This window comes from Pinus tabuliformis, chromosome 7 (assembly GCF_031772625.1).
Source record: "Pinus tabuliformis cultivar Carrire ecotype Pingquan chromosome 7, CPIR1, whole genome shotgun sequence".
Lineage (NCBI taxonomy): Eukaryota > Viridiplantae > Streptophyta > Pinopsida > Pinales > Pinaceae > Pinus > Pinus tabuliformis.
Genome location: NC_142293.1, coordinates 1,733,923,965 through 1,734,211,057, shown reverse-complemented (window position 1 = coordinate 1,734,211,057; position 287,093 = coordinate 1,733,923,965). Strand labels below are relative to the sequence as shown.

The 287,093-nt window shown below is 38.8% G+C and overlaps 1 protein-coding gene across 4 annotated transcripts; it reads left to right on the top strand.

The window, feature by feature from the left end:
* The first annotated feature begins 47,238 nt into the window (after nt 1–47,238).
* On the top strand, nt 47,239–223,761 carry LOC149255274 (small ribosomal subunit protein uS15-like). Of its 4 annotated transcripts, none has more exons than XM_089457195.1 (5): nt 47,239–47,255; nt 47,413–47,485; nt 49,844–49,982; nt 50,069–50,255; nt 222,955–223,273. In XM_089457195.1, exons 1-5 carry the CDS (start codon nt 47,242–47,244, stop codon nt 222,986–222,988), a joined length of 447 nt encoding a protein of 148 aa, XP_089313321.1. In that variant the 5' UTR covers nt 47,239–47,241; the 3' UTR covers nt 222,989–223,273. The 4 variants fall into 4 exon arrangements, with proteins under 4 accessions (XP_089313321.1, XP_089313322.1, XP_089313320.1 ...); XM_089457194.1 differs by lacking the exon at nt 222,955–223,273 and adding an exon at nt 223,463–223,761 and having other exon boundaries at nt 47,240–47,255; XM_089457193.1 differs by having other exon boundaries at nt 47,240–47,255; nt 50,093–50,255.
* The last annotated feature ends 63,332 nt before the right edge of the window (nt 223,762–287,093 follow it).

The following is a 287,093-nucleotide window of genomic DNA, read 5'->3' as shown; positions in this document are numbered from 1 at the left end:
GCGAAGTTATCTTTGAGTTTATGAGCCCTTACAATATATTCAATTCCATCCTTAGTGAGTTGATACTTATTTTCAGCTCGATAGAAGATAACTTTTCTATCGTACAAGTATGGACTTCCTAATACAATTCCACATATGTCCAATGGGACTATGTCTAACTCAACCTCATCTACAAATGTTGACCCAATAGCAAACCGAAGTTTACATTCTTTCATAATTTGTAGCTTTGTTTTATCACACACCCAAACTAATGGATATGGCTTTTTATGAGGTTTTGTTTCTAGACCCAACTTCTTTACAATTGTTTCAAAAATCAAATTAACTTGTGACCCACTATCAAATAAAGCATAAATTTTAATGTGCTTGGAAATGACTCTAATATGAAATAGCTCATTTCTTTTCCTCTCATAACTTTCATTATCAACAGAATGCGAAGAATTACTTGTAGATGCTTCAGAATATTTACCTCTTATACTTGTGACTGTAACTGTTGTTTTGTCACCTGAGTCTGATCCCAAATCCTTTTGAATAGCATCAGCATTTTTTCACTCTTTACCCCCGAACTTCTTAGGCTTCAATTCTGGATGCAAAGACCAGCATTGTGCCTCATCATGTCCTTCCTTCTTACAATGAGTGCATGAAGGTTTATCATTTTTCACAATGTTTACTTTCCTCTCCTTCCATTTCAGTTTCTTCTTTCCCTTATTCTTGTTCTCAATAGGTTTGGATGATTTCCCAACATCTGGGTTTACATTTTTACCTCTAGCCTCTAGATGAGTTGCTTGAACTGATACATCATCTAAGCTAGTGGGATTAAACATAAGTATAGTATGCTTCAAATAACTATGAAGACCACCTATATATTTTAACAACGTCTCTGGTGAGTCCAATGATATGCCTAATGTTAACGCTCTCTTACGAAATTCCTGAGTATAACTCTAAACACTTTGACCTTTCAATTGACGCAGTGTTTTCCAACTCATCATTGCTTGTTGCATATAAGCCAAAGGATAAAATTGCTTTTTAATGGCAGAAACAAATTCATTCCAAGTTGAAATGATTTTACCGTGTTTTTGAAGATCTTCTTGTGTCTTGCCTTCCCACCACACAAGTGCGGTTCCTCCAAGTCGAAGGCTAGCCAACTGAATCTTCTTCCTTTCTGAATCAATTTTCTGCACCCTGCAATATACATCAATTTGCCTTATCCAATTATCAAGCTTTTCTGCATCAATTTCTCCATCATAAATTGGCAAATCAAATTTTACATCTAATTTAATCAAAGAGGTTTTCTTTTTCTTCTTCTTAGAAGAGCTAGTTTTATGAGAAGAAGACGATGATGACGACGATGATGGTGATGATGGAGGAGATGGTGGAGGAGGTATTCCTCCTTTTCATTTATCTTCCTTATCTTCTTTGTCTGGAGGGAGAAAAAGAAAGGGTTCCTCTGCTCCTTTGTCTGGTCTGGGTGATGAAGTCCCTTCACCTCTACCTTTTTTAAAGTCATGATACATCTCTTCCACCATGGCATGTATCGTCATGAAACTATCCAAGAACTGGGATTTTGACCCAAGTGGAGCTTCATCTGCCATCCTTCTTCATGAAAAGACCCTTCCAATCTCTGGATTCATCTCAACAAGTTCTCCTTCACCTCGTCCGAGCCTCAACCTAGTAAGCATTCAAATCTCCACACAAATTTGTCAAGCCTTAAAAAACTTATGCTCTCATACCACTTGATCTGAAATTGAAAAAAAAAAGGTATTACAAACTATGTGTGAAGTTGCCTATGTTACTTAGTGCAATGGATCGAAAAGATTGCGAATAACACAGACACTTAAACAATTATAAAACACAATCAAAACACATCAACACAACCAAAATTGATAAAGGAGTTCACCAGACTTCCTAGATACGTCTCCTAGTCCTAGCTTCCAGTGCTGACCCCTTTATTATGTCTTCAAAATGGTTGTTACAGGTGTGAGCTCAAAAACAGAGTCTCAACATGAATATGGATCTCACCGTTGTGTTCCGCTCGAATCTTCGAGTCGAAACGAGTATACACTCAACCGTACTGGTCACTCTGACCTCCAGACCCCCTGGAACAGTTCATAATACACTCCTCTAAACACTCCCTTTTTCAACTTTTCTATGTTATGGTATTTATACACCACGTATAGTTACAAATTACAATAAATGCGAAATAATACATTTATAATAGAAACAGACTAGAAACGAAGGACTGGCAGGCACAAGGTGGACCCCGACCGTCCGACCTTTTCCCAGCGCTAATATCGAGAACAAACAATCTGATAGCTATCGCGTCTCGCTCATCAACTGATCTGGACATTCCACACTGTTGATTTGTCCTGTTAAATCCGACGGCTGTTGCGCAGTCTCGCACCCCAACTAGCACATCTGCTAATTCTCCGAAGGCACGTGAGAAAGTGGTTTTCGGGATGCTACGTGTCACCCGCTGAGTGGAATCACGTGCTCTTGGTTGAAAACCGCTTCCTACCTTGAAGGCATGCGATAAACCATTTACCACTCTTCAGTCGAAACTCAAAGAGTTTAGCTTCTTTTTCATAACTTTATCGCGTCTGTTTTCCAGGATAACCTGCCTGCATGTTTCGACATGATATGCGTCGATCTCCTTTGATCAGATGATCTCCGCTCTTGATCGCTGATCCCCATTACCTATGGTATGAACCAATCGCTGACTGCCACATCATCTTCTGTGCTGACATCATCTAGAACCTGTGACTCTTTCTCAAGTTGCCACTTGTCCTGCTGACGTAGGCATTGACTTTTGGGCCTAAATCTTTAATTGGCTCTATTTTCCTTATCTGAACTCGGATTTACATGTTGTTTGCACCGTTGGCTTCACATTAACGAGCACTTCAACATTATTCCAATTTCACCAGTCTTTGAAGACTTTTGATCTGGAGGCTATGCTGAATCCATTTTGGATCACAAACATATAAACAAAATGACACTCAAATATAAGTTTCATATTCCAGACATCGATGAATTATTATATGAATTACATGGAGCAATTTTCTTTACTAAGTTGGATATTCATTATAGATATCATCAAATCAAAATGAGGCAAGAAGACATTCCCAAAAAAAAAAAAATAGAACACATGAAGGTCATTATGAGCTTTTGGTTATGCCATTTCATCTTGGAAATGCACTTTCAACATTTCAAAGCTTGTTGAATTCTATTTTCAAACCCTTAGAAATTTGTGATAGTATTTTTGATGACATACTAATCTACAAAAAATCTTGGGGAGTGCATGCATAACGTGTTGATAGGGTCTTGACATTATCTGAAGAGAAACAACTAAATGCAAAGTCTTTGAAGTGAGCCTTTGGGGTTCAAGAAGTAGAATATTAGGGTAATATTATATCGCATGATGGTGTTAAGATGGATCCTAACAAAATAAAAGCTGAGGGAATGAAAAATCCCCAATACCTTGAAGAAACTCAAATGATTCTTATGATTGATGAGATATTGCCTCAAGTTCATTAAGAATTATGGTCAAATAGAAACACCTCTGACAAAATTATCGAAGAAGGAAGCATTTTCTTGGACTGAAGAAGAAACCAAATCTTTTGAATAACTTAAAGATGCTATGTGTTCAACTCCCATCTTGGCAACACCTAACTTCACAAAAATATTCATTATGGAGTGTGATTCTCCAGGCCATGGCATTGGTGCAGTTTTGATGCATGATTTTAGGAGATTTCGGGACAACCTCCATCTATCAAGGGATTAATTGGAAGGATTAGACATAAATATTTGTTTAACTATAAGAGAAATCATAGGTGATAGATTAGTCTAGTCTCCTCTTGAGATTGCCATTCATCTATTTTTGCTACTCTCAATTTGTAAACTCAAATCTGGAAGTAATATGTATTTTTTATTTAATTTTCTTGTTGTAAATAATATTTTTATCTTGAGGGATTCACCTTATTGCTTGCTTACTTTATGGTTTGGGCTTGCTCTGACACTGTGATATAGGTTGAATCCCATGTACATATATAATAGACGGATACTATTTTATTTTCTTTCAATATCTATATTTATATTCTTTAATTTATGTACTTTCATTTCTAACATGCCTTTGTTTTCATATATATATATATATATATATATATACTATTTTTACTTATGTTAGAATTATGATTATATTGAGAGGGAGGTGAATTAGAATAATGGTATATTTAATGATTAAAAAAACATGCAATAATTTAAACCATTCAAAAAATAATCAGATAAACAAGACATAGGAACACCACATGTATGTGGAAACTCGTGAAGGGAGAAAACCACAAAACTTATGTCAAAATATTGTTATAGGCTCCAACCTAGTGTTACATCAAATTTACTAACACCAACTAGAAGGAGACATCCATCCCTTGATTTGCAAGCAGCCAATTGTAAGAGGCATCAACCCCCTTTCTTTATAAGTACTGACTTGCACGATGCACCAACTCCCTAAATTTTATAGGAACCAACCTGAAGGTGACTCTTATCCCCTAATGTGTAGGCACCAACCTTCTCAACCTAGTAGATCCCTCTTTTATACATTTTCAAACTCAGTCCCACAAGATTTCTTTATTTTTTAATCTTTAGAATTTGATTCCCCCATTGGTTCTAACTTAGCTAGATATTCAACAACATCTCAGACATGCTCAGGCTATCAATATTTCACTCAATTACATCTGCAAACTCTACCTCTATTCTGCATCTATTTCCTCAACCTTAGATCTAATCATAACTTTTCAGATCTATTATGGCATCTATTTTCTCTCTTTTGCCACAACAACCATGATATCTCACATTCAGACTCTACCTGTATTCCACATTCAAACCATCTTTGGGACTTCCTTTCTATGTTAACATATCTCAGACATGAGCTCATCTCATGTTCATCTTCTGCAATATCCCACGCTTTCATCACAGAAGATCTTTCTCATACACACAAGTGAAGCACTTATTTTATTGTTGTCATCTTCTTTAATGGCACGAGAGTTCGTAAGCTTTTTTTTTAGCACTTTCCTCATATAACCATATGCTAAGATTGAGGGAAATCATGTCGTTATTAACCAAATCTAGTATTTGTGACTTTTTGTGGAAACAATATCTTGAACACAATCAGATATCGAATTCCCAAATCTATTTTTCAACCTTCCTTCAATGTTGAGTGCTTAACATTTAGCTCCCCATGACCTAGGGTTGATACCACAGACTTAAAAACCCTTGTTAACTTATCTAGGGTTCGAATGAAGCATGTAACATCTACTTTGTTCACTACTCAGATGAGAGGATAGATCAAATGGATTTTACAGTGTGGAACCATGTCCCATATGGAACTGCAACCCTTCATCCTTCAACAAAATATGGATTTAGGTCACTTGTAAACATATGCATTCTAGTTGCACACCATGATGGATGAATACTCGAATGCCTCTTTCTCCACACATAACTTTTCTTCCAAAACCTTGACATGGTTACCTTTTTACTTAAACTAAATCCCAACCTGAGACCTTTGATAGCCCACAAATTTTTTGTGCCTCTGGATCATAGAATGGATGGATCTCTTTGCACTCTCGGGTGACTTCAATAACTTGATAAGGCCCCACTACTACTTTGGAGAAAACCTTAAATCTGGGGATATTTTTTCCAAAGTAAGATACACAGGAAAATTCCACCAAACCACTACCCTGATGTGAATTCTAAAGCATACCACGTAACCTGCCATGTCACTACCACATTGTCTCTATGCCACTTGTCATGCCATGTCACTTTCACATTAATACCATGTGTCACTTGAAAAGGGTCCACTTGGCCACCCAAAATGCCAAATCCACCTACCATGTGTCATGACCTCAAAGTGCCACATCATTGTCACTCAGTCATCCACATGGATCCACGTCACACTAGATACCAAATTAGGTGAGTTCCATATGTAGAAAGTCTAATGTAGATCTAAGCCATTAGATCAAGTCATTATTAACCATTAGATCCATTGTGCACTATATCGTCCCTAAAATTTGTACATGTAGAGAGCCCAATGTAATTTGAGTCATTAGATCAAGTCATTATCAACCATTGGATCCATCATGTGCACAAAATCTTTATAACTTCCACAGATTTTGTGCACCCAATGTGAATATGAAATGTTGGATTGGAACTTTTTCTATTGTTGGATCTATCGTATGTTAGACTGCACATTAACCTCCATGCATTTCTATATCTGATGTTGATCTAGGCCATTTGATCAATTCATTCTTCTATGTTATATCTATCATGTGAATACCCACATGGTTGTGCACCTGATGTACATTAAGCCCATTAATCTTGCCTATGGAATGGAATTTGGTCATTAATTTTGTAGTTAGTACTTGCACCATTTACTTGGCCACATGTTATGTGAGTGCACTATGCTCAACCTTTAGCTTCCTATAATTATTTTGTGAGGTCATATGATGCTCTTCTAGTCCTTCATAGGTTACCTTTCTTGACCCTATGATGATTGGATGATTGGATATCCATGGACCCCCATCGAAAGTTGGACCTAGTATTTTTTTAATCCATTGCTTCAAACTCAACTTTTCTCTTCATTCCTAGGGAGTTAGACTAAGTGCCACAAACCATTAGAAATATTTTTGAGAGGGTTATCTAACTAAACTCTTTTCATGGACTTTTGAAAAGGTGCTTGTAGGTAAAATGCCTTCAAAAATATGCTACTAGGATACATGAAGGCTTTAACCTTGTACAAAAATTACCCACAAACAAATTCTTAAAATAGAAAAATATACAATGATGAGAACATAAAACAAATATACACAGAGATTTCCCCTGGATCCCAAAAACCGAGAATACCAAATTGGTTTTTCATTATAATACTTTCAATGTTAAAATACATATATATACATGCCAAAGAATTCATAAACCCCTAATCCATTAACCATGGATTAGAACATAATTGTGGTTCCTTATCCAAATCTACAAAATACCATGGGCAGAAAACCATCATGCCCAAAACCATGTGCAAACCTCATGCACAAAGTTATAGGTAGGTATGCCTACCATATTTGGGTCTGCCCCTCATCCTTGAGTCCACATATCTAACAATACACATCCAACCCTCAACAAACAAACTAGACTACCAACACTCAGTAAGAAACCAAGACATCAATGACATCATAAGCTTAACACATTGTTAATAGAATCAATAGGCTCCCCCTAAAATTGACATAAGTTGACATCAATGACAACAACTAATTGCCAACAATCTCCCATTATGTCATTGATGGAAACACCACTAGACATTATTGGTCATTTGTTGGCTTTGAGAGCGTTGACACCCCCTGTCAGGTTGCAGAAACTCCCACTAACTTTGATAAATTTTAAGTTCCATTATCTACAACAACACTAGACATTGTTGGTTATTAATGGATTTGGGAGCCTTAACTCCCTGTCAAGTTGTTGAAATTCCCACTAACTCTGATAACTTTGAAGTTCTATTATATGCTCATTCTTCCTCTTGCCTTGAATTGTCAATGTCTATTGATTCTCCCCCTTTGACATCAATGGAAAAGTGTTGTAGCTTCTTCCTCACCCAATGAGGTTGACACTAAGCACAAACAAGTTGCCAATGCATTATGGTCCAAATGCCACTTAACTTTTGTTGTTGTTCACTTGTACCAACATATACCAATAGTTACTCCAAATTCTCCCCCTACTTCAATATATTAGGCTACTAACTATATTGGTTCCTAAAATTAATAATAATTCAAGCCTTTCATTTCTTCATCTATTGAGAGTAAATCTCTCCTCTTGAACACATCCTACTTTTGTTGAGCTTGCAACTCCCCTTGAGTTGATTCTATATCCTTCTCTCTAACCTTTTGGAATACAAATACCCTCTTTACTTGTGAAGGAAACTAGTGATCATCTCTCATATTCTTTGTGAACTTTAATGATAATCTATATACACTAGAGTTTTCCTAGACATATTCTTCCTTGATATACCTTTTTAAGCAAATGAGGCAAATTTTGAAATCTTGGATGTTGTTACATCTCACAATCCCCGACTTGATGTTTCCTTTGATTAGTAACACTCCCTATGATTCTCATTGTACCACAATTGATTTCCTGTAACTCCTTTGATTTCATCTAGGTTCAATCTGTGCTCTATCTTTGTTGCACCTTAAGCCTTTTGATGTAGCCTTGGGATGTGTTGGATAAGTTCCTTTTGCTTCTTCCTTTGTATATTATCTTTTGCAATATGTGTTATGAATCAACTAATCAATGAGTTGCTATGATTATTCTTGATTCCCTAGACTTGTTGATTCCTCCAAATCATAAGCATATTAACTTCCCTTGTTTGAATACTAAATAGCTAATGCAACTCTCATCATTTGTACATTCGATTCTCTTATGTATTTTCTTGTAGCTTCCATCTCCCTAATGACTCCTCATTTCTTGTTTCATCTAAAGTTATACCTACATCTGCTACTTCATTTCCTCTATTAGGCATGCATACTAATGTGGACAAACTTTAGTCTTCTACAGTACACCTTGTGAATAAGGCATGGTGTGATGGATTTCAATTGGGTATTTCTCTTTTATTGATAATTGGAAGGAGAGTTTGCCTTCAATCTCTTATTATTTTCTTTTCTTCCTTCAGTGCATATGCTAGCACCAATATGCCCCACTCTTGAAGGATTTCTCAAGTCTCAAAGTCCAAAATATCCTGAAGGCCCAATTTCTGCCAAAGGCTAATAAGAATACAATACATGGGCGTGCTTGGGAAATGGGAAAAAACCTTGCCCGATGGGTGCCGACGGGAAAGCACCAGCATGACACACAATTGTGGGTGGCAGTGTTGGTTAGACGAACATGAAAAGAAGATGTAGGTGTCGATATCCAATAATGAGCTCATCGGGTGATCCGATGACCCACGATGCCCCACACCGTGAACCTACACGGGAATTAATCGAACAGAGGGGTACAAAAAGGGACACGTGGAAGCCCCTCGTGTTGTAACCACCTCCTCCCACATTTACCTGCTTCCACTAGCTTACCTCGGGTAAACATGAGTTTAGGGTCACTATGATAAGACTTAACCTCCTATATGACCTTAAGGAAATGGAGTTGACAACTTAAGACCTTACAGACTTCCCTTATGTGCTATAGGACGTCCAGGAGCAACCCAAACCCTCCAAGTGTCCAACCTCTGAGATAAATCTTTTTTTCACTGGCCTAGAGCCTCAACTGCTCCCTTTCCAAGGCATGCAAGCGATTGTAGCCCTCTAGTTGCACTAATAATCTTGCCTCCATCTAATTGCGGACTTTTCCAATTAGATCTATGCCTAAAACTTCGAATTCTGAGCCACTTTTTCAGGGCCAAGACCTAGGCCTCTTCCAAGAACTTAGTGAAACTCGTAGAATTGGAAAGTGACATAGAAACAAATATTATAAACCAAAACTTGAATAAGGACTTGACCTAACCCCTCCCAACCGGGACTGACATTTTATCAAAGACATGCAACCTACAGGTCATGAATGCATATATGAACATAAGGATCTAAAAACTTATTTGAGGTTTAACAAGAAGGGATTATTCCTTCTCAAAATAACTATCATATCACCAATTAGGTCATGCATTCATTAACCAAACATTCATTAATGGAAATGTTATAAGAGCCATACTTAGATTTGCCAATTAACCATGCTTATAACTAACATATAACCAGATAAATAAAAATGATAGAACAACCATTAAATTCACATAATAAGAAGTATATTTACTCATCAAAAGCAAGAGAAACTTAGCTCTTATTAACCATATGAAAAAACCAATCAATTTAGGGACTTCCATGTACCACCCAACCATAGATTGGGCTGAACCAAATCTTTCTTTTAGCCAATCACCCTCGTGCCATATTCCAAGCATGAATGTGGGAACTCATGGGATAAACCAATCCATAAAAATCCAAGGGAATCCAAAGTTTAAACCACCTCCACCCTCACCATACCATGATCTCACCTAAACTGGTCCTGAGATTATAAAAAAAAAAAACCGAGCTTGGATGCCTTCATTGTCCCTTTAGGAATTTTCCTGTCTCCACAAACGTGTTGAGGGATTCCCGAGAAAACGATCTCCACCCCCAACCCTTTGGATTTTCCCGCGACCACCTCACTAGAATCCAGAACCTTCCAAAAATCCAAATCTCAACTGAGAAAGAATCTCATCACACAATGGCTATCTAGAAATGGCAAGGAAAGGCTAAAAACACTGTCAAAACTCGAAAAAATCCATGCCACCAACATCAAAGAAACCAAAGTACACACATGCATGCCAAAACCAGCTAATAAATCATACATGAAATATGTTACCTGCAAGTATTCCTGTTGAAGCTTCCTGATCCAACCCGTCCTTGCTTGATAGTTGCTTCCTTTGCCTTCCTTGTCTTTCCTTTTCTCGTTTTCTTTCCTTCTCCTCTTGGTGCTCTTCTCCACTCTGAGACTAACTCCAAAATTGAACTAACAAAAGGCTACCAATTAATGCTCTGATGTCTTTTTATTATTAATGCCTATAATTTCTTCATTTTTCCTCTAATTTACTCCTCACATGCAACCTATGACCTTTAACCTCCCTTTTCTCCTAATTTCCTTTATTTTCATAAAAAAATATTCCAATTAATGTCTCTTTTCATTTTCAAAGCCTTTCCAATTTCCTTTTCTAATTTCCCTTAACCATAAACACAACAAGTGATGTCCACTAGGATATTTTTCCCAACATTAAGCTTGGAATAAGTGTCCCATGACCTTGGTCTTATTTTGCCTTTATTAACTTTATTACATGAAATTTTAACCCGGTGTTGTTACAAACTCCTCCCCCTTAGGGGAACCATGTCCTCGGTGTTCTATGACACCTACAACTAGAAAAACTGTTGAAAACCAAAACATACTTCCCATGGAGCTTTATAACCCAACTCAATGCAATATTTACAATGAACAACCTGCTCAAATGCAAAACCATCATGAAAATCATGACAACATGACAACCATACTGCTTATTGGAGCTTTATAACATAGAACATTATGGTATTTACAATAACAACCATACAAAAATATGTACAAATACCAAAAACTCATTTGCCTCCACCGACAAACAATGAAGGATACATAGCCCGCATTTGGTCAACCATCTCTCAGGTAGCTTCATTAGGCCCAAAGTACTTCCTATGCACTTTAAATTGCTCAATTGCTTTGTTCCGAAGCATGAGTTGTTTCTGCTGCAATATGCACTGAGGTTCCGACTGAAATTCTCCTTCTGGCTCCACCTGTAATACAAACCAATCAATAACGTGATCAACATCCTTTACATATCTTTTAAGCAATGCAACATGGAAAACATCATGGACTTTCACTGTCGAGGTAGTGCAAGTCTGTAGGCCACTAGTTCAATCCTCTTAAGGATCTCTAATGGCTTGCAATATCGTGGTGCCAACTTGGCACATGATCCAATCCTCAAGGAACTCTTCTTGGTCTTGATGCGCAAATACACACTCCCCAACCTGAAACTCATTAAATTATTTGTGTTGGTTTTCATAACTCTTCTTCCTATCTTGTTTTTCGTTTAGATTCTTCTTTATAACCTGCATTTCTTGTTCCATGTCTACCAACATATCCAGTCCAATAAGTACCTTGTTCACTGGATCACTCCAGCTGATGGGAGTATTACAACTCTGCCCATACAATGCCTCAAACGGACTCATCCTCGGTGACTCTTGATAACCATTGTTGTAATAAAACTCAACCAATGGAAGTTACTCCTCCCATATCCTTTGTTGATGCATCACATACATCCTCAACATATCCTCTAGAATCTTGTTGACCCTCTCTATCTGTCCATCTGTTTGTGGATGATAAGTTGTACTAAAGGCCAACTATGTCCCCAAACCTGTAAACAAATCCTTCCAAAACTTGGAAGTGAACTTAGCACCCCTGTCTGACACAATCTTATTTGTAACACCATGCAATCTCACGATCTCCCTGATGAAGACGTGTGCCACCTCACTAGTTGAATAAGTAGTTTTCATTGGAATGAAGTCAGCTACCTTGCTAAACCTGTTGACAACAACCATAATAGAATCGTGTTTCCTCGATGTCCTTAGAAGACCTGTAATGAAGTCCATGGAAATGATCTCCCATTTCCATTCTAGAATTAGAATTGGTTGAAGCAATCCACCTTGATGCTTACACTCTTCTTTCACCTGCTGACAGTCCAAACATCAAGCTACAAACTCTACCACTTCCTTCTTTAGATTTTGCCAATAATAGAACTTCTTCACTGTTGTCAATGTCTTTTGGTATCCTAGGTGTCTTGAATATGGTTTGACATGAAACTCCCTCAAGATAAGCTTCTTGAGCCCACTGTCATCTGACACATAGATCCTATCCCTGAATCTCAACGAGCCATTTGTCATGAGATTATAGTCCACATCCTGATCACCTGTACCCTGCTATTGTAAATTGTGCCTAAGATCCTGGTGCCTTTCATCCCACTATCCTACCTGTAAGATCAGATCTTGTAAATCTGTCCCATACGAGCTCATTGCTGCAATATGGTTCATCTACACTCTCTTGTCGAGAGCATCTACAACATTGTTTTCCTTACCCTTTATGTATTTGTTCTCAAAGTCGAACTCACTAATCGTGGCCAACCATCTAGCTTTCCTGACATTCAGATTCGGTTGGCCAAATAGGTACCTCAATCCACTGTGATCATTCATCAATACAAACCTCCTTCCAAGAAGATAATGTCTCCACATCTTCAATGCATGGATAATAAATGCCAACTCAAGATCATGAGTCACATAGTTCTGCTCGTGCTCATTCAGTTTCCTGGACTCATAGCATACCACTTGTCCCTCCTGCATCAAGACTCCACCAAGTCCTCTCTTACAGGCATTTGTACACACAACGAACTCTTTATCTGGATATGTAATCTTAAGAATTGGAGCATTTGTCAACAATTGCTTCAGCTACTCAAAACTTGTTGCACATTCCTATGTCCATTCAAATTTCTTCCCTTTCCTCTGCAAATATGTAATGGGATATGCAATGCGTGATAAGTTTCGGATGAACCTCCTGTAGTAACCTGCTAACCCCATGAATGATATAACTTCATCCACATTCTTAGGATCTTCCCACTCTTTTATAGCCCTTTCTTTTCTGGATCTACTCCTATGCCTTCCTTGGAAGCAACATGTCTCAAGTAATGCACCTATGTCTAAAAGAAACTACACTTGCTAATCTTGGCATAAAATCGATGTTCTCTCAACAATCTCAACGCTACTTCTAAATGATCGGCATGCCCTTCCTCATTCTTAGAATATATCAAGATGTCATCAATGAATACAATAACAAACTTTTCTAGATAAGATGAAACACACTATTCATCAAGCACATAAAAGTAGCTAGAGCATTAGCCAAACCAAATGGAACTACAACAAAATCATAATGCCCATACCTCGTCCTGAAAGCATTCTTGTAGATGTCCTCTTCTTTTATGCATACCTGATGGTATCCTGATCTCAGATCAATCTTCATGAACAATGTTGCTCCCTTCAATTAATCAAACAAATCATCATTCCTCGTCAACGGGGACCTATTCTTGATCGTCACCTTGTTCAATTGTCTGTAATCAATGCACAACATGAGAGTACCATCCTTCTTCTTCATGAATAATACTGGTGCACCCCAAGGTGATACACTTGGCCTAATATATCCCTTATCAAGCATTTCCTTCAAATGCAGCTTCAACTCTACCAACTCTGTTGTGCTCATCTTGTAAGGTGCCTTTGATGCTGGTGCTGCCCTTAGTACCAACTCAATAGAAAAGTCCACTTCCATATGGGGAGGAAACTCTGGAATCGCACATAAGCAGGAAAGGAATAATTTCAATCGCACATAACACAATATTTATCTGGGGAAAGAAACTGATAAAAACCCCAACTATCGATATTGCATTAACTAGAAGATCTGAGAACAAAATACAATGCTTGTTCAAATCAAATAATTCCTGCACTAGTAGAATCTATCTCTCTGCCTCACAAGCCAACTCAAGCCAACACTTAGCCAATATTGTTACCTGCCTTGCGCAATTCCTAAGAGAATTAGCCCAAATTTAATTGGGAAATCCACTCTCCATAACTACGCAATCCATCCATAGGCCCTCAACTGATTGCATGCACCATTTGTACAACTTGGAAAATTATACAACTGATAGTACATTGTCCCTGAACTCTAACCTCAACTAGGCCTTCCTCCGAACTGACATGCATGAGTTATTTATGAGTAAATCTTCAGTTAACTAGTGTGGCACTAAGGATGCACTAGTGCCCGTCCCCACTACTAGACCTCTTATTAATTCCTCCAACAATTAGAACTAGTTTAACTGACTATAACTCAGCTAGACTGAGTAATCTAATTACAACTCAAAAGAACTCAACCTGGGTCCTTAAAATTTAGGGATCACTCTACATGGATCTAGATAGACTTCCAACTCGAATTTCGTAAGTCAATTAAGTCAATTTAACTTAATTAACTATTACAAGTTGCTATGAGAAGAGAATTTCAATTTAATTCAATTTAATTCAAAGACAAATTAAATTGGAATTTCTTGTTGCTATTTTTAACACTCCCTCTCAACAAGAAATGGATTATCTGCTACCCCAATCCTGCCTCTGTGAAACTCGAATTTGCATCTTGATAAATCCTTTGTCACAATATATACATCTTGCTCCTCTATGGGAATGTACTCCAACAACATAATTCTCCTCTACACACAATATCGAAGATGATGATATCGATATCAATATGCTTGGACTGATCATGAAAAACTAGATTCTCAGACAGTTTGATACAACTCTGATTGTCACAGTAAATACAGTTGGATCCATCTGTTGACCAAACAAACCAACAAGAATCTTTCTCATCCATATAGCCTCACAAGTTGCTTGATTAGTAGCCATGTACTCTGCTTCTGCTGAAATGAGTACAACTGATCTGTGTTTCTTGTTGTACCAAGAAACAGTTGCTGACGCAGTACTGAAGATCCCACCTGATGTGCTCTTCATGTTAGATGGACTCCTTTCCCAATCTACATCGGTGAAGCCTCGAAGCTTCACTCCCTCTATCCGTCTGTACCATAATCCATACTGAGTAGTCCCTCTAAGGTATCTCAACACATGTTTGGTTGCCTTCCAATACAGGTTGTTCGGCTTAACCACCACTTGACTAAGTTGGTTAACTACATAACACATGTATGGTCATGTGTTCACCAAATACATGAGTGAACCACAAGCTACCTGTAAATAGTAGTCTCCACTACTTCACCAGAATTAGCATCCTCCTTCCTCTAGTTACCTGCTAGAGGAGTCTACATGGGTTTACTGCTCTCCATGTGGAACCTTTTGAGTATCTCATTGGCATACTTGCCCTGAGAGACAAAAAATTGCTCATCACCTTGCCATACTTCCATACCCATAAAGTAGTGCATGAGACCCAAGTCCTTCATTTTGAACTCTTTTTGTTTGCAACCAGCTCACAAAGCTCTGATACCAAATGTTATGTAACCAGATCCTCTTTGCAAGACTTGATCAACTTATCATCACCTATCAGAATCAAATTGTCGACGTATAAAAAAATAATCAACAATTTACCTTCAACCACAATATGGTAAAGGTTTGCATCTGCTTCACTTTTGGTGAAGCCAAACCTAGTGAAGTAGTTATCGATCATGGTGTACCAAGCACAGGGTGCTTATTTCAGCCCATACAATGCTTTCTTGAGTTGGCACACATGCGAATCTCTGTTAAAGGTCCCAAATCCTTCAGGCTACTCAATATACACCTCTTCCTCAATCATGTCGTTGAGGAATGTTTTCTTTACATCCATCTGATGTATCTTCCATGCCATCTATGCTGACATTGCTAGAATGGATTTGATTGATGAGTACCTTACAACGAGAGAAAAATTCTTGTCGTAATCAATCCCCTCCACCCAAGAAAAACCTCTGGGCACAAACCTGGCCTTGTGTTTCTCAACACTACCATATGTTGCTTTCTTTACCTTGTAAAGCCATATGGAACTCACAACTGACTTGTCTTCCAGTCTTGGGACCACATCCCAAACATTGTTCCTAACAATGGATTCATACTCCTCAACCATGGCATCAACCCAAACTAGTTGCTGCACTACTTCCTCAAAAGAGGATGGCTCAGTGTCTACACATCCGCTCATTAGGGCCATGTAGCTAGTGTACCTCTCTGGTGACCTCCTCTACCTGTGCTCCCACATTCTCTCTATCATCATGCACTAACCTGTCAGCCTCTCTGGTGCGCTTTCTCCCATCTCTGGAAGACTCTGAATGAGTGGGTATCTCCACTCCCTGATCCTCTACATGTGATTTCTCCACATCATCTCGAGGTTCCTCCTTTGGAGCTAGAAGCTCCTCAACCGCATGTAGCTAAAGCTCCCTCTCAAGGGAATATATCATGGACTTCTCTTCATCGAATTTTACATCTATGCGAACCATTGTCATCCTGTTGGTTGGTAGGTACACTCGATAGTTGTGAGGTGTATCAGTGTACCCCACAAATATCCCCAACTCAATTGTTGGCTCAAGATTTTTTCGTGCATCTTTGGTTACATGGCAGTAGACTGATGAACCAAAAATCTTGAAGTGTCCCACATCTGGTTTCTTCCCTGAAAAAGCCTCTTTCGGTGTACTCATCCCAAGAATTCGATGAGGGCTTTTGTTCTGCAAATAAAAAACTGTGTTGCATGCTTCAACCCACAAGTGTAATGGTAGGCCCTGATCATGCAACATCGTTTGTGCCGCTCCTATAATGCTTCTATTTTTCCTTTCTGTCACCTCATTTTGTTTTGGGTTATGAGGTGATAACAACTCTCGTCGAATGCCTTCTGATGCACATAAGTTTTTCAACTCATTCGACGCATACTCTCCACCATTATCACTCCTTAGAGCTTTAACTTTCCTTTCAGTATCTTTCTTGACCAGTGCTTTAAGTTCACTAAACTTTACAAAAGTCTGATCATTCTTCTGCATGAAGAAGATCTAACACTTACGACCAAAATCGTCAACAAATATAACATAATACATGTTCTTGGCCATGGATGCTGTCGAGAATGGTCCACACACATCTGAGTGAACTCGATCGAGGATCGCCTGTGCTCGACTGCCTTTTTCATGAAAGGAAGCTTTGGTGTATTTTCCCAAGGTACACCCTTTGCATGTGTCTACCTGCTTTAGTGTACCCTTGGGAAGACCGGTAGAAATTTGTTGCATGATCTTCAAAGTGCCATGGTGCAAGTGACCCAACCTCCTATGCCACAACTCACCGATGTCTTGGATATGCACCTTATCTTCTTTCATGCTCAAGGCAACACAATCTTCTTCCTCCAACTTGTATATATTCTTCACTCGAACCCCTATCCTCTTGACCTGTCCTGTGGCTATGTGATGAATGAATGCCTTTCCCTTACTAAATATCACATCATAACCTCTATCCTCCAACATGGCAACAAATACTGAGTTCTTCTTCAAACCAGGAACATACATAACATCTCACAATGTAGGGGAGAACCTAACTCCCTCTGAAAGGTAACTGTAACGAGACCGGTAACGTTATACCTCCCATCATCACCCATCTCGATATGCATATGGAGATCCTTCTCCTCCAAGTTACTGAAGAGCTCTTTGTTACCGATCATATGCAAAGAAGCTCCACTGTCCAGGTACCACATACTACCCATCATTGATGACACCATACAAGCGATGAGGGTAAATTCCATTTCAAATTGTGAGGAAGAGCCTCACCTGTCACTCCTCCTGAGGTCTTCTTACCAACCTTCTTGAGCGGACACTATGTGGAAAAATGTCCCAGCTTATGACAGTGAAAGCACTTGAATTTTGACATTTCCTTCTTCTTGCTACCCTGACAAGAATTTGGAATGGGATGAATTCCCCTTCCATTTCTTTTCCTTACCCGCTAAGGCACAATTCTCCTCATCATCGTGCTTTGATGAGGATCTGTCTCTGGTGTTCCGCCGAATATCTCCCTGTACCAAATCGGACCACAGCCACTCCCAATTTGGTAGCCTCTCCCTCCCATTAACTGAGTCCTGGTAACTGTTCCAGCTCTTGGGAAGTCCTAGAAGTGCTAGGCTCACCATATTGTCTTTGGTAACAATAATTTCGACACTTCCAAACTCATCCCAAAAATGGGTGAACTTGGTCAAGTACTTCAAAATTGAGTCACCCTTCTCCATCTCGATCTTTCTGAGTTTTTCCTTCATGCCAACTTCCTATGGTCACTTCTATTTTGAAACAGGTATGTCAATGCCTTCCACATTGCATATGGAGTGTCCTTATCGTGGAGACTCAAGACAATGTGATCTCAAACTCCTTCTAGGATAATCCTTCTCGCTTTTGCCACACACTTTCTCCATTCATACAGAACTTTAGCATTAGATGATGGAGGCTTAGGAATGTCATGATCTATGATTTTCTTATGGCCATTGTCTTCTAGCACTGCCTCCATCCTTTCCTTCCAAGTTATGTAATTCGACATGCCCTCCAAGGCATACTCAAGTCTTAAACCGTAGAATGACATATTGTTGACTATGAAGTATGAATTTGAAAATTTGATTTCACCTACACAACAAACTTGAATTCTCCTCTTCTATACTGTCTTCAACTCTGATGTCATGTAGATTTTTACTGTAGATTCAACAACTTATCTGATATGCTAAAACACAAGACAAAAATCTCTACTCTTCAGCGAAAACTAAAAATTGTTCGATGAAAACAATAAGAAGAAAAGGAAGAATTTCAATCGCACATAACACAATATTTATCTGGGGAAAGCAACTGCTAAGAACCTTGACTATATATATATTGCATTAACTAGAAGATCTGAGAAGAAAATACAATGATTGTTCAACCCGAGCAATTCATGAACTAGTACATTCCATCTCTCTGCCTCAAAAGCCAGCTCAAGCCAACACTTAGCCAATTTTGCTGCCTTCCAAGCCCCTACATCCTTGTGCAATTCCTGAGAGAATTAGCCCGTATTTAATTGGGAAATCCACTCTCCATAATGGCACAATCCATCCATAGGCCCCCAGCTGATTGCATGCACCATTTGTACAACTTGGAAAATTATACAACTGATAGTACACTGTCCCTGAACTCTAATATCAACTGGATCTTCCTTTGAACTAACATGCATGAGTTATTTATGAGTGAATATTCAGTTAACTAGTGTGGCATTGAGGATGCACTGGTGCCCTTACCCACTACTAGACCTCCTATTAGTTCCTCCAATAGTTAGAACTAGTTTAACTGACTATAACTCAGTCATACTGAGTTATCTAATTATAACTCAAAAGAACTCAACCTGGGCCCCTAAAATTTAGTGATCACTCTACATGACTCTAGATATACTTCCAACTCGAATTTCCTAAGTCAATTTATCTTAATTAACTATTACAAGTTGCTATGAGAAGAGAATTTCTATTTAATTCACAATTTAATTCAAGGACAAATTAAATTGGAATTTCTTGTTGTTATTTTTAACATACTGATCATCTGTCATGGAACCCATCCGTAGCTCATAAAATTCCTTAGCTCTATCATCATAGTACTTAGACAAGTACTTCTTCTTGAAGAGTCTCCCAAACTCATCCCAAAACAACTCTACTTCCTAGATTCCCTTGACATTCTTCACATCTTCCCACCAAATATGTTCTTTCCATTTGAGACTGAAGGTGGCTATCTTGGTTTTCATGTTCTTTGAATAGCTATGCAATCTGAATAATTTCTTCATCCCAAGCAACCATCCCTTTGCATCTTCTGACTTCTTCATCTCTCCATCGAATGTAGGCATCTTGAATTTCTTGAACTCCTCAGGTAAGTGCTCACCCCTCCTATAAGGATGATGACGGTGATGATTGTGATGATGTCTCTTGGATGAGGAACTAGAGTGATGCCCATACATATTATTCCTCCTACCAGGTGTATCTAGTGATCTACCACCTCTGATTGTATCCCCTTTATCCAACCTGTATCCGGACCGAGAACTGCTACCATAGGATCCATTGGTTTTCTCTTCCTACTCTTGACTGATCCTCAACTGTGCTTATCTCTACAATTCTAAAAAGCTCTGAAGAATCATTGCATTGACATCGACCTCCTTCTTCTAAGCCCTTGCAAGTATTTCTTAAGCCTCAACCAATATGTCAATGTTCGCTTTGCAACTTCTGATCTCTTCCCTCAAAATCCTAAATATATCTGCTATACTAGGAGAATGCTTTCCTCGTTGCTTCCCAACTGATCTGTAAGGAAAGTCACAAGAAGTAGTCTATTATTCTTCTCATCATCTCTGATTCATTTCTTCCTGCAAGTAGGCCATGTCAGATAAACCAAATAGATATGAAAATCAAAACCATACCTCATTGATGTTCAGGGGAGGCTTATCTCATCTACAAGATCAGTCCACATTAGCATGATACATATATAATCATAATCATATCAATATAACAACATCATGCATGACCATATCAACTAGATACCATGACAACATCATACTTTACCCAAATAGAGCGTAACCCACTCTGATACCACCCTGTCACTACCTCCTCCCACATTTACCTACTTCCACCAGCTTACCTAGGGTAAACATGAGTAGAGGGTCATTATGATAAGACTCAAACTCCTATACGACCTTAAGGAAATGGAGTCGACAACTTAAGACCTTATTGACTTCCCTCAAGTGCTACAGGACCTCCAAGAGCAACCAACCCCTCCAGATGTCTAGCCCTTGACATAACTCTCTTTTTCACTGACCTAGAACCTCAACCGCTACCTTGCTAAGGCATGAAAATGATTTTAGCCCTATAGTCTCACTGATAAGCCTTCCTCCATGCGACTGTGGACTTTTCCAGTCAGGTCTATGCCAATGACCCCAAATTCTAAGCCACTTTTTTGGTGTCAGGACTTAGGTCTCTGCCTAGAACTCAGTGAAACACCTAGAAATGGAAAATGACATAGAAACAAAGCTTATAAACCAAAAACTGAATCGATACTTGACCTAATCGATAATTAGGTCATGAATTCATTAACCATACATTCATTAATGGAATTGTGATAAGAGCCATACTTAGATCTATTTATTAACCATGCTTATAACCAACATATAACTAGATAAATAACAATGATAGAACAACCATTAAAGACACATAATAACAAGTACATTTACTCATCAAAAGCAAGAGGAACTTAGCTCTTATTAACCATATGCAAAAGCAAACTCAAAGGGGACTTCCACATACCACCCAACCATAGATTGGGATGAAAAAAATCTTTCTTTCAGCCAATCAACCTCATTCCATATTCCAAGCATGAATGTGGGAAATCATGGGATAAACAAATCCATAAACAACCAAGGGAATCCAGAGGTTAAACCACCTCCACCCCCACCATATCGCGATCTCACCTAAACCAGTCGCGAGATCTCAAAAACAAATCAAGCTTGGATGCCTTTGAATTCCTTCACCATCCCTTGAAGAATTTTCCTGTCTCCACCCACTTGTTGAGGGCTTCCCAGAGAAAACCATCTCCATCCCCAACCCTTGGGATTTTCCCTATACCACCTCACCCGGATCCAAAAACTCCCGATAATCCAAAGCTCAACCAAGAAAGAATCCCATCACACCATGGCTATCCGAAAATGGGAAGGAAAGGCTAAAACCACTGTCAAAACCCAACAAAATCCATGCCACAAAAAACAAAGAAACCAAATTACACATGCATATGCCATGCATACCAAAACCACTTAATAAATCATACATGCAATCTGTTACCTGCAAGTACTCCTATTGAAGCTGCTTGATCCGACCTTTCCTTGCTCGATCCTTGCTTCATTTTCCTTCCTTGTCCTTCCTTTGATTGTTTTCTTTCCTTCTCCTCTTGGTGCTCTTCTCCTCTCTGAGACTAACTCTAAAATTGAACTGACAAAAGGCTACCAACTGATGCTATGATGTATTTATATTATTGATGCCTCTAATTTATTCATTTTTCCTCTATTTTCCTATCCTCCTCACATGCAACCTGTGACCTTTCACCTCCCTTTTCTCCCAATTTCCTTTGTTTTCATAAAAAATATGCCAATTAATGCCTCTTTGTCCTTTCAAATCCTTTGACATTGCCTTTGCCAATTTCCCTTAGCCATAAACACAACAAGTGATGTTCACTAGGATATTTTGCCCAACATTGAGCTTGGAATAAGTGTCCCATGACCTTGATCTTATTTTGCCTTTATTAACTTTATTACATGAACTTTTAACTCAGGGATGTTACATGTGCCCTCGGCACCCATCCATAACTTTCAAAAGAAAATTTGGGGGAAATGAAAAAGGTGTCATGTGGCCTTCCACACAAGCATCCCACACATGCCAAATTGCCATTCAACCAGTCACGTCATCTGATTCGCCACATGGACCATTCCACGTCGACCTCCTACCACACTAGACCATGCACCATATCACTCTGCCCAAACAATTTTCCCACCAATCCTTTCCTACCACATGGCGAAACGTGGCAGGACCCACCTATCATGATGACATCATCATGACATCAACGCAAAATTTTGCGCCCAATAGTTTCCTACCTCATGTAAGTCAATTTTTTTTTATAAAAAGGGCTTGGGGCACATTTTGTCGCTATTATGTCTTATTTGGTGTCCGAATCAAACTATGTGCACCAGTGAGTTTACTCATTTCTGCATTCTCCAAGCCTGAATTCATACATTGAGACTGATAATTCACCATTCTTTCATGAATTCCACCTATTAAAACCCTCGTTCAAGATGAATTTGGAAAAATTAAAAGTTTTACAAGAACCCTAGTTTCATGCACGTAAGGAGTGCTCTTTTTCTTAAGGAAATCCAAATTCTCCGCAAATTAAATTGTTATTCTACAAAATTATCCCATCTCTAGCCTCAATTTACCCTAGAGTTTGCTGAATCTAAGCTCAATTTGCTCAAAATTCCTTAATTTGACCTTTCATAGGCCAATCTCATAACTCAAAAATTTAAACAATTTTCCCTCCAAATCACTAGCCAATCTCCTTTAGCCATGTGGCACTCCCTCATTGGCTTGTTAATCCATTTCCAAATCTCACTTTTGTCCTTTTCTCCCTCCTCATTCAACCAATCTTATTTTTAGAAAATCTTAATTTTTAATGGCCACCTCATATGCTCCAAGCTCCTCTCAAGTCCAAATGGTTGGTAAATCCAAAGATCTCGACTTTTATGATGGTGATGCAAATGTTTGAGACCCATTGATAAGTACTTATGATATGAGGAAGGCCATTCATCCGGGACAAAGCACATGTGATATATTAGGGGACCATAATAATTTATCTGCATCAAACTTGGTCCTAGCAGTGGTTCCCTAAGCGTATCACTTCCCAAAGGTGGTATCCTGGGGTGTCAACATGTACTTTCATGATCAAAGTGTTATTGTATCTTCACAAGAAAATAAGGAATTAATCAAAGTAACACCAAAAGAAATTGTAGAGTTGCTCTCATTCCTAGACATAAAAAGTATGCAAAGGCTAGATAAAGATATACTTGAAGAGAAATGGAAGGTTCTTTCTCTAAAGATAAAGCAACAAATGGTGAGTGGATATGTCAAAGACGGAGTGGTTTCTCCTTCTGGGCTTCCTCCCTACCCCATCATGGTCTTTGATAATATGCCAAAGATTTATTTCTCCATGGTTTCCCAATTCCTCGGTCTCAATATCAATGTTTATGTAACCGAAATGATCTTAAGTTTCTTAGTCTCCTTGTGTCACCTGACCACCTAGGCTTGTACAAAGTTTGATTTTCCACAATTTGTTTCTAATGATATTCATTCCAAATTGATAGAGTTTGAAGAAGGGGGGTCTTTCCAATACCAAGCTTACCTAGTCCACTTATTTATCCACTAGCAATATTCCCACCTTGAAACTTAAAGCCCAAGATGGTGGATGAACATAATGCCTTATTACCTGTTTATGAGTGGTTACCCATGGTTAGAAAACCAGAAAATAACCAAGGCTTGTTCATATATTTCTTGTCCTTCATGTCAGTTGTATATACAATTTTGCAGGGTCAACCTTTACCTAGTGATCCCCAGTTCCTCAGGGAGAAGTTGCAGTTCACTCCTGATTCCAGGATTGTTGGAAATAATACTGAGAGGGTGGGGGGGGGGGGGGGTGAATCAGTATTTACAAATCAATAACCTTTTCTTTTCATACTCAAATTTATATACACTACTTCAATGAAGGTAACTCGCGTGTACATGCAATTGTATTTAAAGCAACCAGTGTACATACAACAAACTTATGATTCAGTTAATTCATCATATGCTGATCTTTAATCAGTGTATCAGTCCTTCATTAACCATATAAATAGTAAGCATGTGCAGTAATAATAGAATAAACCATCACTCATAATCAACACACATGAACACCAAAATTTAAGGTGGAAACCCAATGCGAGACAAAAACCACCAACTGTTGTCTTCTTTTAATATAAGAAAAACCTGTTTACAATCTTGTATTGGTGCAAACTCATACCAGTATGCAGGCACCCACCTGCAGAAGGCTACAACCTTCTCTCATTTTCTAGCTGCTACTAGAAGGGAGCTCCAACCCCCTAGCTCTTGTACTAGCCGGTCCGTTTACTAGTAGGTAGGTGCCGGCCTACAGAAGGCTCCAACCTTCACTCGTTTTCCAGCTACTACTGGAAGGGAGCTCCAACCCCCTGGCTCTTGTACCAGTCGATCCATTTACTAGTACATAGGCGCCGGGCTACAAAAGGCTCCAACCTTCACTTGTTTTCCAACTACTACTAGAAGGGAGCTCCAACCCCTTGATCAAATCACCAGCCACCACTAGTAGGAAGCTTCAACTTCCTCACTGCAGCCTCCAACCCTCAACATCCTCCAGGGACCACGCTTCATAAATTTTCAGACTGGATACTCCTGGAACACAACACCACAATCTAAAGGCCTCGTTTCATCAAATTTTCATACTGGACCCATCAGTAACATTGAAGCTCAAAATCAATCACCACTGCAATACAACCATCAAATACATCTGCATCAACCAATCACTGAAACTCAATCATCAATCTCTGAATGAACCACAATTGAATCAATCAATCACTAAAAACCCATCATCACTGAAGCAAATCACAATCAATCAATCTGAACATTCAGAACACAATCACTAGATAACAAAGCAGAACCCATGACTCTGCATCAACAACCAGAACCAACTGCAACTTCAAACATCATATTTCATAATGTATACACTACTTCAATGTGCCGAACCAGCATGTATACACGCTTTTATCAAAGTGAACCAGCGTACAGATCTGCAAATACTAACTTAAAACTTCACGGCTATTCCAAACTTCAGTCATACCGAGATCAAAACATTTACAGTGTAAATCATGCATTAGTATTTAGATCTAGACTATCCATGATCAGACCACATAATGATAATTCATTACTTCCACACCTATCCCTTTGATCTTCTCCTCCTTATATAGTTTTAGGCCTTTCTCAATACCTCGGACCAAAACCACTTAGGACCAATACCTTGGACCAAATACCTCAGACCAATACCTCGGACCAAATACCTCGGATCAATACCTCATACCAAAACCTTGATTTTCCATCCCATATGCTCTGTGTAAGTGCATGTATACGTATATGCTCTTTTTGTTATGTAGACCTACATGTACATGCTACTTAGAAAAAATGAACCAGTGTATACTTCTCTTTCTTCAATCTCTAGAGTCTGATCTGTAATCCTTTGTTGTTACCCTCTTGCACTGTGAACTGTCATCTATGTGAGTTACCATCAAGGACAACACCTGTATCATAATGCCAACAAGGATAGGTGATTAGTACCTTTTACAAGAGTACATAGTCATTAGAGTGTATGGATTCAAAGGTAAACCTTACCAGTTACCAACATTCTTGAATCCCTGCATATTTGCATTAGATTACATTAGACAAAGGTTCAATAGGGATAATGTGCATTTCACTTCCAAGAAGGCAGTTGCAACTTTCCATCTCCCTCACAAGGTAGGCCCATTTGTGGTCAATTCAAGGAATTCCTTAATTATTGTAGAGGAGTTCTTCTAAAGTTTTGATTTCTCGCAAGTGGGAGCATGGAAGTTTGATCCTCATGCAATCATTTATGAGATGAGAAAAGACAAGGATTGAGAGCATGACTCAATTCCCATAGTAGAATATTGTGCCAATAAATCTACTTGGGAAGAGGTTAAAGAAATCTTACATCTAGTTGAGACAAGCACTTCCTGCCTCTGAGGGAAGAAAAGGGGCACTTCAGAACCCGTGGATGTTGATCAAGGGGAGGAGCCTCGCTCTAATAAATCCAAGGTAGAAGAAGCGGAAGATGATGAAGAGGAGGATGATGATGATGAAACAAATTCATAGGCACTAGTGGTGTATAACGACCAACTGGTAGCCTAGTCAAAGCAAGTTTTTGCTATTGAACATATTCCCTCTGCTATGCCAACATCCAAGGCTACAAAGTTAGGCAAGGTCTCCAAGATTGGACAAGTGTCAATAGTAGAGAAATTTCAAGAGACTGGTAAGTAAGCAGCCAAAGAAAGGAAGAGAGACATAAGAATACCAGAAAACCAAACACTTCCCTGAATGCATCTTAAGAGTATGTTGGATCACGAGAGGGGAATCTTTTGGTGGTGTTACACTCTAAGGTAGAGACAGTAAGATCCATGGAAGATTACGAAGTTCATCAAATGTCCTTGCTAGCAGATCTTATTCCATACGCAAATATCATGGAACTGAATATGCAGGTGACTAACATGGTGCATAGACAAATGCACAAAACAATGCTACAACTAGGAAGTTGCATAATTTGTACAACAAGGCGAGAAACTAGTTGAAGTATGAAAAGATGGTATTTAGATCTAGGAAACTGAAGATAAAAAACTTGGAGGATAAAATCACTCACATGGATACACATCCTTGTGATTTTAAGCAATATAAGATCTTATTGGAGGATAAGGATGGGGAGATAGCCTCCATGAAAAAGCAACTCAAAATCCCATATGCACACCCCATGTAAACAAATGAGTTGGCAGAGGTGGAAAAGGAGAACTAGGAGCTAAAGCAGAAGCTCCGTGATGTGCTGATAAAAAGTAAGGAATTCAAAGACCAAGTTGTGCTGATGGAGGCACAAGTCCAAAGGACGAGGGAAATGATAGGTGAGGCTTCTCAGTCCTGCCAAACCCCTGATGTTTTAGCCAATAAAGTGAAATCAATGAAAATATAAGAGGACGTCGAGAAGTTGCAAGTCCTACTCTCAAGTTGAGAGAAAGAACTGAAGAAAAAGGAAGAAGAGTTAGAAAGTACCAAGATGGAACTATATCAAACTCAAGAGTATGGTCAACAAATTGAAGCAGAGTTACAGGTTATGAAGAGAAAACACCCTAGTAAATCCTCTTTTAAGGCTACTATATAAATCAATGGGAGAGGATAATGAATACAACAGGTAAGCACTAGGATCATATGAAGTTGATCCAAGAGAAAATCGACACTATCAAGAGAGCCAATAGGGAGATGAATGTTATTAAAAACACTATTGGTGACTCCCCCACCAAGTCTGGAGTGATAATATATTTCCTTACTCATATGCCTAAGGAGGATGTCATGAGGGAAAAAATTAATAGATCTAGGTATGTAGCAAGTGCCAATCTAATGGAAAGAAAAAAAAAATTGGTGATATTGATTGAGAAGAAAGCAAAGGCACTGGAAAAGAAAGTACAAGGCTTCAAGGAGAAATGTGAGATGTTGCATAAGAGGAAGTTCCCAACATTATTTTATGGTAATGGAGACCTATATTCCAAGGAGTCCCCCATGAAGAACCTAATTGAAATTAAAGAAGATCAAAAGGGATTTAGGGAGGAGGACCATGCCCTACAAGGAAAAGACATTGTAAAATTGTATGGGGATCATTTTGAAATCTTGTTCATGCTAAAGAACCTCTTCAAAGAGAAAGGCAAGGTGGATTATCACGCGGTCACAAATATAGAGGGGTCCATTTTGGATGCACAATCATGTGATATTCCATTTGGAAAGGAGTTGAAGGGTTTGATGGAACTATACAAATTATCCACTCAAAGGGGACTTGTCTAGTCATATGTTTGAGGAACAATGCACAAATATCTCTGGTAGAAGAAGGCTCTAGTTCTAGACCACCACAACAACTGTAAGTACATCCACATTCACAAGTGCCAACACAGTAGAGGTGACCCCACCAACAACCTATCCAAGGTAATGCGCATCCTCGAAACCAATGTCTAAGTAAGAGATAGAGAACACCCAACACATGAGCAAGAAAGAGAGAGACAAGTCCACTATAGCCAAATCACATCAGACCCACCCTACAATTGGCACATATCTGTAAACTTCCAGAAGAAGTTAGTTACAAAAAAAATATCATTTTTGTAAGAGATTCCTAGTGGTTACTAAATACCAATAGTGGTTTAAGGTTAGGGGTGGAGTTTTGAGAGCCTCTATACAGGCCTCATTTTGATGTAATTAGGGAGAAAAATTCTGGTCTAGGGGAAACTATATCAAATTTTTTCTAGAAATTCTTGGGATTTTTGAAGCTATTGTACAGAGGAATTTTGAAGTATGTCTTGGGCTGGTAGTGCTTCTTGTCATGGAATTATGAAAACCCATCTTGTAATTTTAATTTTGCTCACTATTAATAGAATTTCAAATATTTTTCATGGAAGATCATGTTGTAAACCTAATTTTTTTATGGAATCTGAATGTGATTGTGAATTAAAGAAGTTTTTAAATCTGTAAGATTGTTTTCTTTAATTTTGTGAAATTTATCAAGATTGTGAAGAGTATCTTTGTTATTTTGGTAAAATTTTACATGGGTTGAAATGAAAATGCATAAATTCTAATTACTATGTTTCTCATAGCTAAATTCTTAATTGCTTAGTTGTTCATTGGATATCAGTAGGCTAAGAATGAATTCTTAATTGCTCATCTTGGTTTGTTGAAATTTGTTCTCCATATTTTCTCTTTCTTACTCAAACCCTCATTGTTCTTATGTCAAACCCAAGGCACATGGATGCTCCAGCTTGAAAACATGTGGAAATCATATGCAACAAAACATTTATGAACTGCGTACACTTTCCAATCTGAATTCTCAGAAGAAACTAAATCATTAAACATAAATTGGAAATTTGATTCAATTAGCTACAATTTACTCAATTTTTATTTTCTTGTCAAACCTTGTGTTGAAACTAAATGCATGAATGTCATACTTGATAGTACATAGGGAATATACCAAAAAAATTAAGAGTAAATTTTATACCTTCAAGCAGATTTTCCAGCAAAAACAAAGGAAAAAAGAAAAAAAACAATACCGAACTTAATTTGTTGAAATATGTTCTTGTCGACAGGCCAAAATGTACCGCCAACGACTAAGGGGTATCCCCGATGTGAAGTCCCAATTAGACCTCCCACCATTTGGGATAGGAGCCCCATCCAGTGTGTGGGCTCGACTGCCACCATGAATGTTTTCTGTTCTTAGTTATCAAATGAGAAGATGCCAGAGTGGGGCAAGAATGAAGTGCTCGAGCAATGAAACAAAATCAACCGAAGATTGACAAATTGCAGAAAGAGGTGCCAACAAGTCACAACAATGATAAGAAGAGATAAACGATGAGAGGGATTAGTGAGCTAAAATCCCATCGAACATAATAAACAGGAACATGGCGGAGGTCAATTGCAAAGTAGTTCACCATAGGTTACCGACATGGCAAGGGACAAGTAAACACAAATTCAGAAGCGAAACATAAATGCAACCACTATGTATTAGTACATAACATCTCGCATATATGCAAGCACACATACAAATATGGTGAAGGTACTAGACAACTAATACAACCACCATGAGTAAGCATGGGAATCAATGCAAAATGTAGAAGAAAACAATCTTATTAATATTTTTGTAACTTCAAATACATATCATGCAATTGGTCAATACCTAATAGTGGAACATGGGTTGTTCATACCGTCACCTGATGTCACAACCCTAAACCCACTGCAGATCCACTCTACTAGCTACCAAGAGCTGAGTGACCCTAACTCTCAAGCATACATCAGCTATCTATCTCTGCCTCAACTCAAGTGCTAAAAGTCCTTGTATATGATGTATGAGGGTACATTTATAGGGGTCAGGTGACTGTTCACCTATTGTGACTCTCGACGTTCCCTCGTGCCCTTTCGGCTACCCTCCTGACTCTTGAGCTTCCCCACTTCTTTCCCAATCCAAGAAATCTTGTTACATGCTCACATAAGTCCCAACATACTCGTTGATATGATAGTGGGTGAAATTTTACATTATCATGAAAGAGATAGAGAGAAAAAGGTGGACAGCTATCCGAAACCCTAGTGTGTTTGTTGCCCATATGTCACAATGATGTGAATGATTGGTCCTGGAGCCAACCTGCTTTCTTGCCACTATGCGTCGCTCACATTCGTCGATCTTCTGGTGATGCACCTTCAAGTTTATGGAAAGGTTCTTAGAAACTGGAAGGGGGCATCTAGGTTGTTGAAAGAAAACCCTAATGTGGGTCTCATTGATGACATTGTTAAGAAACCATGAAAACATGAATCGTTGAAGTGCCTGTCATTGTGCCCTGCCCACACCTCACCACCTCTTGCTATTGTCTTCTTTGTTGAAGCCCTATTTGTGTGGGTTCCGTAGAGATCCTAGCTTCCTTTTCTAGGTCAACATTCTTGCTTTTACTTGCGATTTGCCATTGATATTGGCACAATGTGTAATATTTCTTGACTTCTTCACATAGACCAACATTCTCATCCCTCTCCATGCCTGCAAGAAAATAACATTGGTCAAGCACATTTATAACAAAGATGATACTAGAAATACAATTAATTTATTAAAAGGATGGCATTTATAAATAATTAATTGAAACCCCTGTGTGGTCAATCGTATCTTATCAATGCATGTGGCCTTGAGGAGGTGGTTTTTTTTTTATAGGGTCTCCCCGCGCCTCTGCCGAGGAACTGTTGAAGAAATGCAATTTTCTGATATTCTTTCCAATGTGATGGCACATATTATTTCGGTCAAACCTCAGCGAGTTCGCACAGTCCCAATGGGAACTCCATATTAATCTTGACATTAACTAAAATAACTTCTCATCCTTCGAAGTCGCAAGGTAGGTATGCGAGCTAGGGACTGACAACAAAAGGATGTGACTAGCAAGAAGGTCACATACTCTCAGTCATCCTGTAGGTTGCATATCTTGGTCAAGGGACTGGCAGCAGAGGATGCGACTAGCAGGTAGGTTGAAATATCACAGGCATCCTATAGGTCACATATCTTAGTCATTTGTCGAGGCTCTACGATGTGACTCTGCGACCTAGAGAGGGATGGCACAGAAATGAAGTGACTTTGGTGAAGGTCGCATCATCACAGCGCTCTGTGGGTCGCATTCCTAAGTTGGAGTCTAAACTACGATCATGCGACCTGAGAAGGAACTGCGACTTGATGGTAGGTACATTTGAGAGCTGTGTCATATTTGTTGGAAAGACTTCAGTGACTGCAGAACACTTTGCAGATTTAAAAAGCCGAGATTATACATTGGCCTTGAGGATAGGATTGACTAATTCAGTGTTCCACAAATTTTAGTAATCGCGACTATGTAGGTTGCATCCCATGTCACGATGCTAGTCGCATTTTCTGATCATTCATTGCAGCTCTGAGATGTGACCTCGCGACTCATAAGGAGGTCCCGTGGTCACACTCCATTCAGGTCGCACTTAGAGCTACACCCCTCCGCTTCTGTCCTGCGACTTCCCGACTCATATGCCTATTGCCAATTCATGGGCATGGCCAGCTTGATGACGGTGAAGTCGACTGTTGCATGTCTCTTGAAATAAACTAGTGTCACAAAACCGTTGGCTCAACGACTTTAAACCTTTGTTTACAAATATAACGTGTAATCTCTGAATGCTCCTCTGCCAGCGTGAATGGGGAGATTTCATCATTGCATTGAATGCATGGACCATCGCTTAATACCTCAAGAGAATTCTATGCATTGTCGATCACTAGTATGATTATGCGTACAAGGCTCATCTTTTGGCGTAGCCGCTCTAGCTGAGAGCAATGGGCAGTACATCCCATATTGAAACACACAACTTAAAAAACACGTCAATAACCAGAGGCATCGGTGATATTTGGAATCATGCTTTCCTCATATGGGGAACATGTCCTCCTTCTCTTTGCGGATTTTCGACCACTTATGGGATAAGCCCTTGCCTTTGAAATGTGAGCCTTTATACCATCTCAATGCAACGCATTCAAACCCAATTCCTAGTGCCTACAGACAACGTCGATATGATCCCTTCCTTGCTTGGACTATGATCTCATCACTGCCTTCTGTGTGCGTTATTGGCACCTGGGAACTATGTGGAGAAATTTTGCGCATATGGGTGTATGGGCCTCTACTATGGTGCCTTGTTGCATGTTTTGGCGATAGCTCCCCTTCCAAAGACCTTTAATGTATTAAATGTGCTTTCTAGCAGTGCATTTCGTTCCTTTTATTATGGCTTGGAACCTGTCTTCGTGGATGATTGAAGGCAACACTAGGTCAAGCAGATGAGCAGGTCACAACCAGGACGCTTTGGCTAGCGAAGCAGTTGTTGGGACAAAGAATCAAAACTGAAATTTTCGTTGAGACTTGTCTCATGAAAAATGTGATTATCAAGGATTCGTTGGCACTTTAGGCGTAATGATAATGGCATGCGTTCCGTGGACACTGTCATCGCATGGGCTTTCCATAATTTTATGCCATATATGCCAACCTCATGGGCTTTAGTCTTTGCCTCCTTGGAAACCTTCTGTTCTGAAGCATGTGCATTGTTGTATATGTATAGGGTCATGTATGGTATCATTGCTCCAAAAAACCTGAATGACTTGGAATTTCCATACAAGCATTCTGATCCTCAATAGTCTAAGGCATCCACTCCGTTCATGTACTTGTCTCCTAAGTGTATTCATGTACCTGTCTCCTAAGTGTCACCAAACTTTTGGTATGCATTGGGGATTGAGGTAGGACACTGTTTGATGGAGGCAATCCAATGAGTCCACTTATCCCAACCATGAAACCTAAGACTAAGATATCATAATGGTAAGCTGAGGGGTTCCGTAAATTGAAATCTTTCTGCTGAGCCAACTGCGATGCCACGCTATGATCAAACTAATACAGGCACGTCATCATGATAGAAGGGATTAATGCTGCAAAAATATATGAGACTGGAACCTTTCCCATATCCTGCACAGAAACAATACTCACATGTGATCGTAATAGAAGGGATTAATGCTGCAAAATTATATGAAACTGGAACCTTTGCCATATCTGGCACATAAACAATAATTAAAGATTCTAGTGATTCTGGCTAAATGGAATTATTCACATGGATTCATTATAACCACTGGTGATTGGGATTTAAAAAAAAAATATGTACAATTTATTTATCCTTCTTTGTAGTTAATTTACATTGTTTTCTAAGGTTTTAATTGAGTAGGATTCTGGGTGCTATGGAATTACTATGGTAACCCTGAATGATTCAGATTTTGTAAAAGAAAACTTCAAAGGATTTTTATCATGTGCTTAGTGAAAAGCATCTTCGAGGATGCAGCATTACAAGATCATTTAGGGTTTACCAAGTGTGTGGGAAAATCACACCTACCTAAACCTTAACCTTAATGTAATTTATAGGAAACCCTGCTCATCAATCCCATGATATCTCTCCCTATGCAATGTCAGTAAGGCAATATGGGGCTTGGGGGGCACGTGAGGACTCTAACGCCTTATCAAATAATCTGCCCACAAAAACAAATTAATCAATGCGGTACGCATTACGTAAGTGGGGGCGTCAAAAAGGGTTTCATAGGAAGGGTTGTGGGGAGAGTAACCGGTTGAAGGTCTTACTGAAAACCCTAGAAACCTAGTGTGAGTGGTGGGGTACCCAAAATTTTTAATATGCCCAAAAATTTGGGTGGTGTTGTAGCGGCTACAATAGTTCTCTATGTCTTACTTTTCCCTGTTGAAACTCTATACTAAACCAAGGTGTATGAACACTTAAACTTAGGAACATGTAGAGATATACTCGACATAATTAAAACAAGCCTTGGTGATATACACAGATTTTTCATCATAAAATAAATATAAAAAACAACAAAATAAAATCAGATCTAGATGTTTTCAGGTTCTGCATTATAGCACACATAGTGTGGCTCTGGGCCCCAACAACATATACATTAGATATCGTTTTTGGGATTCAACTGCGTTAAGTAAGTCATTAATGTATGACTTACTTAACGGGGTAGCAAGCTAAGTGGGCTTGATTGTGGGGAAAACTCCACAGTTAAGCGCGCTTGAGCCAGAGGAGATCTGGGATGGGTGACCTCCCAGGAAGTCCTGGTTACCGGGTGCAAGCCCCGGAAGTGACGATTGATGCTATGTGATTCATTTCACTAGTTTCAATCCCACTTCTTCACCCCTGTGAGCATCACCCGATGCAATGAGTGCTAAGTGAACAATTCAAAAATCATGAGAAATTAGTCAGTTACGACTACCTCTCATGGAAATGGTCATACGTTAATGACTTACTTAACGCAGTTGAATCCAAAAAACGATATCTAATATAATGCACTGCGTAAACCCCTAATACTTAAATTCAAAAAGAGCGAAGGGATCTCTACTTGAATGGTTCATGAGGCACAATACTTGCTAAGGTTTTGCGAATGGGGTAGCAAGCTAAGTGGGCTTGATTGTGGGGAAAACTCCACAGTTAAGCGCGCTTGAGCCAGAGGAGATCTGGGATGGGTGACCTCCCGGGAAGTCCTGGTTACTGGGTGCAAGCCCCAGAAGTGACGATTGATGCTATGTGATTCATTTCACTAGTTTCAATCCCACTTCTTCACCCCTGTGAGCATCACCTGATGCAATGAGTGCTAAGTGAACAATTCAAAAATCATGAGAAATTAATCAGTTACGACTACCTCTCATGGAAATGGTCATACGTTAATGACTTACTTAATGCAGTTGAATCCCAAAAACGATATCTAATATAATGCACTGCGTAAACCCCTAATACTTACTTAAATTCAAAAAGAGTGAAGGGATCTCTACTTGAATGGTTCATGAGGCACAATACTTGCTAAGGTTTTGCAAATGGGGTAGCAAGCTAAGTGGGCTTGATTGTGGGGAAAACTCCACAGTTAAGCGCGCTTGAGCCAGAGGAGATCTGGGATGGGTGACCTCCCGGGAAGTCCTAGTTACCGGGTGCAAGCCCCGGAAGTGACGATTGATGCTATGTGATTCATTTCACTAGTTTCAATCCCACTTCTTCACCCCTGTGAGCATCACCCGATGCAATGAGTGCTAAGTGAACAATTCAAAAATCATGAGAAATTAGTCAGTTACGACTACCTCTCATGGAAATGGTCATACGTTAATGACTTACTTAACGCAGTTGAATCCCAAAAACAATATCTAATATAATGCACTGCGTAAACCCCTAATACTTAAATTCAAAAAGAGTGAAGGGATCTCTACTTGAATGGTTCATGAAGCACAATACTTGCTAAGGTTTTGCAAATGGGGTAGCAAGCTAAGTGGGTTTGATTGTGGGAAAACTCCACAGTTAAGCGCGCTTGAGCAAGAGGAGATCTGGGATGGGTGACCTCCTGGGAAGTCCTAGTTACCGGGTGCAAGCCCCGGAAGTGACGATTGATGCTATGTGATTCATTTCACTAGTTTCAATCCCACTTCTTCACCCCTGTGAGCATCACCCGATGCAATGAGTGCTAAGTGAACAATTCAAAAATCATGAGAAATTAGTCAGTTACGACTACCTCTCATGGAAATGGTCATACGTTAATGACTTACTTAACGCAATTGAATCCCAAAAACGATATCTAATATAATGCACTGCGTAAACCCCTAATACTTAAACATATACATTATCTGAAGTCCTAATTCCTTTTGCCACTAATTTTCCAGAGTCTTCCTTCCTAATTCTACATCCTCTAGAGTTGAATGTGACTTCATGTCCTCTATTAACCATTTGACTTACACTTAGGATGTTGTGTTTTAAATCTTTGAGAAGTAGAACATTGTGAGCATTATTTCTTTTATTATCAATGCTAACCTTTCCTTTTCCCATTACTTTAATTGATGTATCACTTCCAAGAATAACATTGCCGCCCTTGACCTCTTTTAGAGAGATAAATCTACTTTTATGTCCTATCATGTTATGAGAGCATCCATTCCCTATATACCGTTGATCATCTATATCTTGAGCATATAAGGCTAATTCACATTTCTCTTATTGTTCTTGCTTTCTTTAACATACTTTTGCATTCCCATTTCTGTTAATAGCAATTTCTTTTGATTTTTTTCTTTCTTAATCTGTGAGAATTTTTTTGTTTGGTTTGCTTCAAAGGCTTTAACAACTTATACAATCTTTTTCCTTATGATCAAAATTGTTACATATGTAGCACTTAACAAGATCTAAGAAGGGGACAAAATAATTGTTATTTTTGATGGCATTCTTATCATAACTTCTAGAGTTTCTACTCACAAATTCATTCCTTGAGATCTTATATGCTTTCTTGCTGCTATTGTTCAACATATTCTAATTCATTACATAATATCTACAATGTATTGGCTTATGTCCAAAAATATTGCAAGCGAAACAATAGCCATACAAAATACTTTGCCTTTGAGAAGGGAAGATTTTGATTCTTTGATGGCTTTGTCTTTTAGAGAGATGAGATCTTTGCTGATTTATTACTCAATCTTTGTGCTTGTTCGAGTTGTTGTTATAACCTTTCCTTTATGGTTGTTGATTTGTATTGCTATCCTTCTCTCTTCTTTGTTGCTACTGATTTTTTACTTGATTTTTATGGTTGTAGTTATACTCGTTTACTACTACTGAATTTTATTGTTGTCATTTTTCCTTCTTTGTTGTTGTTGATTTTTATCATTTCTTTTAGCTGCATTGTTGTTAGGTCCTTTGAATGCTTCAACATAGCTAATTGGTTCTTTGTCTTCAGTTTTCTTGGTACTTGATTCTCCTTCATTTCCTAGACCATTATTGATGAGAGGAAATCTTTGATTGCTGAGAATACCTTCAAGAATTTCGTTACTCTTATAAAACTTCAGAGATTGTTTTATTTGATCATTGGCCTTATCTAGATTATTTCTCGATGAAACAATCTCAGCTTCTAGTTTTTCACAATGACCATCTCATTCATTCAACTGGTTAGTCACTAGTTCATTCATTCTTTTAACTTCTTCTTACTGAGTCTACAGGATAACAATTGTTTTCCTTAATTCATCAAAGTCTTGATCCTAGTCCTTGTAACCTTACAATATTTCCTTCTATCTCTTATTTGTTATCGTGAGTCTCTTAATCTTCTCTAGAGTAGAGATGAGTTTTCTTCTAAAATACATCTACACATCAAGGTCTTATTCTTCTTTCTTTAAAGCCAATGTCTCCTCCATAGTCATAAGTAGGATCCCTTCATCACTACTACAAGTACATCTATTATCTCCTTCAGATGGACAATCATAAATACTTTTCTTATTTTCCCCATTAGGTGTTCTCTCAACTTCAGGTTCTTCATTATTACTACAATTTTTTGAACTTGCATATGAACAATTAAAAGAAAGATGACACATTCTTATACAATTACAACAAAATAGTTACTTGCATGTGAATTATGTTGCATCTTCTTTAACTTCAACTTCATCCTTTGAATATAAATTGTTATTTTTATGATCAATAGCTTGGGAACCCATGAAAAGAGAGTTTCCGTTATCGTCTTATCCATCATTTGTGTAGTCACGGTCTTCAATCTTTGTTGATTCCTTTTGATTTCCTTCTTCATATATACATTGTAGCTTATCTAGAATTTCTTTTGCAATCTCACAATGTCTCACGTTATCATAGTTTGGAATTGAAGGTCCATTTAAGATAGCCTTCTTAGATTTTGTATTATATTCATGTTTCTTTCCATCCACTATAGACAACCATACATCCAAACCAAGGTCCATAAAATAAATATTCATTCTTACCTTCCATATTACAAAACCTAATTCATTCAATAATGGTGCTCCATCTGGGTAAAGTCAATCCTGATTAGCCATGGTTCCTTATGATCTACCTTCAAGTTGCTAAACTATTCTTGAAGGAAATTGCACTAATACCAATTGTTAGAATTATGATTATACTGAGGATGGGGGATGAATCAATAATAATGACAAATTTTAATGATTACTAACAACATGAAAAAATTTAAACCATTCAACAAATAATCAAATAAAAAACACATAGGACTGCCAAATGTTTATGGAAACCCATGAAGGGAGAAAACCACAAAATTTATGTGAGAATATTGTTGTAGGCTCCAACCTATTATTATATCAAATTTCCTAGCACCAACTAGAAGGAGACACCCATCCCCTAATTTTCAAGCACCCACTTGCAGGAGGCACCAACCCCCTTTATTTATAAACATCGACTTGAAGGAAGCACCAACTCTTTGAATTTTATAGGCATCAACTTGAAGGAGACTCCTATCCCTTGATATGCAGGCACCAACCTCCTCAGCCTAAAAAATCCCTCTTTCATCAATTTTCAAACTCAAACCCACAGGTTTTATTTCGTTTTTAATCTTCATAATTATTTGATTTCTGCTTCAGCTCTAACTTAGCTAGATATTCAACTGCATCTCAAACATGTATCAAGCATGCTCAGAATGTCAATTTCACTCAATCACATTTGTAGACTTTATCTCCATTCTGCATCTCATTCCTCGGGCCCAAATCTAATTACAACTTTTCATATATTTTCTGGCATATATTTTCTCTCTTTTGCCATAACAACCACGATATCTCACATTCAGACTCTACTTTTATTCTGCGTTTGAGCCATCTCTAGGATTGCCTTTATATGTTAACAAATATTAGACAAGATCTCAACTTGTTTTCATCTTCTACAATACCTCACGTTGTCATTCACACAACACCTTTCTCATACACACAGGTCAAGCACTTATTACATTGTTGTCATCTTCCTTTATGGTTTTGGCCCTTTATTTACCATGGGAATTAATCCATGGTATTTACCCACGTAATTTATCATTAGATTGAATCAACATGTTGTGCTCTGTCAACCTCTATATTCATCAATGGCACGTGAGTGCTTAAGATAATTTTCCTTTTAGCACTTTCCTCATATAACAATATGCTAAGATCGAGGGCTAATCATGTCATTGCTAACCAAATTTAGTATATGGGCCTTTTGGTGGCAATAATACCTCGAACTTAATTGGATCTCGAATGCTTGTGTCTCCCCTTAAACCTTCCTTCAACGTTAAGCACTTACACTCAACTCCCCGTAACCTAGGACTGAGATTGTAGACTTAAAAACCCTTGCTAACTTATTCAGGGTTTAGACGAAGCATGTAACACTTACGTTGTTCACCACTGGATGGGCTAATAGGTCAAATGCCTTTTACAACATGGAACCATGTGCCATATGGAACTGTAACCCTTTAGCCTTTAAATGAATCTGCACTTGGGTCACTTGTAAACCTATGCACTCTTTCTCCACACTCAGATGGGAAAATACCTGAATGTCTCTTTCTTCATGCAAAACTTCACTATCAAAACCTTGATGTGACTACCTCTTTACTTGAACTAAATCTGGATCTTGGACTTTTGATAGGCCAAAAATTTGTTGTACCTTTAGATCACTAGATGGTTGGATCTCTTCACACACCCATAAGACTTTGATAGCTTGATAAGGCCTCACTATTATTATGGAGAAAAACTTTTTCTTTGAGTTATTTTGGCTAGACTAAGATACATAGGAAAACTTTACCAAGCCACTGCCCTGACACGAATGTCGAAGCCTGCCACATAAGCTACCATGTCACTACCACATCATCTACCACATTATCTCTCTAGAACCACTTGTCATTCCATGTCACGGCCACATCACTACCATGTTTCATTCCAAAAGGGTCCACTTGGCCACCCAAAAGGCCAAATCCACCTTCCACATGTCATGACCTCAGAGTGCCACATCATCCATATTTATAGGTCATCTTTAGTATGAAATTCGTGGTCGATATCCTTACCTATCCAAAGATTCACAATACTTTGACAAGTCTAGTAAGATACAACAAAAAGCTTTGTATATTTGAGAAATGTTTTGATTTTGACCAAAATCCCTTAATTCCAAGTCAATTTATGTTACCAATTCAAACTTAATGTTTCTTAGCTTCAAAAACTTGATTGACCATGCACCAAGAAATCATGCAACTAGTGACCTTGCCATAATATTGTTGCTTTTATAAAATCAATAGAGCAACATAAACTTCCAACAACTATAATATAAAAACAACATTCAAATTTTGTTTTTAATATATTTTTTTACAATATTATTTTTATACCTTACAATTATTTTTATATTTTCGTATATACTTTCTTTTTCAAACTACATTCATTAAAAAAAAGAAGTTACAGAATTTTGCAAAGCCAAAAGAATGAATGAAAATTTTAACGTCCACGAGACTAGCTATAGTCTATGGGACCACTAGCTTCCCTGTTTTTTGCCTTTTGCAATTCAATCCTCTTATTATTCAAATTAACGATGAGCTAACCCAACCTTCTAATGTTCCCCTCACTGAAAAGATAATGCCAAGGAATCGATGTTAACATACTGTTGTAACTGTCTCTTCTGAAAGCATCACATTCCAAAATGAAATATTTTTCCGATTCCACTGCCCCAAAAGTGCAAAAAGTACACACCCCCTCTTCCCAAGCTTATTTAGGGCTTTTCCACCAACCTATTTCGCACCGTAATTGCTGTGAGTTAGTTCTTAATTGAGCAATAAGAATCTTTTCCCTCCATGGAATGCTAGCTCCAATGTACTCTTTTTGTTGGAGTTCACATGTGGGGTTGAATTCTTGAACATAATACTTCTTCTTTCTACCCAACTCTTTCCCCATATATGCTTACGAAACTTCTCCATAACATAACTCTTCAAATCCTTGCTATTTGTGGAGCATGCACTGATGTAAATATTCCATTTTTTCACCCATTTTTTGTTTTGTCTCATCCATGATTTCTTTCTTTCACTCATTCCTTCATTGAAGATAAATTTAGGCCATCTACCTTCTCCCATTTGCTCAATTCTCTGAAGATACCTTATGAGATGCACCATAGCAATTGCTTCGACGGAAGTTGATCTCTTTTCACTCAACATTATCTCATAAGAAACCAAACTTTTTATTTTAAACTTGCTCATGATCAAACATTTTTGGATTTTCTCAATTTGCTTCCATTTTCTGCTAGCCCACAATTCACACCCATATAATATCACTAGACAAACTAGGAGCCCAAAAATCACTTTAATTGTTCTCTGTTATGAAACAAGCTCACAAAATAGAAGAAAAGAGAGATCAACGCCTTCAAAATAAGCCTCTTTGAGGGGACCTCCTTTACATTACACAAATGAACAATTCTTTGATGATACAAATGACAGGACCTCCTTTCTATATATAGGAGTCTAAGGGGTCATAATATAATCAGAACCGACATAACAATAATAATGTAAGGGCACAACAATAACAAGAGTGGACTTCTATGGGGCACAATAATAACAATATGGGTACTACATGGGCACAACAATATAATAAGGGGTTTTCACTAATGACAATAAGGGGTTATACTAGTAGTATAGGGACCTAACATGCCCCTCTCCTTCAAAAAGTGTTGTCTTCAACACTTGAGTAATTTTGGATGCTTCTATATAAAATTATCATCGTTCCATGTGGAATCTTCAGCTGGTAAGTTCTTCCACTTGATGAGATACTCTGAAATTGATCGATTTCGTAGCTGTCGATTTCTCGGTCCTGTCACTGCTTCAGGTTCCAATATGATTTTTCCTTCCTTGTCAAGTTCTGGCAATATTATTTGAACTGGGATATTCTGAAACTTTTGAATGAGTTCACACCCTGCTTTGTCACTCTTCCATTCATTCTTTGCTTCGTTTATCGAATTTGGTTGGATAATTATACCAACCTCTAGCATTTCTGCAACCATACATTCAATTTCACTCCTTTGGGCATATGGATATCTATAAGGCCTGATGTTTGGAGGAACACTTCTTGGAATCAAATGAATAGTATGATCATGATCACAAATAGGTGCGAGGCCTTTGGGAGTCTAAAATACCTTGGAATGATTGTCCAATACTTTTTGGAGATCTCGAGAAATAGATGATTTCGACGTGGGAAATTTTAGCGAACATAATTGTGCAATTACGCCACGTTGTTCTTCCTTTAAAAGATTTGGCATGTCGTTAGAGATAATTATCTTTCTTGGTTTCCCTGCGATACCCCTTAATTCAACTTCCTTTCCTTCTAAAAATGTTTTCAAGAAGAGTTCTTGAAAATTAAAAGTTATCTTACCCAAAGATTGTAGCCATTGGACTCCTAGTACAACATCATCACCACCCATTGGAATGGAAAGCATTGGACTATTCAAAACATATTCGCCCATGGATGGCTTGATATTATGGCATTTTCCAGAGAAATTTATGGTTCTTCCATTTGCAACCATCACTTGACACTCTCATGCTGGATATAGGAAGCAATTCAATTCATTCGCTATCTTACAATGAATAAAATTATGGGTACTACCTGAATCAATCAACGCTATTACCCTTTTTTTCTTGATATGTCCTATCTTGATAGTTTGAGGAGTGGTAATTCTTGCGAATGTATTACAATATATGGTCGGATTCATTTCTTGATGCTCGATGTGATCTTTCACTTCTTGAACATTTTTCTTCTTGATATGTCTTTCTATTTGAGAGTTTGAGGAGTGGTAATTCTTGCCAATGCTTTACAAGATATGATTGGATTCATTTCTTCTTTCTCTGGGGTTGGTTCCTGGTGTATATCCTCTTCTTTTGATGTTTCTTGATCATTTTCTTCCTTCTCTTCACAATCTATTGTAAAATAATTTCTTTTCAGCACACTTATGACCTTTAATGTATTTGCTATCACAACTGTAACAAAGCCCTTTTGCTCTTTTCTCTTCCAATTGTTGTGGTGTCAACCTTGTAGGTTCTGGAAGACTAGAAGAAACAACACTTCCATCTTTATAGCTGTGAGGGGTAGACTTCCTTGTTGCCATAATTTTTCTTTCCACTTTTCTTGCCAACCTGTATGCCTTCTCCAATGAATCGGGTTCCCAAAGGTGAACCTCACGTTGGATGTTATCTTTTAAAGCCCCTATGAATACATCAATCCTCTGCTTCTCTGGAATATCATTTACCCTTATATTCAATTTTTGAAGGTCCTCAATGTGCTCTTCCATTGAACCCTTTTGTTTGACATTTATGAATTGGCTAAAGAAGGTGTTTCTCTTTGTATCCTCATAATGTGCTATCACTTTCTCCATGAAAACTGACCACGTGACAAGTGGTTTACGAGAACAAAGCCCTTTATACCATAAAAATTGATTCGGTTCTAAATATAAAGATGTCATACATACCTTTTGTAACAACTGCACCTCATGTAGATCAAAATATTGCTCCATCTATAGTATCCAATTTACCGGATCTTTGCCATCAAACTTCCTCATATCGTTTTTTCTTGATTTTATGAGCTCGATCTTAAAATGTCTGTAACTCTGTAATTTCATATCTTTAAGTTTTGAAATATCGGCTTGTGATAGCCCTTTGAGTCCTCTTTCTAACCCCACAATTCTGATCGCAATTAGATTCCCAAAGAAAGAGTTATGCCCAATCTCCTGTGATGACCTAATTATAGATTGGTTCAGTAAAGCGAACTTGTACGACGTGCCACGTGTCACTGTTTCTACCTTAGGTTTTGAAACTGATGCCCAACAAACTACTGTTTGTCTTCTTTCTTTCACTTTTTACTAAATTTGAATCAGACGCTTCGAGAGAGAGTTATGACAATTTTCCCAAGGTCACCTGTTTGGGATGTAATTCAGGGGTCTGCAAAAACCCTAAATGTCTTGGACGTATCTCCGAAAATGTAGCGAAGAAAAATCTTAAATTTGGGGCCGAACTTCAATAAGATTGCGGCTCAAATGGATTTTAATTTCAGAGTCTGAACCTTCGTAGAAAAAAACGTATAGCGCAAATTCCACGATGACCTGTTTGAGATGGAATTCTGGAGCTTGCAAAAACCCTAACTTCCTCAGATCATATCTTCGAACATATAGCGAGCCAAGATCTAAAATTCAGACCCAAAGTCCAGAACGAATTCGGCTCAAATGGGTTTTTGGTTTAGCTTCTGAAACATCGCAGAAAACAAGTTATAGCGAAAATGCCACGATGTCCTATTTGGAGCATCGAAACCCTATAATCCAAAGCTTTGATGCCAAATGTTATGAAGTCAGCGCACAAAATAGAAGAAAAGAGAAATCAACGCCTTCAAAATAAGCCTCTTCGAGGGGGCAACCTCCTTTACATTACACAAATGAACAATTCTTCGATGATACAAATGACAAGACCTCCTTTCTATATATAGGAGTCTAAGGGGTCATAATATAATCAAAACCGACATAACAATAATAATGTAAGGGCAAAACAATAACATTAGTGGGCTTCTATGGGGCACAATAATAACCATATGGGTATTACATGAGCACAACAATACTTTGAAAGAATCTGAAGGGTATTTATCCAAGAAATCGGGGATGGGAGATCAATTTTTTATAGAGTAATAAAGGGGTTTCACTAATAACAATAAGGGGTTACATTTGTAGTATAAGGACCTAACATTTTCCAATCCCATAACTCTGCCTCTCTACATCTGTTTTGAAGAGCATATAATGCTTTCCACCCTCCTAAAATTCTCTTCTTTCTGCAGTGCTCCCAATTAAGCTTCTTGTTGAAATCAATCCCGAGGTACTTATATTCATTTACTTCTTCAAGAATGTTGCCTTCAAAGAAGAAGGTACGCTGTCTTTGCTTCTTTTTATTTGAGGAAATCATTATTTTGGTCTTACTGGTATTGACTTGCATCCCCACTGCTTTACAAAAATACTCAAGGGCATATATGTGCATATGCAATCCCTTGGCCTATTTAGCAATCAATACAAGGTCATCAGCATATAAAAAAAGCTTTATCACAAAACTCTCCCAACCGAACACCATCCCCACCTTGCAGATTTAGCCACTCTTCCCATTTATCAATATATAAGCAAAAAAAACAGAACAGCCCAAAAAGTGAATTTCCATACATGAGTCCCAAAAAAAAGTCTTGAAAACTAGAAGCCATCACAAAGACGCATTGCGAAGACATTACAAACAGTGTGCAGAGCAAAATGGACCAAAAATCAGCCCACACTAAGAGACAAAGGATCCGGGGTCACAAATGACTCCGTCGATCAGGAGTTCAAAAAATATCAGACTAGTCTGAGAAGAAACCCCACGCTTGAAGAGAGCATCTGCCTCCAAGTATATTTTGATATATACTTATTTCTATTCTTATTAACTGTATTTAAAACACTTGGATACTAAAAATTTAATATAAGTTTAAATATAAGCTAGTGTTGTCCCACTAACACCCGACAAGTTATTCGAACCCGACACAGAGTAAAACACAAATGAACTATGTCACAACGAAACCACGACGAGAGAGTAACCGGTCCCGGAAATCTAGCCAATTCCATTACAGATTAAATCAACGTGACAAATCTCAGCGGTTAATATGAGACCGTTGATGGGCAGTTGCCAAAGCGTCGCTTAAACCCTGAACCCTGACACCTATTTTAAGTAGTAACATTTTCCAGTAGCAAACGTTCAGTATGCTGTGCAACCGTTGATAGGACATTTGGAACAGGAAATGCTGCACTAAAGCTTGAGGAGTGGTTAAATTCGCAAGGAGGTGATGGTATCTATTTGTGCAAGTTTGTTATAAGGCTTCTTTTGTATGCAGATGACCTTATTCTGATTGCTAAATCGGCGCTTGGTTTGCAAGAGCACTACTATCCCTTGAGCATTTTTGTAGAAGTGTGGGGATGCAAGTCAATATCAGCAAAACGAAAGTAGTGGTCTTCTCTAAGAAAAGAAAACATAATCAACATAAGTTCTACTTTGAAAACATTCTGGAAGAAGTTGCGGAATACAAATACCTCGGAGTTGACTTCAACAAAAATAAGCTAATGGTTGTAGAAAGAAAAGAACTAAAGCATTTTATGCTTTTCACAGAGTTATGGGACTGGAAGACCACTCAAACTCTTTTTGGGCTTCTAGTGATTCCAATGATTCTATATGGTTGTGAACTGTGGGCTAGTAGTACTTCCGACATGCAGTGGAGACAAATTGAGAAAATTCAGAAGCGTTTGATTACAAACAAATTTAAGATCACTGCCTTATGATATCTTGTTAAGTGAAACGATTGAAGCAATTGCTATGGTGCGAGTCATAAGTTAGAGCAAATGGAAGATGGTAATGGCCTAAGGTTGTCTTTAATGATAGATTGTGCAAGAGCAATTGGATGCAACAAAATACAAATGGTTTAGTAAATGGGATATTTGCTTGAACGCGTGCCCCATAAACAACAAAGAGATAAAAGCTTTTGTTATGGAAAAGTTCCACAAACGTACTTGGGAGAAGGAGCTAGGTTACTATATTGAAGTGTTTAATCCCACTCATGCATACATAGAGGCCAATATCTCTTGCCAAAGCTTATTGCTCAGTTAAGGACTAATTCTCATCAACTCCGTTGTGAAACAGGGCGCTGGAAAAGGCCAAAGGAAGTATATTTAAAAGTGGAGAAAAACATTTTATTTTAGAATGTGAGGCCTTCAAAGACAACAGTTACAGTATGCTGTGCAACTCGTAATGATAGGACAGCATTTGTGAACAGGAATATGCTGCAATCTATAGGCTACAGCCACGTGGGGCGTATGCACAGTCGCGGGTAAGCCCATCTCATATTTTATTTTGTAGTCAAAGTTTTTTCCAAATTAAATTTGTCATTTGGGTATCGATGGGGATTGTCGAACATTATTGTCTGAAGTCTTCTAAATTCAATTTCAACGTGTACGAATTTCATTTGTTTTATTTTTTTATTATAGTAAGGGTATATCCTCTGCAGCCTTGCCATATAAGAGGACTCCGGCACGTTGGATCAAGCTAACTGCTCAGGAGGTAAGTTTGTGAAGTTCAATTTGACATTTTTCTGGTTAGCATGTAGGTTTTGACAGTTGGAACATCATGGTGAGAGTAAGTGAGTTTTCTGTCCTTGAGGATGGGTAGGTGAAGTGTTTACATGAAACTAGGGACACCTTAAACAGATCACACAATGTTTCAGAAGTTCTCACTTTCGTTTTTTTTCTCAAATTAAATATATGGGCTGAATTCTTTATGGCGTGATGATAGTTGTTGTTTTTTGCCTAATTAAATATTTGTGGTTGAATTCTTTATTTCTTGGGATGATGACAGTTGTAGTGGATGTATTGGAATAGTGATTTGGGATGATGACAGTTGTAGTGGATGTATTGGATTAGTGAATTGTTGTGCTTCATTGTTTTCTTTATAGTCTCATGGGCCATTTCTGGTTACCTTCGGACATTAATATATAAAATCGATTCTGGTGTAAGTTTAAAATAAAATGGGAAACTGAAATTTGAAATTAGACATAATATAATTCCGGGTAGAAGATTTAGTTTTAATCTTTCAGAGATGGACGATTCAATGACAGTGGACGTAATATTGGGCCTGAACTGTATTGAGTTTCTCTTGCTATAAGTAACGGAACAAGAAAGAAGAAAAACGTTTAAACGGTCCCGGCCTCATATGTTATGCATTCCTAGAGACCTTACCACTCTCATTCTGTTGTGATTCCCATCTTGACAATAAATAAATAATTAAATATATAATTCTCATTTTGTTGTCATTCAAGATTATATATATAATTCTCATTCCAATCTTGAGTGTATATATATATATATTATCCTTCAAAGTCTCTTAACCTCGTGAGTCGTTCCTCATTTCTCGTTTCCTGTTCTATATAGTGTTTCCATTTCTGGTGACATAGGCCTGCATCTCAACAATTATATATATAATCCTTCAAACTCAACCTCGTTCCTCATTTCTCGTTTACTGTTCTATATACTGTTTCTCATTTCTGGTGACATAGGCCTGCATTTCCCATACCTTTCTTGGATTCACTTTCCTGAATCCTTACACGGGTCAAATGTGCTGAAGCTCTCGCTAATGGCAACAATTTCAGATAGGGATTTTCTTCTATTCCATCCAAAAAAACAAGTAATATTTATGTAAGGCAAGTATTAAGTACAATGCAGTAAGCTAGTAAGCTAATCATTAGCTCATCCTTTTTCGTCTTGCTAATCATTAGCTCATCCTTTTTCATCAGTTAGACGAGAATAAAAAGATATTCAATAGAAAAGTAGTAATTGGCTAAAAAGATATTCAATAGAGAGGCAGTAAGCCAATTACTGCATGATATAGAATTTTTTAAATAGAGTAACGAGAGTCTTGCAAAAGCTGAGAACCATACAAGCCTCGTGAACAAAGGAAGTAGATTTGCAAAAGCCACTGATGTCAGAATGCACTGATCCATTTGTAGGCTTTCAACGAAATATTAGATATGCCCCTAGAAGAGGCTCAGGTGCTCCGGACTTGCCATAATTAACCTTTCTGTTTGGCAGTCACTTGTTATAAACTGAATCGCACTCAAGTGTGGTCGAAATCTTTGCATCCCATGTTTTCATGGGTTGTAATGCCTCTACCTGATCCTCTCCAACTGCCTTTATTATCCTTGGAGATGGTAAAAGCTTTTTAGAAGTCTCGCATGCCCTAGGATCAAAAACACTAAAATAATTCTTGCTAGGGAAGCATTCTGAACATGGGGGCTGCAACAACGGAGGCAACATGCACATCGGCAAGATATCAGGAACAAAGTGAAAACCTCATGCCGGACAGTCTGCTTTGTATTAGTTGTGTTCACAAACCCTATCCATTCAGGGTGAAACCCTATTTGAAATTTGAATACACACTGTTAAGAGAATCAATAATATTGCCGAGAGCAATCCTTGTCTCCAATTATAATCGTCTTTGAATTCTACACAGAGGGTTCTACAGAAATTAGTGTTCAAGAAGCATGCTCCATTTGTAACCGTAAAGGATAACTATGAAAATCTATCTACGCAAAATCCACACCTCTTGAAATCATTCTGGAAAATATGTCAGCACAAAAGTTAACATCTGCATAATGAGTTTCTGAAGGCAACCTTGGTTTTGGCAAATATCTGGACGCGCATATTGTTTGAATCACGTGGCTAGCTGATGTAATTTTAGCTCATTGGCATGGATACATTTCAGTAAAATTACACAATTATTTCATGGAATCGATGCATTTCATTGAATATTACAGTATTGAATTCATAGGCACTGGCATGTTTTGTTGATGTAACTGCACGGCAACTCTAGTGATGCATTTGTAGACAAATTTAAAAATAATGGTCATTATTGGATTGTTTCCAGGTAGAGGACATTATTTGTAAAAGCGCAAAGAAAGGTTTGACACCATCACAGATCGGTGTCCTTCTCCGTGACGATCAAGGTGTTCCCCAAGTCAGTACTGTCACTGGAAGCAAAATTTTGCGAATTTTGAAGGGTCATGGTATGTATGTTTTGTCTGTCAAGTTTAAGGCACAGTACTTTAGAATGTTGTTTACTGTACTACCGGGAGATGACTGTTATTGGCAGGGCTTGCACCTCAAATTCCTGAAGATTTATATCATCTTATCAAGAAGGCAGTTGCTGTTAGGAAGCATCTTGAGAAGAACCGTAAGGACAAGGATTCAAAATTCAGGCTGATATTGGTAGAAAGTAGAGTCCACCGCCTGGCAAGATACTACAAGCGAACCAAGAAACTTCCTCCCAATTGGAAATAGTGAGTAAAAAATTCACCATGTTCTATTGTGTATAACTGGAATATAATTCAGAGTGTTTTAGGTGCTTTATTCAGGTAGTGACAGCTTTTTGTCAAACGGATGCAACCAAGATATCGACAGAAAATATGGTCAGAGAACTGTAGGAGAAAACTAGACAGGACCTGTTTCTTTCTTCCCTTCATTATTGGAATCTAATATAGTAACTTATAATAATCACCAGAGAAGTGAAAAACTAGAAGCTGTCTGAAGTTTTGTATGTGGATTAACTAATTTTTAGAATTGATACTATCCATTTTAAGGAAATGTAACGAAAATATGTTATGGAAAATGATAAGACGAGGAAAATCGAAAAGAGATCATAATATCTAGGAGGAAGACATGGGAACGAACTCAAGAAAAACATAAGACTGTGTTTTATTATGGAAACTGACAAGGTAAGGAAAATCAAACAGAGATCATAATATGTAGGAGAAGACACGGGGAACTCACTCATGAAAAGCACAAGACAGTGTCTTATTAACTCAGCTTGTAGGTATATTTGAAGAGAATATACACCCGTTTGTGAGGATGGATTTCCTTCTATAAGCAAAAACATCTATAAGACAAATGTTAACTCAGCTTATGCAAAGGAGAACTGAATCTCTCAGAGTAAAGGGACACTTGGATGAAAATTACATTCAACAGATAAAGATTACCTACTTAAAAAAAACTTGCTACAAAGCAGCATTACTAAGAACAAAACTCAGAGTTGTAACATAAGATGAGCACTTTAAAGTTTAACCCCATGATGCTCAAGCTTGTGAAGGGAAGCTTCCTTTCCTGTTGATTATAAGTATGTCATGAGTTATCTTTTTGGAGGGGTGGTAGAAACTCTAGAATAGTATGCTGGAAGTACAACCTATATATCCTTTTTTAAATGTGGTGGCTTATATAATTTATGATGACTGAGTTAAATGTTGAGATGAGCTGCAAGGTGTAGAGTCCACCAAGACCAAGGCATTTGGTCCAATGTCACCCAAGATGGTAGAAGGACCATATTTGATATTGCAATGCTGCTAGTTCTTCAACCTGTCAATAAATTGTCAAATGTCTTCCACCTGAAAGTGCTGTTCAAATTCATATTTGTCTGGAAGATATTTATATCTGACCTTAGGGTTAAGGATATGGAAGGTTAGCTAAGTGGTTTATGAAAAATAGTGGCTTCATCCTGCTGATTTTGCTCATCTAACGTGCAAGGAGTTGAGAGTGCTTATATAACATTGAAGGAGTAGACAGGACCAACTAAAGCTGATGGTACAAGGTTTTAAAACACGTGACAAACCTTGAAAGGTGAATGACCAATGGGGACAAGTGCTAATCAGTTACGACTTCAATCTCACTATTGGTCAGAGGATGAAAGAAAATCAGTAGGGAATCACAAACTTACAACCAAGTATTTTTCATAGTGATAGTTCAAGTGCTGTTGAGAGTGCTTATATAACATGGAAGGAGTAGACAGGGCCACAATAAGCTGATGGTGCAAGGTTTTGAAGCCTGTGAGCCTTGAAAGATGAATGACCGGTGGAGACGTGCGGTGTTCTATTATAACTGTGTTGGGGCTTGTGGATGTAGGTATTTGTCCCATTGCTTGTTGGATTAATGCAGAAAGCAAGCACAGTTATGACTTCAATGTCACTGTTGGTTTGAGGATGAAAGAAGATCAGTAGAGAATCACATACTTACAACCAAAAAAGTATTAGGGGCCACAAAATGCATAATTTGCATTTAAAAGTTATTATAAGAGTGCATTGCAGATGCAGCAATCTGTGTTGTTAATCCTGCAAGACATTATAATTGCATGGCTTCATATCTATTTTTTGTAGTTTAAGATGCATGAATGAATAGTGGCTTTGCACTTAATGCAGATGGAAGCATAAGCCTAGTAAGGTTCCAATAGTGATGTAGAGTGATTTAATGAGATGCATTGAAGGTTTCATACCTAATTTTGTAGTTTAAGATGTATGAACAATAGTTGCTTTGTAAACGCATATCAAAGCACAAAAAATGATAAGGTTATGATAGTGATGTAGGGTGATTTAATGAGTGAGATGTCTTTACTTTTAGTGTATGAAAGCTGATTGAATAGTATATTTTTCCAAGTGTGCTTGCCTAAACTTTAAAGTTCCCTACCAAATTTTTCCTTGGATTATAATGTGAGATTTTCCAGTCTTGTGGCACTTGAAACTCTTAGTATAAATACAAATGTAAAATAAATTTCATATGCTCAATCCTCGCTTTTAACATATGAGCGTAAAGCGAGGCTGCCACTAAGTGAGGTGAATTTGAAAATTTGACATGGATTAACATCTTCAAAGTAGTCTCCACACTCTTCTCTGTCATCTTCTTGAGCTGTCTATTTCTTCAATCCCCTCATTTGACATGCAGCCTAACCCTCAAGCTAATTTGCTGTAGTTTGGTCTATTAGTGGAAGTGCTTACCCTCATCTGTTGGTAGAGTTTCCTCATGCAGATCAAAGCACCATAGTTGCTTTGTAAATGTAGATCAAAGCACAAAAAATGTTAAGGTTATGATAGTGATGTAGGGTGATTTAATGAGTGAGATGTCTTTGTTTTTAGTGTATGAAAGCTGATTGAATAGTATATTTTTCAATCATTTAACCCTCATATGAACAATAGTTGCTTTGTAAATGCAGATCAAAGCACAAGAAATGATAAGGTTATGATAGTGATGTAGGGTGATTTAATGAGTGAGATGTCTTTGATTTTAGTTTATGAAAGCTGATTGAATAGTATTTTTTTCCAAATGTGCTTGCCTAGACTTTAAAGTTTCCTACCAAATCTTTGGTAGAGTGTGCTGACCCTCATCTGTTGGTAGAGTTCTCATTTTCTCATTTGTGGGATTTTCTTTCACTATGCCTGTGAGATTAAAAAAAAAAATCATATAATGTACGTAGTTGTACTCAGTGATCGTTGCATGTCATTGGAAACTGTTAAGTGTGCAATTGAACCTTCGGAGCTCAGATAGTTAGCTCAAGTGGTTATGAACCAAATATGAGATCTCTCCCCAGAAGTTGAGAAGGTCAAGGGTTTGACTCTCTTGATCCCCTTGGAATGAGGTGCTTGGAAGATACCAGTGGTTTACCTTGGTTGCCATCCATTGAGGGTAGGGAAATCTCTAAAGCTTTCTGGTCAATTTCTTGTCAAGGGAGATCATAACCAGAAGCACAATTTTTTTTAATGATGAAAGAGAATAGATCACTAAGTAATGCAATAAACATTGTTCCTTGAAGCATATTTATGAACTTTGTGTTTTATAAAATATAATAAAGCTATGCAATTATTAGTTGTATAACAATTCCACTATATTTTTCTCTTAAATCTATGCAATTATTAGTCGTATAACAAATTCCACTATATTCTGCCCTTGACCCACTTTTCCTTCCACTATATTCAGCTCTTAAAACTATGCAATTATTAGTTGTATAACAATTCCACTATATTCAGCTCTTAATCCACTTTTCCCTAGGTTTATCCTATATCTTTTTATCAATATGATTTCCTTAATTGAGTTGAGGTGGTTTAATTAGATGGTTTAGACGTAACTCTTGCACTCTCTCTGCAACTCAAACTCTCACCAAAGAGGATAAGTCCTAACTTTAGTGGGAGAGGTAAGAGGCAACTCTTAGGCAAGCCACCCACTGTTACCTTGTTGGCCTTGCCTCTCACTATAAGGCTAAGAAAAAAAGGTTCCTAAACTGAGGGTGTTCCTAGGGGTCGAAGCTGTATGACTTGGTTTGACTAAGGCAACTTGATACTACCCACTGGCAGGTGTAAATAGGAGATGAAATTGCCAATTATGCACAAGCGTTAAGATATTCAATTTAGACAACAATGTTTATTCAAATAATGTTCTTGAAATATTAAAAACAAATCTTGTTCAAACTCTCATACATTTCGAAATCAATGTGAAGCATGATATAATGATCATTGGAAACAAAACACCACATTCAAATGTTGACCATATCATCAGTTTGAAAAGTTATCATCAATGAACTGCTAAGAGTTCAATTTGATCTCACTAATTTTCCCAAGAAACACAACGTATACTGTGGTAAACAAACAAAAGAGTTTCACAGTTTTATTTCATTCCGTAGTGAATATTAAGTAAACAGTGATCAGATCATTACTTTGAGAGAAAATATGTGAAGACACCAGCAATGCACCCCTGTAGGTTTAAAGCAGATTGTAACCCAGAAACACTGATCTAACATGAGAAAATATGGAACAATTTCAAAAGCATTTTCCACAGTGCATTAGGATAAATTGTTTCCAATATTCAAACAATTTTATTGCTATTATCAGATGTAGAGATTAACCTCAGTAGAGAAAATAGTGATCAGTCTTATAACAAGTGAGATCATATCATGCAATGTTACCCTACGAAGGATAGCAGATCAATACATCAACTCAGGCCGAAACATCTCATTTAACTTAGATTTTCTGTTGTCAAAACAGTGCTTAGTTCAGATACTCAAAATGCCATTGGAAGTATAGATCATTTGGCAACTTCCTCAAACAACAATACCAAGCATTAGGTATCAAATAGTATGAGAAATTTCAACTCTCAACTTGTTATCAGACCTGGCCAATTCAACGATTTAAGATGAAACTTATGTGACAATAGTGCTCAGAAACCACAGAATCATAAGCATGCAGAATTATGTTCAAAGAGCTGGTTATAAGTTCTCATCATGTAGCCATAATAGTGGAAAGTATGTCAACAGAAAATTAATCATAGGTATGTTTAGTTCACCAAACAAGGAGAGAATGGTCTCATATATCCATCATCACTAAACTACAGATCTGCTGGGAGAGAAAACTCAGGCTTATGCCAGTCAAAGATATAGCAACAAGTGCCCAGCCAATGCATAGATATTGTTCAGAAATGAAAGAGAGAATACCAGAATTCCAACCACAATTGTGAAGTGTGCCAAGCAACCTTCGATGTTGATTATTATAGTCTTTAAATAGTTCAAAGTATGTTAATTCCAAGGCATTTAACTGTGTGACCAATGGATAGCAAGAGCATAAACATTGCCCGGAATTTGTTGTGCAATATGCATCAATGTTTCACCATTTATTGCCCTCAATCTGAAATCATTAATGATGCCAAAAAACTTTGCAGTGAAACTGAAACCTCAAACAATGTGACTTTTGGTATTAAAGTATCCCATCATCCTCAGCATCGATTTAGTTAAGGGCATACTTAAGATGTGTTATGGGCATAAATGATATGAAGAAGAGGTGTAACATGGCATATTTCAAACCCTACTGCAGAAAAATTATATCTTTGTTATTAGCATAAGAAACATGACATGGAACCAAGACTGAAACCTCAAATAGTGTGACTTTGGTATTACAAGCCCAAGTATCCCATCATCCTTGTTGGAAAAGTAACTAGGTTTGGTTTTCATATTTATCTTTGTACTTGTAAGAAAAGTAAAAAAGAAAAAGGAAAAGATTTATATTATTACTACTTTCTTTTTTTAAGTATGTTCTTCATGCTTCTAGGTTTTGTTGAAGTCAAACAATTAAATTTAAGTGAAAGTCCATTTGGATTTTTTTAGAATTTTTAAAAGGAATAAAAAAGGCCTCCATAAGACCAAGTCAGTCCTCCAGATGGTCAGGTTGGTCTGCTGAACAGATGTGACCCTTCACAGTGATGAACAACTATATATTGGGGTAAATCCTCCACCAAAAAGACAAGAAGTTTGTTGAGTGTTTTCTATGGAAAGAAGTGTGAATTTCAGTGGCAAGTTCATGGAAGTTCTGAAGTAAGATATGTGAATCTCTTTGAAGCTAAACATGCAAATTTTATGTGATCTGGAATCTGGATTAGATGCAAATTCTTCTGTGATACATGACCTGAAGAGATGCAAGTTTCTGAAGGCTTGAATTCTGTAAAACTATGTGAGCTACTGTGACTATCTTTGTGATCTGAAGTAAGATATGCGAATCTCTGTGAAGCTAAACATGCAAATTTTCTGTGATCTGGAATCTGGATTAGATGCGAATTCTTCTGTGATACATGACCTGAAGAGATGCAAGTTTCTGAAGGCTTGAATTCTGTAAAACTATGCGAGCTACTGTGACTATCTTTGTGATCATTTGAGAGCTAATGAAGGACTATAATGAGTATGACATGCCAGCTAATGAAGATGACTGTGATATGCAGAGGAGAACTGTGAAGTCTGTAAAATTCAAGCTTGCGACAGATCAGTTTGAAGATAAAAATTTGACAGAGAATGGAGGCCTGACTTGGGGATTTTATTGACGTCTTTGTCTTGGTATTGGGTCTTGATATCTCACTTTGATCTGATTCTGTAAGAAGAGGATTGACTGGGTTTTCCCCTTGGAGGGGTTTTGCCTTGGCTTGGAGCCTATATCTTGTGTTTTTTGTGTTCTTGTGATCTTCATGCATTTTATGTTTTGGTAATTGCTTGATGAAGAATAAATAATAAATGCCAACAAATCTCACAAGTAATTATCAAGTAATGGGAATCAACCTCAATCTACAAATACATTGATTCTCCAACAATCCTCAACATCGATTTAGTTAAGGGCATAGTTAAGATGTGTTATTGGCCAAAATGATATGAAGAAGAGGTTTAACTTGGCATATTTCATACCCTAGTGCAGAATAATTATACCTTTGTTATTAGCTTAAGAAAGATGACATCAAGGGAGGAGATCCCACATTCTTGAAGTATTAAAATGAGTAACCAACAAGTTGTTTATGCCATAGGTCATGCAGTATTCACCCAACAACAAACTTAGATCAAAAGCATGAATTTAACCCTAGATATCAAGCATCCAAGAGATAATAAATTTCAAACGAATTCAACTTGCTCTTCGATTTAGGGTAAGATTTAAAGACATACAAGTTGAGAATATGATCAATAACCCAATGCATAAGCAAACATGATCAATAACCCAATGCATATGCAAACATTAAATGAAAAATCTTGAAGAGTTATGTAGCATGAGATGATCTGAAGAAGAAATGATATAGCAATGAAATGCCTTAGATCCAACAACCTAGATCATGAGATCAAGTAAGTAAAATCCTATTGCTGACAAAAAAATGAAAGGGAAAGAAGTGAAAGTTTTTGGGTTTTTTGGTTGAAGAAAATGTAAAAGGGAAAAAGGGAAAAAAGTGAAGTTTTTTGGTTAAGAAATGATAGATTGGTGCCTCAAGAGGGCTATGGGGCTATGACAGAAGATTTAGGTGGGGTTTAGGTTTTAAGGTGAGACATTGTTGAGGGTACCAAGAATGTTTGCCTCTCAAGTGTTGACGAGGGCTACTAGGTTTTCTCAAGAATGGATGAGGGGATTAGTTCTCTAGGAATCCTCTTTGAGTACTAACAAGCTGATCTCAAAGGTTGGCCAAGGCAAGATGGAAGAGCCCTAAGACGTCCTAGCCCAACGCAATGGAACAACCCTTCAATGGTCAAAGGGTAAATATAGGAAGACTATACCTTGATTTACCCTTCCAAGTGGAGCAAGATGTCCTCCTTTGGCCTTGTAGTAGTTTTTTCCTCCAATAAACCTAAAAAATGATCATAGTCTAACCCTTGAAAAATATCTAAACAATTACTTAAAAAAGATAATGCAAGAACTCTTTTCGGTTAAGTTTTTTCATTAGTCTTCAACAAATGAAAATGAGTGAGGCATCCTCCTTATATAGATAAGAGGCCTTCTCAATACAAGATGTGTATACAATGTGCTAGTTGTAAACCCTGAGAAAAAACCATTAGCTCATTTCTAAACTATGGGCAAAATACGACAAGTGGGCACAAAACATCCTCAAAATGGTCAAATTTCCACAAAAGGGTTTCACATATGTGCACTAAAGGGGGGCCAGAAGAAGTGCCCTCTCTGCCCTCAAATGTGCCAATGCCCTCAAATAGTTGAAGAAAAGGTTGACAAGGGCCCAAAGACTAGGGTGTCTTAAAACCAACTCTCAAAAGCTAGGAAGTGGACAAAACAAGGGGTAGTAACCTCAATGTGCGGGTCTTCAAGTAGCGCACCTAGATAAAAGAAGGGGGTCAACTACCATGTCATTTGTAATTGTTGTAACAACCTATGACTTTGTGTAACCATTTCTTAGGAGTCCTCGTGTGCCTAAGCGAACTCCCATGCGTGTTCAAAGGAGGGAATAATCATGCATGTGTGAGAATAAGGTGTCCAATTAGGCAAATGGCCATCTTTGAGTGGTCCACTATGATGATGTGGCATCCTTGTTATTGCCTAATGTAATATTCCTAATGGAAAATTTTACAGTGATAACGAAAAAATGTAATACAATTCAACACAATTTTTCAGTAAACACCCAACAAACTAGAAATGCTCCAAACACGCCAAAATGGGCAATTTTTATTGAATATATCTGCTAGAGTACAATATGAAATATGAAGAGTGCACCTGGGCTTGCACAAGGCAAGCTACAAGCCTCAGGTGGATGCTTTATCGTTGCCCAATTGTTGCTGGAATTTGCCCTCTCAAAATTTGTGCTGACCTTGTATTTTCTACACTGCTGGCTGTGTTGAGACCTTGGTGTTACTCCTCCAAATTGTGCACAAAATTTTGATAAATTATTTTTGGAATCCTTGTCGAAAACCCAAAAAAACCCATAAAGGGTTTTCCTTGGTTTTGACGCTCCAAAATGGACCCCAAAATACTTGGCTCTCCTTCATTGGTAGAAATTCAAAACTGTGACAGATGCATAAATGTTTGATCCCCAATGATTGGAAAATTCTCCAAAATTGAACTCCAAATCAACCCCAACAAACCCAACTCTCAAAACCCCTTCACAAGCCTCCCCAAAAGGGCATCTCTGCAATGACTACGTAGTTTGTGGAGAGGATGACGTAATCGCTCCTCTAGGAAATCATCTTGCTGCTATGTGGTGAATTTTTCCCCTGCAAATCTTCCTCTTCTGCCCAGAATTTGATTAGAGAATGCTCCAGCTCCAAACTCCAACTCTTTCCTCCTAAAATCGCTGTGTGGCTCCCTGAACTGCATCCTAGCTAGCTCATAAATTGTACCACCTGTGTGGCCCTCTCTCCAGCTCCAATGTTAATGCGATATCCTTCCTAGGGTGGCACTCGAAGTCCATTGAAGAAAAGTTGAGCTTCCTCCTTGGGAAACTCTTGTGCTGAACAACAATATGTGATTTCGCTAAACATCGAAAGCAACAATTCAATTGTCAAGTTATCAAAAGGCCCCAAATGATGCTGCCTCCCTTTTATTTATAATTTGCGCTCCTTTCCTTGTATGGATCCCCCCTCACTTAGGCAATTCAAACTATTTCCTTGGCCATACGAATTTCCCTCCAACAAGAAGTGCGTATTACTAGGAGAGGTGGCCCCCACATTCCAGTAAGTGTTGAATTTCGACCCCATGTCCTAAGTATTTTTCCTCCAAAATTGCCTTATGCTCAAAACTGACAAAAATGACAAAATTGAGATATTATTAGCGAAACTATTTAGGAAGGGACATTACACCTCATGTTGTTACAAATTCTAGTGCGTTGACTTATATCTCAATGAAGTACATGAAACCTAAGAAAAATGGTACGGATCCCAATGTTGATAGATATATGGCCAAATATAGGTATATGGATCCCAATGAAACAACACAAATCCCAATGTAGTGTCATGGATTTTGAGGCATGGTACATGGATCCTATTACCACAAAATCTAGCAGACCCTAAGAAGGGAAACCCTATAGGACAAAAGGCTAGACCAAATGATAACATTGGGACAATGATCCACTATCACCACAGTCAATGTCCCTTGTTCTTTATGAAATTTCACTGATGGGAGGAGTTTGGGTGGAAGGAAATCACTTAAGATAGATAGATCAATGATTAGGTATGATGTGATTTCAGAAAGCCCATTTAAGGAGAGACACAACAATGGCTCAATGCTTAAAAGAAGCTAAAATCCCGCATTGGGTTTTTCCAGGGACAATTGTCCAAAAATAACTATGTCAAAATTCTTGTTTGTGTGCTAGAATTTCTCAGTATTTTATTTTCAGCAGTATTTTTATGGTGAAAATTGCAGTTGTGATTTTATTCGTTGTTTGCCATAGCAAATAAATTGCATAATTAAATTTACAGTTAGAAGAATAATTTCCAGTTACTGCAATAGATAAAAATTTCACACATAGTAGACTTGTTCCATACATAAGTGTTTGCATTCCATTCTTCCCATGGGATGGATTCGCAGGAGATCATGAGTTTGTATCCTATTGACAGAGTGTCATTCTTAGTCAGGAGAGTAGTACAACAGGGACCCTTTGACATGAGGGATACCACATGCTCTAGTTGGAAGTGGAATATAGGCCAACAACTCTTCAACATTCCATCCTAGCATCAACAGAGTGGGAGTGACGTTGGTCTCTGCCACGGGTTGGATTGGAGAGAAGTGATGAGTTGGTATTCGATTGATGGAGCAACATCTATAGCTGGAGGCAGAGCACAGTTAGAGCCTTGGGATAAGGGCGTTGATGATTGGCCACGATGGCATTGGGATCCAGGAGGATCTGTTGATGGTAGGGAGAGTTAGAGTTTAGTATGGGATCTGAGCATTAAGGGGTTCGTTCATGGTTGAGTGGCACAAAGGCATGGTATCACCCAGTTGTTCGTATGGGATCTAGGTATTAATTCTCAGTTGCATTGGAAGGCCAAATTGGTTGACAGATATGGATTGCTTGAGGGAAATTAATCTTGGGGCGGGAGGGTTTGTGATGTTCTTGGTTTCCCTTATGGCATGGTCAGGATGGACTTCTAGGGTTGGAGGCAGTTAGGTCACATGAATAGGTTTACTCCATTAGTGGGTCCATGGGCTTTAGGAAGGACTTTATGGGGTTTTTTAGGATTTTTTATGGGATCCGTGGAAGCCCAGGTCCACAATGATGAACCTAATGAAGTTGGGCCTCTCATTCAAGAAGGGATGTTGAATAATGTGCTTTATGAAGGTCTAGAGAATGTGGACATTATTACTTCCCTTGAGTTTGACATTTGTGGCTTCTTCCACATAAACAAGGGAATATGGGATATCAACAACCATCAATTCGACAGTGATATTGACGAGGGTATTCATGATATTGACAAGGAGGATGAGTTAAGGTTAGTTTTTCCTTTCTCTACCTATCGATAACTTTGAAAGGGAGTATAATCATATTCCCTTGTGGGAAGGATGGTGGGAGGTGATTGGCTGTTGTTTTGACAAAGGTCCAATCTATGATCGATGACGGCATCAATAGGGGCCTTGTTTATCCCTGCCTTTCTTATGATCCTAGGAATATATTCGAGTCATCCACGAACCATTCCCTCATCCCTTTTCATATGATCACTAATGATAATGAGTCTTTTGCCCCTCCTAAGTATGATCATTGGGAAAAACAACTCATTGACCATGATTGTTTGTGCTAGCTGTCTCCTTTTTCTTCCCATCATGACCTTAAGGCAACCATGAAGCATGACATTATTACGAAGGACCATGGTAGGGATGACATGCCTAAGGTAGCTTTGCATCAAAAGTTCACGAGCTTGATTGTTGATATTTTTATCTTTTGGCTAGAGGAGAGGATCCAATGGTGCAAGTTACATCCCTCTTTTCCTTCCTCATCCATGATCTTTCATACATGGTCACTTTATTTTCTTACTTACACCCTTGTGACCTAGAACATGAGTATGTAATGTCCCCAATCTTGATTTTCTGCATTAGAGATGATTTTGGAAAGAGGAGATATTTCCGGCATTGGGACATAGAAGGAGAAAGGAAATTTACAACCTTAGTGAAATGTGGGGCCACAAGGAGAGAGGATTCCACCCAAAAGAGAGAATTTGCACTAGTGAGAAGGGGAGGAGAGAGAAGAGGTGCAAATTTGGAGAGAGAGGGGCCACCAAGAGAAAAGGGGTGCGAATTAGGGGGGAGAGAGAGAGAGTGGGGACCACAAAGGAGAGAAGAGGCCAACAAATTATAAATAGAGCTTGAGGGCCTCACTTTTGGCATCTTTGGTTATTTTAACTCCTTAACACAAGTTCTCTTGAGCTGCTTAGCCAAGACTACCAGTGCTGTTTAGCACAAGGAATTTCCAAGCGGGAATTCCACCTCTACCTTCGGTGAACTTCGAGTGTCACCCTAGGAGAGCAAGGAGTCCATCCTAGGGCTTCTCTAGGAGCTACATTGCAGACTATTTCTAGTTGGTGCGTGCTTTTCCAAGGGCGCAGAAGGAGAATTCGTGGGGCTGAATAGAGCCAGCAAGAAGTGGTGGTTGGGATTGAGATTTTACAGGAAATCAACCCATAAGAAGAGCAAGTTTTCCTTGTCAATTTGTAGGACTAGAGGTGTAGCATTTTGGAAGGTTGAATTGTCCCAATTTGGGGCCTACGCAGGGGTTACTTGGCATCTTTAGCGCAGTCATAGAGAGCAGGAGAGATAAGGAGATTTGGGGAGGAGATGTTTGTAGATACAAGAGGAGAATTTCCAGCCAAGAATTTTGGGGATACTATAGATTTCCTTCTTATAGCTCACATTGGCGACTAGTAGGGCCATACAGAGTTCTTAGGGTCACTAGGTGAAGTTGGAATTTGTTAGAAAATTGGAAAGGCAAAAATATTTTCTCTTGTTGATAATTACTTGTGATTTATTTGAGTTCTTATTATCTATATTATGTTATTTTATCTTAGTTTCATCAGGTAATTACCAAAAGCAAAACACGAAGATCAAGGACATGAGATGTGGGCACTCATCCAAAGGCTAAAACCCCTTTATGGGGGAAAAATCCAATCAAAGAACTCTTCCTTCAGTAATTCAAAATGAGATAGACCAAGACCTTAGACCTACATACCTTCCTCCTCCACCAAGTCAATATTCCAATAAGATATAACAACCTTCAATAGTCTCTTTTTGTCCTACAGGTACAACCCAAAATCAACCCAGAAATTTCGGCCCCAGATTCACCAGAATTTTGTCCCAACTTTAGATTTTCAGCCTCCTAGCTACTGCAAAATTTCGACCCTTCAACAACACTCCAGAACTTTGCACGTGTGGGATAGGAGAGAAATTTTAGTTTCTTTTGCAAGGTGATGTCCTCCTTCTTTGCTAGATTCTTCCTTCTTGTCCCTTGAATTTCGCCCATTTTCCTTTCCTAGAAGTTGCAGTTCGAACTTGATGAGATGATGCTCCAAATGAAGTTGAGCTATTGCCTTTATATATGTGATTATGCCCCTCAGTTAGGCTGACTTGTCGTTCTTTGAGGTCGACTTGGTGGAGGAGGCCTAATTGACCTAGTTTATATTAAAATAATTTTCTTTCTTGACAAATAAATCCCAAGAAGATTTCTTTACGTTATGACATGGAAAAGGACACTTCACATAAAACCTAGAAGCCTACAATGGAGGCTTTGACCTATAAACAATTGGCCCAAGCATGCAACCCATGTTTTAATAAGTCAATTTTTTTAATAATAAAATTATTTTTTCTTTCTTTTTGACAAATATATTACATCATGATTCAAATATAATTATGAAGACCAACACTAGTTACATTCTTCAACACTCCCTCTTAACTAGGGAGGTATTCATAATTACATATATATCATGGAAGATCTCAAAATGAACTACGAAGAGTTCTAGCGCACTCAGTGTCATGGACTAGATATTTGACCAGGGTATTCTATTCGGGTAGGACTAAGGGGACTCAAGATTTAACAAACTCCAGGTACCATCAAGATTTTAAGCTGTCCCATCAACCCAGGGATCTAGGTGTATCTAAGGTCGAAGCTCCATGACCAATGCCCCCTCCCTCTTTGGGATCTAGACATCAACACATAGCCCAGCTAGATGTCCTCCCAAGCATTTTGCCATTAGATGCTTCATCTCTCCCTAATAAACTAGATATATCCATTTGTCCAAGCATGCTTCCCAAGTGTTCATCCTTCTTTATGGAGAGATTTACCTATTCAAACACAAACCCCAATCAACAATAAACTTTCAAATATACATACAAGTAAACAAAAACCTCTGGAGTCCTCATTCATTCAGATGTTGCTTATATCATCCTCAAGTTAACCATATATAATTTGTCGGAAGCTTTCTTCTTCTTTTATTTCTTTAGCAGCACCAAATATATCTTCAAATCTTCTCAAGTCTTCTGTCTATAGTACTTTTGGTTACTTCAAGGTATTCACTGTCATAATATGCCCTCCCTCTTAATTGGGGAGATATACCCTTTCTTCTATCCAGGCTCCCTCTCAACTTGGAGAGATCAACAACTTCATAACATCGGAAGAACTTCATTCTTTTAAGGCTTCATCTTTCTTATTGTTAGAAATAAAAAAGGCAGGAATATTTTCTTTATGTTGATAATTACTTGTGAGATTTATATGTTCTTATTAACTTTCTTGTGTTCTTTTATCTTAGTTCATCAAGAAATTACCAAAACAATAACACATAGATCACAGACACTAGATGTATTCGGATAGCCAGGGCAAAACCCCAATCTAGGGGAAAACCCAATTAATAACTTTTCCTTCAATAGATTCATGAGATAATCCAAGACTCTTGACCTAGACTACAAACTTCCTCCACACCAAGTCAACCCTTTCTTCCTTTTGTAGATGATAACCCTTTCAGCAACAACTTCAACTTAGCAGCAACAACAAAACTTTGATCTAGCAGAAAATTTTTGACCCAATAATTACTCCAGTAGAAACTTCGATCCAACAAAAACTTTGATCCAGCAGAATCCTTGACCCAGTAAAAACTTTTATCTTCCAGAAGTAACCTAGTGATTTCACATGTGAGAGAGAGATGTTCCAGAAATTTGATCTTCCAACAATTCTTTTCCTTCTCTTGGAATTTCACACTTTTTCTGCCTCCTTATCTTGGATATCGAACTTGTGAGAGAGATGTCTCCAAATGAATTCAAACTGCTTGTATATATACCCTTTGGTGAGGTCGAATATAATTTTTCTGCCTCCTTATCTTGGATATCGAACCTGTGAGAGAGATGTCTCCAAATGAATTCAAACTGCTTGTATATATACCCTTTTGATGAGGTCGAATTACCTTGTTTGAGGCTAACTTGATCTCCTTGAGGCTGACTTGGTGTGGAGGTGAAAAATAACCTATTTGACTCAATATTAAATCTTTTTACATGATTCAAAAGCCCAAGAAGGGTCTCTTTTAATGGAAAATGACTCTAATGACTCAAGATAAAATCTAGAAGTCCTAAGTGGGGACTTCCACCTAAAACATGATGACCCAAGCATGAAATAACTTATTTGACTCAATATTAAATCTTTTTACATGATTAAAAAGCCCAAGAAGGGTCTCTTTTAATGGAAAATGACTCAAGATAAAATCTAGAAGTCCTAAGTGGGGACTTCCACCTAAAACATGATGACCCAAGCATGAAACCCACGCTTTAATAAGTCATAACAATAATAATAAAAAAATATTTTTCTTTCTTTTGATAAATATTTCATTATGACTCAAATACAATTATGAAGGCTGAACCTATTTACATTCTTCAACACTCCCTCTTAACTAGGGAGGTATTCATACATACATATACAAGTACATGGAAGATCTCAAAACACATGAACCATGAAGAGTTTAGGCACTTACGGTGCCATAGACAACTTTAGAATTCATAAAGCATCTAACAACTTTAGAATTTATATGTTAGACTTATACTAGGATTTAATGCAAACCTTAGATTCCATCTTTGATATAATAAGCCTTAGATGTCAACAATCAAAACCAATCACAACACAATCTAAGGTTTCAACGATATGACCAACTTCTACTAGAGTTTGTTATAAACCCTAGATTTTATCATCACATTTGAAACAATATCATGACATCATATCCTAGAATAACAAACTTCTACTTGGGCTTAGTTACAAACCTTAGAAATTATGAACATCACCAATTAGGTTAGCATATATACATATCTAGGATTTCATAATCATGCACAAGCATATCAACATTCATTAGGTAAGCCCAAGACACAAACATCAATACATTTAAAGCCAGAAAAATAACAATCTTGATTAGGCTAGGGTTTTGATCAGATAGACAAACATACACCCAAGGTTTCAATCCTAGGAGCTTACTCTCTATACGTAAGTGTTTTACTCATAAACCCTAATTTACCAAAACCTCAAGATCTAGGAACACATTACCATCCAACCCTAAAGGAATAGGGTTTCCATAATAATGACATTTCCATCAAAAACCCAAACATCAAAATAATAGTATTTCTAGATTTCATCAATAACCCTAAGTAGACTAGAGTTTTTCACATTAGCATTGACATACCCCTTAGGTTAGGGTTTTACAGAGAACCTTTTAGGGTCCCACAAACATAATGATTTTAATGTGGGTAGATTCAATCTAATGTTCAATCACCCAAACGAGAATCCTTATGATTCAAAGGTCCTAGACATAACACTTTTTCGTAATGTAAAGCAAATTTATTAGAATGAATAAATGTACCTTTGTCTTGAAGAGAAAACAACTTAGGGTCTAAGAAATAACTTTGAGTCGCTTTCTAGACAAACCTTATCGGACATCAATTCCAATAGAACTTATCATGCTTTGTCTTGTGAGTTCTTCTCCATAGCCCTTGAGCATTTCAGCGAGATTTTCCTAAACAAGGAAAATATAAAAGAAATGTTATTAGCATCTAGTGTAAATACATCTAGATAGGAAAAAGGAAAACCAAATATAAAGATAATAGTAAGATACTTATCTTTGGAAAATTGGTGAGGGATCCCTCTTAATCCAATCTCGAGGGATACCTAAAACTTTTAACAAAACAATTCAACAATATCTTTCCAAAGAATGTTAAACCTACAAGTGCTAGAAATCAAAATACAAAATAATTCAAAAACCTAGAGTAGAAGGGCTTAGTAGTATAAGTACTTTATTTCCGATTCTTTGGTCTTGTGCTTCTTTGGAGATCCTTCTTCGACAATATTTGCATGACCCCTATTCTCTTTATATTTCTCGGATTCTCAGGACAATCGCTTTTATAGTGACCCATCTTGTGACAATTGTCGATTCGATTTTGGATAGGTCTATTTTCCTTCTAGGCCTTTTAGACTTCTTGAATGATCCTTTGTTCTTGTGATGAGCGAAATAGGCATTTGAAACATTCTCCTCTTCATTCTCTTTGTTGCTTACTAGAGAAATTTTGACTTCTTCCTGACTGCATGCATTCCATAGTTGTTTGAATGTAGGAGTTTCCTTCCAACTATTGAGCCCTGATGAGAAGGCACTCCAAGATGTTGATAATCCTAGAAGTGCAGTGATTACAAGCTCCTTTTCAGGTACTATCTCATCAATTCCCTGGAGTTCATCTTTTAATCTAGCTATTCTTATAAAGAAGGATGTCACAATGTCTTCCTTTGTCATCTTTATAGATTTCAGTTCACTTTTAAGACTTTCTAGTTGACCAAGATTTTTGATTGTGAATAATTTGGATAATGCCTCATACATTTCTTGAGCAAAATCTATGTTGTATATGTTGATTTGGCATAGCATAGGATGTGCTCTAGACACGAAAATTGGTGGAGAGGCTAAGGCACATGAGATCTCCAATACTCGGAAAGGGTTTGGGCAGATTCTAAATAGTTTGGGAGATATTAAAATAATTAATATTTTTAATGGAGTCTCTAAGTCTAAACTTAAAGAAAATAAAATATTAATGTGAATGTGCTCTAGCCACGAAAATTGGTGGAAAGGTTAAGGCACATGAGATCTCCAATACCCAGAAAGGGTTTGGGCAGATTCTAAATAGTTTGGAGATATTAAAATAATTAATATTTTTAATGGAGTCCCTAAGTCCAAACTTAAGGAAAATAAAATATTAATGTGAATTAATATAAAACTGTGTTAGAATGGTCCAAAAGTCATGGATCAAGCCAGATCTAATCTTAGTCGTTGATAAGGGGCTTAATCTCGGCCATTGATTTGTCAACGAGAAAAGTATAAGAGGAGGCTTGAGAGTCACTTGGAGAAAACACCAAGAGATCAAGATTTCGACTTTCTAGGTCTGGGTTTGCTGAGAAAGTTAAGAGAGTGATCAGAGTTGCAGCTGAGGGACAGTGAATACAGAAGAAAAGAGGCAGAGAGACAGTACCGAGAGGATCAGTGCAAAAGCCAGGAGAGAGGGATGCAGAGCCAGCTAGAGGCCATGCAGAGCCAACTAGGGCCCATGCAGAGGTAGCCAGGAGTTGCGCAGTGCCTCAGAGAGCTGATGTGGGTGACGTAGAGGGCCAAAGGGCTGACGCAAGGGTTATTGGGCTGATGCGGGGGTGACACAGGGCCAGAGAGAGACTGACGTAGTCCCTAGAGGTTGACACTGGGTTTTCATGGGGCAAATTGGAGCTGTGGAGCTGCCGGAGTGTTTATCTGGGGTTTCAGTTAGAATATCTGCTTTCGAGTAGAGAGGTACTACTGCCGAGATTTTTCTCTGTTGGGTGAGCCAGATTTGGCACCCAGATTATATTATGAAATTGCTTAATAAATCAAACCCTCAGATAGCTGCACCGGTTTTGCCGCATTGGGTTATTCCGGGGACATTAGTCCAAAAACAACGGTGTCACTTGTGTGCTTGTTTCTATTTCCTTCAGTTGATGATTTGTAGTATGTTGAGCATGCATTTGTATTTATTTCCCGTATTTACATGGTAAATAACTTGTTAATTAACAGAACAAGTAGGTAGGAATAAATCAGTAAAGTGCATGAAGGGTTTCTAATGTGTCAGACTTAGAAATTCCAACAGGATATATATGGGATGAGGTTATCCTTTATTCCATCCACTATTAGTGTCATGGTCAATATTTTTGTTTCCCTGAACTTTACCTTTAGTAGGCTTTTTTTTACTTTTCCTTTGACTAAATCCAATACTTTATTCTTCTTGAGGATGAGGTCTATCCTCTTCTTCCATGCCCTGTAGTTGGATGCTCCTAATTTGTTTTCTTCTTTCATTGAGTTAGACATTGTCCTTGAAGATGGTAGACTTGACTTCTTATATGATCCTTATTCAGACTCCTTATTCTCCTCTTAATAGATCTTCAAGTTGCATTTTCCTATCTTCTTCACCTTAGCTCTAAAACCATGTTAGAAAATCAGAAAGACATATTTTCTTTATGTTGATAATTACTTGTGAGATTCTTATGTTCTTATTAACTTTCTTATATTCTTCTTTTATCTTATTTATCAAGCAATTACCAAAACAATAACACAAAGATCACAAAACCCCAATCTAGGGGAAAACCTAGTTAACAACTCTTCCTTCAATAGTTTCACAAGGTAATCTAGGACTCTTGACTTAGACACAAAATTCCTCCACACCAAGTCAACCCTTTTTTCCTTCTGTAGATGATAACCCTTTCAGCAACAACTTCGACCTAGCAACGGTAGCAGCAATAGAACTTTGATCTAGCAGAACTTCGACCCAGCAGTAGCCTAGCAAACTCTTTGACCCAACAGAAACTTTGATCGAATAAAAAGTTTGATCCGGTAGAATCCTTGGCCTAGTAAAAACTTTGATCTTCCAGAAGTAACCTAGCAAATTCACATGTGAGAGAGAGATGTCCTAGAAATTCGACCGTCCTACAATTCTTCTCCTCTTGGAATTTCGCACCTGTTTGCTTCCTTCCCTTAGATATCGAACTTGTGAGAGAGATGTCTCCAAATAATTTCAAACTAATTGTATATATACCCTTTTGGTGAGGTTGAATTACCCAGTTTGAGGCCGACTTGATCTCCTTGAGGTTGACTTGGTGTGGAGGTGACAAATAACTTATTTGACTCAATAATAAATCTTTTTACACGATTCAAAAGCCCAAGAAGTGTCTCTTTTAATGGACAATGACTCAAAAGACTCCAAAACCTAGAAGTCCTCAATGGGGACTGTTACCCCTCAAACTAGCAGGGGACCTAAAGGGAATCCCTAGCGGGTAAATGCTAGGCCAAGGGCAACAAATGGAGACTTAGCCCACTGTCACCTCAGCTAAGGCTCTCTTTTATTTATGGATTTTCACCGATGGGAGGAGACTCGGTATGTTATGGATTCATTGATGAAGGATAAGTCAATGAATGATGTGGAGTGACCCAAACAATCCCTTTCCTTGAAGAGATAGAAAGATAAGGCTTGCTTGCCTTCCAAGCAAAGTGTAATGTCTTCTAGGGAAAACAAGGGAGGATTTAAGGGTTTGTTTGATGGGATATGACTTGTGAAGGAACTTCCCAATCCTTAAAATCCTTATTGTAATTGGTATCTCGGATTGTTCTTGAAGAATGATCTTTTTAAAGGAACAGGACCACACGGGGCCAAGTGGACCCAGTCTAGGGTATGAGGAAATAATGTAGCAACCAATGATATTCTTAACTTAGACAAGGTGTGGAAAAGGATCAAATAAAGAATTTTCACTTGAAGGTGTTGGTTTGACCCTAGGAGGTACTAGCCTTGGGGATATTAGGGCAAAATTTGATCTCGGAGCTAGGGATTGGCTTTTCTCTCAACTCCATCGTCAGAATGGCTTCAAAATTGGAGGAGATCTTAAGGAAACCATAACGCTGGAGACCCTAGGAGATCGAACTTTTTGGAGGGCTAGCTTGTTGGGAAATTGATGCCTTAGGTACCCCAACTTGGCTAGACCTGGAAGGAGGTGAAAGAATGTGATTTTTAGTGACCAACCTTGGTAGATCAGTGCCTTAATTTTTGGGAGAATGGAGTCTATGATGAATATGAATAGGATTTCTTCATTCCTAGTCAAGGAGGTCTCAAGATCACTTCGCTAACCTTTTAGGTTAAGGAGAAGCAAACTTGCAACTTTTATACTTCGATGTGCAAAGGAAATGGCTTATCAAGGTCGACTTCTTTGATAAAATTAACCCTGGGAGATTTCGTTCATATTACATGGCCCATACATTGAGATGCTATAACAGAGACAAATCTCACAATTTTAAGCAGTAAATGCATGCAGCAATTATCCCTAGAACAACGAAAATCCCAATCGGACGTATATGTAAAAAGTAAATAAGAATAACATCAAAAATCATGTACTTACATGTAACAGAGTATATCCAACCATTCACAATTAACAAGAGAGAAGCTCCAAGAGAAGATAGACCAATATCCACACATCAAAATTCATCCATAAAGCTCCAATTCATCCTCTAGAAAAGGTATGAAAACCTGAAAGAGAAATGATCCCAACCAAAGTGATGACGAGTAAATGAGATCATCTCATTTGTATTTATACACAACTTAGGAGTTTGAATTAGCTTCCTTGGCTTACATAAGCGCCAAAAATAAAATAATGTTATAATAATTCAACTTTTGGCGACAAGCCCACCAAACTAGCTCATAAATGAAAAAGTAAGCCTCTCAAGAGGTCAAATAATAATCTATGCATGTCCTTGGGCCCTTTAAGAGGCCAAATAAGGTCCATGGGTGCCACAATGAAGAATAGGACCCTCAAAAGCAGTGGACAAGGGGTTGGCCACTTGTAATAACCTGTGATGCTCCAAATGACATGTGGGGGCACACAAGTGTCCCTTCATGGGTCTCCAAACAAATTGAAGATGCCTGTAGATCGCCTACAAGGGCTAGGATGATGTTGTAGATGGTACCACATCATCATGCAAGTCGTGGATCATTTGCCAAGTGTATGGTGTAAGTTTGGGGCCAGTTGGGCATGATGCATCAAGTGCATCCTCCTCGTCCAATAAGTGAATCACAAGTAATCTCTGAATGGCCGTGGGGATCCATGGAGTGCAATATGCTTTTGTGGACACCCATGGATCTCAATGCTCACCCTACATGTACCAATGTAGCCCTCTGGAGGATTAGGACCTTGTATAGGGAGACCAAACCCAAGATGAAAACCATCTGCCATCGTGCATAAAATCCAATGCGCCCCCCAGCCTTCCAGTACAACAAGTCATTAGAGAAATGGAATAAATGAGCTTACCTAATCATGGACCATAGGTGGGGACTTCATAATGGCCTGCCCTTCCATAATGGGCTTCGAGATTTGCCAATGTCTCCTAATTCCAAATGGGGTTAACCAATAATCCTATTAGGTGGTTTCTACTTCTAAAGGGGATAATATAGTCAAGGTACATCCACCAAAAGGTGGTGGCATGTGGAAGATAGGTGAATGAAGTAGGGAATGATAAGGGCAGCCTTGGGTCTAATGTTGGGGTACAAGGGTAGGTAATAAGAGGGAATCCCACACTTGGATGTATAATGTGTAGGAGGGAGCAATCGTGGTACATGAGGTTCCCCGACCTTGATTTTTCCACTATTTTTTATATGCATTTTGCCTTTTTATAATTTTCTTTGATTAACTGCTCGGGGCTCAAGGGGTGAGAGCATGATGTATAAGATATAGTAGTGAATACCCCCTTTTAAGGTGGGGCGGTTCATTGCCCACTAGGGGTTGGGACAATCATGGGTTCCTATATGATGAAGGAGGTTCATAGAACTTGCAGGAACCAGGGTGATGGCCATGATGACGGGGTAGAGCTCATGTATTGGCTTTTTCCCATGTGCTAAATGTGTTTGTCCCAGTCATCTTATGCATTTTGTGGTATATTTTCCTGTTGAATATGGCCCTATATGCTTTTATCTTTCTTTTCAGCTACATCAACCTTTTGGCTTCATTCTAGGCCATGACCCAGAATGTGGGCATAGGGAAGGGGCAAGCTAACACTATGTGGACACAATGGAGGAATGTGGACTCAGGTTGGAGAAATGATGAATGGGGTAATAATGAATGGAAAGAGGGTAATATAAGCGGATAAGGGAGCGAGGCCATGCAATCAAAATCGGGGTTTCTCATGAAATACCATCTCTGGAACCAAATGGTCAGTAAAAGAGATCCCATGGGACTAGAATCCAAGGTTAATCTCTAGAAGGGGTCTAGGGGACAAAAACACACACCTAGCCCATTCCTTTTGCCGAATCCCCCTATTAATCCATGCCCAAAAGTGTCCATGATAAGCAAACTACTATTCTTAATCTCCAAATGTCAAGGCATACCTTTAGATTTTGGAGGCCCACCTTCAAACATACGATCATGGTAGATGGGCGAGGGACCACATGGTTGGCTTAGGTGGCAGAGAAATGGCACAATGAGTTAGCTGGTGGCTGCAAGGGGCTGCTGGTTGCCAGCTAATGACTAGCTTGGAGAAAATTTTTCTCTTAGGGATATTGTTAAGTTATGGTATGTTCTATGCTTATAACAGTTTACTTCTTTTTCTTATTATATTCTACCAATTAGCAATCACATGTACATAAAGTAAAGTGCAGATAGAACATTAAACGATTGACAGAAAACAAGCCAAGACAAGAGACACAAGATGTGGCGGCTAGCCAGGGACAAACCACACAATGTGTGGGGAAACCCTTTGATCAAATCTTCTTTTATCTTCAATAATTCAGCAGAGAGAAATAGTACAATAAATCTGATTCATATCAGCAGTAGCAAACCCTAGATCAGTAGCATCAGCATTAGCGGCTTCATTATCAAACTAGGGCAGACCATATCTCACAAACCGACAGTCGGATTGACTTCATTCCACCACCAAAAGTTTCGGCTTCCAGAGGAGGTTCAGATGAACCTACAGTGCAGTTCAGATGAGGAGATCTTCTAGGCCACGCAAGTCAATCTTTACTTCTGCAGTTGCAGCTTCAGTTTTCAGCAGTTTCCGGCTTCAAACTAGGGCAGTCGATATCTTGCAAACCGTTCGTCGGATTGACTTCATTCCACCACCAAAAGTTGCGGCTTTCAAAGGAGGTTCAGATGAACCTGCAACGCAGTTCCAAAGAGGAGATCTTCTAGGCCACGCAAGTCAATCTTTACTTCTGCAGTTGCAGCTTCAAATTCAACAGCTTCCGGCTTCACATGTGTGAAAGAGAGAGACCCATTTCAGCGCAGTAGAGAAGAGACTCATATCTGCGCAGTAGAGAGAGAGAGAGATGTGATGAGATGAGTGAGTCCAAATGAGGAAAAGTCCTCTTATATTTATACACAACGTTGGTGGGTGAATAGATGCGACTGTTGGGCTTCTGAGCCTACATGAGTTGTAGGTCGGCTTGATAATAATTCCATAATCAAAATAAATTCATATCTCCATGAATACTTATCGGAATTGGATGATCTTTATATTAATCCTACACCTCTCGACGAGAGGAATCTAATAAAAATATTATTAGCCATGAATAAGATGACCCACATGAATTTTTGCCCTGGTTGCCAATTTTAACAGATATTACCCACAAAATGGTGGGTAACATCTGGCTCCAATTGGGACGTGATCTCTTGAAGAAGTGGGCAAAGCTACTTAAATGAGAGGTCACAAGAACTCCAACAATATCTTGGTTACCGTAGACCTGTCACTAGCACATATAACAGATGGAACAACACAGGGAAGCATGCTTTCGTGTTGTCTCTTGGTCGCACATGCTAATACGTTAAGCCATAAAATCAACATAAAATAAATTATGCAAATATGCATCTATCTACCATGAGAAAAGTCATATGATGTTATTTTTAATGCAGAAATCACCATGCGATGCACTCTACTCTACCATGCATATGATACAATGTCAAGTCTCAAGGAAGGAGGTGATACGACTTAATTTGACTGGCTCAGGCCAAAGTTCGTCGTTAGGTTTAGTAATGTAGTAATAGTCATCCCCAACCCTTCCATGAATCTTGATAGGTACGCGATATTTATCTACCAAGACTAAATCCCCAACCTTATATTCTTTCTTAGGCTTCCACTTTTTGCTTGTTTGAGAGACTGACTGCTTGAGGATTCAGATTTTGTAGGTAGGGAAGATATGGGAAGGTTTCTCAACCTTGCATGTCTCATAGTATGGTCCAGGCGTGATCACATGCGGTAAATAAGTAGGTTCCCTATAAAGGATAAAAGGGGTGCCATCGGATTGTGGGGTGGTTGCATATGATAGGTCCATTTGAATGTGCCCCCCAACGATAGCTCCCCATTTTCGGGATAACAACATCCCCCACATGTCAGGAATATCAATAAAAATAACATCCGTGAGGAGGGATATATCAGGATTCTTAGCTAAAGAAGCCTTAAGGTCTTTGATGATACATTCCACTTCCACAAGTTTGGAATTAAAACCACACACCCTTTTTATGGCCGAGTGATGCAAGACCCAATTGCTTCATAACAGTCAAAGGCATGCTAAGTTGCATGAAACGCCGAAATGTTTTGGAGTTTCCGAAATAGGTACGTTTAGAAACGTCACCTCACAAAAATGGAAATGTTGGCCGAAATGTCAGCCGAAACGTTATATATGTATATGTAAAAATATATACATAAATAAATAAATGAATAACACATTATCTTGCAAGAAAAAAGGGAATAAGACCCATAGATGACAATTTAAAGGGAAAAACAAGTCTATATTAACTCTAATAGATGATTACATGATGGTCAATTTTCGGCCGAGTTTCAGGCAAGTTTCGGAGTTTCTGATACGGGTACAGCTCGAAACGTCGGGTTCTTTGAAGTTTCGTGCAACATAGAAGGCATGATATTAGCAGAAGCACCTAACTCTAACATACAATTGTGTAAGAAGAGGTCATTGATAGCCAAAGTAAGCAAGAAAGTTTCGTGGCCAGGGTTTCGGTCAGGAATATGAATGTTTTGCAATTCTTCAAGTACTTCTTCTTGAATCCCCAGGGTTTTCTTAAGCTGTTGTTGTTGCTCGGGACCTTTAAGGGAACAACTATGGTCAGCTTTGTTAGTTTTTGTAGCATCAGATGTATTCTAGCCACAAGATTTGGTGGAGAGGCTAGAATATATGTATTCTCCAATACCCAAAAATCCACCTAGAGATGACTTAATTAGATTTATTAATCAGTTTTTAATATTTCCTAAGTTTAAACTTAGGAAATATGATTAATTAATCATAATTAATTAAGTCATGGTGTGAATGTTCTAGAAGCTCACACAGATTTTGGGCCATCGATTATGTTTTAATCTTGGCCGTTGGTGCTCCAACAGAAGATTATAAGAAGTCGATGGGTAGATGGAGAACATACGAGTGCAGTTACTCAATTGCCAAGGTAGATTGATTTTCTCATAAGTTCAACAGAGGAGATAGAGCTAGAGGGAGAGTTGCAGGAGAGAGACAAAGGGTATCAGTGGTTTGGGAAGTGCATATCGAATTCAGGAAGAGACAGCGTGAGGAGAGACGCAGTTCAGTAGAGCATTGCGCAGAGGGTGACGTAGAGACACCAGCGTATGGGCAGAGGGCCCATCTCCAGGTCAGGGAGTCGTTGTGGAGAGTAAGAAATTTGTTACTAAATTTCTCTCAGTATTTTTCCTTTGTTTTGCTATCCAAATTCTTGTACTTGAATTACTGTTGAAAAATTAATAAAGAAACCCTCATCTGTTGCATGGGTTTTCTGGCATTGGGTTTTCTTTCGGGGACAATTGTCCAAAAATAACTGTGTCAATATCTTTATGTGTGCTAGAATTTCTCTAATTTACAACATTTTTTTTTTCCGCAGTATTTGTTTTGTGAAGGTTGTAGTTTATATGTTTCAATATTTGTTGTAGGAAACTGTAAATAGTTTGTTAAATTAATTTAACAAATAGAAGAAATATTATCAGTTGTTGCAGTAGGATTACGGGTTTTGGAATTTTCACATGGTATCAAAGCGCAGATAGAAGCCAAAGAGCTTAGTTGCAAAGAGGAGAAGGAGCTTTGTAGCATTGCATAAGCAACTGCTCGAAACCCCAAAGGTTGGCAGTGCCCTTGGCTAGGAGAGTAAGTTTTTGAGGAAAAGTCTGTTTCTCTGAGAGTGTCGACATACAAATTAGATTTTCCAAATTGAGGATTTCTAGAGGCAGAGGGAGCAACAATATTTATTTTTGCAGAGTAGATTTCTAGCTAGGACGCAATATTTTGCAGCACCAAAATCAGCATTAGGAAGGGAGACATAGCACAAAAAATCATGGATAGAATCAACAGCCAGGAAGCCTCAGAATTATCTTCCAAGTTGGAGGATGAGTTTGCGTGCTTGTGAAGTTCGACATCATCTGGTGTCTGGTATATTGATAGTGGAGCTTCAACCCATATGACAGGAGTTGGAGAATATTTCTCTAGCTATCAAGAGGAGAAGATGGACTTCCAGATCACTATGGGCAACAAAACTAAGTGTACTCCGTTAGGGACAGGCACCATATAATTTCAGACAGAAACAGAAACCAACACCAACACTACTAATGCACTGCATGTGCCAGGATTGGGTATGAACCTAATTTCAGTGTCCCAGTTACAGGACAAGGGGTACGATGTACACTTCGTGGGGAAGAAAGTGTATGTCAAACACTCTAGCTGGAAGAAGGTGAGACAGATTGGAGCTCAGAGCAATAGGTTATACAGTTTTCAACTCGATTCTCCAATGGCACTGATAGGCAATGATAATAGCAGTGGGAAGGAGTTGAACGAACTATGGCACAGGAGGATGGGACATTTACACCATGGAGCACTTAGGATGCTCAGAGAAACTGTAATGGGAGTTCCAGTTCTCAGCACAGAGCACGATGATGTGTGTAGAGGATGCGTACTTGGGAAGTACGCAAAGGCAACATTTCCTAGAAGTGACAGCAGAGCAAATGGCGTGTTGGGATTGATACACTCAGATATTTGCAGTCTTATGTCCACTAGAGATCTTAGCGACGACGAATATTTCGTCACCTTTATTGATGATCATTCCAGGAAGACCTGGATTTATTTCTTAAAGACCAAAGATGAGGTCTTTGATCGGTTCATAGATTTCAAGGCTCTCATAGAGAACGCGACAGGGAAAAATATCAAGGTGCTACGTTCAGATAATGGTGTAGAATACACAGATAAAGACTTCACAGACTTTTGCATGAAGGAAGGCATCAAAAGAGAATGGATATCTCCATATAATTCTCAACAAAATGGAGTAGCAGAGCAAAAGAACAAAACAATAATTGGGGTTGCAAAGGCTATGCTGTATGACCAAGATTTGCCTAGATTTTTATGGGCAGAGGCATGCAACATAGCGGTGTACATTCAAAACATAACACCTCATAGAGCATTGGGGAAGCAAATGCCAGAGGGGGTCTTCACAGGAAAGAAGTTTGAAGTAAGTCATTTGAGGAAATTTGGGAGTGTGGCTCACTGCCACATACTAGATGAAAAGCACAGTAAATTGGATTAGACTGCAGAGAAGGGGTTCCTCGTAGGGTATAGCGAGACCTCAAAGGCGTACATGATCTACATTCATAGCAGTAGGAAGATTGTAGTGAGGCGAGATGTAAAGTTCATGGAAGACAAAGCTTTCAGAAGATCTTGAGAAATGCCTGCAGGTGAATAGTCAGCAGAAGTTTCGTTAGTCCAGCAGCAAGGACAACAAGTGGGATAGGCAGCAGGACAGTCACAGGGATTGAGTACGATGACCAGTATTAGTATCTCCTCATGGGTAGGATATCCAGGGAGTTCTCAACAGACGGAGCAACAGGAATAGGAGGAGCTAATTGAACCTCCCACCACTAGTGGTAGAGCCAGTAGGGAAGTGCGTCAGACCTTGAGGGATGGAGAGGAGTTTATCGAAGCTCCTAGGATAGACAAGAGACAACACAGGAAGCCTGACATATATCAAGCTTTGGTAGCTGGGGTTATAGAACCCTCTAGCTTTCAGGAAGTCGCACGACATTAGGTGTGGGTGGATGCCATGGTAGAAGAATACAATTTTATAATGACAAATGATGTTTGGGAGGTGGTTCCTAGACCAAAAGACAGATCAGTTGTAGGTTCCAGATGGATCTGCAAGATCAAGTACACTGCAGATGACAGTGTAGAGAAGTACAAGGTTAGATTCTTGGCGAAGGGGTATGCACAGAAGGAAGGGATAGAATATGAGGAGATCTTCACCCTAGTTGCCAGATACCTCTACCAGATCCGTTATATCCCTAGCAGCGCAGTTGGGATGGGAGATTCACCAGATGGATGTCAAGACAACATTCTTGAACGGGGTGATAGAAGAAGAGGTTTATATAGAGCTTCCTAAAGGCTTTGAAACTCATGAGAAACACACTCATGTATGCAGGTTGAAGAAAGCCCTATAAGGGCTCAGATTGGCAGTTATTTGCAACAGTTCGGATTCATCAAGAGTGATGCAAATCCCAATCTCTACTATTTGATGCTGGAGAATGAGCCTCTCATTTTGGTTTTGTATGTAGATGACCTATTTTTGACAGGATCATGTGCTCATAAAAGACTGCAAAAGGAACCTTGAAGCAGAGTTCGACATGAAGGATATGGGGTTGATGCACTATTTTCTAGGATTAGAAGTATGGCATAAGAATGGGGAGATCTTCCTTGGGCAAGGAAGATATGCTACATTATTTTGAAGAGATTCAGAATGCAGGATTGCCGACCCATGATGACGCCCATGATCACTAATTGGAAGAAGATAGATGTATTAGGGGCCAAGGAAGTCGACCCCACCTTGTACAGACAGCTCATTGGGTCGCTCATGTATGTGGTTAATGCTAGCCCTGACATTTGTTTCGCTGTCAATACCCTTAGTCAGTTCATGGTAGAACTGAAATGGGTACATTGGGCAGCAGCCAAGCACATTCTTAGATATGTGCATGGAACAGTTAGATATGGGTGTCGCTCATGTATCTGGTTAACACTAGCCCAAACATTTGTTTCGCTGCCAATACCCTTAGTCAGTTCATGGTAGAACCGAAAAGGGTACATTGGTCAGTAGCCAAGCACATTCTTAGATATGTGGGTGGAACAATCAGATATGTGTTGAAATATACTCGAGGAGATGACGTCAGATTATGCGGATTCACAGATGTAGATTGGGTAGGTAGTTCAGTGGACAGGAAAAGTACCTTTGGGTACTGCTTCAGTGTTGGATCAGGGATGGTCTCTTGGTGCAGCAGGAAGCAAAAGTCAGTAGCATTGAGCTCAACAAAAGTTGAATATATGGCAGCCAGCACAACTATGTGCAAAGCTATATGGCTTAGGAAGCTGCTCGTGAGTTTGTTCAGGAAGAAGATGGGAGCGACCAGTGTTTACTGTGATAATTAGAGTTGCATAAAACTCTCTGAGAATCCAGTATTTCATGATAGGTCGAAGCACATTGATATTATATGTCATTTCATCAGAGACTGCATTCAGCGTGGGGAAGTCCAACTGCAGTATGTTCCCACAAGAGATCAGGTAGCAGACATATTCATGAAATCTCTAGGGAGAGCTAAGTTCATCCAGTTCAGGGAACAAATGGGTATGGTAGAGAACCCGTTTCAATAGTAGAAACGGATGGATTCTTAGTTACAACAACAACAAATGAGAGGGAGTTGTAGTGTAGAAGCAGTAGTTAGAAACAGTACAACAGGGTCAACAACACAAATACAACACATATCAGAGTTGCTCAGTGGTGGGCAGCAATAGCCAAACATTAGCAGCGTGATAGGAGTTGGTGCAGAGACAGTGTGTTGTGGCAGTAGTTGCAGCACTGGAACACTTTCCTTGCTGAGAGGGAGTGTTATTTTTTGTAGCATCGGATGTGTTCTAGCCACTAGATTTGATGGAGTGGCTAGAATATATGTATTCTCCAATACCCAGAATCGTTTCTAGAAATTCCACCTAGAGACATTTAATTAAATTTATTAATCAATTTTTAGTATTTCCTAAGTTTAAACTTAGGAAATATGATTAATTAATCAAACTTAAGTAAGTCATGGTGTAAATGTTCTAAAACTCAGATAGATCGACAGGGAAATATTTGGGCCATCGATTATGTTTTAATCTTGGCCGTTGGTGCTCCAATAGAAGATTTAAGAAGTCGATGGGTAGATGGAGAACATACGAATGCAGTTACTCAGTTGCCTAGGGAGACCAATTTTCTCGGTGGCTGAAGTTCAGCAGAGGAGATAGAGCCAGGGGTGAGTTGCAGGAGAGAGAGAGAGGGTATCAACACTGGTCCGAGAAGTGCAGAACGAATTCAGGAAGAGACAGCGTGAGGAGAGACATAATCCACTAGAGCATTGCCCAGTCACTATGCAAAGGGTGATGCAGAGACACCAATGTATGGGAAGAGGGTCCATCTCGTGGTCAGGGAGTCGTTGTGGAGAGTGAGAAGTTTGTTACTAAATCTCTTTCAGTGTTTTTCCTCTGTTTTGCTATCCAAATTCTTGTACCTGAATTACTGTTGAAATATTAATAAAGAAACCCTCATTTACTGCACCGGTTTTCCCGCATTGGGTTTTTTCAGTGACAATTGTTCAAAAATAACTGTGCCAATATCTTTATGTGTGTGCTAGAATTTCTCTAATTTTCCAGCAATTTTTTTATCCGTAGTATTTGTTTTGTGAAGGCTGCAGTGTATATGTTTCAATATTTGCCGTAGGAAACTGCAAATAGTTTATTTAATTAATTTAACAAATAGAAGAAATATTATCAGTTGTTGCAGTAGGATTACGGGTTTCAAAATTTTCACATTCTTTCCTACAAAAGCCCCTATGTCGATGTCAAGTTTAATTTCCTTCCTCTTTTCCTTCTTCTTGACATATTCTTTCTCAAGAGGATCCTTTTTTGGATTGACTTTTGTTGGGGGATCCTTCTTGGGAGAAACTTTGGGGATGGATTCTTTAGGAGGGGCTTGCTTAGGTGATGGATCTTCCTTGGGTCATTCCCTAGGAGGTGAGGGGTCTTTTTCCTTTTCCTTTTGGGAATATTGGACCCCTTTGTATCTTCCCTGGCTATCAAAATTAAGAATGGATTCTTCCTTTTCTTCCTCAAGGGTGACCTCACTAATGGATGGATGCGTGTATGATCCCCCTAGCAAAATGTTGAAGATGTTAGATTCCACAAAATTGGCTTGCTCATCAGTTTGTTCACCTTCACTCTCATGACCTTCACTTTCCTCATCCTCAGATGAAGAATGCGGCGCAACAACATTAGTTGGAGCCAAATTGCCAATGTGTTTGGGATTTGAGAAGAGTTCGACCTATCTTCTTTACTTGCTTTTTAGGAAAAGGCTTTCCTTTAGGGATGTAACTCGATTTTTGGGCCTTTTCTAGGGCGGTGATTTTGTTCATGATAACCCTGTCACGTGCATTGGCTTTTTCGGTGAACCTTTCCATCCTTTTGAGAATGGCAATGAGAGTTTCTTCGTGTAGATCTTTGGACTTCTCCTTCTTGGTTTCAATTTTGGCTCTAGGGTGATCCTTGATATCAACCTTTGAAATTCACAGGTTTTCTTCAACTTCCATTGCCATTTCTTTAGCCTTGGCCAAAGTGGATGGTTTTTTATCCCTCAACACATAGGTGAGGTAGCCAACCACAACCTTTATGAACTTGTCAAGGATGTAGGCTTCAAATGGATTCAAATGATCAGGTATATCTTTGACTACCCTATCAAAATTTTGAATGAACTCTCGCACATCTTCCCTTCCCTTGGTTATTTGGTAGAAATTTTCATTGTTGAAGGTCCCTTGGGCATTGCATGACCAACTTTTCATGAATAGGTCCTCAAATTCACTGGAGTCCTTCATGCATCCAGGGGTAAGGCTAAGATACCAATCTCTTGCTTGTCCTTCAAGTGATAAAGCAAAAAGCATCATGATCCTATCTTCATCAAATATCATTCTAGGGAACATTTGCCAGTAGAATTCTTCAATAAAACCATGGGTAGTCCAAGTAGCATTCCCTTTGAATTTGGGAAACCATCAGTTAAATTTTTTAGGTAATGGCTTGGGATCATTACTCAATTTCAAAGGGGCAAAGACACTAACCAAGTGTCTTTCACTCTTGGTCATCTTGGGTTGATCCTTTTTGGAGTCGGTGCTTGAACTAGATGGCATCTTTGGCGACGTATCATTAACCTTTTTAGTTTCAGGGAAAAGGGCAGTTCCAGATGGAGTTTGCTCTTCCCTTCTTGCAGCAGCCCTAGTTAAAGGAGGAATATTGTCACCTTCAAGTAAACTAGGGGATTGGACAATGAGTGGAGTCGCCAGAGGAATGCTTTATAAATGTCGTCAATGAATCAATTCCTCCATGGTTCACTAGGGAGGTAGTCTTGCTTCCTCCCCGGAAACGACGCCAAAATGTTACCGCTCAAACTAGTAGGGGACCTAAAGGGGATCCCTAAAGAGTAAATGCTAGGCCAAGGACAACAAATGGAGACTTAGCCCACTGTCACCTCAGCTAAGGCTCCCTTCTATTTACGGACATTCATCGATGGGAGGAGACCCAGTATATTATGGAGTCACCAATGAAGGATTAGTCAATGAATGATGTGGAGTGACCCAAACAATCCCTTTCCTATAAGAGTTAGAAAGATGAGGCTTGCTTGCTTTCCAAGCAAAGTGCAATGTCTTCTAGGGAAAGGAAGGGAGGATCTAAGGGTTGGTTTGATGGGATATGACTTGTGAAGGAACTTCCCAATACCTAAAATCCTTACTGTAATTGGTATCCCGGATGGTTCTTGAAGAATGATCTTTTCAAAGGAACAAGACCACACGGGGCAAGTGGACCCAGTCTAGGGTATGAGGAAATAATGTAGCAACTAATGATATTCTTACTCTAGACAAGGTGGGGAAAGGATAAAAGAGAATTTTCACTTGAAGGTGTTGGTTTGACCCTATGAGGTACTAGCCTTGGGGATGCTAGGGCAAAATTTGATCCCGAAGCTAGGGCTTGGATTTTCTCCCAACTCCACCGTTAGAATGACTTCAAAATTGGAGGAGAGCTTGAGGAAACACTAGCGTAGGAGACCCTAGGAGATCAAACTTTTTGGAGGGCTAGCTTGTTAGGAAATTGATGCCCTAGGTACCCAAACTTGCTAAACCTGGAAGGAGGTGAAAGAATGTGATTTTTAGTGACCACCTTTGGTAGATGAGTGCCTTAATCTTTGGGAGAATGGATTCTATGATGAATATGAGTAGGATTTCTTGATTCCCAGTGAGGAGACCTCAAGATCACTTTGCTAGCCTTCTAGGTCAAGGAGAAGCAACCTTGCAACTTTTATACTTCGATGTGCAAAGTAAATGGCTTATCAAGGTAAAATTCTTTGATAGAATTACCCTTAGGATATTTCGCTCATATGACATGGCCCATACATTAAGAGATGCTATAATAGAGACAAATTCCACAATTTTAAGCAGTAAATGCATGCAACAATTAGCCCTAGAACAACGAAAATCCCAATCCAACGTATAAGACAAAAGAAAACAAGAATAACATTAAAAAGCATGTACTTACATGTAACAGAGTATATCCAACCATTCACAATTGACAAGAGAGAAGCTCCAAGAGAAGATAGACCAATATCCACACATCAAAACTCATCCATAAAACTCCAATTCATCCTCTAGAAAAAGCGTGAAAATCTCAAGAGAGAGAAATGATCCCAACCAAAGTGATGATGAGCAAATGATCTCATCTCAATTGTATTTATGCACAACTTAGGAGTTTGAATTAGCCTCCTTAGTCTACTTAAGCCCCCAAAATAAAATAATGTTCTAATAATTCAACTTTTGGTGACAAGCCCACCAAACTAACTCATAAATGAAAAAGTAAGCCTCTCAAGAGGTCAAATAATAATCTATGCATGTCTTAGGGCCCTCTAAGAGGCCTAATGAGGTCCATGGATGCCACAATGAAGAATAGGACCCTCAAAAGCAGTGGACAAGAGGTTGGCCGTTTGTAATAATGTGTGGTGCTCCAAATGACATGTGGGGGCACGCAAGTGTTCTCATGGGTCTCCAAACAAATCGAAGATGTCTGTAGATCACTTGCAAGGGCTAGGATGATGGTGTAGGTGGTACGACATCATCATGCAAGTCTTGGATCATATGCCAAGTGTATGGTGTAAGTCTGGGGCCAGCTGGGCATGATGGCTGAGGTGCATCCTCCTCATCCAATAAGTGAACCATGAGCAATCTCTGAATGTCTGTGGGGATCCATGGAGTAAAATATGATGTTGTGGAGGCCCATGGCTCTCAATGCTCACCCTACATGTGCCAATGTAGCCCTTTGGAGGATTAGGACCCCGTATAGGGAGGCCAAACCCAAGATGAAAACCATCTTCCGTCCTAGATAAGATCCAATGTGTTCCCTAGCCTTCCAGTACAACAAGTCATTAGAGAAATCGAGTAAATGAGCTTACCTAGTCATGGACCACAGTTGGGGACTTCATAATGGCCTGTCCTTCCATAATGGGCTTCGGGATGTGCCAGTGTCTCCTAAACTCCAAATGGGGTTAACCAATAATCCTATTAGGTGGTTTCTACTTTTGAAGGGGATAATATGGTCAAGGTACATCCGCCAAAAGGTGGTGGCTTGTGGCAGATAGGTGAATGAAGTAGGGAGTGAGAAGGGGCAACCCTGGGTCACATGCTGGGGTACAAGGTTAGCTAATAAGAGGGAATCCCACATTTGGGTTTATAATGTGTAGGAGGGAGCAATCGTGGTACGTGAGGTGCCTTGGCCTTGATTTTTCCACCCCTCTTTTTATGCCTTTTTCCTTTTTATGATTTTTTTTGATTAACTACTTGAGGCCCAAGGGATGAGAGCATGATGTATAAGATATAATAGTGAATACCCCCTTTTAAGGTGGGGTGGTTCATTGTCCACAAAGGGTTGGGACAATCATAGGTTCCTATATGATGAAGGAGGTTCATAGAACTTGCAGGAACCAGTGTGATGGCCATGATGATGGTGTAGAGCTCATGTATTGGCTTTTTCCCACATGCTGAATGTGTTTGTCCTAACCATCTTTTGCATTTTGTGGTACATTTTCCTGTTGAATGTGGCCATATATGCTTTTATCTTTCTTTTCAGTTGCATCAACCTCTGGGGTTCATTCCAGTCCATGACCCAAGATATGGGCAAGGGGAAGGGGCAAGCTAACCCTATGTGGACCCAGGTGGGAGAAAAGATGAATTGTTAGTAATGAACGGAAAGAGGGTAATATAAGTGGATAAGAGAGCGGGACCACGCAACCAAAATCAGGGTTTCCCGTGAAATACTATCCCTGGAAGCAAGTTGTCAGTAAAAGAGATCCCATGGGACTAGAATCCATGGTTAATTCCTAAAAGGGGTCTAGGGGACAAAATCACAGACCTAGCCCATTCTTTCCTCCGAATCCCCCCATTAACCATGCCCAGAAGTGTCCATGATAAGAAAACTACAATACTCAATTTCCAATTGACAATGCATACCTTTAGATTCAGGAGGCCTACCTTCAAACATACAATCATGGACGATGGGTGAGGGACCACATGGCTGGCTCAGGTGGTGGAGAAATGGCACAATGAGCTAGCTAGTGGCTGCAAGGGGCTGTTGGCAGTCGACTGAGGACCATCTTGGAGGAAAAAATTCTCCTATGAATATTACCCACAAAATGGTGGGTAACAGGGACTTTGACCTAAAACATGATGAGCCAAGCATGAAACCCATGCTCTAATAAGTCATAACAATAATAATAAAATTTTCTTTTTCTTTCTTCTGATAAATACATTTCATTATGACTCAAATACAATTATGAAGACCGAACCCAGTTGCATTCTTCAACACTTATGGCATCAAGGTCATCTTGATAATCATCATTCTTATAACTTCCGTTCATCATGTTCATTATTATAAACATCTTTAATCACAAACATCTTCAACATCTTGATGATCATGTACCTGCAAAACTTTAATAGCAAGTACAACAAAGTACAAATATATAGAAGCATGAAGTTAACTAAATCATATTACTACAATGGAAGCATTCAAACATTCAAACTTTAGACACCAAATACCTAAGCCTAGTTAGGTTGATAATCGATAAGAGACATAATAAACTTCAATTTCTAGCTAGGGTTTTGTCACAAACCGCTAGAATTTATTATTGAGACACAAAGCCTTAGATATCAACAATTTGATGAAATTACAATCCAATCATAGTACTATACATCTAGGGCTTTAATATTACTTTCAAAATTGTATGACAAACTCTACTAGGGTTTGTTGCAAACACTGGATTTTACAAATCAAAACGTGAGTATCAACAATTGAGTTATCATACTCGAATATATCTAGGATTTCATAACCATGCACTAGCATCTCACAACAATATCTACTAAGTAAATCCAATACACAAACATTAATACATCAAAGTTAGATATACAACAATTTTGACCAGACTAGTGTTTTGATAAGAGAAATGACTATGCATCTAGGCTTTCATTCCTAGGATCTTACTATGACTATTGCAATGGTTTTGGTTATAAACCCTAAATTATTAAACCCTAAAGATCTAGGGTTTCATTATATAACCAACATTAACTACAAACCTAAAAGAATTGGGGTTTGTAACATAACAATTTCAAAACCCTAAACATCAAAAGAATATGATTTCTAGATTGTATCAAGAACCCTAAGAGGAATAGGGTTTCAAGAGGCTAGGGTTTATAATGAACCCTAAAGGTTAGGGTTTCACTGGCATGATCAAAATGATAGTGTGAACACCCTAACAAGAATCTTTAAGATTCAAAACCCTATATATAACGATGTCAATAATGTAAAGCAAATTTTAAAAGAGAATGATTGTACCTTTTACATTAAGAAAACATTAAAGTTTATAGTCCAAGACATACCTTGAATTGTTTTTTAACAAACCTTGTAGTACATCAAATCTTGAAGGGTTTTCCTTTGCAACAAAACTTCTTTCATGATTCAATTTTATCCTTTGAAGTCTTCTCAATATCCTTTGAGCATTAAGTAAGTTTTCCTAACCAAGGAAAATATAAAGAAAAGATTATTAGCATACAATACAAACATATTTTGATATGGGAAGGAAACCAAACATAAAAGAGGGGACAAGGAGTAAGATACTTATCTTTGGTAAAAAGGTGAGGGATCCCTCTTAATTCAATCTTGAGGGATACTTAGTAGTATAAGTCCTTGACTTTCGATTCTTCAGCCTTGTTTTTCTTGGGTGGAGCTTCATCGGTAACACTTGCTTGATCCCTATCTCTCTTCCTATTCTTTGAATTTTCAGGACAATGACTTTTATAGTGACCCGTTTTGTGACAATTGTAACATTCAATCTTGGATGAGTCAACTTTCTTCTTTGGTCCTTTGTACTTCTTGAAGGTTCCCTTCTTTTTGTGATGAGTAGAATAAGCATTAGAGCTATTTTCATCTTCATCCTCCTCCTTGTTGTTTACTAACGATACTCGAGCTTCTTCTTGATTGCATGCATTCCACATTTGTTCAAATGTTGGAGTATCCTTCCAATTGTTAACTCCTGATGCAAAAGCACTCCAATATTTTGGTTGTCCTAGAAGAGCAATAATTACGAGCTCCTTTTCTGGGACAACTTCATCTATTGCTTGATGTTCATCTTTGATTCTAGATATTCTTATAAAGTAGGATGATACAATATCATTTTTTGTCATCTTAATTGTCTTTAATTCATTCTTGAGACCCGCTATTTGACCAATGTTCTTGATGTTGAACAAGTTGGAGAGAGGCTCATACTTTTCTTGAGCGGAATTTATGTTGGATATGTATGGAATTAGGTTGTCCTTAACCCCATCCACTATTAGGTTCATAGCCAAGATTCCGATTTCTCGAAACTTTGCTTTTTCTGCTTCACTTGATTCATTTAAATGATTCTTGATTTTCCTTGAACAAGATCCAAAACTTTGTTTTTTTCGAGAATGAGATCTATCCTCTTTTTCTGGGCCCTACAGTTGGAGGCACCTTCTAGTTTGTTTTCTCCCTTCATTGAGTTTGACATAATTCCTGTAGATACTAGATAGTAGGCTTATCTCCTTATATGATCCATTTTCCTTAATAACATTCCTTTGATTTCCTTTTCCTCAATAGATCTTCAACTTGCCTTTTTTTTTCTTCTTCGCCTTAGCTTAGAAAATTGGAAATGAAAAAATATTTTCTCTTGTTGATAATTGCTTGTGATTTCTTTGAGTTCTTATTATCTTTCCTATGTTCTTCTTTTATCTTAGTTTCATCAAGCAATTACAAAAAGCAAAACACGAAGATCAAGGACACTAGATGTAGGCACTCAGCCAGGGCTAAAACCATTTTATAGGGGAAAAACCCAGTCAAAATTCTTCCTTCAGTAATTCAAAATGAGATAGACCAAGACCTTAGACCTACAACCTTCCTCCTCCACCAAGTCAGTCTTCCAATAAGATACAACAACCTTCAATAGTCTCTTCTTGTCCAACAACTACAACCCAACAACAACCCAGAAATTTCGGCCCAAGCTTCACCAAAATTTTGGCCTAGCTTCAGATTTTCAGCCTCTCAGCTATTGTAGAATTTCGGCCCTCTAGAACTTTGCACGTGTGGGATAGGAGAGAAATTTCAGTTTCTTTTGCAAGATGATGACCTCCTTCTTCGCTAGATTCTTCTTTCTTGTCCCTTGAATTTTGCACCTTTTCCTTGCCCAGAAGTTGCAATTCGAACTTGATGAGATGTTGCTCCAAATGAAGTCAAGTTGTTGCCTTTATGTAGGTGGTATTGTCTCTCAGTTAGGTCGACTTGCCTTCTTTGAGGCCGACTTGGTGGAGGAGGCCTAATTGACCTAGTTTACATTAAAGTAATTTTCTTTCTTGACAAATAAATCCCAATATGGGTTCTTTACATTATGACATGCAAGGACACTTAGCATAAACCCTAGAAGCCTACAATGGAGTTTTTGACCTATAAACAATTGACCCAAACATGAAACACGTGCTTTAATAAGTCAATTTCTTTAATAATAAAACTCTTTTTTCTTTCTTTTTGAAAAATATATTACATCATGATTCAAATATAATTATGAAGACCGAAGACCAAATTTTTTTTTCGTACAGAAACAATGAGATACTCAACAGGAACTATGAGAAGTTGGCTTAGTTGAGGAAGATGATAAACTAGATCTATCTTCATCCTTACGACAAAGACACTAGAGGTGCGCAAGGCATGGGGGTGAATCCATTTACACCATGCAGGGGTAGTCGACAGAATCAGGGATAGTTAGAGGGTGAGGCCAGGAGGTGCTTCTGCTGGTGGAGACTTGGATTTAGATATCAGGAACCTGGAGGGGTTGAGGATGAGGCTGACGGCACATAGGAGGAGCATGCAGATATACCTAGAGTGATGCAGGAGTCACCCTTATTGGAGATTCCTTTGATAGCTCTGGTTGACACCTTGGGGGAGAGAGTAGAGCATACACCCATAGGGCCATTCGTTGACAAGGTGCCAAGAGACACAGAGGTGTCCATCATTGATGAGGTGCCAGGAGACACAAAGGTGTCCATTGTTGATGAGGTGCCAGGAGGCATATCCATTGACGAGGTGCCAACAGGCACAAAGGTATCTAGAGCCATGTCAGAGTTTTCAGACGGTAGCCACCTATAACAAAATGGTGAGGATGTTATGCATAATGAGCTATTTGTGGAGGGGTAGTTAGTGGCTCATGTCGAGCCCATGGTGGAGGAGGATAAGCAACCATCCTTGGAGTCAGCCATCGATGAGGAGTAGACATGTGCATCGACAGCCAACAAAGCTGTCGTACTTTCAAACGAAAAACCTCTTCCGACATACATCAATGGGGCCTCGCATTATTGGGTTGCCTCTGCATGTTGGTGAGGGAGAAGCTGCGTTACCTAGGCAGATTATATGTGTTGACCAGATTAGCAAGATGAGGTGACATGAGCTGCACAGGGTGCAACATTTGCAGGATGGAGGGCTTGTTTTGTGTACAAGTGTTTGTCCATTCGGTCCCTGTCTTGGGGTTGGATGGCAAGAGATATTGAGTTGGTATCTGGTGGAGCCAAGACCATAATCTAGCAGGGGTTGTGGGTGACCAAAGGAGCCCAAGGGCTATACTGTTGTTGGGATCCAGGTGCGATTCCTTGCCATAGTATGGGATTGGTTTGTGGTGGTATTAGTAGTGTGTTAAATACAGTGGCTGTGTGCCCACACTTTTAGATCTCCATCAACACTAGTGACAGGTTGGATTGACAGGGGAGTAGGTAGACTCCACGGGTTGTCTGGTCATGATGGGCGTACATGGGACTATAGGATGATCAATGTACTATGACAGGAGTTTGTTAGAGGAGGTGGCATCGATGGGCCACCAGACAGTGCCTTGTTTGGGGTCAAGGACTCTTTGTAGTTAGTTGGGATGCAACAATCACTGAGGAGCGACACAGTAATGGCATCGCCACTAGTACATAGAGAGATTCACCTCTCGAGTCTCTTAGGGGGAATTTAGAGGGGGGATCCATGCATTAGAGGGTATGGTAATGCGATAATGGAGGTGGTGATATCGACAGGGTGTGGATTGACGCCTACTGCCTTAGCCTTAAACCAAGGCATCTAGTAGTGTGTAGGAGCAGGCAATAGTGAGCAATGACCTACAAAGGAGCACAAAGGTGTATCATGGAGTGTTGTGTTGTGCAAGCTTGCATTGTGGAGTAGGAGCGATTCACACCACCTCGAGTTTTCGCATGGAGTGATAGCTACTTCATCACAAGGGGAATGAAGGGGAATGATAACTGATTTAGGATGATATGAAAATTGGTAGTGGTGTCCAACAGTGCATAGGTGTGCAATTGGGACCAGTTGTGTGCTAAGGGGCATGGAGGTACATGCTTGTATGCGGAGGAGCGTAGGGATACTTGGCCATATGTACTGGTGTGTGATGCTGGCTTGTGGGATTTTGGAGCGTTACCTCCTTAGAGACCGCCTGACAGAGATGACAAACATGCGATTGGAAGTAGCTTACCCAGGATCGATGGGGATGCAAATGAGCATCATTTGATGATATCCATAGGGATTTCCATGCTTGTCTCCTCCACATTACTTGTAGGCATAGAGGAGTTAGGTGTTGCCCCTTGATACCTTTGTTGCAAGTAGAAGGATGCAAGAGGCTCACTCGAGACAGTTGAATGGGACTCGGAGTATCCAAAGAGGGACTTCTCAGCGGGGGCATTTGGTCAAGGCACGAGATGACAGGTATAGCCTTGGGGCGTGCGTGGTTTGCTACAGTGTGCACTTTTGGTACGATAGCCTGAGGCCTTATGTGAGCATGAGGTACAGGGGATGGTAGTCCTTGTTGGCAGTAGGATGCCTAGGCTTCGGCAGTATCCGGGTACATCATTAGGAGTTGGGATCACAAATTTCGTTATGTGGTTTGGTAGGAGTAGAGTAGTTTGTCATGCACGGTACAGGTGCTTGATGCTTGGTGCCCATCTATTGTATACATACAAGGGTTAGAGATGAGGCACAAAAGGGTCCCAACAACGAGCAACATGTCACAACATCAGGCAGCAAGGATTTGGGGTTGTGGACCTCCAGTATGGCTATGGCATCCAGGGATCTAGTTGATTGATGGGATCAATGTTGCACGAAGTGGGGATGTTTTTTGGAAGCGGAGACATGGAAGCGTCATTTTTGAAAAATCTAGGAAGCGAAGCATCTATTATATATATATATATATATATATATTTATATTTTTTTGCATTTATATTAAAAAACATCCAAAATACCAAATTATTTGTTGAAGATATGGAAGCATGCATATTTGTACATAAATCAAGATAGATATGGCATCCATTGTACATTAATGATTAATTATTTGAGCATCAACCATTTAGATGCATCACCGATCTAGAATCTAGATTCTTCTCCTCTTGTCTAGCCTTTGCCTCTACCTCGATTGTCCAGGGATATTAGTTAACATTGCCCAATTTTGATCAAACTACCTAATCCAAGCCTTAAAATATGGTAGAAAAAGATTAACATGCTTGATTGATGATTTTGACTTGATTGAAAGGTAATTTTTTGCTAAGCGCATGACAAAGGAGTTTAACAATTAACACCACCAACACTAGGGTCCATATAGGGCTTGGTGCTCTTGATTAAATGTTAATCACATACCCTCATACATGATATAATCTAATGAAATTCCATAATCCCATTGATCCTGAATTCCTGAAAACTGTTAAGTTTGTTGAATTTTGAATAGGATATGAAATTCTATTTTCTCCATAAGAAGTCCGATGAGGCGAGAACCACTGTCAAACATCCTTAGTCATTTCATGGTAATGTTAAAAATTTAAGTAGAAGGATGAAAATGAAAAATAAAGGAGAATGTCACTTTTACTTTAAGAATTTAGCATTACCATGAGGGAGCATCTAAGGAGCCTGTCTCCCTTCGGATCTGCTTGGGATCTGTATGGATCCGTGCTTGATCCGTCGCGGATCTGGGGAGGATTCGTCATCGGATCTCCGGTTCGGAAATCTGGAACTGTGGATCATGCCGACACGGTTTTGAATTTCCAGGATCCTTGGGGGGGCGGGTTTAGTGCAACATTGGATTGGATACTCCAATTCTAAGTGAGTACAGTCAGGATAGTAGGTGATCTAGTTCATTCTCAGGTTGACACATGGGGGATCACCGAGGTCTTCCTCATAATGCGAGGTAGGTTGTTGCTCATGATTGGGGCCAGCCATGGAGTGAGAGGCTTTGGCATTGTTGACTTGCCTTGGCAGGTTGGGCATATCGTCTATCATCACATATATTATGGCCGAGAGTTACAGGAGAGGAGACTCTGGTATGAGCATGTTGGGAGGGAGTTATGAGTCATGACTAGATTATCGCAAGGTGAGAAGGATAGTTTCCTTCTATGATGGGCATGGAACCCTGACATCACAGTATTGACAGTTCAACTACCCTTAGGGATGAGCTAGTTTCGACGGGGGGATATCATTCTGATCTTCCATTGGATTTTAGTGATTTGTTGTTGGCATGGGTGACTTCACCAGCATGGAGGCATGACTAACAAGAGGAGATCAGGGGAAGCTCATGTGGGCAAGGATTCATCTCCACAGGTTTCAGACTGTATCTTTAGGAGTCCACCCTTGCAGTGCATGAGATGGGTGACTTAGTAGAGTAGCGGCATTAGTCATCCAGGACTTTATATTGTTATGTTTCTCTACTTACTGATAGTATGCAGAGGGCTTTGGGTGGCTATATTGGGTTGTGAAAATTCTATCTATTGCAGCAACTGGAAATTATTCATCTATTTGTAAAAGTAATTATGCAGTTTATTTGCTACGACAAACAACGAATAAAATCGCAACTGCAATTTTCACCATAAAAATACTACGGAAAATAAAATACGGAAAACTAAGAAATTCTAGCATGCACACAAGAATTTTGACACAATTTCCAAATTTTGGAATGGTTTGGGCCCATGGCATATAAATTAGCACTACCAGGCCACATTCGAGTACACAATGTCTTTCATGTGTCCTTGTTAAAAAAGTATATTTACGACCCTCGACATATTATTAACTGGGAAAGTATTCAGGTAATGATAAATAGAAAGCAATATGATTAAAAGATTGTTGTTTTGGAATGTTCTAACAACATATTATGAATGTGCAAGTAGAACCAGAGGGAGAATTTCTGGCAGAGCCTCTTCATATCCTCGATCAGAGAGAAACCACCTTGCAGAGGCGAGCCATCATCCAGGTTAAAGTGTAGTGGAAGCACTTTGGCCGAATGAGGCTACCTAGGAAGAAGAAGAGGCCATGCGAAAAGCTTATCCTGCACTATTTACGTAGAGAAAGAACACCAGGGACGATGTTCCTCTCGAGGGGAGGGAGCTATAACATACAATGAGACATCATGAGTTGTTTTTACCAAGTTTAATTTCATTTATGTTATTTAACTATTTAAACTATTGGGCTTAAATAGCCAGAACAAATACTGTTAATTATTAATTAAAAGACTTTGGACCAGATTGTTAAAATAATCAAAGAAATAGTTGAACAAACTTCTGAGGATAGTTACAACTGTTCCTTCACTCTTTTTCCTTAAGAGGAAAAGAGGGAAGAATCCTGGGAGGGGTTGGAAGGGAAAAACAGGACTGTGTTGCATTCTTCCTTGAGTTGGCGAACATAACCAGTGGGAAAGAAAGTTGAGGTAACAAGTTGTGAGGTACGGGACTTGAGGCTGGATAGAGTCTTGACGCCCAAGGTACCCAACTGTTCCTGATTAGCAGAAGTGGAAGGGCTTGGAGGGGGAATCTGGATGTAATTGCTAGTTCTGAGGCTGGGTGGAGAGATCTTCCAATTATTTAATGTGTGCATAACGAAAGACAGATAAGTGATACTAACATGGTAATCATTATCAGTAGAGTAATTTGAATGTTTACTGTAAATAGAGATAAAATAGCAATAGTGAATGACCTGTCTACTGTAAGTAGGAAGTATGGAAATGATTTAGTATTAATGATAATCCTTCACTAATTTCTGAGTGGAACAGTAAAACAAATAGATGATGCATGCTTCCTAATGGATACTGATAAACATACAAAGAACTATACACTGTCAATTAGCAATAAATGTTGAGCTAATAAACAAAATAGCATTACAGACAATTGTCAATTTAACCTGATAACATATAGGTGTATAAACAATAGAGCAATGCCTATCAGTTTCCTGCAAGAATATAAATAAATAAAAGATACGAACTGTAAACATGTTTATGTAGCAATATATATGTCTAAATATCAGACCTCCATCATACACAAAAATCTTCCTTCAAACTGTAGAGAGAAGTCAACACAGAACCATTTCTCTATGATTTCAATTAAGTTTGAGTTTACATTTCGTTATACACCTAGGGTTTGTAGCCTCGGACGAGTTTGGAAAGAACCCATCTAGAGCTGTGTACCCTGGTTCCTTAAACCAAAACCCATGAATTCTGATCATATATATATATAAAGTATCTAAAATGAATGACATAACCTACAATCAGATGTGAAAGTCATCAAATCAAATAACCTTCTATAATCAACCAAATTTCAAAGTTCAACAATTGATTATGCTGCAACTGGAATTCACATAAATAAAGACCCAAAATTCATTAACAAGTTTGATATAACTGTATTCCGTCGAAATCAGTCCAGTTCAACAAAACATTACACAAAATTCATAAATAAGTTCTGTCATGTGCTCGAAGAGAATGTGCAGGAAGAGAACTGAGCTACAACAACTCTGGGGTGGCTCATATAAGCAAAAAAATAAACCCAAGATCTGAATTATTACTTCAATTCAAAATCAACAACACATCCTGGCCATAGCCGCAACATCAAATATTACAACTCTTAAACCCTCTGTCACAGAAAGTGGTTCTCTGAACCAAGACACATAAACAAGGTTTCCAACACACCTGGAAAGCGTAGGAAGGAGCGGAGATTAGCAAAGGAGTCGCCTTCAGCCATGCACAAAACAAACAAGGGTTTCGAACCAGACCCAGAAGCCATACCTGCACAACAAGCAACTATGAGAGAGAGACCACCTCTGTAATAACTCGACAGTAATGACCAACTGTGGAATATAGTATGGCTTACCTGTGCGTGAGCTGGGTAACCTTTGAAGCCGTGACCAGACCTGTATGGAACCAGACCACCTCAGTGAGGAAGGAATGGAAAATAAATGCAGAAGACTCAAACGACATTATCAACAACAGAACAGTGGTTACCTTGGAATGTCGGAGCAATGTTTCTTTCCTCAAGACCGCCAAAGACCAGTTCGGGTTCTCCATTGCTATTCCAAAATGCCAATAACCCGTCAAACAACCTCCAGAACTGTCATAACCCACCCTCGGCGGGAGAAAAGACATTAACAACATAATGTGAGCGGAAAGGGAATGAGGATGGCACCTGGAGCCTCAGAGGTGGAATGGCTACAGATTTTCACAGGATTGCCATAACAGAGCAGAGCACCGAGACAGAGAATAACCAAATGAACTATTCCTTCCGCCAATACAGTTGATAAACCCTCTAGCCAGGCTCGAGCAATCAAGGTCGTTGATCGTCGCCGATCGAATGACAGACAGGCAGCTAAAGTAGTCTTGAGATTCTTCCACGGTAAGGTAGGTGAGAGCATTAACACCATCGCAGGTGGCGAGGACAAGCATGTATAATCCAGGCAGGAGGACACCTCAGAACCCTTCAACATTAATGGAGGGCAGCCTACCCGAGACCGATGCAGGAGCACGGGAACAATATAGGCAATTGTGGAATGTGCCACATAGGTTGCCAACGTGGTGAACCTGTATCGACCCCACAGTTCAAGTTCTAACCCAAATCAGAAACGCAAACCAAATTTATTAACGCAGCAATCATATGGGTCCACGATGTGATGGACCAAGGGAAAGACATGATATTAGTATTATAATGATAACGCATAATAGATAAACGAATTAATTTCTTTTTCTATATATATATTCGTAGGTAGGATGTTACAAATGGTATGAAAGTCTGAGATCTTCGTATCCCTTGGAAGGACAATGATGATGCTGATGCAGAAAAGCAGGATGAATCTTTGTCTAATGAACCAATGCCTGATGTTGAAGGTCTGATGGATCCCATTGATCCACCTCCTAGTGATCCCTCTACTACAAGAAAGAGGCCTTTGTAGCTCAAAGATATTTTTGAAGATGCTGAGAAACACATTGCACCAAGAGGGACATTCCGTGAAAGTAAGAAGCCGAATAAGTTCCAAGGGTACTTAGCTGCAACCTGCCATGAGTACCATTGTACAATTTGAGTCTTGTACATTCGAAAAAGCCGTGAAGCAACAGGTTTGGAAGGATGCGATGAGCGAAGAATACAAGTTGATCATGAAGAATGATGTCTAGGATGTGGTTCCTAGACCCAAGGATAAGTCTGTGGTCACTTTGAAATGGTTGTACAAGATCAAACATGGAGCTGATGAGAGTGTTGAGAAATTCAAGGCTAGATTTGTAGCTTGAGGCTTCTCTCAAAAGGAAGTAGTAGACTATGATGATATATTTGCACTAGTTGCCAGATATACCACCATCCGTTCGATCATAGCCCTTGTTTCTTCGCAAGGATGGAACCTTCATCAGATGGATGTCAAAATTGCCTTCTTGCATGGTTCGCTTAAGGAGGAAGTATACGTGGACAACCTGAGGGGTTCGAGGTTCAAGATCGTATGACACGTATGTAGGTTGAAGCAAGCCCCTAGCTCTTGGTATGAGAGAATCGATAACTATCTTATGAAGCTGGGATTTAGGAGAAGTGATGTTGAAAGACAGACCTCTCATTTTGGTCCTTTATGTGGATCTCTTTTCGATAGGTGATGACCCTCTCACTCATCAATGCAAGAGGGAGTTGGCTTCCGAGATTGAGATGAACGACCTAGGACTGATGCATTATTTCCTTGGGTTAGAGGTCTGGCAAAAGCAAGGTGAGATTTTTCTTTCTCAGGGAAAATATATTGTGAAGCTACTTGAGAGATGTGGGATGGTGGACTGCAAGTCTATGACTACTCCGATGGAACTCAACTTCAAGAAGCTATGTGGAAGTGTTGCTGGGCTCGAAATGGCGAACCCTAATGAGTATCGTCAACTTGTGGGGGCACTAATGCTCTTTGTCAACTTTTGTCCTGACATATGATTCGCTGTAAACACGTTGAGTCAATATATGTTCGAGCCTAATCACATTCATTGGATTGCTGCCAAGAATCTCTTGAGATATCTCTGAGGCACAATCCACTATGGACTGAGATACACTGCCGGGGATTTGGGGCTACATGGATATACAGATGCTGATTGGGCTAGTAGTGTGGTGGATCATAAGAGCATGTCTGGGTGCTTCTTCTCTTTTGGTCCTACTTCTATATATCTTGGATGAGCAGAAAGCAGAAATTGGTTGCACTAAGCACCGCCGAGGCCGAATACATTGCTGTGTGTATGGCCTGTTGTTAAGCAGTTTGGTTGAGGAAGCTCTTCAGTGAGCTATTTGAGCATGTGCTGGATACGATCATGATCTTCTGCGACAACCATAGTGGGATTTGTTTACCAAAGAATCCCGTGTTCCACGACCGCTCCAAGCACATTGATATCAGGTACCACTTTATTTGGGATATGGTATAACGGGGAGTAGTTAGGCTCCAACACATTAGGACAGATGAGCAGGTTGCAAATTTTCTCACGAAGTCTCTCGGAAAGGTAAAATTCTTAACCTTCTAAGAGAGACTGAGTCGTGGAACGACCCTCTTATGAGGGTCCAGTATGAGTTGAACACAAAGCTCTTGGAGCCCCTGGGGGTGTAGGATACTTCTTGGAGCTAGCTATGAGCGACCATAGGGTGAATGGTTCACCTTCCCCTAGTGGTGCGTTGGATACAGGGTGAGTGGTTCACCTTCCCCTGTGATACCCCATTATGGCTGACATGTGTGTAAGGTGAGTGCTTCACCTTCCCCTAGTGGTGCGTTGGATACAGGGTGAGTGGTTCACCTTCCCTTGTGATACCCCATTATGGCTGACATGTGTGTAAGGTGAGTGCTTCACCTTCCCCTACCTGGGCACATGTATGTAGGGTGAGTGGTTCACTTTCCCCTACGATTGACATATGCATAGGATGAGTTGTTCACCTTCTCCTATGGCATATGAGCAGGATGAGTGGTTCACCTTCTCCTGTTGCCCTGACACACATCCTACCCATAGAGTCTAGGATTCATGGGAAGCACCTCTCATTTGGGCAATGAGTTGAGAAAAGTGGTTAGGGATCATGGCACTACCGATGGACGCATTGTATACTGTCGTACTCCCTACGACTAGGATGCATGGTGTTCAACAACTTGATTTGGGATCAAGTTTTGACTTTAGTCAGTGGAGAGTGGTATGATACACTCTTGATCACTTCTTCTTCATTATTACTTCATGGTTCAACAGAGCAGAGTAGAGTAGTGCAGGTAGGGATGGCTCAGGATGACATGTTGGCATAATGATGGATTGGCATGTGGAATTCTCCCTACTGGAGAGGGAGTGTTAAAATTGGCAACTAGTGCCAACTTCCACCTTAAGATAACTCATATGATGGAGATGATTATTGCATTGGATTCCTCTTTCGGAGAGGTACAATTTTGATATAAAGATCATCTCATTTTGACAAGCAGAAATGGAATAATGAATTTATTTCTCTTATGGACAAATACTCAAGGTCGGCCACAATCAAATGTAGGCTCATGAAGCCCAATAGATGTGTCTCTTCACTCTCAACGAAGTGTATAAATAGGAGAGACCTTTTCCTCATTTGGACATCATCTCATCACATCTTCTTCTCTCTCTTATTTGGTTCGAACAGTTTGGAGGTCTTTCTCTTTTCTTCACACATGTGGTAGGCAACTCTCTCTCTCTACTTTGCATGTGTGGCAGGTGGTCGAGTTTTTCTAGGTGAAACAGGTCGCAGATTTCAGGGCATTGACCAACATTGACTTTGTGTGATTTGAGCAATGTTGACCTCAATTTTTGTGCCAAAAGTTCGATTGTAGGAGGCCATATTTATTGGCTCAGAAATCGAGGTGTTTGGGGACAGTTTGACTAGTGTTGACTTCAGGTTGACTTTTGTTTTGACCTCAGAAAATTACAATAGACTTTCTCTCTCCTTTGACTGGTTTTGATCGAAGAATTTGGGTTGACTTTGACTCTCCTAGAAGGCCGAATTGAACTGTTGTTTGGACTTTGGAGGGTGTTTTGGGGAAGCTTTGACCATCGTTGACTTTTTGGTTAGGGCTGATTTGACTATTGATTTAATAGATCTACTTTGGGCTCACATTTATGATATTTGTACTCTCTCTCTCTGCGGAACTATTGAAGAATAATAAGAAAATTTGATCAAAGGGTTTCCCCACATTGGGGTTTGTCCCTGGCATCCGCCACATCTTGTGTCTTCTTGTCTTGGCTTGTCTTCTGCATGTGATTTTATGTTCTGCATTTACTGTCAATGTTTATAAGTTAATGTGATTGCTACTAGATATAATTGGAATTTGTCATTGTGCTGCTAAAGGAACATTGAAGTAAATTGCCTTGAGCATAGAACATACCATTGTTCTCTAAAATTAACATCATTAAATCCCTTTTTTATTAGCTCAAAATTAATTATTTTGAGCTAATTTCCTCGAAAAATTGACTTTGACTTAACCACCAAGGTTCAAGGGTCCAATTTTTCTTTAAATTTCCAATATTCCCTTGGTGGAGGACCTCCAAAAATTAATTCTTTTGAGAGCCACAAAATTTTCCACTTGGAGAATTCCAACTTTTCTTTAAATTTCCAATATTCCCTTGGTGGAGGACCTCCAAAAATTAATTCCTTTGAGAGCCACAAAATTTTCCACTTGGAGAATTTAATTTCTCTAGACATTTTAATTTTGACTCTAATTAATTAAATTTCTGGCTTAGGATTTTAATTTATTTTTGCTAGAAAATTTAATCAATTGACATTTGAGGGGATTAAATATTTTTTCCACCCTTTAATATTTTAGCCATGGTGTCTAAGTATGAGGGACCATGTGTTAAAATATTTTTTACATAAGATTTTTACAAATTCAGCCCTCAAAGGGGGAATACTTGTTTGGCTTGGACCCTCAAATTACATATCCAATTCTGCCGTACAATATGATCTAGTAGACCAAGTGATTTGTAATAAAATAATTTAGCCAATTAGCTTAAATTATTCACAAATCACTTTTACCTAAGACTCGATTAGAACACTAGGACTCACCTAAGATTTTGATGAAGAATTCCACCATAGATTTTGGAGTGAGGTTGGAGGGAAAAAATCTATTGACCATCTGTGTTTAGAAACAAAAACGAGTTAGTGAGACGAAAAACCTCCTAGGATGAAATTACTACCAAAATAATAGGCTTACCTAGGTTGTTACATAAATTCATTGTCTTACTAGTATCATTTACATCATAAATTTGCAGAATGTGTTTACAATGACACATATAAACTGCGGAAAGATGACCCAATCCTTTGAAAAATCTTTGGCATATATGCTTCCTTGAATTTTGACAAGTGACATATCGAGGCAAGTTACATGTGGTGTCCCCAAGTGGGTGTGGGGGCACTATGACATCCTCATGGGTCTCCAAGTAGATCGATAATGTTTGTAAACAATCTGTAAGGGCTAGGATGATGACATAAGCCGTCCCTTTGTCTCCTGCAGTGAGACACATCCTCATCTCGATCTTGGAACCTTTGCCATGTGTGTGGTACAAGTTCGGAGCCGGCTAGGCATGGTGGTCCAGGTGCATTATCCTCATCCAAAGGTGGAACACGAGCAATCATTGAATGGTGCTGGAAGTACTCTCTACTATGGTGGAGGCTCATGGCTCTCAACGCACGCCCTACAAGTGCCAATGTGGCCCTCTGGAGGGCTTGGACCTCGTATAGGGAGACCAAACCCCAAATGGAGATCCACTTGCAATCCTGCATAAGATCCAATGCATCCCCTTGCCTTCCAATACAACAAATCATTAGAGCAATCAAGTAAAAGAGCTTACAAATCATTGAATCGAGTGAGCAATCATGGTGGCATGCCCTTCCATAGTGGCCTTTGGCATGTATAGGTGTCTCCAGGCTCAATAAAGGGATTAACCAAGGACCCTATTAGGTGGTTTCAACCTTTAAAGGGGGTGACATGTCCATGGTACATCCATTAATGGGTAGGTGGCATGTGATATAGTGATGGAACAAAGTGGGGATTAGGGGAAGGATCCAGGCGACATGTCATGGTACAAGGGCAATTATAATGAGGGAAGCCCACACTTGGGTACATGAGTGTAGGAGGGAGAAAATCGTGGTATATGAGTTACCTTGACCTTTGTTTTATACCCTTCTTCATATGCCTCTTGCCTTTAATTTATTTTTCTTCATAATTGCTCGGGTCTCCAAGGGATGAGAGCATGATCTGTAGGATATAACAGTAGGTGCCCCTTTGTAAGGTGGGGTATTTCATTTCCTACCAGGGGTTAGGACAATCATAGAGTTCTTTAATGTGGAGGGGGCTCATCTAGGGCCCATAGGAACCAAGGCAATGGCCATATATAAGGGGTAGAGCTCATGTTTGGCTTTTGCCCAGGTGCTAGATTTGTATGTCCCGACCATCTTTTGCATTTGTTGTACATTTCCTATTGAGAGTGGCCAAATTATGCTTTTTCTTTTCTTTTTAGCTGCATCAACCTTCGGGGCATCGTTCCAGGCCTGACCCAGAGTGTGGACAAGGGGAGGGGGAGGCTAACCTTACGTGGACCTGGATGGGAAAAGTGATGAATGGGGTTAAAATGAGTGGAGGGGAGTGATGTATATGGTGTTAGGAAACGGGACCACTCTACCAAAATCAGGATTTCCCATGTAGTTCCAGCCCTAAAGCTAGTGGCTAGTATAGGAGATCCCATAGGACTAAGACACAAGGCTAACCACTAAATCGGGAAAATGAGACAAGAGTACAGACGTAGCCCACTCTTTGCGCCGAATCCTCCCACCAATCCATGCCCAAAGTGTGCATGATAAGTAAGCAAAATCACTCAACTACACCAATGAAAAGCTATACCTTTGGGGTTGGGAGGCCCACCTTCAAACATACGATCATAACAGATGGGTGAGGGACCGAACGACTGGCTCAAGTGGTAGAGACAATGGCACATAGAGCTATCTGGTGGCTGCAAGGGCCTGTTAATTGCTGACCGAGAACCATCTAGGAGAAAAATTTCTCCTATGCATACTACCCACAGGGAGTGGGTAACATCGGGCTCCAACTGGGACATGAGCTCTCGAAAGGGTGTACGATCATACTCGAACGAGAGGTCATGAGAATACCAAAAATCTCTTGGGACCGGAGACCTATTACCTGCACATATCAAAGACCAAGTAAATGGGGAAACATGTTTTTGTGGTGTCTCATGATCACACATGCTTAGTATTAAGCCATAAAATCAGTAGGAAAAATAAAATTATTCTAAATGCAACTAATCTATTATGACTATCATATGATGTTAGTTCTAATGAGGAAAATGAACATGCAATGCATCCTACCCTAACATGCATATGATACAATGTCAAGTGCCCTCAGGGTAGTATTCTTTAAGGAGTTGTGCATTCACGGGGAGAGGAACAAACTCCCCATCAAGAATTTCTAGATGGTAAGAGTTTATTCCTGCTATGTTAGCTATCCTGAGGGGGTCTACCCATAGGTTATCCCATTTCTTATGCATGCCATACTTCTCCCTTCTTTTATCCCACATAAGCACCAGGTCATCGGGCTTAAAGGCCTAATTTCAGACGTGTTTATCAAAAGAGGCTTTGATTTTATCATGACTATGGCCAAGTTGATCAAGGGCTTTCCTTCTATTTTCATCGGCCTCAACGAGTTGGTCAATGCCGGCTTGAATGACATCTTGTTGGTTAGGAAAGATTTTAGGCACTCAAGAGTAGGCAATTAGAGTTGGATAGGTAATTTGGCCTCAGAACTGTAGACTAATTGACATGGGCTAAATTCGGTTTATGTCTTCACAATTGTTCGGTCGGCCCATAGACCATACTTAATCTTGTTATCCCAATCCCTTTTATTTTCCCCAATTGTTTGCTTGATTATCTTTATGAGGTTCTTATTGGTTGATTCAACTTGGCCATTTTCTTGACGATAATAGTTAGACGAATGTGACAATATTATACCATATTTATTACACAGGGATGTCAAAGCCATGGAATCAAATGCCTTAGCATTGTTAGTAACAATCTTCACAGGAACAACAAATTTGGTAATAAGTTTATCTTCGAGGAAGTCCGTAACTACCTGGTCAATTGCTTTCTTAGTTGGTATGGCCTCAACCCATTTTGTGAAATAATCAGTAACTGTGAGAATCCATTTGTACCCATGGCTCGAGTTATTCTTTTGAATTCAACATAAAATCAAGGCCCCATTGTTGGAAGGGTACATCTACAACAATATTTCTCAAAGGAATGGCAGTGAGTTGTTGTTTCCTAGCAAATAATTTCACAAATTTCAATGTATCAACAAAGATAGTTGGCCAATAATAACCAACAAAGATAGTTGGCCAATAATAACCAACCCTCAGGATCTTGTGAGTAGTGGTTCTAGTGGCGTAATGTCCTCCACAAAATCGAGCATGAAATTCTTCCATTAGTTTCTCAGACTCTTCTTTACTGACACACCAAAGGATCACTCCATCAGGATTCATCCAACCAAGGCCATTTTGTTTTAAACAAAACTTAGATGCCTTCAATCTTAGGGCTCTCCTTTTGTGACCAGCTAGGTGAGGAGGGGTCGATAAATTGCATAAATAGTAGATGATGTCCTTGTACCGATCGTGTCCTTCAAGTTCAATGGTGGTGGCACATACCTGCTCTTCTTCCCCTTCTTGAATGGCTTCATTTTTATTTTCAGTCGACATCTCAGCCAACCCTTGACCTTTGGTGATTTTCTTAGGGTGGATATTGAGGTCATACTCCTGTATTTTGGCTACCCACTTTCATTTGGATCCAAGGAAATCAGTTTGTGATAACACATCTCTCATAGCAGGGTAGGGGACATATGCATAGATTTTGTTGTGTCCCACATACACTCTAAAATACTTGAGAGATTTGACAAGGGCATAAGCTTGCTTTTCAGTGATTGTGTACCTTGTCTCAGCATCTCGAAGTGGTTTACTCATGAAGGCTATGGGTCTATCTCTTCCTTCGTCATCCTTTTGCATGAATATACTAGCGATAGTATCTTTAGAGGCAAATGAGTAAATAATGAAATCCTTGGTATAATTAGGGCTGACTAGGACAGGAGTAGAAGTAATTCTTTCTTTGATTTCTTCAAAGGCACTATTCTTCGTAAGATCCCATATGTAAGCAATGTCTTTCTTCAAGAGGTTTTTTATGGGTTTGATGATCTCCACAAAATTGGGTATGAATCTTCTCACAAAATTGATTTTGCAAAAAAATGATATTAGGGCATCTTTGTCCTTTGGGGGAGGAATATCTTTGATTATAAGGATTCTCTCAAGGTTGATGTTGATCTCGTCTTTAGACACCACATGCCCAAACAATTTAGCTTAGTCAACCCCAAAAATAGATTTTTTGGGATTGAGGGATATGTCATATTGTCTACACTTCTCAAATACTTTCCTCAAATGCTTGTAATGGTCCTTTCTTTAGAGGCCATGGTCAAATCATCTTGCTATATTTCCATGATATTTCCAATGAGGTCCCTAAAAGTGAAATCCATGGCTCTTTGGAAAGTGGACCTGAGGTTGAGCAAACCAAAGGGCATCCTAAGATACATATAAGTTCCCCATGGTATGGTGAAGGCAATTTTCAGATGATTTTAATCTTTTACTATAACTTGATTATACGCAGAAAAACCATCCAAAATTGACATCATTTGTGACCTAGTTATTATTTGCAATAGAATGTTGCCACTCAAACCAACAGGGGACCTAAAAGGCGTTCCTAAGAGGGCACCTACTAGGTTAAGGGCAATGGTGGAGGCTTAGCCCACTATCACCACAACTAAGTTTCCCTGCTCTTTTACGGACTTTCATTGATGGGAGGAGTCCCGGTTGTGTAGGGATCACTTTGTGAAGTATATGTTAATGGATAGGTGGAAAGTGACCCTAAAAACCTTTTCCCAAAGATGGAGGAAAGAATGGAACTTGCTTACTCTTTAAGTAAGGGACTTGGTCCTCCATGGGTAAGGGTTGAGGATTGGAGGGTTGAGGGAGAAGGAATAGACCTATAGATGAGGTTCTCAATCCCTATAATCCTTGGGACACTTGGATTCCTAAATGATCCTTGACAAATAATATTTGGTGAGAAGTGGGACCACACGGGCCCAAGTGAACCCAGCCCAGGCTCGGGGATGGAATGCAACAACCAATGATGTTCCTATCTTGGACAAGGTGAAGGGAAAGGACCAAAAAAGAATATTTAATTCAAAAGGTTGAATTGATCCTGTTGAGGTCTAGCCTTGGGGATGCCTAGGCAAAATTCGATCCTAGAGCTAGGGCTTGGGATTCCCGAAGATTCCACTGTTAGAATTGCCTAAAATTTGGAGGAGAGGGAGGGGACCCACCAACACAGTAGCCTGTAGGAGATCGAAGTTTTTCCTTGGGTCAATTCCTGGGAAATTGATGCCCTAGGTGACCTTTTAGGGCTAGACTTAGGAAAAAAGGGGAAAAGGGTAAAAAGAGGGTTAAAATGATCACCCTTTTTTAGGGATCAGTGCCTAATTCACTTGGAGTCAAGGATGATGATGAGAAGAACTTGGTTTCTTGATCAAGGAGGCCCAGAAACTTAGCTTCATCCAAGTTGAGAGAAAGGAAAGAAAAGTGACCTTCAATCCTTTATACTTCAAAGCAAATGATGCAAGCTTATTGAGACAAATAATCTCTAATAAATTTCATTGATATAACATTGGCCCATACATTAAATTAGCTAAAACATGTTTAATTCCACATTTCAATTATGCAACAACTAGCCCTAATTTTAGTAGTATGCAACAACAAGAATAACAACTATCAAAATTTACTTACAACGTTGTAAAATAATTCCAACCAACGTTTCATTTGCAAGACACAACTGCAAGACAAGAAAATAGCCCAAATCCATATGTCAAAATTCATCCATCTCCAAAAAATATCCTCCAAGGAAAAAATGCAAAGTTCTCTATGATTAGAGAGATCCCCTTGTCAAGTGATCCTCCAAATGAATGTATCTAACATGAATATATATCCTCCTAATGTTGAAGGAAATGTAACTAGGTTTGGTCTTCATAAATGTACTTTCGATATGTGTATTTATTCAAGAAAAGAATAATTATTTTTATAATATACGTCAATGACTTTCTTGCTCATTGAAGTAGGTCTAGCACATGTTAAAGTGATATAGGTGAGTCAAAGAGTCAAAAGAATTATGTTGAAGACCTTAAGGGTATTTTACATTATGTATATTTATGTATAAGAGTCAAAGAAGACACCTGCAAGCAAAGTCAAGTCTCATCCTAGCAAAGACACCATCAAAAGAAGCAATGGCACCATTAAAATCACCCATCGAAGCAAAGGAAGTCAAGTCAGCCTCAAGGTAGCAAGTTGGCCTAAAGGAGGGACAATCCTCTAGGCTGTCCACTCCCTCAAATGACAAGCAACTCACTCTGAAATCAGTGAAGATAGAGGACCGAAAAAGAAGCCGAGAAAGGGATGAAGAAGGAGCCTCTAGTGCAGCGAAGGAGCAAGAAGGAAGAGCAAAGGTTTTGGGACTATTTTAGGACCAATACCAACCACACGTGTGAATAAAAGGAAGTGCGATTAGGGAAACAACAAGTCACCTCTCAACATACCTCATTGTTTGGGCTACAAACTAAGCCTACTAGGCCTCCTATCCAATAGAAGAAGGAAGGACCTCAAGCGAAGGAAAAAGGAGCCATATAACATCAACAAGACCTCTCACACGTGCAAGAATTAGTGTTGCAGTGCTGTCACACAAAGCCTACAACTATACATCAAGAAGGAACTCTCTTGGTCAAGAGAAGGAAGGAGTATCCTTAGCTGAAGGATCTCACTAAGTACAAAAGATGAGTGTCTCTTCTAGAAGGGCTACTAACAGTGGAAGGAAGAACGAAATGTCGGGGAATGAAGTGCCGGAAGAAGGTGGGCAAAGTGTTCGGGAGACATAGTGCATAGAAAAGGAAGGACTTGACTTGTGGTTGGAGGATCTTCTAGTCAAGGGTCTAGGTTTTGGCATTGATGAAGAAAGAAGCTTCAATAAGAGAAAACTTGCCGAAGTGTTTTCCTCTCAAGAGGAGAGGTTTTGGCCCTGGCAAAGAGCCAATATCTTGTGTTCTTGTTTTATGTTTTTTATAGCAGTTTGATGAAGTACACACACATGCATTAATAATAGAAGAAGAAGATTAAGCTAACAAAGAAAAATTGTAAAAAGACTTCACAAATTGTTATCTAGTCCTGAAGAATCACTCTACATATCATTGCCCTAGATTCTTCGACATGGTATTGGAGCTAAGGTGACACATTAGGGAAAGGGCATCTCAAGAACACTGATCAAGGATGGACATCTACAGAAGTTGAAGCATCAAGCCAAGAAGTCTCTATCACATCAAGGACAAGAAGGTCTATCATCTATCATTCATCAAGGGAGACTATAAAGCTAGAAGAAGAGCCTTATATAAAGGCACCTACAAAGAAGAGCAAATCAAAGAGGGACCTACAACAAGCCACAAATCATCAAAGTCTCATCATCAAGCAAGCCCACTTGGAAAAAACATCTTGAGGAACATCAACATTCAAGGAAGGCAAGCCATCAAGACTTCAAGGAGAAAAGAAGTCAACTACATTTCAAAATCTATCAAGTAAGTATATGTCCCTTTCTGAATATACATCAATGTATTTTTGTAAGGAAAGCAACAAATTGGTAGGTACCAATCATTTTCCTACATGGAAGAAGAGGACTGATCTACTTCTCAAGGAGAATGAACTTCTAGAACATGTCAAAGGGAATATCACCATCCCTGCTAAGGAACAAACCCAAACCTTAGCCAAGTACAATAAGGATGAGACAAGAGCTCAAAGGATTCTAATAGAATCTATCAAGGACTCTCTCGTTCCTTATGTCTCCAAATTTGAGACATCAAAAGAAATTTATGATAAGCTTGTTGTCGCACAGATTGTCACGATAACGCTCACACCGGGGGCTGTCACCCTTATCCCCGATCTCTCCGTTTAAGCTGTCTCCCGAGGCTAAGGGGGGTAGACCCTATGGGATAAAGGAAGACCAACTGTGGACCAGTTGGGTTGGGAGACACAGCAAGGCAACTTAGCACCTGATTGATTTTAAAAATTAATGTATCGATGCCTTATGGAGTTAATGATTAAATAATTGTTTATCAAAAGCTGGAGAAATATGAACTTTATAATTCCATGATTAACAATCATTTATCATCAAATAACCCAAGTAGAATGCAAGATATTCAACAAACGCACAACGCCTTAATAATGATCCAGCGATTAAATTTCTAAAGATTGAATGCTTTAAACAACCATAAAATTTAAACGCTGACCAAATTTCAAATAGTTAATCTCCAGATATAAACATTTTAAGCACATTTAACTATACCACAACAGAAAAAAGACTTTAAAAAGAATTTCCAATTTTTAATTAGTTTTTTTTTTTTTTTTTTTTTATATAATTCTAAGCTAATATCAAAATAGAACAATTAAAATCCTAAATTAAAATCTAATCTAAAACCATAAAGGAAATTTTTATATTTTTAAAATTAAAAATCAAAATAAAGATAAAATCTATTCTAAACCAAAACTCTAAAAAATGAAAAGGAACCTTTTAATTTTTAAAACATTTATGATTTTTTGTATCTTGTATTTTTTATGATTTTTGATTTATCAAAAAAAAAACAAAACAAAACTTAAACTACCAGCTAATCTAGAAAATGAAAATCGATTTTTTTATTTATTTTTTCAAACTTTTTATAACTTTTATATTTTATGATTTTTTATTATTAAAATCCAACTTTAAACAAAAATAAATCTAAATTTAAAGAAGTCTAAATCTAAAACTAAAAGAAGAATTTAATAAATCTGAAACTAAAATGAACTAACGCCTTATCATATATGCAACAAAAATGAAAATCGATTATTATTAAATCTAAATCCTAAATGAATAAAAATTTAAATCGAAATAAAAATCTAACGCATGAAAAAAATTAAATTGAAACATATGAGAGAAACTACATAAAAAATAAATAAACGAAAAAGCTGAGAAAATCTAAATTTAAATCTATCTATGCTAACTCTATACAAAAATATACGCTACCCTAATCATCAAACCACAACATATGAAGATTCGAATGCTTTGAGCTATCTTTGCTGTGGACGAAGAAAGCTTGACGGATAGAGTGACTGCGTGCGGAGAGCAGGCTTATGGATAGCGATGCTGATTGAGCGAATACGCAGGTCTGAGGCAGTGAAGGGAGGAAATACGCAGGGTTAACAAAAACGTGGAATGAGCTTGAAGTGGCGGGATAGCTGACAGGAATGCGTGGATTTGATGTATTTTGTAGGTGAGGCACCAGATGAGGAGATACGCATGAAGATGGAGGCAATGACAACCCAAAGAAATGAGGAGGGTAATGGGTCTTGCGTGGAATGAGGGCTTCAACAGCAGCAAAGAAAGATCGCGCTGATGATGAACGGCGCGGACATGTCGATCCAACGCTGTCCCTTTTTGCAAAAAAGGGGGTGTACTGCTATGGGTAGGTGACATGTAGTGGTCAACATCTGGCTCTACTTGGGGTCACGTTGCTGCACTGTAGGAATGTGAGAATCCAGAATCTGCATCCATGCAACACACAATAAAACATAAGTAGCTTCAATCCAAAAATCATCATATAACATTAAGCACAGGAAAGATGTAAGATTTTCATTTATTAACTATCTACTAACATGAAAGGTAAATCTAATCCTAAAACAGAAATGAAAATGTTGAAAAAAAAAGGAGTAGGGTTAGAAATACAAAGGATGCCCCATGGCATCATATGTGTTCAATATAGTGTATATTGAGCATTTGCGTGCTTTTAGTGAAATCTGTCGGCTGCTTGGCGGATCTGCCATGTCCAATTCTGCATATGGTATGACTTTTTCCTATCCGAAAATCAAGTTGCTCGCGGCCGTCTTATGCATCAAATATTTTTCTCATTTTCTTTTTCTTGCGCTTTTTCTTCGTGGCAGGCTGTATCACTGATGACGTTGAACTTTCTGCTTCAAAACTCTGAGATGAAATATGTAAGATATGCATGACATGTCTTTCTTCATTCTGCATTTGCTCTATCAAGGATGATGGATCAGTCTCACAGGTGTCATGAGTTATAACTTGATCTTCTATGACTGGTGGATTAATCGTGTGAACATCAACCTGATTATTAATTTCCCTTTTATCCAGGTCACCTTCAATTAGCCACTTTTCAATGGAACAAAGGATCTCATAATAAGATGGAGCTTGTTGCAGCAGATAAGGAGGCTTTTGATCTATTAACGTTCCTTGGTTTCTTTCATCCTCCAACCGCTATTGAAATTTCTGAACTTGTATTTTAATGGCATCCATCTGACTAGAGTGTTCAACCTTCATAGCACTGATTTCCCTGGAATGGACTTCTTCCATGGTCAGTAACTTATTCTGAAGACATATCTGATTAGCTTCCATATCTCTTATTTCTTTATCATTCTTTGCCTTTATGGTCATCCAACAACGCTGCATAGAGTTTATCTCTTTCTTTTAATTTTCTTGCATGGTAGCCAATTGATTAGTATGATCGAATGTCATGATAGTCATTTCTTCATCCATAGTTAATAACTTGTTTTGCATAGAATTAATTTCCCTATCATGATTAGCTTTCATGGTCGTCATATTTTCTTCTAAGCCTGATAACTTGCTTTGCATAAAACTAATTTCCCTGTCAAGATTAGCTTTCATGGTCTCAATTTCCTTAGCATGCTGACTTTGCATGTCGGTTACGTGGTCAGAGTGTTTAATTTTCATGATTTCCATCTCGTTATCACGTTTTTCCAGGCGAGTGCATAAAGTTCTCATATCATTGGTGTAATTAGTTACAAATTTTTCTTGATTGATCCCCATATTTTTTACCGGCCGCATTAGTTCTTCTATAATCTGCTTCTGATTTTCCTTTTCATTAATTTCACAATTTGTCCCTGCTTTTCCACTATCCCGAATTTGATCTGCAATGGTACAAGTGGATGGCACATTCTGATATGAAGAATTGTCTTGAAATCTTTCATCGACAGCTGGACCTTTTATAAGATTACTTTCATTCTGTTGCACAATTTTAGGGGCACAAGGCGAGCTATCTGGATAACCATATCTATCTTGAAAAGCATTGAAAATGTCTTGTAGAGAAGTGAAAGAGTCTTCAGGACAATTATTAAACCAATTCAAAGCATCACCCTCTAAAGAAAGGTCAAATAGACGCATTTTGACATCTTCATGATTATATTGAGGAACTCTACAATACATGAACGTTATATGATAAAAACTCCATAAATGCTTTCTAACAGTGACTGAATCACCACTCGAGAACAAAGGTAATCTAGAAATGGCCGCTTTCGGAATATCATGGAGATCATCAGTAAAATGACATGGTTTAAACGAATATTCCATGATAAATAACGAGGGACCAAATGGATGATAGAAAGAGATCTCTGCTCAAGAAAATCAAGAGATGAAAGCAGTGAAGTCACCACTCGAGCAATGAATCTAATTCTAGGATCCAAAAAGAAACAAACAAGCAGATATGAGGGAAGCTTCTTGCCTGGGAAAAATAAAAGAAATGGAGTCGCCACCCAAACAAGAAATGAACCGAAGAATAGTTGCTGATATGACGAAAAATAAGGCGATGAAAAGATCCAAATGATGCCAAAAAATGTTGAATCTGCCATTTCAAATGAGAGATGAGAAAGATGAAAGAATGATGAGAAATGAGAAGATGAATGTCGAAGGAACCAAGGACAGAAAAAAACTCTGTCCCCGACAACGGCGTCAAAAAATGTTGTTGCACGGATTGTCACGACAATGCTTAGATCGGGGGCTGTCACCCTGATCCCTGATCTCTCCGTTTAAGCCGTCTCCTGAGGCTAAGGGGGGTAGACCCTATGGGATAAAGGAAGACCAATTGTGGACCAGTTGGGTTGGGAGATACAACAAGGCAACTTAACACCTAATTGATTTTAGAAATTAATGTACCAGTGCCTTATGGAGTTAATGATTAAATAATTGTTTATCAAAAGCTACAGAAATATGAACTTTATAATTCCATGATTAACAATCATTTATCATCAAATAACCCAAGCAGAATGCAAGATATTCAACAAACGCACAACGCCTTAATAATGATCCAGCAATTAAATTTCTAAAGATTGAATGCTTTAAACAACCATAAAATTTAAACGCTGACCAGATTTCAAATAGTTAATCTCCAGATATAAACATTTTAAGCACATTTAACTATACCACAACAGAAAAAAGACTTTAAAAAGAATTTCCAATTTTTAATTAGTCTTTTTTTTTTTAATTTTTATATAATTCTAAGCTAAAAATCAAAATAGAACAATTAAAATCTAATCTAAAACCATAAAAGAAATTTTTATATTTTTAAAATTTTAAAATTAAAAATCAGAATAAAGCTAAAATTTATTCTAAACTAAAACTCTAAAAAATGAAAAGGAACCTTTTAATTTTTAAAACATTTATGATTTTTTGTATTTTTTATGATTTTTGATTTATTAAAAAAAATAAAACAAAACAAAACATGAACTAACAGCTAATCTAAAAAATGAAAATCGATTTTTTTATTTATTTTTTCAAACTTTTTATAATTTTTATATTTTATGATTTTTTATTATTAAAATCTAACTTTAAACAAAAATAAATCTAAATTTAAAGAAGTCTAAATTTAAAACTAAAACAAGAATTTAATAAATCTGAAACTAAAATGAACTAACGCCTTAGCATATATGCAACAAAAATGAAAATCGATTATTATTAAATCTAAATACTAAATGAATAAAAATTTAAATCGAAAACTAAAACAAGAATTTAATAAATCTGAAACTAAAATGAACAAACGCCTTATCATATATGCAACAAAAATGAAAATCAATTATTATTAAATCTAAATCCTAAATGAATAAAAATTTAAATCGAAATAAAAATCTAATGCATGAAAAATATGAAATTGAAACAGATGAGAGAAACTACATAAAAAATAAATAAACGAAAAAGCTGAGAAAATCTAAATTTAAATCTATCTACGCTAACTCTATACAAAAATATACGCTACCCTAATCATCAAACCACAGCATATGAAGATTCGAATGCTTTGAGCTATGTTTGCTGCAGACGAAGAAAGCTTGACGGATGGAGTGACTGTGCGGGGTGCAGGCTTATGGACAACGATGCTGATCGAGCGAATACGCAGGTCTAAGGCAGTGAGGGGAGGAAATACGCAGGGTTAGCAGCAACGTGGAATGAGCTTGAAGCGGTGCGATAGCTCACAGGAATGCGTGGATTTGATGTATTTTGCAGGTGAGGCAGCAGATGAGGAGATACGCATGAGGATGGAGGCAACGACAGCCCAAAGAAATGAGGAGGGTGATGGGTTTTGCGTGGAATGAGGGCTTCAACAACAACAAAGAAAGATCGGGCTGATGATGAATGGCACGGACATGTCGATCCAGCGCTGTCCCTTTTTGCGAAAGGGGGTGTACCACTATGGGTAGTTGACATGTAGTGGTCAACATTTGGCTCTACTTGGGACACGTTGCTGCATTGTAGGAATGTGAGAATCCAGAATCTGCATCCACGCAACACACAATTAAACATAAGTAGTGTCCATCCAAAAATCATCATATAACATTAAGCACAGGAAAGATATAAGCTTTTCATTTATTAACTATCTAATAACATGAAAAGTAAATTAATCCTAAAACAGAAATGAAAATGTTGAAAAAACAAGGATTAGGGTTAGAAATACAGAGGATGCCCCATGGCATCAGATGTGTTTAATATAGTGTATACTGAGCATTTGCGTGCTTTCAGGCAAATCTGTTCGCTGCTTGTCGGATGTGTCATGTCCAATTCTGCATATGGTATGACTTTTTCCTATCCGAAAATCAAGCTGCTCGCGGTCGTCTTATGCATCAAATATTTTTCTCATTTTCTTTTTCTTGCGCTTTTTCTTCGTGGCAGGCTGTATCACTTATGACGTGGAGCTTTCTGCTTCAAAACTCTCAGATGAAATATGTAAGATATGCATGACATGTCTTTCTTCATTCTGCATTTGCCCTGTCAAGGATGATGGATCAGTCTCACAGGTGTCATGAGTTATAACTTGATCTTCTATGATTGGTGGATTAACCGTGTGAGCATCAACCTGATTATTAATTTCCCTTTTATTCAGGTCACCTTCAATTAGCCACTTTTCAATGGATCAAAGAACCTCATAATAAGATGGAGCTTGTTGCAGCAGATAAGGAGGCTTTTGATCTATTGACGTTCCCTGGTTTCTTTCATCCTTCGACCGCTATTGAAATTTTTGAACTTGTATTTTAATGGCATCCATCTGACTAGAGTGTTCAACCTTCATAGCACTTATTTCCTTGGCATGGTCTTCTTCCATGGTAACTTATTCTGAAGACATATCTGATTAGCTTCCATATCTCTTATTTCTTTATTGTCCTTTGCCTTTATGGTCATCCAACAATGGTATATAGAGTTTATCTCTTTCTTATAATTTTCTTCAATGGTAGCCAATTGATTATTATGATCGAATGTCATGATAGTCATTTCTTCATCCATAGTTAATAACTTGTTTTGCATAGAATTAATTTCCCTATCATGATTAGCTTTCATGGTCGTCATATTTTCTTCTAAGCCTGATAACTTGCTTTGCATAAAACTAATTTCCCTGTCAAGATTAGCTTTCATGGTCTCAATTTCCTTAGCATGCTGACTTTGCATGTTGGCTACATGGTCAGAGTGTTTAATTTTCATGATTTCCATCTCCTTATCATGTTTTTCCAGGCAGGTGCATAAAGTTCTCATATCATTGGTGTAATTAGTTACAAATTTTTCTTGATTGATCCCCATATTTTTTACCAGCCACATTAGTTCTTCTATAACTTGCTTATGATTTTCCTTTTCATTGATTTCACAATTTGTCCCTGCTTTTGCACTATCCCGAATTTGATTTGCAATGGTATAGGTGGATGGCACATTCTGATATGAAGAATTTTCTTGAAATCTTTCATCGATAGCTGGACCTTTTATAAGATTACTTTCATTATGTTGCACAATTTTAGGGGCACAAGGTGAGCTATCTGGATAACCATATCTATTTTGAAAAGCATTGAAAATGTCTTGTAGAGAAGTGAAAGAGTCTTCAGGACAATTATTAAACCAATTCAAAGCATCACCCTCTAAGGAAAGGACAAATAGACGCATTTTGACATCTTCATGATTATATTGAGGAACTCTACAATACATGAACGTTATATGATAAAAACTCCATAAATGCCTTCTAACAGCGACTGAATCACCACCCGAGAACAAAGGTAATCTAGAAATGGCCGCTTCCGGAATATCATGGAGATCATCAGTAAAATGACATGGTTTAAACGAATAATCCATGATGAATAACGGGGGACCAAATGGATGATAGAAAGAGATCTCTGCTCAAGAAAATCAAGAGATGAAAAAAATGAAGTTGCCACTCGAGCAATGAATCTAATTCTAGGATCCAAAAAGAAACAAACAAGCAGATATGAGGGACGCTTCTTGCTTGGGAAAAATAAAAGAAATGGAGTCGCCGCCCAAACAAGAAATGAACCGAAGAGTAGTTGCTGATATGAAGAAAAATAAGGCGATGAAAAGATCCAAATGATGCCAAAAAATGTTGAATTTGCCAGCTCAAATGAGAGATGAGAAAGATGAAAGAATGATGAGAAATGAGAAGATGAATGTTGAAGGAACCAAGGACAGAAAAAACTCTGTCCCTGGCAACGGCGCCAAAAAATGTTGTTGCACGGATTGTCACGACAACGCTCAGACCGGGGACTGTCACCCTAATCCCCGATCTCTTCGTTTAAGCTGTCTCCCGAGGCTAGGGGGGGTAGACCCTATGGGATAAAGGAAGACCAACTGTGGCCCAGTTGGGTTGGGAGACATAGCAAGGCAACTTAACACTTGATTGATTTTAGAAATTAATGTACCAGTGCCTTATGGAGTTAATGATTAAATAATTGTTTATCAAAAGCTGCAGAAATATGAATTTTATAATTCCATGATTAACAATCATTTATCATCAAATAACCCAAGCAGGATGCAAGATATTCAACAAACTCACAACGCCTTAATAATGATCTAGCAATTAAATTTCTAAAGATTGAATGCTTTAAACAACCATAAAATTTAAATGCTGACCAGATTTCAAATAGTTAATCTCCAGATATAAACATTTTAAGCACATTTAACTATACCACAACAGAAAAAAGAATTTAAAAAGAATTTCCAATTTTTAATTAGTTTTTTTTTGGTTACATTTTTATATAATGCTAAGCTAAAAATCAAAATAGAACAATTAAAATCCTAAATTAAAATCTAATCTAAAACCATAAAGGAAATTTTTATATTATTTAAATTTTAAAATTAAAAATCAGAATAAAGATAAAGTCTATTCTAAACTAAAACTCTAAAAAATGAAAAGGAAAAAAATGAAAAGGAACATTTTAATTTTTAGAACATTTATGAGTTTTTGTATTTTGTACTTTTTATGATTTTTTATTTATTAAAAAAAAAAACAAAACAAAACTTGAACTAACAGCTAATCTAAAAAATGAAAATCGATTTTTTTATTTATTTTTTCAAACTTTTTTATAATTTTTATATTTTATGATTTTTTATTATTAAAATCTGACTTTAAACAAAAATAAATCTAAATTTAAAGAAGTCTAAATCTAAAACTAAAACAAGAATTTAATAAATCTGAAACTAAAATGAACTAATGTCTTAGCATATATGCAACAAAAATGAAAATCGATTATTATTAAATCTAAATCCCAAATGAATAAAAATTTAAATCAAAAACTAAAACAAGAATTTAGTAAATCTGAAACTAAAATGAACTAACACCTTATCATATATGCAACAAAAATGAAAATCGATTATTATTAAATCTAAATCCTAAATGAATAAAAATTTAAATCGAAATAAAAATCTAACACATGAAAAAAATGAAATTGAAACACATGAGAGAAACTACATAAAAAATAAATAAAAAAAAGCTGAGAAAATCTAAATTTAAATCTATCTACACTGACTCTATACAAAAATATACGCTACCTAATCATCAAACCACAACATATGAAGATTCGAATGCTTTGAGCTATGTTTGTTGCAGACGAAGAAAGCTCGACGGATGGAGTGACTGCGCGCGGAGAGCAGGCTTATGGATAGCGATGTTGATCGAGCGAATATGCAGGTCTGAGGCAGTGAGGGGAGGAAATACGCAGGGTTAGCAGCAACTTGGAATGAGCTTGAAGCGGCGCGATAGCTGACAGGAATGCGTGGATTTGATGTATTTTGCAGGTGAAGCAGCAGATGAGGAGATACGCATGAAGATGGAGGTAACGGCAGCCCAAAGAAATAAGGAGTGCGATGGGTCTTGCGTGGAATGAGGGCTGCAACGGTAGCAAAGAAAGATCGAGCTGGGGATTGAAGGTGTTGCGAGCAGAGGGAAGACCAACGTGCAGATACAGCAGCGAGTAAGGGAGCTGCGTGGGGAGGAGTGGATTGAGGAATTTGTTGAGCAGTGTGGCAACGTGGAGCTGGAACGAATACGCAGAGGAAAGAGGGATGTGAGGGAAGTGCGCTGATAGATGAGAAGCGTGTGATGGAAGCTGTAGGAGCGAATTGCAGGTTGAGGAAAAATGCAGGTTGGGTAGTGAGGAAAACAGTGGGCAACGTGGAGTTTTTTTTGAAAATCTTTGCCAGCGAAAATGGTAACAACGTGGATTTCTTTTGCAGGTTTTGGAGTGGAGGCTGCGTGAATAGGAAAAATTGAGACAACGATTGCAGGTGGCAGCAGGTTGATGCAGCCGCGCATGAAGAAATTCTCCAGAAAACCTGATCTAGATTGCTTGATGGAAACCCTGAAAATTTTTCAAAATCTGTACCTGCAACCTGCAAAAACCGAACACCCAGAAGTAAAATGTGCAAGAAACAAAATTAATAATGAAACCTTAAAACCGTAACTAAATAATTACAATATTCACAAACTGTAGGCTCTAAAATAGCCAGATTTATCGTTATGCCATAGAAATATCTTTAGAATTTTAAACTTAATGTGAGATGTTTCAGAAAACCCTTCATGCATTCATAATTTTTTTTTTCAAATGATAAGCCCGGGATCAAAACTGGCTGGACTCTTTCAGAAAACACAATCTGGGAGTTGGCTGGTTCAGCCAAGAACTTCTTTGAATGCCCGGTAATCTAAAAAAAAAGGATTTCTTGCACAGCTTAAAATCAACCATTAACATAGAGGGAGAAAACAACAGTGAATTTCAGATCAAATGGAGATACCTGCCATTATGTTTCGGAAATTAAATTATCATTCAAACCCCAGAGATCAGACAAGATACCTGTGCCTAAATCGATCTTCATCAAGCTATTATCAATGGCTGAAAATAAAATTATGCAGAAAAATAAAACATCTTACAACATTTCCAGAAGAGTAACACCAGCTAGATTTTCAACCCCAAAGTCTTTCTTTATTGCACAAAAAATGACTACAAGAGAGCTTTCTTTAGCACCAGACTCTTAGATCGAATGATCTCAAATGACCCCTGACACCCTATTTAAAGGAAAATTTCCCAACGGCTAGTTCAAGTGATCTATGTCAAAATGATCTCGACTGTCAATGAGGATCAAAATCTCTTTTAATCTCATCCGTCGAAATTTCAAATGCATTTTAATATATTAAAAAATTAAAATCTTGCATTTATTTCCTCAAAACTTTGACTTATTATTATTTTATTATTTTATTTATTTATTTTTTCAAATTTTTTTATTTATTTTTAATTTTTAATTTTAGTTATTTTTTAATTTTATTAATTTTTTATTATTATTATTTATTTTTATTTTTTGGATTCTCGAACCTAACCTTTGGAAAAATCACCTAGGACTTAGGACTTAGGACTTAGGACTTATGAGGGGATAAAAGCATTTTCTAACCCTCAAGACACTTTACATCATGACTTTTACAATTTTACATCTCAAGGGGGAAAACCCATTTGACATAGACCCTCTTAGACTACCCAGTTCCGCGACACAAATATAATCTAGCAAATCAAGAAATTTGTAATAACCTAACCAAATAGTTAGGATTATTTCCAAATTACTTTTACATAGACTCGAAGTACACTAAGATTCCCTTAATATTCTAATGACAAAATCCATTCCGGCTTTGGGGTTATGCTGAAGGAAAACTCTGCCGATCATGGATCGGTGAGACAAAAAACCTTTCGGAACATAGATTATCACCAGAAAATTAGGTTTGCCTAGGCAGTTTACATACATGACTCAGATCTGCTAAGATTATTTACAATTTACACATGCAGGTTGGGTTTACAACATAACATGATCAGGCTGATGATGAATGGCACGGACATGTCGATCCAGCGCTGTCCCTTTTTGCGAAAAAGGGGGGTCTATTGCTATGGTTAGTTGACACGTAGTGGTCAACAATGCTAATAGAGCTATTCTTGGTATCCACAACCAGATAAGTGATATCTCTAAGGAATGAATTGTACAAGACGAAGATAACAAAGGAAGGAATAGCTCCCTACTTCATGAAAATATCTGAGATGAGGGATCAACTTCAAGAGCTAGGGGAAGTCATGTCCAACAAAGAAATGACAACCGTAGTACTCAATGCTCTACCTGAGGATTGGGGTAACTTCACATCAAGCATATATGCCAAGAAGGAAGCTACGACACTAAGTGAAATGTGTTGTCTATGCAAGATAGAGGAATCCAGATTCAAAGCTAAGGAAGATGTGGGATCAAAGGAACAATTTTTGCTACCATGGCCAAGAGAAAGGGAAAATTTGGCAAATTTGGTCCATGAAGAAAAAACAACAAAGACATCTCCAAAATCTAATGTTTTGGATGCCAAGAATATGGACACTACAAAAGGAATTGTTCTAAACTTAAGAAGGACAACAACAACAAGAGAAAAAGGGAAGAAATTCATATGGCTCAAGAAATAAAAGAAGACAAGAAGCAAAAGAAGGAAGATCCCCCAGATCTCTACTATGACTAAGTCAACGTCGTTTCTTAAGTCTTTTTTAGAAGTTTTGAGTAGTATAGGAGCATGTAGGAACAGAATAGGATGCATTATTAAAAATATATCTTCTAAAATATAGGAGCATGGTAGATATAGCTCAAGATATTCATATAGAAGGAACATACTTAGTATAGGACCTCATCCACTATGAAAGGAAAATTGATCATGGGCAAGAATCTTAGAAGGCCTCCATTATCAAAAGAAAGAAACATGCGTAGAATAGGGGTCTTCAAGATCCTCAGATGGAATATTCAAAAGAAGATTCATGAATAAGAAGCAAATGTCTCATTGGGAAGTCCCATTCATGGGATTCAAGAAAATGATGATATGCATAATGCAGGCAAGCTAAGATGAAGCAAGAAGGGCCACACCAAGGACAACCAAATGAAGCTAAGATGATCAAAGGAGAATCAAGATGAGGTATGTATACATCAAAGTTTAGTCATGTTATCATTTATTGAGTCATGGGAATAGTTCTATGACATGATCAAGTAGGAAATAATCTCTTTCACCAATGACATGCTCAAAGGCATGTACTACAATGCAATGAAGGTCAACAAAAGGAAATACTCACATAAGGAGTATATGATTGCTGACTAAGAAGCAAGAAGAAATGTTGACTAGTCCTAAAAGCAAACAATGAAGAAGTGCTCTCACAAGGAGCATAAGGTGGTTGATCAATCTATCGATGAAGAAGCAAATGAAGAAAGAGATCAAGCATGTCAAGAACACCATGATCACAAAGAATCACTATCTGACAAAGATCCATTGAAAACATATCCTGAAAGAAGGCAGGACAACTCTGACTAAGAAAGGAAAAGATCAAAGGACCCTTGACACCTATGAAGGCCTTGGAGATATGAAAGGTGCAGATAACCGATTCTACTCTACGAAGATGTCATGATGAAGAAGCCATCCAACAAAAATAGCATTTAATGTTGAAGCTATATCAGGATGAAGCCATGAAAGGCTACTAGATCAAAGCATGGGAACAAGTAAGTACAAAGAAGCATCCATGTGAAGAGTAGTCCAAAGCATAGACAAGATGACAAGAGAACCTGATATGTGACAAGAAGGCCACTTTCCACAAAGGAAGCAATGACATGACTAAGAAGGAAGGAAAGTGATCGATGGATGGTGCCCTACCAAGAAGAAGTTCGAACAAAGACTTCATGACATCAAAGGAAGGAAGGAGATCAAGCAGCTGGAGAACCCACAAAGAAGAAGTTGTTGATGAATGGACAAGTCCCTAGCTAAGAGGGAGTTATAACAAGTTCCCAATTACAAAGGAACTTGGACAAGTACCTTGTCAGAGGATACTTGGGCATGTCTTCCTCAATTGAGAGGAAGTGATAGACACAACATTCTTGTCTTCACTTGGGAAGAAAGAATGGGAGGATTGGGTAATCATCTGGCATCCGATACTCTTTGAGGATGTGTAGGGCATCCAAGACAAGAGTAGGCAAGAGGACCGATATTCTTTGAGGGCTGGGAACCCAAGATAAGAATAGTCCTAGAAGGTCATACTCAGTGAACACCTGGGTGGGTATGTATCTTGAGAGACAATGACTATGGTATCTATATGTCGTTGGTCTCGTCAACATTGTGCTCTGATCTATTGAGAGATAGAGCTGTCAGTCAAGGCCTTGCTGTGGATACAATGTTCGTTACTATGATGCTATAACAGATGGATTGCCAATCCAGTTCTTATGTGAATTCTTCAAGATTGATAATAGCCAAACACATTGTAATGTTGTATGAAAACCTCTGTAGTTAAGAGGGAGTGTTGAAGGAAATGTAACTAGCTTCGGTCTTCATAAATATACTTTTGATATTTGTATTTATTCAAGAAAATAAATATTATTTTTATAATATATGTCAATGAGTTTCTTGCTCATTGAAGTAGGTCTAGCACACGTTAAAGTGCCATAGGTGAGTCAAAGAGTCAAAATAATTATGTTGAAGACCTTAAGGGTATGTTACATTATGTATAAGAGTCAAAGTAGACACCTCCAAGTAAAGTCAAGTCTCCTCCTAGCAAATACACCATCAAAAGAAGCAATGGCACCATTAAAAGCACCCATCAAAGCAAAGGAAGTCAAGTCGGCCTCAAGGTAGAAAGTTGGCCTACAAGTCGGGACAATCCTCTATATATAGAGGCTTCCCATTCCCTCAAAGGACAAGAAACCCACTCTGAAATCAACGAAGATAGAGGACCGAAAAAGAAGCCGAGAAAGGGATGAAGAATGAGCCTCTAGTCCAGCGAAGAAGCAAGAAGGAAGAGCGAAGGTTTTTGGACTGTTTTAGGGCCAATACCAACCACACGTGCGAAGAAAAGGAAGGGCCATATGCAGTTAGGACAACAACAAGTCACCTCCCAACATACCTCATCGTTTGGGCTACAAACTAGGCCTACTAGGCCTCCTATCCAAGCGAAGAAGGAAGGACCTCGAGCGAAGGAAAGAGGAGCCATATAACATCAACAAGACCTCTCACACGTGTGCGAATTAGGGCTGAAGTGCTGTCACACAAAGCCTACAGCTATACATCAAGAAGGAACTTTGTTGGTCAAGAGAAGGAAGGAGTATCCTTAAGTGAAGGATCTCACTAAGTACAAAAGATAAGTTTCTCTTCTAGAAGGACTACTAACAATGGAAGGAAGAACGAAGTGCCAGAAGGAGGACAAAGTGCCGGGAAAAAAATGTCGGAAGAAGGTGGACAAAGTGCTCGGGAGACATAGTGCAGAGAAAAGGAAGGACTTGACTTGTGCTTGGAGGATCTTCTAGTCAAGGGTCTAGGGTTTGCCATTGATCAAGAAAGAAGCTTCAATAAGAGCAAACTTACCGGAGGGTTTTCCTTTCAAGAGAAGAGAGGTTTTGGCCCTGACAGAGAACCAATATCTTGTGTTCTTGTTTTATGTTTTTGTTAGCAGTTTGATGAAGTACACACACATGCATTAATAAAAGAAGAAGAAGATTAAGCTAACAAAGACAAATTGTAAAAAGACTTCTCAAATTGTTATCTAGTCTCGAAGAATCACTCTACATCTCATTGCCTTAGATTCTTCAATACCTAAGGAGTTTGAATTAGCCAATTGACCTACATTAGCCCCTAATGATAAAATAATGTGCAAATAAAACCCCTATTGGTGACAAGCCCACTAACCTAGCTCACAAGTGTAAAAATAAGCTTCAGAAGGGGCCAAATAATAATATGTACATGTCGTAGGGTCCTCGAAAGGCATAATAATATCCAGAAGTGCCATATTGAGGAATAAATTCCTCGGAATATGATGGAAAAAGGGGTGGCCCCTTGTTTTCCAAGTAGTAGACCTGTGGTGCTCCCAGTGGGTCTGAGGGCACATAACTGACCCCATGGGTCTCCATATGAATCGGAGATGCCTGTAGATCCTCTGCAAGGGTCCAAGTGGTGGAATGAATGCTTCCATGACATTGTACAAGTCTTGGGACACTTTCCAAGAGTGTGGGGCTCCTGTGGTGGCCTGCCGGGCATAATGTACCAAGCATATCACCATCATCCCAAGAGTGGATGGCTAGTAGTCTCTGAGCATTCATGAAGATCCGTGGAGTGTTGTCTTGTTAAAATTGGCAACTAGGGCCAAATTCCACCTTAGGACAAATCATATGATGGAGATGATTATTGCATTGGATTCCTCTTTTAGAGAGGTACAATTTTGATATAAAGATCATCTCATTCTGACAAGCAGAAATGGAATTATGAATTTATTTCTTCTATGGACAAATTGTCAAGGTCGGCTCCAGTCAAATGTAGGATCATGAAGCCCAACAGATTTCTCTCTTCACCCTCAACGTTGTGTATAAATAGGAGGACCTTTTCCTCATTTGGACATCATCATCTCATCACATCTTCTCTCTCTTGTTTGGATCAAACATCATTGGAGGCATCTTTCTCATTTTCGCACGTGTAGTTGGGCAGCTCCTCTTTCTTCTTTGCACTTGTGGCAGGAGGTCGAATTTCTCCACAGAATAGATCGTTGACTTCAGGGCGTTGACCAATGTTGATCGAGGGGTTTTTGACTTGTGTTGACTTCAATCTTTGGGCCAGATTTCTGATTTCTCTAAGCCACATTATTTGGCACAGAAATCGAGGCATTTGGAAGTGGTTGACCAATGTTGACTTCAGGTTTGATTGATGAAAATTACAGCAGACTTTCTCTCTCCTTTGATTGGGTTTGATCTAAGATTTTGAGCTAACTTTAACTCTCGTGGAAAGTTGACTTGCACTGTTGTTTGGAGGAAATTTTGGGGCAGCTTTGACCACTGTTGACTTTCTGGTTAGTGCTGATTTCACTGTTGTTTTAGCAGATCTGTTTTGGGCTTATATTTGTACTCTCTCTCTATGCTGACTATTGAAGAATAATAAGAAGATTTGGTCGGGTTTCCCCACATTGGGATTTGTCCTTGGCATGTGTCACATATTGTGTCCTCTTGTCTTGGCTTATCTTATGCATATGATTTTATGTTCTATCTGCATTTACTGTCAATGTTTATAAGTTAATGTGATTGCTACTGGATATAATTGGAATTTGTCATTGGGCCACTAAGGGAACATTGAAGTAAATTGTCTTAAGCATAGAACATATCATTGTTATCTAAAATTAACATGGTATCGGAGTAAAGGTGAAGACAAAGCCCAAGCAAGAGTGAAGCAAAGCAATCACTAAAGGAAACTGTTGGACAAGGACTTGGAACTAGCCACAATGACAACTACATCTTTCTTCAAATTCGAGGACAAGCTCAAGGACAAATCCACTATCATGCATGTAAGATGATTATGGATTTGACTTTGGAAGAGAATGATGCCATGGACTATGTCAAGGGAAGAATAACCGAGCCTACTTCAAATGCATCCATTGCTATTCAAACAAAGTACAAGAAAGGTGAGACAAGCTAAAAAGATTATTGTTGATTCCATTCATAAGCCTTTGGTTGCATATATTTTTTATTTGGAAACATCTATGGAGATGTATGAAAGACTAGTTGGGATGTTCAAAGTGAACAATGCAAATCAAATTCTCTTTCTCAAGAACAAATTGAAAGACATCAAGATGGATAGAAGAGAATCCATCCAATCCTACTTCATGAGGATCACCGAGATCAAGAATGATCTCTTATCTATTGGATAAGTCATTGGTGACATGGGACTCTCTCTTATTGCACTTGGAGGCCTTACAAGAGATTGGGATGTGTTCAACACTACCATCTTAACAATGACAAGATTCTGGGATATGAGGAACTATTGGACAGATGCACTTAAGAAGAAATAAGGATGATGGAAGGAGACAAGCCCTCAAATGGAAACCATCCCACTGCCTTCTCTGCTCATTCTAGAAGAAGAAACAATGCTGGTCCAAGGAATCAAGGACAAAGGTTCAAGCAAGGATTCAAAGAAGGAAGAAAAGGAAGATGCTTCAATTGTAACAAGTTTGGCCACTTTGTTAAAGATTGTCCTCACAAGAAGGATACTCCACGAGATGATGACAACAATAAAAACAACAACTTCAAGGGCGATGGCAATCGAAGGAACAACAGGTTCAATAACAAAGGAAAGAGGAATACACCTGCTGCTCGAAATGGAGGTGGTCGTCCTCCCAAGAAGTCAAGAAACTCTAGGTATGATGAAGTTAATATTGCAAAACAAAATGAATTTTATCTTATTTCTACCCTTTCCACCGCCTCTCCTCTGGATACATTGGACTATTGGTTGATTGATAGTGGTGCATCAAGACATTTCATTGGGTATAAAGAATCTCTCTCAAACTTGGTTGAGAATAACACAAATATGGAGATCATACTTGGGGACAATACCACCTATCCCGTGAAAGGAATTGGGACCGTGACTCTTCACTTAAATCAAGGTCAAACCCTTCACCTACAAGAAGTGTTATATGTACCCGACTTGAAAAAGAACTTGGTTTCTATTTCTACGATGGAAGATAAAGGTTTTAAGGTGTCATTCGTCGATGGGAACGTTTGCCTTTGGCAAAGGAATCCAAGAGATGCATTCACTCTAGGATTCAGGGTTAAAGGTCTCTATCAAGTTGGAGGAAGTCCATTAAGAGCTATGATTTGTGACACCTCTCTTCAATCCGAATTATGGCACTGAAGATTTTCTCACCTTCATTTTAAAGCCTTACCCGATGTAAGGAAGATGGTCACAGGGATGCTCGAATTCAACTTGAATCATGAAGGTGTTTGTCAGGGATGTGAAGCTGGAAAACATACAAGGGGACCATTCCCTTCAAGTGAGACTCAAACCATTGATATTCTTCAATTGGTCCATTCTGACTTATCCGGTATTATGCCCGTTACATCTTTGGGTGAATATTTGTATTATGCTATTTTTGTGGGTGACTTCTCTCACAAAACATGGATCTATTTCTTAAAGCAGAAGAATGAAACATTCAAATGGTTCCTCTCCTTTAAAGCCTTGGTCAAAAATCAAGCAGGGAAGAAGATAAAATTTCTAAGGATAGATAATGTGATCGAATATGAGTCTGATGAATTCAAAGACTATTGTAGTGAAGTCGACATTAAGAGGGAGACTACAACCGCTTATACTCCTGAACAAAATGGTGTTACCGAAAGGAAGACGTCTTCCAAAGTTCTTATGGGGAGAAGCTGCCAACACTGCTGTGTATGTCCAAAACCGATGCCCACATCAAGCTTTAAACTTCAATACACCCGAAGAAGTATTCACCGGTAAGAAACCTGATGTTTCTCATTTTAGAATTTTTGGATATCACGTATTCATGTGCCGAAAGATAAAAGAAACAAACTAGATGCATCTGGGAAGAAAGGAACATTCGTGGGCTATAGTGAAACTTCGAAGGCATATAGAATCTATTTTCTTGGTCAAAGAAAAGTGGAGTTAGGTCATGATGTCACTTTCGATGAAGATTCCACACTTAGAAAGATTCGAGATCTTCTTATCCATAGGAAGGCCAATGTTGATGCTGACGTAGAAAAGCAGGATGAATCTAAGTCCAATGTACCAATGCCCGATGTTGAAGGACTGATGGATCCCATTGATCCACCTCCTTGTGAGCCCTTTACTACAAGAAAGGGGCCTTTGTCAATTAAAGGTACTCTTGAAGATGCTGAGAAACACATTGCATCGAGAGGAACATTCCGTGAAAGCAAGAAGCCGAATAGGTACCAAGGGTACTTAGATGTCATGAGTACTATTGTACAATCTGAGCCTTACACATTTGAAGAAGTCACGAAGCAACAGGTTTGGAAGGATGCGATGAACGAAGAGTGTGAATTGATCATGAAGAATGATGTCTGAGATGTGGTTCCTAAACCCAAGAATAAGTCTGTGGTCACTTAGAAATGGCTCTACAAGATCTAACATGGAGCTGATGGGAGTGCTGAGAAATTCAAGGCCATATTTGTAGCTCGAGGCTTCTCTCAAAAGGAAGGAGTAGACTATGATGTGATATTTGCATCAATTGCCCGATATACCACCATTTGTTCGATCATAGAACTTGCTGCCTCACAAGGATGGAACCTTCATCAGATGGATGTCAAAATTGCCTTCTTGCATGGTTCGCTTAAGGGGGAAGTATATGTGGAACAACTTGAGGGGTTCAAAGTTCAAGATCGTGAGACACATGTATGCAGGTTGAAGAAAGCCCTCTATGGGTTGAAGCAAGCCCCTAGGGCTTGGTATGAGAGGATCGATAGCTATCTTATGAAGTTGGAGTTTACATGAAGTGATGCTGACCTAAACCTATATTTCAAGGTTGAAAAGGATAGACCCCTCATTCTGGTCCTTTATGTGGATGATCTCTTTCTGACAGGTGATGACCCTATCATTCATCAATGCAAGAGGGAGTTGGCTTCTGAGTTCGAGATGAAGGACGTAGGACTGATGCATTATTTCCTAGGGTTGAAGGTCTGGCAAAAGCCAGGTGAGGTTTCCCTTTCTCAAGGAAAATATATTGTGAAGTTACTTGAGAGATGTGGGATGGTGGACTGTAAGTTTGTGACTACCCCGATGGAACTCAACTTTAAGAAGCTATGTGGAAGTGTTGCTGGGCTTGAATTAGCGAACCCTATCGAGTATCGTCAACTTGTGGGGGCACTGACGTTCTTGGTCAACTCCCGTCCTAACATATGCTTCGCTGTGAACACGTTGAATCAATATATGATCGAGCCTCATCACATTTGTTGGATTGCTACCAAGAATCTCTTGAGATATCTCTGGGGCACTATCCACTATGGTCTGAGATACACTGCTTGGAATTTGAGGCTACATGGATATTCTGATGCTGACTGGGCTAGCAGTGTGGTGGATCGTAAGAGAACGTCTAGGTGTTGCTTCTCTTTGGGGTCTACTTCTATATCTTGGATGAGCAGGAAGAAGAAATCGGTTGCACTAAGCATCGCTGAGGCCAAATACATTGCTGCGAGTATGGCTTGTTGTGTAGCAATTTGGTTGAGGAAGCTCTTCTGTGAGCTATTTGAGCATGTGCTAGATACGACCATGATCTTCTGTGACAACCAAAGTGGGATTCGTTTATCGGAGTATTCTGTGTTCCACGACTGCTCCAAGCATATTAATATCAGGTGGATATGGTACAGCAAGGAGCAGTTAGGCTCCAACGGATAGATGAGCGAGTTGTTGACATTCTCATGAAGCCTCTCAGGAAGGTCAAATTCTTATTCTTCTAAGAGAGACTTGTAGTCGTGGAATGACCCTCCTATGAGGGTCCCGTATGAGTTGGACACAGAGCTTTGGGAGCTCCTAGGGGCATGGGGTACTTCTTGGAGCTAGCTATGAGCGACCATAGGGTGAGTGGCTCACCTTCCCCTAGTGGTGCGTTGGATACAGAGTGAGTGGTTCACCTTCCCTTAGCTGGACACATGCATGTTGGGTGAGTCCTTCCCCTACAGTTGACATATGCATAGGATGAGTGGTTCACCTTCTCCTGCTGATGCTCTGACACACATCCTACCCATAGAGTCCAGGACTCATGGGAAGTACCTCTCATCTGGCCAATGAGTTGGGAAAAGATGGTTAGGGACCATAGCATTATTGATGGATGCATCGTGTACTGCCGTACTCCCTATGACTAGGATGCATGGTGTTCAACAACTTGATCTGGGATTAAGGACTGACTTTAGTCAGTGGAGAGGTATAATACACACGATCACTTCTTCTTCATTATCACTTCATGGTTTAGTAGAGCAGTGCAGGCAAGGATGGCTCAGGATGACAGGTTGGCATAGTGATGGATTAGCATGTGGAATTCTCCCTAGTTGAGAGGGAGTGTTAAAATTGGAAACTAGGGCCAACTTCCACCTTAGGACAACTCATATGATGGAGATGATTATTGCATTGGATTCTTCTTTCGGAGAGGTACAATTTTGATATAAAGATCATCTCATTTGACAAGCAGAAATGAAATTATCAATTTATTTCTCCTATGGACAAATTGTCAAGGTCGACTCCAGTCAAATGTAGGCTCATGAACCCCAACAGATGTGTCTCTTCACCCTCAACTTTGTGTATAAATAGGAGAGACCTTTTCCTCAGTTGGAAATCATCATCTCATCACATTTTCTTCTCTCTTGTTTGGGTCATGTTGTCGCACAAAATGTCTAGGCACTGGGACAACGACTCAGATCGGGGGTTGTCACACTGATCCCCAATAACTCCATTTGAGTTGTCTCCCAATAGCAGACTAAGGGGGGTAGACCCTATGGAAATGGAAAAAGAAAAGATTAGTTGGGAACCAACCAACCTAGGAGACACAGGTAATCAAACAATACTTGTTTTAGATTGCGTAAGATTTTAAGGATTCAAAATGATTTGAAGAAAGTGATACCAGTGCCTTATGGAGTCAACTATTTTGTGAAGAAAATAAGGTTCAAGTAAAGGATAGGAAACTGCTACTGAAAAGACTCGTCTGTCTCATATGGAAATGAAAAACTTAAAACCATGTGAAATGCAGGGACTTGGTTAATTTTAGTTAAATGAAGGCCTAAAATTATTTATGAAATATATCTTAAATGTTGCTTAACTTAAGGCTCAGAAAGGTGGTGATTTAAATGTGAAAGCAGATACTTATACTAGCACTGCAAAATGTGAAAATTGCACAAATAATTACTAAAATACACTATGGTCTGAAATGTAAAATGCTATAAATAAAACACTTTCAAATTCAAAAAATCATTTGTATGAAGTACTTAATCAAGATCATTAGATGCATAAGTAAAACTATATTAGTCCTACTTGCATAAGCATATAAAAACAAATGAACTTTAGAAATTAAACTAAATGTTTTAAGCTCAAGTCGTATTAATGAAATATCAGTCTAGTAATCTGCTCTTAAATCAAATGTTAAAACCAACAATATATTCTAAAACAACAGTCCTGTAACCATGTAATATTTAGAAAATTCTATGTATAACAACTGAAAATTTTAAATGACAAACTGATAATTACAATTCAGAAAATTTCCGAGTTTAATTCTTTTTGATCTATTGATGTATTTGATCTAAAAAATTCAGAAATAAACTATTGAACAACAGTAAAACAATTTTCAAAAATTTGTTTGGAAAAGTTACTGAAGCTAACAGTAAAAATGTAAATTAAATCTCCTGCTAAACTCCAATTAATTGCAAATCTATGTCTGTATTAACCTTGTTTTCAAAATGGAATGAAGAAAGGAGAGAGTGTGCTCTAGTCAGCCCTTAGGTACTTGAAGCCACTTGGAGGTAAAGCCACTTGGAGGTATGCTGCCCGAATCACTGGAGACCCTCCAATTCAAAATGCCAAGTTTCGAAAAAAAATGGAAAAAAAGTTATTTAAAAAAATTGTTAAATTTTTTGAAAGGATTTTTTTAGGAAAAATTCACGAACATCTAGTGAGGAAATTTTGGGTGAACAGAATGAAAGAAGAAAGGGCTTGAAGGAGAGGGGAGAGGGTCGAGAGTGAGGGGCTGAAGGAAGGCTGAGATGGCAGCAAAGGAGGTGCCTGAGAGTGGAGGCCATAAGGCTGGAGGGATAAGGAGGATGGGCTGTGAGGAGATGAGGGAGAAGAGGAGGTTGAGAGCAAGGGAGTGAGCAGGCTGTCGTAAGGGAAAGGGAGGCCGAAAATGAGAGGGGGGCCGAGAAAGAGGTTGGAGCTGGTTAGCGCAGAGCCTCAAGGCCCTAAAAAAATTTGCTCACGATCCTTCCGAAATTTCTCCTCAACCTGCAAACAAATGGAGATGCCTTCCGGGGCTTGAATCTCTCTCCGAAATCCACAAAAAGCACTTGCAATCTTCAAAATTTGTTCTTGAAAAAACAAATAAAAACCCAAAGCATGAATATGCAAAAATATGAAATACCCGAACCCTAATGAATTAGAAATAATCTAATTATAAATCTATAATAATATTCTACAGATTTAGCAGATCTGCAGATCAAAGCCCTCTATTAGCCAGATTTAAACAAATTTTGCATAATATTTAGAAATAAATTTGAAATTTTAAAGAGGCACAAACCCAAGAAAAGCCCTACAAATGTAAAATATTCTATAAAATGACTTCAAAAATTAAAAAGACAGTGAGCTCTTTTAGATTCTGTAAATTGAGGGTCAGTTGGTCTAGCTGAGGACTTCCCCTAACGCCCAAATCCTGAATGATAACTTCTGCACCACTTAGATCTGATTGTTAGATTAATAGAGATTTAAAAATGATCATAAAATCATGAAGAAATAGAGATACCTGCTATTTTTATCAAATCAAAATGATATTCTAAAAACCCAGAAATTTGTGCAAGATACCTATACACAGATCAATTCTCAAAGGCTATTAATTAGCAAATGCAAATAAAAACAACAAAGTATTAAGAACAATATTACCCCATAAATCTGAAAGAGGAACACCACAATCTGAAACCCCAAAATTCTTTTTGTTTTATTACCAGAAAAAAAGTTACAAGAGATTTTTTAGAGCAAATACATGATTGAAAAATTGGATCCAAATAATGGAGAGAGACCTCTCATTTATAGAAAAATTCTCCAACAGCTAGTTGGTTTGATCCATGTCAAAGCAATCTCAACCGTTGATGAAGATCAAATGATCTTTTAATTATCACCATTGAAATAAAGTTACTTTTTGAGGAAATTCGAATTTCACTTTTAATTAACTCAAAAATGATTATTTTGAGTTAATTGCCGCAAAAAGTTGACTTTGACTAACTACTATGGCTCAAGGGTCCAAAATATCTTGAAAGTTTCAATATTCCCTTGGCCAAGGACCATGAAAAATTAAAAACTTTAAAAACCACGAATTTTAAATGTTGGAGAATTTAATTTTCCCTAGGACCTAAATTAATTAAATTTCTGGCTTTAGCATTTTAATTTATTTCAGCCATAAATTTTAATTAATTGACTCACGAGGGGATTATTAATTTTTCCAACCCTCTAATATTTAGCATGGTGTCTAACTATGAGGGACCATGCACTAAATATTTATTATATGAAATGTTACATTTTTAACCCATGAAAGGGGAACACCTGTTTGTTATAGACCCTTGAAATTATCCATTTTTGCGACACAAAATATGATCTAATAGACTAAGTGACTTGTAATAAAATAATCTGACCAAATAGTTAGAATTATTCCCAAATCACTTTTATAGAGATTCAATAAATAACACTAGGACTCATTTAAAATCCTGACTACAAAATCCACCCTAGCTTTGGGGTGAGGTTGGAGGGAAAAACTCTGCCAATCATTCGTGTTTAGAAACACACATGAATCAGTGAGACAAAAAAATTCCTAAGATAGAAATCATCATCAAAAAAATAAATTTACCTAGGTTGTTACATACATTTGTTTTACTAGGATCATTTACATTAGAAAATGTAGAATGGGTTAACAAAACTTCAGTGTACATATAGCAGATAATGATGAATATGTGGGTTGTTTGAGTGCTCGAACATGATAGAAATTCATGCATGAAAAAATGTACAACTATGGGGTAGTTGACATGGAGTGGTCAACATCTGGCTCTACTTGGGGACATGTTGCTTCATCGAAGGAATGTGAGAATCTAGAACGTGCACCCCAAGAAAACACAAAATGACATAAGTAGCGTCCATCCAAATATAATCCAAAAATCATCATATAACATTATATAAAATAGAAGCTCTGTAACAATTCTACAAACGTGAAATGTAAACTTATTCAAAGAATAAAAATGAAATGCTAAAATGACAAGGTGTAGGGTTAGAAATACAATACAAAGGATGCCCCATGGCATCAGATGTCATCTTTGAAGAATAGCTTGAGCATTTGACCATTTGCAGGTAAGTCAAGTGGTTCACCATCCAATCTTCTCAAGTGGAATGAATTTGGACCAGCAATGCCTCGAATGATGTAAACTCCCAGCCACAAATTGTCAAATTTCTTAGGCTTTCTTGGCTTTTTATTTTTTCAATCCCATAGTAAAACCATATCTCCAACCTGCAAAGATCTAGACCGAGAAGATTTGTTAAATCTTTTCTTAATGTTAGATTGATTTTTGCATATACTATCAAAAGCTTTCCCACGGGTTTCATCCAACTACACAATTTGATCAATCTTGTTTTGGACAACGTCTTTATCACTAGAAAAATGCTGAAGGAATTGGTAAGCTGGTAATTTAAGATGGACAGGTAATGTCACATCCATGCCATGGACAAGTTCAAAGGGACTTTTATCCTATCTGCCCATAAAGCATACTTGATTTTGTTCTTTGAGGACCGCTTGTTATCTTCTACTATCTTATTGATAATGGTTATAAGATTTTTATTACTTGATTCAACTAGGCCATTACCCCGAGGATAGTAGTTAGACAAATGAGATAACACAATGCCATACTTAAAGCATAAAGATGAAAACTCCATAGAACTAAAGGCCTTGGCATTATCGGTGGTGATTTTAGTTGGGACACCAAATCTAGTAATAATATGATTTTCAATAAAATCCATTGTGACCTTTTCAGTGGCATTCTTAGCAGGAAAGGCTTCAACCCATTTAGTGAAATAATCGATAGCCGTCAAGATCCATAAGTAGCCATTGCTAGAAGTTTCATGGAATTTCCTAATGAAATCCATACCCCAATGTTGAAAAGGTGCCTCAACAACAACAGGTTGTAGCGGCAAGGCAACTAGCTTCTGCTTCCCAGTGAACATTTGGTAAGCTTGGAAACTTCTAACAAATTTATGAACATCAGAAAAAATACAAGGCCAATAGTAACTAGCTCCAAGGATTTTGTGGGCGGTGGTTCTAGCAGCGTCATGACCACCACAAAATCCTGAATGAAACTCGGAAATCAGCTTTTTAGACTCTATCTCATCAACACATCTAAGTACAATTCCCTTGGGATTTCTCCATCCGAGGTCATCCTTCATGAGGAAATACTTAGTGGCTTTTAATTTGAGAGCCCTTCTCTTATGGGCAATTAAATGGTTAGGACATGTAAGATTTAACAAATAATAAATAATATTCTTATGCCATTCACGCTCTCCTAATCTTTGTAGCTCAGGCGAAGATGAATCGTTAAGACAAATCAAACCAAGAGATTTTTCATTTCCCTCGGTCATCATTTCAGCCAAACTTTGACCTTTGACTAACTTGGTGGGTCTAATCTCTAAATCATATTCTTGAATCTTAGTAACCCACCTAGCACGAGTCCCTAAGCAATCAGTGTGAGTTAATATATCTTTAACAACAGGGCGTGGTACAAAAGCAATGATCTTGGAATAACCCACATAAGTATTGAAATGCTTAAGAGATTTAACTAAGGCATAGGCTTGCTTTTCCATGGGAGTATAATTTAATTCAAAATTTTGTCGCACTCTACTCATGAAAGCTATAGGTTGTTCGTGACCGTCTTTGGCCAACAACGGTATCTTTAGAAGCAAAAGAGAAAATCATGAATTCCTTTGAATAATTGGGACTAACTAGGACAGGAGCTTTAGCAATAGCACATTTGATCTCTTGAAAATCCTTTTTGCCATCGTCTTTCCATAAGAATTTGACATCCTTTTTCAGAAAACTTTGAATAAGCTTAGCTATTTCTACGTAGTTTGGAATAAATCTTCTAAGGAAATTGGTTTTCCGAAGAAAAGAATAAAGGGATTTGAGATTATGAGGGAGGAATATTTTGGATTGCCTCAACCCTCTCAGGGTCAATCTTGATCCGGTCCTTGGAAATGATGTGACCAAGCAACTTCCATTATGTTATTCCAAAAACAGACTTTGTAGGATTCAAAGAGATTCCAAATTCTCTGCATCTATTAAAAATATACCTAAGATGACCTATATGACTGATACAATTCTTAGAAAAAACCGTAAGATCATCTAGATAAATTTCAATAATTTTACCAAGTAAATCCTTGAAGGCATAGTCCCTAGCCCTTTAAAAGGTAGCCCCAGCATTAGTTAACCCAAAAGGCATTCAAATGTATTCAAATGTACCCCATGGTGTTGTGTCAATCTTCTTTCTTAACCCAAACTTGATTATACCCAGAGAAACCATCTAGCAGGGACATCATTCCACAACCCGTTATCCTTTACAACATAGTCTCCATGTTTGGAAAAGGATAATTATCCTTCTTGCATGCTAGATTAAGGTTTTTGAAATCAACACAAAGTCTGATTGTTCCATTCTTTTTTCTAACAATCACCAGATTGGAACACCAAGATGAATGCCTAATCTGAGCAATGATTCCAACTGCGAGCATTTTTGCAAGCACTTTTTGGACTAAGGGGGCCAACCTAGGGTTTATCTGCCTAAGCTTCTGACGAAAGGGCTTAAAATTCTCATCCTTTAAAGGGATAGTGTGCTCCATGACATCTTCCCTATAACCCTTTAGCTCGTCATAAGAAAATGCTAATACATCTCGATATTCATGAAGTAAATCGATTATCTTTTTTCTTTCTTCCTTACTAATACCCTTACCAATTTTAACAATTTTATGGTCACTAGGTGTACCTATATTTACTTCAATAAATTCACTAGGATCCATCTTATTCTCTTCTCCTTTCTTTGTGGCATAATGGTGTTGCAAGGCAACAACATTCCTGGGAGTAGGATTTATATTATCTTCATAGTCATCAGACCCATCCTCCCTATATCTTATTGGAAATTCTCAAACTCATCCAAGTTATTTAAAAAGTGAATCACTTGCTTTTCGTTGTAAAAAACCTGCCAATGCTCTAAGTTATCTAGAACAGAAGGTCTGGAAATAATTTCCATTTTAATATTATCCTTCACTAATTCATCAGACAACTGCAAGGTAGATACGACTACAACAAGCTCATTGGGCAAACTATTTTTCTCTCTTGGGATAGCTTCGAGGTCAAGAGCATCAAAGTATTCCAAAATACCCCAGACTGCATTCCGATAGTTTCTCAATCTCTAATTCTTACAAGTAAATTTATTTTTAACTTGCATGATAACTAAATCGGAGGCTCCCCTAATATGAAGCAATTTAATTCCTAAGCCCTTTTCCAACTCAAGGCCCAACAATAAGGCTTCATACTCAGCCATGTTGTTGGTTGCTCCAAATTCTAATCTATAGGCAAATTTGAAAACATGCCCCAGGGGAGACTTTAAAACAATCCCAGCACCTTTACCATGCCTAGATGATGCACCATCGAAATGCATATACCATACTTGATTGTTCAGATCACTTATATTCTCATCAACCTTAACTTTTGAGAGGATTATGGAATTAGACAAAATAGTGTAATTCCCTAAGTCAGGCTTGTCGGTGATCACCTCATTATGGGGTCTCTTAGGATCTTCCACATGGAATCTCCTTTCTAGCTCCCTATTTAGTCTAATGAATCTGGAACCTCTAGGAGAAGGAATCATAGCATATGACCAATTCAGTTGGATACTTCCTCCTAGATCAGAGGCCCATTTCCTAGACAATAACATACCCCAAGCATCAGGAACATCAACTACGACTATTTCCATCATGATCATAATGTCAGGGTAAACAGACAAATGGACTTGTAAATCCTTTATTAACCCATGAACTTCGATTTTCTTAGAATCCATGGCACATATGTTTTAGTAAGGCCTGGAAATCCTTAAATTTAGTTGTTCCGTGACCCTCTTGGTCATAACACAAGATGAAGCATTCGAATCTAACATGCGATTGTACATCCTGTAACCATTAACCATCAAGGTAATGAAAAAAGGTTGATGCTCATTGTTGTCAGAATCCATACTTTGCAAATAGACAGGAGCATCCTGACAGACAGTCGCAGGAGCCTCTTGAGTAGCATTAATATGAGGATTCTCAATGGCATTTAACAACTTATCCCTTTGGGAAGGGATTTTCAAAACTTCAGCGATAGGAACCCAGATTTTGGAGTTGTTCAACCATCCACCCAAATCAATATTCATTTTAGAGGAGGGGCCAAAATTTCGAAGGGGAGCAAGATTATCACTTTGATCTTTATCCCTTCTTTGATAAGTTAGCCCCTTATCTCTTGCAATTTCTAAGATTTTATTTGGAGAGGGCCTTTCACCGAATAATTTAACTAGCATATCATTGCCATGGTCAAAATTATTGATACTATAGGAAGACGGAAAAGGTCTGACATCATGACTATGCTCCTTAAACCCTTCCTAGATTTCATTTGATAGGTGATATTCCCTACCAACGACATTAATCTGGTTTACTTGCCCCAAAGATCCCATTATCCACAATTCTCTTAATAGTGCGGCAAGTAGCTTCTTCATGCAAGGCATCACAAGCCCTACAATATGGAGGAGCATCCTCAACAAGATTAGCATATTCAAGGGGATTTGGCAGTCGATGTTCATTTGATTGCCCTTTCCTCTGCCAAGCATTATTACTTTTGTTATTATTTCTAGGTTGGGAACTTTGAGCTTGCGACCTTTCCATTTGGACCAACCTAGATTGCAAAGTACCTATCTCTTTAGCATGGTTAGAGATTAATTTTGCTTGGTTAAGCTCCATGCTTTCCAACTTTTGAAGTAACTTCTGCATAGGATCATCCTCAGATTCCTTAACTTCTTTACCCTTAGGCTCTTTTAGCTTTGTGGAAGATCTATCAAAGCCCAAAATCTCATATTTTTCAGATGCCTTCTTATCTTTCTCAAGCTCTTCGTCTAAAGTTTGACATTCCTTATAATCGAGAAGTTTAGCACGTATTAATTCATAATAGGTTAGCGTTAAAGGCATCAATGTAGAAGTCTTGAAGAGATTTATTAGGAGGTTTATAATCTTGAGGTAATTCCTTAACGATACCATTAAACCATCTGTTAAATTCCTCAACGGTTTCATTCTCTTTTTTCTTTATGATACTTAAGGCTTTAACTAGATGTCTTTCTTCCCTCTTATCTCCAAACTTATCCTTAAAGGCATTAGTAAGAGCTTGTAATGAATTGAAATAATGATCATTCTTCCCTCTTATCTCCAAACTTATCCTTAAAGGCATTAGTAAGAGCTTGTAATGAATTGAAATAATGATCAGGTCCTTCGATGAACCGTTCTATGGCATCATCTTCCAAAGAGAGAACAAAGAGCTTCATCCTCACATCCTCATGAGCAACATTAGCACCACCCCATTTGTTAATGAAATTCCTAAAGTGATTAAGATGATTTTTAACGGTTACCGCATTATTTCCTTGGAAAGCAGGCAATTTATCCATACCTGTAGTAAAGATCATGCGGGTAACTTTGAATGTTAGCGAAATTGCAAGGAAGATACAAGTCATCCATGATGTCTTGATGAATGGGATTTGAAAAAAGCGAATGGATATCAGAGAGAGATTCTTGTCTAAGATTATCAAGGTGTGCACGGGAAGGGAGCCTGTTTAATCGAACTCTAAAAACCTTTTCAGGATCCGGAGTGGGATTAATCAGGGTATTTGGATTCCTTCTAGTGCAAACCCTTGTAGAAAATGAATAAAGTGGAGTCGCCACTTGGACAAGAATCTAACTCAGACACTTGAGATGAAAGATGAAGGATAGAAGATGAATGATGAGAATTGTCGTAAAGCCAAAGTCCAATAAATTGGTCCCCGACAACAGTGCCAACAAATGTTGTTGCACAGAAATGTCTAGGCACCGCGACAACGGCTTAGATTGGGCGTTGTCACACTGATCCCCAATCACTGTGTTTGAGTTGTCTCCCAATAACATACTAAGGGGGGTAGACCCTATGGAAATGGAAAAAGGAAAGATTATGTTGGGTCCCTATAATACTAGTGATTACCCCATTACTATTGTAGTTATACCCCTTATTTATATTGATGTACCCATGTAGTGTCCATATTGTTACTATTGTGCCACATAGAAGCCCACTATTGTTATTGTTGTGCCCTACAATATTATTGTTATGTAGGCTTTGATTGTATTGGGACCACTTAGACTCCTATATATAGAAAGGAGGTATTTTCATTTGTATCATCCAAGAATTGTTCATTTATGTAATGTAAAGGAGGTTGCCCCCTCGAAGAGGCTGAATTCTAAGGCGTGGATCTCTCTTTTCTATCTTTTTGTGAGCTGGTTTCATAACATTTGGTATCAGAGCTTTGGATTCTAGGGTTTCGCTGCTCCAAACAGGTCATCGTGACATTTTCGCTATAACTTTTGTTCTGTGACGTTTCAGAAGTCGCAAAAAAAACCCATTTGAGAAGACATCGCGCTGAACCTTGGGTCCGAATTTCAGATCTTTTCGCGCGATATTTTCGGAGATATGATCTCAGGAAGTTGGTCTTTTTGATGACTCCTGAATTACACTCAAAACAGGTGACCTGGGGAAAATCGTCATAACTTTCTTTCTGAGCATCGGATTGAAGTTTCGTAAGAAGGTACAGAAAGAGGACGGACTGTAGTTTCTTGTGGGTGTTTTTCAGATCCAAAGGTCGAAACAGTGACTCGTGGCACGTCGTACAACTTCGCTCTACTGAACCAGTCTAAAAACAAGTCACCGTGGGAGATTTCACATAACTCTTCCTTGGAGAATCCAATTTGGCTCAGACTTGTGGCATTGGAAAGAGGACGCAGAAGGCTACTACAGGTAGCAATTTCAGAATTGGATGATCCGAAATTACAGAGATACATCAGATTCAATATCAGGCTTCTATAAAGTGAAAAAAGGTGTGTAGTTTTTTTTTAATTTTTGTGTAAGCTTGGTTTAACGGAATTCAAAGGGCATAGTAAAGCATTATTATCGGTAACTGATGCCCCGAGGAAAGAAAATGCAAACACCTAGTAAGGAACCTGAAAGCTCTAGCATGACTCATGAAGAAGAGGAAGAAATGCTACATGATATATCAAAATTACAAGAACAAGTGCAACAAATGTCACGCTCACAAAAGCTAACAGAAGCTAAGATAAGTGGCGTGGAATCTAAGGTAAATGGCGTGGAATCTAAGATAAAGGGCATGGAAGCTAAGATGGAGGATTCGATGGCAAATTTGAAGATAGATTTGAATACAAACATGGAAGAATTGAAGAAGTTGCTACAAGAAAGGGTCACTAATGGTGAAAAGGTAGTAAAGGAAACTCATGATGAGAACAAAAGAAATGTTAATCATGATTCCATAGACTCTAATGTTGGATCAAAGACTCACCATGTTCCAAAAATCGATATGAGGAAGTTTGATGGCAAGGATCCCGCCACATGGATATTACAGATGGAGCAATTCTTCGATCTCAATAATGTGCAAAACACACAAAAGGTACGTATGGCAACTTTATATTTGGAACCAAATCAGTTTGTATGGTATCAATGGCTTTGTTCTCGTAAACATTTATCACTTGGGCCATTTTTACGGAAGAATTGATAGCACATTATGAGGATACAAAAAGCAACACTTTTTTTAGCCAATTGATAAGTCTCAAACAAAAGGGTTCAATAATGGAGCACATTGAGGAGTTCCAAAAATTGAACATAAGGGTAAAAGATATTCCAGAAGATCATAGGATTGATTTGTTCATAGGGTCTTTAAAGGATAATATCCAACATGATGTGCGCCTTTGGGAACCTGATTCATTAGAGAAGGCATTCAGGTTAGCAAGAAAAATGGAAAGCAAAATTATGGCAACTAGGAAGCATACCATTCACAACTATAAAGAAGGAAGTGTTGTTGCCCATAGTCTTCCACAACCTACAAGGTTGACACCACAACAATTGGAAGAAAAAAGAGCAAAAGGGCTTTGTTACAATTGTGATAGCAAATACACAAAAGGTCATAAGTGTGCTGAGAAGAAATTATTCTACATAGATTGTGAAGAAGAAGAAGAAAAGGAGCAAGAAAGGTCAAAAGAAGAGGATATATTTCAGGAACAAAGCCTAGATGAAGAACAAATAAATCCGACCATATCTTGTAATGCATTGGCGGGAATTACCACTCCTCAAACCATCAAGATAGAAGGACAAATCAAGAAGAAAAAGGTAATAGTGTTGATTGATTCAGGAAGCACCCACAATTTTATTCATTGTAGGGTAGCAAAAGAATTGAATTGCTTCCTATATCCAGCACCAGAGTGTCAAGTGATGATTGCAAATGGAGGAACAATAAATTGTTCTGGAAAGTGCCATAATATCAAGCTATCCATGGGAGAATATGTATTGACTAGCCCAATGCTTTCCATTCCAATGGGAGGTGCTGATGTTGTACTAGGAGTCCAATGGCTACAATCCTTGGGTACAATAGCTTTTAATTTTCAAGAACTTTTCATGAAATTTTCTGTGGAAGGAAAGGAAGTTGAATTAAGGGGTATTGCAGGGAAACCAGGAAAGATAATCAGCTCTAATGGAATGACAAAGCTTCTAAAAAAGGAGCAAAGAGGTGTAATTGCACAATTATGTTCACTAGATGTTTCCACATTGGAATCATCTATTTCTCCAGATCTCCAAAAAGTCCTGGACAATCATTCCAAGGTATTTGAGACTCCCAAAGGTCTCCCACCTATGCGTGATCATGATCATGCTATTCATCTGATTCCAGGAAGTGTTCCTCCAAACATCAGGCCGTACAGATATCCATATGTCCAAAAAAGTGAAATTGAACGTATGGTTGCAGAAATGCTAGAGGCTGGTATAATTCAACCGAGTCAAAGTTCTTTCTCAGCTCCAGTAGTATTGGTGCACAAGAAGGATGGATCATGGCGCATGTGTCCAGATTATAGGGAGCTCAACAAGCTCACTATTAAAGATAAGTTCCCCATTCCTGTTATTGATGAATTACTGGATGAATTGCATGGATCAATTTACTTCACCAAGTTGGATCTTCGTTCGAGATATCATCAAATTAGAATGAAGGTCGAAGACATTCCGAAAACAGCATTTAGAACTCATGAGGGTCATTATGAATTTTTGGTCATGCCTTTTGGCCTTACCAATGCACCTTCAACATTTCAAGGTTTGATGAATTCAATTTTCAAACCATTCCTTAGAAAATTTGTGTTAGTATTTTTTGATGATATACTAATCTACAGCAAGTCTTGGAAGGATCATGTTGAACATGTTGACAGGGTGTTACAACTATTGGAGGAGAAACAATTATATGCAAAAAGATCCAAATGTTTCTTTGGAGTCCAGGAGGTGGAATATTTGGGTCATATTGTATCTCATGAAGGAGTTAAGGTAGACCCTAGCAAAATTAAAGCCATTAAGGAATGGAAAATCCCCACATCCATAAAGCATCTGCGAGGATTTCTTGGGTTGACAGGGTATTATCGCAAGTTTGTTAAGAATTATGGGAGAATAGCTGCACCTCTAACAACATTATTGAAGAAAGATTCATTTTCATGGAATTCGGAAGCAACAAAGGCCTTTGAACATCTTAAAGAGGCAATGTGCCAAGCACCGGTCTTAGCTACGCCGGACTTCACAAAAACCTTTATTGTGGAATGTGATGCTTCAGGAAATGGAATTGGTGCTGTTCTAATGCAAGATGAAAGACCCATTGCTTTTGAAAGTCGTCCAATCAAGGGAAAGTTTTTAAGAAAAGCTATTTATGAGAAGGAAATGTTGGCAATACTCCATGCACTTAAGAAATGGCGACCCTACCTAATGGGAAGACACTTCAAGGTAAAAACGGATCATGATAGCCTTAAATACTTTTTAGAACAAAGATTATCCTCTGAAGAGCAACAAAAGTGGGTCACAAAGATGTTGGGTTATGACTTTGAAATCATCTACAAAAAAGGGAAGCAAAATGTGGTGGCAGATGCACTCTCAAGAAAGGATGAGGATGTGGAAGCATTGTTGTGTGCCATTTCTATTATCCAACCAGATTGGATAAACGAAGCAAGGGAGGAATGGAAGAACGACGAAGAAGTGTGGGCACTTATTCAAAAGCTACAACAAGATTCCAGTACTTCTGATACATTTAGCTGGAAAAATGATTCGCTATGGTACAAAGATCGCTTATACCTATGTAAGAATTCCCAGCTAAAACAAAAGATTCTTATGGAATTGCACACTTCTCCCTTAGGAGGGCACTCAGGATTTTTAAAAACTTACCACAGGGTTAAGAAGGAATTTTTTTGGGATGGCCTTAAATCAGATATTCAAAAGTTTGTGGCGGAATGTTTGGTTTGCCAGCAAAATAAAGTTGAAACAATTAAGACACCGGGTCTATTACAACCTTTATCCATTCCAAGCCAACGTTGGGAGGAGGTTTCAATGGATTTTATCACAGGTTTACCCAAGTCTGAGGGAAAGAGTGTCATCATGGTGGTAGTTGACAGACTTACCAAGTATGCACACTTTTGTGCATTATCACATCCATTTAAAGCCAGTACAGTTTCTACTGCATTTATGGAAACAGTTCAAAAGCTACATGGAAACCCAAAGATTATTGTAAGTGACAGAGATCCCATTTTCACTGGAAATTTTTGGACAGAATTATTTTCTTGTCTTGGTACTCAGTTAGCTCATAGCTCATCTTATCATCCTCAATCTGATGGGCAAACTGAGATAGTAAACAAATGTTTGGAAGGATACCTTCGTTGCTTTGTATCTGATAAACAGACACAATGGGTCAAATGGTTGCCTCTGGCTGAATGGTGGTATAACACTTCCTTTCATACAGCAACAAAAATGACCCCATTTATGGCACTTTATGGGTATCAACCACCATCCATCACATCATATTTAAGAGAAAATTCTAAGGTTCAGGCAGTGGAACATCACATCGAACATCAACAACAAGTCCTCCAACTCTTAAAGGATAACCTTGTGTTGGCACAGAATAGAATGAAACAACAGGCAGATCAGCATCGCAGTGAAAGAAGTTTTGATGTAGGTGATTGGGTATTCCTACGGCTACAACCATATAAGCAAATGTCCCTCAAGCAAGCTAAGAAGGATAATAAATTATCACCAAAGTATTATGGTCCGTACAAGGTGTTGCAAAAGATTGGTACTATGGCATACAAATTGGAGCTTCCTGCAGCTTCTCGATTGCACCCAGTTTTCCATGTTTCATGCTTAAAGAAGGTTATAGGCGACAAGCTCCCAGTTCAAACAATATTGCCAGAACTTGACGAAGAAGGAAAAATTATATTGGAACCGGAAGCAGTTATAGAAACAAGAACTCGACAGCTACGAAATCGATCAATTTCAGAGTACCTTATCAAGTGGAAGAACTTATCCGCTGAAGATTCCACATGGGAGGACGAGAATTTTATGCAGAAGTATCCTGAACTACTCAAGCGTTGAGGACAACACTTTTTTTGAAGGACAGGGGCATGTTGGGTCCCTATAATACTAGTGATTACCCCATTACTATTGTAGTTATACCCCTTATTTATATTGATGTACCCATGTAGTGTCCATATTGTTACTATTGTGCCACATAGAAGCCCACTATTGTTATTGTTGTGCCCTACAATATTATTGTTATGTAGGCTTTGATTGTATTGGGACCACTTAGACTCCTATATATAGAAAGGAGGTATTTTCATTTGTATCATCCAAGAATTGTTCATTTATGTAATGTAAAGGAGGTTGCCCCTTCGAAGAGGCTGAATTCTAAGGCGTGGATCTCTCTTTTCTATCTTTTTGTGAGCTGGTTTCATAACAGATTAGCTGGGAACCAACCAACTTGAGAGACACAACTAAGAAACCAATACTTGTTTAAGATTACGCAAGATTTTAAGGATTCAAAATGAATTGAAGAAAGTGATACCAGTGCTTTGTGGAGTCAACTATCTTGCGAAGAAAATAAGGTTCCAGTAAAGGATGGGAAACTACTGTTGAAAAGACTCGACTGTCTCATATGCAAATGCAAAACTCTAAACTATGTGAAATGCAGGGACTTAGTTAATTTTAGTTAAATGAGGGCCTAAAATTATTTCTGAAATATGTCTTAAATGTTGCTTACCTTAAGGCTCAGAAAGGTGGTGATCTAAATGTGAAAGCAGGTACTTATACCAGCATTGCAAAATGTGAAATTTGCACAAATAATTACTGAAATGCACAATGGACTGAAATGTAAAATGCTAGAAATAAAATACTTTCAAATTCAAAAAATTATTTGTATAAGTACTTAATCAAGATCATTAGATGCATAAGTAAAACTAGATTAGTCCTACTTGCATAAGCATGTAAAAACAAATGAACTTAAAAAATTAAACTAGAAGTTTTAATCTCAAGTCATATTAATGAAATATCAGTCTAGTAATTTGCTCTTGAATCAAATGTTAAAACCAACAATATTTTCTAAAACAATAGTCCTGTAACCATGCAATATTCAGAAATTTCTATGTATAACAACAATTTTTTTTAAATGACACACTCATAACTACAAATTCAAAAATTTAATTGTTTAATTATGGTATGTTCTATGCTTTGAGTAGTTTACTTCAAATTCTTCTTATTAGCCACTGTTTAGCAATCACATTAACATAATGTAAAATGCTGATAGAACATTAATAGATCGAAAGAAAACAAGCCAAGACAAGAGACACCAGATGTGGCAGCTAGCTAGGGATAAACCCCAATGTGGGGAAACCCTTTGATCATTTCTTCTATAATCTTCAATAGCTCAACAGAGAGAAATAGTACAAATGTACAGTTCTGTAATTTTATGAAAGTAGTAATAAAACCCTAATCGACACTTGCAAAGTTGGTCAAACAGTGCACAAATGACCTTGAGTTAAAGTTGGTCAAACAGTGCACAAATGACCTTGAGTCAACCTTGGTCAACTCGACCTTCAACAACAATGAAGGTCAACCCAAAATAGCCCAAAAGAGATGGTCAAAACAGGTCAACGCATTAGCAGCCATGCGGTCAACCCTAACTAGTCAGCACTGTTCAATTCGATAGTCAACTCAGGTCAACGGATTGCTGATCAGACCTGCGGCTAGCTTGATGGAGACTCCTCACACTAGGCCGAAGTCAAAACACCTTCCTCACTGGTCAACACAGTCACCCTTAGCTTGCTGCACCTAGGTCAATCACAGTCAACACCGAAACAGGCCTGCATCCTCCTCCTAGCTGCGTCTTCTTTCCCTGTTGCGTCCTTCTTCTCTCATGTGAGAGATGTTTCTCCTTGTATATCCAATCAAGTAAGGAGAGAGAGAGAAGAATGTAAGATGAGATAAGATGAGTGAATAATGCCTCAACCTATCTTGTATTTATATGAAACGTTGAGCATGTGTGCCACACATTTAGTGCTGACCTTGACAATTTGTCAAGTAAATACAAATAAATTCATATCTCCATAAATACTTGTCGAAATTGGATCATCGTTAGATCAATTCTACACCTCTCAATGAGAGGAATCCAAGAAAAATATCAACTTCCATAAATAAGATGACCCATATGGAGTTTGGCTCTAGTTGCCAATTTTAACACTGCTTGTCAACTAGGGAGAACTCCATCTACTAATCCATCAGACTGTCGGTACTATCTCGGCCATCAAATGCACTGCCCTGCACTACTCGGCTCGGCTATGTTTTGCTCTGCTCTGTTGTAATATGAAGAAGAAGAAATGATTGAGGATGTATCATACCATCTGTCACTGACCCGAAGTCAGCCCCAGAGAGTGTGCCATACCACTCATTCTGATCCCAGATCAATGGAGGTCATCCTAGCATAGGGAGTACGGTAGATACAACGATGCGTCCATCAACAGTACTGCTATGGTCGCTAACCCCATTTCCCTACTCATTGGCCAGATGAGAGGTACTTCCCATGAGTCCCAGACTGCATGGGTAGGATGCCTTGACAGGAGAACCACTCATCCTGTCCCTAAGTTGCCATGGGGTATCACAGGGGAAGCCTAAACCTTTCACCCTGTACATAGCGCACCACTAGTGGAGGGTGAGTCTCCCTATGCTCGCTTGTCGCTCCAAGAAGTACCCCAAGCCCCCTAGAGCTCCCAGAGCTCAATGCATGCCTCATGCAGGACCCTCATAAGAGGGTCTCTCAACGACTCTAAGTCGTTCTCGGAAAGTCAAGAATTTGACCTTTCCCAGGGGCTTCGTCAGAATGTCGGCGACCTGCTCATCTGTACTGATATGTTGGAGCCTTATTGCTCCCTGTTGTACCATATCCTGGATAAAGTGGTACCTGATATCGATATGTTTGGAGTGATCATGAAATATGGGATTCTTTGATAAACGAATCCCACTCTAGTTGTAAAACAAGATCATGGAAGTATCCAATGTAAATCCAAACAACTCACTAAAGAGCTTCCGCAACTAGACAACCTCACAGAAGGCCATACTCGCAGCAATGTACTCTACCTCAGCGGTCCTCAAAACCATCGACTTCTGCTTCCTGCTCATCCAGCATATCGAGAACACCCGGAAGAGCCCTTTCGGTCCACCACACTACCTGCCCAATCAACATCGGTATATCCATGTAGTCTCACATCTCCAGCAATGTATCTCAACCTATGAGTGATTGTGCCACGAAGATATCTCAACAGATTCTTCGCACCAATCCAATGTGAGTGGTGAGGCTCAACCATATGTTGACTGCAAAACATATATCCAGACGAGAGTTCACTAAGAACATCAATGCTTTGATGAGTTGACAATACTCGGTAGCATTTTGCAAAACAGGTCTGATAGCACTACTGCATAACTTCTTGAAGTCAAGCTCCATCAGAGTAGTCACGAGCTTGCAGTCCACCATATCGAATCTTTCCAATATCTTCACCACATATTTTCCTTGAGATAGGAAAATCTCCCCTGGCTTCTGCCAGACTTCCAGTTCTAGGAAATAATGCATCAGCCCTAGGTCCTTCATCTCAAACTCGGAAGCCAACTCCCTCTTACATTTGTGAATGAGAGGGTCTGCATTTGTCAGAAAGAGGTCGTCAACGTACACACCAATATGAGAGGTTTATCATCGTCAACCTTAAAGTAAAGGTTAGGTTCAGCTTCACTTCTAGTGAATGCCAACTTCTTCAAGTAGCTATCGATCCTCTCATACAAGCTCGGGGTGCTTGCTTCAGCCGATAGATGGCTTTCTTCAACTTGTACACATGAGATTCTCGATCATGAATCTCAAATCCTTCGGGTTGTTCCACATAGACTTCCTCTTTGATCGAACCATGCAAGAACGCGGTCCTGACATCCATCTGATCGAGCGGATGGTGGTATATTGGGCAACAGGTGCAAATATCTTGTCATAGTCTATACCTTCGTTTTGAGAGAAGCCACGAGCGATAAAACGAGCCTTATACTTTTCAGCACTTCCATCAGCTCCATGCTTTATCTTGCAAAGCCATTTTGGAAGTGACCTTTGTTTTGTCCTGGGGTCTGGGGATCACATCCTAGACATTGTTCTTCATGATGGACTCGTATTCCTCAGTCATAGCATCTTTCCATACTTGATGCTTCACAACTTCTGCGAACGATGAGGGCTCATTTTGAATGATCGTGCTCATAATGGTCAAGTATCCATGATACCTGGTTGGCTTCTTACTTTCCTGGAAAGCCCCTTTAGGTGCAATGTGTCCTTCAGCATCATCAAGTGCCCCCCTAAGCCATGAGGGCCTCTTCCTAGAAAAGTAAGGCTCTTGTGGAGGTGGATCAATAGGGTCCATAGGTTCTTCGACTTTGGGCATCGTTTCATCTTGCTTTTCCTCCAGTTTGCTGGTGTCAGCTTCTCCAAATTTCCTTAGTACAGGAAGATTGTCAACTTTGCTAAGAGCCATATCTTCGTCAAAGGTGACATCATGGCTAATCTTGACTTCCCTGGCTAATCTCGACTTCCCTTTGACCAACCACATAGATTCTATAGCCCTTAGTATTTTCACTATAGCCCACGAAGATTCCCTTCTTTCCAAATGCACCCAATTTGTTCATTTTCTCTTTCAGCACATGAAAATAAACAGGACTTCCAAAAATTCTAAAATGAGATACATCAGGTTTCTTACTAGTGAACATCTCTTCGGGAGTCTTGGAATCCAATGCTTGATGAGGGCATCGGTTTTGAAAATATACGGCGGTATTTGCAGCTTCGGCCCATAGAAACTTCGGAAGCCTTTGATCATGGAGCATGGAACGAACAACTTCCATAATCGTATGATTCTTCCTTTCCGCCACACCATTCTGCTTAGGAGTGTATGGTGTTGTGGTCTCCCTTTTAATGCCAGCTTCCTTACAAAAGTCATGGAACTCATTGGATTCATGCTCGGTCCCATTATTAGTCCTTAAGATCTTGATCTTCTTCTCAGTTTGATTCTCGATCAAGGCTTTGAAGTGACGGAACCAGGAGAACACTTCATCCTTCTTTTTCAAGAAGTATATCCAAGTATTGCGAGAATAATCATCTGTAAAAGTGAGGTAATATAAATATCCTCCCAAGGAGTTCAAAGACATCATACCAGATATGTCGAAGTGAACCAACTGTAATATACAGAGGTCTTGCTAGGGCTTGAGGGGAATGGTCCCCTTTTGAGTTTTCCTTCAGCACACCCTGGACATACACTTTCTTGTTGTACTTAAAACTCGGGCATCCCTGTCACCATTTGTCTCACATCACGTAGAGCTTTATAATGAAGGTGAGCAAACCTCCAGTGCATAGTTCAGACTGAAGAGATGTGTCACAAGACATGACACCCAGCGGACTTCCTCTGACTTGATATAAAGAGTCAACTCGAAACCCAAGAGTGAAAGCATCTTTAAAATTCTTTTTCCATACATGTACCTTGCCATCGATGAAGGCCACCTTGTAGCCTTTGTCTTCCATTGCCAAAATGGACACCAGGTTCTTCTTGATATTAGGTACATATAGAACTTCTTGCAAATGAATTGTGTTACCCTGATTCAATTGAAGAGAAACATTCCCTACGCCTTTCACGGGATATTTGGAGTTTTCTCCAAGAATAATTTCCAGGTTGGTCTCCTTCTCTATCAGATTAGAGAGAGCTTCTTTGTAACCAGTGAAGTGCCTTGAGGCACCATTATCGATAAGCCAATTGCCCAACGAATTCGGAGGAGAAGTAGTAGATAGGGCCGATATCAGATAATATTCATCTTGCTTATTGTTAACAATGTTAGATTCATACCTGGAATTTCTTGCCTTCTTGGAGTGTTGACCGCCTCCTTGATTTCCGACATTCCTCTTTCCTTTGCCATTGAACCTGCCCGCCCTTTGATTGTTGTGGGAATTGCCTCGGGAGTGATTTTGATCATCGTCATGAGATGTGTCCTTTCTATTAGGACACTCCCTCGCATAGTGGGCAATTTTGTTGCAAATGAAACATCTTGCTTTCCTTCAACCTTTCGATCTGGCCTTTCCCTTAGATTTTGACCTGGAATTATTTCTCCTTTTAGCATGGGAGGAGAAAGCAGCAGGATTGCCTCTAAATGCAGGCATTTCCTGCTCTTCCATCCTTGTCTCTTCTTGAATGCATCTCGCCATCAATTCCTCAAATCCTGGAATTACATTATTGTTGAGAAGAGTGGTTCTGAATACATACCATTCGGATGGGAGCCCTCCAAGAGTTGTGATGGTCAATTCCCTGTCAGGAATGACTTCCCCAATCGATAGGAGATCATTCTTGATCTTGGTGATCCTTAAGAAGTAGGCTTGCATATTCTCATCTTTGCCCTTCTTAATTTCCTTCAGCTTATTCTTAAGGAACAAAACTTGATTTGCATCACTAACTTTAAACAGGCTTACCAGTCTATCGTAGATTTCCTTGGAGGTGTTCAGCTCAACGTAGGCCACCCGACGCTTGTCGATAGTCTCGGATGATCTTCTTTGCTTTGACTTCTCCCTTGGTCCACTTGTTCCTTGCAGCAACCGATGCATTTGATGGAGGCTCAATGATTCTGCCTCTCACATGGTCCAACACTTCCTGCTCTTCCAATGTCAGATCGAGAGACATCTTCCATCTGTGATAGTCAGACTTCTCATGGAGCTTATCTTTGGTGGGGAAGTGTGATGAGGAACCCATGGAGTCTATAGACTTTTCCAACAGTCTTCGGTGATTGCTCTTGCTCTTGCTCTTGCTTGGGCTTTGTCTTCACTTTAGCTCTGATACCATGTCAAATTATGGTATGTTCTATGCTTAGAGCAGTTTACTTCAGATTCTTCTTATTAGCCACTGTTTAGCAATCACATTAACATAAAGTAAAACGTTGATAGAACATTAATAGATTGACAGAAAACAAGCCAAGACAAGAGACACCAGATGTGGCGGCTAGCCAGGGACAAACCCCAATGTGGGGAAACCCTTTGACCAATTCTTCTATAATCTTCAATAGATCAGCAGAGAGAAATAGTACAAATGCATAGTTTTGTAATTTTATAACAACAATAATAAAACCCTAACTAGCGCTTGCAAAGTTGATTAAATAGTCCACAAATGACCTTGAGTCAACCTTGGTCAACTCGGCCTTCAACAACAATGAAGGTCAACCCAAAACAACCCAAAAGAGATGGTCAAAATAAACGCATTAGCAGCCCTGTGGTCAACCCTAACTAGTCAACACTGGTCAATTCGGTGGTCAAATCAGGTCAATGGATCGCTGATCAGACCTGCAGCTGGCTTGATGGAGACTCCTCACACTAGGCCGAAGTCAAAACACCTTCCTCGCTGGTCAACACAGTCACCCTTAGCTAGATGCACCTAGTCAACCACAGTCAACGCCGAAACAGACCTTGCGTCGTCCTCCTAGCTACGTCTTCTTTCTTTGCTGTGTCCTTCTTCTCCCACGTGAGAGATGCTGCTCCTTGTATACCCAATCAAGTAAGGAGAGAGAGAAGTAAGATGTAAGATGAATCATCACCTATCTTATATTTATATGAAACTTTGAGCATGTGTGCCACACATTTAGTTGTTGGTCGACCTTGACAATTTGTCAAGTAAATACAAATAAATTCATATCTCCATAAATACTTGTCGGAATCGGATGATCGTTAGATCAACCCTACACCTCTCGACGAGAGGAATCCAAGAAAAATATCAGCGGCCATAAATAAGATGATCCATATGGAGTTTGACCCTAGTTGCCAATTTTAACATTAATTCTTTCTGATCTATTGATGTATTTTATCTAAAAAATTCATAAATAAACTATTGAACAACAGTAAAACAATTTTCAGAAATTTGTTTGTAAAAGTTACTGAAGCTAACTTCTATTTCTGCAATTATACAATAGTAAAAATGTAAATTAAATCTGTTGCTAAACTCCAGCTAATTGCAAATCTATGTCAGTATTAACCTTGTTTTCAAAATGGAATGAGGAAAGGTTAGAGAGTGTGCACCAGTCAACCCTTAGGGACTTGAAGCCAATTGGAGATACACTACCCGAATCACTGGAGACCCTACAATTCCAAAAGTTTCAGAAAAAAAATTGGAAAATTTTTTATTTAAAAAAATTGTAATTTTTTTTTAAAGGATTTTTTAGGAAAAATTTAGGAACATCTAGTGAAGAAATTTTGGGTGAAGGGAATGGAACAAGAAAGGGCTTGAAGGAGAGGGGAGAGGGCCAAGAGTGAGGGGCTGAAGGAAGGCCGAGATGGTAGCAAGGGAGGTACTTGAGAGTGGAGGCCGTAAGGTTGGAGGGATAAGGAGGATGGGCTGTGAGGAGATGAGGATGAAGAGGAGGCTGAGAGCAAGGGAGTGAGTAGGCTGTCGTGAGGGAAAGGGAGGCTGTAAGAGGAGGGAGGATGAAAATGAGAGGGGGGTCGAGAAAGAGGCTGGAGTTGGCCAGCACAGGGCAAGGCCCTAAAAAAATTTGCCCACGATCCTTCTGAAATTTCTCCTCAACCTGCAAACAAAAATGTAGATGCCCTATGGGGCTTGAATCTCTCTGCAGAATCCACAAAATTCACCTGCAATCTTCAAAAGTTGTTCTTGAAAAAACAATAGATAAAAACCCAAAGCATGTATATGTAAAAATATGAAATACCTAGAACCCCAATGAATTAGAAATTTGCTATTTACAAATCTACAATAATATTCTACATATCCGCAGATCTCTATTAGCCAGATTTAAACAAATTTTCCACAATATTTAGAAATAAATTTGAAATTTTAAAGATGTTGATTAGTGGTTGTCATTGATGTCAACCAAAGCAGCACTAGGGCTTACCCCGATCTTGAATGGGAATTTTGACTTGACAACTTACTCTAATTTGAGTCAAAGATCTTCTCAATGGATTTTACTCGTTGAGATGTTTCCGTTGATATATGGTACGCCTCCCAGTTCTTCATAGTTTGAGAGTTATTTGCGTTTGAAGTTAGTAACCCCAGTTAGTGGGCTAAAACCCTATGGGGTTGTGGCATGGCACTCATAATTGGTTGTGGTCATTGAATAGTCAATAATTAATAAATTCTTTTTGCTCCTAAAATCCCTCCAATGTTCACTTGTTGAGGACCCTCTCAACTCAAGACATTCATATAAATAATGCCCCTCATATCCTGCTCTAGGATGGGATTTTGTGGCTTCAAACAGGTCATCATGGAATTTTCGCTATAACTTTTTTTCTGCGATGCTTTAGAACCTGAAATTAAAACCCATTTGATCCGAAGGCTTGATGAACGTCATGATCGAATTTCAGATCTTGGTTCGCTACATTTGCAGAGATATGATCTGAGGAAGTTAGGGTTTTTGTAGGCTTCAGAATTCCATGTCAAATAGGTGACGTTGGGAAAATTGTCATAACTTTCTCTTTGAGCATTGGATTCAAATTTCGTAAATAGTCACAGAAAGAGGATGGACTGTAGTTTGTTGAGTAGTGTTTTCAGGGCCGAAGGTCATAACAGTGACACGTGGCACTTTGTACAAGTTCGCTCTACTGAACCAGTCTATAATCAGGTCATCGTGGGAGATTGGGCATAACTCTTTATTGAAGAATCCAATCTTGATCAGACCTATGGGGTTGGAAAGAGGACTCAGATGGTTACCACAAGACGATATTTCAGACCTTGGAGATCTGAAATTACATAGATACAACAGATTCAATATCGAACTCCTAGAAGCAAGATAAATGATGCATTCAAGGATCACTGCAGTAAGGACCATACATCAATAGTCAAGGGTAAGTCTTTTACAACGAGGTATGTATGATTAGTGTCTACATTTGAATTTTGAGTATCATCTTTGACATATGTTTTTGCAGGACAATGTAAGTATACACTGTGTTCCGGTTATATCTCTGTGTCTCTATATGTCAGTTAGTTTTGATACCACATTTCGGATGTCCTATTCTTGATACTACAGATTTGATGCTATATATTCTTATGCTACACCAAGTCTACTAAATCTATATAATGTTGTACGTTCATGTTACTTGTTTGTCATTAGTTTTTGTTGTATATATCTTTAGGTGAGTTTTAGATATAGTCTTGCATAGAGTTCAGGCCTATATCAAGAGTGGGAGTCTTTGTCTACGGTTGCAACAAGTCAACAACAAAAAGTGACAAGTACACTTCAGGTATGCATTGTAATTTTAATTTGTATTTATTCATTATTATGCACTTACATGTATTTTGTAGGCAGAGGTAAGTTGAAAGGTATTTTGTTTTGTTTTGTGATTGGTTTCGCCGGGTGCATGCAAGTAGAGGAAGATTCAAGTACAACTTCAAGCAAGAATTCAAGAGCAGAAGTATCAAATCAAAGGAAGCATTGCAGCGGGACATCTTTTGAGGACATGACAACCATCCGTATATTGTGAAGAAGTGTCAAGGCCAAGAGTCATCATTGTAAAGTTGTAAAAGAGTCATTTGTAAAAGTGTCATCATTGGAAGAGTCATTATTGTAAAAGAGTCAATTTGCCTAGAGTCGAAAAAGCATTATTGGGAGGTATACGAGTCTCTGTTGGGATGATGTCATGGTTGGGTTGCAGGTCATAGTGTGATTGGTGTTGAGTCAAGTACAAGAAAATCATTGTAAATCATATTGTGTCATGGTTCATTGTCCCTGGTACGGGAGTCCACACTCTTGTCTCATTTCTGGTCATTATAGGGTGGCAAGGAGGTGCTAGGTTGGTGTATGAAGTCACCTACAAGTTGGAGCCTGTGAACACTTCAGGGTGGTAGGTTGGTCTAGGATGTTGGGGCATCCATTCAGTTGACTACTGAAGAAACCAGGGCGTTGGGGCGTCCTTCTAGTGGGAGTTGGAGAATAATTCTTTTTTAGAATTCTAGGAAGTTGTTTCTTTTATTTAAATTTGGGCTGAAGATTAAAGAATTTATTAGAAAAGCGTTCGGTGGTTTTTGACCCAAAGGGGGTTTTCCACCTAAAATTCTTGTGTCTATCGTGTTCTTTTATTTACTGTTATTACTGCATAAACATTAATAATAATTGAAGATTAACTAATAGTTTGAAAAGATTTAAAAGTGCTAATTGCTAAGGAATACTGATTCACCCCCCCCCCCCCCCAATATTTCCAACAAAAGAGGCACAAGCCCCAAAAAAACCCTGCAAATGTAAAATATTCTATAAAATGACTACTGAAGAAACCAGGGTGTTGGGGCGTCCTTCTAGTGGGAGTTGGAGAATAATGCTTTTTTAGAATTCTAAGAAGTTGTTGCTTTTATTTAAGTTTGGGCTAAAGATTAAATAATTTATTAGAAAAGCGTTTGGTGGTTTCTGACCCGAAGGGGGTTTTCCACCTAAAATTCTTGTGTCTATCGTGTTCTTTTATTTACTGTTATTAATGCATAAACATTAATAATAATTGAAGATTAACTAATGGTTTGAAAAGATTTAAAAGTGCTAATTGCTAAGGAATACTGATTCACCCCCCCCAGTATTTCCAACAAAAGAGGCACAAGCCCAAGAAAAACCCTGCAAATGTAAAATATTCTATAAAATGACTTCAGAAATTAAAAACAAAATGGGCTCTTTTAGAATATGTTAGAATCTATAAACTAAGAGTCAGTTGGTCCAGCTGAGGACTTCCTTAAACGCGCAAATCCTGAATGATAACTTTTGCACACTTAGATCTGATTGTTAGATTAATAGAGATTTAAAAATGATCATAAAATCATCAAGAAATAGAGATACTTGCTACTTCTATCAAATCAAAATGATATTAAATAAACCTAGAATTTTGTGTAAGATAACTATACACAGATCAATCCTAAAAGGCTATTAGCCAACAAATGCAAATAAAAGCAGCAAAGTATTAAGAACAATATTACCACATAAATCTAAAAGAGGATCACCACGACCTGAAACCCCAAAGTCTTTGCATTTTATTAAGCACAAAAAGTTACAAGAGCTTTCTTAGAGCAAGTACACGATTGAAAAATGGGATCCAAATAATGGAGAGATGCATTCCATTTATAGAAAAATTCTCTCCGACGGTTCGTTGGCTTGATCCCCATCAAAGCAATCTCAACTGTTGAAACACTTTTAGTCATCACCTTTAAAATAAAGACCTTTTGAGGAAATTTGAATTTCACTTTTAATTAACTCAAAATTTATTATTTTGAGTTAATTGCCACAAAAAATTGACTTTGACTAAACTACTATGGCCCAAGGGTCCAAAATATCTTGAAATTCCCTTGGCTGGGGACCTCCAAAAATTAAAAAATTAAAAACCCATGAATTTTAAATGTTGGAGAATTTAATTTTCCCTAGGACCTAAATTAATTAAATTTTTGGCTTTGGCATTTTAATTTATTTTAGCCATAAATTTTAATTAATTGACTTATGAGAGGATTATTAATTTTTGTCAGGCCAGGGTAACTCCAGCAATGAGCGCAAGAAAACAATTGAATGAGAAAACACTGATTGATTGATTTATTCATTAGCCAGCACTTTATTTATACACATATAAAACGGATCAGTTCATCTTCTAGATGACTGTCCGACTTCACCTCATCCGTTTCGGATTAGGTGTCAACATTCCCCCCCTTAATCTGAAGGGATGTTGGTGAGTCCAAGCATCATTCTGAATCTTTCAAGCTTTTCTCTTCCAAGCGCTTTGGTGAAGATGTCTGCAATTTGCTCGTTTGTGGAACAATGACGAAGATGGATTGTTTTGGCCTCAACATGATGTCGGATCAGATGATATTTAGTATTGATGTGCTTAGTACGATCATGGAACTTTGGGTTCTTGGCCAACTTTATTGCAGATGTGTTATCAATCATGAGTGGAGTTGATTGTATTTGTTTTACCTGCAAATCTTCAAGAATTTTCCTGAGCCACACAATTTCTTTTGTTGCTTCAGCTGCTGCCACGTATTCTGCTTCTGTTGTGGAATCTGCTGGTACTGATTGTTTGCGTGATCTCCAGGAGACAGCTCCTGATCCAAGACTCATAGCATATCCTGAAGTAGATACCCCAGTTTCTTTGTCTCCATCGAAGTCTGAATCAGAGTATCTAATCAAGTTGAAGTCGTCCACCTGTGTATACTTGATTCCAAGGTCTTGAGTTCCCTTCAAGTACCTTAGAACTCTTTTTGCAGCAGACCAATGTCCCTCACAAGGCCTTTGCATAAACCTGGAGAGGATTCCAACAGCAAATGAAATGTCTGGTCTGGTAGTAGTGAGGTAGATGAGACTTCCTACAAGCTGTCTATACTTTGTTGCATCCTCAAATTCCTTTCCTTCAGTAGATGTGAGCTTCAAGTTTTGTTCCATTGGAGTAGAGAGGGGATTGCACTCTGTCATGCCAAATCTGTATAACAAATCTCCAATGTATTTCTTTTGAGAAAGAAATATGGACTTTGGATGTTGGGTTACTTCAATGCCAAGATAGTAATGAACATAGCCCAAATCAGTCATTTCAAAGATTTTTCCTAATTCTTTCTTTATGGATGCAATATAGCTTTCATTGTTCCCTGTCATTAAAAGATCATCTACATATACCACAAGATATACAACTGTTTTGCCAACTTTCTTGACAAATAAAGTTGCATCATCAAGATCAAAATGATTGAAGTTGAGTTTCAGAAGATGCTCAGTTAGTTTTTCATACAAGGCTCGTGGTGCTTGTTTGAGGCCATACAAGGACTTCACAAGTTTGCATACTTTGTGTTCATTTCCTTTCACAGCAAATCCTTCAGGCTGGGACATAAAAACATTCTCTTTTAGATCTCCATTCAAGAATGCAGTTTTTACATCCATTTGATGGACTTTCCAACCGTTCTGAGCAGCTAGTGCAAAGAGTGTCCGGATGGTGGCCCATTTTGCTGTGGGAGCAAAAGTTTCCTCATAATCGACCCCTTCCTTCTGTGCAAAACCTTTTGCCACAAGCCTGGCTTTGTGCTTGTCAAGTGAGCCATCAGCTTTGTACTTGTTCTTGTAGACCCACTTGCAGCCAATTGGTTTGGTTCCAAATGGAGGATCAACCAGCTTCCAAGTGCCATTCTTTATGAGGGCATCATACTCCTTCCGCATTGCTTCTTTCCATTCATCATGAGAAGCAGCTTCTTTGAAGGAAGTTGGTTCAAAATCTGTAGACAAGTTCAATTCACAATCATAAGTAACATCCATATCAACAGGTGAATTAGAGTTATCTACATCACCTCCATCTTGTCGGTTTGAATTTCGGGTTCCTGTTTTTCCAATTTCATCAAGATGAACACTTTCAAGTGTCTTTGTCAGCCACTTTGGGGGACCTTTCTGAGATGGTCCAGGCTGTTCTGTTGATTGAGTTGGGTCTGAATCAAGATTGAGTCTCCCAATTCTATCAATTACATCACTTAAAGCATCATCCGTTGTTGGAGTGTCATGCAGGGGAGATTGTTCTTCAGAAGAAGATTCCACATGTTGATCTAGTATAGGAATCCCCCCTTCAAGATGTGGAATCTGATTATCAAACTCTTGAAATGATTTCTGTTTTGTGAATCTATCCAAGCGATCAAGTTGCCGCTCAACAACATTGTCAGATTTGGATGATTCAAGAAAAATGACATCTCTAGATAAAACAAACTTTTTATTTATTTCATCATAAAGGCGGTATGCTTTAGATGTGTTTGAATACCCCAGGAAGATACACTTACGACTTCTTGCACCAAGTTTGTTTCTATGTACCTTTGGTATTAAAGCATAACAGGTGGAACCAAATATCCTGAGATGTTTTACCGAAGGAACATGTCCATACCACAATTCATAAGGAGTCTTGTTTCTTATAGCACTAGATGGACATCTATTCTTTATATATGCAGCACATAGAACAGCATCAGCCCAAAACATTGTCTTTACATTCTTGAAGAAAAGCATAGATCGTACCATATTCAAAATTGTTCTGTTCATTCTTTCAGCTACACCATTCTGTTGAGGATTATAAGGCACAGTTGTTTGATGTTTAATCCCATGTTGGCGAAGATAGTGTTCAAATTCATTTGATGTATATTCTTTTCCATTATCAGTGCGAATAGACCCAATATGAGATTGTGCATCATTTTCAATCCACTTATGAAAATTCTTAAATGTTTGAAAAGCATCAGATTTGTTCTTCAATAAGTAAACCCAACACATTCTGGTGTAATCATCAATAAATGTCATGATATATTTATTTCCATTTGCAGAAGGAACAGGCATTGGACCACATAAATATGAATGAATAAGTTCAAGCTTCCTATGTGCTCTTGAATGTGAATCATGAAAAGACTGTTTGCTATGCTTTCCTAGAATGCAAGCATCACATTGTTTATGTTTTCTAGGAATTGTAGGCAAACCAGCAACACCATTTTTCTTCAACAAGCGGAGACTATCATAGTTTAAATGCCCAAATCTAGCATGCCATAATAAACTTGATGGAAGTGTACATTCTTCATGATGAGAAATATATGAGAAATGCTGTGCATGAGCAGAGGTTCCTTGCAGTTTAAGGAGTCTTTCTTCTTCTATACCCCTCATGACAAGTGAGTGGTCAGATGCCTTTCTTACCTCAAGCTTGCCATCAAACATGTGAATGGAGTGACCTTGCTGGCGGATGTGGACCAGAGACAACAAGTTTCTCTTCAGCTGTGGGAGATATAGAACATGATCCAGAAGAAAGTCTGGAAGACCAGGCAGTTTAACCCTGATTGTGCCAAGCCCTGATGGCTTGATTTTTGACTGATTTGCAAAGTATACTGCTCCATCAACATTGTTAGTGAAATCTTCAAAGAAATCTCTCCTATGAGTCATATGACAGGTTGCTCCTGAATCAAGCAACCAGTCATTTTTCGAAGAAGCAAGTGAAGCATTAAACAAATCTTCATTTACTCCAATATTACATTGTGCCTCAATATAGTGTGCAGATTCGGGTGCTTTACCTTTGTCTGAGTCATCAGTTTTACCTTTCTGCTGATTTCTTCTCTGCTCAACCTTGTCCCATGGTAGCTTGCATGTAGAAGCATCATGTGATCCATTTCGTTTGCAGCGAATGCAATGCAGATCTGCCTTTTCTGCTTGAGAATGTCTGCCCCCCCTGCCTCTGAAGTATCTTCCTCTTCCTCTTCGTCCACCTCTTCCTCTTGCAGAATCTTGAGCAGGATGCTTTTCTTTGTGAGCAAGGCAAACAGTCTCTTCAGAAGATTCAGGGACTGTTTTCTTTCCAAAGGCTTTCTCTCTTTCAGCAAACTTTTTCACAAGAGAGTCAAAGGTTATATCTTTAAGGTTTCCATTTGCTTGTAAAGACTCAAGATAATTGGAGTAGGTAGGATAAAGTGCTTTGAGAAAGGCAATAAGAGAGATATCCAGCTCAACTTTAGTGGATTTTATATCATGCATTATAGACTTTATTTCAGATGCAAGAGCAAGAGGATCATTATTTTTCAGTTCAAGAGTGAAGAGTTTAATCATGAGCTGAACAACTTCAAGTGCAGAATGTGTATCATAGAGTTCTTTCAGCTTTTGTATAGCTTCAAAGGCAGTGGAATAGCAGGAAATATGACGACTTACTTCCTCATTGACAGATGCTGCGATCAATGCAAAGGCTTTGCTGTTCTTGTTTTCCCAAATGGCGAGTTCTTTGTCTGATGTGGGCTGCACAGGGTCTCTGTCTTCTTCTCCGACACACACACCTTTCCACAGCTCATTGTAGATGAGGGTGTGTTTCACCATCCGAGACCATTCAGAATAGTTCTCCTTGCCAGTGAGAACTATTCCGACCATTGAAATGATTGAATGCATTCTGTAAAAAAAATATATAACTCTGCCAAAAACTTCTGTTGGAAAAAAAAAAATTTCTACTGAGAGAAAAAATCCTTATGTGATAGCCTTATGCATTTTCTTCTAACATTCCATCGGCATATATATATCACTGCTCACATATATATCATTGTTTAATGATGGCGCCCACCGCTTTCATATATTACTGTTCATATATCACTGTAATAAAAAATTGGGGCTCATATACATATCACTTCTCACATAATGTATATCACTGTTTAAGAAAAAAAGCGCTATATATATCACTGTTTTGAAAGGGCGCACATATATATCACTGCTTTGAAAGAGCGCTGTTATGAAAGACCAATGAAAACACAGTCATCATACATCAACTCAGTTTTAGCTTGCATTAATACACCATTAAAATAGGCATCCAGCATTTAAAAACGCAGTGTTAGCTTGCCATTAAAATACGCATCCAGCAAAGAAAGGCGCAGTCACCACAGCGTAAAGGCGCAGTCACAGTTCTATACCATAAACTCAGGCTTCAAAATCATAACAGGTCTACAATGCACAGGGTTCAATATACGCAGCAATACGTTCAAATGCACAGGTTTCAATACCATGTCAGTCTTCAAATAAGGAAAACGCAGCAACCAGCTATAAGGACGCAGCAATACCATTAACGCAGTGATGGGATTTGTTGAAAAGCATGACGGTGATCATAAACTCCCTACGGCATGAATTGAAGTAACAGTGAAGAACTTAATCCAAAGGATAAAATCTGAGAAAACAAGAGTCATCAGATCCCATTCCTCATGAACGAGATCGTGTCTTTTTCGACAACCTGGATTTTGAAGGCATCTCGGATTGCTCGACTTTCAGGAAGCAAGGATCGGCACCAGAAGGCACTTACCTCAAGACGTCCAAAAGATCAGAGAAAAAATATCTGCGGGAACAGCTATAATACTGGAAAGGTAGGGTTGGTTTCGACCAACGTAGAAGTGCTGTCGATTGTCACTGCAAATCCCAGGCTTAGTTCGCACATAATACAAAAAAACGCATGCAGAGTATCATGCATTCTCAGGTCTCAATACATAAAAACGCAGGTCTCAATATACCATACGCAGGCTTCAAAACGTTAAAGGCATAAACATTAAAGGCGGCGAATGCAGTGTTTCATCCATGTCAGAGCATGTCAGAGCAGGTCTTCAATTCATAATACATGAAACGCAGGTCTTAATACCTTTCAAAAAAACGCAGGTCACACCATCATCACCTTCTCTTCCTTGAACGGTCCTCAACGCAGCGTATGCAGCGATGTCAGAAGGGATGTCAGGCTGGTGCGCTAGGGAGCAGAGGAGTTACACTATTTCTGGAACCTGGGGACCTGGGCTCTGATACCATGTCAGGCCAGGGTAACTCCAGCAATGAGCGCAAGAAAACAATTGAATGAGAAAACACTGATTGATTGATTTATTCATTAGCCAGCACTTTATTTATACACATATAAAACGGATCAGTTCATCTTCTAGATGACTGTCCGACTTCACCTCATCCGTTTCGGATTAGGTGTCAACAATTTTTCCAACCCTCTAATATTTAGCCATGGTGTCTAACTATGAAGGACCATGCACTAAATATTTTTTACATGAAATATTACATTTCTAACCCATGAAGGGGGAACACCTGTTCGTTATAGATTTTCAAAATTACTCATTTTTGCGACACAAAATACGATCTAATAGACTAAGTGACTTGTAATAAAATAATCTGACCAAATAGTTAGAATTATTCCCAAATTACTTTTATAGAGACTCGATAAATAACACTATGACTCATTTCAAATCTTGACGACAAAATCCATCCTAGCTTTGGGGTGAGTCTAGAGGGAAAAATTTTGTCAATCATCCACGTTTAGAAACATACATGAATCGGTGAGACTAAAAACCTCCTATGATAGAAGTCATCTTCAGAAAAATAAATTTACCTAGGTTGTTACATACATTTGTCTTACTAGGATCATTTACATTAGAAAATCACAATGGGTTTTCAAAACTCTAGTGTACATATAGATGATAATGATGAATATGTGGATCATTTGAGTGCTCGGACATGATGGAAATCCATACGCGAAAAAATGTACAACTATGGGGTAGTTGACATGGAGTGGTCAATAGGTCAAACATCATTGGAGGCTTCTCTCTCATTTTTGCACGTGTGGTTGGGCAACTCCTCTTTCTTCTTCGCACGTGTGTCAGGAAGCCGAATTTCTGGGCAGAACAGACCATTGACTTCAGGGCGTTGACCAGCATTGACTGAGGGGTATTTGACTTGCGTTGACTTCGATTATTGGGCCAAATTTCCGATTTCTCTAGGCTGCATTCTTTGGCACCAAAATTGAGGCATTTGGAGGTGGTTGAATTCAAGTTTGATTGCAGAAAATTACATCAGACTTTCTCTCTCCTTTGACTGGGTTTGACCAAAGATTTTGAGTTGACTTTCACTCTTTGGGAATGCTAATTTTCACTGCTATTTCGAGGACATTTTGGGGTAGATTTTGTTGATTTGGGGTAGCATCAGATGTGATCTAAGCCTCAAATTTTACAGGGAGGCTTGGGCACAGCTATTCCAAAGAACCGAGAAAACGTTTTAGGAAATTCCACCGAGAAGTGATTTTATTAAAATAATTAATACTTTTTGGGTTCTTATGTCAAAACTTAGGAAAATAAAAATATTAATGGGTATTAATCTAATCAGGGGTGAATCTTCTAGAAAAAGCCACGGATCAAGCCAAAACGATTTGAGCCTTTGATTAAGATTTAATTTAAGCCATTGGTTGCCCAATAGGAAGATATAGAAGGGGTTTGAGGGTCATTTGGAAAATGCACTAGGTAGTTACTCAGTTGCCCAAGAGAATTCGATTTTCTCACTGGTCGAAGTTCGGCAAGAGGAAATCGATTCAGAGGGAGAGTTGCAGGTGGAGGAGAGATAGAGAGGGTTCAACATCAGTTAGGGAGACAGGGACAAAGACACATAGCAACAAAAGGGACAATGCTGGGCAGATTGACGCTGGGAGAGGTAGTGTTGGCTTGAGTGACACAGGCATTGCCTAGACCAGTCCGGAGGCCAGAGAAAGTGACGTTGGGCAAGCCAGAGAGATGCAAAGTATGGAGGAACCTCTCTCGGGTTAGATACTTGATCAGGAATGTTTGTAAGTATTTCCCAGAAAGCCTTCTCCTATACCATTGGTTGAAATTTTGTACATGTCGATTTTTGCTGAAGAATAATAAAACCCTCATCTACTGCATTGGTTTTCCCACATTGGGTTTCTTGGGGACAATTGTCCAAAAATAACTGTCATTGTGTTTGTATATGTGCCAACATTTTACTTACATTTAATTTCTGCAATGTTTTAATTGTGAAGGCTACAGTAGAATATGTTTTGATATTTGTCGTAAGAATACAATAGATAACTTATTTATGAAGTAATAAGTAGAAGAAGCCATGTTAATCACTGTAGTAGGATTTCCATTTTAGAATTTTTCATAGTTTTGACCACCATTGACTTTCTGGTTAGGGTTGATTTGACTGTTGTTTTAACAGATCTGTTTTGGGCTTATATTTGTACTCTCTCTCTTTGCTGAACTATTGAAGAATAATAAGAAGATTTTATCAAAGGGTTCCCCCACATAAGGGTTTGTCCCTGGCATGAGCCACATTTTGTGTCCTCTTGTCTTGGCTTGTCTTATGCATATGATTTTATGTTCTATCTGCAATTACTCTCAATGTTTATAAGTTAATATGATTGCTATTGGATATAATTGGAATTTGTCATTGGGCTCATTGAAGTAAATTGTCTTAAGCATAGAACATATTAGTGTTATCTAAAATTAACATGTCTGTTGTTGTGGAGGCCCATGGCTCTCTATGCACACCCTACATGTGCCAATGTAGACCTCTGGGGGTTAGGATCCCATATAGGGAGACCAAACCCAAATGGAAACCACCTGTAATCTTGAATAAGATCCAATGCGTCCCCTAGGCTTCCAGTACAACCAGTCATTAAAATAATCAGGTAAAAGAGATTACAAATAATGGAGAACAACGTGGGCACTTCATAATGGCATGCCCTTTCGTAGTGGGCTTTGGCATGTGCTAGTGTCTGCAAGCTCCAAAGGGGGCTAGTCAAGTACCTTGTTAGGTGATTTCAACCCTTAAAGGGGATAGTATGTCCAAGGTACATCCCTCTAATGGGGTGACAAGTGACAAATAAGTGGAATGGAGTAGGGAATGAGGGGCAATCCTGGACCACATAGGGGGGCATAGGGGTAGCTAGATAAGGGGAAGACCACACCTGAATATGTAATGTGTAGGAGGGAGAAATATATGAGGTGCCCCGACTTTGATTTTTCCACCTTTCTTTATATGCATTTTGCCTTCTATGAATTTCTTTAATTAACTGCTCAGGGCTCACACTACAAGAACATGATATGTAAGATATAACAGTGATTACCCCCTTTTTGGTAGGGCGGTTCATTACCCTCCGGGGTTTGGGACAATCATGGGTTCCTGAATGATAAAGGAGGCTCATCTAGGGCCTATGGAACCAAGGTGATGGCCATGGATTAGGGTAGAGCTCATACATTGGCTTTTGACCACATGCTGATTATTTTGTCTCGGCCATCTTTTGCATTTTGTGGTACAATTTCCTGTTAAATGTGGCCAATTTTGCTTTTTCTTTTTCTTTTAATTGCTTCAACCTCCGGGGCATCATTCTAGGTCTGACCTAAAGTGGGGGGCAAGGGGATAGGGAGGTTAGCCCTATGTGGACCCAAAATGGCAATGTGGACCTGGTGGGAGAAATTATGAGTGGGGTATAATGAGTGGAAAGGGAGTAATATGTGCGGGTAAAGGAGCGGTACTATGCTTTAAAGTCGGGGTTTCCCAAGTAGTACCACCCTAGAAACAAATGGTCAATAAAGGAGATCCCACAGGACTACGATCCAAGGGTAACAACCAAAAGAGATCAAGGGTACAAGAGCACAAAATAAGCCCACTCTTTCCACCAATTCCCCCCATCAATCCACACCTAGAAGTATCCATGATAAGTAAATCCAATACTCAATTACCAAATGACAAGACATACCTTAGATTTGGGAGGCCCACCTTCAAACATACGATCAATATAGGTGGGTGAGGGACCACATGGCTGGCTCAGGTGGCAGAGAAATGGCACAACAAGCTAGTAGGAGGCATCAAGGGGTTGTTGGTTGTCGACTGAGGCTCATCATGGAGAAAAATTTCCCCTGGGGATATCACCCACGAAGTGGTGGGTAACAGGCATCTTTGTCCTTTGGCGAGGGAATATCTTTGATTATTAGGATTCTCTCAGGGTCAATGTTGATCCCGTCTTTAGGCACCACATGCCCAAACAATTTACCTTAGTCAACCCCAAAAATAGATTTTATGGGATGGAGGGATATATCGTATTGTCTACACTTCTCGAATACTTTCCTCAAATTCTTGTAATGGTCCTTTCTTTGGAAGCCATGGTCAAATTACCTTGATATATTTCCATGATATTTCCAATGAGGTCCCTATAAGAGAAATCCATGGCTCTTTGCAAAGTGGACCCCACGTTGAGAAAACCAAAGGGCATCCTAAGATACATATAAGTTCCCCATGGTGTGGTGAAGGCAATTTTTAGATGATCTTCCTCTTTTACAATAACTTGATTATACCCAGAAAAACCATCCAAAAATGACATCATTTGTGACCCGGTTATTCTTTGCAATAGATTTTCCATATTTGGTAAAGGTAATTATCCTTTAGGCATACTTGGTTAAGATCCCTAAAATCGATGCACTTCCTAATGTTGCTAGTCTTTTTGCAGGTGGTCATAGGATTGGAAGTCCAAGATGAATGTCGATCTACATGGAGTATAGAAAAGTACATCAACCCATGTCAATAGTTACTCCACAATGTGCCCAATTCAGTTGGCTTACTCATATCCATTACCAAATAAAACATTTAGATTTTGGTCACACAATGACAACCAAAACACACCAAAATAATGGGAGCAATAATTCCAACGTTAACCATCTTTTGGAGTTTCTCTTTGACCAAGGGGGCAAGCTTAGGATTCATTCGCTTTAAATTTTGTAGGTTTTGCTCCTTTTTTGAGAGGGATGGTGTGTTGTATGATCTTGGGGCTGTAGGATATAAGATCGTCGTAAGACCAAGCAAACACATCCATGAATTCCCTTAGCAATTTTTTGAGATCATTCCTTTCTGCTTTGGATAACCCTTTCCCAATCTTAATTATTTGAGGGGAGGTTTCAGATCCAAGGTTGATGCCCATTGTATCAGGTGAATCATGACTATCAGGCTTAGTTACATTGTGATCATCCCTATCGAAATGTTGCTCATTGATTAGATCCTTTGTCCTTTTGAGGGGTTCTTCATGATTTTGAAGGAAGTCACTTATGTCTTTGTCATTTTCAATAACAAAACAATGGTTTTTATAGTCAAGAATGGAAGGTCTGTAAATGGTGTCGACCACACACCTTCCTAGTTTTAAGGTATCATTGTCAATTATTGAAGAGGTAGATGCTACCACAGCTAAGGCATCGACCATACAGTTGAGGGATTGAGGGACAGATCGGAAGGAAACTTCTTTGAAATCATTTATCATGTGAGTGACTCTCTCTTTATATGGTTTCAATCTTTGATGCTTGTTGTTGAATGTTCCTCTTATTTACGAAATGCCCACATCAGAATCACCTATTATCAGTAGTTGTTGTATCTTCTTTGCTTGAGCAGCTTCAAGGCCTAACAATCGGGCTTCATATTTGGCCATGTTGTTGGTACATGCAAATTGGAGTCTTAAGGCAAACATCAAATATCCCTCGAGGGAGAGAGAATGATGATACCAGCCCCGACCCCTACCTTAGAACAAGCCCCATCAAAATACATTACCCAAATTCCTTGTTGGGGCGAAGCTTTGACATGCTCATTTTTGAAAGTCCATTCCGACGGTTTCCTCATTTAGGTCTTCATTGGGATTTTCAGAAGAAGCAATCATGGGGGCAGAAAATTCATGTCTAGGAATATATGCGTGAGGATTTTCACTCATAGGGAGGTATACACTAGATTTATCCTCATTAATAGACATCTTTAGATCCTCTATTAGTTTCTTGGACACGACCATTCCTTGTGTAGGATTCATTTCTACTGACTGTTTACGGTGGGTTCTCTTTCAAGGTATGCATGAAAAAAGACTTTCTCCCCTTCCACTATCCCATGTACTTTGAATTCGTCATAATTCAAAACCAATTTATTGGTGCACTCTCTAGAAAGTTTGAGTCCAAGTTTTCTCATTATACTCAAGGACATGATGTGGATTGGGCTCCCAGAATTCAAAATACAATTCCTCAAGGTGTGACCATTGATTCCAAGGGCAATATAGAAAGGGTCATGCATATCCAAGGCTAGCCTGAGGGGAAGGCTCAAGGTAGCTAGGTCTGGAGGTTTTCCTTTGTAACCTTTTCTTCTTTTCTTGTTGATTTCAGGCAATGTCTCTTTTTCATGAAGAGATAGGTCTTCACCATTTGTGAGAGTTCCAGGATCATCAATTTGTACCACGTTGATGAAGGTTTGCTTTATAGCTTGATCGAGGTCAAAGGTGATGTCTTGAGCTTGGAGAAGATTAATAGGCTTCTTATTTCTAACATCAAAGGCCAATTTCCCAGTGAAAGCATTGAAGTATGCAACTAGGGTTACCTCCTTTGGGGGGCTCAACTCTTGGGGAATAGAATGGATTATCATGTTGAATCTTTGGTTGAATTTTGCAATGGATTCATTTTCATTCCTTTTCTTTCATGAAACCATTTCTTTTTAAATACACGAACAAAATCACCCGAGGAAGAAATAGAGGATGTGGGTAAGGGTAGATACCATACTCGGGCATCCCCTTAAAGAGTCACGACGAAGGAGATCATGTGAGTGTATTCACTATAGGTTGTACCATATGCCTGATGTTCAAAATTTGATAGATGCTCTTGGGATCCTCCTTTCCGATGAACTTTAGCCTATCTAGGTCTTCAGGGGGGGACGAAGAAGGGCCCCAATCATGTTGGGAAAATTAAAAGGAACGAAAAATTTATGCTTCCTTTTATTGAGCACTCTGTCAAATAATGGAGTAGCAGGTTTTTCATCCTTTCCTCGATGGTATGTCAAGATTTCAGGGTTCTACATTCTAAAAAGGGTGTTGTGGAGTCGCCAGATGAATACCTATATTTTCGTTAAAGAACCAATTCCTCAATGATTCATTAGGGTGGTAGACCTACTTCCTCCCTGGCAATGACACCAAAATGTTACTGCTCGAACTAGCAGGGGTCCTAGGAGGGGATCCGATAGAGTAACTATTAGGTCAAGGGGCAGCAATGGAATGATAGCCCACTATCACCTCAGCGAAGGCTCCCTGCTCTTTACGTACTTTCACCGATGGGAAGAGTCCCGGTATGAGACGAATCACAAGAATGGATGGATCAATGATAAGATATGGGGTGATTCCTAAAGCCTATTCACAAGAGGGATTTAATTGAATAGCTTACTTGCTTGAGAAGCAAGGTGATATGCTCTTCAGGAAAGGCTAAGAGGATACTTGAGCCTAGGTCTAGAGGATATGCCTTGACAAGGAGATTCCTAGACTTAAAGATCCTTTTGGAGAAGTGGATTGTATGTGATCCTTGTGGAATTTGAGCTGTAGAGTTGTGGGACCATAGAGAACCCAAGTGGACCCAAACTAGGTCAAGGGTATGGAGTTGATCAACCAAGGAGGGTCTTGACCTAATGAGGGTAGAGAATAGGATCAAAGGACTAATTTTCTTTTGAGAGTTGAATGCAATGATCCAAATGAGGACACTAACCCAAATCAACCTAGGGCAAGAATTGGTCTTGTGGCTAGGGCTTGCTATATCTCGGGATTCCACTACCAGATTTGCTTGAGACTTGGAGGACCTCTAGAGATAACCCCAATGTAGTAGTGGACCAAAAATCGAGGTGTTTGGATGGCTAGAAAGGAATTCGATTGATGCCCTAGATGACCTATTAGGGCTAGGCCTAGAAGGAGAGGAAAAAGGCGAGAAAAATAATCTTTTAAGTGACCACCAGTGGTTGGATCAGTGCCTTGCCTTTGGGAGAGATGGAGTCAAGGTGAATTTGTGATTTGGAGAGACTATACCCAATCAAGGAGACTTCTAGGCAACTTCGCATGGCAATTAGGGCATGAGAGCAACTACCAGAAGATTTTATACTTCGATGTGCAAGAATTGATGACTTATCAAGGTGTATTCAATGGAAATTAACCTCTAGGAACATTCATTCATTATACATGACACATGTAACATATGCAACACTATAATAGATCAAGAACTCCACAATTGCGCATAAATTAGCGACAATTTCAGACCTAGATAGCGAAAATCCAAGCAACATTCATGTGACAAGATAAAAGTAAACAATAGACTTGAACAACACTTACATGTACAACGAGTATATCCAATCATCAAATCAAGTCAAATTTGAAGATCTAAGATCAAGAGAATAGTATCCAAACATCAAAATTCATCCATGAAACTGAACTCATCCTCCAAAAGGAAATGCGAAATTCTCACAAGGGTTATTAATCCCAAACAAATGATGATAAGAGGAATGAATGAGCCTCTCATCAATTTATATTTTCTCTAAAGAGTTCGATTTGTCTAATTAGGCCTAATTAAGCCCCAAATAATAGCATAATGTGCAATAATAACATCCCTTGGTGACAAACCCACCAAGATAGCTTAATAACATAAAAGAAGCCTTTCAAGAGGGCAGAATAATCAACATAATGAGTTGTTGGGCCATTGAGAATGCCTAATGAAGTCCAAAGCGTACCATGGTGAGGAAATGGACTCCAAACATAGTGGACAAGGGGTTTGCCCCTTGATATTGAGGCAAGTCACACGTGGTGTCCCCAAGTGGGTGTGGGGGTACTATGACATCCTAATGGGTCTCCAAGTAGATCGATAATGCTTGTAAACCATCTGTAAGGGCTAGGATAATGACATAAGTCTTCCCTTTGTCTCCTGCAGTGTGACCCATCCTCATTTGGACCTTGGAACCTCTGCCAAGTGTGTGGTACTTATTGAAGTTTCTAAGTTTACTTAGTTTAGAAACCCTTCATGCACTTTTTCTGATTTATTCCTACTTGTTATTTTTCTTTAACAAGTTATTTGCAAAGTAAATACTGAAAATAAACACCAGTGCATGCTTAACATATTACAGATCAGCAACTAAAAGAAACAAGAACAAACACACCACATGACACCATTATTTTTGGACCAATGTCCTCGGAAAAACCCAATGCGGGAAAACCGATGCAACTATCTGAGGGTTTTCTTATTAAGCAATACTAGAATACAATCTAGGTGCCGAAACTAGCCTACCCAATAGAGAATTTCCTTAGCAGCTATACCTCACAGTTTGAAAGAAATCTCTTGGCTGAAACCCCGGAAAATCCTTCCAGCAGCTCCTCAGCACAAAACTGTTTTGCAACCCTAGCGGCTGCCCAAACTGGACTGCGTCAGCCCCTCTCTGTCTCACGCTGGCCTTGCATCAGCCCCAGGAGGCCCCTGCGTCAACCATTTGGCCCTCTGCGTCAGCTCTAGAAGCCTCTGCGTCAGCTGCGCCATCTTGTCTAGTGCTTTGCGCAACACTTGGTTGCCTCTGCGTGGCCCTGCGTGAGCCCTTGCTGGCTCTGCGTCATCCTCCTTGGCTGTTGTGCTGCTCTCCTGGCATAATCTCTGCCTTCTCTGTTTCTCTGTACTCAATGCCCCTTAGTTTCTCTCCCAATCACTGATTCTATCTCACTTAGCAAAACCCCGCTCTAGAGAATAGAATGACTTATCATCTGGTGTACTCTCCAAGTGACTCTCAAGCCTCCTCTTATATTTTTCCTGTTGACATCTCAATGGCCGAGATTAAGTCCCTAATCAACGGCTAAGATTAGATCTGGCTTGATTCATGTCTTTTCGACCATTCTAACACAGATTCATATTAATACATATTAATATTTTATTTTCTTTAAGTTTAGACTTAAAGACTCCATTAAAAATATTAATTATTTTAATACCTCCTGATCTGTTTAGAATCTGCGCAAACCCTTATGGGTATTAGAGATCTCATGTGCCCCAACCTCTCCACCAAATTTCATGGCTGGAGCACATTTGATGCTACCCCAAATCAACACTCCCTCTTAGTGAGGATTGTGCTCTAGCAATTAGTTACCGATTCACCATGTGGTTAAAAAAAAAAAAATACTCCTCACTGAGTATTACTCTGATCATCCGACATCGGTACCTATGCTGATGCTAGGCCTTCCTGCCCAACATCCTCTACACTGCTGCCCATGGTTTTGCCACTGCCACTGCTGCATTTGTATGACAACTTCCTCTGCATCCGTGCTCTGGTCCTTTCTCCTAGCACTGCATGTTGGGTTGTGTTATTCTTTCCACGACTAGCCCACGTAGTGAACTGGGGGGTTCGTTGCGTCGATTGCACAGCGGGGGGTTCAGCGCAGTGCCCAGGAATTTTTTTTTGGACCCTATATTAGGTTGTGCGGACCTACCTATGGTTTTGGACGTGATGGTTTTCGATCCATGGTTTTGGACTCGATGGTTTTTGGTTCATGGTATTGGATGCTTTGGCATGTATAAATATGTATTGTAACATTGAAAGGAACATAATGAAAAATCAAGCTGGTAGTCCTGGTTTTGGGATCCAGGGGAAAATCTGTGTATATGTGTTTTATGTGTTATGCTCTTGCATTGTTTATTTTTTGTGTTTTAGAATTCATATGCAGGTAATTTTTGTACGGGGTTAAAACCTACATTTGGTATCAGAGTTGTTTTGGCTTCAAGGGGACGCCTTTATTGCTGAGGGGTTTCGCTCGGGCTTGTGGTAGACCCTGTTCAGTGGGAGATATGTAGGATCGATTCTGGTGGTGAAAGAAGATGGCGAGCAGTGGAAAGATAGAGATCAAGAAATTTAATGGTCAGAGTTTTGAGTTGTGGAAACTCAAGATGGAGGATCTGTTGGTGGATAAAGATCAGTGGATCGCGGTCGATCCAGGTACTAAACCAACGGGAGTGTCTGATGAAGAATGGAAGAAGTTGGATCGAAAGGAAAAGAGCACAATACGATTGTGTGTCTCAGATTCAATATTGCTGAATGTATCTGGAGAAGCTACAACGAAGGCTTTGTGGGACAAGTTAGGGACTTTGTACCAATCTAAGTCTTTGGTAAATAAACTGTTCCTAGGGAAAAAACTGTATAACTTGAGGATGAAAGATGGAGACTATGTGACAGAGCATCTGAATGTGTTTAATACTGTGGTAAGTCAGTTATCGTCTGTCGATATCAAAATTTCAGATGAAAATAAGTGCATTAGTTTGTTGTTTTCTCTACCAGATTCGTGGGATAGTCTAGTTATTGCAATAGGTAGCAATGCAATTGCCTTGCAGTTTTGATGAAATAGTCTCATCCTTGCTAACGGAGGAGATGAGACAGAAAAATATGGAGAGCCAGAATGGTGATGCCTTGTCTGTACGAGGATGGTCATAGAACAGAAACAAAAATAAGTCATCGAGTGGGAGATCTAAATCTAGAGGGAGATCTAAATCTCCAGGAAAACTTGTAAAGGTGGTGTGCTGGAAATGAGGAAAGGAAGAGCACTACAAAAGGGACTGTAAATCTAAAGCTCCTGACAAAGGAAAGGGATCTGATGATGCTCCTTTTGCAGAGGCAAAAACCACCTTAGATGAAGGTGGGGATGTGTACTTGGCTTTTTCAATTACACATGTAGATGATGAGGCATGGTTGATTGACTCAGGTGCATCCTTTCACTTCACTCCCCAAAGAGAGTGGTTCTGCGAGTATGAGAAATACGATGGTGGTGATGTCTTCTTAGGGGATGATAGGAAGGCTAGAATCGTTGATAAGTAAAGTTGAAGTTGCAAGGTGGAAGGGTTAGAACACTTTCGGGTGTTCTACATATTCCTGCATTGGCCAGAAATCTGATTTTTGTAAGAAAGCTAGATGACGCACGTGTAAAAACAGTGTTTGAGAAGGATACCTGCAAGATGGTTTGGGGAGCACTGGTATTGATGCAGAGAGTTCGGATTGGAACTCTGTACACGCTGCAAGGTAGCAATGTTATTGATGGGTGCAACAGTTTTGTGGTTCTTGAAAGTGGAGCAAAAAACCTAGTGGTCTCTGGAGAGAAGACCATGTTGTAGCATTAAAGGCTTGGACATATTGGAGAGAAGGGCCTTCGAATACTTCATGGTAAAGGTATGGTAGAAGGTATGAGTAATAGCTCTCTGGATTTTGATTTCTGTGAAAATTGTGTATATGGGAAGCAGAATCGAGTGAGTTTCCCCTCTGGTGGTAAGAGGGCGAAACATATATTAGAGTTTGTGCACAGTGATGTGTTTGGACTTGTGAAGGTTCCATCACTGGGTAAGTCTGTGTACTATGTATCATTTATAGATGACTTCTCAAGGAATACATGGATATATTTCCTTAAGAAGAAATCTGAAGTCTTTGACAGGTTTAAAGAATTTAAGGCTCTGGTGGAAAACCAGACAGAGAAGAAGATAAAGGTGCCGAGGACAGATAACAGTGGAGAGTTTTGCAGTAAGGAATTTGAAGAATTTTGTAAGAAGTGTGGTATAGCATGGCAGAGGACTACTCCATATAAACCTTAGCAAAATGGAGTTGCAGAAAGAATGAACAAGACATTGATGGAAAGGGCAGGAAGCATGCTCAATGGTGCCGGGTTAGGACAGGAATTCTGGGCAGAGGCGGTGGAGACAGCATGTTACCTGGTCAACAGATCACCTTCATCAACGTTGGAGGATAAGACTCCACAAGAGGTATGGACTGGTAAGAAACCCTCTCTTTCACATCTGAGGGTATTTGGATGTGATGCATATGTACATGTTCTAAAGGAGAAACGAACCAAGTTATATAGTAAATTTGAAAAGTGCATCTTTATTGGGTATAAAGATGGTTTAAAGGGTTATAAGCTTTGGAATCCAGTAACAAAGAAGGTTGTGTACAACCGAGATGTGGTGTTCAGAGAGGTGAAAGATGTTATTAAACATGAAGTCCAACCAAAGGAACCTGAGAAGATAGAGTTTGAGCTAAAGGAGGAAGAATCAGACTCTACAACAGAGGAGGAATCAAAAGATGAAGAGCCACAAACTCCGGGTGTGAGAAGATTAGTTCAAGAAAGAAGGCAGCCAGAAAGGTATAGTCTATCTGCTTTCTATTCAAATTTTGCTTTATCTATTACTGATGATGATCCCAGAACTATGAAGGAAGCAATAGATTCAGAGGATGGAAAACTCTGGAAAGAGGCCATGGTTGATGAAATGGCATCTTTGCACAAAAATGAGGCTTGGGATCTAGTGGAGTTGTCGACTGGAAGGAAACCTATTGGCAGTAAATGGGTGTTCAAGAAGAAAACAAATGCAGAAGGAAAGGTGGACAAATACAAAGCTCGGTTGGTAGCAAAAGGTTATTCCCAGGTGCCGGGAATTGATCTTGGTGATATTTTTTCTCCTGTTGCCAAGGTAGCTTCTATTAAATTACTTTTATCTATTTCTACTGCTTTTGATTTTGAGGTAGAACAGATGGATGTGAAGACAACATTTCTCACGGGGATCTAGAAGAGGAGATCTACATGAAGCAACTTGAAGGCTTTGCAGTGAAGGGTAAGAAAGAACTGGTATGCAAGTTAAAGAAGTCTCTGTATGGGTTAAAACAGTGACCAAGGACATGGTATAAAAAATTTGATACATTTATATGGGGACTTGGCTTCACTAGAAGCAAAGCAGATCACTGTGTGTATTTTAAATTAATTGGTGACCGTGTTATTTATCTGGTCTTGTACGTGGATAATATGTTGTTGGTTGGAAATGACAAAGAAATTATCTAGGATTTGAAGACCCAATTATCCCTCCAAATTCGACATGAAAGATCTTGGTGTTGCAAACTATATTTTGGGCATGGAAATTAAAAGAGATTGGGCAAAGAGGAAGCTCTGGTTAAACCAGAGGAAGTATGTCAAGACAATATTGCAGATTTTTAATATGCAAGATAGTAAACCGGTGAAGGTTCCTATTCCTGTAGGTATAAATTTATCTGCTGAACAGTGTTGTAAGACACAAGAAGAGGAAGAGGATATGTCCCATGTTCCATATGCAAGTGTAGTCGGTAGCCTGATGTATGCGATGGTTTGTACTAGACCAGACATTGCACATGCAGTGGGAGTATTAAGCAGGTTTATGTCTAAACTAGGGAAGGAGCATTGGACAGTAGTGAAGCGGGTTTTCAAGTATTTGCGTGGCACTAGTGATTATGGTTTGTGCTACCAAAGAAGACCAGGATTGGACAGAGTTTTGGATATCCGTGGCTTTGTTGATACATACTGGGCTGGAGATTTGAATCAAAGAAGATCTACAAGTGGGTATGTGTTTAACCTATTTGGAAGTGCAGTCAGTTGGATGAGTAAGAAACAGTCTGTAGTGGCACTATCAACTATAGAGGCAGAATACATGGCAACCACTCATGCAAGCAAGGAAGCAGTTTGGTTGCAGAGATTGTGTTCAAGTATGGGGTTAGTACAGGGAGCTATAAGGATAGACTGTGACAACCAAAGTGCAATTTTATTGAAAAAGAACCCTGCTTACCATTCAAATACAAAGCACATTGATGTTCAGTATCACTTTGTGAGGGATATGATAGAAGACAAAAAGGTGTTGCTGGTAAAGGTGGACACTTTGAAGAATACTACAGATGCATTGAAAAAATGTGAGCTGTGAGAAGTTCTCTTGGTGTAGAGAAACAATGGGTGTTGTAGGGCTGGATAAATGACTAAGCTCTCTTGTGGCCCCTGTGGAAAGAAAACAACAAGTGGGAGAATGTTGGGTTGTGTTATTCTTTCCACGACTAGCCCATTTATGGTTTTCTGCATGATTTTCGCACATGGTTTTAGATGTGATGGTTTTCGGTCCATGGTTTTGGACGCGATGGTTTTCGGTCCATGGTATTGGATACTTCGGCATGTATAAATATGTATTGTAACATTGAAAGGGGCATAATGAAAAATCAAGTTGGTAGTCCCGGTTTTGGGATCCAGGGGAAAATCTCTGTGTATATGTGTTTTATGTGTTATGCTCTCGCATTGTTTATTTTCTGTGTTTTAGAATTCGTACGCAGGTAATTTTTGTACGGGGTTAAAACCTACACTGCATCCGCACTGCACCAACTCTCATCATGCTGCATCGTGCTGCTTACTGTTGCACTGCAACTCAGTTACTGAGAAGTAAGTAACTGATCTCCTAACTGACCTCCCTGTTGGACTAGAAACACTCTCTGACGCTGAAGCTCCCTCTGCCGCTGACAAGTGCTCCCTCTCTTTGACCTCTGCACTGCTGCAACAACTTGCTGCATCTCGCACCGTTGCACACCTCTCTGTGCCTTCCTGCACTGGTGCAACACTCTTGTGCCTCTCACACTGCTGCAGCCAGCTAGCTCTGCGCTGTCTTGAGACTCCTGCACTGTAGCTCTCTCTTCCGCTCCAACTGCATCCGTCTTTACCCACTTAGCCAGTCCTGCTACTCCTCGTCGGGGCTCCCGTAGCAAGGTCTAATCCAAGAGGCTGGGTACTTCAAGTATCTTGCCCCTCATCGCCTGTAGTCTGCCTGATTACAATTCGATGTCTCCCCACTTACGCTCAAGTGGCGTGTGTGCACTCATGGCACAGTCATCATCTGTCAAAACTTCCTTCTCTGCCTGTGTTGGCACTGCCTTAATCTCGGAAGACTCTCCCTTACTCTTTTTCCTTGGGCACTGAGTCGCATAATGACCCATCTCCGCGCAGTGGAAGCACTTGACCTTGGAGAGATCTTTCTTTTTTCGCTTTTCCTGCTTTCCCTCAGATGCTAGGGCCACATCCTCCTCCTGCTGAACTTTGATCCCTTTGCTGTTGCTACCTGTCTTTGACTGCCGTTTGATCTCTTCCTGGCGAAGAGCTGCCCACATCTCGTCCCAAGGTAGGAGAGTCCCTCTGCCCAGGATACTCTGGACAAACACTTCCCAATCTTCTGAGACAACATTCGAGGTTGTCCTCACCATAAGCTCTTGATTCGGTGTCGCTCCTATAGCAGTCAACTGGTCTCGGATTCCATTCAGTCCTCCGAGGAAGGTGTCAATCGATTGACCTTTTTTCATCTGATACAACCTCATCTGGTTCTCGAGCAACATTCTTCTCTGCACAGAAGTATGCTGGTACAGGTTCTTGAGAGCCTCCCACATCTCAATTGCTGTTTCCTTCTTAGCTATATGTGGTACCAAATGATCCTTGACCTCGTCAAGGATAATGCACTTGGTCCTCGCCCTTGCATCTTCGTACTTGTCGTTATCATTGGGGTCGACTATGATAGCTATAACCTTCAAGGCGAAGTTCTTGACACGATTCCTGTCAAGCACTGATAATATTCTGGCCTTCTAGACTGCAAAGTTCGATGCTCTGTCCAGTCTGTCCTGGTCTCTTACCCCGTGTAGTGCCATGACGCTCCTCTACTTCCCTTCTGGAATTTCTTTGTTCGACTCCTCTGAGTCTCTACTTCTCGTCTGGAAGTTCTCTTCTGAACTCCCTCTGAATCATGATTTCCCTCCTGGAAATCCTTTTGCCGCTTGTCGAGATGCCCCCTACTTTGATCGTCTTGTGCAACTGCATTGCTGATCCAGGTTCCTCGGCTAGAAACCCTCGGTAACAACTCTTTTGGCCCTGCTTTGTCAGGTACTATTCTGACTACATTACCTCACCAGCTCCACTTTGCAATATTTTTGTAGCCTTCTAAACTCCAGCAACTGCCTCTCTGTGAACTGCGTCAGCCCCTTTTTGCCTCACGTTGGCTCTGTGTCACCCCGGATGGGTCTGCGTCAACCCTGGGATGACCTGTGTCTGCCCTCTGGTCCTTTGCGTCAGCAACGCTAGCCTCTTTGAGGCTTTGCGCAGTTCCCAACTTCTTCTGCGTGGCTTTGGCGGGCTCTGCATCAAACTTCCTTCGCTTTTACGCTTCTAGAAACAACGTTTGTCACCTCGGGACAACTGTTTTTTGCTGCTATTGCTCCGCTCGGCTGATGTCTTTTAGTCTTCCTGTGATTTGCAATCACGCTCTGATACCGTGTTGAAGTTTCTAAGTTTACTTAGTTTAGAAACCCTTCATGCATTCTTTTTATTTATTCCTACCTACTTGTTATTTTTCTTTAACAAGTTATTTACAAAGTAAATACTGAAAATAAACACCAGTGCATGCTCAACATATTACAGATCAGCAACTAAAAGAAACAAGAACAAACTGACCACATGACACCATTATATTTGGACCAATGTCCCCGGAAAAACCCAATGTGGGAAAACTGGTGTTGCTATTTGAGGGTTTTCTTATTAAGCAATATCAGAGTACAATCTGGTGCCGAAACTGGCTTACCAAACAGAGAATTCCCTTAGCAGCTATACCTCACAGTTTGAGAGAAATCTCTTGGCTGAAACCCAGGAAAATCCTTCAGGTAGCTCCTCAGCACAAAACTGCTCTGCAACCCCAGCGTCTGCCCAAACTGGATTGTGTCAGCCCCTCTTTGTCTCACGTTGGCCCTGCGTCAGCCTTTCTAGACTTGCATCAGCCCCAGGAGGCCCTTTGCGTCAGCTGCACTGGCCCCCTTGGGGCTGCCTGTGCGTGGCCCTACGTGAGCCCTTGCTGGCTCTTCGTCACCCTCCTTGGCCGTTGCGCTGATCTCCCGGCACAATCTTTGCCTTTTCTGTTTCTCTATACTCAATTCCCCTCAGTTGCTCTCCCGATCACTGATTCTATCTCTCTTAGCAAAACCCCGCTCTAGAGAATAGAATGACTGAACATCTGGTATACGCTCCAAGTGACCCTCAAGCCTCCTCTTATACTTTTCCTGTTTACATCTCAACAGTCGAGATTAAGTCCCTAACCAACGGATAAGATTAGATCTAGCTTGATCCATGTCTTTTGGACCATTCTAACACAGATTCATATTAATACACATTAATATTTTATTTTCCTTAAGTTTAGACTTGTTGTCGCGCAAACTGACACGACAACGCTCAGACCGGGGGCTGTCACTCTGATCCTCGGTCTCTCCGTTTAAGCCTGTCTCCCGCGGCTAAGGGGGGTAGACCCTGTGAGGTGATGGAGGCCAACTGCCAAACAGTTGGGCTGGGAGACGGGATGCACGATTGAGATAAGCACTAAAATGATTTGATGAATTGAGCAGACCAGTGCCTTAAAAGATCTAAATGATTACTAGCTAGATGATCTAAGAACATGAGCCACGGACAGCAATAATTTATTATCAGACAAAGAGAGCGATGCTTTAAATATCTAGTAAACCACAAGGCTCTTCAAATAACGATATCCAGCAAACTAAGAGAAATAAATTTGCTTTAAATAACCGTGAATCCAGATATCTATTTTGTGTTCAGATCTCAGCGTGAAAGATATGCAGTGATAAGCAACTGAAGGTGGTAAAAGTAGTTCTCCACCAAAAAAAAAGAAATTTTTTAGGCTTTTCAAATTTTTTTTTTTTTAAAAAGAAAAAAAAATAAAAATAAAAAAAAATCTATCTAGAACTAAACTATGAAACTAAATCTAAAATCCTCTCTTCTTTTCCTTTTTTTTTTTTTTTTATTTTTTTTTTATTTTAAAACAAAATTTAATCTAAAACTTAACCATATAAAAATTAAAACTAAGTCTAAAGCCTAAATTTTTTTATTTTTTTTTACTTTTATTTTTTATATTATAAAAATCCTAAAAAAAAAAAAAGAAACGATTTAAAAATGAAAATTGAAATCTAAAATTTAGAAATTATAAAATCTAAATTATAACTAAACTAATCTATGCTAACTTATGCCAAAGGAATTAATTAAAATCTATACGGCAATCTAAACCTACCCCAAGTTTAAAAAAAAAACAAAATCAAAATTTAAATGGGACTTTATTAAAAAATATTTCCAAACTCAAATCGTGGGTCAAAACTGGTATACGTGACCACATAATGACTACACCCAGCAAGAGAAGCGCAGGTAAGGAAACGATATTTGAACCAGCACGCGGGGATGGAAGCCAGAAGGGGCGTATTTCAGGCCTGGGCACTAAAAAAAAGGAATGAAAAACGGCTCAGGGGAAAACGCAGCTCAGACCAAAGGAAAGACAACGCAGGAGAGAAGGAGAACGGGGTTGGGACTGAGACGACGGACGGGTTTGACCCACAATCGACACGGCTACAGCAAAAACGCAAGGCTCAACCACCCAATGCATCCGATGCACAGTCGACAGCAATCATAAAGGAAACGATTTTGAAATTCGTTGAAGATCTGGTGACCGATACAGTGGTGACGGCAGGGCAAAACTGGACGAGAGACAAAAAAATGAAAGTGAAACTTAAATGCGTATTCCAGGTAATCTAATGTGACAGACCGAGCCACGGATTAATGAAAGCTGGCTCAAACAGAAGAAAAAAAAAATGTCAACGTATGCACAGCCAACGACAAGAAAAGGTATGGCGAATGTCAAACAAAAGATTTGTGGAAAATGACAGCAGGGCTTTGGAAACACTCACGTCTTACGCCAGAAGAAAATATGCCAATACGTTACACCAGAAATCGAATCACAATTTTATCAAATCGAAACAAACCATATCAGGCTACGTGTTTCAGAAACCTCTCCATCGTTTTTGGTTGTGTGCTTGCAGTTTTAAAAGGACAGCAGGGTTTTGGAAATACCTGGGATGATTTGAAACATGCAGAACGCACCTTTTCACGCTTGGCTCTCACGTTGGCACAATATGTTTCAGCAGCAGTCGGAAGCAACTCACGCTGCTCACTTGGTCTTGTTAAATCAATCTATACAGTGAAAATAACACGCTTCACCCACGCATACTGCTTAACCCTTGACCTGGTCACTAAAATTGAACTGCAACATCACCTGATGACAGATATCCTGCAGGAAAAGAACTCTGGTAGATATCCACAAAATTTTATAATAAACCCTTCAAAATTTACCCAAAGTCACAAAAATTTACGGCTCTGGTATAGCCAGATTTGACAATAATTGCAGAAATGTTTTCAATATATAAGAAATTTGAACTTTACTGTGAACAGAAAGAAAATTTTCTCATGTAAAACAGAAAATGAACTTTAAATAATTAACCCAGGGCACAATCAGCTGGGCTCTGCACAGAAAAGCCTGTGGGAGTCGGCTGGTTCAGCCCAGAACTTCCCCAAACGCCCACAAATACCCTTCACCTAAAAATCTCCTGCAGACCTCAAGCAAACATCAGTAAAGAGGGCAAGAAACGCTGCTAGATTTCAAGAAATAATGGAGATACCTGCCATTATTTCAGAAACCCTACAACATTCAAACCCTAGCACGTGAGCAAGATACCTGTACTCACAATGCTCTGAAAACCAGCTACTATTTACTGCTGAAAACTGAAATATGCAGAAAAACAAACATCTCACAGCAATTCCAGAGAGTAACACCAGCCAGTTTTGAACCCCAAAGTCTTTTATTAATCAGAAAATCAGATTACAAGAGAGCTTTCTCAGTACAGACTCACAGATCAGATAAACCTGTAAAATGACCCCCTAAGACCCTATATGAAGGAAATGATCCCAACGGCTAGTTTTGAGTGATCCATGTAGAATTGATCTCGACCGTTGATGAGGATCAAGACATCTCTTGATCTCATCCGTCGATTTTATTAAAAAATGATATTTTGCATGTATTCACAAAAAATATTATTATTTTATTATTTAGGGTTTTTGCTTTGTTTTATGAATTTTTTATTATTTATTTATTTATTTTTTATTATTATTATTATTATTATTATTTTATTTTATTATTTTATATTTTATTTATTTTCTAAATGGATCACTTGAACTAAACCGTTGGAAACATCTCCTAGGACCTAGGACTTAGGACTCATGAGGGGATTAAAACATTTTCAACCCTCAAGACACATTTCATCATGATTTTTACAATTTACATCTCAAAGGGATGAACCCACTTAATACAGACCCTCATAGAACACCCAGTTTTGCGACACAACTATAATCTAGCAGATTAACATATAAGATTCTCCTAAAGTTCTGATGACGAAATCCATCCCGGCTTTGGGGTCAGGTTTGAAGGAAAACTCTGCCGATCGTAGATTGGTGAGACGAAAAACCTCCCGGGACGCAGATCATCATTAGAAAGTTAGGTCCACCTAGGCAACTTTACATACATGACTCTGATCTGCTTAGATTATTTACAACTTATACATGCAGACTGGGTTTACAACAAAAATGATTGACTGTAGGCTGGCACGGACATGTCGCTCAGGAGCTACCCCTCTCTGCCAACAGAAAGGAGGTGTACTGCATGGGCAGTTGACCAGTAGTGGTCAACATCTGGCTCTACTTGGGGACACGTTGCTGCACTGGTAGGAATGTGAGAATCCAGAATCTGCATCCATACAACACACAAATAAAAATAAGTAGCGTCCATTCCAAAATCATCATATACATTAAGTACAGGAAAGATAAAAGCTCTTCATTTATTGACTAACTATTAACAGGAAAAGTAAATCTAATCCTAAAAACAGAAATGAAATGCTGAAAAGACAAGGAGTAGGGATAGAAATACAATACAAAAGATGCCCCATGGCATCAGATATCATCTCTGAAGAACAGCTTGAGCATTTGGCCGTTCACTAGTAGATCAAGTGGTTCGCCATCCAATCTGCTCAAGTAGAATGAGTTTGGTCCAGCTATATCTCTAATGATGTATGGTCCCAGCCACAAGCTGTCAAACTTTTTATGCTTTCCTGGTTTTTCATTTTTGCGATCCCAAAGTAAAACCATATCTCCAACCTGCAAAGATCTAGATCTAGAGCATTTATCAAAGCTTTTCTTAATATTAGATTGATTTTTACATATAGTTTCAAAAGCTGTCCGACGAGTCTCATCTAATTCCACAATCTGATCTATCCTATTCTGAACAACATCTTTATCAGTGGAAAATTTTTGGAGAAGCTGATAGGCTGGCAATTTTAGGTGCACAGGTAAGGTAACATCCAAGCCATAAACCAATTCAAAGGGAGATTTACCAGTAGATTTCTTCTTAGTAATTATGTTTGCCCACAAAGCGTACTTGATTTTGCTGTCCCAAGATTTCTTGTTATCTCCTACTATCTTCTTTATAATGGTTATGAGATTTTTATTACTTGATTCAGCCAAACCATTACCCTGAGGATAGTAATTCGACGAATGAGATAAGACAATGCCATATTTGAAACAAAAAGATGTAAACTCTGAAGAACTAAAAGCCTTGGCATTGTCCGTAGTAATCTTAGCGGGGACACCAAATCTAGTAATGATGTTATTCTCAATGAAATCCATAATCACCTTTTCAGTGGCATTCTTAGCAGGAATGGCTTCGACCCATTTAGTGAAATAATCTGTAGCGGTCAAAATCCACGAGTAGCCATTGCTAGAATTTTCATGGAACTTCCCTATGAAGTCCAGACCCCAATGCTGAAAAGGTGCCTCCACAATAACAGGTTGTAGAGGAAGGGCAGCAAGCTTCTGCTTCCCAGTGAACAGCTGACAGGCTTGACACGTTCTAACAAACTTGTGCACATCAGAAAAAATCGAAGGCCAATAATAGCCAGCTCTCAGGATTTTGTGGGCGGTAGTTCTAGCAGCATAATGACCACCACAAAATCCTGAATGAAAATCTGAAATTAATCTTTTGGACTCAACATCGTCAACACACCTAAGCACTATGCCCTCAGGATTTCTCCATCCAAGGCCATCCTTCATAAGGCAATACTTAGTGGCCTTTAGTCTAAGAGCCCTTCTCTTATGAGCGACTAAATGGTTAGGACACGAAAGATTTGTCAAGTAGTAAACTATGTCCTTATACCATTCATGCTCTGCTAATCTTCTCAATTCTGGTGAAGATAGATCGTCAAGGCAAAACAAACCAAGAGTCTTTTCATTACTTTCCGTTAACATTTGAGCTAAACCTTGGCCTTTGATCAGCTTGGTGGGTTTAATTTCTAAATCATACTCCTGTATCTTAGTAACCCACCTAGCACGAGTCCCTAAGCAATCGGTTTGAGTTAATATGTCCTTAACAACAGAATGTGGGACGAAAGCAATGATCTTAGAATAACCCACATAAGTTTTAAAATGCTTGAGAGACTTGACCAGGGCATAGGCCTGCTTTTCCATGGTATTGTACTTCAACTCAGAGTTTTGAAGTGCTCTACTCATGAAAGCGATAGGCTGCTCGTGACCATCTCGATTCTTTTGAAGCAAGACACCGGCAATGGTATCTTCAGAAGCGAAAGAAAAAATCATGAAATTCTTGGAGTAATCAGGACTAACCAGGACAGGAGCTTTCGCGATAGCAGACTTGATTTCTTGGAAAGCCCTTTTGCCCTCTTCTTGCCAGACAAATTTCGCATCTTTCTTCAGAAGACTTTGAATGGGCTTAGCTATTTCCGCATAATTTGGGATGAATCTTCTAATAAAATTTATCTTTCCAAGGAAAGACTGAAGGGACCTGAGGTTATGCGGGAGAGGAATCTTTTGAATTGCTTCAACTCGTTCGGGATCGACCTTGACTCCTTCCTTAGAAATGATATGACCGAGTAATTTCCCTTCTTTTACCCCAAAAACAGACTTAGCCGGATTCAAAGAAATTCCATATTCTCTACATCTACCGAAAACTTGCCTAAGATGATCTATATGACTGATACCATCTTTAGAGAAAACAGTAAGATCATCTTGATATATTTCGATAATTTTCCCGATTAGCCCTTTGAAGGCATAGTCCATGGCCCTCTGGAAAGTAGCTCCAGCGTTTGTTAACCCAAATGGCATTCTAATGTATTCGAAAGTTCCCCATGGTGTTGTGAATGTGGTCTTGTGTCGATCTTCCTTTTTAACCCAAACTTGATTATACCCAGAAAAACCGTCTAGCAATGACATCATTCCAGACCCAGTTACTCTTTGCAACAAAGTTTCCATTTTTGGCAAAGGGTAATTATCCTTTTTGCACGCTAGATTAAGGTTTCTAAAATCGACACAAAGTCTTATTGTACCATTCTTCTTCCTGACAATCACCAAATTCGAACACCATGTCGAGTGCCTAGTTTGAGCGATGATTCCTGCTGCAAGCATCTTCGCAAGCTCTTTTTGGACCAGGGGGGCTAACTTAGGATTAATCTGCCTAAGTTTCTGCCGAAAGGGTCTAGCATTTTCGTCTTTTAAGGGAATAGTATGCTCCATAATATCTTCCCTATAACCCTTCAACTCATCATAGGAAAAAGCCAAAACATCTCGATATTCACGAAGTAAATCAGTTAACTTTTTCCTTTCCTCCAAACTAGTACCTTTACCGATTTTAACCATTTTCGGACTTTCAGAAGTACCAATGTTAACTTCAAGGTACTCGCCTGGGTTCAACTTGTCTTCTTCTCTCAGCTTTGTGGCATCATGCCGATCAAAATATTGCTCTAAGGCAACTACATTTCTGGGAGTAGGGTTTATGATATGTCCATGATCTAAAGAACCATCCTCGCCAGAAACTATCCGGAAATCCTCAAACTCATCCAAACGATTGAGAAAACGAACGACCTGTTTTTCATCATTAAAAACTTGCCAATGCTCTGAGTTGTCTGGAACAGATGGTCTGAATATTACTTCCATTTTAATTTTATCGTTAATTAACTCGTCAGACAACTGGAAAGTGGTAGCAGCCACGGCAAGCTTATCTGCCAAACTATTTAGCCCTCTAGGAATTGCTTCAAGGTTAAGGGCATCGAAGTGCTCCATAGTATCCCACACAGCATTTCGATAGTTTCTTAATCTCTGATTTCTACATGTGAATTTGTTTTTAAGCTGCATGATAACCAGATCGGAATCCCCCTTGATGCTAAACAATTTAACCCTTAAAGCCTTGGCCAATTCAAGACCCAACAATATAGCTTCGTACTCAGCAACATTGTTGGTTGCTTCAAATTCTAAACGATAGGCAAACTTGAATACGTGACCAAGGGGAGATTTAAGCACAACTCCCGCACCTTTACCATGACTAGAGGACGCACCATCAAAATACATATACCAGACTTCATCCTTAAGATCTTTAATCGGGAGGAATTATGAAATTGGACATGATAGCATAGTTCCCGATGTCATATTTTTCTCTAATTGTTTCGTTATGAGGCTTCTTAGGATCTTCAACATGAAATTTCCTCTCAGGCTCTCTATTTAGTCTAACGAAACCATCACCGCTAGGAGAAGGAATCATAGCATATGACCAATTCATCTGAATGCTTCCCCCTAGATCAGAGGCCCACTTTCTAGATAACAGCATACCCCAAGCATCAGGTACATCAACGACAACAATATCCATAACCACCATGATGTCTGGGTAGACCGAAAGATGAACTTGCAAATCCTTGATTAAACCATGTACTTCGATCTTCTTAGAATCCATGGCGCATATATTATAGTAGGGTCTGGAAACTCTTAAGTTAAGCTGTTCCATAACCCTTTTAGTCATAACACAAGCAGATGCACCTGAATCCAACACGCAGTTATTCAATTTATACCCATTGACTAATAAGGTGATAAAGAAGGGTTGATGATCCTTGTTATCAGCATCTACGCTTTGCAGATAAATAGGAGCATCATGATAGTCAACCTCACGAATCTTCTGTTGGGAAGCATTGACTTGAGGACCCTGAATTGCTTTTAGTAACTTGTCCCTTTGGGAAGGGATCTTAGCGATCTGAGATACGGGAACCCAGATTTTAGCATTATTAAACCAACTCCCCAAATGGACATCTATTCCAGAGTTTATACCAGGGTTTAAGGTTCGAGGATGAATTTGATTCCCGCTCTGATCTTTATCCCTTCTCTGGTATGTTAAACCCTTATCTCTAGCAATTTCCAAAATTTTCTCAGGAGAGGGTTTCTCACCATATAACCTGGCCAAAATGTCATCTTTGTTCTCAAGGTTATTTATACCAAAAGCAGATTGAGGATTCACAACATCATAGCTCCTTTCCTTAACCTCTATCCAATCATTCATGGGCAAAGGAAACTTGCTCCCTACTACGTTTATTTGCTCACCTGTCCCAAACATTCCATTATCGAAAAGTCTTCTGATAATGGGACAAGAGGACTCTTCGTGAAAATCATTACAAGCACGACAGTAGGGAGGAGCATTATCCACCAGATTGGTAAGCGGATTAGGGGGCCTCTGCTCACTAGATTGACCCTTTCTTTGCCAGTTACTATTTCTGTTATTATTATTTCGAGGCTGAAAATTTTGCGGTTGCGCTCTTTCCATTTGAATTAACCTATTCTGCAAAGTGTTTATCTCCTTATTATGATTGATTTCCATAGTTTCAATTTTTTGAAGCAATTTAAGAACAAGCTCACTTTCTGGCTCCTGGGCTACTTTTCCCTTAGGTTCCTTTAGTTTCGTAGCAGCCCTATCAAAGCCTGGGATCTCAGACTTCCCCGAAGCTGCCTTGTCCTTCTCAAGTTCTACAGCTAAGGCTTGGCAATCTCGATAATCAGTAAGTTTAGCACGCCTTAACTCATAAGATGGTTCAGGACCAAAGGCATCAATATAAAAATCTTGGAGAGTTTTATCTGAAGGTTTATAGTCTTGAGGTAATTCTCTAATAATACCATTAAACCTTCTATTAAATTCTTCAACAGTTTCGTCTTCTCTCTTTTTCATCAGAGTAAGAGCTCTTACAAGATGTCTTCCCTCTCTCTTATCTCCATATTTTTCTCTAAATGAATTAATGATTGATTGTAAAGAGTCAAAAGAATTAGGAGGTTTTTCTGTAAACCAGTCATGAGCATCACCTCCTAGAGTCAAGATAAAAAGGGTTCATCCTGACATCTTCATGATCAAAATCGGGAGATCTAGCATACTTAGCCATCCATATGTTGAAATCTCGCAAATGGGAATTAACAGTAATGGCATTATCTCCATGAAAGCTAGGCAATTTGTCTATCCCAACAGATGGAATATCATTGGGGGCTCCAGGAATGTTAGAAAAATCACAAGGGCCCAACAGACTCATGGTGTTGCGCCTAACTTGACCCCTAAAGAGCAGATGAACGTCAGAAAGGGCTTCTTGTCCAAGATTTGTAAGGAGTGCACGAGAAGCGAGTTTGTGTGATCGCACCCTGTAAACCTTTTCAGGATCCGGAGTGGGGTTGCACAGACTGCCTGGATGTCTTCTAGTGTACACTCTTGCAGATAATATGGGAAGTGGAGTCGCCACTTGAACAAGAAGTTAAGCACAGAAAAGCTTGAAAAACAAGGACCAAGGACAGAAAAACTCTGTCCCCGGCAACGGCGCCAAAAAATGTTGTCGCGCAAACTGACACGACAACGCTCAGACCGGGGGCTGTCACTCTGATCCCCGGTCTCTCCGTTTAAGCCTGTCTCCCGCGGCTAAGGGGGGTAGACCCTGTGAGGTGATGGAGGCCAACTGCCAAACAGTTGGGCTCGGAGACGGGATGCACGATTGAGATAAGCACTAAAATGATTTGATGAATTGAGCAGACCAGTGCCTTAAAAGATCTAAATGATTACTAGCTAGATGATCTAAGAACATGAGCCACGGACAACAATCATTTATTATCAGACAAAGAGAGCGATGCTTTAAATATCTAGTAAACCACAAGGCTCTTCAAATAACGATATCCAGCAAACTAAGAGAAATAAATTTGCTTTAAATAACCGTGAATCCAGATATCTATTTTGTGTTCAGATCTCAGTGTGAAAGATATGCAGTGATAAGCAACTGAAGGTGGTAAAAGTAGTTCTCCACAAAAAAAAAGAAATTTTTTAGGCTTTTCAATTTTTTTTTTTTTTTTTTTTAAAAAGAAAAAAGAAAAAAGAAAAAAAAAAAAATCTATCTAGAACTAAACTATGAAACTAAATCTAAAATCCTCTCTTCTTTTCCTTTTTTTTTTCTTTTTTTTTTTTTTTTTTTAATTTTAAAACAAAATTTAATCTAAAACTTAACCATATAAAAATTAAAACTAAGTCTAAAGCCTAATTTTTTTTTTTTTTTCACTTTTATTTTTTATATTATAAAAATCCTAAAAAAAAAAAAAAGAAACGATTTAAAAATGAAAATTGAAATCTAAAATTTAGAAATTATAAAATCTAAATTATAACTAAACTACCTATGCTAACTTATGCCAAAGGAATTAATTAAAATCTATACGGCAATCTAAACCTACCCCAAGTTTAAAAAAAAAAAACAAAATCAAAATTTAAATGGGACTTTATTAAAAAATATTTCCAAACTCAAATCGTGGGTCAAAACTGGTATACGTGACCACATAATGACTACGCCCAGCAAGAGAAGCGCAGGTAAGGAAACGACATTTGAACCAGCACGCGGGGATGGAAGCCAGAAGGGGCGTATTTCAGGCCTGGGCACTAAAAAAAAGGAATGAAAAACGGCTCAGGGGAAAACGCAGCTCAGACCAAAGGAAAGACAACGCAGGAGAGAAGGAGAACGGGGCTGGGACTGAGACGACGGACGGGTTTGACCCACAATCGACGCGGCTACAGCAAAAACGCAAGGCTCAACCACCCAATGCATCCGATGCACAGTCGACAACAATCATAAAGGAAACGATTTTGAAATTCGTTGAAGATCTGGTGACCGATACAGTGGTGACGGCAGGGCAAAACTGGACGAGAGACAAAAAAATGAAAATGAAACTTAAATGCGTATCCCAGGTAATCTTATGTGACAGACCGAGCCACGGATTAATGAACGCTGGCTCAAACAGAAGAAAAAAAAAAATGTCAACGTATGCACAACCAACGACAAGGAAAGGTATGGCGAATGTCAAACAAAAGATTTGTGGAAAATGACAGCAGGGCTTTGGAAACACTCACGTCTTCTGTGGAAACACTCACGTCTTACGCCAGAAGAAAATATGCCAATACGTTACACCAGAAATCGAATCACAATTTTATCAAACCGAAACAAACCATATCAGGCTACGTGTTTCAGAAACCTCTCCATCGTTTTTGGTTGTGTGCTTGCAGTTTTAAAAGGACAGCAGGGTTTTGGAAATACCTGGGATGATTTGAAACATGCAGAACGCACCTTTTCACGCTTGGCTCTCACGTTGGCACAATATGTTTCAGCAGCAGTCGGAAGCAACTCACGCTGCTGCTCACTTGGTCTTGTTAAATCAATCTATGCAGTGAAAATAACACGCTTCACCCACGCATACTGCTTAACCCTTGACCTGGTCACTAAAATTGAACTGCAACATCACCTGATGACAAATATCCTGCAGGAAAAGAACTCTGGCAGATATCCACAAAATTTTACAGTAAACCCTTCAAAATTTACCCAAAGTCACAAAAATTTACGGCTCTGGTATAGCCAAATTTGACAATAATTGCAGAAATGTTTTCAATATATAAGAAATTTGAACTTTACTGTGAACAGAAAGAAAATTTTCTCATGTAAAACAGAAAATGAACTTTAAATAATTAACCCAGGGCACAATCAGCTGGGTTCTGCACAGAAAAGCCTGTGGGAGTCGGCTGGTTCAGCCCAAAACTTCCCCAAACGCCCACAAATACCCTTCACCTAAAAAAACTCCTGCAGACCTCAAGCAAACATCAGTAAAGAGGGCAAGGAACGCTGCTAGATTTCAAGAAATAATGGAGATACCTGCCATTATTCCAGAAACCCTACAACATTCAAACCCTAGCACGTGAGCAAGATACCTGTACTCACAATGCTCTGAAAACCAGCTACTATTTACTGCTGAAAACTGAAATATGCAGAAAAACAAACATCTCACAGCAATTCCAGAGAGTAACACCAGCCAGTTTTGAACCCCAAAGTCTTTTATTAATCAGAAAATCAGATTACAAGAGAGCTTTCTCAGTACAGACTCACAGATCAGATAAACCTGTAAAATGACCCCCTAAGACCCTATATGAAGGAAATGATCCCAACAGCTAGTTTTGAGTGATCCATGTAGAACTGATCTCGACCGTTGATGAGGATCAAGACATCTCTTGATCTCATCCGTCGATTTTATTAAAAAATGATATTTTGCATGTATTCACAAAAAATATTATTATTTTATTATTTAGGGTTTTTGCTTTGTTTTATGAATTTTTTATTATTTTTTATTTTTTTATTTTTTTTTTATTATTATTTTATTTTATTTTATTATTTTAGTATTTTATTTATTTTCTAAATGGATCACTTGAACTAAACCGTTGGAAACATCTCCTAGGACCTAGGACTTAGGACTCATGAGGGGATTAAAACATTTTCAACCCTCAAGACACATTTCATCATGATTTTTACAATTTACATCTCAAAGGGATGAACCCACTTAATACAGACCCTCATAGAACACCCAGTTCTGCGACACAACTATAATCTAGCAGATTAACATATAAGATTCTCCTAAAGTTTTGATGACGAAATCCATCCCGGCTTTGGGGTCAGGTTTGAAGGAAAACTCTGCCGATCGTAGATCGGTGAGACGAAAAACCTCCCGGGACGCAGATCATCATTAGAAAGTTAGGTCCACCTAGGCAACTTTACATACATGACTCTGATCTGTTTAGATTATTTACAACTTATACATGCAGACTGGGTTTACAACAAAAATGATCAAGCTGTCGATGACTGTAGGCTGGCATGGACATGTCGCTCAGGAGCTACCCCTCTTTGCCAACAGAAAGGAGGTGTACTGCATGGGCAGTTGACCAGTAGTGGTCAACAAGACTTAAGGACTCTATTAAAAATATTAATTATTTTAATATCTCCCGATCTGTTTAGAATCTGTCGAAACCCTTTTTGGGTATTGGAGATCTCATGTGCCCCAACCTCTCCACCAAATTTCGTGGCTGGAGCATATCCGATGCTACCCCAAATCAACAGTACTTGTGCGGGGCCGACTGGTCATGGTTTTTTAGGTGCATCATCCTCATCCAAAGGTGGAACACGAGAAATCGTTGAATGGTGCTAGGGATCTATGAAGTACTCTCTGCTATGGTGGAGGCTCATGGCTCTCAACGATCACCGTACAAGTGCCAATGTGGCCCTCTAGAGGGCTTGGACCTCATATAGGGAGACCAAACCCCAAATCAAGACCATCCTACAATCCTGCATAAGATCCAATGCATTTCCTTTCCCTCCAATACAATAAATAATTAGAGTAATCAAGTAAAAGAGCTTACAAATCATGGAATCGAGTGAGCAATTCATGGTGGCATGTCCTTCCATAGTGGGCTTTGGGATGTACAAGTGTCTCCAGGCTCAAGAAGGGGGTTAACCAAGGACCCAATTAGGTGGTTTCAACCTTTAAAGGGGGTGGCATGTTGTTAATTTTTGGTATGTTCTATGCTTAAGAGCAATTTACTTCAATTTTCTTATTAGCCCAATATCAATATCCAGATTAGCAATCACATTAACATGATAGAAAAATGCAGATAGAACATAAACATAAGCAGTAGAATACAGGCCAAGACAAGAGGACACAAGATGTGACACCATCCTAGGACAAACCCCAATGTAGGGAAACCCTTGATCAATTCTTCTTATATTCTTCAATAGTTCAACAGAGAGAGAGATAGTACAAATATACAAAATTGATATTTTATGACAGCAGCAGTAAATCCTTGCTGGTCACTGCTGGTCAAACATGGAAGAATTCTACCTCTAGGTAGTTTGATCAAACCTAGGCAACTTTGGCTTGCAGCTGTAAATACAATCAACCCAAACACTGCTCATAAATCTGATTTCATTCTGCAGTAGATAGTTGTTCTGATTAGGGTACTTGTAACAACCCTAAGCTTCCTTGACAGTGTTGATTTGTTGATTTGGTTAGGGCACTTGAATAAGTCCTTCCATGAAACTATGGTACATCCTTGACTGCCCTTAGCAGCCCTCACTATGGTGTTATGGCCTGCAGCCTAGCACATAGAAACTGTCTGCAAACTTGTGTCCAACCACCCTTAACGCAACAACATTTAGTTTATAAGAATGCCAACACTTTAGCTTGCTGCAATGCTGCAACTCTGGGACTAGTTAGGGCAGTAACCACAGTCCCTAACAACCCATCAAAGTGGCCCAAAATTGCTCCTGTTGACTGCAACTGTCCCCTAATGGGATGCTGCCCTCCATGCTGCTCCTTTGGGGCAGTTTCAAGCCCAACGCATAGACCTATCTCTCTAACACAACTGTGGCACCCAAACAGTCACCCAAATAGCCTCTTTCCCACATTGTACCTAAGCATCCACGCTGCTTCTAGGGCTTCTTTTGCTCTGTCTTATGAATTCTCTTAGCTGTGGATTAGGGCTCCTTCTAGTTGTGTATAAGAGCCTTCTTTTGCTGCAGCTTAGGGACTCTCCTTAGCTGCATATTAGGCCTCTTCTTGAATTGTGGATTAGGGCCTCCTTTGTTGTGGATAGGCCTCTTCTTGACAACGTCTAAATCTCTCTTGACTGCAGCTAGATGACCTTAGATGATTGCGGCTAGATCTTGCTTTTGCTATGGATTAGGAGCCTCTCTTGACTGCAGTTAGGGCCTCCTCCTTTGACTGCGGCTAGTGCACATCTGATCTGCAGCTAGGACTCTCTTTGATGACTCTTTCCACGTTTTCCTTGAGAGAAGACAAACCAAAAACATGTGGAGAGAGAGATCATGAGATATTGTGTGCTTCAAATGACTTGAGGTCTCCTCTATTTAAATGCAACGTTGAGGTTGAGCTGGGGGTAATCTGCTTGCTGGCCGACCTTGACAATTTGTCAAATAATATAAATAAATTCATATCTCCGTAAATAGATGTCGGAATTGGATGATCTTTAGATCAATCCTACACCTCTTGTAGAGAGGAATCCAAGAAAAATATTAGCTGCCATAAATAAGATGACCCACATGGAGTTTGGCCCTAGTTGCTAATTTTAACACTTCCTCTCAACTAGAGAGAACTCTCAACTAGGGAGAACTCCATTTGCTAATCCATCTTCCAGTCTGTACTATCTCTGCCATCAATGCAGTGCCCTGCACTGCACTGCATTGCTCTGCTTTGCTGAACTATGAAGAAGAAGAAGTGGTCGAGAATGTATCATACCATTCTCTACTGACCTGAAGTCAGTTCCATTTAAAGAGAGTGTCTCATACCACTCTTACTGACCCGAAGTCAGTTCCATTGATCCCAGACCAATATAGGTCATCCTAGCATAGGGAATACGGTAGTACACGATGCGTCCATCGGTAGTACTATGGTCCCTATCCTCATTTCCCTACTCATTGGCTAGATGAGAGGTACTTCCCATGAGTCCTAGACTGCATGGGTAGGATGTCTTAGCAGGAGAAGGATGAACCACTCATCCTGCCTACATGTCCTAGGGGTATCGCAGGGGAAGGCTAAACCACTCACCCTGTACACAACAAATCACTAGGGGAAGGCTGGACCACTCACCCTATGATTGTGTCTTAGCAGGAGAAGGATGAACCACTCATCTTGCCTACATAGCAAACCACTAGTGGAAGTCTGAACCACTCACCCTATGGTTGCTCATTGCTCCTAGAAGTACCGCCAAGCCCCCTGGAGCTCCTAGAGTTCAATATCCACGTCATACAGGACCCTCATAAGAGGGTCTCTCCACGACTTCTAGTAGTTCTCGGAAAGTCAAGAATTTGACCTTTCCCAGGGGCTTCGTCAGAATATGGGCGACCTGCTTGTCAGCCCAATGTGTTGGAGCCTTATTGCTCCTCCTTGTACCATATCCCGGATAAAGTGGTACTTGATGTCTACATGCTTGGAGAAATCATGAAACACGGGATTCTCTGATAATCGGATCCCACTCTGGTTGTCGCCGAGGATCACGCTGGTATCCAGAGTTGCGGAGCCCCCCCCCCCCTTCAAACCCGCTCTCAATCTGCGCTCCAGTTGGGAGTGGGTCGGGAGCACGCTCCCGAAATTTTTTTTATGCTCCCTACCAAAATCGGGAGCAATTTCGGGAGCGTCGCTCTCGTCGCTCGCGGAGTGAAACTTACTCAGGAGCGATCGCTCCCGAGCGTTTAATTATCGCTCCGGGAGCGACGCGCGCGACATCGGGAGCGATTCGGGCGCAAAAAAAATCACGGACGCGAAAAAAATTTTCATTTAATTTTTTTTTTTGTTTTTGTTTTAAAACGACTTGGGGGCAAAAAACAAATTCATTGTCACTTGAATGAGTTGAGAAGAAGCTGGAGAGCGAAGCAGATTGAGCAAAGGAGCGAGGAGAAGCGAGGAGCAAGCCTGCAAAGAGGTTAGTTACGTTAATTGGGTATTTTAAACCTTAGTTAGGTAGTAATTTAGTATAGTTTAGTTAGTTTAAAACTTTAATTTAGTTTAGTTTAATTTATTTAGTAAAAAAATCATGAATCTAAATAAAATTAATAAATTAAATTAATTAATCTAAATAAATTAAATTAATTTTCTCATTCATATTCCCATTCCTATTCCCATTAAATTTTGCAGATTCAAAAGCCTACAAATGTCAAACATCATGGACTTGGCAATTTTTCTTGGCATTTTCCTCTTCTTGGTCCCTTTTATGGTTATTATGGTGCTGGAGAGTAGGAAATGGAGGGGCCAAAATGAAGAGGGGGATGAAGAAGCTAGAGAAAGTGGATTTGATGAAAACCCCGGTGAGGAGGAGCTGGAGGAGGGTGAACATGACTCTCAAAAAACTAAACAAGACCAAACCCCATTGTGGAAATATGTTAACATGCCTGAAGTAGGGAGACGGGGTGGAACCACTAAATTTCATTGCCCCCATTGCAACAATAATTACACAGGTTCATACACCCGTGCCAGAAAACACCTCTACGGGAAAAGGCCATGGGATGGAGATAAACAAATAGGGATCAAAACTTGTGTAGCTATGTCAGCAGTAGATAGAGCCAAATACATAAGGGAAGAGGAGGAAGCCCAATACAAATCTAAAAGATCAAGGGGTTTCTTTGAACGAAGCTCACAATCACAAACACAAAGAACTCCTTCAGAATCCTCCCAAGGCAGTGGATATGGAGGCACAGGGTCACCAGCTTTAAGGCGTAGAACCATATCAGATTTCCTTGATGAGGGGTGTAGGAATGATGTTGATTCAAAGGTTTACAGGTTTCTTTATGCATGTGGGATACCATTCAATGTTCTTTGCTCACTTTATTGGCACAAAATGGTTTTTTCCATAAATGATGCCCCTAAAGGATACAAGAGCCCTGAGTATGACAAGGCAAGAACCGTTGGACTTGATCATGATAAAGCAAAAATATCACATTCTACAAGTTCTTCGATTGACCATGGGGTGTCCATTGTATCTGATGGATGGACAAATGTAAAAGGCAAGCCATTGATAAGTGTTCTTGTTGTGTCTGTTAGTGGTGCCATCTTTCTAACTGCACATGATTACTCAGACAAGTTCAAGACCGCCATCAACGTTGCAGAAGCATTACTTGAAGCAATTGACTGTATTGGGCCATACAATGTCATCCAAGTCATCATTGATAATGCTCCTAATTGTAAAGCAGCGGGAGCAATTATTGAAGATAAATACCCCAACATATTTTGGTCTGGATGTTTGGTTCACACATTGAACCTTCTGATGCATGATGTTGTCAAGAACAAAAATGCACAATACAAATGGATTGGTGATTTCTACAAGAAAGGCAAACAAATGATAAAATTAATTACAAATCATAGCAATACCCATGGCCTTTTCCGCAGTCACTCAAGAATGTAGTTGTTGAAGATTGTGAAGACCAGATTTGGTAGCTATTACCTCACCTTTAGGCGCCTTTTGAAGGTAAGAGAGTCATTGGCTAGCATGGTATCAAGTCCACATTGGCAGGTATTAAAGGAAAGGGCTACAATGCAGCTGACAGGCGAGGTTTTGAACTGGTGGAGGAGGCCGCTCTTGATGGTCAGTTTTGGTCAAGTGTGAGAAGTATTGGATTTCACCAAGCCCATTTATCACATGATTCGGTTTGCAGATACAGATAAACCAGTGATTGGCGAGGTGTATGAGCAGATGGATACCATGTTGCGGCAAATAAAAGATATTGTTCATAACAGAGATCCCGACTTGTACAAACTGATTCACGATTTTGTGTGTGTACGGTGGAATAAACTTAATCTTCCACTACATTGCTTGGTGTATATCCTTACGCCAAAATACTACTCTACATCTTGGTTGGGCCAACCTGCACCAGGGGGTGGGATTAGGACCAAACCCCATTTGGATGCAGAGGTAACTAGTGGATATTTGCAAGCATTGGAAAAGTTGATACCTGACAGGGAGGAATGTGTAGCTGTGCGCCTTGAAATAGGCAAATACTTCAGTGGCACTGGTTTGTTTGGTACCTTCCATGCAATGGAAGATATAGACAGATTTGATGCTCTCACATGGTGGGAAACATATGGCGGCCATGGACTTTTGCCAAAATTGGCAAAAAAAGTTCTATCACAGGTTGTAAATGCCTTCTGCAGAGAGGTGTTGGAGCACCTACAGCTTCATACATAATGTGAAAAGAAACAGACTCAATGAAAACCGGGCAGAAAGCTTGGTTTATGTGCACTACAACTTGAGGTTGTTGAGTCATTACTGTTATCGGGCTTATGAGGATCCCACATATAAAATTTGGGACAACCACCCAGAGGAAGACAATTTGGAGAATGGCACTATACATGTTGAAGAATTGGAAGAGGAACTTATAAGGGATGAAGATGAAGCAGCTGCAACAGCCATGCCACCTCCACCATCCAGTAGCAGTGCTCGAGTTCTGAGTCTTGTTCCTTTGCTGTCGCCACCTCCATCTACACCCTCACGTGGAGGGCAAGTGCCTTCTAGTTCTGGTCGTCGGTCTGTGCGAGAAACTCCTAGAAGACCACCACGACCTGCTTATACTCCTGGAGACTCTCGTGGCAAGGGCCACATCTAGATTTACAGTTTACTTGTCTTTTCTAGTTTCTATTAGTTTTCATAACTGTTGAGTCTTGAGTCCTTGACTCTTGACTCTTGACTCTTTCATATCATAATGATATTTTTTGTAAACAATATATGACTGTGACATGAAAATTTGAAGTTTGAAGTTGGCAATTATAACTCATTGGTAATGATTGTGAATTATGAATATGATGCTTCGTGAAAGACTAAAGTTGTTTCATTTCATTTCATTATTCATGTTTCATTTTATAACATTTCATTTCATGTTAACAGTTAGAACTTAGAACTTAAACTTGGAAATATCTAAGATATTATTTCTTGTAATGGTTAAACTTAGCTTACAAGTACAACTTTGGTGATCAATGATGATAAATGTTATATATTGAATTTTCAATTTTGAAAGCTTGAAGTTGAAACTTTAAGATTGAATTTGATGAATCATGATTCACGAGACTCAATATGTTGCAGTTGTAATATGTATGTTACTAACTTGTGGACATGGTTGATGAAGATTATAACTTCTAGATGATTGATGTGATATGGTTCAATGATCAATCTATGTTTTTTATGTTTTTTATATCTAATTCATCATTCTACATGTTTTTGTTGACATATATGTATCAAAAATTAAAAAATATATATATTTTTAAAGATCGCTCCGGAATTCGCTCCCAAACCGGGAGCTTCTGAAAATGTCACTCTCGCTCCCGTTTCGCTCCCGCTCCCCGCTTTCGCTCTCGCTCCCAAGTAACATTGGTGGTATCCAACACGTGTCCAAATAACTCACTTAAGAGCTTCGTCAACCAGACAACTTCACAGGAGGCCATACTCGTAGCTATGTATTTGGCCTCAACGATGCTCAAAGCAATCGACTTCTGCTTCCTGCTCATCCAGGATATCAAAGCAGAACCCAAAGAGAAACAACACCTATAAGTGCTCTTGCGATCCATCACATTGCCTGCCCAATCAACATCAGAATAACCATGTAGATTCACATCTTCTTAGTCCATGAGTGATTGTGCCTCAAAGATATCTCAGAAGATTCTTGGCACCAATCCAATGTGAGTGATGAGGCTCAACCATATATTGGCTCAACGTTTTAATTGCAAAACATATATTCGGACGGGAGTTCACCAAGGACATCAATTCTCTTATGAGTTGACGATACTCAGAGGCATCTCCTAATTCAGGTCTGGCAGCACTACCACATAACTTCTTGAAGTTAAGCTCCATCGGGGTAGTCATAGGCTTGCAGTCCACCATACCAAATTCGGAATCCAACTCCCTCTTACGTTTGTGAATGAGAGGGTATGCACCTGTTAGAAAGAGGTTGTCCGCATAAAGTACCAGTGTGAGAGGTCTATCATCCACAACCTTAAAGCGAAGGTTTGGATTGGCTTCACTCCTAGTGAATCTCATCTTCTTCAGATAGCTGTCAATCCTCTCACACCAAGGCCGGGGTGCTTGCTTCTAACCATAGAGAGATTTCTTCAACCTGTATACATGAGATTCCCGGTCATGAACCTCAAACCCCTCAGGTCGTTCCACATCTATGGTCTTGCTATAACTGGAGGGGAATGGTTCCCTTGTAAGTTTTCCCTTGGTACATATTGGACATATACCTTCATGCTCTTCTTTGAATTCAGGCATCCCTGTCACCATCTGTCTCACATCTGGTGGGGCCTTATAATGAAGATGGGCAAACCTCCAGTGCCATAGTTCAGATTGAAAAGATGTGTCACAAGACATGGCCCCCAATGGACTTCTTGCAACTTGATACAATGTGCCAACCCTGAACCCAAGAGTAAAGGCATCTTTCAAATTTCTTTTCCAAACACGTACCTTTCCATCGATGAATGCCACCTTGTAACCTTTGGTTTCCATTGCCGAAATGGACATCAGGTTCTTCTTGAGATCATGTACATAAAGAACTTCTTGTAAATGAATCGTGTTACCCTGATTCAATTGTGTTAAATTATGGTATGTTCTATGCTTATAACAGTTTACTTCTTTTTCTTATTATATTCCACCGATTAGCAATCACATGTACATAAAGTAAAGTGTAGATAGAACATTAAACGATCGACAGAAAACAAGCCAAGACAAGAGACACAAGATGTGGCGGCTAGCCAGGGACAAACCCCACAATGTGTGGGGAAACCCTTTGATCAAATCTTCTTTTATCTTCAATAATTCAGCAGAGAGAAATAGTACAATAAATCTTATTCATATCAGCAGTAGCAAACCCTAAATCAGTAGCATCAGCATTAGCGGCTTCATTATCAAACTAGGGCAGACCATATCTCACAAACCGACAGTCGGATTGACTTCATTCCACCACCAAAAGTTTCGGCTTCTAGAGGAGGTTTAGATGAACCTACAGCGCAGTTCAGATGAGGAGATCTTCTAGGCCACGCAAGTCAATCTTTACTTCTGCAGTTGCAGCTTCAGTTTCAGCAGTTTCCGGCTTCAAACTAGGGCAGTCGATATCTTGCAAACCGTTCGTCGGATTGACTTCATTCCACCACCAAAAGTTGCGGCTTTCAAAGGAGGTTCAAATGAAACTACAACGCAGTTCCAAAGAGGAGATCTTCTAGGCCACGCAAGTCAATCTTTACTTCTACAGTTGCAGCTTCAGTTTCAACAGTTTCTGGCTTCACATGTGTGAGAGAGAGAGACCCATTTCAGCGCATTAGAGAAGAGACTCATATCTGCGCAGTAGAGAGAGAGAGAGATGTGATGAGATGAGTGAGTCCAAATGAGGAAAAGTCCTCTTATATTTATACACAACGTTGGTGGGTGAATAGATGCGACTGTTGGGCTTCTAAGCCTACATGAGTTGTAGGTCGGCTTGATAATAATTCCATAATCAAAATAAATTCATATCTCCATGAATACTTATCGGAATTGGATGATCTTTATATCAATCCTACACCTCTCGACGAGAGGAATCTAATGAAAATATTATTAGCCATGAATAAGATGACCCACATGAAGTTTTGCCCTGGTTGCCAATTTTAACACTCCCTCTCAACCATGGAGAACTTCATTTGCAATCTGTCTATCGATCGTAACTATTCATCCATCAAATGCACTGCCTTGTACAACCTGACCCTTGCCCTGCTCTGCTCTATTTTGCCTGTTCTGCTTTGTCTTGTTCTGCCCTGCACTGATCTGTGCTATTTTGTTCTGTTCTGCTCTGCTCTTGCATTGTTCTGTTCTACTCTGCTTTTGTCCGAATTATGAAGAAGAAGAAATGATCGAGGATGTATCATACTGACTCAAAGTCAGTCTCAGAGTATGTACCACTGGTCCCAGACCAGTCTCAACCAACCCAAAGTCAGCGTCATATTGAGTACAACTCCAATGGTCCCAGACCAATATCATCCTCCACTGACTCAAAGTCAGTCTCAGAGTATGTACCACTGATCCCAGACCAGTCTCAACCGACCCGAAGTCAACATCATAGTATGGTACAACTCCTACCACTGGTCCCAGACCAGTATCATTGATCCCAGATCAATGGAGGCCATCCTAGCGTAGGGAGTACGGTAGTTACAACGATGCGTCCATCGGTACTACTATGGTCCCTAACTTCATTTCCCTGCTCATTGATCAGATGAGAGGTACTTCCCATGAGTCCCAGACTGCATGGGTAGGATGCCTTGACAGGAGAACTAATCAATCCTGTCCTCACAGGAGAACACATCAATCCTGCTACAATTGCCATGGAGAACACATCAATCCAGGCCTCACAGGAGAACACATCAATCCTGCTACAATTGCCATGGAGAACACATCAATCCCAGCCTCACAGGAGAACTAATCATCCTGCTACACAGGAGAGCGATTCATCCTGTTCCACAAGAGAGCGAATCATCTTGTCCCACAAGAGAGCGAATCATCTTGTTCCAGTGTGCACCACCCGGGGAGGGTGAGTCACCTTGTGGTCATATGTTGCTCCAGTAGGAACCGCAAGCCCTCAGAGCTCCCAGAGCTCAATGTATGCAACATGCAGGACCCTTGTACAAGGGTTTCTTGCCGACTCCAAGTCGTTTGGGAAAATCACAGATTAGATCTTTCCTCGGGGCTTTGACAAGGTGTATCAACCTGTACATCATCTTAATGTGATGGAGCTTCCTTGCTCATCGACTTACCATATCCCAGATGATGTCTATCTGCTAGAGCAATTGACGAATACGGGATTCCTCAATAATTGAATCCCACCTCTGGTTGTTACAGAGAATCACAGTGGTATCCAATGTAAATCCAAACAGCTCACTGAAGAGCTTTCGCAACCAGACTGCCTCACACGAGGTTATGCTAGCAACAATATATCCTGCTTCGGCGGTGCTCAAAGCCACCAACTTCTGCTTCCTGGTCATCCAGGATATTGAAGCAGATCCCAAGGTGAAACAGTACCTGGAAGTGCTCTTACGGTCCACCACACTGCCTGCCCAATCAACATCAGTATATCCAAGTAGTCTCACATCTCCGGCAGTGTATCTTAATCCATGAGAGATTGTGTCCTGAAGACATCTCAAAAGATTCCTGGCATCAATCCAATGAGGCTCAACCAAATATGAGCTCACAATGCTAACTGCAAAACATATGTTCGGACGGAGGTTCACCAAGAACATAAATGCGAATGAGTTTTTGAAACTCAGAAGCATTTCCCAAGTCTGGTCCGACATCACTACCATATAACTTCTAAAAGTTAAGATCCTCGAGGTAGTCACAGGCTTGCAGTCCATCATACCGAATCTTTCTAATATATTTACCACATATTTTCCTTGAGATAGGAAAATTTCCCTTGGCTTCTGCCACACTTCAAGTCCTTGGTCCTTTATTTCAAATTCAGAAGCCATCTCCCTCTTACATTTGTGAATGAGAGGGTTTGCACCTGTTAGAAAGAAGTCATCCACATACAACACCAGTATGAGAGGCTTGTCATCTTCAACCTTAAAGTAAAGGTTAGGATCAGCTTCACTCCTAGTGAATCCCAGCTTCATCAAGTAGCTATCGATCCTCTCATACCATGCTCGGGGTGCTTGCTTCAGCCCATAGAGAGCCTTCTTCAACCTGCATACATGAGATTTTCAATCATAAATCTCAAATCCTTCAGGTTGCTCCACATAGACCTCTTCTTTGATAGAACCATGCAAGAACGCGGTCTTAACATCCATCTGATGTAGGTTCCATCCTTGTGAAGCCACAAGGGCTATGATCAAGCGGATGGTCGTATATCTGGCAACAGGTGCAAATATCATAGTCTATACCTCCCTTCTGGGATAAACCACGAGCAACAAAATGAACCTTATACTTTTCCATACTTCCATTTGCTGCATGCTTTATCTTGTAAAGCCATTTTGAAGTAACAATTGTCTTGTCCAGGGTCTGGGAACTACTTCCCAGACATCATTCTCCATAATAGACTCATATTCTATGGTCATAGCATCCTTCCATAGTTAATGCTTGATGACATCTGAGAATGATGAAGGTTCATTTTGTATGATCGTGCTCATGATGGTCAGGTATCCCTGATACCTGTTAAGTTTCTTACTTTGATGGAAGGTTCCTCAGGGTGCAGCATGTCCTTCAGCATCATCAAGTATCCCCCTAAGCCATGAAGGCCTCTTCCTAGAAGAGGAAGGCTCATGTGGATGAGGATCAATCAGATCCATGGGTTCTTCTACATCAGGCATTGATTCATCATCCTTTTCTTTCGGTTCCATGGTGTCGGCTTCTTGAGAGCTCCTCAAAGTCGGAAGATTGATCACCTTGCTGAGAGCTATATCTTCGTCAAAGGTGACATCATGACTAAGTATGACTTCCCTTTGACCGGTTACATAGATTCTATAGCCTTTAGTATTTTCACCATAGCCCACGAAAATTCCCTTCTTTCCAGATGCTCCCAATTTATTTCTTTTCTCTTTCGGCGCATGAAAGTATACAGGGCTTCCAAAAATTTTAAAATGAGAAACATCAGGTTTCTTACCGGTGAATTTTTCTTCAGGAGTCTTGGAACCCAATGCTTGATGAGGGCATCGATTTTGTACATATACGGCAGTGTTTGCAGCTTCAGCCCATAGAAACTTAGGAAGACTTTGATCATGTACCATGGCCCAGACAGCTTCCATCATCGGTGATTCTTCCTTCCCACCACACCATTCTGCTCAGGAGTATGTGGTGTAGTAGTCTCCCTCTTAATGCCAACCTCAGGTATGCCTGAGTAAACCAATTGTAATATATCGGAGGTCTTGCTTTGGCTTGAGGGGAATGGTCCCCTTTTGAGCTTTCCTTTGGCACATCCCGGACATACACCTTCTTTCTCTACTTGGAATTCAGGCATCCCTGTTACCATCTGTCTTACATTGGGTATAGCTTTGTAATGAAGGTGGGCAAACCTCCGATGCCAAAGTTCAGACTAAAGAGATGTGTCACAAGACATGACACCTAGCGGACTTCCATCGACCTGATATAATGAATCAACACTAAACCCAAGAGTAAAGGCATCTTTAACATTATTTTCCCATATACATACCTTGCCATTGCTGAAGGTTACCTTGTAGCCTCTGTCTTCCATTGCCAAGATGGACACTAGGTTCCTTTTTCGAGGTCAGGTGCATTTAATACATCCTAGAATTTCTAGCCTTCTTGAATGCTTGTCCTCTTCCTTGATTCCCAGCTCTCCTCTTACCTTTGCTGTTGAATTTGTCATTCCTTTGATTGCATCAGAGGGATTTCGAGTTGCACCACTGCATACTGTACCATGCTTCTCTAATCATGATTATCATCATGCTGCCCATGTCCATGATTTTATCCATCATAATGCTGCTCAAACTAGTGTGCATCATCATCATGCTATCCTATATGTCCATGATCTCATGTTGCCCTTTATGTCCATGATCTCATTCCTCATGATGCTCATGATCTCATACATAGTGACTTGCTTTATCGCAAATGTAACATCGTCATTTTCTTCTAGCCTTAGGTCCAACCTTTTTTGATTTAGTCCTGGAATTATTTCTTTTCTTTGCATGAGAAGAAAAGGCAGTAGGAGGACCTTTAGGCATGGGCATTTCTTGCACTTCTTCCCTTGTTTCTTCTTGAATGCATCTAGCCATTAATTTCTCGAAACCAGGAATTACATTATAGTTCAAAAGAGTAGTCCTGAACACATACCATTCAAATGGCAATCCTCCAAGAGTTGTGAGTGCCATTTCTCTGTCAGTAATAGTTTCCCCAATAGATAGGAGATCGTTCTTAATCTCAGTGATTCTTAAGAAGTATGCTTGCATACTTTCATCTTTACCCTTCTTGATTTCCCTCAGCTTATTTCTAAGAAACAAAACTTGATTTGCATCATTAACTTTAAATAAACTCACCAGTCTATCGTAGATTTCCTTGGAGGTGTCCAGTTCAGAGATGTAGGCCACCAAGTGCTTGTCGATAGAGTCCCGGATGATCTTCTTTGTTTTGACTTCTCCATTTTTCCATTTGTTCCAGGCAGCAACAGATGCATTTGATGAAGGCTCAACAATATTGCCTCTTACATGGTCCAGCACTCCTTGATCTTCAAGGGTTAGATCGATAGACATCTTCCATCCGTGATAGTCAGCTTTCTCACGGAGCTTGTTTTCGGCAGGAAAGAGTGTTGAGGACCCCATAGTTCTTTTAGGATAGCCTTGCCAATCTTCTCTTCAATGATTGCTCTTGCTCTTGCTCGGGCTTTGTCTTCACCTCAGCTCTGATACCATGTTAAATTATGGTATGTTCTATGTTTATAACAGTTTACTTCTTTTTCTTATTATATTCCACCGATTAGCAATCACATGTACATAAAGTAAAGTGCAGATAAAATATTAAACGATCGACAAAAAACAAGCCAAGACAAGAGACACAAGATGTGGCGGCTAGCCAGGGACAAACCCCACAATGTGTGGGGAAACCCTTTGATCAAATCTTCTTTTATCTTCAATAATTCAGCAGAGAGAAATAGTACAATAAATCTGATTCATATCAGCAGTAGCAAACCCTAGATCAGTAGCATCAACATTAGCGGCTTCATTATCAAACTAGGGCAGACCATATCTCACAAACCGACAGTCGGATTGACTTCATTCCACCACCAAAAGTTTCGGCTTCCAGAGGAGGTTCAGATGAACCTACAGCGCAGTTCAGATGAGGAGATCTTCTAGGCCACGCAAGTCAATCTTTACTTCTGCAGTTGCAGCTTCAGTTTCAGCAGTTTCCGGCTTCAAACTAGGGCAGTCGATATCTTGCAAACCGTTCGTCAGATTGACTTCATTCCACCACCAAAAGTTGCGTCTTTCAAAGGAGGTTCAGATGACCCTACAACGTAGTTCGAAAGAGGAGATATTCTAGGCCACGCAAGTCAATCTTTACTTTTGCAGTTGCAGCTTCAGTTTCAGCAGTTTCCGGCTTCACATGTGTGAGAGAGAGAGACCCATTTCAGCGCAGTAGAGAAGAGACTCATATCTGCGCAGTAGAGAGAGAGAGATGTGATGAGATGAGTGAGTCCAAATGAGGAAAAGTCCTCTTATATTTATACACAACGTTGGTGGGTGAATAGATGCGACTGTTGGGCTTCTGAGCCTACATGAGTTGTAGGTCGGCTTGATAATAATTCCATAATCAAAATAAATTCATATCTCCATGAATACTTATCGAAATTGGATGATCCTTATATCAATCCTACACCTCTCGACGAGAGGAATCTAATAAAAATATTATTAGCCATGAATAAGATGACCCACATGAAGTTTTGCCCTGGTTGCCAATTTTAACAAATTGAAGAGTAACATTCCCTACACCCTTTACGGGATAGGTGGCATTGTCTCCGAGAATAATCCCCAAGTTTGTTTCCTTCTCTATCAGATTAGAGAGCGCTTCGTTGTATCTGGTGAAGTGCCTTGAAGCATCACTATCAATAAGCCAATTTCCCAAAGTGTCCAAAGGAGAAGTAGAGGAGAGGGCTGATATAGGATAATACTCCTTTTGCTTATTGTTAACAACATTCGATTCTTCATACCTGGAGTTCCTTGCTTTATTGGAGGGTCGACCAATTCCTTGATGTCCCGCATTTCTTTTTCCTTTGCCATTGTACCTGTCATTCCTTCGATCATTGTTGTTGAAGTTGCCCCTGGAATGATTGTGATCATCATCATGTGATGTGTCCCTTCTATTTGGACACTCCCTTGCATAGTGGCCAAACTTATTGCAAGCAAAGCATCTGCCTTTCCTTCCACCCTTGGATCCGGGCTTTCCATTGAAATGACATTTAGACCCTGCATTATTTCTCCTTTTGGCATGAGTGGAGAAACCAGTGGGGTTGCCTCTGTTAGAAGGCATTTCTTGCTCCACCATTCTTGTTTCTTCCTGAAGGTATCTTGACATCAATTCTTCAAATCCCAAAATTCGATTATTATTGAGAATAGTGGTTCTAAATATATACAACTCGGGTGGGAGCCCTCCAAGGGTAGCGATAGTAAGTTCCCTGTCAGGAATGACTTCTCCAATCGATAGAAGATCAGTCTTGATCTCAGTGATCCTTAAGAAGTAGGATTGAATATCCTCGTCCTTGCCTTTCTTAATATTCTTTAGCTTATTTTTGAGAAATAAATTTTGATTTGCATCACTAACCTTGAACATGCTTACCAATCTATCATAGATCTCCTTGGAGGTGTTCAAATCGGAGATGTAGGCCACCAGACGCTTGTCAATGGAATCTCTGATAATCTTCTTCGCTTTGACTTCACCCTTGGTGTACTTGTTCTTTGTAGCAGCCGATGCATTTGATGGAGGCTCGAGGATTTTACCCTTCACATAATCCAACACTTCTTGTTCTTCCAATGTCAGATCAAGAGACATCTTCCATCTGTCTTCAGTGATAGCTCTTTCACTCTTGCTTGGGCTTTGTGTTCACCTAGCTTGTCTTCAGCCGGGAAGTGGGATGAGGAACCCATTGAGCCTTTTGTCCTTTCCAACTGTCTTCAGTGATTTCTCTTTCACTCTTGCTTGGGCTTTGTGTTCACCTCATCTCTAATACCATGTTAATTTTTGGTATGTTCTATGCTTAAGAGCAATTTACTTCAATTTTCTTATTAGCCCAATATCAATATCTAGATTAGCAATCACATCAACATGATAGAAAAATGCAAATAGAACATAAAAATACGCAGTAGAAGACAAGCCAAGACAAGAGGACATAAGATGTGGCACCAGCCAGGGACAAACCCCAATGTGGGGAAACCCTTGATCAATTCTTCTTATATTCTTCAATAGTTCAACAGAGAGAGAGATAGTACAAATATACAAAACTGATATTTTATGACAGCAGCAGTAAAGCCTTGACTAGAGAAGTCACTGCTGGTCAAACATGGCAGAATTCTACCTCTAGGTAGCTTGATCAAACCTAGGCAACTTTGGCTTGCAACTGTAAATACAATCAGCCCAAACACTGCTCATAAATCTGATTTCATTCTGCAGTAGATAGCTGTTCTGATTAGGGTACTTGCAGCAACCCTAAGCTTCCTTGACAGTATTGATTTGCTGATCTGGTTAGGGCACTTGAATAAGTCCTTCCATGAAATTGTGCACATCCTTGACTGCCCTTAGCAGCCCTCACTATGGTGCTATGGCCTGCGGCCTAGCACATAGCAACCGTCTCCAAACTAGTGTCCAACCACCCTTAACGCAACAACATTTAGTCTATAAGAATGCCAACACTTTAACTTGCTGCAATGCTGCAATTCTGGGACTAGTTAGGGCACTAACCACAGTCCCTAACAGCCCATCAAACTGGCCCAGAATTGCTTCTGTTGATTGCGACTGTCCTCCAATGGGATGCTGCCCTCCACACTGCTCCTTTGGGGCAGTTTCAAGACCAACGCATAGACCTATCTCTCTAACACAGCTAGGACACCCAAACAGTCACCCAAACAATGTCTCTTTCCCACGCTGTACCTATAGCATCCACTCTGCTTCTAGGGCTTCTTTTGCTTTGTCTTATGACTTCTCTTAGCTGTGGATTAGGTATCCTTCTAGCTGTGTATAAGAGCCTTCTTTTTCTGCAGCTTAGGGTCTCTCCTTAGTTGCGTATTAGGCCTCTTCTTGAATTGCAGATTAGGGCCTCCCTCTAGCTACGGATTAGGGCCTTCTTTGCTGTGGATAGGCCTCTTCTTGACAGGATCTATATCTCTCTTGACTACAGCTAGATGACCTTAGATGACTGTGGCTATATCTTGCTTTTTTTGCGGATTAGGAGCCTCTCTTCGACTGCGGATAGGGCCTCCTTCTTTGACTGCGGCTAGGGCACATCTGATCTGTGGCTAGGACTCTCTTGATGACTCTTTCCCTATGTTGCCAGGAAACGTGGGTGCGGGGACGGGGACGGGGACGGGGACGGCATTTTTGGAAACAGGGTGCGTGGGTTCATCGGGTAATATAATAATATTAAATTTTAATAATTATATTTAATAAATTATAAATTTATAATTAATAATATATATGAAATTTGAATTTGTATATTTTTTCAACTTTAAACAAGAAAACTTTAATGATAATCATTCAAACATGCACATCATTGAACATTCAACATTGACATTGAAATTTCAAAATTTATCACCAAAAAACTGTTCTTTTGAATCTTTTCCGTGTGACCATGACACCTACTAAAACTGAAAATTCAAAATACATACTAGGATAAATGCTAGACTCAGCTATTTTGGTGAAACTTGAGACAGATTTTGTCACACACAGGCTTTAAAATAACTATGCAGCTTAGTTTCATTTGCAAAGATGCCTATCAATGAATCAGGCAGTGGTCGTACAGATCCTTCCTCCTACACAGCCAAGGAGTGTTAGCATTTCTGCCTCCTGCTCTAATTTCAAGACAACTTCTCTCCTTATTGAAATTGCTCATTCTGGCTGGAGCTTGAGCTTGTAACTTTGCTTTGAATGTTTAGTCTCTCCCATATAAAAACACAATTTTTTCATAGGAGATTCTTCTTAACCTGATAGTGGTCTAGAATTTTCTTGATGTCTAATCATCCACCTGCCCCATGCATGGTGTGCTCTGTGGTAAAGCAATCCCAAAAACAGTGGCAGCCTTACCCTTCCACAAAACACGCTTATCAGTCTTTGTTTCCCAATAAAATGCACAACAGCCATCTGATGGCTTGAGGGATAGTTTGTCTTTAAGTGCGAAGCTCTGCCTGAATATTAATTATCTAAACATAAAACATCTTCGCAATTTTTAGAGATTACTTGGTGTACAAGTCTGTAGAGACCATATATAATTTAGGCATATTTTCCTAGTTTTAATCTTAACATGATGTTATCAGAATGCTGTGAGAAATTGGCAGATTTTGATACTTAATTTAGCCGTTGTCCAAAATAGCCCTTCGCCATTTAACAGCATCAGCTGATTACAGCTTATGGCTGGTCTCAATCCTACTTTCTATTTGACCGAAAATGTCTGAACCTGTATGTGTGCATTTACAGTTTATAATTTGATGGTTATTTGGCTCGGGAATGAATGTTTCATTCCAAATTGATTTACAAGAATTCTTAAAAAACAAGACTTGTAAAAAACTTAAAAAACCGGGTGCGGGTACCCGTGCAACATAGGTTTTGATGGTAAGGACCGTGGAAGAATGTTCCATTCCAAATTGATTTACAAGAATTGATTTAGGGTTTTTTAGGTTTTGTTATAAGTTTTACCTTCGTTATAAGTTATTTTTTTAATTTCAATAAAAAAAATTATTTGAAAATTAAATTTTTAATATAGTTTTTTTTATGAAGAACCCAAAGAACCCGAAGAACCCAACCCGAAGAACCCGAAGAACCCAAGAACCCAAGCACCCGAAGAACCCAAGAACCCAAGAACCCGTTAAAGGAAAAGAACCCAATTTTTTTTTTGAAGAACCCGGTTCTTCATGGAAGAACCCGATTCTTCTGGGTTCGTCTGGGAAGAACCCGTACCCGAATCCGGTACTTGGGTGCGGGAACCCGGGACGGGTTCGAGAACCCCACCCCTGGGTGCGGGTACCCGTGCAACACAGCTCTTTCCACAACGTCTTCCTTGAGAGAAGACAAACCCAAAACATGTGGAGAGAGAGATCATGAGATAATGTGTGCCTCAAATGACTTGAGGTCTCCTCTATTTAAATGCAACGTTGAGGTTGAGTTGGGGGTAATTTGCTTATTGGCCGACCTTGACAATTTGTCAAATAATATAAATAAATTCATATCTCAATAAACACATTTCAGAATCGGATGATCTTTAGATCAATCCGACACCTCTCGGAGAGAGGAATCCAATCCAAGAAAAATATCAGTTGCCATAAATAAGATGACCCACATGGAGTTTGGCCCTAGTTGCCAATTTTAACACATGTCCATGGTACATCCATCAATGGGTAGGTAGCATGTGATATAATGATGGTACAGATTGGGGATCAACGGAAGGATTCAGGCCACATGTCATGTTACAAGGGCATCTATATTGAGGGAAGCCCACACTTGGGTACATGAGTGTAGGAGGGAGCAAATCGTGGTACATGAGTTAGCCTGACCTTTGTTTTTCCACCCTTCTTCTATGCCTTTTGCCTTTAATTGATTTTTCTTCATAAGTGCTCAGGGCTCCAAGGGATCAGAACATGATGTGTAGGATATAATAATGGGTAACCCCTTTTAAGGTGGGGTATTTCATTGCCCACCAAGGGTTAGGGCAATCATGGGTTCCTTAATGTTGAGGGGCTCATCTAAGGCCCATAGGAACTAGGGTGATGGCCATAAATAAGGGGTAGAGCTAATGTTTGGTTTTTTCCCACGTGCTAAATTTGTATGTCTCGACCATCTTTTTCATTTTGTAGTACATTTCTTGTTGAGAGTGGCCAAATTATGCTTTTTATTTTCTTTGTAGTTGTATCAACCTTCGGGGCATCATTTCATGGCCAACCCAGAATGTGGTTAAGGGGAGGGGAAGCTAATCTTATGTGAACCCAGTAGACACATGTGGACCTGGATGGGAAAAGTGATGAATGGGGTTAAAATGAGTTGAGAATGATGTATATGGTGTTAGGAAACAAGACCACACTACCAAAATGAGGATTTCCCATGTAGTGCCAACCCTAAAGCTAGTGGCTAGTAAAGAAGGAAGATCCCACAGGGCTAGGATACAAGGCTAACCACAAAATCGGGTAGAAGAGACAAGAATACAGACCTAGCCCACTCTTTCTGCCAAATCGCCCCACCAATCCATGCCAAAGTGTCCATGATAAGTAAGTAAAATCACTCAACTACAATGTGGAAAAAGTCGAAGTCGGGATTAATTCGGCAAGGGTCCAAAAGTTGAAAAACTCAGCAAAGTTGGGAGTTTTTTTAAAAAGTCGGCAAAAAGTCAGCAAATTTAAAAAACACAAAATTATTCATTTTTATTTTTATTTTTTTAACATCTAGAGTTTCCACAACAAATAAATGCATTTCCACATAAACATGTAAAGAAAGCTAATATATAATATGTATATGAAGTCTAGTGCTACATCACATACCAAAATAGTGAATCAACTCTTGAATTTTGAGTCTTGTATGAGTCTCAACTCTCAAGAGTCAAAATATCAACAAAAAATATAATAAATGTATATCATGAGTCATCTAAAAGTCATCAAGTAATCAGTCACTGAGATCCTCTTCCCCTTTTACGGGAAGAGGGAACGGCTTTGCCTTTTCCTCTAGAGGAAGAAGGCCCTGCCCCTGGGGATACAAATGGACTCAATTGTCCTCTAGAAGCGATGGAAGAGGTGGCCTCTGTCCTATGCTGTTGCTGCCCATCCTAGATGATGTCACCTCCTCATCATCATCCTCATCCAGCTCTGCCAGTGCCCCCTGACCCTGATGTTGCTCCTCCTCCTCTACCTCTGGCTCTCCCTCCCCTGCAACAGCTACATCCTCTAGATCCACACCTAACCAATCCGGGATCGAGTCCATGATCGGCCTCTCAGTCTCGACTCTCCATGAAGAGGTGGTATCAATATTGTCCAATGAGATGGCTTCCACATCAGTAGGTTTCTGAAGCTGTCTCACCCACAATCAAAGATTGTAGTAGACGTAGACCATGTCATTGAGGCGTTGGGACTCCAATTTGTATTAGGGTCATAGATTGTAAATTAGTGCTTAGAAAATTTAAATATTAAAATTAATCAAATGAAATCAAAAAATTTCATTTGAAATCTTTTTACCTGTTGCGCTTTTTGCTGTGTATTTTGTCAAATACACTCCAGTTGCGCTCACACCCAGAGGAACTGCATGTTTGGCTGAGCACTTGAATGGCAAGCTTTTGGAGATGGGGTACTCTCGCACCATAGCTTGTCGACCAAGCATCTACAAGTTAAAAGAAAAATGAGAAACATAAAAAAAACATTGAAATTCTAAACTTGAAAGTTTGAAACAAACTGAAGCTTACCTGGCATTTTGGTCGTCCTATTCTTAATAGCCATGTTAAAACCAAATGTGCCACCTCCCATCCTATAGACCTCCATTTCTTTAGAAATATCTTCACATTCTTGCTCAAATGACACCATCCTCTCGACACAAGTGAAAAATCCATCCATCACCTCAGCATCAAATCTGAAACCATAGGCTTAAGAAAATGCAGGGTTGAGGTAGATACCTGCAACATGAATGGGGCGATGGAGGGTATTGTTCCATCGTTGATCAATCACTCTCCATATGACCTGTTGTTTCTCTAACCCCTCGTCTCCCTTATCTGCATAATAAGCACGAATGGCTTCTTTGGCCCTATCCATGGCCTCATACAAGTAGCCCATTGCGGGCTTGTCTCCATCAACCAACAGAAGAACCCTTACCAAATGAAATGGCACACACCTCCTCTACTCCTGCCCAAAAGCTCTGATCATATGAAACTAGTCTGCGTATGCCCTCTCCCTTTGGTTTGCGGCTAATAGATAAAGAACGTGAATCCGCTGAGAGAAACATGCTCTTCACATCCCACATAGAATTCAACAAAGACTGAAGAGATATGAAAGTAGTGGCAAATCGTGTAATGGCAGAACGCACCAACTCTTTGTTTTTGGTGTATTTTCTCATCAAGCTAAGCACAGATGCATGGTTATATATAAATTTTGTTATGCTCTTGGATGATTCAACAATATCCCTCACAATAGGAATCTTACCTATATCCTCCAACATCAAGTCAATGCAATGAGCAACACAAGGTGTCCAAAACAAGTTAGGATACCTCTCCATAAGAATCTTGTTAGCTGCAACATAATTTGCAGCGTTGTCCATTATGACTTGGACAACATTGCTTGGGCCTACTTCCTGAATGAAGATGTCCAACAACTCACATAATGTACGTGCATCTTTAATGTGTGCAGATGCATCAACATATTTCATAAACATTGTCCCCTTAGGACAACTAACCAAGAAGTTAAGAAGGGTCTTACCCTTCTGGTCAGTCCAACCATTTGACATGACTGTGCATCTAGTTTGTTCCCATGATGCCCTAAACTCTGCCAATCTAGCAGTGCAATCAGTCTTTTCATCTTGAAGAGGCCCTCTCAATTCTGCAAAGGTGGGGGCTTTGTACCCCGGGCCAACGACAACAACAACATCAAACATAGGCTGGTAGAATGGGTTTGTCTTGGAAATGTTGAAAGGAACATCACTCCATAGAAGACACTTACTGACCAACTTGTCAGCTTCTGCCTTTTCCTTTTTTTCATTGATGATTTGATCCCAGGTTGTGCACTAGCTGTGGTTCTAGGAACAAAAAAAGATGAGATAGATGAGGGGTTGGGACCTATGGGTGAGGAAGGTGATGTTGAAGAAGCACTGCTACTCTCAATTCCCCCCACTCTTGAGGCCCCTACAAGTTGGATTTTTAGTGCTGCCCTGGTGTCCTTTCCGTCCTCTTTATCCATCAATGATTGAATGGCCCGTCAGATGATTTCTGGAGTTGTATTTGTGCAAAGGTCAACATTTTGCCCCGGAATTTGCCCCAAATGGAATTTTAATCTGTTGATACCTCCTGACATATGCTTGCCACACAACTTGCAAGTCAAATACATTCTATTGATCCCCCTAGTTTCGGGTGTAGTATCAGGTTCACCAAATTCCCACATAGCGTCCAAAATCCTTGGCATTTTGTTTTAAACTTTGAACTTGAATTTAAACCTGGGCACAAAAAAACATTGAAACAAATTAAATTGCTTCAGCCTTCAACTCAGCAAAATATAATTTGTATTGCACTCAGAAACAAATTAGTAAATTACAAATTTACAATACATAGTAGCTATTTTGAAGTTTATTGAATATTCAAGTAGAATTGGACATTCATAAGGATGAACTTGCAGTTGAAAATGACGAGCAGTCTGAAGTTGAGATTCGAGAAAGAAAGTGTGCACAATGTGGACATTGAAGGCTGAGCAGTTATTAACTTATTACACTAAGGACTGCAACTATCATCACATGAACACTGCCGTTATCAAGTCAATATATAGTCATTATAAGGTCACTATTTTATCATTTATGATTATGTCACTGTTTCAAACTTTCAAGTTAAGGTCATGTCACTGTTTTGCTGTAACAATAGGATAGTCCTGTAGGTGATTTTCAAGGATGAATGTCATACAATAAAGGTTCATAACAAGAGTCTTGTCATCAACGTTCATCACAGCAACATCACCACAATAGTTACCTAAAAAAATATACAAAGGATGCTTCCAGATTTTCAAATTAAAGTCACATAAGTTATGTCAATGTCTTATATCTAATAGTCAATTGTCACAAATCACAAGTCCATTGTTTAGTCACTGATATTGGTGCTTTGCGTAAGTATAGGCTACAGATCAAACGCCAGTGCTTTCTGAAATTATATGCTACAGCCCACAGATTTTTAGGCTCTGTGCAGTGTGTACTGTGTAGATTCCGTGTACAGCCCTCAATTCAAGAATCAAAGCACAGTGATTGCACTCATAGTGATTTCTGTATGAGGTTCTAAAATAGTAAAATTACTCATTGTTTCCAGGAAGATGGAGAAGTTTCCAGTGGCATAACCGCATAGCCATATACATATTACAATCCGTGGAAAGATTTAAGAAACAGGTATCTCGCATTAATTAGAAACATACCTTAATAGAGTGGGCTCCTCTTAATGCTAATATCCTCCTCTTAATGCAATGGCAAACTCTTGTATCTCCACAGTGCCGAATGCCAAAATACATAGCGAAAATAATGAGAAATTAACCTTTTCCAGATTTTTATCCACGGGTTGGGAAGGGAGGCCGACTTTTTGGGTTGACTCCCGATTAAATCGGGAGTAATATGAAAAAATTGTGATTTTTTCGTTTGCCAAAAAGTCGCCAAAAAATTGTGCGATTTAATCGTTTTGCCCAAAAATGGAATTTTAGGAATAAATCATGATTTTTTCGGGACTTTTTCCACACCAACTACACCAATGAAAAGCCATTGTTTCGGGGTTGGGAGACCCACCTTCAAATATACGATCATAACAGATGGGCGAGGGACCACATGGAGGTGGCAGAGACAATGGCACATCTAGCTATTTGGGGGCTGCCAGGCCGACTTGGTCTTGGAGGGGTAGTTTGACATTTTGACTTAAATAATTCTTTTGACCTGTTACAAAATGCCCAATGGGATCTTTTACATATGCCAATGACTCTATTGACTTCTTGACTCTATGACAAGCCCTAGAAGCACACAATGGATGCCTGACCTAAAATAAATTGATCTTGAGCATGAAACCCATGCTATACAAAAAATAATAATAATAATTTTCTTTTTTTCTTTTTACAACATACAAAATTTCTTTTTTTCTTTTTACAACATACAAAAATCAAGAGTACATTACATATTATGAAGAGTTACATATTTCAACAACAACCAATTCAACCCATCTTTGTGGCTACATACATACCATTACCATTACATGTGTTCAAGTTGTTATACAAACTACCGAATATTTAATATTTACTTCATGTAAATTTTGATTTTTACAATTTCTTTTAATTGTTGTTACAATCTAACAGAGCTTGGTTGGAGTTGTTTGGGCATTAGAATAGTCACTTGGTGGATCACTCAGGCCTGGTTGCAATTTTATTGTTAGAAACTCTAGACAGCACCCGTGTTCATAACTATTAAGATGTGTTATGTTTGTTAGATTCATATGATTACTTTTATCCCATTGGCTGATTTGATAGATACTATTTAAAAAAATTATTCTGTCCTTTCCTTATCTGTTATTTCTGCAATACAATATACTTTGAAAATGATGATTTTACAACCTCATTCAAATTTTAAAAGCACAGAAAATGGCCACAGTAAAAATATTAATCCGTAGAAATGGAAAAAATTATTTTATTTACTCATTACATTGAGGATTGCAACCAATTCAACCCCTTTGTTTATCTTGGCACCATTACATGTGTTACATGAACTTACCTGTTATACAAACTATCAAATATTTAATATTTACTTGATGTAAATTTTGATTTTTACAATTGTTGTCACAATCTAACAGAGCTTGTGTGGAGCAGTTTGGGTGTTAGAAAAGTTTCCACTGCTAATACTGCTGTGCACTTGGTAGATCACTCAGGCCTGGTTGCAATTTCATTGTTAGAAACTTGGACACTTGAGCACATGTGTTCTTTTAATTCTACTGTTAGCATTTTGCTATACTAACTATTTTGTATTTTCTTTGCTGGTTTCAAACTGAGTTTGAAGATGTCTTATGTGCTCTTTGTTAGATTTTAAATGATATATTTTTATCCCATTGGCTAATTTGATAGATACTATTTAAAATTTTTATTGTGTCCTTTCCTTATCTTTTAATTATGCAATACAATATACTTTGAGAATGATGATATTAAAATCTCATTCAAATTTTAGAAACACAGAAAATGGCCACAGTAAAAATATTAATCGGTAGAAATGGAAAAAATAAGAGGTCTAGAATATATAGAAAAAATGTTAATCATGATAACCACCACAGCTGAACTAGGAAGACAAGAAATAGTATTGGGGTTTTGACTTTCCTAGGTCCTAGCTATATTTCATTAGGCTCTCAAAGTCACACAATTTTAAGAGCTTGAGATCCATGTTGCAGTCCCACTGGCTCTTTTATTTTAACCTGTTAAAGCGGTTCATTGGTTGGTCTTGAGCAATAAATTTTTGGGTTTAAATCCCGTTGATTCATATATATTCATCACACATGGAGTAGGTAAATCCTCTTAAGCCCCTACTCCCCATAGTTAATCAATGCATATGTGTGAAAGGGATTCTTTGTAAACTCTAGGATGGAATGATTGTCCCTTGTATGCAAAATCTTATGTTTTCAGCCACTCTTATTTTATTGCCCAGATTTGTGGTTGTAAGTACTTATCAATGCCTTTTGTTTCATATGACCTCTTGCACCTACAGTAAGAGGCCAACAAACCTTCCTTTCCTGCACAGGGTTGTGGTTGTAGATACTTGATCAACGCCATTTGTTGCATATGATCTCTTGCATCTACAATCAGGGGCCAAGATTCCCTTTAGACTTTAATGTGATAGGAACTTTGAGGATTTCAACAGTTGATTTATGTACTAAATGATCTTTCTGTCAGCGTACTTTTTCATTAATTAATACCTTTAGGTTCTTGCTCTAAGGGATCTTAAGAAAGGATCCTGTCTTTCATGAAAAAATATGTTTGCATTCTTGGCCTTCAACAAATGAATTAATATTTGGTTTTCTTCTGTAGGTACAAATTAGTCTTTCCATGTTAATTTCGTTTTCGATGTTTCATGGTCTTGAGTTTTTTAACAAGTGTATCTGAGCTTTTTATTGGCTTAATTTCTTGCATTGATTCTGCAGTGAATCTTCTACGGCCAGCACACTTGTTGCTTAATATATTACAGAATCAATGGCTTGCTATTGCATTTGAGTTTCATTTGACAGGTTGTACAGAAGATCCACTTGCATACCAATTTTGATAGAGTCTATCCGTGTATAGCAGATCCACTTGCATACGAATTTTGATATAGTCCATCCATGTACAGCAGTTCCACTTGCATGCCAATTTTGATAGTCTATCTGTATAAGGGTATTTCTTTGGCTGTAAACCATATTAAACAAATTTGTGGATTATATATGCAGTTTATATTTAATTCAAAGTAGACCCTGTTTTGTTTTCTGAGTAATTCTAAGAGGTCACCTTTATTGAAGATATGGTAAATTGTCTCAGTTTTAATTATGAAGAACTCTTTTAGCAGTTTTGATTATGATGAACTCTTCGGGATATGAGACTGTTGCATGTGATAGTAAATAAAGGTTTGTTATTGCATTTAAGGTGCACTTAATTTCTGTTTTACTGGTTGTGCAGGAGATGCACTACTTGCATTCCAATTTTGATATAGTCTATCCATGTTTAAGGATATTTCTCTGGTTGTTAAACCATTTACACAAGTTTGGATGGATAAATATGCTGTTCATATTTAATTTGAAATTGGCCGTGTTTGGTTTCTGGTTTCTGAGGATGCTCTGCAGTCAAAATATGGTAAATTGTTTCAGTTTCGATTATGAAGATTTCTTCTGGCAGTTTTAATTGTGAAGAAACCTTCTGGAGCATTAAATGTGTTTAAACTTAATTAGGATTTTGCTGGATGGGTATAAATATGTGTACTGCTGACTTTTTCTCATAGGTTATGATTCATAGATTACTATGATAGTTGATTTTTCTCATACGTTATGATTCGTAGATTACTTTGATAGTTTATTGAATGTTAATGTTTATTTAATCATAATGCATCTTTCATGTTTTGAATTTGGATCATTGTCCCATGTTAAGGGATTAACTTCTGTGATGCTTTTGTGTTATAGTTATTTGCTAAAAAGACTAAATGACCTCATGTTCTCATTCATGTCCTTAATGATATCGATGGTTAAAAGGACGGCTACCCATGAGTTTGTCTACTTGCCTATCGGTCATGTAGTGCCACGGGTTACTCGTATTGTATTTTTCCGGTTAAAAGCCTTGATTTGTAAATTGCCATAAATATTCCATTGGAATAGATTGTCACTATAGATCCTACTATATTCTAAAACTTTAGGCTACTTAAATTATTTTTTCTTAGATCCGAGATTAATTATTACTAGGTTTTCTTGAATATATGAAATAACTAAAATGCGAAAATGAAAGAACAGGAACATGTACAGATAATCCACACAAATGAACATCAGATATATCTTGGGAAAAACCCAATACAAGAGAATCCAGCTAGAAGGTAAAGAATGGGAACTCACTATGGAGTCCTTTTGACATTATGGCCTATTGTTGCTTAGATTGTACAATCACTACAACAACCACTCAGGGCGTGGACTATCACTTTGATCCCCACCCACTGCGTTCTAGTTGTCTCCCAACAACAAGCTATGGGGGGTAGTTCCTATGGAAATGCGAAGATGAAGGACAAGTTGGTGTCCGGGAGACACGATTGAATGGCCTAGCTACTTGGTTAATTTAGCAAGACTTAAAGATTAGATTAGATTTGAATGTGAGACCAGTGTCTTATGGAGTCAACTTCTTGCTTATTACCAATTAAATGCCTAACCGGATGAACAATTGCTTGGATGCTTCACTAATGAAATGCAAATCCTACAAGTTAGGTGAAATGCAAAATATTGGTTGATTTTAAGTTAAATGCCTATTCAAAATTTAACCTTTCTCTTAACTGTTTTGGAACTAGTCTCTTAGATGCCTATTCAAAATTTAACCTTCCTCCCCCTTGTGTTCCAACTTCCAACCACCAGGTGCCTGCGGCGCTGTAGAGGAGGCTATGGCTCTGACCACTGCAAGTTCACTGTGTTAATCACTAAAGAGGTGCTAAGTCCCTCAAGCTAAATTGAGAAAGGGTGGCCCTAGATGTCTATCAATGTAGGTTTATTAATGCAACTAGACTTAGAATGTAATGTAAGATGGATTGAGTGATTCTTAAGGTAAGATTTCTTAAGTTGTTTAAGTACTTAATTATGACTTGATTTTGAATTATACCAACAAGTACTTATCAATAAGATAAATGTGCCAAGTCACCAAGTGCCAATAAGATACAATAGATACCCACAATTATTCAACAATTACGGGATGTGCCCAAATTTCGTAATAATTTATTCAATGATAATTGAAGCATTTGGAATAATTTAACCAATGCTTAACAAGATACCAACGATTGTTACCACAAGATTATCAATGCTCTTGCTTCAATTAAAAGCTTCCAAATGAGATAAATGGCAATTTATTGAACTCTAATTGTCAAGAGATATTCGAATAGATTGTTGGTACAACAAAGCATGCATTCTCTTATGAACCTAGCTACTTTCTCTTGCATCTTGGGCCGATACACATACCTCTGCAAGTTAGCCATGGTCTTCCCTACACCTAAGTGTCCTATGACCTTGGAGGTGTGGGCCTCTCTAATCAGCTGTAGTCGTTCACCTTTAGAAACACATAACTTATCCAGCCTGTGGAGTAACCTATATTGGAGATGGTAGTCAATGGTGTTGTTGCCATCATGCACATGACTCTAACTCCGCAACTGTTGATATACCTCCTTGAAGTCCTCATCTTCTGAATATGCCTCTATGTATGCATCATGGGTGAATGGCTCCATGTGCATGAGTCCCAAAAGTTGTGATTTTTGATGTGGGTGGACTTGAAAGCAAGTCGGCCAACTTGTTTGTGTTGCCCTTCTTATACTTCACCAAATGAAACTGCTGTAAAAAACCCATCCACTTGTAATGCCTAGTCTGTTGTAGCTTGCTCTAGGCCTGCAATTATTATAACAACTGGTGATCTGTGTGGATTATTGTCTCCTTTCCCATAAGATAGTGCTTCCACTTCTTCACAACATGCACCATGGTATAGAGCTCCTTGTCGTAGGTAGGGTAGTTAAGAACTGCCCCATGAAATACTTCAAAATGGTATCACATAGGCCTTCCTACCTACATCAAGACAACTCCCATAGCATACCCACTCTCATCTCTCTCCACATCTAAGGGTTGCCGCAAGTTTGGTAATGCTAGAACTGGTGCTTGACTAATCCTCTTCTTTAGCTCCTTGAAATCCTTCAGTTGACCTTTTCCCCACTAGAAACACTTGGAGCGATGCTACTACCGCTGAAAATGAGGCTATGAATTTTCTCAGGTTTTGTGCTGCCCCAATGAAACTCTTGACATCAAAAACATTAGTAGGCACCGACCATTTCATAATGGCCTCCATCTTGGAAGGATCTATCTTCAGTTCTTCTCCACCGATCACATGCCCCAGATACACCAAAGGCTATCGTGGAAACTCGCACTTCTTGATATTTGCTAGTAGTTGGTGCTTTTTGTCAAATGTGAAATATGTTCCTCCCATTTGGCACTATATACTGGCATATCATCCAAATAGACAATATTAAATCAATCTATAAAATGGCACAATACATCATTCATTAATCTCACAATTGTAGTTGGTGTATTGGTGCATTAAATAGGTCAAATGGCATAACTAACCACTCATAAAACCTAGCATGGTTTTGAAGGCGATCTTCCATGTATCTTCTTCTTTGACTCGAACCTGGTGATATCTAGACTTTAAGTCTAGCCTGGTAAACTACTTTGCTTGCATCTAACATATCATCTACCTTAGGCAGGGGTATTTGTTCTTGAGTGTGATTTTATCCAATGCCTTGTAATCTATATACATCCGCCAAGTCCCATCTTTCATTGGTACAATGATGATGGGTGACCCACATGTTGATGTACTCGGTCGAATGACACCATGTTCCAACTATTGTTGCAACTGTTTCTTCACCTCACTTGCTTCTATAACAAACTTCTTGTACAACCCAATATTTGGCAATGGGGAGTTCGACAATAACTAGATATCGTGTTCCACTTCTCTCTTATGTGGTAACCTAAGTCACCTGACACGGGGACATGAGACACGAGGATTCGAGTGTCGAACATAGACACATTGACCCCACGCAACAAGACATGTTAGAACACATTATATATATTTATATTTCTTACACATTCTCATTCATGATAGAAATTCATTGATTCAAACATAGATCTTCAAAAGATGTAAGTTTTACAAAGTAACATTATGCATACAAATACAATTGTAACATAATGCATATTCAATATTCATTAACGATCCAATAGGAGAAAGAAAAGATACTGTAGTTTTCTCATTTAAGTCATCAAAATCAAAATGTTTTACATAGGTAGTAGCAATGCCAATGGAAAATAGAAATAGAAAATACAATACAACTACAAGCCTTAAGGCAATATGTATCTCATGAGTCATCAATCCTCATCATCAAAATCAACATCATTGTACTCATCATCATGGTCAGCACTGCTCTCCTCTGCTGCATCCTTCTCCTCTATATCCAATGTCATGTCTGCATTTGCTGCATCCTCCTCCTTTGTATCCCCTTCCATTGCCCCTTCTTACTTCCCTTGATTGAGTCGTGAATGTTGTAAAATAATAAAGAAAAAATGGACAAATTTGTAAAACAAATGCACATGCAAACTACTATAATAAAAATGCAAAAAATAGAGAGAAAATGCACTTACCTGTTGCTTGAATTGCCTCCAAATGCTCCCACACCCTTTGCTCTTCCCAATCACACACCCACAACAAACTCACAACAAGAGAATGAGTATTGTGAAGTTAGAATGGCCCAAATCAACCTTTTATAGCCACGCGAAGGTCAAAAAAGTGTGACAAGTGTCCTAGAATTGGGACACGATATGGACATGCTCGGACACGATCCGGAGGACACGTGCCCCACCGAATCATTTCTGATTCCCCCGATTTGGGACACGTGAGGCCTGGGCAACGAATCTGGTTTCTTAGGTGGTAACCCATTGGGCTCTTGGAACACATCCCTAAATGCCTATAACAACTCCTCTTGTTTCTTCGTACACCCCTTATTGACTCCTCTTCAGACTAATTTTCTCTTAAAAAAAATAAAACATACTTCTTTCTAGAACTAATCAATTTCTTGGCTTGGTTGGCACTTACCAGTGAAATTTTCGACTTGCCTTTATGCACATTAATGATGAACGATTTTCCATCGTTGATGAGTTGGTATTGGTTGGCTTTATTCATGAATATTGCATCACATATGTACATGTATGGACTCCTAATACGACTCCACATACATCAAGGGGAACCACATCTAGATCTACTTCATCGATAAAATCAACATTGATAGAAAATCTAATTTTACATTGTTTTGTTAATCAACACTGATAGAAAATCTAATTTTACATGGTTTTGTTACCTTTAACTCCGCATCCTTATTTACCCATCCCAGTGGATATGGGTTTGGATGATCATGAACTTCCAACCCCAACTTCTTGACCAGCTCTTTCGCCTGCAACACTGAGTCAAACCGAGCATCAATATTTGTCTTCTTGACCTGTATCTTTATATGGATGAGTTCAGTCATTTATTTCTCTTCCTGTTGCTGAGGGCTACTCAGATTCACCTCCTTCTGCACTGACATACAATAGATCTTCTCATCCATGTCCGAGATGCTTTCAACTTGGTTGCTCAAATCTGTGGCCATGAGATTCTTCTTCTTATTATATTTCTTCTTGTTCTTTGGGTTTAGCTGTAGATGTAACTTCCACACTTCTCCTTTGTATGGCCATTATTGTTGCAATTGTGCTAAGATCTTTGCACTGGTGTTGTTGCTGTCTTCTTTTTATCTCTTCCCACTTTTTGCTTCTTCTTTCCCTCTTTAGAAGCTTCTTGATTGCGCTCTTTTCAGTCCTGTGTTCTCTACAATTTGGGCTTGAACAACATCACTTGTTCACATAGATGGCGGTGCGGACCCCCCAAATACTTGAGGAATACATATGGGTTCTTTGGAGAGATACCCAACATTATAGCCATCTTCTTGAATTCCATGGTGTACTCCTGCACACATTGGTCCAACTTTTGCCAAAAGTAATGCCACTGGATCCACTGGTCCTCCACATACCCAATGGGATAAAATTGTGACTTAGGAGGGTTTTGAAATCTTCTCACTTGGTCACTGGAGGTTCTCCCTCCAACTTTAGGGTTTTTGTGTGTCTTTTCCACCAATTTAGTGCATGGCCCTCCACTTTCAGCTGCGCAAATGGGATTTATTGTCCTTCAATATGATGGACATTGAAATAAATTTCCCAGTTGCTGCAATCAGTGATTCAACTTCATACCATAGATCTCGCTATGATATGGATTGATATCGATTGTTGCTTCCATTTTAAACAGGGTTTGATTCATGGCACTTGAACCGAGTTGATCTTTTCTGAATTCTTTCTTCGACTAGTTCTTTGTTTCTCCTCGATCTTTTGATCCCCGTTCAGATTTGTCCTTTGCATTCAAATCCCCATCTTCTCCAAATATTCGTAGCTTGTTACTCAAGGTTTCCATGAGGAGGTTTACATTACGGTTGATATCTGCGACTTGTTGTTCCAGCCACGTAAACCTCTCCTCTGCAAGATCATGAGGTTCGTTTACAGATTCATTAGCCATGATTAGGGTTTTACGATTTTCGGCTCCACCGATCTAGATCTCCTTGCAATCTCCACAAAATACCCAAAGAAACCTGCTCTGATACCAAATGATCTATAAACTGTCATGGATATTCCACTGGACAGTTCTTCCCAACAGATCTGATAATAATATATTAAAATTCTAAATTTCTACACTATTATAGTTTTATTAAAACTCTAGATCTATAAATTTAACTGTACTTAGTGCATGCATGGGAATGGGAATTATGCAAAAAAGTAGGGAATGACAAAATAAGCTCACACACACATAAGATGCAAGATATGCTCTTGGAAACCCTTTCGGGAGAAAACCCAGCTAGAAGGTGAGGTCGCTTTGCTCTCTTTCTATGTCTGGAAAATAAGGCTACAAGTACAAAGAAGTAATGCTTGTAGCTCGTGGGATGCTACAGTGCACAAATTATTTGTGTGCTCTACCTCCTATCTTTCATGACTGTCTTTGCTCAGCTATGGAACAAAATGCTCTTCAAAGAATGGAATGCCTCTTCCTCCTAGTGGCTCGGTTACAACACAACCCGATAACTTACTAGTGGTGAAGTTTGACTACATCAAATCTTAACTACAATATAGACTCTTCTAGAGTCTTTTACATCAAAAACACATGGTTAGCCCCTTTTCCATGAATAATGGGGGCTGACGTGACATCCTCCCAAACTATAGGTGTGAAAACAAGAAGATCAACTTCTAAGTGGCATAATTTTTGCATACAAGCTCCGATTGACACGCTTCTTGTGTCGTTGTAAATATATTTGTATGTAGAAAAGCATGAAAGGGTGCCACACGACAGCGACAAATTTTTACCCCCAAAAAACATCATTTGAAGCCTCAAAACGCTCTCGGAAGGTTTCAAACCCCGTTTTGCCAAACTAGGTCCCACCAGTAATAATGGTCCCGTGAGCTGATTCCTCCACTTTTTCCACTCCAAATGCATCGAGATTAATGAAAAACAATATAATTATCCAATCCGGATCATCAAGGCACTCAAGGTTCTCAACACAAGCCATAAGGAAGCATCTACTAGCATGACATCAACATTTCGACTTGCACATGTGGAGATTTACTTTATTTCACAAAGGATACTAGGTCGATTTATGACCTAGATTGTTACTTGCATGTTATTTTATGATCTAAAGGGGCTAATAGGCTAATTAGGCATTCATATGCCTCATATAAGAAGAAGAACATATAATTGTAACTTCTCATCATCACATCACTTGAGATATTTCAGCCTCTTGAGTTGAATTCGAACTTGTATCTTGAGGAGAATTTGGAGTATCTTGATGCACTTTCATATTCGGAGCTATTGTTTGGATGAATGGAATGGATTCTTTGCATGTTATCTTGTAAGTGTATCTAGATGTTGAAAATTAATTTCTTATATGTCTAATGTATGGAAATTTGTTGATTCTAGTAATTGCAATTATGCCCTAATTTGTTAAATACTTATTGAATGCCAATCTAGACGATTTATTGCATGCATTACTCATAAATAACATGCAAATGGATGTCCTTAGTGGTGAACTCTTGGTAATTACATATTCCATTGCATAGGTAATTGTTGGAATTTTGCTTGCTAGGGCATCAAAATTTTGGCCTTTTTAGAAGCTCTTTGGCTAGTTTAATGCATTGAAGATTCCATACTCCAAGGAGCAAGTGACTGGTCCATTTGATTGGTCATTACATCTTACTTTTATCCATTTTCTCTCTAGGAGACTAGGGCTTGTTGTGAATCCCTAGGCAAGTAGAGTTTTGGTGATTGGAGAGCTTAAACATCAAGGGACTAGTATTTTCCACAAAGCTTATCCTTTTGGTGGGCATCCACTTCAATTTCATCCATAAACATTCTTACCCTAGTTATTTGCATACGAGGGAAACCCTAGTTTTCCTTCCACTTAAGTGATTTCTTGAAGGTTTCATAAGCCTTGGCATAGTTGGTATACATTGTAGGAAACCATTTCTCTTTTCATTGACCTTTGGATACTCCAACACTCATCAAATTGATCAAAACCTAGGTTGTTTGCCTGTTTACTAGGTCTCATTATAGAAAGCAAATTGTTTCCATGTGGATCCCTAAGCCTAAATTGTGTATTTCTTGAAGAGCTCCTAGTGAGATCATTTCACACATTAACCTTAGAATATCTATCATAAGTGATCTCTCTCCCACCGAAGCTCCTCCCATTGATGAAAGTTCGTAAAGGGCAAGGGGTTTTGGCTATGGTGACAATGGGCCACTACCCAATTATTGCCTCTTGGTCTAGTTTATACCTTGTAGGATTTCACTCTCCAAGGCCTGCTAGATTTTGCGGCAACAGGAACAATGGCACTTTCTTTGGCATTTGGCATAAAAATGTCTCACTACCTGTTATGCCTAAGGCTAGATCATGTCAAATATTTGCACTCCCACATGGACGCCATTGGAGTCATTATGCTCGTACGAGATGACGAATCTGCACTCCCACATGGATGCTATTAGATTCATTATGCTCATGCAAAATGATGAAGTCGATGGGTTTCACTTTTTAAATGAAAACATTAGGTTCAATGCCTAACTCATTCAACACGCTGACACAGATGATCAAATGTGTGTGTGTGTATTATAATAATAATAATCTTATTTTAAGGCAAGGTCAAACCATACATCAAATTGAGATATGAGACCCCTTGTTTGTGGAATGAGGAATTCACCTCTAACACATCGATTTAAATGTTATAATTTACTGAGGTGTGCATACTCTAGTTCCCTTTGGATTTAAACATATAACCACTGAGAAGGAATCAGATGTTCTCAACTACCTTTCGATTTGAACCTATACCTTTTGAGAAAGAAGCACACATGCTTAACTATTATGGTATGCTTTTCTATCTTATTCAATTTTCCATAGATTCTAAATATCCATACCCATGTAACAATTAGAAACTAGATATTGTTTTCTTTACAATATTAGTAATAGTATGTGACATATTCCAACAACGAGCTTCAATTTTATGAATCCAAGTTAACTCTCAAGCTCAAACTATTCCAATTTCCAATGCATAGAAATTGGACTTTCAAGGAAAGGAGAAGTTATAAAGTGGTAGTAGAGTGGGAAAATAGGTGTCCTGTAAGGGAAAGTAGGTAGGAGACGTGGTTGTAGACAACAAGGAGAAGAGTAGTTGGGATAGGGGTGTAGGAAAAATCGTTTTTAATGGAGGAGGTTCAATTGCATGAAGACCTCATGGAAGGCACCTAGCCTAAGCTTCTAGAGTGCGACTTAGTATGATTTATTTTTTGTGTTGACATTTGATTTTTGGGATTAGGTAAATTTATATAAATATTGTAAATAAGAAAATAAAGAGAATTGGAAGACAGAAACATTGGAAGATAAAATTCAATATTTTTCCCCTCCATGTATATATCCATGTTCCATATTAATACAAAAACAATTCAATTCTTGGAGTTACCTCTTGATCTGACATGGTATCAGAGCCAATCTCTAATTTAATTTTTTCCCTACCTTGTAACTCCTATTTTCTCTGCCATATTCTGTCCCTCTGTTATCTGTTCCAAGTTTCTGTGTTTGGACAGTGCATTGTTCCAAGTTTCTGTGTTTGGACAGTGCATTGAATTATATCTGCGAATTATCTTGTTCACCCACTGATTCCTTAGGAATCGACGTTGGGTTGGATTGTTGTGTGGTGTGTTGTCTATAGACCTTGCCTATGGCTTGTAACTCCTATTTTCTCTGCCATATTCTGTCCCTCTGTTCTCTGTCCCAAGTTTCTATGTGTCCGGCACGTGCATTGAATTATATCTGCGAATTATCTTGTTCACCCACTGATTCCTTAGGAATCGACGCTGGGTTGGATTGTTGCGTTGTGTGTTGTCTATAGAGCCTGCCTATGGTTGCTGTCTATTGTGCGATGGTTTGTTCCTTTCTCTTTGCGTTGAAGTTGGAATGTGCGAGCCATCCTAGCCTCCCTTGAAAATTACGTCGAGCATTTAGGTCTTGTGGACACACCATTTAATGAACTGTGTTCATTCTTGTGCGATGGTTTGTTCCTTTCTCTTTGCGTTGAAGTTGGAATGTGCGAGCCATCCTAGCCTCCATTGAAAATTACGTTGAGCATTTAGGTCTTGTGGACGCACCATTTAATGAACTATGTGGACGCACCATTTAATGAACTATGTTCATTCTTGTCCAATTGCCTGAGTTCTCCATGCGTTGGATCATACTCCTGTATACATCAAAAAATAAGCAAGCTACATCTCAATTGCATTTTTTGTGCAAAGATTGTACCTCGAGCACCTTCTTGTTGCATTTAAACTCTCTCTAATCTATGCAACGACCTGCAACAATTTTATCACACAGATGAGCACTAAGGCAATTAACTGGACTTAAAATTGTATTCAAAACGAGGAACGCAAATATTGAGTGAAAAATTTCGTTGGTTGAAACTCTTGCAACGCGGGTTGAAATCATGATTGTGCACCTGTTATTATGGTCGTGGTATCTCTGCGTTCAATGGTGTGTAACAGTTTGTTGAGACCTCTTCATACAATGCGTCGAACCTATAGTTACCTCCTACGTTGAATCGAGTATGGTATGCCAACAACTGGTATACTTCTTGCGTTTAACTCCATTTTTTGAAGATCGTATGGTGTATTGCATTGAAGCATAATATGTTTTGAATTGGGCATGGTCGTTGTTTTTTATATGTTGGGTGAACTCCATGAAGGCAGTATGAAGTCTTTGTTTGGTGGTTATATAAAGTTTGAATTGAAGTATTTTAATGGAATTTTGAATATGATTCATATATTTCATATATATATGAATTAAAAAAGAAGAAGAAGGCTATGGTATATCATATACGAGGATATGTGTGTGTGGGGTTAAGACTGAAAGCATAAATGGTTGGTATACTATGTGAATTATATATGTGATGGAGGTATACTAATGAGTTTTTGAAGACATAGTCACTGAATTTTATTACAAATACATCAACATTTTTTACAACCATTGAAAAGTTTTGAGTCTAGTCTAGACTATATGATGCATTCACTAATATCCATAGTGGGAGTAGTTTTCACTACCAAGTAGAACTACCTTGAGTGTTCTCGAAAGATAAAACACACCCTTATTTTTAATGAGTTGTGGAAAGGGGTTTGTGAAGGAGAAGAAGAAGGAGACAATGCACCTGAAAATCCCACTTCAGTCAAAGAGCTTGCCATTTGGGAAAACAAGAACAACAAGAGATGAACATCAAAATCAAAATCTCCATTGCATGCGATGCAATAGAGATGGACATGATGCATCCACATGTAAGCTTCCTTGGGACATAATTGATCAGGAAATAAGTGAAGGAAAAAGTAAAACACTTGACAAAGGGAAATGTAAAGCACGTGAATCCGCTCATTCAAAGAGCTTGCCATTTGGGAAAACAAGAACAACAAGAGATGAACATCAAAATCAAAATCTCCATTGCATGCGATGCAATAGAGATGGACATTATGCATCCACATGTAAGCTTCCTTGGGACATAATTGATCACGAAATAAGTGAAGGAAAAAGTAAAACACTTGACAAAGGGAAATGTAAAGCACCTGAATCCGCTCATTATGTTGTGGCACATTGTAGAATTGGAGTAACTGAAGATTTATTCAAGGCTTCACTTGCTTCATGGAAAGATGATTGGTTGTTTGATTCAGGAGCAACTTACCATATGACTTTCAAGAGAGATTTCTTTGAAGAATTCATTGACAATGTTGATGGAGCAGTATACTTTGCAGACAAGTCAAAACTCAAGCCATTAGGGCTTGGCACCATTAGGCTAAAACTGCCTGGTCTTCTAGACTTTCTTCTACATTATGTTTTATATCTCCTGAAGCTGAGGAGAAACTTGTTGTCTTTGGTCCACATCCACCAACAAGGACACCCCATTCATATATTTGATGGCAAGGTTGAGGTCAGAAAAGCATCAGATCACTCACTTGTCATGACGAGGATAGAAGAAGAAAGAATTCTAAAGCTGCAAGGAACCTATGCTCGTGCACAAAACTTTTCATACAATTCTCACTATGATGAAGGTACATTTTCATCAAGTCTTTTACGGCATGCTATATTTGGACACTTGAACTATGACAACCTTCGTTTGTTGAAGAAAAATGGTGTTACTAGTTTGCCTAATATTCCTAGGAAACTTAAGAAATGTGATTCCTGTATTCTAGGAAAGAACAACAAACAATCTTTTTCATGATTCTCATTCTAGAGCACATAGAAAACTTGAACTCATTCATTCTGATTTATGTGGGCCGATGCATGTTATTTCTGCAAATGGTAATAGATATATGATGATATTTATTGATGACTACACTAGAATGTGTTGCTTTTATTTATTGAAGAACAAATATGCAGCTTTTGAAACATTCAAGAACTTTCATGCAGAGATTGAAAATGATGCACAATCTCATATTGGCTCTATTTGCGCTGATAATGGAAAAGAATACACTTCAACTAAATTTGAAAAATATCTTTGCCAGGATGGGATCAAACATCAAACAACCTACCTTATAATCCCCAATAGAATGGAGTAGCTGAAAGAATGAACATGACAAACTTAAGTATGGTACGTTCCATGATGTTTTTCAAGAATGTTAAACTAATGTTTTGGGCTGATGCAGTTCTATGTGTTGTGTATATAAAGAATAGGTGTCCATCTAATGCTATAAAAAACAAGACTCCGTATGAAATTTGGTATGGCCACATTCCTTCGGTGAGGCATCTCAGGGTTTTTGGTTCCACTTGTTATGCCTTGATACCTAAGGAAAAGAGAAACAAACTCGGTGCAAGGAGTCGCAAATGTATCTTCTTGGGGTACTCAAACACCTCCAAAGCATACTGTCTTTGTGATGAAGTCAATAAAAAGTTTATAATATCTAGAGATGTGATCTTTCTTAAATCTTCCAAGGCTGACAATGTTGTTGAGTGGTAGCTTGATCGCTTGGATAGATTCGGACATGCAAAATATTTTCAAGAATTTGATAATGAGATTCCATATCTTGAAGAGGGGATTCCTATACTGGATCAATCTGTGGAATCTTCTTCTAAAGTACTCTCTCCCCCGCATGAAACTCCAACCACTAATCAGATGACACTTTGAGTGATGTGATTGACATAATTGGGAGACTAAATATTGATTCAGCCCCAATTCAGTCAATTGAGCAGCCTGGGCCATCTTAGAAAGGTCCTCCAAAATGGCTGACAAAGACACTTGAAAGTGTTTGTCCTAATGAGGTTGGAAATACTAGAACAAGAAGCTAAACCAAATAGAATGGAGGTGATGTAGATAATCCTGATTCACTGGTTGATATGGATGTTTCTTATGATTGTGAACTGAATTTGTCTACAGGTTATGAACCATTTTCCTTTAGAGAAGTCGCTTCTCATGATGAATGGAAATAAGTGATGCAAAAAGAATATGATGCTTTGATGAAGAATGGCACCTGGAAGCTAGTTGATACTCCACTGAGAACCAAACCAATTGGCTGTGAGTGGGTCTTCAAAAAAAGTATAAAGCAAATGGCTCACTTGACAATCATAAAGCCAGGCTTGTGGCAAAAGGTTTTACACAGAAGGAAGGGTTCGACTATGAGGATACTTTTTCCCCCACAACAAAATGGGCTACCATCCAGACACTCTTTGCCTTCATAATGGTTGGAAAATCTATTAAATGGATGTAAAAATTGCTTTCTTGAATGGAGATCTAAAAGAGAATGTTTTTTATGTCCCAACCAGAAGGATTTGTTGTGAAGGGATAGGAACACAAAGTATGCAAGCTTGTAAAATCCTTGTATGGCCTCAAGCAAGCACCATGAGCCCGATACAATAAGTTAATCGAGCATCTTTTGAAACTCAACTTCAAACATTATGATCTTGATAATGCAACTTTGTTTGTCAAGAAAGTTGGCAAAAGAGTTGTATATATTGTGGTGTATGTAGATGATTTTCTAATGACAGGGAACAATGGGAGCTATATTGCATCCATAAAGAAGGAATTGAGGAAAGGTTTTGAAATGACAGATTTGGGTTATGTTCACTACTATCTTGGTATTGAAGTAACTCAACATCCGAAGTTTATATTCCTCTCTTAGAAGAAGTACATTAGAGATATATTGAACAACTTTGGCATGGCTGAGTGCAATCCTTTGACTATTCCAATGGAGCAGAACTTAAAGCTCACATCCACTGAAGAAAAAGAATTTGAAGATGCAATGAAGTATAGATAGCTTGTAGGAAGTCTCAACTACCTGACTACTACTGTACCAGACATTTCATTTGTTGTTGGAATCCTCTCCCGGTGTATGCAAAATCCTTATGAGGTTCATTGGTCTGTTGCAAAAAGAGTTCTAAAGTACTTTAAGGGAACTCAAGACTTTGGACTTAAGTATACATTGGTGGGCGACGTCAGCTTGATTGGATACTCTGATTCAGACTTCGGTGGAGATACATAAACTTGAGTATCTACTTCAGGTTATGTTATTAGTCTTGGATCAAGGGTTGTCTCCCGGAGGTCACGCAAAAAATCAGTGCCAATAGATTCCACAATTGAGGCTGAATATGTGGTAACAATTGAAACAACAAAGAGAATTGTGTGGCTCAAGAAAAGTCTGGAATATTTGCAGGAGAAACAAGGGCATTCAACTCCTCTCTTGATTGAAAACACTTTTGCAATAAAGTTGGCCAAGAACCCAAAGTTCCATGATCGAACATAACACATCAATACAAAATACCATCTGATTGCAAGACAATCCACCTACCATTGTTCTACAAATGAGCAGATTGCAGACATCTTCACCAAAGCACTTCGAAGAGAAAAGTCTGGAAGTTCAGAACGACTCACCAACATCACTTCATATTAAGGGGGGCATTGTTGACACATTAACTTTGGATTAGGGAAATCCATGTAAATATTGTAAATAGGAAAATAAAGAGAATTAGAAGATGAAGAGACATTTGGAGATGAAACCCAATAGTCTCCCTCTCCATGTATATATCCATGTTCCATCTTAATGCAAAAACAATTCAATTCGTGGAGTTACCTCCTGATCTGACACTTTGAACCTAAATCCACTCTATTTCTCTCTAATTATGTTGCTTCTTGACCCCATTATGCCCCCAAAAATATATTGGCAAGCTAAGGCATTGATCTTATATCCTCCATTACCCTGTTTTCCTTATAAATCATTTAAATTGTTTTGTTGGGGTTTTACTCTCTTGATGAATCCTCGGTTGTGTGTGTTTGGGGACATATCCCTTTGAAATCAAACCTAGAAATTAACCAAAAGAACCCTAACAATCCTATCCACCCTAAACCCTAATGGTTCAATCCTTTGATTGGTGGTATTTGAAGTAGAAGTATTAGGGGGTCTTTACTTGATTTGACTAGGTAGTTAGGTCACCAAGATTACTAGGGAGAACCCCACGTGAGCTGGAGGAGAGTTGGCTAGAGTGAGAAGAGGGTTGGTGAGGTGATAGTTTCCCCCCTCTTGAGTACACAGGAACCTGCACTTGAATTTTTGGAATTTATCTCGAGAAATGTGATATTTTGCTATAACAGGGACCTAATCCAACTAGTTAACCCAATAAGTAGTGAATGGTGGAGATAGATTACAATTATCACAACTCCACAAGGGTCAACTATGTCTACTTCTATAGTGTACATACATGAAGATAACTCCAATTATTGTTAAAAAGATGTGATTCACACCAAAAGCATTTAACATGAATCAAGGAAAGACGTGAAATAACATATAAGATATCTTACCCATCTATCATTGCACATTACTCCCAAGCTTAATACAAAAAGACAAAGATATCATATGTATCTCGAAAATCACATTAAACAAACTAGCATAATATAAGATAAGCAAGTATGAACATTCAAAATCAAGTGAATTCCCTTTACATCACAACATCAACAAAACACAATGTTTATCCCCAAGCACCAATGAAATGAAGAATGGTTAAAGATAGTTTACTATTATTATCAACCTTACAATACTATAGAGCATAAACTAACTATGTTTATGTATTCACATATGAAGATAGTTTACAATGCAAAAAAATGACCCTTTGAAAGAGTGCAAAGACCTCATTTATAGAAAACTTAAATGGCCTTTGGCCTTCCAATAACGTGACTAGAATTTATGATTCTTGGCCTTCAAATTTATTTAACTAAACTATTTACCATTTATCATTATTCACAAAATTACACGAGTGACCATACCCTTTTCAACAATAACAAGATAATACAATCTCTCATATTTTTCTTCCATTTTCCTTATGTTTTCTTTTGTGCTGGGAAAATATTCTCGTGACTTTTGAACATGTATTTTCGCTCTTTCAAACATTGGATGAGAATAACCCTTCATAGCTCTTGATTTGTCTTCTAGTATCTCTTTGGATGTATTAGTTTTCAACTCTCACTCACTTGATTTGAGGTGTTATAGCTCTTGATTTGTCTTCTAGTATCTCTTTGGATGTATTAGTTTTCAACTCTCACTCACTTGATTTGAGGTGTACAAGCTTGGGTTGTATTTTCTCCTTCAAATATTTGTATTGAAAATGTCAACTTTCCTTCATTTCTCTATGAAATCCTATGTTTCAATTATGCACGTGGATGCCTCCTTCAATCTTTATAGAATCTAGTTCATGCACTCATCCTTCTGCGTTTCTTCATTTTCCCATACCATGTCCACTCTTCCATCAAACTTAAAAACAAAAACAAAATATTAGATCATCTTGGATTGCAAAAAGTCATAAGAAATGCATGTTTTTTATCCATATTTATAGACAAAAAGTTTATAAAAATGACATGACAGCAATTAAAAACATTGGCTAAACAATCCTTCACATGCCCCCACCGAGCTTTGCTTAATTGTAAGGCTTAATGTTTGGATTATAAGTTCAGATGTGCATATATGGTGGGAATACTACATAAACTCTTTCCACTGTTGCAATGTGATGCATTAAATGAAAATGTATCTGCGTAAATCTTCATTAAGAGTAAGTGAATTTAAATTGAAAGATCAGCATATTTGTTTCACTTTCAACACTAATTTGAGATGAATGTTCCAATCATTAAAATCAGTGAATCGTCTGCAATGTAATGACCAGAAGAATTCCTCATCACTGTCTTCTGAAGAAAAACTTTCATTCAATCTAAACTTCTTGAATTTGTAAAGTATGAAGAAATAAATGCACTATATGCGTATGAAGATTTGCATTCGCTCCAATTGCACATTACCAAGAAATAAGTAGCTTAAGTTTTAGCTTAAATTGTATCCATGAATTTATTAGAGGAAACTGAAAATGGAAGAAAATAATGAATGATACTTTGCATCTGACACTGATTGCTTCATGCATTTCCATTTTAAATGAAGAAGAATAAGTGCTAAGAATTGCATTGACAAAACCTAACAAATCTCAAGCTTTGAAGAAACAAAATTCAAGAATGGCAACCAAAATTCATAGCTCAAAATTACATTGATAGGAGAAAAGATTGGCTTGAAATTTGAATATTAATAAATGCAAGCTAATGGAAACCATGGATGGAAGTTATAAAGCTTGATCTTGAAAAAGGAACTGAAAGCTGAAAGTTGCACTATAAACTTATGTGCATACAAAGTTTTACTTCCAATACTTAAGTAGCTCTTTTAGCCCTCTTAAAACTAGGATGGAAAGTTTTGGTTTGCATTACATTCGCAAACTCTGTTGCAACATAAAAAACAGAGACACTGCCATAGAAAATTTGAAATGGAAGAGTAACTTTGAAATCCACTTGCAATTTTGGTTCAAATGCGACCTTAGTTTGTCAATTTAATTTTTGTCTTGCATGTGTAAATGGATTTAATTAGTTTTTTGTGATCAAAATCAACTGTCTTATAAGAGGAAGAGAAGTTATGTTTAAAGGACACCTTAATAAGACAGAAACACAAACATTCTTTGTAGTTTGGATCAACAAACGGTTCATCATGGCAGCTCAGAATGTCAAAGGAAGAATTCAAAAGATGGATTAAAAAAGAAAAATACGTTCTCTTCTTCATTGATGGCATGAAAGGCAGCCTTGGGGTGGAAGATTTGGGGGGAGGGGGTGAATGCTTGATTTCTTTTGCCTAGGGCTTAGGGGAGACCAAATGTAACCAAGTGTGTTAAGAATGACAACAATTATTGTTAAAAATGTAATTATCTTAGTAAATTTGAGTTTACTGTTCACACAGTTGTGTACAGTGTTACTTGGGAGCGGGAGCGGGAGCGAAAATGGGAGGGGAGCGACCATTTTCAGAAGCTCGGTTTGGGAGTGAATCTGGGAGCGATTTTTTAAAAATATATATATTTTTTTAATTTTTGATACATATATGTCAACAAAAACATGTAAAATGATGAATTAGATATAAAAAAAGATAAAAAAACATAGATTGATCATTGAACCATATCACATCAATCATCTAGATTCTAGAAATTATAATCTTCATCAACCATGTCCACAAGTTAGTAAAATACATATTACAACTGCAACATAATGAGTCTCGTGAATCATGATTCATCAAATTCAATCTTAAAGTTTCAACTTCAAGCTTTCAAAATTGAAAATTCAATATATAACATTTATCATCATTGATCACCAAAGTTGTACTTGTAAGCTAAGTTTAACGGTTAACCATTACAAGAAGTAATATCTTAGATATTTGTAAGTCCTAACTTCTAACTGTTAACATGAAATGAAATGTTATAAAATGAAACATGAATAATGAAATGAAAAGAAACAACTTTAGTCTTTCACGAAGCATCATATTCCTTATTTACAATCATTACCAATGAGTTATAATTGCCAACTTCAAACTTCAAATTTTCATTGTCACAGTCATATATTGTTTACAAAAAATATCATTATGATATGAAAGAGTCAAGAGTCAAGAGTCAAGGACTCAAGACTCAACAATTATGAAAACTAATAGAAACTAGAAAAGACAAGTAAACTGTAAATCTACATGTGGCCCTTGCCACGAGAGTCTCTAGGAGTATAAGCAGGTTGTGGTGGTCTTCTAGGAGTCTCCCGCATAAACCGACGACCAGAACTAGAAGGCACATGCCCTCCACGTGAGGGTGTAGATGGAGGTGGCGACAGCAAAGGAACAAGACTCGGACCTCGAGCACTGCCACTGGATGGTGGAGGTGGAGGTGGCATGGCTGCTGTAGCTGCAGCTGCTTCATCTTCATCCCTTATAAGTTCCTCTTCCAGTTCTTCAAGATGCACTATACCATCCTCCAAATTGTCATCCTTTGGGTGATTGTCCCAAATTTTATATGTGGAATCCTCATAAGCCCGATCACAGTAATGACTCAACAACCTCAAGTTGTAGTGCACATAAACCAAGCTTTCTGCTCAGTTTTCATTGAGTCTGTTTCTTTTCACATTGTGTATGAAGCTGTAGGTGCTCCAACACCTCTCTATAGAAGAAGTATTCACAACCTGTGATAGAACTTTTTTTGCCAGTTTTGGCAAAAGTCCATGGCCGCCATATGTTTCCCACCATGTGAGAGCATCAAATCTGTCCCTGTATTCGGTTGCACGGAAGGTACCAAACAAACCAGTGCCACTGAAGTATTTTCCTATTTCAAGGCACACAGCTGCACATTCCTCCCTTTTCCAATGCTTGCAAATATCCACTAGTTACCTCTGCATCTAAATGGGGTTTGGTCCTAATCCCACCCCTTGGTGCAGGTTGGCCCAACCAAGATGTAGAGTAGTATTTTGGTGTAAGGATATACGCCAAGCAATGTAGTGGAATATTAAGTTTATTCCACCGTACACACACAAAATCGTGAATCATTTTGTACAAGTCGAGATCTCTGTTATGAACAATATCTTTTATTTGCCCCAACATGGTATCCATCTTCTCATACACCTCGCCAATCATTGGTTTGTCTGTATCTGCAAACCGAATCATGTGATAAATGGGCTTGGTGAAATCCAATACTTGCCTCACACTTGTCCAAAACTGACCATCAAGAGCGGCCTCCTCCACCAGTTCAAAACCTTGCCTGTCAGTTGCATTTGTAGCCCTTTCCTTTAATACCTGCCAATGTGGACTTGATACCATGCTGGCCAATGACTCTCTTACCTTCAAAAGGCGCCTGAAGGTGAGGTAATAGCTACCAAATTTGGTTTTCGCAATCTTCAACAATTCCAATCTCAAGTGATTACGGAAAAGGCCATGGGTATTGCTATGATTTGTAATAAATTTTATCATTTGTTTGCCTTTCTTGTACAAATCACCAATCCATTGGTATTGTGCATTTTTGTTCTTGACAACATCATGCATCAGAAGGTTCAATGTGTGAACCAAACATCCAGACCAAAATATGTTGGGGTATTTATCCTCAATAATTGCTCCCGCTGCCTTATAATTAGGAGCATTATCAATGATGACTTGGATGACATTGTATGGCCCAATACGGTCAATTGTTTCAAGTAATGCTTCTGCAATGTTGATGCCCGTCCTGAACTTGTCTGAGTAATCATGTGCAGTTAGAAAGATGGCACCACTAACAGACACAGCAAGAACACTTATCAATGGCTTGCCTTTTACATTTGTCCATCCATCAGATACAATGGACACCCCATGGTCAGTCCAAAAACTTGTCATTCTATTCAAAGAATGTGATATTTTTGTTTTTTCATGATCAAGTCCAACGGTTCTTGCCTTGTCATATCCAGGGCTCTTGTATCCTTTAGGGGCATCATTTATGGCAGAAACCATTTCGTGCCAATAAGGTGAGTGAAGAACATTGAATGGTATCCCACATGCATAGAGAAACCTGTAAACCTTTGAATCCACATCATTCCTACACCCCTCATCAAGGAAATTTGATATGGTTCTATGCCTTAAACCTGATGACCCTGCGCCTCCATATCCACTGCCTTGGGAGGATGCTGAAGGAGTTCTTTGTGCTTGTGATTGTGAGCTTGGTTCAAAGAAACCCCTTGATTTTTTTGATTTGTATTGGGCTTCCTCCTCTTCCCTTATGTATTTGGCTCTATCCGCTGCTGACACCGCTGGACAAGTTTTGATTCCTATTTGTTTGTCTCCATCCCATGGCCTTTTCCCACAGAGGTGTTTTCTGGCACGGGTGTATGAACCTGTGTAATCATTGTTGCAATGGGGGCAATGAAATTTAGTGGTTCCACCCCCTTTCCTTGCTTCAGGCCTGTTAACATATTTCCACAATGGGGTTTGGTCTTGTTTAGTTTTTTGAGAGTCATGTTCACCCTCCTCCAGCTGCTCCTCACCGAGGTTTTCATAAAATCCATTTTCTCCAGCTTCTTCGTCCCCCTCTTCATTTTGGCCCCTCTGTTTCCTACTCTCCAGCACCATAATAACCATAAAAGGGACCAAGAAGAGGAAAATCCCAAGAAATATAGCCAGGTCCATGATGTTTGATATTTGTAGGCTTTTGAATCTGCAAATTAATTTAATTTATTTAGATTAATTGATTTAATAATATTAATCTATTAATTTAATTTAGATTCATGATTTTTTTACTAAATATAGTTAATAAACTAAATTAAACTATCTAAATTACTACCTAACTAAATTAAACTAACTAAATTACTAAGTTACTTACCTCTTTGCACGCTTGCTCCTCGCTCCTCGGCACTTTCTCCTCGCTTCTCCTCGCTCCTTTGCTCTTGCTCTCATTCAGGTGATAATGAAATGTTTTTTTGCCCATTGAGCTTTTAAAACAATTTTTTATTTTTTATTTTTATTTTTTTTTAAATTAGATTTTTTTTCGCGTCCGCGACTTTTTTTCCACCCGGATCGCTCCTGGCGTCGGTCGATTCGCTCCGGGAGCGACGGGATCGATGCTCCCGATGTCGCTCCCGAAATTGGCATGGAGCGCAAATTTTTTTATCGGGAGCGATTTCGAGAGCGCGCTTCCGACCCGCTCCCGAGCTGCTCCCGCCCGGAGCGCGGATTGGGAGCAGGAGCGGGGGGGCAGGGAGCACTCCCCCGCAACACTGGTTGTGTAACAATATGGAGTTATGTAACGAAGTTTTTCATATTAAAAGTGATGATTGCCCGAGAGGCTTGATGTAATAGTTGGAGAGTCATTTTGGATCTTGAGCAATAAGAATTCCAATCCCTTGCCCCATGGAAGTTTTGTTGACACACTATCAGAGTTTTACCACGTAAATTCCTGTGTTTGCTTATGTGATTCAGTTTCTTGTTATGTGCATTTTTCTTTCTTACTTGTGAAATTTAATGGGCTCAAATACCAACAAGTGGTATAAGAGCTCTATGGTCATGGGGAGCGTGAGGATTCTGGGCTTAGCATAGTGAAAGGTTGTTTCTAAAGACCACTGAGTGGAGCTATCTTTTTTTGAAGCCACTACCTATCCAAGGAAACTTGCGCAACAATCTTGTATGTAGAGACCGAAACCCTCTAGTTCAACATAGGCAACCACAATAGAGATTGTTGGTTGAGGGAAGCAGACAAGCACTCTGGCTGAAGGGGAGCAGATGTGCAGTTTTGGATGAGAGGAGTGGACAAGTACTCAAGCAAGAAGTCCATGAGCAACATAAGAGGGCCACCGTTTATTCAACGGTTGTGGTCGTTACGCAGTCTGGAGCCATGATTCTGAAGTCATGTATGTAGAACCCGTCTTTCAATTGAGAACCAAAGAGGGTCGTCAAACAATGAGGAGCAAGTCGACTTGTGTGAATAATTTGCTTGGGTATGTTAGTCGCCAAGGAAGAGTTCATATGATTAAAATCTCAATGGAAGTTTCTGCCAGGAGAGCCACAACATAATTCAGGCAACAATTTCTAGAAGCTGAGCCCATTCCTAAGCTGGAAAACGAGTGCACAGATGCATGTAATCGCTAAAGGAAGTGGATCGAAGTTGTCATCACATGGATTTTGAAACCCCAACTGCATCTTGCACAAAGAATGGGTATTTTTAATATTGTTAGCATAAATTTCTTTTGAAGAATTGTTGTTTTCTATGAACAAACAAAGAGATTGAAGCATGGTTTTTGAAGAAAAAAGTTTTGGGTTTACATTTTATTTTTTATTTTTTTCTGAGTTTGGATTTCTGTAAACAAGAAGAGGAAGTAAGGTTTTTTGGAAGAAAAAAAAAATTATTTATTCTAAAAACAAGAAGCAAATTTTATTAAAAACCCTAGTTGAAAACCCTCGCTGAGAGAAGAAACTTAAAAGGGAAAACCCTGGGTGAAGGATTCTTTTTGGAAACTTTGAAGAGCTCGTGTAGAAAGAAAAAGTAGCGAAAATGACTAATGCCAAGTTTGAGGTGGAAAAGTTCACTGGTAAGAGCAATTTTTCATTGTGGAAACTGAAGGTACGAGATTCGCTAGTGTAACAAGGGTTGCACAAAGCATTAGATGGGGTTATAAAGAAACCCGTTGACATGAAAATTTTGGATTGGGAAGACTTGGATGCACGAGATCTCAGTACCATCAAGTTGTGCCTAACGGATGAAGTTCTCTTCAACATTGTTGAAGAAACCTCAACACCAGGTTTGTGGGGAAAATTGAAAACATTGTATATGGCCAAGTCTTTAACCAATCGAATCTATTTGAATAGGTAGTTGTATAGCCTCCCGATGAAGGAGTGTACTAAATTTGCAGAATACTTAAATGTATTTAATACACCTATTTGCTAGTTGTCAGATATGGATGTTAAATTTGAAGAAAAAGGTAAAGTTATTACCTTGTTATGTTCCTTTCCCAAGTCTTGGGATCACTTTGTGAGCTTTGTTATCTGAAGAGGTACGAAGGAAGTCTAGTATTGAAACTTCCACGCCAGAAGCTATGGTAGCCAAAGGCCGGTCCAAGTAAAGAGGAGAGAAAGCAAGGAGTTCTTCCAGATCAAAGTCAAGAAGCAAGAAGTGTAAAGTTAAATACTAGTACTATAGCAAAATAGGGCATCTCAAGAAATATTGTTGGAAAAGAAACGAGTCCGTTGAAAACCAAAAGAAAGAAGCAAATCAAGTTGAATCAGGTATGATTGATGAAGTTTTATCTGCTGAACCAGGTATGATAGATGCATCTTTGCCTATTTGCATTGTTTCTCAGCATTATGAAGATTGGTTGTTAGATTTTGGCACTTCTCATCACATGATTCCACACAGAAATTGGTTCACTTCATATTAAGTTGTGAATGGTAGTTCTGTGTTTATGGGTAATAATGTATCTTGTGAAATTGTTAGGGTGAGAAATGTTGGAATTAAAATGTATGATGATATAATTAGAACATTGACTAATGTTAGACATGTACCTAAGTTGAAAAAGAATTTGATTTCTTTGGGAGTATTGGATTCAGAGGGTTATAAATTCACAAGTCAAGGTGGAGTGTTGAAAGTTTCAAAGGGTGCTCTGATTGTTATGAAGGCAAAGAAGATCAAAAACTTTTACAGACTTAAAGGAAGTACTCAGGTCAATGAGGTAGCGACTGTATCTGAGAAGGCAAGAGAATACACTTGCCTATGGCATTAACGACTATATCACATGAGCGAGAAGGGCCTTCAGGTACTAGTGAATCGCAAATTACTTCCTAATTTGAAATCATTGAGTTTGGATTTTTGCAAACATTGTGTATATGGAAAACAATGTAGACAAAAAATTAAATTCGATAGTCATAATAGTAAAGGCATTTTGGACTATATTCATTATGATCTTTGGGGACCATATCCAACATTATCTTATGGAGGTGCATCTTACTTCATAACATTTATTGATGATTACTCCAAGAAAGTCTGGGTCTATATGTTAAAAAGAAAGGCTGATGTATTTAATGTTTTTAAACAATTTAAAGCTATGGTAGAAAATAAAACATGCAAAACAATTAAATATTTCAGGATTCACAATATCAGTGAATTTACTTCCTTAGAATTTGAACAATATTGCAAGGATGAAGGGATTGCTAGACGTAAAACTACTTTCTATACTCAACAAAATGGCATTGCTGAGCGTATGAACCAGACTCTTATGGAGAGAGCCATGAGAATGATCAACAATGCTAACCTGCAAAAGGAGTTGTTGGCAGAAGCGGTATCCACTACTTGTTATTTGGTAAACATATCACATTCAGTTGCTATTAATTGTAAAATTCCTGAAGAATTTTGGTCGGGCCAGTCTTGTGATTATTCATATTTAAGAATTTTTGGTTGTAATGCCTATGATTTTATTCCAAAGAATCAACGTTCTAAGTTAGAACCAAAAGAAAAATGTTATGTCTTTGTTGGATATAACGATGTTGTGAAACGATACAGGTTGTGGGATCCTTGTTCATGTAAGATAATGATTAGTAGAGATGTAACATTTGATGAATCTTCTCTTCTAAAATCAGATGTTGATAAAGTTGAACATGAACAAGTGTCACCGAATCAACGAATTCAATTGGAGACTCAACCTTTTTTGGGAAGTCGAAAGGTAGAAGAGACTTCTAAAGCAAAAGATGAAGAAGATGTAAAGGAAACTGTAGAAGTTCAGGAACTAGTCTCTCTAAGAACGTCTACAAGGGAAAGCAAAACACCGAAAAGGTATGAAGATTTTGTTTCCTCTATTGCGTTGATTACTGGAGATGGGGAACCTTCTTCTTATCATGAAGCAATGGATGATGCAAATAGTGAAAAATGGAAGAAGGCTATGACGAGAAATGGATTCCTTAGCCAAGAAAAAAATCTGGATCTTATAGAACTTTCTAAAGGGAGAAGTGTCGTTGGATGTAAATGGGTCTTCAAAATGAAGTGAAATGTTGATGGAAGTATTGAAAGATATAAGGTGAGGCTGGTAGCAAAAGGGTATTCTCAGGTAGAAGGTATTGACTTTCATTAGATTTTTTCACTAATAGTAAAACCTGTTTCTATTCGTATTGTGTTAGCACTAATTGCATTACTTGATCTTGAGTTAGAATAGTTAGATGTTAAAAAAACTTTTCTTCATGGAGATTTGGATGAAGAGATCTATATGGAACAACTAGAAGGTTTTGTACAAGGTCGCAACAAAAGATTAGTTTGCAAGCTTAGGAAATCATTGTATGGCTTGAGGCAATCTCCCAGGCAATGGTACAAGAAGTTTGACTCCTTCATGGTGAGCCAGAACTTCACTAGAAGTGAGTATGATCATTATGTGTATTTTAAAAGTTTCAATGGCATATTCATTATCTTGGTTTTGTATGTTGATGATATGCTTATTGCAAGCAAAATCATGGAAGAGATCAATAGGTTAAAGGCTCAACTTTCTAGGACATTTGATATGAAGGATCTTGGAGCTACAAAACATATCTTGGGCATGGAGATACACAAAGACAGGAAAAATGGAAAGCTCTGTTTATCACAACAGAATTATGTGGAGAAAATACTTGTAAAGTTCCGTATGGACAATGTGAAACCTGTCATCGTCCCTTTAGCTCCCCATTCTAAGATTTCTTCGAGTTTGAGTCCTAGAATTGATGAAGAAAAGAAGTATATGTCTTGTGTACCATATGCAAATGCAATAGGAAACTTAATGTATGCGATGATATCTAGAAGACTTGACATTTTGCATGCAGTTGGAGTTGTTAGCATGTTCATGGAAAATCCAGGAGAAGAACATTGGCAAGCAGTGAAATGGGTGATTCAATATTTAAGAGGCACAAGTGACCATTATATCATCTTTAATGGTAGTGGAGATTCAGTCTGCGGATATGTGGATGTTGATTATGCAGGTGACTTGGACAAAAGGAGATCTACTATAGGATATGTCTTTACTCTTGCAGGTGGAGCAATTAGTTGGATGTCAAAGCTTCAAGAAACAATTGATTTGTCCACTACTAAGGCGGAGTATATAGTTTCTTTAGAGGCAATCTAGTTGAAAGGTCTACTTGATAAGCTTGGAAGGATGCAGGAGAAAGTGAATGTATTCTGTTGCAGTCATAGTGCAATTCATTTGGCCACAATTCTAGCCTATCACATCAATACTAAGCACATTGATGTAAGATACCATTTTGTAACACATGTGATCGATGACAACACAGTAGCTCTCAAGAAGGTCCACACGTAGGAGAATTGTGCATACATGTTCACGAAACCAGTATTGGTAGAGAAGTTGCGGTGGTGTTTGGATTCTCTTGGATTGCAAAAAATATGATGAATGGGCATGGGCAAGGGATTAGGAAAATTGTTGTCAAGGTGGAGATTATTAAGAATGACAACAATTATTGTTACAAATGTAATTATCTTAGTAAATTTGGGTTCACCGTTCAGACGGTTGTGTAACCATAGGGAGTTATGTAACGAAGTTTTTTGTATTAAAAATAATGATTGCCCAAGAGGCTTGATGAAATGGTTGGAGAGTCGTTTTGGACCTTGAACAATAAGAATTCCAATCCCTTGCCCCGTGGAGGTTTCCTTGACACACTGTTAGGGTTTCACCACGTAAATTCCTGTGTTTTCTTATGTGATTCAATTTCTTGTTATATGCATTTTTCTTTCCTACTTGTGAAAATTAATGGGCTCAAATACCAACAAAGTGGAGGCATTTGCTTAACTCCAAGGAATATTGCATCTCAAGTAGCATGGAATATTTCAATTATTGTTGACTTGGGACTCATCACATGCACTTCAAAATTCAATCCCTCATCTCTCAGTTGGACCATCTTTAGATCCTAAGAGTGGTTAAAATATTTTAAATTGCAAATTAAAAGATTTTAAAATGTGAATTTTTTCATGTATTGCAACATCTCAACCACATTGTAGACAAGTTTGAGAAGAAAGTCGTTTGTCTGCCCTTTGGAACTCTTACAACAAATGTGTTGAGCCCCACAATATAATATCACCCATGAAACATATCAACCACATTGCTGACAAGTTTGCAAAGGAGGGGGCTTTCCTTCTCTTAGTTGGACCAACTTCAAATCCTAGGAACGGTTAAAATCTTTTAAAATGTGAATTCTTTTAAATATTTCAACATCTCAACCACACTGGGGACATGTTTGTAAAGGAAGGGGCTTGTTGGCCTTTGGGAACACTCAGAACAAATGTGTGGAGCCCCACAATACAATATCTCCCATGAAAGATCTCAACCACATTGCTGACAAGTTTGCAAAGAAAGGGGCTTGTTCCCCTTGGGAAGGCTTAACAAATGGGTGGAGCCCCACAATACAATATCTCCCTTGAAGCAAGTGTCAGTATCCCATTTTTAGATGCTAAGAGTGGTTAAATATTTTAAAAAGTGAATTCTTTCAAGTATTGTGACATCTCAGCCACATTGCGGACAAGTTTGCAAAGGAAAGAGCTTGTCTACCTTTGGGAGCTCTTAGAACAAATGTGTGGAGCCCCACAATAGAATTTCTCCCATGAAACATCTCAACCACATTGTTGACAAGTTTGCAAAAGAAGGGGCTTGCCTTCTCTCAGTTGGACCATAGTTAGATCCTAGGAGTGGTTAAAATCTTTTAAAACATGATTTTTTTCGAAGTTTCAAGTATCGCAGCATCTCAAGCACATTGCAGACAATTTGAGGAAGGAAAGGGCTTGTTTGCCTTTGGGAACTCTTAGAAATAATATGTGGAGCCCCACAATACAAAATCTCCCATGAAACATCTCAACCACATTGCTGACAAGTTTGCAAAGGAAAGGGCTTGTTCCCTTTTGGGAAGGTTTAACAAATGGGCAGAGCCCCATAGTACAATATCTCCCATGTAACAAGTGTCATTATCCCCTTTGGGAAGGCCCACAATATGATATCTCCCATGAAACAAGTGTCATTATCCCATTTGGGAAGGCTTAACAAATGGGCAAAGCCCCACAATACAATATCTCCCATGAAACAAGTGTCATTATCCAAGCTAAGGATCGTATACACGAAATTTAAGGACAAGTGGTAGGAATATATAAAGATGGGCATAAGATTGTATAGGAGACCTTACACCCAAGTTATGTCATGCAATACGATGGAGGTGGGAACCTTAAACATTGAGGGAATGGAACTGCATTTTCCATGTATTATTAATCAAAGGTAGGCTAGGAGTTTAGTTGAGGCTCATTTCTCTGCTACTCAACATGCTCTGCAATATTGCTTATTTGAAGCTCATTCCCTTGCTATTCATTGTTCCTTACAATAAAGAATTGAAGGTATCTAGAGGGTCAGACCTCATCTTGGATAGGGGTAAACCATTGGAAGAACGTTTTGTAGTCTATTTAGTCCATAGGAAAACATAGGGAGATGGCAAACCCCCATGGTCACTATGGCTGCTATGTTTTATGTGACTCAGAGCTCCATAAAGGTTTTAGTGAGGTGTGAGAGACACATTGAGGAAGTACAAGATAATTTTTTTATGCATTAGAAGTGGCGAATATTGGACGAAGGACCATGAGACAAGAAGTTCTTTCGAAATTAAAGTAATGCTAAGGAAAATAATGGGGATCAATCATCAGTGAGAGGCACTTCAAATTAGTAAAGGTAAATTGAAATTAGTTTAGGCAATAAGTCACAAAAAATTTGAAGAGGTGGTAGACAAACTTGATATGTTGCAGGGGATAATTGAAAAGCTAGGGATTGTGAAAGGGGATGGAAATGAAGGGAACAGTAGGGACTCATCCTTCCCTTTTAGTTGGTTCCATTGGAGTAGGCATTCCAATGGAAAATGAGGACGCTGTCGTTTAGCAACTAAGAAATCATGCCATGAAACAACCCTTTGTCATTCAATCAACAAAGTTTGATAAGAACGTCGAATTCCACAGTGGGCATACTCATTTTTAGTTTTTATAAACAATGGAGTGTACTGAATAGTAGTAATTTTGTGAGGACAATATGTATGGTTTTATACATGTCAGATACATAGTGGTAGAACTTGAAGTTTTAATCTAGCTGCTAGCGTAGAAAGTAGCTCTAATTTTTTGAGTTTTGGTTCAATGAACTTGACTCTTAAATACTTTCTCTTATGTATTATGTTGCTGGACTTTAATACAATCTTATAACCGTTTCTGTTTAAATTAAAAAAAAAAAATCGTAGTTTGGCTGTGTTTATAGCTTGAGGGAGAAATTGATTTCACTAATTTGTATAAAACGGTCTCTTCTTCCTTCATGTATAATCAAATATCTCTACTGCCATTAATTTCAAAACATATGATATGTGAAGCACAATGTCTATTTGCATGGATGAAAAGAACAAATGCAAATCCATCCTTTAACATAGATGTAAGGATAGACTAAGTATGCGGATTCAAAAAAGAAAAATGGGGAGGCTGAAAATGGACCTATTGTGCAAGCATTGAATCGTTGGAAATGTAATGCAGACAAGCTCATAAAAATGAGCTGAAGATACATGTCTAATAGTTAATAGTTTTTTTGTTCTTGTCCAGAGCTTAAAAAAAAATGAGGTCATTTTAGGCTTTTGTGTAAACTGGAGATACATTTTTCTCATGCTCAAATAGAGGGCTGAAGATGCCATATTCAAGCAAGTCAAAACTCAGCATGCCCAAGATTAATTAACAAGCTGAAAAATGAACATTTTGACATGCCAAAATCACAGAGTATCTATCTCATAGGGCAGCCAATATCCACGCTCAAAAAATATGTAAATCACCAAGTATCTAGCTCATAAGGCAACCAAATACCCAAGCTCAATCATACTTAGAAGTGATAAAACATTGTTATTCAAGCTAATAAACAATTGAAAAGTAATCGAACAGACCGAGGATGATATGCTTGGCTGGAAATTAAGGTTGAGGAAGACTTTGAATTTCTAGTGAGTTTGGTATGGCTATCGAAAAAATCTCAGAGATATAACTCCACATCCTATGGTTCTATTTTAATGGCTACCTATAAGTATGGAGTCACATGGCAGCTTGTAGATAAAGAAATAAATATATTAATGCTTTGGGAAGCCATATGTCCTCTGGGCCATTGAGCACAATCTCTTGCTTGCAACTCCAGAAAAACCACTTTCAAGTTGGTAACTTGCTTGCATATTCATGAAAACCATGAGATATCATAACAATAAATGCAGAGGCAAAGAATGGGCTTTTTTATGAGATTGTTGGCTTCTTAATGGAGAGAGCAAGGATGGAATTGTCTATCACAAAGTAATTCGTCCAACAAATACAGCTAAAAATTATCACTTCAGCCAGGGCATCCATCATCCATCTGAGCAATCTAGCGTTTGTCTTTATTTTCACTTCATTCTTCGTTATTTGAATTGAAACCAAATTTTAAACCTTCGATGACTCATATTCCATTCTCATGGTTTTGTTGTTTGGTTCCTATGGTTATTTTGGGCTTGCGGTAGGTCTGTTTTTTTGTTTGTCTGGGGAAGGAAAGAAAAATTAACGGGTTTTGTATTAATAAAACTTGTTTAGATGATCCGAAATTCTGAGATATACATAATAAATTTCTGTCCGATTCCAAACAAAAACATCATCATATAGAGAATTTGTCCCATGCTGAAACTATATTCCAATAATACTAGAGTGACTAGAAGAAAGGACCTATAATTTTAAAAACGAAATATTAAAACATAATTACATAGCTATGTTCCCATTAAGTCTGATTAAAATTATTATACAACATATAGAAGTGCTCATGTAATAGGAATAAACAACATATAGAAGTGCAGGACCTATAATTTTAAAAACGAAATATTAAAACATAATTACATAGCTATGTTCCCATTAAGTCTGATTAAAATTATTATACAACATATAGAAGTGCTCATGTAATAGGAATAAACAACATATAGAAGTGCTCATGTAATAGGAATCTTGTCGGGATAAAGGAAATTGCCACAACATAATGCAAAGAAGTTTATCTCGCCCATTTGATATGATAAACTTTTCTTTGATTGGGTGTTTGCCATAGTGTTTTGCTCCTTGAATATATGGGAAAAAGTGAGCTCTTTTAAAAGCCCGATCAAGCCCTGATCATTTGCATCCAGTTAGTTACAAGAGGAGGCTAAAAAAAAGGCCTATGATTGACCCAGTCAATAGCGACTTTGGAGTCTCCAAACACATACAGAGTCTCGATAGATAGCCAATGAACACAAAAAAGTAGGCCCTAATGAGTTGTGATCTCGACCCTAGAATTGCTCCCAATACCACTATTCCAGCTACACAAAAAAGTAGGCCCCAATGAGTTGTGATCTTGACCCTAGAATTGGTCCCAGTACCACTATTCCAACTAAAAAGATAATATTGACCTAGGGATAAAACAATATATGTGCCACACAACCACATACCATTTGTTGCGCAACCCCATCAAAAAACCTTTCCCCAACAATCAATAGGCTGAAAACTTTTGTTAATACCCTTTTTAGCCACTAATATATATTCTTTGAAGTATGTGCAGATGTTGTTGCAATTTATGTCAATATCAAAAGGAATATTGTAAAAAATGAGAGCATTTCTACCTCCAAATTCCCGAAATATAAAGAAAGGGAGTGTTTTGACAACCATGTATTTTGATTTCCAATCCATAATGCACTCATAAATATATGAATAATTCCAGCCAACATCAATGTTTAGGCGTTGTAAGATACCAATCCAAATGTCCACAACGAATGGGCATTTGAGGAATAATTGTAAAACATTCTCAAAATCACCCAACACATACAACATATACCTTGGCCCTGGAAACTTCTCTTGCCCAGGTTCTCCCAAGTAAGAATCTTGTTATGCCACGCTAGCCTTCTGAAGAATTTCAGTTTCAAAGGCATATGCCAAGACCAGACTTTTCAATACTGCCTATTCATTGTGGAAAACATAAGAGACAATGATAGATGGTAGTATATCTCCTCCACATAAATAATACCCTATAGGGTCTTCCCATCCCATTTGAGGGTGTCAGCCCCATCCCTAAAAGAGATGTCCGCCATATATAGATTAACAATATATTCATCACATACCTTTACTAATGCACGAACTAAACCCAACTCACAAGATCTAATCCATATAGGATATAGACCCATTAGATCGTTTATAAATTGCATGTGGTTTAGGAATAAAATCCCCTTGTCATGTATGTGTTGAATGATTTACATGGGCAGCCCCACGGGGGTAGGCAAGTTGGTAATCACAATGTGGTGAAGTCCGTTAGAAAGGCGGGCTCCATACTGAAGGTCACGAGTTCAAATCCCCCAGACTTACCCTGGAGCTGTATAGAGGGGCGGGCGCAACACCCAGTGGTTATAGAGGTAGCGTTCAGAATCGACCCCATGTAACGCGTGTCGCAAGGCTGCCCCTATTGCCGATTCCACTATAATAAAAAAAAAAGAATGATCTCCATGGGTAAAGTGTGATTTCCCAGGAAACCCCAAATCAGATCCATCCCAATCTCCACTTCAACACCAGAACCTATCTCCCACTAAAGATTGCTAAGTAACTAATGTTTTAATTTCATAAAACCATTCCAGATGTATGAATTATTTTTTGATGACCCATCCCAATTTTTTATCCATACATGAAGAGCCCAATCCTTTAGATATTTTTCCTTAATAATCTGTTGCCATAAGCTAGATCCGCATAATGCATGCTAGAAGATCTTTATATTCAGGGCCCGTCCAAATTTCTCCATGTTTTTTAATCCCCATCCACCCTCTTCTTTCTGCTGAGAGAGAACCTCTAGGCGAATCAGATGGATCTTTAATGTACCTTGAACACCAAACCACATAAAATTTGAGATGTTGGAGTTGATTTAATGACATGCTTGGGCATAAGATATAAGTGCATCCTATATATATAGAGATACATTGTAATATTGATTATTCAAGTAGGCCCCTTTAATTGCGAGTTGATCCTAGCTCTAATAGCATTAAATGAATTTCTCATAATGATTGAACTTTTTCTTTTAACATTACAAATTCATATTTCATAATCCTTTTATTTCAGTAGGATTCATTGATAACAATGCATTAAAGTGTGTTTATATATGTGTTCTCTCTGGTTTTCCGAAAGGTCATAAAAGTTGCCTATATTCATTCACAGAGAGGAACACCTTTCTTCTCAAAATGGAAGAGGAACAATGGTGATTAAAGAGAAAGGCTATTTGGGTTCAAGCTGGTGATGGGAATACTAAATTTTTTCATTGTTTTTCATCTCACCAGAGGAACAAAAAGCATATTTGGGAGATCTAAGATGATGCATGGAACAACCATTGCACAAAACTGTGGTTGGAAAAGGTTGCCCAGGATCACTTCTCTAACATTTTCAAAGATCTTGGAGAGAACCCAATTTAGGCTCAATTACAGGTCCTCCAGTATCTCCCTCATATTTTTTATGAGGATGACTTTGAGAGGTTGGGTAGCTCTGTCTCTCCGGAGGAGTTAAATTATGTTCTTAAATCCCTTGGCAAGGAAAAGAGTCTTGGCCTCAATGGCTGATCCAGATTGGATCATTATATTGTTTTTCATCCATCTCAATGCATTCAGAGTGGAAAAAGTGGAGGAATTAGCTCATGAGACTGTTTTTATCGGCAGGACCCAGTTTGGCAAAATGGGGTCTGAAACCTTCTGTGAGCGTTTTGAGGAATCCAACGACGTTTTGGGGGGGTAAAACTTTGTTGCTTTAGAGCTCCACCTTTTCATGCTATTCAACACACAAAGATCTTTCCAATGATGCAAGAAGCATGTCAATCAAAGTTTGTATGCAAAAGTTATGCCACTTAGAAGTTGATCTTCCTGTTTTCATACCTATAGTTTGGGAGGATGCCGCTTCAACCCTCATTATTCATGGAAAAGGGCTACATACGTGTTTTTGATGTAAAAGACTCTAGAAGAGTCTATATTGTAACTATAGTTAAGATTTGATGTTGGCAAACTTAACCACTAGTAGGCTATCAGGTTGTTCTATAACTAGGCCATTAGGAGGAAGAGGCATTCCATTCTTTCGAGAGAATTTTGTTCCATTGCTGAGAAAAGATAACCATGAGAGATAGGAGGTAGAGCACACATAGAGGAACTGTGCACTGTCACAGCCCACATGTGATCCAAATTGGATCATTATATTGTTTTTCATCCATCTTGGTGCATTTGGAGTGGAAAAGGTGGAGGAATCAGCTCACGGGACCCTTTTTACTGGCAAGACCTAGTTTGGAAAAACGGGGTCCGAAACCTTCCCTGAGCATTTTGAGGCATCAAACGACATTTTTTGGGGGTAAAAATTTATTGTTCTTGCACTAACCATTTTGATGTTATTCTACACACGAACACCTTTCCAACGACGCAAGAATCACGTAAATCAGAGTCTGTATGCAAAAGTTATGCCACTCAGAAGTTGACCTTCCTGTTTTCACACCTATAGTTCAGGAGGATGCCGTGTCAGCCCCCATTATTCATGGAAAAGGGGATAGCCACGTGTTTTTGATGTAGAAGACTCTAGAAGAGTCTATTTTGTAGCTCTAGTTAAGAGTTGATGTAGTCAAACTTAGCCACTAGTAGGCTATCGGGCTGTGTTATAACCGGGCCACTAGGAGGAAGAGGCATTCCATTCTTTCGAGAGCATTTTGTTCCATAGTTGAGCAAAGATAGCCAGAAGAGATAGGAGGTAGAGCACACAAAGAGGATTTATGCGTTGTAGCAGCCCATGGGCCACAAACATTACTTCTTTAAATCTGCAGCCATATTTCCAGACAGAGAAAGAGCGAAACGACCTCACCTTCCAGCTGGGTTTTCTCCCGAAAGGGTTTCCCAGAGAGCATATCTTATGTCTTATGTGTGTGTGAATTTGTTTTATTCGTTCTCTACTTTTCTGCGTAATTTATATTCGCATGCATGCACTAATTTCAGTAAAATCTACAGATCTAGAAATTAAATAAAACTATAATAGTGTAGAATCTCATATTTTTTTAATATAATATTCTCAGATCTATTGTGACAAACTGTCCAGTGGAATATCCATGACACTTTATGGATCAACGAACCATGAACATTACTTCTTTGTATCTACAACCTTATTTTCCAGGCAGAAAAAGAGATGAAGCGACCTTACATTCCAACTGGGTTTGCTCCTGAAAGGGTTTCCTAGAGCATATTTTGTGTCTTATGTGTGTGTGAGCTTATTTTTTGTCATTCTCTACTTTTATGCATAATTCCCATTTTGCATACTTGCACTAATTACAGTTAAATGTATAGATCTAGAAGTTTAATAAAACTTAAATAGTGTAAAAATTCAAAATTTTAATATATTATTATCAGATATGCTGTGACAAATTGTCCAGTGGAATATCCACGACAATTTTACAAATCATTTGGTATGAGAGTTGGTTTATTTCGGTATTTTGTGGAGATTGCAGGGATCTAGATTGGCAGGGCCGAAAATCATAAAACCCTAATCATGGCCTAGGAATCTGTAAACGAATCTCGTGATCCTGTAGAGGTGAGGTTTACGCTTCTGGAACAACAAGTCACATATATAAAATGCAATGTAAACCTCCTCATGGAGGCCTTGAATAGCAAGATGGGGATATTTGGAGAATATGGGGGTTCGAATGCAGTGGACAAATCAAAACAGGGATCAAAAGATTGGGGAGAAATGGAGAACCAGTTGAAGAAAGAATCTGTAAAATATCAACCTGGTTTGAGTGTCGTGAATCATTCCCTATTTAAAATGGAAGTAAAATTCGATATCATGCCACCATGGTGAGATTGAAGCTCTGAAGCTGAACAATTGGTTGCAACAACTAGAAGTTTATTTCAGCATCCATCAAATTGAAGGACAAAAAGTCTTATTTGTGTGGCTGAAATTGGAGGGCCATGCACTAACTTGGTGGGAGAGCCACATGGAAACCTTGAAGTTGAAGGGAGAACCTCCAGTGGCTAAGTGGGAAGATTTCAAAACCCTCATTAAGTCATAGTTTTATACCATTGGGTAGGTGGAGGACCTGTGGATCTGGTGGCATTGCTTTAGGAAAAATTTGGGCCAAAGAGTGCAAGAGTTCACCACAGAATTCATGAAGATGGCTATAATGTTGGGTATCTCTCCAAAGAACCCAGATGTACTCCTCACGTGTTTGGGGGGTATGCACCGCCATCTGCATGAGCAAGTGATGTTGTTCAATCCAAAATCGATGGATGAGGCTTGTGTATAGGCACAATACCTGGAGAACATAGGCCTGAAAAGAGCGCAATCAAGTGTATCAAAGCAAAATAATCAATAAGATGCTTCTAAGGAGGGGAAGAAGAAGCAAAAAGGAGGAAAAGATAAAAAGATGACAACCACAACAAACCAGTGCAAAGATCCTAGCAATCACTGCAATTTCAATGGCCATACAGAGGAAAAATCCTGGAAGTTGCATCCAGAGCTAAATCCGAAGAATAAGAGGAAATATAACAAGAAGAAAATCTCATGGCCACAGATTTGAGCAACCAAGTTGAAAGCAACTCAGACGTGGATGAGAAAATCATTTGTACATTAGTGCAGAAGGAGGTGAATCTGAGTAGCCTTCAGAAATAGGAAGAGAAATAAATGACCAAACTCTTCCATATAAAGATATAGGTCAAGAAGAAAAATATTGATGCTCTGTTTGACTTAGGATCGTAGGCAAATCTCATTACAACAGAGTTGGTCAAGAAGTTGGGGCTGAAATTTCGTGATCATCCAAACCCATATCCACTAGGATGGGTAAATAAGGATGCAAAGCTGAAGATAACATCTATGCCATGGTGCAAGCTATGAAGAAGTGGAAGCACTATATGATGGGAAAGGATACATTAATCCACATAGATCACCAGTCATTACAGTACTTTCAGGCCTAGAGTAAGCTACAACAAACCAGGCATTACAAGTGGATGGGGTTTTTATAACAGTTTCATTTGGTGATTAAATATAAGAAGGGAAGCATAAACAAGTTGGTTGCCATGCTTTCAAGGCCACCCACATCAAAGATAATAGTTTTGGGGACTCTTATGCACATGGAGCCATTCACCCATGATTCATATAGAGAGGCATATTCAGAGTATGAGGACTTCAAGGAGGTGCATAAGCAATTTCAGAGTCAGAGTCATGTGAACAATGGCAACATCACCATTGACTACCATCTCCAGGATGGGTTACTCTAAAGGTTGAATAAGCTATGAGTTCCTAAAGGTCAGCGATTGCAACTGATCAAAGAGACTCACAACTCCAAGGTTGCAGGGCACTTTGGTGTAGGGAAGACCGTGACTAGCTTGCAAAGGTATGTGTATTGGCCCAAGATGCAAGAGTAGGTAACTAGGTTCATAAGAGGATGCATGATTTGTATTGCCAACAAGCCTAAAAACATGAAACATGGTCTATATCATCCCTTACTTGTACCTACTCGTCCTTGGGAAAGCATTTCCATGGACTTTGTGGGAGGTTTTACCGACAACCAGGAAGGAACATGATTACCTATTTGTGGTAGTTCATAGGTTTAGCAAGATGTGTGTTCTTATGCCCTGTAAAAGGAAAATCAACAAACAAGAAGCATCAAACTTGTCCTTTGGACAGGTTTGGGTGCACTTTGGGATACCAGGGAGCATCATTTCAGACAGGGATACAAGATTTTTCAGTGCTTCCTGAACTACATTGTGGGAGAATATGGACACAAAGTTGAAGAGATCTACAACATTCCATCTACAGACAGATGGGAAGACAAAAGTAGTCAGCAAGACTTTGGTGCAGCTTCTGAGGGGATACAACCAAAAGCATCTAAAGGCCTGGGATGAAAATATGGTATATATATGACATTATTACAACATAACAATCCACACTTCTATAGGGAAGTCCACATTTGAGACTTGTTTTGGATATTTTCCACCTTCACCTTTGGATATTGCATATGGGAAGCAAGGAGGAGTGAGGGAAGATCTTACAGGAGATGCTTTGAGGGCTGAAAATTTTATAGAGAAGATTAGGAAAATCCATCTACAAGTACAAGAAACACTGCAAAAGCCATAGGAGAAGTATAAGGCTAGGCATGATCAACACAAAACAGATAAATCGTTCAAGGTGGGAGACAAAGTATATATACAATTGAACATGGGGACGTTACAGGGGTTTGGTAATAAAATCAAGGCTCTCAGATATGGTCCCTTTGAGATACTAGAAAAGGTGGGTGATAATGCCCATTGACTCGGTGTACCACCCTATATGTGAATTTACTCAGTTGTGAATGTATAGAATTTGAAACTCTATGAGGTTTCCATGCTAGATCAGGGAGAGGAACAAATCCTACCTTCTATGGAGAATTTGGCACTAGATGGTCATGTAGAGTTGACAGAAGATACAATTTTGTAGAAGAGGTCTAGAACTACAAGACATGGGTAACATGACCTTTGGCATTTGGGTTGAAGGGACAACTTCCAGGCAAAGCTAAATGGTATACCAGAGAGAAGGTGGAGGACCTTATTTAGTAAAATATTTTGGGGACCAAAAGCCTCCCAAAATAGGGAGGTGTGATATGAGTGGATCATTATACTGTTTTTCATCCATCTTAATGCATTCAAAGTGGGAAAAGTGGAGGAATCAACTCACGGGACCAATTTTTTTTTTCTAAGTAAGATTAATCTATTAACAAAGTAAGGAGGTACAATTACAATGAGACCGAAGTCAAGACTTTGCTCTGAAGAGAGGCAGAAATGTCAAGAAAAGCAGGTGAGAAGACTGACTGTAGGCAGTGAGTTCATAGTTGAGACGGATTTCAGGACCCACGCAGGGGACCGGGTTGATATTCTCTTGATACTGCATAATTAACAAAAATGTCAAAAAACACAGGAAAACCACAAAACTGTTTGCATTACAAACTTGCCCAGTGGTAAAGGTCGCATAACATGAAGACGAAGCTGGGGAAAGCGCACTAGTCATCTGGAGGCTCTTCCTCGATACGGCACCAACCATACTCTGGAAAATCCCTTGCTTGAGCCACGTTCTGATCGGAGGGACCAGGGTCAACCGGCACCATCACCGCATCCTGAGCGCTGCAAACCTGTACATTCAAATCCTGCCGAGGCGCATTTCCAATTCCCAACTGGAGGGAAGAAGAAGGAGCAGAGACTGCCCCCGAACCTCCCGGATGAGATCCAGAGTCCTCTGTCTGATCAGTCTCATGGAAGACCACCGAGATATGAGCCGTTATCCTAGGGCGATTCAGAGAGCTGTTAAAAGAGAAGATTGCAGAGCCAGACGAGGAAGGAAGCCCAGGGTGGTATCTAGAGGAATGGAGCCGCCCTCTCCCACTGTGGGTGCTGGGGTAGCGGCCTGCAAACAGCTCACTGGAGAGGGAAGGTGAATCAGAGGATGAGCTGGTAGGCGCACGCCAGGGCTGGCCTCTTCGGCACCCCATTCTTTGGCGAAGACGAGGCATCTGAGAGGGAGTAGCAGTGGGATGCCAGTAAGGCAGAGCAACAACCAGGTAGACAGAGCAACAGAGACACAAAGTCCAGGAAGGGAGCCCGCGGATCCCCTTCACCGAAAAAACAGAACTGAGCACTGAATTATCCTTTCCAAGCAAAGTTCGAGAGGCCTTAGGAATGACAGGGCCGACAACCCACCACCCGAAACTAGAGACAAGGCCTAAGACCAGATAATGAATCGACGAGACAAAGGCTATGAAACAACAGCTCGAAACCCACAACCCGAAACCAGAGACAAGGCCTGAGACCGGATAATGAAACGACGAGACAAAGACAATGAAACAACAACTCGAAACCCAGGAGAGGAACGAGAGGGACAGCAGGAGCTGCTCTGCCAGGAGGGCCGAGCCAAGCACTAGAGAAACTTTTCCCCGCAAGTGCCGAGAGACCTCAGGAATAACAGAGCTTACCTATAACAGCCTAAAATCAGAAATGAGGCTAGAGGCAAGGGAATGAACCAAGTGAAACAGCATAAATGACTTCATCGCATACCCAAGACAAAGCCTGGCCTTAACCTTTTCTGGCATGCCTCAAGATGCTCCATCCATTACTATAGCATTGAAGAATGCTGCCTTCTGATGCAGGCCAGAGCGTGCGGAGGGAAGAACCATCGCTGTAGACATGAAGTATGAACCAGAGCCGCTGGAATGAGATCCGTTTAACCTTGCACTGCGTGCATGCCAAGAGCTAACCACCTTACCTGTATTTAACTCTCTGTACTAGGTGGGCAGGTGTCGATTTGCCTCGCCCCACCCCTGTCTCTTCATAGTTAATGCCACCTCAAACACCATCCGGGACTCACGGGACCATTTTTACCAGCGGGACCTGGTTGGAAAAATGATGTCTGAAACCTTTTGGGAGCGTTTTGAGGCATTAAACGACATTTTTTTGGGGTACAACTTTGTCGCTTTAGTGTGACACATTTTCGTGTTAGTCTACACATAGATATTTCCAACGATGCAAGAAGCGCATCAATCAGAGTCTGAATGCAAAAGTTATGCTACTTAGAAGTTGACCTTCCTGTTTTCACACCTATAGTTCGGGACAATGCCACATCAGACCCCATTATTCATGGAAAAGGGGCTAGCCACATGTTTTTTATGTAAAATACTCTATAAGAGTCTATATTGTAACTATAGTTAAGAGTTGATGTAGTCAAACTTAACCACTAGTAGGCTATCAGGCTATGTTATAACGAGACCACTAGGAGGAAGAGGCACTCTATTCTTTTGAGAGAATTTTGTTCCATAGCTGAGAAAAGATAGACAAGAGAGATAGGAGGTAGAGCACACAGAGAGGAACTATGCAGTGTAGCAATCCATGTGCCACAAGCATTACTTCTTTGTATTTGCAACCTTATTTTCCAGATAGGGAAAGTGAGCGAAGCGACCTCACCTTCGAGCTGGGTTTTCTCTTGAAGGTTTCCTACAACATATTTTGTGTCTTATGTGTGTGTGTGAGTTTATTTTTGTCGTTCTCTACTTTTATGCACAATTTCCATTTTGCATGCATGCACTAATTACAGTTAAATTTATAGATCTAGAATTTTAATAAAATTGTAATAATGTAAAAATTTAGTATTTTAATATATTATTACTATATATGTTGTGACAAACAGTCGAGTGGAATATCCATGAAAATTTACAGATCAATGGCTGGCCTGTCGAATTTTTTTCTGCCCTTTTTTTATTTTCTAGGGAAGGATATATTGCATGTTGTGGAGGAGGCAAGAACCTTGGGTTAGGTCATTGTGGCTATTAATTCCACCTTCATTGCACTTATTCCAAAGTGCTCTAATCCACACACCTTCAACGACTACAAGCCTATATCATTATGCAATCTCATATGTAAAGTCATTAAAAAAGTGATTTCTAATAATTTAAAGGTAGTTCTCTCATGTGCTATATCCCCTGAATAGTTCATATTTCTCCTAGTAGAATAATTCATGATGCCATTGGTTCATTTCAAAAGGCTTTACATTCTATCAAGACCAAAAAGTGTTGTGTATTTATTTTTAAAATGCATCGTTGAAGGCGTATGATAGGGTGAATTGGAGTTTCCTCAGACTCCTCATTCTACACATTGGTATGGATTATAAGGTTACCAATTGGATTATGGGGTGTATCACTTCAAAAAATTTCTCAGTGCTCATCAACGATACACCCACTGATTTCTTCTCTTGCTCTAGGGGGTTAAGACAGGGTGTCCCCTCTCCCCTCTTTTATTCCTTCTCATTATTGAGGGTTTGAGCTGCATTATAAACTCAAACAAGTGAGAGGGGCCCCTTAAAGGGTTTAAAGTCTCTAAGTCAGTGTTTCTTTCACATCTACATTTGGTGGATGATGTGCTAATATTTGGGGAGATCATTGTTTATGAATGGAGATTTTACCATTATATTTTTTCTATTTTTATTTTTATTTTTTTTATATTTTTTTTTTTTTTCTGCTACCTATATGTTGATCAATCATCAAAAGCCTTATTCTCTCTTTAACAACATTTCAGACACAACCAAGAATTTGGTTTCCTTCATCCTCCCTTTCAAGATGATATCCATTGAACATGGATTTTTCTATCTGGGATATCATCTCAATCCCAATTTCTATTTGGTGGAGGATTGGTCTTGGTTGATTAAAAAATTTAAGCGAACCAACAATAATGGTGTTATAGGTGGTTCTCCATAGGTGTCAAAATGACCCTTGTCAAAGTGGTCCTTGAGAGAATTCTTGTTTATTGGATTTCACTATCTAAGATTGCAAAATCCACCACTAGGTAGATCCGACAGATTATGTTTAATTTCCTTTGGACTGGCAAGAAGAAACGGGCCAGAACACATTTGGCTAAATGGGAGATACTTTCTAAACCTAAAAACTATGGGGGATGGGGATTCAAAAATTTACATTGGTTTGGAATTACGCTAGCTATGAAAAGCTTCTGGAGGGCTATTACAGGCTCATGCATTTGGTGTCACATCATTGCAGATAAGTATTTTCATAACAAACCATTCTAAGAGTCATTGAGATCTTTCAATCCAAGGAAATATATTGTTGGTTTGAATATTTAGAAAGGATTGGTGGAGGCCCTTCTTTGGATTCATAGAGGGCTTGGTTGGAAAGTTGGAAATAGGTAAATGGTCACTCTTGGAAGGTACTTCTTTATAGTTGGTACTTCTCAAGATTGTTTATCTACTACACGGATTACTTGTCTTAATGCACAAGGCATCTCTCTTCTTTGTCATGTCTTGCTGTCCTCCTAGAAGGTACCTCCACTTGTTGGATGGAAAGGATCTTCAACCCTAGGGTTAATTAGAGAAATTTTGAGGTCTAAAATGTGCCTGCTAAGAAATATTATAAAATAATAGTATAAATAGTAAAATAAGATTAGATTACATCATCAAATTTTAGAGGGAAAAAACAAAAAACTACTTTTAACTCGTATTTTAAACTTATCTCTCTATGTTTCACTCAAACTTCAAGCGAGAGAACTCATTGGATGCAAAATTTAATTCCTCATCCAAGGAGTGCATGTTTTCGCTGTGATCGACACCCTCTAAAAAATTTCTCACACTTGAATTTTGGATCCTACTAAGTATCCTACGATATATCGCTCTATGGTTACTCCTGGTCATTTGATCTTTTGAAACATGTTCAAGTCTTCTTCCTCGTTTCAAATTGTCAAGTCACTTACACACACATGCTCAGTATTTGATGGGTTCATGAACACACCCCATTTATGCAAGCTTGGACAAGCATAACATCATCGATCAAGGTAGTGCCTATGTGATGTTCAACTCATGTCGATAGTTAGTGCACACTTTTATTGATAGTTCCCCTCACTTTATTATGTTTGTACTTCTATTTTGGTGAGTCTTCTCAACTAACGTCTTATGCACATTTTATCTTTCACAAGTGTCACTTTCACATTCGCGGTTGTCGTTTTGACTTTATTTTACTTTAATAAGTTTCATTTTCATGTTACCTTTGCTTTGGCATGTGTCACTTTCATAGTCGTTCGCATTTTACAAATGTCGTCTTATGTTTTCATCATGTCATAGGTGTCACTTTTGTGTTTAAACTCATGCATGTGTCACACCTTTTCACATCACCAAAAGTTAGATTTGGTGCACTTTTTTTCATTAGACAATCTTACATATCATTGGAACATACGCCATACACAATCCTACAAGTTAGTGCAACTTTTGGTCATAATCACCACAGTTGTCGTAACTTGGTTTCTAAGTGTTGTAATGTGTCGTTTCAATTATCACACTTAGAAATAGGTGTCACTTTGTTGTTGTTTTAAGGTGTGACTATTTTTCATGAGTCTTGTGCATTCCATTGGCTTGTATTGATGGAATTTATGTGTGTGACCTATGTTTGAGTCATGTTAGGATGCATTTCTTTCTCCTACTCTGTTGGTCCCACACTTAGCCATTGTGAGAGCTCTTCTTGGTCCTTCAGCCCAACGCAAGTTCTAAAGGCATTAATCCTCTTACTAGGTGATAAGTGCAACTTATTCATGAGCCTCATTGACATATCTTTCCTCCCATACTTGTGCACTAAGTATTTTCTAAGGTCTCCTCCCTCTCATAGTGCATTAATACTTCCTAAGGATAAGTCACCTAGCCTTGTGCTACCTCCCTTAGTGAAAAGTGCATTCCAGATGAACAAGTATCCACTATTATAGAGAATTGCACCCTTCTAAGCTTGAGGGCACTTCAAGACAATGAAGCACACTTCAAAACAATGAAACACACGTTAAAATCTTAGTGAAAAAGCGCACTTTAGAAGAACAAGGACCTTCTCTCCTCTAAAATGCTCACTCTAGACAAACAAGGACCTTCTTACCTTAAAAAGCACACTCTGAGAGCCTAAGTGCACTTCGACACTATGAGCGCACTCCTTCGACTCGAAGAACTACGTCCTCCTTGAGTGCATGGTAGACTCACGAAGCACGAATCCTTAGAGTGCATGGTGCAATCACAAAGCATGAAGCTTCATCCTTCCCTTTGAGTGCATGGTGTAGTCATGAATCCTGAAGCTTGAGCGCACTCCTTTGACACAAATGAATATGCCCTCTTTGAGCAGGGAAAATTTGAAGGATGGATATCTATTTGAAAGTTTAGAAAACTTGGAGAATATTAGCAATCAATCATAGAAAAAGTTAAAATGTATGATGATATTTTTGTAAAAATATCTAAAATTTTGATTATATTATATTAGTTTGTATAATATCTTGGTGATTTTTAAGGTAAAATAGTTTCATACTATAAAAATTTGGCGATTTTTTTTAGGAAAAATGGAAATTGGTGATTAATTTTTTTTGGAAAAGTATAGAAAATTAGCCCACTTGTGAATATTAGCCCCTAAAATTTTCCTTGTCTTTGAGCGCATGAGTGAATCTTGAAGGTTTGAGTGTTTCTCCTTCGCCTCTTTAGCATATCCCTTGTTCCCTCCTTTTCCTCATGAGCGCATTAGCGCACCTTAAGACCTAAAGGCCCAAAGCCTCACTCCATCTCTTCGGAGTGCACCCTTGCACCCTCATATTCCCTTTGAGCGCATGAGCACACCTTGAAGAATTGAAGGTCTGAAGCCTCACTCCTTCATCACTTTGTAGTGTGCCCTTGCGCCCTTGAGTTCTCTCTCCCTTGTTTGAGCGCACAAGCACACCTTGAAGGCCTCTTGTGAGCCTTGATGAGTTTGATTGCACCCTCCTAATCAAGCCTTATTCTTTTAATCCTCTCATAGGCCTATCATGAGTTGATCATTCCATGAGCTAAGTAGTGATAAAATAGATGTTTTAAGACTAATTTTGCCTTGCCATGAATGACCTTCATTAGTAAGAGTACTATCTCAGCACGATAAGGATATGCTCAAGAATATAGCAAGGAGAAAGCATAAAGAAACACCTATGGAGAAGAAGAACAAAAAAGAACAATCATGAAGACATGAAGCAGATCATGGACCAAGACAAAAAAAAAAGACATTGCATGATGACTTAGAGGATTCAGATATTGATCAAAGACCCTTTTGAGGGAAAAGATAAGAAACAATGCAGATCCTCCATGAATATGAAACATAGATCAGATTTATCATCAAGAATGCAAGATGAGGTAGCAAGGAAGACAACTTGGCATTGCCACCTCTCCATGAAGTCCATGTCAACATTATTAAGTTGTGATTTGTACAAGTGTCATCGTAATGGTCAATGTGTGTCCATGTGTCATGCCACATCATCATGTGGAACCTAATGATGTATTCTCAAGAAAAGACAAAATGTAATGTGTGGAAGTCCAAGAGTCATATGTGGAACATGAAGAGTCACAGTCATATATGGAAAAAGATTGTATAGAAGTCCAAAAATCATTTAGAATTTCAAGAGTTATTTAGAAGTCCAAAGGACACCCTCGAAGTTCAAGAGTCATGAGGGTAATTCAACAGTCATAAGGATATGAAAGGTCATTCCTCTTGTTCTGAAAGCAACCTCATAACTCAAACAAAGGGATTTTGGAGGCTTAAGCTTTGGAGAGCTAGTCTTAGATTCTTTACTTGGTATATGAGAGAAAACTATTCTTTGGAGAAGCAAGAAGTGACTTAATGTTCCACTATTGGAACTAGTGTCTCACTATTGTAATTGTATACTTGGATCTTTCACCTAATTCAATGAGCCAACACATTTTCATGCATGTATCACAAATGTTTCAGGACTATTCTTGGGATGTTTGCGGTATATGTTGTGTTCATATGTACTAAATAAATTGAACTATTTCGGTTGCTTTAGTACTCATCTTGTTGAATGTGTGTTGTGTTTGCTTTGATAATCATTATGTGATCTATTTTGCTAACAAACCTTTTTATGCTCTCGTGTGTCTCTCTTAGGTTAGTACTATTACTTCCTACCAGAGACTCACTTTTTGTCTCCCCTCATGAAGGTTTCCTTTTAGACATTGCAACGGGTGTTTCACATTGTTGACTTACTTGTTTATTTGGGGTTTATGTATATAATATCTTATGCTATCTGTTGAAACCAAGACACACCTTACAATTATGGTGGTCGGGCTGATACTCTGGATGGGGTTCCTACTCTAAATGGTGTGAGGTCTAATTGGGACTTCATATCAAGGAGACCCCCTATATGTTGGCGATATACAACACCGTCAACAATACCCATGTTGCATACTTTTTATGGACCTTGCTACACAAAAAAATGAGAAATACATGAAAAAATGTGATTGCAATAATGTTTTACATGTATTTCTCATTTTTCATATAGAAGGTGATGGGCTTCCAAATTAGACATAAATTAGGGCCCATCTAACCTTTCCTAGAAACATAAAGGCTATATTAAATCTCTCCTTCTACACTTAATAATGTTTTTTTAGCTTTAATATATTCTTAGGAAGGTTTAAAGACAATTGCATATTATGTGACTAATATTATTTATTTTTGCAGAATATTAACAGAATATGGAGTAAATTATGAATGAGATAATATAGGGACTTTCTCCCTACTACAAGAGGATCAATATTTGATAAAAAATGAAGAAGATATTATGAAATTATTGCATAAATTCTAGAGCTCAAGTGATTGAGAAAATCTAGGAATGTGCTCCCTGTCATTTAATGCAAATTCCTAGTGTTGAGAATTAGATCCACTATTTGAGGGGTTTTGGAGGGGAAAGTTGCCTCCTTTTAAGGAGAATTCTTCCTCATCATTTTGTATAAGTACCAATTCAAATTGTCCTCAAGGGGCACACATTTCTCAATCTTCTTATGGAGAAAACTTGTTATTTAGCAGCTCCACTTTAATTTCTAGTAGGGATGTACTTTGATGGATTCAAATAATGAAGATTGGTGCCATTTTTAGCTTCTAAAGCTTGGTTTCCTTTGAATGTCTTTTTCACTTGCATATCTTATTTCTGCATTTACTATTCATGCTTCTTTTGTTGTAGGTTACATTGGTTAAATTATTGAAGTGAGTTGTTTTGCAGGTTATTTACAGATTCAAAAGCATGATGCATTCTTAGAAGAACTTTGAAAAGTCATATTCATCATTTAGCTACTTGGATTGGTCTACTTGTTCACAAATCTGGAATTTCTGGTAATCCCTTGTATTGGGTCATAAGAACATCTAAGTTAATAAAAATTTTTACCACATAGTATTTCACTTGATTAGGTTAGGAATTTGGTAGGTTAACTAGCTCATTAGTTCTTGAATTTCCAATTTTTAGAGTAGTAATTTTCTGCTATTTTTTAGCACATTTTAACAAGGATATTTCGAAGTGATCCCACTTGGAATGGAGTCCTAAGACATCCTACTTAATAAATAAAAATTTCCCATCCCATTTGCATTTTATTTACTTGGGCATTCAACAAGTTATCTCGCTTCTGTAGCAAAACATGGCCTCCTATAGCACCTCTTGTAGCACTTATGTAGCACGTGTAAACTTGACCAGATTTGCTCCAAAAGCTTGGTTTTTGTCTCTTAGGCTTGAATCATGACCTCTAGGCTCTAAAAACATGATTAAGACCAAAAGACCTCTTAAGCCTTGCCTCTTCTCCATTGCAATTCATCTATGCAGTTTCGATTAGTGGACAGATTCATGACTTGAAGAGAATAACGATGATTTTCATGGTTACTTATAAAGCACCTTGTGAACTCTATTGAAAAATCTATCCTAAATGCAGTGATTGAAGAATCATTTCATTTTTTTCATACATATTAAGCTATGGTTTCCATTTTCAACATTGTTATTTCTATTGCATAGCCTAGGCTTTCTTTTGATGTACCATTTACACTCTTCAAATAGGTTAATGTTTACATTTCTACAAATAGGATTAACATTTACATTCATGCAAAGTAGAATAGCCTTTCCTTTCTGCAAAAGTAACTATAATTTCCTCTCTGCAAAGTAATTAGATTTCCTTTATGCAAATAGAGTAACATTTCCATTTCTGCAATTATATTAGGCTTGTATTTCATGGCATTGACATCATTGCATTAGATCAATGAAAGGACACATTGCATGTTACACATATAGTGCCGACACCTCTTAAGTTTGTACGAACCTTGGGTTGATAATGTAAGTTGGTAGCCTTGGGAGTTGCAACATTCTTGTTGCAATACTGATGCTCATCAGTAGGGTCCATCGAAAGTATGCAACATGGGTACTCTTTGGATGAGGAATTAAACTATGCATCCTACGAGTGCTCCCACTTGAAATTTGAGTGAAATCGTAGGGATATAAGTTGAAAATACGAGTTGAAAAAATAGTTTTTTTTTTTTTTCTTTACTTTTTACTTTTTTACTCCAAAAATGGTGAATCATCCCCTATGGTTGACAACATCATCTTGAATCCCATTTTTTCTTATAAAGTTTATTTTGGTTGTACATTTTTGTTTTGAGGCCCATTTTAGACCTCTAAATTTCTCTAATGGTAGGGCCCTTTGGCCATGAATGACACACATTCATCAATCACCTGTAGTCAATTGGTCTATTCTTGAAGGATGAATATGATTCAGTTGGTGGGCTAGCCAAATCTAGAAATGGCTAATTCCGCCAAAAATGAGATGCTTCATTTGGCTCTCCTTGAAAAATTGTATTTTAACGTGGGATAACTTGATTAGAATGAGTTTCAATGGTCATAATATGTGTTGTTTCTAGAAATGAGACGTTGAATTGATGGATTATCTATTTTTCCAGTGTGCATATTTGAGATCACTATGGGAGGATTTTTTAGCTTCACTTAGAATCTGGGATTCTAGACCCCTCTCCTCCTTGGAGGTATGTTTGTAGTGGTGGGATAGTAAGATGGGTTTCTTAAAATATCTACTTGTATTTGTTGCTTGGGATATATGGAAGGTCCATAACCTTCTCACAATTGAGGGGCGATCCATCAGTCTCCTTATATTCTGTCTCAAATTTTAGGATTCTTTAAGGATTACTCGAGACCTCTTTTTCCAAAAAGGTCCCACCCTTTTCATTATCCTCTTAGCCCACTCACTAATAATGTGGGTTTCTTTGATGGATCCTCACAAAATGGATCCCGTGGAGGGAGGAACTTATTTTTCTTTAAGGGATCTTTTCTTATTACATCTCGACCAATTTTGGATCGAGTTCCAACACAAAATATGAAATATGTGCATATTGGGATCTAATGCATGTTTTTGCCTCCTTAAACATTAAATCTTTTGTAACATATTTTCGTTGATTTTCCATGTAATAAAATAAGACTAAGGTCATGGGAGACGTATTCCAAGATTAATGGTGGGAACATATTATAGTTGGGATTACTTTTGGTTTATTTATGGCTAAGAAAATTGGCAAAGGCATTAGCAAAGGAAAAGAGACATAAATTGACATTTATTTATGAAAATAAAGGAAAATAGGAGAAAAGAAAGGTGAAGAGACAAAAATTTGCATGCTAATAAAATTAGAGGAAAAATGAGGGAAAATGAAGAAAATAGAGGCATCAATGGTAAAAAGGCTTCAGAACTTTTGCTAGTTTAACTTTTCTATCTCATACTCTTGCACACTTAGAGCATTCTTGGAGAAATTTGGCATACATTGGATTTTGAGAAAGAGGGATATGAAAATAGGAAAGCAAAAGGGAACAATTGAATCAACAACTATAGTTGAATTTCTTTGTAGGTAGCAAGTTGCATGTGTGATTTCCTCGCTGATTTCTGGATGCATGGTACATGCATGTACTTTTTCTGGTTATGTGTTTTCATTGGAATGTATATTTTCCTGGAGTGATAGTGGTTTTAGCCTTGCATTTCCATTTCCTAGATATCCATTGTGTTGTGGATTTTTACACTTGCTGTTTTTCTGATTGGTGGTCATGTTCCTTATGGTTGTGGGTTGGAACAAATGCTTTGGAAGCCATGGAATAACTTGGGTTGAGTTACTAGTCCTGGAGCCTAGGTTGGGAAAAACTTTCTAGAGCCCTTGGTGGGTTGAGTTACTAGTCCTTATAGCCGGGTTTGACAAATTCTATGGAGCCTTGGAAGGCTGTGGGTTAAGTTACAAGTTCTTGGAGCCCTGGACAACTTAGGAAGAGACCAATTTGGTTAGTGTTAGTAATGTCCGACCGTAGATGTGGAATCACTATGGTTGAGGGTTGAGGTGGTTTGGCCTTTGTAAGCCCTGTTTGGTTTTGTCTTGGTTTATTCCATGAGATCCCACATTCATGCTTGGAATATGGTGTAGGGTAGATTGTCTGAAAGATAGATTTGGTTCAACCCAATCTATGGTCGGGTGGTACGTGGAAGTCCTTGAATTGGTTGGTATTTTCATATATCAATAAGAGTTATTCTTTTATTATTATTCATGTATACTAATAGTGATTATGTTGGTGATGGTATGGATGATTTGCCATGATTTCTATGTTGTTTATTTATTGGTTACATGATGTATGTCATCTACGGCTCTGTTCATGATTTGTTTAGTTATCAAATGGTTGATGAATGTATGGACTAATAAGTGTTGTTACAACTATATGGAGAGGACATAAAGCCTTCTTGGTGATTCTTAGATGAATATCAAACTCCTATGATTAGGTATAAATTCATGACATGTAGCTTACATGTTTGAAAAAATGTCTAGTGTGTTCTAGGTAGTCTAGGTCAAGTTTCTAATTTGATATTGAATGCTACATTTTGTTTTCATGTTAATTATGATTCCAAAAAGTATTAGGTAATTATGGGCAGTGGTCTAGAGGTTGTCCTAAAAAGGTGGCATAGATGCCGAGACCGCACGCTCATAATTGAAGATTTTAGGTCATACCCGCTGGCAGCTAGGCTTATGACTATGCTTATAGTGTCATAACCACATGCATGCATTTTTGTGGGTGCAGTTGTTCTCCCAAGGTAGAGAAAAAGGGTTCCAGCTTAGGGTTTGGTCACTTGGGGTGGTTGTTCAGCCTCTGGATGACTTGTAGTCTCGATAGGAGGTTAGTATGTGGTTAGTTTGTAGCCCCCACTTCCTTAACAAGAACTAGGATGTCAGGTTAAGTCACAGTGACACTCGTCTCATGTTTACACTAGCGAGCTTGTGAGTTTGGGTAAATGTGGGAGGGGGCATTATAGGGTGGTGTCAGAGCATCTGCTGTTCTCTTTGGGTGATATCTAATATTGTAGGGCAGTAAATGAAATTCCAGGTTCAAACACTTAGATTGGATGGGATAAATGTATGTGGTAATGCATGCATAGTAGGTCAGACATGCATCATGGTCGTCATTATGTTGTTGGTATGCTATGAAGCTAATATGTTGGTTGAGATGGAGTAGAAAATGAAGGTTATCAGAGCGAGGTTGCAACACTGGAACTTAGGGTAAGAGAAGATCGTCATACATGTTTTTATGTTGGGCATTCAGGTGTAATGTTTAATGATTTTTATATGCATTATGGTTATATACATGCCTTCCATTCTATTTTTGTTGTGGTTACATGCATGATAAATGCTAGTTAATCAGTGTGGTCATATGCACGTGCATCATTTAGTCATGCATGGCAGTTAAATTGTTGTTATATGCATTGTAGTCATACACATGATGATTATGGTCATTCCATTTAAGATATTGATTTTGTATCATGCTAATCTTGACTGGCTTGTGTATATGGTCATGGTTATGATATTCAGGTATGAGTCGATATACTTGTGATATTGTGTTGTACTAATCTGGACTGACTAGTGCGAATGTGATAGCTTTCCCTGAGATACATTGAGGTATGAGTTTGATTATGTTGTCTATATGGTTTATATAACATGGTGTGTTTGCAGGAGATAGAAGATCAGGGATGAAGAGAAAAGTAGTGGACTACGATTCACATGACTTCCCTTAGAGGCCTGACGTGAAATCTATGGAATGGAAAAGTGGCATGATTATGTGGCATGTTTTCAAGTACAAATGTATGAAAAATTAAAATCAAGTTTTGGAAAGTATGGTTAAATTTAGTAGAGCTTTAGAGATCGAGCCATTATAGTAGTTTCCTCCTTCTACCTTAGTGTGGACCATGGATAGTCAGGTGTTATGTTTACATTTTGTCTAAATTGTTGACTAATTTCATGATATGAGTATGTGTCTATAATATTGCATGAAGGAATGATCTTGTTTTAAGACGATTGTATGAACACATTATGTGCTGAGAGAGATGATATGCACTTGAGTGCAAGTGGGTGTTAGTTGCAGTATTATGACTATTGATTGTGAGTTGATTGCAGATTATGACATGGATATTAGTCTTGGTAAAGGCTGATGTCAAATTAATAGACATGATGTTTTGATCTTTGAAATATGTGTCTGACATGTGTGAACAACTATAACATGCTTGGTATTAGCATGATAAAATAACAATTGATTTATTTATATAAATAACAACTGGGTGATGTGATAGCTCATAATAAGACTCAATTCAACAAGGAAAAGGTAAAATAAAGGAATTGGGTGAGAATTCCTTTGGTTATATTTGGAAGCCACAATTCCAATTGAATGAGTGCTTTGCATGAATACAAGAAGTCTTCTTAATATGACATTATATGGATATCTGCTATATTCATGAACAAGTGATGTGAGTGCATTAGGTCGAGCATATAAAATGATAAGTTATTAAAGTCATACCAAGAGCCTAGCAATGTGATGGATTGATCACATGTCAATGCTAGAACATTTTAAAGTTTATTTGTGAAAAAGTTTTTGATATTTAGTTAAGATTAGTTAGGAATATCTAATGAAAAGAAATTATTTAATAGCTAGTAGGTAGTTAGGGCTAAGGAAATGTTGGGTTATGTTATATTCTTTTCACGACTAGCTCCCCTAGTTAACCGGGGGATTAGAGGGGAGGCAGGTAGCCCCCCTCTATGCGGTCTGGGGTAGCACCCCAAGGAATTTGTTTTGGACCCTATATTAGGTGGGAAAACCTACCTATGGTTTTGTGCATGGTTATTGCACATGGTTTTGGGTGCGATGGTTTTCAGTCCATGGTATTGGATGCTTCGACATGTATAAATATGTATTGTAACATTGAAAAGAATATAATGAAAATTCAAGCTGGTAGTCCTGGTTTTGGGATCCAGGGGAAAATCTTTGTGTATATGTGTTTTATGTGTATGCTCTCTCTATTGTTTATTTTCTATGTTTTAGAATTCATATGCAGGTAATTTCTGTACGGGGTTAAAACCTACATTTGGTATCAGAGCCGTTTTGACTTCAAGGGGATGCCTTTGTTGCTGAGGGGCTTCGCTCGAGCCTGTGGTAGACCCTGTTTAGTGGGAGATATACGTGATCGATTTTGGTGGTGAAAGAAGATGGCGAGCAATGGAAAGATAGAGATCAAGAAATTTAATGGTCAGGGTTTTGAGTTATGGAGACTCAAGATGGAGGATATGTTGGTGGAAAAAGATCAGTGGATTGCAGTAGATCCAGGTACTAAACCAACGAGAGTGTCCGATGAAGAATGGAAGAAGTTGGATCAAAAGGCAAAGAGAAAAATACGATTGTGTGTCTCAGATTCAGTATTACTGAATGTATCAGGGGAAGCTACAATGAAGGATTTGTGGGACAAGTTAGGGATTTTGTACCAATCTAAGTCTCTGGTGAATAAATTGTTCCTATGGAAAAAGTTGTATAACCTGAGGATGAAAGATGGAGACAAAGTGACAGAGCATCTGAATGCATTTAATACTGCGATAAGTCAGTTATTGTCTGTTGATATTAAAATTTCAGATGAAGATAAGTGCATTAGTTTGTTGTCTTCTCTACCAGATTCATGGGATAGTTTGGTTATTGCAATATGTAGCAATGAAACTACCTTGCAGTTTTATGAAATAGTCTCATCCTTGCTGACGAAGGAGATGAGACAGAAAAATATGGAGAGCCATAATGGTGATGCCTTGTCTGTATGAGGACGGTCCCAAAACATAAACAAAAATAATTCATAGAGTGGGAGATCTAAATCTAGAGGGAGATCTAAATCTCTAGGAAAACTTGTAAAGGTGGTGTGCTGGAAATGCGGAAAGGAAGGGCACTATAAAAGGGACTGTAAATCTAAAGCTCCTGAGAAAGGAAAGGGATCTGATGATGCTCCTTCTGCAGAGGCAAAAACAACCTCAGATGAAGGTGGGGATGTGTACTTGGCTTCTTCAAGTACACATGTAGATCATGAGGCATGGTTGATTGACTCAGGTGCATCCTTTCACTTCACTCCCCATAGAGAATGGTTCTGCGAGTATGAGAAATATGATGGTGGTGATGTCTTCTTAGGGGATGAGAGGAAGGCTAGAATCATTGGTCGTGGAAAGTAAATTTGAAGTTGCAAGGTGGAAGGGTTAGAACACTTCCTGGTTATGCATATTCCTGCATTGGCCATAAATCTGATTTCAGTAAAAAAGCTGGATGATGTAGGTGTAAAAACAATGTTCAAGAAAGATACGTGCAAGATGGTTTGGGGAGCACTAGCATTAATGCGGGGAGTTTGAATTGGAACTCTATACAAGCTGCAAGGTAGCACTGTTATTGATGGGTGCAACAGTTCTGTGGTTCCTAAAAGTGGAGCATAAAATCTAGTGGTCTCTAGAGAAAAGACCATGCTATGCCATCAAAGGCTTGGACATATTGGAGAGAAGGGCCTTTGAATAATTCATGGTAAAGGTATAGTAGAATGTATGACTAATAGCTCTTTGGATTTTGATTTCTATGAAAATTGTGTATAAGGGAAGCATAATCGGGTGAGTTTCCCTTCTGGTGGTAAGAGGGCGAAATAAATATTAGAGCTTGTGCATAGTGATGTGTTTCGACCTATGAAGCTTCCATCACTAGGTAAGTCTGTGTACTATGTATCATTTATAGATGACTTTTCAAGGAATACATGGACATATTTCCTAAAGAAGAAGTATGAAGTCTTTGACAGTTTTACAGAATTTAAGGCTCTCGTGGAAAACCATAAAGAGAAAAAGATAAAGTTGTAAGAACAGATAACAGTGGATGGTTTTGCAGCAAGGAATTTGAATAATTCTGTAAGAAGTGTGGTATAGTACGACATAAGATACTCCATACACACCTAAGAAAAATGGAGTTGGAAAAAGAATGAAAAAAATGTTAATGGAAAGGGAAAGAAGCATGCTCAGTGGTGCCGGGTTAGGACAGGAACTCTGGGCAGAGGTGGTAGAGGCAGCATGTTACCTGGCCAATAGATCACCTTCATTAGCATTGGAGGATAAGACTCCACAAGAGGTATGGACTGGTAAGAAACCCTCTCTTTCACATCTGACAGTATTTGGATGTGATGCATATGTACATGTTCCAAAGGAGAAAAGAACAAAGTTGGATAGTAAATCTGAAAAGTGCATCTTTATTGGGTATAAGGTTGGTTTAAAGGGTTATAAGCTTTAGAACCCAGTAAAAAAGAAGGTTGTGTACAACCGATATGTGGTGTTTAGAGAGGTGAAAAATGTTATTAACATGAAGTCCCATTAAAGGAACCTGAGAAGATAGAGTTTGAGCTAAAGGAGGAAGAATTAGACACTACAATAGAAGAGGAATTAGAAGATGAAGAGCCACACACTCTAGTTGTGAGAAGATCGGTTCGAGAAAGAAGGTAGCCAGAAAGGTATAGTCCATGTGCTTTTTGTTCAAATTGTGCTTTATCTATTACTGATGATGATCCCAGAACCGTGAAGGAAGCAGTAGATTCAGAGGATGGAAAAATCTGGAAAGAGGCCATGGTTGATGAAATGGCATCTTTGCACAAAAATGAGGCTTGGGATCTAGTGGAGTTGCTAGCTGGAAGGAAACCCATTGGAAACAAATGGGTGTTCAAGAAGAAGACAAATGCAGAAGGAAAGGTGGAGAAATACAAAGCTTGGTTGGTAGGAAAAGGTTATTCCCAAGTGCCGGGAATTGATTTTGGTGATAATTTTTCTCCTGTTGCCAAGGTATCTTCTATTAGGTTACTTTTATTTGTTGATGCTACTTTTTATTTTGAGGTAGAACAGATGGACGTGAAGACTGCTGGAAATAATACTAAGAGGGGGGTGAATCAGTATTATTAGATCAAAAATTTTATTTCCAAACAAATTTATATACGCTACTTCAGCTAAGTGAACTAGCGTGTATACGCGACTGTACTTAAAGAAACCAACATATATGCAGAGAACTTTTGATTTAGACAATTTATCATGTATTGAGATTTAACCAGTGTATCAGAGATTTATTAGACAATGCAGTAAAAGCAGAATAAAGCATAACAAATACACATGAACACCAAGATATAAGGTGGAAACCCAATGTGGATAAAAAGCACCTGCTACTGTCATCTCTATCTTCTTTTAATAATAAGAAAATCTTTTTAAAATCTTGTACTGGTGCAGACTCATACCAATACGCAGGCACCTACCTGCAGAAGGCTACAACCTTCTCTCGTTCTCCAACTATTACTGGAAGGGAGCTACAACCTCCTAGCTCTTGTACTAGCCAATGTGTTTACTAGTATGTAGGTGCCAACCTACAGAAAACTCCACTCTTCTACCAGGGACCATGTTTCATGAATTTTTAGACTGGATACTCCTGGAACACAACACCACAATTTGAAGGCCACGTTTCATCCAATTTTCATACTGGACGCATCAACAACATTAAAACTTAGAAAATCATAACTGCATCAAAATCAACCAATCACTGAAACTCAATCATCACTTTGACAACCCATCATCACTGAAGTGAATCACTATCAATCAATCTGATCATTCAGAACATTGTTACCAGAATACAATCATCAGAACAGAACCCAAAACTCTGCAAAAACAAACAAAGACTACTGAACATCATGCTTCATGAGGTATATGCTACTTTCCTGTGTTGAACCAACGTGTATACGCATTGTTACCAAAGGGAACCAACGTACAAATCTGCAAGTTCCAATTTATGATGTATACAATACTTTGATATGCTGAACCAGCGTGCATACGTTATTTTACTAAAGCGAACCTACGTACAGATCTACAAATACTAACTTAAAACATCACAATTATTCCAGACTTTAGTCATACCCAGATCATCACATTTACAGAATAAAACATGCGTCAGTATTCAGATCTAGACTGTTCAAGATCAAACCACATAATGAGAATACTTTTAAGCCTTTATGATCCCGGTTCATCAACCTTCATCAACCATATAGGTTCCTCCTTAGATCAGATCAAGAAAACCATCAGAAGCTCATTAACCTGCATATATGATCCAACCCTTCATAAGATGTTCAAATTACTTGCACACCTGGCCTAATGATCTTCTCCTCCTTATATAGTTTTAGGCCTTTCTCAATACCATGGACCAAAACTACTTAGGACCAATACCTTGGACCAAATACCTTGGACCAATTACATTGGGTCAAAAAACTTGGACCAAAAACTTTGGTTTTCCAAGATATATGCGCTTTTCCTTATTGAAAGTGCATGTGTACGTATACACTACTTTTTTTCAGTAAACCTGCGTGTATACACAACTTTGACAAGGTGAACTTGCGTATACCTCTTTTTCTTCATTCTTTGGAGTTTGATCTGTAATTCTTTGTTGTTGACCTGCTGCACTATGATCTTTCATCTGAGTGATTTTCCATCAAGGACAACACCTATATTATAATGCCAACAAAGACAACATTTCTTCACAGGGATGTGGAAGAGGAGATCTAGATGAAGCAACCTGAAGGCTTTGTGGTGAAGGGTAAGAAAGAACTAGTATGCAAGTTAAAGAAGTCTCTGTATGGGTTAAAATAGTCACCAAGGATGTGGTATTAGAAATTTGATACATTGATATGGGGACTTGGCTTCACCAGAAGCAAGGAAAATCACTGTGTGTATTTTAAACTAATTGGTGACCATGTTATTTATTTGGTTTTGTATGTGGATGATATGTTGCTGGTTGGAAATGATAAAGAAATTATCTAGGATTTGAAGACCCAATTGTCCTCTAAATTCGACATGAAAGATCTTGGTGCTGCAAACTATATTTTGGGCATGAAAATTAAAAGAGATCAGGCAAAGAGGAAGCTCTAGTTAAACCAAAGGAAGTATGTCGAGACAATACTGCAAAGGTTTAATATGCAGGATAGTAAACCGGTGAAGTTTCCTATTCTTGTAGGTGTAAAGTTATTTGCTGAACAGTGTCCCAAGACACAAGAAGAGGAAGAGGACATGTCCCGTGTTCCATATGCAAGTGCAGTGGGTAGCCTGATGTATGTGATGGTCTATACTAGACCATACATTACACATGTAGTGGGAGTATTGAGCAGGTTTATGTCAAAACCAGGGAAGGAGCATTGGAGAGCAGTGAAGTGGGTTTTCAGGTACTTACGTGGCACTAGTGATTATGGTTTGTGCTACCAAGGAAGACCAGGATTGGAGAGGGTTTTGGATATCTGTGGCTCTGTTGATGTAAAGTGGGCTGGAGATATGGATCAAAGAAGATCTACAAGTGGGTATGTGTTTAACCTATTTGGAGGTGCAGTTAGTTGGATGAGTAAGAAACAATCTATAGTGGCACTATCAACTATAGAGGTAGAATACATGGCAACCACTCATGCAAGCAAGGAAGTCGTTTTGTTGCAAAGATTGTGTTCAAGTATGAGGTTAGTATAGGGAGCTATAAGGATAGACTGTGACAGCCAAAGTGCAATTTTATTAGCAAATAACCCTGCTTACCATTCAAATACAAAGCACATTGATGTTCAGTATCACTTTGTGAGGGATATGATAGAAGACAAAAAGTACTTTGAAGAATACTGTAGATGCACTGACAAAATCTATGAGCTCTGAGAAGTTCTCTTGGTGTAGAGAAACAATGGGCATTGCAGGGCTAGATAAATGACTAAGATCCGCTATGGCCCCCTGTGGAAAGAAAACAATAAGTGGGAGAAATTTTGGTTGTGTTATATTCTTTCTACGACTAGCTCCCCTAGTTAACTGGTGGGTTAGAGGTGGGCTACCCGCCCACCTCTACGGGGTCTGGGGTAGCGCCTCAGGGAAATTTTTTTTGGACCCTATATTAGGTGGGCGGACCTACCTATGGTTTTGTGCATGGTTTTTTCACATGGTTTTGGGCGCGATGGTTTTCAGTCCATGGTATTGGATGCTTCGGCATGTATAAATATGTATTGCAACATTGAAAGGAATATAATGAAAGTTCAAGCTGGTAGTCCAATTTTTGGATCTAGGGGAAAATCTCTCTGTATATGTGTTTTATGTGTTATGCTCTCGCTATTGTCTATTTTATGTGTTTTAGAATTCATATGTAGGTAATTTCTGTACGGGGTTAAAACCTACAGGAAATTGGTTCACATCAATGAACTCATTTCTTGGACAATTGCTTTTAGTTTTGAAGGAGAGAGGAGGAACATTTTGGGTGCTGGAAGTTTTGGTGTGAGATTGAAGTTAATTGAACAACATTTCTTAGACTAGTGGTTTTTTGTATCAACAAATCGAATTTGTAAGTGTGTGCCAGACAATTATTTGCATATGTGTTTGCGAGGTTTGTGAACCATAATATTAATATCTAGAGATTGAAATTGATTTCATCTTTAAATTGTTGTGTCGAGCGAGAAATTCTTGCACTGCATTTTCTCTGTTATTTACATTTAAATGAGAACCCGGAGAATCATAATTTATTTAATCTTCTAATCCAATACTTTTGCATCCAATATTTGTATTGGAAAGAGTCATTTTACATTACAGATTCGAGAATACAGAGCATTCTGTATCAAGAAAACAAAAGAAATAAATTTTGTAAAGGAAAACTGTCATCAATTTTTTGGGTCAATTACTGATCAAAGGAAGACGAAATTCAAAATTTTGGCATCTGGGTAGAGAAAAATGGTTCCAAATTAGAGTTTGGTCACTTGGGGTGGTTGTTCAGCCTATGAATGAACTGTAGTCCCTATAGGATGTTAGTATGTGGTCAGTTTGTAGGCCCCACTTCCTTAACAGGAACTAGGAGGTCAGGTTAGGTCATAGTGACACTCGTCTCATGTTTACGCTAGTGAGCTTGTGAGTTTGGGTAAATGTGGGAGGGACATCATAGGGTGGTATCAAAGCAACTTCTGTTCTCTTTGGGTGATATCTAATACCATAGGTTGGTAAATGAGCTTCCAGGTTCAAACAATTAGATTGGATTGGATAAATGTATATGGTTATGCATGCATAGTAGGTCAGACATGCATCATGGTTGTCATTATGCTGTTGGTATGTTATGATGCTAATATGTTGGCTGAGATGGAGTAGGAAATGCAGATTATCAGAGCGAGGTTGCAACACTAGAACTTAGGGTAAGAGAAGATCGTCATACATGTTTTTATGTTGGGCATTTAGGTATGATGGTTAATGGTTGTTCTATGCATTATGGTTATATATATGCCTTCCATTCTATTGTTGTTGTGGTTACATGCATGATAAATTCTAGTTAATGAGTGTGGTCATATGCATGTGTATCATTTAGTCATGCATGGTAGTTAAATTGTTGTTATATGCATTTCAGTCATACACATGATGATTATGGTCATTCCATTTAAGATCTTGATGTTATATGTATCGTGTTAATCTTGACTGGCCTGTGTAGATGGTCATGGTTATGATATTTAGGTATGAGTCGATATACTTGTGATATTGTGTTGTACTAATCTGGTGCAAATGTGATAGCTTCCCCTAAGATACATTGAGGTATGAGTTTGATTACATTGTCTATTTGGTTTATCTAACATGGAATTTTTGCAGGAGATAGAAGATCAGGGATGAAGAGCAAAGTAGTGGACTACGATTCACATGACTCCCCTTAGAGGCCTGTCATGAAATCTATGGAATGGAAAAGTGGCATGATTATGTGGCATGTTTTCAAGTACAAATGTATGAGAAATTAAAATCAAGTTTTGGAAAGTGTGGTTAAATTTAGTAGAGCTTTAGAGATCAAGCCATTATAGTAGTTTCCTCCTTCTACCTTAGTGTGGACCATGGATAGTCAGGCGTTATGTTTACATATTGTCTAAATTGTTGACTTATTTCATGATATGAGTATGTGTCTGTAAGATTGCATGAAGGAATGATTTTTTTTTAAGACGATTGTACTAACACATTATGTGTTGAGACAGGTGATATGCACTTGAGTGCAAGTGGGTTTTAGTTGCAGTATTATGACTAATGATTGTGAGTTGATTGCAAATTATGACATGGATATTAGTCTTGGTAAAGGCTGATGTCAAATTAATAGACATGATGTTTTGATCTTTGAAATATGTGTCTGACATGCATGAACAACAATAGCGCAACGTGCTTGGTATTAGCATGATAGAGTAACAATTTATTTATTTATATAAATAACAATTGGGTGATGTGATAGCTCATAATAAGACTCAATTGCAGCAAGGAAAAGTTAAATAAAAGGAACTGGGTGAGAATTCCTTTGGCTATGTTTGGAAGCGGCAATTCCAAATGAATGAGTGCTTTGCATGAATACAAGAAGTATTCTTAACCTTGATTTTGTCTGACATTATATGGATATGTGCTATATTCATGAACATGTGATGTGGGTGCATTAGTCCGAGCACATAAAAATGATAAGTTATTAAAGTCAAAAGAGCCTAGCAATGTGATGGATTGATCAAATGTCAATGTTAGAACATTTTAAAGTTTATTTGTGAAATTTTTTTGATATTCAGTTAAGATTAGTTAGGAATATCTAATTAAAAGAAATGATTTAATAGCTAGTAGGTAGTTAGGGCTGATGAAATTGGTTCACATCCATGAACTCATTTCTTGGACAATTGATTTTAGTTTTGAAGAAGAGAGGAGGAACATTTTGGGTGCGGAAGTTTTGGTGTGATATTGAAGTTAATTGAACAACATTTTTTAGAATAATGGTTTTTTGTATCAACAAATCAATTCTGTAAGTGTGTGAGATAGTTATTTGCATATGTGTTTGTGAGGTTTATGAACCATAATATTAATATCTAGAGATTGAAATT

Excerpts from the sequence above, each read along its gene's own strand:
- LOC149255274 (XM_089457195.1), top strand. Across the intron at positions 47,486-49,843 it reads TCAAGCTAACTGCTCAGGAG|GTAGAGGACATTATTTGTAA; the intron begins GTAAGTTTGTGA and ends GATTGTTTCCAG. Across the intron at positions 49,983-50,068 it reads GCGAATTTTGAAGGGTCATG|GGCTTGCACCTCAAATTCCT; the intron begins GTATGTATGTTT and ends TGTTATTGGCAG.